The following is a 276559-nucleotide window of genomic DNA, read 5'->3' as shown; positions in this document are numbered from 1 at the left end:
AGTTTCATTTCAAATACAAAACAAGGTTGCATATATCTGTAAATCCATGAGAGAAGAGAAAACATAATATTTACGCACAGACAAACGAAAAAATCCCAACAAAAGAACATTGTTTGAAATACATCAACATCAACTGTACATGTTAATTTGTGAAAAAAATAAAATGGTTATTTACCGACTACTGCATCGCTTTTTATACACAGGTTTGACGTGCAAACGAAAAATACTGTTGAGCATCATGCATACACTGTCCCGTTTGTGATACGATTCAATTTATATGCCATTGTGTTGTACTAGAGATTCAAGAACAGAAAGCAATATATTGCCATATAAGAAAGGGCATCTCTCAAGCATGCATTGGTGAGCCGGAGGAGAATTTCATGAAACAAACAGTCGGTGATTTTCACTGGATATTGTTATAAGCTACTGCAAATCCTTGCATCTGATTGGCTCAGAGCAAATTCATCAGTTAAAATCACTGACTAAGTTTTTTTCACGACACACTCCCCGGAACAGCAGTATTAACCTGCTTGGGAACATTCTTTTTTTAATCTAGGATGAAACTGATCTTACAGTTCTTAAACTTTTGACACAAAAACTTCTTGGGAATCTTGTGTCATGTGCCAATAAAACAATCTGTTCCAGAATCCTTTATACACGTACACCATCGCTGAGCCAATACTCCCGCCTGACAATATCAGGAGTCATTTGCAGTGACTCTCTGCTCATAATACAGGCCCTGTTTCACAAATCCAGTTACTGGTTGGCAAGTTACTGTCATAAGCTACTGAAATCCTGTCATTTTCATTGGCTGAGATCAAATTTCTCACAAATTTCTAAACATTAACAAGATTTATGAAACTGGACCATGAAAATTTGAGTACAAATTCCTGATACTGTATGTTCTGTAATATTAACCAAAATAAAATCCAAATATTCCCTCTGAAATGTTATATATATACATTTTGTGGGTCTGTCATGTAGTATTAGAATAATTTCATTTTCAAACAAACAAAAACAAAATTCACATTGACGGTTTGAACTCCTTGGTTTGATACGAACTCAAAGCAGGATATCATTTTAAAGATAAAGAAACGAAGCAATTACAAATCAATTGCATAATTTCACAATTGGCGACATACACGGTGCATATAAATGGGATACGAATAATGTCATTACCAGAATTGTCTATTAACATGCAAAAAAAAACTTCAAATATAACATTCACTGATACATCATACATAGAAGTTGAAACATATATATTCTAGAATTCAGCCAGATCCATGCCAAATAATTGCATCTTTTACAGTATGATTAGATTCAAGATATACATATATTATTTTGTTATAGAATTACGATCAGTCATAATCATGCAAAATAGATTTAAAAATAAATTACGTCAATTTTTCATTAAGTTAATTGCCTGTAAGTAAATTCAAAGCAAATCAAGTATGTATAGATAAACTATGTTTCTTAATCATAGAATATAATCCTCATTTTTTATAACCGTAAATGTCCTCCCCTTTATCTCTTTTCTCTTAAGAGCCAGTAAGTGTGATTTTTTGCACATAAAAATTTCAGAATCTAGTCTCATATGAATGAAATTAGTAAAATAGAAACATACATAAATAAGTCCTAAAACAGGTTTCAGTTAGGCAATTTTCCATCTTCTCTTATAATATAATAACACTTTCATATTGGATTGCTTGGGGTTTTTTTTTCATGAACAGTAAAACAAAATTCCTTGAAATTTTATAATTTTTTTATAAGTAAAAATCACTTTTGCAGAAATCGGTGCAGAAGAGAAAGAAAATTGTACTGAAATACTTAACATACGGGCCCCTTTAAATTCAATCTGCCCTCTTTATTCTTAGTCTCTTTTCAAATTTCAATACAATTTAAAATCTGTACAACACAGCCCCAATAAATTTACCCTGTACAGGTGATTTATTGAGTTCAATTATTTCCAAACCAAATTGAGAATAGAGACTAAAATTTTGAAAGACAATTTTTCATTGCAAACACAATCACGAAGATGCTATTTTAAAGATGTGCAGAAAATAAAAATATTGCCCCAAAGAATATGAATATCAAAATCTCCACATCATTACATCATAAATACATGTACTCTAACAAATAAAAGAGGAAATTGCTTGGAAAGACTAAAAGCAACACAGAGAACCGAACAAGATTGCAATATTCAATTTTTCTCCCTACCGGTGCAAGGCATGCCAGTTTCATGCAATTTTGAAATTCAGCAGCACAGTTTTAAAGAGATTTCCCAAAGAAAGACCAATAATGTATGTCGCATATCAATGCAAAGCTGTCAGTATCACACATATCTCCTACAAGCAATATTGCGTGTAAACAGAACAAACAGATTAACAAATCAAGACATTATGCATATCAATAAATGAATGTCCATCATACATACAAAAATAACATACCTAAGGATTTAAGATATTTTTTCTCTAAAAAGTTTAATTGCACTTAGTTACAGTTTCTTTTATTTTTATCATTTACAAACAGAGAATTTGATCACCATTTTGAAGGAGTACATTTCTTCAACAGGTTATTGAATATTTCAAACTTCAAATATTTCTTGCTGGCTACCAAAACAAAATGTACATAAAATGTCACAGAAACGTTTTCAACTGTAGAAATTTGCACCACAATCTTTTTGTAGTGCATTCCTCAAAAATCTTATCCCTTTTTTTTCATTCAAATTTGATCAAAATTTAATAAATCCTATGAAGTATTTTTAAGACAAAACAAAAATTGATGACTCATACATACATTTACTAGAAGCATAGAACAGAACATATATTTTCAAAACCATTATCCAGTCCTGCTGGCATTTTATAACATCAAAGAGCACATTAATACAACTCTGCAAGGATAAATAAATTTTTTGAAGCAGGAGATATAAAATAATGTCATCATACCACTACTGTTATCAAGTAAATTAGGTGATTCTTTCTAGATCACCTGACCTTTGGTCATGTGACCAATCACATGACATCATTAAATTATAATTAGTATTACACGTGATCAAGTGAGCCAATAGGTCAGCATGATAAATACAAGTGATGACAAGTTTTGCTCCCTCACTTTTACAATACAATAACAATATTTCAAGATTTTTTTTTCAAGCTGAACAACTTTTATAGGGACAATTGATTTACCCTGCATCTGCCATTCTTCAGAAATAAACTAAAAATCATCAAAATAGAAATACCAATATAAAAACATGAAAATAAGTAATCAATTGTTTTTAAATTGTTTAAAGATTTATATTCAACATCTTTAAATAAAAATACATATAAATGTCTACAATTTTTTTTTGATAGTGGAATGTAAAAAATAAACAGGAAGATAGATATTAAAAAAGATCCCAGACTTTTTTGTTTGGAATGAAGATTGAATTGAATTTGGCTCAAAGAGGAGCCATGTATTTGGTCGGAGTAGTTCTTCATCAGCCCATGTTTATTAACTCTCAAGATTCTAAACCATTGGTTTAGCAGGGGTTTGAACCTCTCTATCTACATCAGCCACGAGTAAAGCGTCCTTGAGCTACGAGGCAAGTATGCTTGGAGATCTACGATTTCCAGCTGCATACGATGGTCTGGTATCACGATCTATCATCACAAACCTAACCCTGCGGGCTTCTTAATCTAAATATTGGACTACTACCAATCATATGATACAGCATGCTACATCATGAATAAAATGGAACTTGAGTTTATAGATTTGACACTTTGAGATGAATTGTACAAAGCAGCCGTTTAATTGCATCTTCTTTATGAATTTCTATGTGTTCGTTCGGATGTAAAAAAAAGTTAATTTGAGAATTGGTCATTGAAGACGGGCTCTCTGTTCCAAGGATCTAACATTTACAATCACCAAATGCAAAGTCGACAGTCGACATATATATTTCACAAGTCTTTTTTTTTTAATCCAAGAATAATGAACATTTGGAGAAATGGCAAAGTGTAGTCATTTTAGGAAGACATATTCATAGTATCAAAAGGATATTTTACAGGCTTTAAATTTCTCAAACTTGGAAAAAGCATTTTAAGTTTGGCGTAGAAGCAAGACTGACTACAAAGCAACATGAAGAATAAATGCTTTCATATGCCTCAGGGGCTGGAGTATGCCTGAAATTTTTAGCAAGCCTACATTGATTTATGTATGGCAAGGCGGTATATCAATTAGTCCCATTTCTTCTTGTTATTAAGAAATAATTAGATTTCAATAAATAATTAGATTTCATTCACAAATGGCAAGATCTCGATACCAGAATAACTTGCCATGTGTATGTCTGCCGAGGCTGGCTGAAACGTCTAGGTGCAACAGTCCCTTTACAGACCGATTTCTCTCTAATGATACAAGTCATTCACTAAAGTAGTATTTTGTGGATTTGGGAAGAAATTCCAGAAGTTGGAGATAACTATTAAGATCAAAAGTGTGTGTCGTAAATCAATTCTGCCTCATTCGTTTCGGTGACTTCTTGAGAACTATCATACTGTATCAGGTGAGGAGAATAAAGGGGAAATATGATGTGCGATAACAAGAAAAACATGTTGTACCTCTCATCTCTTAAAATATGGTAGGATAAACCCATTATATTGAGAATTTCCTAATTATTTCCTCCATTTACCTCCATCTCTTAATACTAAACAGAAAAATAAAAATCTTGATATTATTCACATATTCATACTTTGTTATTTCCAGGCAAAGTCGAACCAAAGTCTTCAATCCTCTGATTTTTGTCACTGTCCAAAATTAATTTAAATAATCAATAAATTCAAGCAGAGATTTCATCCTCGATGCAATGCCTCATTTTTTATCTTAAAACTGTTTCCTATATGACTTTTGGTCTCATTACATGTACAATTATGATGAAATATGCACTTCTAAACCTGTGTGTGTGTGTATGTATATTGTTCTTTTTGTGAAATTAGTTATCGTCGCTATCTAGTGTAATTGGAAGAGGTGCTTGGTTGATTTACTTCCACCAAATGTATGTAGTTCTCTATCCCTCCAAACTTCACCGAGACAGAGAAAAGCATGTAGAAAGAATTGTGATAGGAATGTAGCAAAAAACCGTGCACATGAATTACAATTTAAACCATTACCGAATGTGTTTGCAAGGATCGATCGACAGAGCAGCCAGCATTCATTTGGTCCGGAAGGATTGAATGTCGTTGATTCATTCATTTCAATAAATCCCAAATATAATTTTTTTTGTCGACATAATCATTCCATGTGCAATTTAAAGTCCAAGGTCATGAACTTTATGTTAATACGACCAAACTGGATTTTATTTTTCATTTTAGAAATAAATTTGAGTAAATACTGTATTGATAAATGACATTGAATTCAAGGGATCTGATTATATAATTTTTTTATATAAATAGATGCACCGTAATTGTAATTAAAAAAATCCAATTATTACTTTACATGGAACCCATTTAACAAATTACAGTCTGATTCTTACTATATACTGTACGTATCAAATGATTCTCAGAATTCATAGAATTTCATCCCTATTCAATGATAAGGTTTTGTCCATCAAATCCAGTAAAAACTTATTTCTTTAAAAAAAAAAGGTATTCCCCACAGATAAAATATCTAAAAATATAAATTCATATAAAAGCCACAAAGTTCTAACTGATGACGCAGCAGTTGCTATTATGGTCATCCGGGCCAATCACTTCTGTAACGCCTCCCGAAAACCTCTTCATTTCTCCCTCGGGGTGGGAAACGTTGGAGGGTTTAGAGCCGTCGTCGAGAGCGACTTCACCGTTCTGGCCCATGTTGCCAGGGCTGTTGAACTCGTAGGTAGTAGGGGGACGAAAGAAGCGGAGCTTGTGTAGTCCCTTGTTGGACTTGACATTGGGTTGGTCTTGAGTGGAAGTAGTGGAGGGTTTGCTTTCAGCTGAACAACAAAAACAGGAGAGATTGTGGAGAGAAAATAATTAATAATGGGTTCAATGAGTATCTAATTCTATGAATATACTAATTATTATTATCATCAGCATCATCATCAATATCATCATAAACCAGTCATTTCAGAAAATGCACTACAGAGATATAAATTTTCAGAATCAATTATTACAAGTAGATATCCAATATTGACTCTTATCTGCCTTTCATATCATCACCAAAAAAGTTTTCACAAACTTTCCAACATCTCCTTTTTTGGGGAGACCTTTCAATTTTGCTACTAAATTACCAATAATATATTTCTAACATCATTATTAATATTGAAAATAACATATCAGCATAAAGTAGATTAGATTTCCAAATATGAATTTAATCAAGTCTTTATGCTGAAAATACATGAACAATAACGAGTTAACGACATGGAAACTCAAATATGGATAACTACATGTACATGTATGATGATCTGCATAAAACAGCAACTCTATAATTGCATAAAAATTATATATGTGTGTGCATATACTGCATACTGCAGAAATGAAAGGAAACCAAATGCGGTGAATAGCTATATGCAAAATCATAAACAGAACGTTTCGAATCATGCTGTAATGTTATACTAAGATATAATGTTCAAAACTTATACTGAATACTGTATATTACATGCATACAGTCTATTGCTCAATACAGTAGCTGTGAAGCAGCTCGTACTGTTGTTCTTCTTCAATCAATTTTTTTAATTCATTTAATTCAACTTTCTGTTGAGGAGTATTATTTGTATTTTCCAAAAAAAAAATCATACATGGGCTTGGCTATCATGATACCATGCAATATAATTCTATATATATCCTATGATAATGATATACAATGATACATGTATGCATTGACATTCAGAATGGTACCCTGAATCTGTCTTTCAGTGAGATCTAATAAAATATACTTAAAATAAAACATTGAATAATTTAATGAAATACGAGACTGTGCAAATGGTGAGAGAGCCTCATGCATCACACTGGTATGCATTGGTCAGTGCAATAGCCACTAAACATAGAACATGAACCATAGAATCAACCCATGGGTAGAGAAGAGAAAGAGAGACTGAGAGAAAGAGAATAACATACGGTAATATTGGGCTAAGGGTGGCTTCTTACAATGTAAATAGGGGTAACACATCAATTAGTAAATAAAAAAGGGGGGAAATGAATTTGAAATATACATGTATGATGAATACAAGAGAATGAAAGTAAAAGGAGAACGGGTGTGGCCTGTATGCTTGCTGGAAAGTCTCAAGAGCCCATATCAGGTTGAGTGGACTAAACTCAACATTTTGTGAAAATAACTCACTTTGTCAATATAAAAAAAAAATAAGGGGCCCTTTAACGATAAATACTTGTATCTCTAAGCCTATGGAAAACTATGAAGAACAAACTACAACTGATTGTGAATGTGAAAGGCATAAGCAATCTGGGCAGTATACTATACCTTACCCCATATTCACACCAGAAAAGATTTCTGATATTTATCAACCCAGATATGAGCAACACACAATGTATTTTGTAGATGATTCTTTCACCCCTAGACATTCTCCCGTAAAGTTCACAATTCATTTTCACTCCATCCATGCAAGGTAATTTGAAGCAAGCATAGTAGTTCACATAGGGTACATTAACCGGATGGCTTGAAGTAAATTGAATGTAACACATGAAAATGGGATGTGCGAGTATATATGGAAAGACATGCATCACAACCAAACAACCTGACAGCTAAAAACAATTTGAAACCAGTCAACAAATCTTTAACTAAATAACAAATGTTATCACAATGTCAATATGAAATGATATACATATCATGTGACATGAAAATAAATGTGCGGGGATTATGCATAATAAGGTGCTTCAAGACAAAATAATGTTTCAAATTTATTATGGATGTGTCAGATATTAAAGTGAAATTAGTTTAGTGTGTGCCTGGTAATGACTAATAATACATAGTTGGCATATATATGGTAGATAATATTGGGTAAAGTAAACTGGTTTGATAAACTTGTAATATTGTTACTGGTGACCACTGGCAATTATTATTCCACAAGTGTTCTGTATCATCATCATCGCAAAAAAAAAAGATAACTGTGAAAAGCTTCTGAAATCATGGCATTTAATTGGACGATAGCAGATTCATATGAGAGTTGAAACCAGCACCCAGTACTGTTACTCTACAATCCCTCAGTTGTGGGAATCTTAAGAGTATAAGATTCCCAAGTGGTGCGCTAGTGCCCTTTGGTAAGGCATTTATCCTCATTACCAGGTCCCTCGGAGAGGACCTTAAGCCGTTGGTCCCCTGGTTGCTTGCTCACAGGCATTCGTGCTTTCTTAGCAGTCAAGTAAAAAACCTCGGTATAATTTCATTGATGGTTTGGTCTCTGATTTCTCTCGTAAATTTGGTTTCTGCAAATCAGATGCGAGGATTTCAGTAGCTTTCAATAACTTCTTAAACTCAAATATAGAAAACCCATGCACGATAGCGGCACATCCCCGTACCACCAATATATACGAATGCCCCCCCCCCCCCCCCCCCCCCCCCGGGTAAACATAGCATGCTACTGTACAAAGCATGCACACACTTTGACAAATTTTCATTTTCACAAAGTATAGTCTGTGAATACGTTTCCGCCCCCATACCATGTCTCAATCATCTTTCTGTTCCTTTTTTTGCTTTTGCGATGTTGGTTATTACATGTACATGTATATTAAAACATAAAATACTCCATCAGATATAAATATATCATGGTAAACAAAAGAAATAAATGAATACAGAAATAGATATTCAGAGAATGATTTCTTTTTAAATATGATTATATTACTTTTTAATGATTTTTTATTTTTTCATGATCTATATTCTGTATCATCGAGAAATAAATACTAGAAATTGTGAGTGAGGAAAATTATAACAATATTATTAGAGAAGGAAAATGTAAGTTTTGTGGATTGATAAGTAGTGGGAGTGTCCAGACAGGATTCAAAAATACACTTAATAAATTCAAATCTGCTCCATGTACAAACATTCAAGTATTTTTATTTGTTTATTTCTTTTCAAAATTAGAGTGTCGCTTTGCAGTGTGCATTATATCCTTTATATTACAAGGTATAAAATAATTGGATATTAATATCTGTATGCTAAGGTGTTTCTAAAAAATAAAATCAAGTCATTTATTAGTAGTATGTGGTGGGGGAAATAAATGAGTTACTGAGATTAGATGTCTGAAATAATGATGAAACAAAAAATATCAACCAAAAGTCCTAACCACCCAGATATATACAAACAGAAAAGACATTGAGGCTTTTCAAACTGAAGAAAATGAAAATACATACTCCAAGAAATGAGTACAAGCTTTGAAATCAGTCTTGTGGACAGATGAACAAGAATAAAGGTTCAAATTGCTTCAATTATGTTTAAGGTTGAACATTTTGTAAAATATGTGACAAATGTTGAGCGGAAAATGATTGATTCTGTTAGAGATGTCTGTACAAACCCAAGCCAGCTATACATACATGTATACATAGGATCAGGATGTGAAATAACAAGAAAAAATCATTGAAGTATTTACGTTGCGTGAGGAAATCACACATATCGCCGGTCAGCAGATTCGACAACGAACCCACTTTCTGTCTCTTACACTACGACTGCCACTGGGTGACTGAGCTGAATCAGAATCTGTTAAACAAAGCATTCAATTTAAAAGATAACATACAAGATCAGTAATACTGTTCCAGCATATCTCCAATTTACATACAGTTTCTAGATCAACACTGTTCAAAAAGTTATAATCCTGAATTCATTTTTCTATGAAATACTGAGCTAAGATTGGGAGAAAAGTCACACTATATAGAATGTACAAACAGTAAGAAAACCATAAATTAATGACAACCCCCTGTATGAAAAAAATAGATGGATTCTCAAATGCATGCAGAAGAAATTTACTCCCTTGCCATTGCCAAATCAAGAAAGTATTACACACAACAGGTACGTTTAAAATTGTCAAATAAATGGCCTCTGTGACCTTTGAACTCTGACATTGTGACCCCCAAAATCTATTCCGATAATTATTCCTCCAATATGTAAATGAATCAAGTTTAAAGAACACACAAATGGTTCTTCAGTTATTGTGAGAACAAGATCTTTCAATGTATAGGCCTGTAGAGTTCAGTTCAATTCAGTTAATGATCAATGTGACCTTTGAACTTTGATCTTGATATTCAAAAAAGTAATCACACACCAATGTACATGTAGGTCTTATATGCATATTTGGACCTAGTTTGATGTTGCCATATGTTGCTATATCAAAACGTTCTTTAGTTACTGTGGAACGAAAACAGGATGGACAGCCGGACAGATGTACTACCTGAAAACATAATATCTAGCCACCTACAGTGGGTGGAGGCATAAGAACAGATAAAGCACACAGTAAAAGTGCAGTTTAAGTGAACAAATAGCTATCTCAATTCCTAAAAATAAGCTTAATTGCACACTGACCTACGCTTCATCTTCATATAGGATATGATGTACATTTACATTAGAAAAAAAAGTAATAGATCTTGACTTCATACCATGCTGGTTGCTGAAATTCTCTTATTTATCAAGAATATGTACATGTACAGACACGTGCATAAAAAAAGAATGGAAGAGATTTCAATATTCAAACACAAGAATTTTGTAAAGTATTCGGGACATCCCCCCCCCCTACATTTATTTATGCCCGTTGATAAATCCTTTATTCATTCATGTAATTTATTAATTATATCTTGTTCCCAAAATAAAACCTTACGAAAAGTGACCCTCCAATTTCTTGGATCTTTCCTATAAATAACATAATATGCAACTGTTGCTGACAACACAGTAAAATTTCATTCAAGCAGTGCTTTATTCTGGATAGGGATGGATGGGAAGGTTTTTTTTTATTTGGTGGGCTATTTTTCAAGATAAATTGTTTGCAAAAACACATATGAGACATCTAAAAAGCCTGCAATTTGAAGCCGCCTCGAGATCATTATCCTCCTGATGCACATGGTTTGAGGCCTGCAATCGTGCATCTACGCATTAGCCGGCTTCACGTGGCCTATTCACGTGACATAAGTCACCTATAAACCTTTCATGTCAACATTTTAGATAGTTCAAGTGCACCACATGCATGGTTCATTAGCTATAACAATTGTTCGCTAGCTATAAATATTGTTCACTACTTCTAGTTCAGTGGTCAAGCCAGCCTGAGTCTACTTGAGTGTGATGACACCTGATTCAAGCTGCATCTAAAAAAGGTGGATTTAAAGGGTGTTGCAAGAAACTTGCGATCAAATGCAAGTCTACTTCAGTCCCTAGATCAACCATATATGTCTTGCATTTAATTGCAAATCCGTTTGATTGCTGATCTGCTCCTTGAAACATGGAGTGTAATCTCATTTGCTACAGTTAAAATTGATCTATCAATTGTAAAATTGCAACAGAATATTTTTATTTGATTGCAAATATTTTCTGGCAACACCTCCTTAGTCCCAGCCGGCGTCAGTCTAGCTTACAAAACAAAAGGGGGAGGGAGGATACACATAATTTGAGCCCCCTCTGACGCCGGCCTTGGTCCACTTTCAGCGTGTATACCACCACGCATAGACTGTTTTGATCAAGTTGGCCCCAAGCCTCTCCAGCCAGTGCAGATATCCTCAATGGCACTTCAATCAACTTTAACTCAAATTAAATCTGAATGATCATCCCCTATGCTGATGGAACATTGGAATAATTATTTTACAAGGTAACAATACACGTATCACCATATAAAGCCTGTAATGTACAGATATTGTGTAAAGGTACAAGGTAAAATTGGGTGGTGCATGTATGAAGATTCAAAATACACATTTTGACTGATGGTATTGAAAGGAAGGTAATAATATGGATATTGTTGTGTATGGATGTACATAATGTACAGTAAACAGTTTTATGTTGTGGGTCATATTATTTGGGGGACTATGAACACAATAATATAAATTGAAACACACAAATGTAAAACTGTGTCAAGTGAAATAATTGCAATGAAAATAATGTGGGACGTGGATGCATGTATAATTGGAGTAATACTGAATAAAAAAACATATTCATTATTATAATATATTCATGAATTATCCATTAAACAACCATATATGTGTAAACAGTAAGTGCCTAGATTCATCTGAGCAGCTGGATACAAATCCAATTTGAGTTTGGGTCTGTTTAATGGAGAAAGTAAGAAGAGGGTGCATATTGCAACACAAGCAAAAAAGACAACTATAAACTTAAGTTGATAGAGGGAGGGTACAAGGCGTATGCAAATACTAAAATTCAAAGACATGGGGAGGGGGGGGGGGGGTTTCACAAAGATTCAAGAGTAACTTAGGCCCAAATTCACAAAGGTGTTTTTTTTTTAAACCATCGGTTGAACACGGTTTATGCAGATTTCCTGTATAAATTACGCTAATTTACCGCATATATTAAAAAATGTCCAATGCTGATGCGCACATTTGTCACAGTGCGCCAAATTGACGCCTGATGCCGTGGTTATCCATGCTATTTTATTCATGAGTCCACTGTTTTGAATTCACGAGTCCACTCTTCAAGCCGTGGGTCTTCTCTACTGCCCATTAATCTGCTGAATTAGTGTGTGCTCTACTGGACATTAATCTAATAGATTGGACATGACATATCATGTTCATGCTGGCACTTAAGCATGACATTTAGTTCAACTTTCTCTTTGTTAAACGATTCCCCCCCCCCCCCATCTGTATTAGAAAAGACAAGATAAACCACCTCTTATTATTGTTCAGTGTTACCCAAGAATTATAGCTTCTCCAGTATAAAGGTAAGGTATAAAACTAATTAAAATGTGCAAAATTGCAACATTAGCATGCCAAGGGCCAGGACAATTTTGTGGTCCTTCTTTACAGATGGTCGCAAAGGCAAATATATGTATGCCTGTTGAGGTTTCATGAAACAGGCCCCTTGAGAGTGAGAACAATTACGCATAGAAGCTTTACATCCAACAAGCCGACAACCATGCAATACAAACATAGACCATGCTTTCATTTACAAGAATTTCTCAGAGCCCTACGGTATTGTGAACCCACTAATTGTGAAATAGGATTTCCTCAAAGCTTATCATTTTCTAGCTGATGTATTCATGCAGGGAGCAAAAGTAAAATATAGGACCTGCTTCTTGTCTTGATTTTTCATTGCTTTCTGGTCACCTCCCAAAAAAATTCCATGAGAATTTGTGTTGAATTTGTGTTCAGATGGATTTGACGCCTTAGAAATATCGTTCATTATTCTATGGAGTTTCCCACGGAATGTATGGTAGCAGAGGCTTCTTCAAGTCCCTATTAATGGCCAAATTGTAAAGCATTCACCTAAATATTATGTAGGGGAAGCAACTCTGCCTTTGCATTTAAGTTTGACTCATTACTATCACCATAAATGAATTTGTTTCAATTGAAATATGTGAGTTTCAAGGATGTCCCACACTGCAAGGATATTAACCATCACCTGTGAGATGTGCGTCATGTTGAACAAAACTTCACAGATTCTTCTGTTTAAAATATACTCATTCATTTAATGAAATGATTCTGAATGATGCTGGGCTTTGTGCAATGGAAACACCATGTCAGCTTCATGAATGCTGAATGCAACATGCAGTCATTGCCATATGTACAACACTGTGGATTGAATTGAGAAGGGAGTGAGTTACCTAGTTCTGCAATGTTGTCCCCGCCTGCTGCAGGTGAGCCATGTTGACTAGCCCTCTGCCTCTTCAGATCAGCCAACGTCTCTCCTTTGCCCGAGTACTGATCATCCATCTCCATACCGTCCCCTTGTGAGCCGGCAGGTCCCGCATCCTCCTTCTTCTTTTCTTCCTCCTTTTTCCTCATCTCCTCCTTCTTCCGTGCCTTCTCCTCCTTCAGCTTCTGTTTCTCCTGCTTCTCCTTCTCCCTCTGCTCCCGTTTGATCTTCTCCTTCTCCTCCCTTTGTTCCTTTTTGCTCTTCTGGCTCTTGATGCCCTCGCCCTCCGACCGCGGCTTCTTCAGGATCGACACTAACCGCTTTTTATGGGCTCCTTCCGTTTCATCAAAGTCCCCATTGTCGGTCCTCCCATTCTCCTGGGTTGCATCCCCACCCAAATCCCCATTATTCTTTTTGTTCCTGGGACTCTCGGGGTCTGGATGTTCCTCCGTTATCACAGGCAATGGTGTAACCCGACCCCCCTCACCGTTTTCATCGCTTTCAGTGTTCCCTTCCTCACTTTGTTCTATGTGTCCGTTTGTTTCCTCTGAGATTTTAACATCGTCAATATTTGTAACTGGGCTGCCATCGGAAGAGCTTTCTAATTCCTGTGGAGAGAAGAAAAGATTTCATCAATTAGCATTTGAGAGTTGGATTATGCAAACTCCAAAGAATTTTCGGATTTGTCTCCAATCTAAATTCAAGAAACAACACAATAGTAATTACATCACGACAGGCAAATTATTTCAACAAAGATTAAAACAACTTTTAGTAGCAATCCCACATATTGTTTTTTACAGCGGCTCTCTTGCAATCTCAAATTGTTTGCCCATGTTGGCATGTGATTGCTCACTGCATATTTATCCAAGCTATCATGAGAAAATATGATAAACAGATCATAAATGACCAATGCAGTGATGTGATAACGCAAGACACAAGCATACATTGATCTTTTACAGGTCTGCAAGATGGCATTAAGACACACGCCATATCGCTAACGGCCTTCTTGCAGACAGCTAATGACATCAATTTTTATTTCATTATCTTTCTCTATAAATTTGACAAGAACTCAAAAATTAAGGCCGATTAACTGGTTGCTATGAAGAATTAATGTCACATTAAGCCTCAGGTGATTTAGCAAAATCCTTCACAGACCAGCTAATAAGATTGTGTAACAGTTCCTTCCTTCATTTCATTACATAGCAGCTGGACACAGAGACTAAGATAAACAGAAATGATGGGCTGATTGCCTTGTCAGAATCAAGACTTTTGACATGATTGGAAGAGAGATTCTACATTAGATATCTTAATTGTGCTGTGCTATGTCTGGAGGGGTAGGATGACCTCATTACTTTTAAGATTAAAAAGATTGTCTCCTTTCTCTTGCTTCTTTCTCATATACAGGTGCTGTAGGGTACAAAGCTTGCTGCAGACATACTGCATCACAAAACTATGCATTCTATAGATGAAGTGACAAGATCAATATGCATAATGAATGTATAAGTATATGAATAAAATAAATGAATGAATGAACGAACGAACACACTAATTAATTAATTCATTAATCAATAAGTAAATAAATCAATCGGTAAATAAGAAATAAATAAATTAATCACTTAATCGATTAAATGAACATTTAATAGATATGTAAATAGAGAGATTATTAAGTAAATAGATAGACAAATAAATACAGGAATTAATGAATACATAGAAGAATAAAACAAAGAAGAAAAAAAGTAATGAACTCAATTATAACTAGTTAAAGTATGCAGGTTTTTTTTTAAATCAATCGCACATAAATGGGAAGATCAACACAATAAAAAATAGAAATGTAAAGAAATTATGATGGTGAATTTCATTATGATTTATCTAATTCATTCGGCATGTATGAGAGGAAGGGAACATCATTTACTGATTCACTCTATTTTAATACTCTCATCTTTCCATTCTGAGATAATATTCATTAGATATAATTGAAATGTTTGAGGTTGATAAAATATTTTTTGAAAGACAGACATTGGCCAGGTTGCATAAAAATTTTTATTATGGTAACTTTGCCTTTCAATGGTAACTACCATGCTAACATGACCCAACAGCCAATCAAAATCAAGGACTCCATGCAAGTTACCATTGGATAGCAAAGTTACCATAATAGAAACTGTTATGCAACAAGTCCCAGGAGCACTAATAACTGATAGTATCTAGTCTGTGAAATGAAAGAAAACCGGCTGGAATTTTAATTTAGATCACAAAAAAGCTTTGTTGCATGGTGAACTTCCCAGTAAAGCATATTTTTTACCCTAGCATAATAGTTTTGAAAGAAATTCAAGTAAAGCCAATGTTTTTTATCAGTTGCAAATGCAAATGTCTTTCAAACTGCTAATGTAAAATGCTAAAAAACGTGCATTAACAAAGGCAATTCTTAGAACAAGTTTGTTAGATATTGACTGAACAGAATGAACTACCAAAGTGTGACATCATCAATTTTCTTTTCGCGCATATCTGCATTTTGGGGATATTTGGTAGAGCATGATGGCCTAATGAATACCTCAACACTGTAGGGTCTCAATTAAATCAGTGTAAACTGGCCTCACAGAAACGTTGTTAGCGCTAACAAAACGTTAACAGAGGCCCTGTTACAACCGTTAATGTCGCGGTGATGCCTGATGTCACAACAACAGGATATTTACATCTTGGAACGACATTTGACATCACAATCCAATACTTGTGTCTGGGCCTACTGTAAGTTCTCTGTTAGCGCTAACAAAGTTTCTGTGTGGCTGTTACAGGTTCATAACAGGAATCGAGTCAATTTACAGATTTTATTGGGGCAATGTAGGTATTCAAAGCCACATCTTGGGCTCACATGGACCTATTTTCATCAAATTGGGGTTGTGGATGTTTTATAAATATATATATCATTTTACACCAAGTTTAAGTATAAAAAATGAATTGGGAAAAAGGGCAGTTTTGCAACAGCATCACTTTAATAATCTGTAATTCTCAATTTACAGGACTCTTTTCCAGAGCAAGGTCGCATTTATTAAAGAGCTACAACTATTGTATCTTTGCCATTATTGTAAATACCATGGTAACCTTGATTGTGATTGGCTGATGAGCCATGTCACCATGGTAGTTGCCATTATGGCAAAGATACAACAGTTGCAACTCTTTTATGAAACTGGCCCCAGGCATGCACAGCATACACTTGGCCTCTGCAGTACTTCTGGGATCAAACTCGCTGGCCTGTATTCTGAACTCGGGTTTGAATCAAACCCCGACTTAAAGTGCAGTGTGCAGTGGGTTGGCTTGAAAAGAGAATCAATGTTGATGGAAACTATCTCGAGGTGTTACTGGGATTTAGGTTTAAAAAAAACATTAATTGAACGCACCTCTGTTTTTGATTGCATGTAAGCTGCTTCTCCTTTAGCGTCTAGTTTCCTCATCTCGCCCTTCTCCCGTTTACTGCTTCTCCTTATTGATGACCTGCTCAAATAAAAGAGATATTTATCATTATTCTTTGCATACTTTTACACATATCATCATACTTTATCATTAGATACAAGAAAAAAATATTCACCTAGAATATAACAGTATGCAAAGACTTAAGTGCATTACTGATTTATATTTGTTTTATTAAGAGTCTTTAATTGTGTAATGTTAATTCAATGCCAAGCAGAGGCCGAATTTCAGTGTTTTTATATAAGGACAATAAATGTTTTTAACATTGAATCTTGAATGTGGGTAGGCTGAGTTGAAAGTACTGTTGATGCTTTAAAGCAAAAGCACAATAAAACTTTCAACTTAAAGAGTCAAGAGATACTGTCATTATAGTTTCACTTTCATCATAATTCAATATGGCTTGTACACATATTTATTCATGCAATTCTACTACTGTACATCTCTTTTCAAGAGATTTGGCCTGTGAGAAGAGGAAAAATTATACTAAAGGGATAAGGATAGGGTATTGGTGTGTTATGGCTCCATATGAACAACACATTCATCCAAGGAGTATTTGATTAAACCAATAGTGAATTTTACTGACTTATGTTATAAGCTACAGAAATCCTTGCACCCGATTGGCCAAGAGCAAATTTGTCGGTGAAAATCATTTACAACATGGTTCCATGAAACACCCCCAATGTCTGAACCCATCATTCTTCACTTAATTAAACAGGAAACAGACAAACGTATATCTCTCATCCTCCAATTAAATATACGTCACCTATCTCTCCGGCTCTCGTTTCAAAGTATTAATTATATGTGAAGGTCACACTCGACATCAAAAGGTTGCCAATTTGTAGGGAATCTATTGGACCTCTGATGTGTATAATAGGTTTCAGCAACGGTCGACTTCCGTTTGTAGCCTTGTAGCCAGAAATAGTCAAGCACCGCGTTTTTCATCGAAAGATTCCAGGCTTCTTTCACTTTCCTAATGTTAATTCACTATTTCAAAACCAGATTCACAAAGGCTGATTTTCAATCTGTGGTCTGAAAATATAATTTCTGCAGATTTTGTGCATCGTGCTTGATTTATAGCCCTGTTATGCCAGACCACCCACGCTATATCTTTACGATATGTATCTGGAAAATGGGTGTTATCAATCTAAACTCGCATCAATGACATGTTTTATGAATAGGGGTGTTGTGATTTTCCAAACATATTAAAGCTCCTGAATTCCATGGATCTGATTGGCTGAATGCAATATATTAGGGACGATCGATCAATGACAAGACTCTTCATGACACGTTTTGTGTCACGAGGAACCTATTCTGATTTTCATCGACAAATTGCTCTGAGCCAATCAGATGCAAAGATTTCAGTAGCTTATAACAAATAGGCAACAAAAATCAGTTGATTCATTAAAGGTTCCTCAGGTTCCTACTCTTATTTCAATTAGAGCTTCTCCTGTTCCAGCTTTCACAAATAGAATTGTGATATTCAAATATCTGTTACAAGCTACTGAAATCCACGGATCTGATTGACTGAAGGAGAATATAATGTACATTTCATGAAACTGGTTCTTACCCTCTCTTATTTCGACTAGAGCTTCTCCTGACAAGGCCTCCTGTGGGTTTAATGCGGTTGGATTGGATCTCCTGTTTCAGCTGCTGAATTAAACTCCTGATCTCGTCATCTTCACAAATACCTAAATAGAACAAAACAATAATAATTGACATATGACTTCAATTTATGATGGGGTTTATTCTGCGAGGATGTTTCACAAAGCATATAGCGTGACTTGTAGTCATGCATACACAAGTGCCAGCGCCTTTGTTTATTTATCATATAATTTCATAGATGAATTTGTGGTAGAGGGCATTCCACAAGCATGATCTGACCAATGAGGTGACGTGTTATGTACCACATGCATCTGGAAATTGAAGTGTGATCTTTAGCCAGATTTATCCTTTATAACCGTCCCCTCCCCCTCCCTCACCCTCAGCCTATTCTGGTCATTCAATGTCTTTGGACCTCAGTAGTATTGCCATATCTATCTAGCTAGCAACAAACTTACCAATATATTCATCCATCCATCTATCTATCTATATATCTATCTAATCTAATCTATCTATCATTCTATCTATCTATCTATCTATCTATCTATCTATCATTCTATCTATCTATCTATCTATCTATCTACCTACCTATCTATCTATCTTTCCATCCATTCTATCTATCTTTCCATCCATCCTTCTATCTAATTATCTGTCTATCTATCTATCTATCTATCATTCTATCTATCTATTTTTCAATCCATCCTTCTATCTATCTATCTAGCTTTCCATCCATCCCTCTTTCTAACTATCTATATATCCCTCAGTCTACTCCCTACATGTATCTATCTTCTAGATCATGAAATGGTCCGTCTACTTACTTAACGGTGTTTCGTCATTACCAGTCCTTGCATCTAAGTCGGCTCCTGATTCAACTAACATAGTGATGATGTCGGTCTGTAGAAATGACAAAAAGTACAAAATATTCAATCAGACATTTTTGTCTATAAAGGACTTGATTGAAAGGAATGGGAATACTGGAATAAAGAGGTGAATTGAAATAAGGGCCAAATGGGGCACGTGAGAGAGATTATATCATTCAGCTGCCATTCACTAATCATTGACCACATTCTGAAAGGACTTCAAGCACTGTCTTAATCCAATTAAAATCACATCCACATAATCAACTATTATTAACTCTTTAAACATTTCACATCTGCAGATATGTACTTTATAAATTAAAATGTTATCCAACCAACGCCAAACAGGGAAGACATGTACATCTCTGTGTAATGTAAATATGTGTTCTAAATTTACATTCTGTTTTGTCTGCTGGGAAAATTCTATTTTGAGATATCGCCACGATTTGGAAGCAGTAAGATGGACTGATCAATGATTAAAACACGACTCTATATCTAATAAGGAGGCACTTCCAGAGCTCAAAATCACTACGCAAATCTTAGGTAATCCTCTTCCTCACTGAATTATTTTACGGCCCCCGTCTCGTGTCGATGTTGCATTTATTCAGTGGTTCTTTGAAATGTGGGTGTCATGATGAGCTGCTAAGTTCAGCACTTGATTTTGAAAAAAAAGGACATTCAACCATGAGTGCGGAAGCCTATGAAATAAGATTGATAATAAAAATGCACCATATAATGATGATGATTTTTTGAAGTTGAAAGAGCTGTCTGGCATGGTCATACATGAGAATGATGCTACAATTAATTTTTTTTAAATCATATTTGTCTTGCAATAGTATTTACTTTTAACTGCTGGTATATAATAACAAGAAACAATACATTTTCATGTTCATAGCATCAACAGCTATTTATTCTATCTAAAACCTTCTGGATTTGAATTCAAAGCAACAAGATTTGAATTTGATTTCTTAGGACTTAAACGATCCAAAGTTTGGCTGGTCAGCATTCAAAGCCGCTTTGGAAAATATCAAATCTTTGAAATTTAGGGATAATGACATAAAAACAGTGTGCAATGAAGCACATAAAAATATGAATGATCGACCAATTTGATTTTTACTATTCAGCGTATCAGAATTCTCAAAACATTTCATCCTTCAAAATCAGTCATTCATGTAATAAAAAAAGAACATTACAAATGGCTTTTACTTCACAAGATGGCAGAACAAGCAATGTTTTGCATTTTATTCTCATGATATACCAAGCTGCCATGGACTTTACTTGTATGCATAGCATATAAAACTGAACGTTACAGTTACAGGTGAGCAATACATTTTGGCAGCCATGGTGCACTTTAAAAGACAACAATATTTTCATGGGCTATGTAAGTACACATGTATGCTATTAAAACAAAAAAGAACAGCTTTTAGAGAACAGAACAGTCAATTGAATACTAGATCATAAAAAATAGAGAAAATGAAATGGTTCATGAATAAATGTGCAACAAACCATAGGCCTCATCTTTATCTAAAGTCTGCTCTTCAAAAGCAGAACATCATCCTGATTTTAAAGGACAAGTCAACCCCAAGAAAAAGTTAATTTGAATAAAGGGAGAAAAATCCAACAAGTGTAACAATGTCAATTTCATCAAAATCAGGTGTAAAATAATCAAGTTATTGACATTTTAATGTTTCGCTTTATTTCCCAAAACAGTTATATGAACATCCTGGTTGGTATGCAAATGTGGGGACTGATGATGTCACCCACTCATTGTTTCTTTTGTATTCCATTATAATATTTTCATTTTCTCCCCACAGGTGAAGGGGGGGGGGAGGGGTTCAATGCCACTGAAGAGTGGACAACATCCACAAAAATCATCCTGAAAAAACACCCTAAATGAGGATTCAAGGGCAAGCCTCTAGGACACTCTCAACGCGGGTTTTGCGCAGATGTCCCAGATTTGCACAAGAATTCGAGGAGATATCACAAGAGAGGTACATCATACATGCTTGTCATTTCCACTGCACATAAATGCAAAAAAATAATACAATGCCGCTGACTGCATTCTTGATTTGCACAATTCAATCAAACTTTTATATCACTCTTTTGCATGCACAGACTACGAGGGCAGATGCGGCAGTTTGCTGAATGCGTACTTCCATAAGTGCGTGCAGTTGTTGTTTTGCTTTGCAATTAAACATGAACATTACAGTGTGAAACAAATTTAGATTCCTTCCTGAACATATGGAATTGCCACTTCTGTAAACTATTGTGATTCAATTTAAGAGGGCCCTTATTGTCAGATCTGCAAAAAATCAGAGAAAAACAACTGGAAATGGAGGAAATCCACCACTAAAGAGTCATGTTGCCATTGTAGCAAGATTGAGAAGTGTTTTCCCCCTTTTTATACCACTTTTCCACATCCCCCATCGTTTTTGTGATTAATGCGATGATGAGAAATCAAAGTAGACTGGTAAAGGTGCCTCAACAAAATCTGAAAAGATGATTATTACTAACCTCAAAAAAATCCTATCAGACATTCAATACAGATCAAATGCTTAAAAATAAAAAACATAAAATGTGCTCGCACAGAAACGATATCTGAAAAAAGTCTCGCACTACTCTAATGAGTGCATTGCTATTTTTTTTCTATAACGTGTCTAAATTAAACCTGCAAGATCTCTTTAGAAGCAATGTTCGAAGGCAATTATTTAAACAGCAAAATGATATATACTGTAACCTCAAAATAAAACGCAAGATTCTGGTGAGGAGTTTTTATAGATGACACAGTTTAATCCTCCACTCACTTTCTTCGTCTATGGGTGCATTTACACTTCCTTCATACAGGCACCATATAGCGTTTCTAAACGTTTTTAATATCATAAATGCACTTCCATGAAGTACTTTTATGCTTCATGTCTACTAGACTGACCCAGAAGGAAAGGTCAAGTTGGGGTGCATACTTTTTTTAAAAGGGTATTTCCTGATCATACTCACACCCAAAGGCCCGTATTCTGAAGTCGGGTTTAACTTAAACTCAGGTATAAAGTTGTGGTTTAAGTATGGATAGCCAATTGTTGCATAAATCACTAACAGTAGAGATATAATATTTCAGCTCATTTGGCTCTCAAATCATTCATAATTGTCTAGGAAGTATAAATAGATCAATGAATCAGGAAAGGGCACAGTAAAAACATAATACAAATTTGACAATTTTGGCTTCCCATAATTTCAGCACAGAGTTAGACCATGGTCAAAGTTTAACCTGACTTCAGAATATGGGCCAAAATGTTTAATGATGTCATTTAAACACATGTAGATGATATTGTGTTCATGCATTCCCAAAAAATCAATAAATAAATAATGATAAATAAATAAAAACCTGGATCATAAATGCAGCTTTTGTGAGATTATGATCTTGGCGTTTACAATCTTTGTGTAAATGAAAATTAGAAAGGACGCAACCTTCTTGTTACCTATTAACAATGTCCTGATTTTGGCCAGAAAAAGGAAAGCATAAACACACTGCATATATCTGTACAAGAACATGGACCGGTATCTATCACACGTACATTGTACTACAAAGCACTTTTATGTTGTTACCAACTTGCCTGAAGATCAATACAATATGGAGAGTAGTCCTGAAACAAATTGGGTGGGAAAAACTAGACATTTCATAATAGAATGCAAGATCGTATTCAATAAGAATGGTAATATAACAAATTGGACTAGTATTGAATTGCTAGTTTATTTTATTTTTTTTACAATATCACCTTCTCGTCTCACGGGCCAATTTATATTATTCAATAAAAACAAAATCATGTGTTTCTCCCACTGCATGACTTTCAGCATCAAATGAAGTACTTATAAATACATTCAATTTTTACCACAAGTCTACAGTACACATCTAAATAACTTAGACATAAAATACAATGAGAGTTATTTACAAAACTTGAATAAGATAAGCTTCAAGGCAGGATGGTACTTAGCATACAATTTCAAAATGTAAAGGAAAAACGGGGGGGGGGCAATAATAAAATTGAAAGCAAAGTTTAAAGCAGTTCAGTTCATTAAAAAATTCTCCAATTAAAAAAACCTTCATAAAAACTTTGAAGGGCCTTTATCAAGAAACAATAATTCTACAGAGAGAGATTGCTAATCGTGTCCAACATCAGATATATAACTTCAGAACGACAGTATCAATGGAAATGATATTATGTAACACAGACTTCGTAATATTGCATGTTGTAAATGTAATAATTAGACATTATTGAATTTTCGACCAGGCATCGAATCTATTCAGCTGGAGCAGTGTATTTTGTTTGTTTCCTTGTTTTCATTTGACTTGCATGCAATTGAATGAATCATGAACTTTCAAATTATCAAGTTTCATTGCGTGATAGCTGCAAGATGAGCTGGCTACTAAAAGTCTGTACGAAAATGAGTGAAAGTAATACCTCAGTCACTCTACGGCGGCCGTACGGCGAGTCGTAAACAGCTATTTTATTCATTTTTATTCAAACCACCTACATGTATATGCAGCGAATACAAAAAAAAAGCGGCTGTGTTTAACTCACGTAGGGCCGCCATAGAGCAATTGTGACTTGGGCATTAATGACATAAAATGAATGAAGGTATTTTTCTTTTCTTTTCTTAAAAGCTCACAAATATATGTAGTGTGGAACTCTGATGCTGGTAATCATCATGCAGAATGCCAATTTACCAAACAAAGAAGAAGAAAAGTATGAACATGTTTTATCTGAATCGTGTTTGTGTGCAAGGATGACACATTCACCGATTCGTAAGATCGTTTCAACAAAATGACTGTCACTGGAGGTGTGAGGTCAGAATGTACTTTCTTTTATAACAACGTGTAAAATCAAAATAGCTTATTCGAACATTCCATGGTACATGTACATTCCCTTTACACAGGAAATACACTTTTTACGTCAAAAAGTGTCACTTCATGTTTTTTTAAGGATTAAAGGAAGGAAATCTTGTGAGCAAAGCGGATTTGACCAGCCATCACATCCTGTATATATATTCATGTTTTTTTTTTGTGATATGAATTTAGAAATTCATTGTCAGATTTACCTGTTTTGGTTGTTGATACGATGACAGCAGAATGCATAAAAGTAATCACACACAAAGTCAAGAAACGAATAAGAACATATTGGCATATTAAAGCGGATTTGCCCAGCCATCACATCCTGTATATATTCAGGGTTTTTTTGTGATATGAATTTAGAAATTCATTGTGTCAGATTTACCTGTTTTGGTTGCTGATACGATGACAGCTGAATGCTACTTCTCTAATATAATCACACACAAAGTCAATACACTAATAAGAACATATTGGCATAATTAATGCCATTTATTAAAGTAAGCACATCTAGCCCTTTTTTTTAATCTGAAGGCTATTCTACAAAGCAGGATGCAATGACAATCACTCCCGAAATGATATTTTTTACATTCTATGCAATAACAATGATATTTTTAACATTCTATGCAATAACAATCTCTCCCAAAATGATATTTTTGACAGCCTTTCAATAGACTGACTTTGAGGTCTGGGTATGTCATTTGGGAAATAAAACTTTGTTCTTCTTCAAAACCAAATTCTTTTGTCACTTTAAAAAGTTCTTGCATTATTGATACTTGCATAACATTGAACAGGATGTGCTAAATTAGTACACCATTTGGGAGTCATTTGATGACTATTGAATTTTATTAGGTGGTTTCAGACCGCCTCGAAGTTCGTCAGTTCCAGGTATTCTCTGATCCAGGTATTTTGGTAATGTGAAAGCAAACTACGCGTAATTTCCCCGAAAGAAAATACCCGCTAAATAGTAGGTACTTGGCGAAATTACGAGAACTTTCGCGGGGATTTTTCCAAGGTCGCAGGTATTTTGGCAATGTGAAAGCAATTTACGGGAACTTTTAGCCCAGCGTGTCGTTGGGCGCGGGCGCCATGGGTGGCTGCTGGGCTAGTGATTTTGAATATCGTGTCTTGCCTGCGTATACAGACCATACTGCGCATGCTCGTAACTTCAGGAACTTATCCCGAAGGATATGTTTCGGGGCGGTGTGAATGCAGGAATAATGGGTATTTTTTTAGCCTAAAAAAGTTCTCGTAATTGAACGGGGATTCTTATGATCGAGGCGGTTTGAAACCACATATTGTCACCTTTACACAATGGGGGGGGGGGGGGGTAAATGTGCTTCAATACATAGGCCAACTTAATATTTTATTTTCAAAAGAATATGCTATGGCAGAGATCACTGCAATTATCGTGTATTTGGTGAGAATCTCCTCATTAAGAAATAATCTTTAACTGAAAAGAATTTAAGACTTTTTATAGGGTGGTATTGCACTTTTTAAAAAATAAATACATACATAATTAGGGATTTAATCTATCCCAAACAAAGACATATTACAAAGTCTAATGTGATTTTAAAGTTATTTTCAAATTTATTATTATTATTAATAATATAAAGTACAATTCTTTATATCAAAATCATAACAATGAATTGGAAACAACCGAGCAGACATTTCACTGTCAAATTAGAAAATAAAGCAAGAAATGAGAGCTCAGATAAACAATATTATAAAAATATAATATGATAACATGAAGAAGATGTCTCTTGTCGATGGACCAGCTGTTTTGCATCAATTTGCTTGGTCTATATACTAGCTAATTCTCAAATCTTCTATTCCTCACCTTCACTGCTGAACGCTCTTGATCTACTATCAATTACCGTTTAGTCAAACCATTCCTTGGTCAAAAATTCACTTTGCCTGATTGTGGCTAACTGTCAGACAGTCCAATGACGTCAACTGGGGGGTGTTTCACAAAGATTTAAGTATGACTTAGAGTCACACTTAAATGCCTCATTGCGTGCATTATAAAAGGCATAACCGCATTAGTCAGATCATGCCAAGAGAACGCAAACTACTGCGTATTGATCAATAAAATTACGTGTTGCACATCAAAAATACGTGTCGGCATTTAAGTTCGACTCTAAGTCATACTTCAATCTTTGTGAAACACCCCCCAGATAGTCAAATTTCCACTTTGTCTGTTCTCTTACTTTTTTCACTTTATTAAAGTATTGAGTTCAAACACAATTCTGCTAATCTTTTATAGTGTTTAACCAAGTGGATATTAGAAGAAATGGTTCTAACCAAATTGGAAATTAGACAAAATGGTAGACAGGCACAGTAAGAGTGACAATCGGGCCAAATGGATGTACATGCAGATGAACCAGTTGTAGATGAAGTAGGGATTAGACCATGTACGTGGGATGAGACCGAACGGAAAGTAGACAAAGTGGTTTACTTAACCATGGATTGAGACTGTACGTAAGAGGGAGGAGATCGAGGATTGTTGTTATGATATCAGTCAAGGGGTTGGATCTTGAAACAGCTCTCTACACAGGAAGCAAGGGGATGCGTCATTTCCAAGATCACTTAAAGTCTGTTACATGCATGGAAGGGAAACATCCCCCAAAACACAACTGACACGGCGAAGACAAACAAAAACCATATGCATGCTCTAATTTCACCACCCCGTTCCCATATCTACTATCTTGAACTTGTTTGTCTTAAACCAGTTCAGGGAATTGAGTTTAAAAGATCGCTCTGCGACCATTATCATCACAATCTCCGGAACCAGTTCACGTAGAGCGATCATGCTGGGATGGGAATGCTCTTCAGTGGGGTCGCAAGTTATGCGCAAAATTTGAAACCGCAGCATCATCCGTATTCTACACACCATGTGTACCGAGTAGCATGCCAGACATGCACACACTGCCATCCTTCCGGGCAAAGATCACTTCCCGAAAATGGTTGTGTCCTCATCTATGCTCAAACCAGGCACAGCGGTCTTGAGCACCACATCGCAAGGTGGTTTTCCAAACCGGTTTGAAAGACCACTTGAGATTGCTTTCAAGACCGCTTTCAAGACCGCTTCAACATGTTAAACGGGTTTCCACTAAGCTTGTTTAAGAAAGTAGATGAGAATGAGGTCTACTTCACATCAATCTTTTTTAATTTCTTTCGATCAACTTTCACTAACTGTTAGCAGGCTACAATCACAGAAGTTAAGAGACACATCAGGGTTTTTCTCACTTTCCAGTGAACATTACAAATTAGATGCATTTCCATCTTATTCACAATTCTAATAACGAACTTTTTCATTCTGCATTGTCATTGTACAGTAGATTGTTGTTAATCGTAATGTGTATAAAGGTACTGGATGTTTACAGGGATATTCAATGCACAAACAATGTGAGCTCATTTTAAAGGGCACATTTTCATTAGCAGAAATCATCTGCTCTATAATCAGCTCAAATTAGTTATTTCGCCAATCGATAACCAAATAATGAGGCTATTTCAGTTTATTGTTTAAATCTCTAGTTTCTCAGTCATTCAATGTTAATGTGGATACATAAAATCTTAATAATTTTCTCTCAATTTTCAGCTTTTATTGCAAGCAACTTGACATCAGAGTGGACTTCCCCCCCTTTCAACTCATTTTAATGTGTAAAGAATAGTTTCCCCCATTGGTTTTAGAGTGCCCTGGAGCATTGTAAAGGTTGGGACATTCCATCATGACACTCATGTCTTTTGGCAAGACATCCATTTATATTCGGCACTCTCCGACCAGGTGTTATTCAAATTCAGTAATGCTGAACTGTTCGATTCTTTAAAAAAAATTAATGGAGCGAGGCCAGGATAATATTAGCAACAAGGCGATAACATTAGCAAGACATCGGTCCCATGTCTGAGAGGGAGTACCGGTAATGCTATGCAGACTATGATGCACCAGTCACAGGCACGTGCCACTAGTGCCCCTCACGATGCCTCCTATTATAATTAGTCAAACTTTCCCCTTTCTCTGTTTTCGTTTCTTCTATTTTCGTAACAAAACGCTAGGTCTCTGGACTATGGTATGAGTCAGATAGCTCACATGGCAGTGTACCTAACAGGCAACAAATTTTTTTTTTTTCCTTTTCGGGGGCTACTTTTCACGTCCCACAACCTAAATCTGCTATAGCTTAACATGCAAATGAATGGGGATTTTTCTGGTGCTCTTCTTTTTTTTTTCAGGTTTCTTTTGAGCATTTCAGAGGCGAAATCACCCCAAGCCCCATGTATTTCCCCCCCCCCCCCCCGATACCTTATAATCATTAGTTATTAAACCTGCCATGTGTTTCACTATGAATAGACCTTACAAGGCCAGGGGGGGCTTTTCATGTAGCAAACAGTGATTGTTCGAGGACAACTGTTATAAGCTACTGAAATCAACTAATCTGATTGGCTGAGAGCAAATTTTTCAGTGAAAATCAGACTTTTCGCTTCATTACAAAACACTTCCCAGCCAACGATAGCACAATACCCATACAATATTAGCATACAGATATAATGTGCTAATGCTATCTAAATAATATAAGAACACATATTTATTGTAAGAACTACTCAATTGGTAAGATAATTCATATTGTAAACAATTTGCTTTAAGTTGAGACAAGTTGCAAAAATACTTAGCAGCATTCACTCTGTGTAGAGACTGCTTCCATGAGCAAATTATCATTGAGAACGATCAGGTTATTGGTTTCATATTGACAGCAAATTTAAATGTATGTTTGGAGACAGATTACAAAATTTAAATGGTGATGTGTGTTTAAAGGCTAATAATTGGTGAATATTAATTTGTACCTACATGTTAACTTAAAATACGGTGACAGGCCTACCATGCATTTTTTATTCAGCAATGAAGTAATTCTATAAATGTCAGTATGACACCACTTTTAACAATGAATTGTAGCTGTTAAAATGGAGAGGTTAATTGAAGAGAAAAGTTTGGACCTTGTACTCCACAATGGGTCCGATCATGCAAGCCTAACTTCATTTATATAGACATCATTTCACCTCTCTTTCTAATCTATTCCTAGCATGCATGAATAATATACAGGACATTTTCTAATATGCCTTGCAATCTAGACATCAATAAAGAACACCAGTAATAGCTAATTAATATGTCATTATACCAGGCACAGTGCTACACCCCCAATTACAGGTCTCGTGATCTCTTAAAGGAGAATGAAACCCTTGAAACCAGCTGAATCCATATCAAAGAGAAAAATAAAAGAAACATATTGTTGAAAGTTTGAGGAAGATTGAATGAATAATAAGAAAGTTATGAGCATTTTGATATTGAGATCACTAATGCCATGTAGATCCTCCCATTGGCAATGCGACCAAGATATGTGATGTCACACACGTACAACTCCCTCATTACTTTAGTACTTATTTCACTTATATTCTCACTTTTATAGAGTCTATCACAAGGTGAGGTGTTCTCTTTATGAGAGGACAAGTACAGAGGTTTCACAACATTATATCATTGATGAATCGTTTGTCATATGATTAGAATGAGCAAAAAGAGATGTTTGGGGGTATATTTTCAGTGTCCAAAAGGGGAGAGTTGTTCATCTGTGACATCATAGATCTTGGTCGCATTGCCAATGGGAGGATCTCCATAGCATTAGTGATCTCGACATTCAAATGCTCATAACTCTTCTATTGCTAGTCCTATTTTACTCAAACTTTTGTTGATCTTATTCTTTGATTTTTCTGCTTTCACAAAAGCTAACTTGCTCCAAGAGTTTCATTCTCCTTTAAGAGCTCACATGGTTTGTAGCTGAATGGTGTGAAATAGAATAAACAAATTATGAACAAAGGTATCATGCATCACACAACATCATTTCTTGATTTTCGCTGAGTACAATATTGAGTGTTAAGGCCTGTACAAAACTATGAATTTCTCTCAAAATACAAGACCGGCGCAGCAAACACTGCTAGAATACAAAAAATGAAGCGTCATGTCATGTACTTTTCACGTTCATTGCATGTGCAATAAAACAGGGGTGAGGTCTTGTTTGAAACATGATAAAATCTCAAGTTATCTGCCATGTCATTTAATATTTCATTCGTCTAGAACAAATTCATGAAAACGATAATTATTCTGGAAAGTTTCAGGACACAAAAGGCCACCAAAGCAATGCAAAAATAAAAATAAGATTTTGACTTTGATCGGGTACATGCTCGATCTCTCATAGAAGTTTGTTCAGAATGCAAAATACAAGGGTCGCTAATCAGATGGATATCGGGGTCTAGTGCTGCGCCTGTACATGATTCAATTTGCTGAACTGCCATGGAGCGTCCGAGGTGGAACTAATCAACAGCTGGTAATAATAATACATGAGATTTATATAGCGCCATTATCCACTTTGTTGAAATGCTCAAGGCGCTTGAAAAAGAGGAGCTAGAATTATAATTTAATGTAAGAAACAAGTGAACTAGAACAAGAAAAATACAAGTTTAAATAGATAAATGAATGCCTGTCTTCAGAATGCAGTGTTAAACAAGTAGGTTTTTAAGTTAGTTTTAAAAGATGAAGTAGTATTGGAATTCCTCAAGACCAAAGGAAGGGAATTCCATAGCGTGGGTGCTGCGTGAGCAAAAGCACGATCCCCCCAGGATTTCTTGGAAGAAGGTATTTGAAGAAGGACAGAGTTGGAAGAGCGTAATGGGACAAACTATTACTTCTGAGATGATCTAGAGAGCTATCTTTCCAATATTTAGTTCAGAAAATCGTACATTCATATTACACCAGCAATGATGATATAGCTCACCACCTAATAACAAAATGTGATAATTTGTTTTACGTTCATCATACATCTGACATGATTTATCCAATCTTATTTCTTTCCCTCATGATTAATTAACAGAATATTCTAAAAGAATGGCATTTAGACCCCAAAAAGTAGAAATATCAGTCACTGAAGGTGGTTTACCCTCATCCTATCGCACAAGCCGTACATGTATGCATGTGAGGAATATGGGCCTGCAGTATAAATGGAAATTACATTTTCCCTGATTTCTTGCCATATATACAATGTATGTCAATGCAATGATAACGCAGTACCACACATACATGTATCTATTAAAAAAAAAAAAAGAAAAAAGTTTCTTGCATGCCTTCATTTTAAGATCAATGCGTGTGCCAAGCAAGTCTTGTGAGGATTGGACGAAAACTAAGTAAGGAAGTGGTTCACTCTGCAAGATTTTCCCCTGATTTATTGCTATAAATAATGTTGCTATGGAAATGCAGTACCCATGTGAAAGAAAATGTTCCTTGTATATGTCTTCACTTTAAGACAAATTAGGCGAAAACTGAAGAAATGGTGCAATCCAGTGCCATGGATCAACTGACTTTGAACAAACTTAACACTGATTTCTACATACTTTCCACGTATAATCTACTCAAATATATAATTGTTTTTGCTCTTATGCTAAACATTAGTAATGAAAGCGATTAGTCTGACAGTCAAGTTTTCCAACCATTTTTTAGCATCAAAAGCTCTATCATGCTTTTGCCAATGTAGGTACATCACTGCCTCTAATTGTGCACCTGTATCATTCCCAAACCACATGGCAACAAGTGGTACCATCAATTTTCATGGCCTGAAAGGGGAATAGTTCTGGGCCCCTGGTTCATAAAACTTGTTATAATAACAAATTTGCAATAACAGTTAAAATCTATTGTATCCTGTATCATTTCAAACCACATGGCAACAAGTGGTACCATCAATTTTCGTGGCCTGAAAGGGGAATAGTTCTGGGGCCCGTTTCATAAAACTTGTTTTAATAAAAAAAATGTTTAATTCAACAGTTAAAAGCTATTGAAATCCTGCAATCTGATTGGCTGATAGTAATGTTGTCATGGAAACTGTTCATTTGTTATGATGAAAAGTCTTTACGATACAGGATCCTTGGGCCTGTTTTATACAGAATTAAAACTATGATAACTGTATCACTATTGTACAATCTACCTTGGAAACCTTTGATGGTGATTGAAAAGTTACTATAGTTGCAAGTCTTAATGAGATGGGTTCAAGAGTTGTAAGTAAAAGGAGGTAGTGTTCTTGTTCTCTGGTATAAGATCTGAAACTCATTTGTTATGAGGCAACAGTTTAAGGGAGTAGGGCATAAAGAAATGACAGATTTCTTCAAAATATTATGATACTACCTATTTTTGTCTTTATTCTGCTGAAATGTTATTTCTTTCCATAACTGTAAATCCTGAGGAGTTAAAACCGTAAGCCCTTGGACATCCAACACCCCATCTATGCCCAGATTTAAAAGAAAAATATATGCTCTTCTTTTTTTTTATATATCATTTTCAGACCATAAACAAGTTTAGATACCTCATCAGAAGTCATACCTGCATGTTTCCCACAGGGACCCATCATGTGGCTTTCATTACCAATTCTCATATTTCATCATAGACAAAATAAAGTTAAATGTAGGGAAACCACTACTAAATAATGCATAGCACCTCTATTGCAAGTTCTAGCTGAACGAAGCGGTGCATACATTTGACAAGGTACTTAAATCATCTTATCTGACGTTGATAACAATTATACCTCGGTCACATTTGCTATACGGCGGCCGTACGGTGAGTCAAAAACAGCAGTTTTAACATGTTTTATACTAGCTACATATAGGTGGTTTGAATAAAATCAATAAAACGGCTGTTTTCGATTCGCCGTACGGCCGCCATAGAGCAAATGTGACCGCGGATAAGGAATAACTACAGATAATGCCTTTCCTAATCCTACGAACAATTGTTTGGAAATTTTTCAGGATCTAGTGTTTATATCAATAACAATGTGACAAATATTTTCAGGAAGTATTATTTATTCAGAGAACCTCACCCTTTCCTTTCAATCTTGATTTTTTTATGGGCAGAGTCAAACCTACCATAATAAAACATTCTTCGTTTACACTTCTTTCAGGATGTCATCATTATAATACATAGCTATGATATCATTATTGTGGTTAAGCACATTTACTACACAATGGATTCCTATGCCAAACAGTGGGTGGAAAGAAGATCACAATTGCATTATATGGAGTTAGTAGGTGGTTTCAGACCGCCTCGAAGTTCGTCAGTTCCAGGTATTCTCTGATCGGGAAATTTACCCCGATCAGAAAATACCAGGTATTTTGGTAATGTGAAAGCAAACTACGCGTAATTTCCCCGAAAGAAAATACCCGCTAAATAGTAGGTTCTCGAAATTACGAGAACTTTCGCAGGGATTTTTCCAAGGTCGCAGGTATTTTGGCGATGTGAAAGCAAATTACGGGAACTTTTAGCCCAGCGTGTCGTTGGGTGCGGCGCCGTGGGTGGCTGCTGGGCTAGTAGTTTTGAATCTCGCGCCTTGCCTGCTTATTAGACCATACTGCGCATGCTCCTAACTTCAGGAATTTATCCCGAAGTGTATGTTTCGGGGCGGTCTGAATGCAGGAATAATTAATGGGTATTTTTTAGCCTAAAAATGTTCTCGTAATTTAACGGGGATTCTTGTGATCGAGGCGGTTTGAAACCACCTACTGAGGTCAACCTGCAATCTATGAACTCCATGTGCCCTAGCAACATATTTTCTATTAAACCCCATGGGCAAGGGAAGTCACTTTGTGGTTATTTCATCATTACAGTTATTAAATAAGTAGATCCTAAAGAATTATTTAAAGGACTCCAAACAATAGCTTTTAAGACCTGTAGACATTAGCAGGCATTATACAACATTTCCAATTCCATAAGGCAGTTTGAAAATCAATTCATAACAACAGCATGAATGATTGTCTTTAAAGCAGCTTTCACTTTTACAGTGCTCCCATTTGCCTATTTGCGATTTACATTTTCTAGTACTAGTATCCTGAATCATGTGGCAAATACATATATACACCTTGTGTTGTAGGCTTGATCTTGAGAAGACCAAATCAGACAACAGAGTGCCCGACATTTCTTCCCTTAGTGGCATAACATTCAAACTTTAGTCTAAAGATATTTGCACCGACGTTTAACCACCTCCAAACTACCTCCAACGCAAGAGCGATTGGAAAAAAGCTGACATCCGCAGGCATATAGAAACACCTTTAGTCAGAGAAGTGCACCAGAGATTTTGCATTTATGATCAAATAATTAGCTCGTTTCAAACTTAAAGGGGAATCCAGCCTTGGCCATAAAATGTTTTGTTGGGAAGGAGAAAAATAAATTAAATAGAATGGTGAAAGTTTGAAAGAAATCAGACAAGCAATAAGAAAGTTATAGCTGCTTTAAAATTGGGATCACTAATAGTATGTACATTTCAAATTGGCAACTGGGTAAGTAAATTATGACAAGGGGCAAGGACAACTTTCCCATAGGCCATGTACTTTATTATCAGGGATTTGTGGTTTTCTCTCAAGTACCCATTCCCCTGGGGCAGTAATCTAAATATAACTCAGGTAGTATATTGTTTAATGTCCTCATGAAAGAAAAATATAATTTGAAGTAAAACTTTTGGGAAAAATGACATTTTAGCCATAATATGTATTGGAGTACATGGAAGAGTAGTCCTTGCCTTACATCACTATGACATCCCATATGCGGCCAATTTGAAGTCTCCATGAGTATAGTGATTACTAATATTTACAACTTTTAAAAATTCATAACTTTCTGTTGTTTGTCCAATATTGTTCAAACTTTCACCTATCAACTTGTCTGATTTTTCTTTTTCTTATAAAAACAAGTTTATATTTGGGTTGGATTCCCCTTTAAGTTACAACCATTCTGCAGAACGAATGTTAACATAATTCTACATTCTCTTCTACTCTAACATTTGCGTTAATAATTTTCAACCCATAAAACACAAAAACTAATCATGGAAGCAAATTTCAAACGGCAGTGTATTAACCCATTTTAAAGTATTGCTGCTGTGGAGTGTTATGAAAGAATCCACACAGAGTACTATACCAGTGAAGCATTTCTTGTTCGATATAAACATTTCTCGGAAACCGGCAAGCTCTGATCAAATATCATTTCATTCAGTTGAATAGAATTGATGATTTATTATCCCTTTATGAAAAAATTGCCATTCATCGGTGCATAACATGTATACATTTTAAACCAACCCTGATATAATTGTTTTAAAAAGAAGAAAAGTCTATAAATGGAATAACAAATAAAGGCTGCCATGCATGTGTTGGTTCGCCATGGGAGCAGAAATAATTTAATTCAGCCAGTTTGCAGTCCCAGAGAATCCTATACTACATATATAATTTACTTTATAATTAATTCAATCCAATAATGTCTTTCTTTAATATCTCCTTAATTGCAATAAACTTACCAAATGCCTTTCTTATAAAAAAAAACCACTGTTATGACTTATTATGTAAGTAATATTATGTTTATTGCCATGTTCCATATGTAGATTTCATTGTTCATGTATTGTGTATGAATTGATATAATTTGTTGTCATTATTATGAATTTGCACGGCATGTAAACAAGAAGAATTTCCATTTATGGACAATAAATAAATACTTATACTTATTGGTAGGGTTAGCCCACTTTGCAAACTTGTTGTGATGGGCCCCATCTTACAAAGAGTTACGATTGATCCAATCAATCGTAACTCTATGGAAATCCACCAGTGTCATAATGTTTTCTACAGGAAATGTGCAAAATATCCTTTGTAAACAAAGGAGAACACACCAAACTGTCAAGAAATCAATGAATTAATGGATATGCATTCATATCTAGAAAAAAAATTGAGCAAACATCAATTTTATATGTCGACTTTGATGGCTTTCCATAGTTATAATTGATCCGATCAAACGCAAGTCTTTGTAAGGCGGGCCCCTGGACTACAGGTGGGGCTACCTTGTCATTTAGCCCCACTTTTAGTACAGGTTATGGAAAATCTGGCTTGTGAGAAAAGCATATAATAGATACATGCATGTTGCTCCCTCTGAAGGAAGAGATGCTTATTTCGTAGTTTTACTGTTAAATGAATTGCAGTATTTGAAGGATGAAAGAAAAGTATTTGGTGTTGAATCACAATATTTTAAACTTTTCTGCAAGACATGTGTGTAGTGTGATTTGGGGTGAGAAAAGAATTCTGCCGAATCAACAGTATAAAATACTGCAAATAGGGAAAGCAATTAGTGATAGCTGCTTTAGGGCAAGATGATTAGTAGTTCTGAGAGTGATGATATTTACCTGTGCCCAGCAAACTGCTGCATGTATTGGTTGCCAACCATCATTATCCCGAGCAGCGTAGTCTACGTTGTGGCTTAGTAAGTACTGCACCACCTTCTCATAACCATTGGCTACGGCGATGTGGAGCTGAATTCAGAAAGAAAACGCAACAAGAGTTAATAAATCTTAATGATGGACTGTTGCTTCTATATGCACCAAAATAACTGTTAATTACAAGAACTTTAAGGCCTCAAAATTAATAATTCATTTAGTTCATACATATGGACTTGATATAGTAACTGTTTGTATGAGCTGTTACAAGACTCTGGCATTACTTTACACAAGATATGCATTCTTCTAGCCTTGTATCACATAATTTGCTTTCATACTGTAAAATCCATGTGGCCATGGAGATAGAGCTACCAAAGTTCTGATTTTGAAAAGTACGAACATACTAATAGGGGTATTTTCTTTCTGGGATATTACATGTACTTTGCTTTTACATAGGCAAAATACCTGGTAGGTGTTTCATAAATCTTTTTGTTGTTAGGTTACGAGAGACTTTATGAACAACTGGTGATCCTATCTCGAGGTAAAGTATGCATACCAAATTTTCATTGGTCTGGATGTACCACCTAAGAAAGGATCACGAGTCATTCACAAAGTTGCTTGTAACTTACAAACAGCTTTATGAAACATCCACCAAGTATGTTCTGGACCCCGTAACACAAAGGTTAGCGATTAATCGCTAATTTGAAAGAGCAAATCCGATTGGTTCCTCGTCAGTCTACTGAGCAAAATGCGCATGCAAGGATGATCGTGATAGGCCTTTTCATTTAGCGATTAATCGCTAACCTTTGTTTTACGGGGGCCCTGATCTGGATAGAATTCTCATTCAAATAACACAAGGTATTTTTTGGTAATTAAGTGGGTAAAAAAGCACCTTACTCCTTAGTGGAAATCTTGATCCTTATCAAAAATCAAAATTGAAACTTTATTTACCACAATCTTCATAAAAAACATACAAATCAAGAAGTATAAATATTGAAAATCATAAAAAAACAAAACTATTTAGTCTTGAGAGTTATTGGTGTTTTTTTTTTATACCTGTACAGCAGAGAAAATAATAACAACATCTGTTCAAATTAATTTAAGTAAATTGAAAAGATTCAAAATGAACATTGTGACAAAAGCTAAGGATTGTATTTTCATAGAATCATAATCATTTTGGTGCACTACTTACTGGTGTTGCTCCTACATTGTCTCTTATCTCTAAATCACCTCCATTCTTATAGATCTCTTGCATTCCTTGTAGCATCTTATTGGGTACAATTTCTCTTAGTTCATCGATTTGATCTTGCGTAATACCTGCAATTACATCGCAAAATATCAAACAGTTATTCCGATGAATTGTAAGATATCAAAGTGAGGGATATAAAGGATGTTGGTGCACCATTTCAAATGGATAATTTTGTTTACCGAAAATTCATGTGTTAGGAATGAAATTACCAATTACAAAATTTTATAGTTTATTTAACGACATTACTTTTGAATATCTTTCGGAGAATATGAGACTGATTAACTTCTTTTTACTGTCAGTTTTTGCAACAGTAATGTCCCATTTAGTTCTTTGTTTATGAGTTTGCTTCTTTAAATTGAAATAAGCACTAGAATCTAATAATAGGCCAAGATAAATGTCTCAATGGGAAACATTCATAAGTAGTAGAAAGCTTGGCCAATACATATATAGTTGAGTTCAGAAAATTGAAACATACTCCAGCAACATAAAGTCTTTCTTGTAACCATAATCATAATTTAATCTAATCTGATCTCATATAACCTAATCTAATCTAATCTAATTATAACACACAGAAATGACAAGTTATCTCACATCTAAATAAGACTGGTCCATGGTCCATGTTTGAATTCAATACTTATCATCGGCAAATGTGAGAATGTGTGTGTTCCTATGTTTATATATGTAATTGTGTTTTCATATACAAGAATATGTTATCATCAGTATCAACGAATCAACCCAATCACCGAGTCAAAAGGGCATGACAAGGTCATGTTTATACTGTTTAACAGCTAGAAAATGGGTGCATGTCCTTGCTAAAGACCCACCTTTTGTGGGTTGGTCTATATGGAGGTGCACATCTTAGTTGACTTTCATTTGTTTCTTTAAATTTTGTTTTGAATTCATTAACACTATTTCTTATTTTCCCCGGTAATTTACGGGCAGAAAACTGAGTGCTTAGAAACATCTGTATTAAGCACCCTATAAATATTATAATTATTATTATCATTATGTCACAATACCCAATTGTACAGTTGGTTACCATTTTAACTCAAAGGGTAATTAGAAAGTAAAGCAATTTGTGTGTTCCAAACGGACGGACGAATGGATGGACTGACCGACTGATTGATTATCTGCAATTACCTATCATTTGCACTTAAAACATTCCATCTATCCTTCTGGCTACATAATGAAAATGATAGAGAGGTATGTCTTCCTTTCCTCAGAGACTGTGATAACCCTTAAAGGGATGGCTTAAAATATTTATATCTAAATAAATAGAGTAAAATTCACAGAGCAATATGCTGAAAATTTCATAAAATCGGATAACAAATAACGAAGTTATTGAATTTCAAAGTTTATCAATATTTTGTGAAAACAGTTATGTGCACATCACCATGAATATTCATTAGGTGGGCTGATGATGTCACATCCCCACTTTCCTTTTTCTTATGTTATTACATGAAATACATGTGTTAATGATGTGTCTCCATTATGATGAAATACATGTAAGTTGCGGCAATAAATAACTAATGCACTTAATCAGTTGTCAATCCAATTGTTTTAGTTCGTAGTAGAAAATTTTTGAATAAACCTAATTTCATATAATAAAATACAAAAGAACAAGTGGGGATATGACATCATCAGCCCAACTAATGAATATTCATAAAGACATGCCTAGAAATGTTTCACCGAAATAATGCAAATCTTTAAAATTCAATAACTTTGTTGTTTGTTGTCCGACTTTGATCAAATTTTCAGCATTTTGCTCTGTGAATTTTACTCTATTTATTGAGATATAAATATCTCCAGCCTGGACCATCCCTTTAACAGTAATAGATTATTTGATAGCTTACCTTGCGTTGCCATCTGTGACTCTATGTAGTCTAACGTTTCTTCATCTTCACATATGTCATAAGGCATGTTACCATCAGAGTTGATTGCTAAGAGATGTGCTCCTCTGAAGAAAAAAAAAATTGAGAGAAAGGAAATATTAGAATGACCAAGATTTAAGTAATCAGCAGATGGAATGATTGTAGGATGAGCAGCTCATAAAGGAAAAGACAAAATTTACAAGGAAAAACAAAGAATACATTTACTTAAGTCCTATAAAACAGTATTTAGGGGATATTTTGTCATTTTCAGTCCTTCAAACGTCAATAAGTATGCGTGTGTATTTGAGTTTTGTTAGACGTGTATCAATCAGATATGATTATTTACGTCTGGGACCGACCTTTAACGTCACCATCCGAAAGACATGACCAGGGCTCGAACCTCTGCATCAATTTGTAACTTCCCCACAGCTTGGATTACAGGCGCACGCCACAACGCCCAGTTCAAGTACCCATTTATAAACGGGTTTACATTAATAACCCAGCATTGTAAATTTTGAGAAAAAATAGTGTGGATTTGATTACCTGTTGAATACATTCATATTTTCATTTATGGAAAATGTAGATGTTAAACATATACATGAATGTAATACAAAATCATGATCTAGAGAAACATAAATAAAACCAAAAAAAAAAAATGAATGAAAACAATATAATAAAACAGGTAAATATTAATAAACTGCAACTTAATAATCATTCGTCCAACATTGTTTACTTGCAAAAGAAATGATGATTAACAGGCTTGATACAATGACATCCCAAAACTGTTTTTTTTTTTTTTTTTTACTATTGGATCATGACATGTCATTTCAATGCCGTCAGTGCAGGGGGAAAAAATTATACGAGGGCTCAGGGTGGTCTCCTCCCACGAAATACTTGGACACTGTTCTCACTACCTTCCTAAAACTATATTAGTGGAAACTAGTTTAACGTGTAATGAGAACAGTCGAAGCCATCTTAGAAACCATCTTCCAAATCGGTTCATAAAACCACCTCGCGATGTAGTTTTCAATATCGCTTTGCCTCGTTAAACTGGTTTAACGTGTTTAAAGTGAGGACGCACCGTTCTTCGGGAAGCGATCTTCGCACATTTTGAGCGCGCTACTCCAAACACTGTGTGTAAAATGCCTACGCTGCAGTTTTGAATTTCGCACGAACGTGTCACCCCACTGACAGTGTAGCAACAAGATCGCTCTACGTGAAGTGATTTTGACAACCACTTACGGGTGATCAAATGGGAACGCTAGCAAAGGATCTTCCAAACTAGTTTCCTGAACCGGTTTCCAGTAAACTAGTTTTAGAACGTGTAGTGAGAACGGGGTCTTAGAAGAGCCCTGGAAACCCAATAAAGGAGCTCTGGAAAATATCAATTCACTGCAATATTAAAGCTTATCCCATGATGCAGAATTAGGCAGTTAGTTGTGAAAAGTAGCCCCTACAAATAAAAAATAAATACTTTGTTTTGGTGAGGGGATTCCTTTCTGTTAGCTTCATACCTGTACTTGCGCTACACATATATTCTCATTCTGAGAAAACACAAATTAAATATTTTGAGTTAAATTACCAAGATCTCCAGATGACTAACTTTGTGGACTACAAAACTTGACATGATCTGCCGGTAATGCTGAAGTTGCAGCCCTAGGCCGGCCCTATTCCAACTTTAAACATGTACTTCTCTTTCTCTGTTTGTTCATCTCCTTCTTTCCCCCATCTTGTTTTTCCGTGCCTCTTACTCCTGTCTCCAACTCTAAATTTCTCTATTTTCCTTTTCCCTCTCTTTCCCTCTATCTCTCTTACTAGTTTAACCTTGCCCACGTGTCTCGAAGACCAACGTGAATGCAGTAGATTTGTTAATTTGCCCCATTAGACAATCACGCAAGGAGCGTTAAACGCCATCTCAAGAACGAAGATAAAAACAAGACCTGCATATCGACCTACTTATCAGCAGCAGCAATTAATTAATTCAAGTGGAATCTAATTTGCGACTCTTAAGACCTCTTTCTGAGCGCCACATTTTAGGCATCCAAATTTAATTTAACCGTCTGCACCTCTATAAGATGTGGAGGTGCATCAAACGACTTCTATGCTTGATTAGCTTATAAAAAAGCAATCCTCTGTGTTTGTACGTGTCAGACCGACAAGGGGCCAGTTTCATAAAACTTAATATAAATACAAATGTGCAATAACTGTTTAGAGCTACTGAAATCATTCAAATTGATTGGCTGATTGTTATGATGTTATTACAACAAGTCTTTGAAAAACAAGACAACGATAAGATACATGTACACAACTAATCATATTACACTTCATTGTTTCCAAGTGCTAAAATTTATTAGAGCATGGAGGTTCTTTCTACCTCCATGATTAGAGTAAAAAGATTCATCTTAAGATGTACATACAAATGTATGTGGACTAGTATCTGTAGAAGACAACACACGGTGTGGAATCAGACACTTATGAATACAAATTCTTTTGCCGACCCTGTTAATAAAACAAATAATGCACATTTTTTTTAATTTGTGAGGTTTGTGACGATGCAGGCATCTCAGGTATTCACAAAATCATGCTAAAGTGCCTTGTGCTTGTCGCATACTCTCGAGTGCGCTGCATCACCACAATTTACTCCCATAAATGTGCATTCTCATAATCATGTAAAATAATATAGTACTGTGCAAGGATACATTATTCCCAGCCTTCACACACTGGTTCCGACGGGGAGAAAAATCAAATAAAATTCACTGGCCATCAATGCACGGCAGTCATCCATAGCAACCAGATCAATGTCATCTGAATAACCCATAACGAAAGGAATCATTTCAACAAAGTGAATGTTGTACACTGTTCATACTTGAATAACCTGAACAATGCACCACTTAATGAAAAAAACTATTGACAAGTCATACTACTGTATGAAAAGCCCCAGTCATCAATGACAGACACCCTTCACACAAAAATCTGGGATATGAAAATAGGAAAGTACCATAATACCAACTTTTCCATAAGAAGTTATACATGTTTTTGTTTGATCGGGCAACAAATTAAATCAAATTTTGATGTAAAATCAGTAGATTGTATCCAATAACCCCCCCCCCCCCCCCCCCGGTTTAAACCCCCTCCTGGTTTTTTTAAACCATGGTCTAAACCCCCTGGCGGTTCAAACTTCTTTTGTGAATCGCAAAATGAAGAGCGTGGTCTAAATTTAAACCTTAGAGGGGGTTTAAACCTTGACCATGGTTTAAACTTTTTGTGAATTCGGGCCAGTTATTCTTTACATCATTATAACCACTGTGGGGCATGTGCAGTAATATAATTTAGTAATGAATTGGAATAGTTACATGCCTTTTGGGGGAATTGACCAGACTAAAGTAAAGGCAGGCTTTAACAAAGAGCTTGGTACCAAGGCTTGGAAATACATGTACAATGAAAGCCCTGCCAAGACAAACTATGGTTAGCCTGGGGGGGCAGTCAAATATATTGCTGTACACATGCGTGACCAAAAAAATGTGTTTATAGGGGTGTTTTTTCAGTTTTGGACGAGGGCTGGGGGGGCAGTCAAATATATTGCTGTACACATGCGTGACCAAAAAAACGCATTTAAAGGTTTTTTTTTCAGTTTTTGGACGAAAAGGGTGGTTTCGAATGACTGGTCAATGGTCAATCGCGGGTCAAACGTATTTAGGGTATTTTTTCCAAAGCTTTTTTTTAAGACTAGCCAAATGTGTTTAGGGTATGTTTTTCCCCCAAGCTTTTTCCCCGGGGTCATATTCTGGCGACAACTTGTTTAGGGGCCAAAATGTGCAAATAAAGCCCGCAAAAAACTTGTTAAATGGGTTATTTTGCACACACAGAAAAAACTTGTTTAGGGGGTGTTTGGAAATAATTTGGTCACGCATGTGTACAGCAATATATTTGACTGCCCCCCCCCCCCCCCGGGATGGTTAGCCACATATCCACAGAACTACACTCACTTTAAAAAATAAAGAGATCTTTCTCGCTCAAAACAATTTAAGTCTGACCCAATTTCCATTTGCAGATCAATACAGAGTTCCAGGCAACGTTCTCGCTACCACGCGTCACGGTTGGCGGGCGCCGACTACCCTGAAAATTTTCAGGGCAAATCCGCCAACCGTGAACTTCCCCGACAACTGTAAAACAGGCCTAGATCTACACAAAAAAATGAATGATATATTTTTTTTTTAAAGTTTGCTTTTCAGATCCTAAAATAAACTTGTCGATTATTTCGTCCATGATTTCTTCCCGGGATTTCTTTGACTCACAGAGCATGGACCTGTATGATACGACCTCGACTCGAGGCCCAATCTCTTTTGTAGGAAGCGCGAAGATGTTTACCTCGCATTTGCGTTTCGCATTGCTCACAATATTTACGTCTTTAAAATGGTATTAAATACGCTAAAAAAATAAGGTGAGGAGAGAGGGTACCGTGGTTTACTGGGGTGGGCAATGTTATTTAGATGTTACGAATTTCAGTTGATAGTGTCACTTATTTTGTCAAAAGTAAAGAGTGTCAAAAAAATATCAAAATTTGATCGAAATTTAATTTCATCTAGTCCCAGCTACATCTACATGAATTAATTGAATGTTCTTCTAATGACACTGCCGTAGAGCGAATTGAGAAAATTCTTAAAAGATCACGTTAATTATGACAAAGCGAAAGGTTGATTGATATAATGTCCAACTCATTTACTTACAGCAAAATGATTTATTCACATCTATATTCCGATTTTACTCCATAATTTCCAAAGTCTTGATCTCTACATCGATCTTTTGAAAGTGCTGATTAATTTCGCGACGGTGTGTCTACCAAGTTCTGTGTCACTGCACTCGCGCTCGCCACGGCCACATACAGAATACAAATCACACATGGCATCAAAATCCTTGATCCGGGGATCCGAGTCTTCCAAAATTAGATGGGATCCGAAAATAATTTAATTTGAATGTTTTTTTTATTTTCAGATATTCATTGAATCTGTTATAATTTTCATAAGTAATAATTTTTATTGATATTATTCACACTTTTTATCATATTATGACTCATTTTTTAATGTGAGTTATACGTACAGTGTATTTTCATTTGTATTGTTCTTTATTACTCTTTGCCTGCCAATGAAATAATGAACGCACCTGTCACGGTCCTGAGAAATGTTTTTAGTCATCACAGTGAATACTTTATGAATTTGCTGTACAATTGCTTAAGAACTACGATTTGAAAGAAAATATTATTTGAAATTAATCTGTGTAAAGGTTAAGAGAGAATAATGGGGGGGGGGTGGTCGTACGTGGGCAATGTAAATGAAAATGATGGGATGTTTGTGACTTTGCAGGGGAGGGGATTGGTGAAAAGAAGTCAATGTTCGGAGCGAATTAAATTAATATTCATTTATGGATGTGTCGTCTACTGTGATTGTGGCTGCATTATCTTTATGGCGATTGGAAAATCCACCTTGGATCGGGATCGAGGGGTACGTGATTCAGTAGATTTCGATAGAAGTACACATTCAACAAAGTGGAATTGACAATTCATTCACAGATATTCATTTCAAGTACAAATTATTGAAGTTGATATGTGTGAACGTTTTAGAGGATATATGTATTTCGTTTGTTCACGCCCACATGAGTTGCTAGTATAGTTTAATCTAGGCATGCGGTCCGTAGATGTAGCAATCTTTGGATTTAGTAAGGGCATGGCGCGGCGCAAGCTCAAAGGGCTACGCATGCGGTCCGTAGATGTAGTCGGTCATTGACATAAGAAGCAACACGCATTCACAAAATTAATCGCACTGTTAAAGGATGTAGCGATCTAGACATTGGAACTTTTTGAGTAAATTTATCGATGTCATCGATGTGAATAAATCTATAAACTGTAAGTATGAAATAAGATTGACTTTAAATCCTTTCCTAGTGCCCTTTTCGAAATTGAAGTTATCAGTAATTGCCTTTCTGCTTCAATCGCAACTCACGCAACCGTTAAGGCTGTGTGGTCGGAGAAGCATTAAATGGACATAAAATGCGGTGCATTTAGCAGCAATCCAAGCTCGTCGATAATGGTATTTTCGATAGAACCCTCCCCCGTGCGTGCTTCGCACGCACCGAGGCGAGGCGTTGGTTCCAGGGGGCCATTTCATAAAGTTGTTCGTAAGTTAAGAGCGACTTTAAGAACGACTGGTGATCCTTTCTTACACGGTAAACCATCGCCTATGGTCTATACCATTTACCATATAAAAGGATCACCAGTCGTTCTTAAAGTCGCTCTTAACTTACGAACAGCTTTATGTAACACCCACCAGGTATATTCCCCAAAAAACGTTGATGGGAATTCTTTGTCATAGAAACAAAATAATATTTCAGGTGCAGTATTCATTCAACAACATGATCAGAGATGTGTAAACCGAGGATTGACAACATTGTTCTTGCCAAGGCATTTTAATTTATAAATAGTGAAGAAGAAGATGATGGATGAGATAGCTCTACGAGATGGCTGATGAATAACAAATGCATTCCCAAGACATTCCCAGCTGAAGGTCACATTATAAACTTTGATGTTTGCTCACACTTCTACTACAGTCCTCGTTCAAATATTGATGTAAGTTACAATTAGCAGTGGTGATATTAATAAGGGCTTTCATACTGAACATCAACCATCAAGTTCAGAATTTCCGGTCTGTGTCTTCTTGTAGTGACAGTGTCTTGTGACCAGCAATGCTAGCAATGATGTAGCGATATACATTAGTAGCAACAGAAGATCTTTTTTAACCAATTCATGCCTCAGAAATTGTTTAAGAACAAAAAAACAATTTATTTGGATTTGGGGCAGAATCCAGAATAAAAAATGATTTTTCAATGGAAAATTGCATAACACACACACAGAAATGTGTACCATCCACACAATATTAGTTCTAGAACATACATGTACTATTAATAGCAACAAGGTGGAAAAGTGACCAACATGGCGTGGGGGGGGGGGGGCACGGTAACTTAATAGAAATGAGATGAAAAGCTGGAAAGAGTATGATTGAAGCATGGAAAGGACCCATCTGAAAGAATGTCATCACCATCCTTATCAGCAATGACTTGATTTCATCTAGATTACTTTAAACATCCAATTTTGTCAAGCTACTCAAAATGAATTCCAAGATCTCTACATGTATATTGGCACTGCAAATCAAATGAACTATTATTAAATCAACCATGTAAAAGTAAAGGTACACCAGGGCCCCGTCTTACAAAGAGTTACTATTGACCCAATCAATCGTAACTCTATGGAAATCCATCAGTGTCCATAATTTTTTCTACAGGAGATTTGCATAAAGTCCTTTGTAAACAAAGAGAAGCACAGTGGATTTTCAAGGAAACAATGAATGCATGAATATACATCATAGTTGGAAAATATTTTGAACAAACATGAATGGTATATGTTGACGTTGCTGGCCGTCCATAGTTGTGATCGATCGGATCAACCGCAACTCTTTGTAAGACGGGCCGAGAGAGACAATCCCGTATCATCAATGCTTTGATATTGCTGAAAAGGATAAAAAACAAGTCTGTGCTTCAATCAAGATGAAATCCATTGAAGTGTGTACTATCCCGTATCAAGGCAACGCACCTGGTTTTGGATTCTAATCAACCATGACCCGCCTACAACAGACGGGATGGAAATCGGGTCAACAAAGACCAAAGGCCTCGGTTGAGATGTCTTAAGTCAGCGAAGCATAAGGAAAAGGATTTCCTAAGTATATCCGTTCTTACAAGTGAGATGTCCTGTGTGGCAGAACTGAGCTAAATTAACGCATCTGCTCATTTTTCAGACTTTTTATACACCTTTGTCAACTTGGTGAGATATTCATCTTGCCATGTTGATATACTTTTCATAAGTTGAGTTGGCGAGATAACAAATCTTGCCAAATTGACAAACAACAACTCACAAGTCGACTTTGTGAGATAATGTATCTCGCCATGATGACATACACGTATAACTTTCCATTCAACTTGGCGAGATATCGTATCTCACCGTTTTGACATACGTGTTAAATGTGGACTTGGGAAGATAACATATTGTAACAAAATGAAAGGTTTATTTAATGTTCAGCATGGTTTTGGAATGGTGAAGAGCGTAGAATATTTTTTAATCCACGTATATAATTGCATAGAGAAATTCAGTGATCGTTTGTAATCGATTCCATATGGATTTTCTTTAAAACATAAATAAGCACTACTTGCTGAGAAATAACGATGTTTACAACTTTTTTTTATTTTGATTTTAACTGGTTTTAATATAAGCTCAAAGTTTACGCCTGACAAGCGGCATCCTGAACCGATAAGCTTAATAGATGTAATCTTGCAATAGGCTTGACAGTGAGAAGTTTCTGCAAGATTTTTGTTGGAACCTTCTGCGACAAGGTAAGCATGTAAAATTATAGAAATACATGTATAATATTTTGCATTCATGCCTGTCAGTATTTTGCTGTTTTAACGAAGCAACAGGATGCATGGTAAAAAAAACAGAAGTGCATTAGTGTTGGAAGTACTGGAATGAGTGATAATAGTACTGAAAATACTTAAATTACTGAGAATACTGAAATTATTGAGAATGCTGAAAATACTGAAATGACTGAGATACTGAATATACTGGAATGACTGAGATACTGAAAATACTGGAATGCCTGCATTACTGGAAATACTGGAAAGAGGTATAATTACTGGATAGACTAGCTTAATAAGTGTGAAGTACATGTACTGTGTATGATCTTCCTAGCATAACAAGAAAATCACACACGGTATGCAGTCTTCAACATGGTTGTGCGGTTCTAGGAGATATCTAAGTTACCGAGAAGGAGCAAAGAGTCAGAAGCAAAAAAAGAAAGATTTTACACCAACTGGTCGTATATTGCAACCAAAACAAACCAGTTCGTCAGGAGAAAAAAACAGTTCAGCTACAATATCTTGCCATCTCCAAAAGTCGATGGCACTTAAGAAAGCTTCTGTAAAGTATAAAATCGAGAATGATCAGTTTCATAAAATCCCCTTGTGCATGCACAAATATGTGCAGAGATAAAATTCAATGGACATTTGTTCTGGCATATAGCAAATTCAACATCTATTCACATATTAAAACCTACACATACTGCGTGGCCCTACATGTGAGATAATACCCGAGAATTTCTGAAGCATGAAGTGATGAACATTAAAACCAGAGTTTAAAGAGAATGCACAAGAGTAACCCAAAACATCTGCTCCTATATTTTGTAACATCTAAATCACCTAATTTAAAATCTCTGACACTTTCATCTCGTGCAGAAAACAACTGATTTGAATGAAGACTATTATGGAAAATTAGTTTTGCATAGCTAATTTCATGTAGATCAAGAAAACTTTTTGGAAACCTAAATCAGCAGTCACATTCATTTCCATCACTTCAAAGCAATGATAAACATGTATGATGACACTTGAACAAGTCACAGAAAGAATTTAGAGTTGAATTTTGAAAACAAATATAATTGTTCTGCATGTGTGTATAGAAATCTACAAAGACTCAAGATTCCCAACTAGTAAAGTATTAAATTAACAGATTATGCCACTCGCATTATACTGAGGCACCATTTCGACTGTGAGTCATACTAATAAATTGAATTAAAATGCTCTTAAAATGTGCCCCTAACAAACCTTTATGCAAACAGATGAAGGTGTTTTAGTCATTATGCATGCTAAGTACATGTATATTAAAGACAAACTGATCTCAACTTGGCTATAGATACAATGCACTTTACATGGAGAAACATGTTACATGTAGCTCTCTGGAGAGTTTGTGCAAGATATGCCGTACTTCAAGAAACCCACTAAAACTTCAAAGCAGCCATTTTAAAAACTGAAGAAATTTCTGTCATAAATCTAGCTTTAAGTGATTTAGTTTTTCTCTCAACCTTGATTCATTATTACTGCAGTGCATGAACTACTTTTTCTTTCCATCAATATGATAAAATTGGTCCCTGTATCCGAAGATCCTTCTAATTAACTATTCGACACAGTAGCGTACACAGGGGGTTACAGGGGTTCAAACCCCCCTAAAAGAACATTTTTGGAACCCTTTTTGTATGCAGGGAGGTGGTAACAGGGGTTCAAAACCCTCCTAAATTTTTTTCGAAACCTCCCTTTTTTTTTTTGCTTGTCAACTTTTGATTCAGCTTGAACCCCCCCCCCCCACCTTTCAAAAATCCTGTGTACCTTACTGATTCGACACAAAGTAATCTTTCAAGCTTTCTGGGAAAAAATTTGTGAAACTCTGCCAATATCCAAATGAAAGAAGAGACAATGCAATTTGCACTTCAACTTTTCTTGAGTATTTCTGGAATGTCAAATAATAACAAGACAATAAATTCTTGATGCAGGGAAAAGACAAAGATACAACATTGAAGAAGAGACTTACTGCATTCCCATCAAGTACTTTTCAAGCAATTCCTTTCTCAGATGGACTTTCTCAAGTATTGGAAAAATAAGGTAAAGTTTAGAAGTGATTTTCTGGAAATAAGTTTTTAAACTATTGAATCATCGATACATACATGTATCACTCATACATAACACTGACACGCCAGTTCAGATGGGTGGCTGCAAATTGTTTGCAAATGTCAAGAATGTTCAATGAATCAAATGGTCTGTCATTTTCACTGACTTATTTGCACTGAGCCAATCGGAAGCAAGGATCTTAGGGTGTGTTCAACGTCGGTTTCAATATTTAAACGGCAACATGAAACGTGATTGAAAACGTGGTTACAAAAACACAGATATAATGAGAAACAAAGGGAGTTTTCAATGTCTACTCTTCCCGGTCGTAAAAGAAAACGTCTTTCAAATCATGATTTGGAAGAAAATTTAAACGTCGAAAAAGATGCGTTTGCAAACGCGATCAGCTCGAATTTACGACCTTGAGCATCGCGAATGCGACATTGAATACAATCGCGTTTTGAAACGTCTTTAAATTCGTTCTCGCAGTGTAAGCCTACACAAACAGGTGCCAGAACTGGCCTTTCTTGCGATGGGTCAAACTGAGCACTAGAGCTGCGCTAACGAAAGCGGGAAATTTAAAGACGATCAAAATATAAACGGCTTTATATTTTCGACACTGAACTTTGCACCGCTGTTCGTGTTTGTGTTCGGTGTTTTGGAATTGAGTTTCTAATCATGATTCATCTTGCTGCTTAAATTAAAAAATCGACACTGAACACACCCTTAGTAGCTTGTGACAACAATCAGTAAAAATCACCATTTGTTTCATGAAAAGCTCCCGAGGACAGGCTGTAATCTAGAGGGACTTACTTTTGGATAAGAAAATATGCAAGATGTTTATGTCCACACGTTGATGCTGCATGAAGGGGTGTCCATAATTCCCTATCTGTAACATTGACATCTGCTCCCTTCTCTACTAGTATCTTCATCATGGCTTCATTGTTATCTATGCATGACTGCAAGGCAAAAGAGAAATCATTATATAAGATGATGGGGTGAATCCCAATGCAATGATCCTGCTATCACTTTATTAATGAATACAATAAATTCAACCATTTCAGAATATTAGCCAAACTGACAACATATCAATCAATTGATAAAGAAAAAATATTCAGCTACTCATTTTCTATCTAGATCTAAATATTTTCTGCCCGGAGTACCCCTTTCATTCATCAATACTACTTTCAATGATTAATCCATTGATCAATAAGTCAAGTCAAAATTGTTGACAAATCGATAAATTGATATAAAAAAACATGCATTCAGCTATTCATTTTCTTGATAATCATTTCCAATCATTATTCATTTTTTATTCTTAAATCATTCATTTTTGGTTCCTAATTTCTACAATCATTTCTTTAATCATATCAAATTTATCATTCCTAACACTCTCAGATGCAATTTTTTTTTCATTCGGGTGGGGGGCTACTTTTCACAACCTACTGGACAGGGGCGGAACCAGAATTTTCCAACAGGTGGGGGACACATTTTCCCCGAGGAAAAATTTGAAAGCAAAAAAAAAAAAAAGGAGCTTTATTTTCAAAAGGGGGGGGGGCACACTTCTGTTTTTAACAGCATATTTACATTACAAATTTTAATAGTGCCTCTCAAAAGGGGGGGGGTACGGGCTGGCTGTGCCCCCCCCCCCTGGATCCGCCAGTGCTACTGGATAACTCTGCAACATTGCAGTGAGTGGGGATTTTCCAGGGCTCTTTTCAGCATTTTGTGGGTAAAATCGTCCCGAGCCCCAGTGTAAGTTATCCCTGTTACCATTTCTCTAATCATTTCTTTAATCATATCAAATCCAACATTAATCATATTCTTGTGATAATCATGATTTGGCGAAGGGGGTCAAAATGCTTTCCAACATGGCTGCTCCATGTTCCCACTTCAATTTAATTTGACAGAGATTCTTGGTATTGATCACACTGTATCAGTATCAGTGGTTTAATATCTACCCTAGATTTCAGTTTCGTGGATGATATAACTCACTGCTGAGTCCAGTTTCATCAAGACTTTTCATTGTAATAAATGTACAATTTTGCTAACAAGTTCACTATCAGCCAATCAAATTGAATGATGTCAGTAGCTTTTAACTGTTATTGCAAATTTATTGTTATCACATCAAGTATTTATGAAATGTGCCCAGTTCAGGTAACATTCAGATGTAGACATTGTACAGCCTGTATACTGAATTTATCTTTTGTTTGTGATTGTTTCTTGACTACGGTCATTTCCATAAAAAATCTATGGTAATGATTTTTAAGTATTTAATAAGTAAGCTTTAGAATTGTACCCCCCCCCATCATACTTCATGGTAGTAATGTGCTTTAAATCTATAAATCGTTTCCAAACTGAATTTTAACTGTCTGAACAGTTCAAGTTCAATAAATCATCTTTTTCTTTCTTATTTCATTTATTTCCCCTTTCATATCAAATATTGATTTGTAATTGCTCCTATAAAAAAAGAAATGTTAGTGAAAGTGATATGTTAAACTTCTCTATTAAAACCAACTGATGTTTTGTTGAGTCCCACAAAGGCATTGATTCTCCTTCAAATAACATGAATTAGAATATCCTTCCGTTTCTAAAATACTGGAAAATGAAACAGCTGGCATGATACACTTTTACTGATGATAAAAAGGAAAGAATGTATGGCTACTTAGCAATAAAATCAATAATCATCAACATATACACATCATTCAAAATAATGTGTATTAATAGATCATAAGAACCTGTATCAAGACTAAGAAGTTAAAATACATTATATCATTGTATACATAAAGAAAACAAAAAGTTACCATAACAACTTTTGCCCCATGTGATTCATAAGGGAAGAAAAAATATATTACATTTTTTTACAGATTTCTTTATTCATTTTTTATATGTTTTATTAAATCAATGAAATTAAGAAATATATAAACAAATATTTAAAAAAATGATTTAACAATTATAAACAAAATCAATACAAAGTAGCATAGAAAAACACTAAATATACAGAAGCATCTACGTGTACATACACCCACATAAAAAAAGTAAATACTTGTAATGCATGCAGCCTGTTTTAATACTCAGACCTAAAATGGAAATCATTTTTTAGTTCCATAATCCACAGATGATTTCTTTAACTTTAGAGTAAAATGTGAGTTTCTTACCTGATGTAAAGCTGTTAGTCCATCTTCATTTCCCATATTAGGATCCACACCATTCTCCAGTAGCAGTCGAACTGTGCATTAGAAGATATAAACACAAAGTAGTTTTTGTTAAAAACAAACACAAAATACACTTTTTATTGAAAACCAAAAAAAATACAGTTTTTCTTTAAAATACAAACACGAAATACACTTTAAATTAAAAAAAAGAAATACAGATTTATGAAAAGTATGAACACAAAATACAATTTTCATTAAAAATTTGCCTATTCGCTACCGTCTTGCATTAATAGTTGTTTTCTTTTTATCGACCAGGATTCGGTGAGGGTTTTGTATGATAAACTGCCATCAGACATTCATTGATAAAAAATATAAGTGTAGGCAGTGGTTGCAAAAGTCTTCCCATCAGCCATATTGCTGACATTACTTTGCAAAACAACATCAGACTCACAAATGCAACGAAAAAAGCTAGTTTATTCTAGATTATTGGCTAGAGTCGTCATAAAGCACAAGTCTTTATATTATGCCAGTCATGTTATAACATTCTATGGCCGTGTTTATGCTTCCACTTTTCAGGCTGAAAAGTTAAGCATAAACAGCACTCCCAGAACCACGTTTACGATCGGCGATTTGAAACGAGGTTTGAAAACGCTGATTCTGTCCTCGCAATGGAAGCATAAACACACCCTATGACTGACAAACCTTGAAAACATACGCAAAGGTGATTCATCGAGGAGTTGACTAGTTCTATAGTAGGATGGTGCTGTGGCCATTTAATAATAAATCAGTGGTAAGCCTTTTAATAATATCAAATATACATAGCTATACTCGTTCTGGAGTAGCTTTAAAATTTACATATTTTGTTTATGCCTCAGTACAGGGACAATCTTATCTAAAAAATCAAGTTTCTTTTTCATACAATCTGAAGTTGACATCCAATGAATCTAAATTCCCTCTTTCTCCTTTTATTCCAAACACAATGAATCTCTAAAACCTTTCATATCTCTTCTTTATATCTTTCTCTTTGATTTTTCTTTCTCTTTCTCTAAGTTATCTTTTTCCTTCTCTCTCTTTCTCTCTCTCTCCTATCTCTACCACATCTCTATCTCTGTCATACTAACTATACACATATATACTCCCACTCCAATGCCACACCGAATCAATTCTACTAATCTTATTCTTCAACCAGTCAATGATATCCTGGTAGCGAAAGAGCTGGAATATGCCTTTTTCACCATTACGGCATACTATACGTACATGTATGTACTGTTCATGCATACTCATACTGTATGCACATCTCCTCTCCAACGTATATGCAAAGACTGATCATGGGTGATCAAGGAATTCACATGCATTCATGATCAGTCCGATAATACTCTACCTGTTGGAGAACCTCAGGAGAGAGCTGTTCTCCTAACACGCCAAAATTGCCTGACCTTTCAACAAACATGGATTTCCAGTAGTATTCAAACAGTTTTTTCATCATCCTAATGATGATTTAGACCTAATGATTTATTTTAAGTCCCTGAGGAAATATAGCTTACATTGGAATTCTGAATACATTATATTGCATAAAATCATGTGCTATACACGTATGTGAACTCATCAACGGGAATGTACATTACTTTTGCCGATTGCCTTTTCAAAGCTTAGCCTTTGGTATTAGAATATTTTGATGGAAAATGCTAATTCAGATCTCATACTTCTTTACATATATACTGTATAATCTTCAATTTGAATATCATAAAGGTGAGACTTACAATCACATGTATACAGCAAAATTCAAAAGCAAATAATTCTCCAATCTAAATGCGGAGTGCCTAGCAAGAAGGCAGAAGGTCTGTTTTTTATAAGTCTTCATTGACTCGGCCGAGGATCGAACCCACGACCTCCTGTTCATGAGGCAGACGCTCTACCACTGAGCCACCATGCCCGGTAAAAACGTTGCTTGAATTACATGATTTCATGTTAATTTTACTCTTTTTTATTTTTCAATGGTGAGACAAATATCCTATTTATCCTTTCAAAACAGTTTAAAATGACTTGATTGTGAAAGTAGCTCATCCACTGAAGCTCTGAAGTTAAAGATTTATGTCATAACTGGCTACAGTTAAACCACAACTTCATACTAGAATTAAAATAAAACCTGACTTCAGAATACAAGCCACATTATGGTGAATACATATCAAGGGAGAAATCACAGAAATTTCTCCCATATGGCACAATTGATTATAGGCCCTATATGTTTTAACCACTATAATGCCAGCATGTCAGGCCCTACAATATGGTATGAAAAAATACTGGGGTGTACGTGACAGTTAATCAGATTCCTTTTGTCAAGAATCATATAGATAAGGATAACAAATCCACCCATACACACAAGACATGGTTATTTCATGACAACAGTGCACTGTTTTTCAATCTTTTCAGTTTTCAAGCCCACCCACAACATATTGCAGATCAATAAGACACTGTTCTTACTACCATCCTAAAACAAGTTTATGGAAACTAGTTTAACGTGTAATGAGAATGGACAAAGCGGTCTTGGAAGTGATCTTCCAAATCCATTCAGAAAACCACCTCGCGATGTAGTTTTGAAGATCGCTTTGCCTCGTTAACGCTGGTTTTAACGTAAGTGAGGACACAACCGTTCTCCGGGAAGCGATCTTCGCACATTTCGAGCACGCTACTCCACACACTGTATGTCGGATGCCTACGCTGTGGTTTCAAATTTCGCGCCAAACAAGTCACCCCACTGAGAGTGTTCCCATGGCAACAAGACCGCTTTACGTGAATTGGTTTTAAAACCCACTATCGGGTGGTCAAATGAGAGCGATATCAACACGATCTTCAAAACTGGTTTCCTGGACCAGTTTCCAGTAAACCAGTATTAGAAAGTATAATGAGAATGGGGTCTATGTTTGACCCAAGGAAGGAAAGTTCGACCTTGGTATGTATGCAATATGTATCTGAACCAGAAGGAAACAGGTAGTGGAATCATGACTGTGATCTCTGATATGTTCAAATGACTTTTATCATCGGTGCTTCTTTTTTATGTTTACATATTATTTCTACCGCCAATAAAAATGCTGATTGAACCTATAACTTTGAAGTAAACATCTTTGAAAAACGTCTCTCTCTATGGTAAAAATGGAACCTTGCCATAGATGGGATAGAGCGATAAATCACCCGACGATAAAAGCTGCTTTTCATTGTGGTCCATTCTTACATTTGACTGCTGTATAAGTGGACTAGAAAGCCTGTTGCTCCAGGCAACAATTTGCATAAATCTTTCTTTCCATGATCAGAGGCATGCATGGCCTCTGATCAGGGAACCACAAAATGAAAAGGGTTTTTTTCTGTTCATGTAGAGCAGGAAAAAATCTGGATGACATTAGTAAAAGCTCTCTAGATCAATGTATACTGCAAAGAAAAGGGTCCTCTCTATAAACCGAAAGGCTTCCTAAAGTCACAGCACTGACTGATTTTATCATCAGTGTCAATATATTTTTAACAAAATCTCTACAGTATGTCTTTTTTAATTGTCTGCACTCAATACACAATGGGAACAAAGTAGGTGTAGGCTTTGCTATTTAAAAAAATACTAGGAAGTTACTGTATTTTTTATCCTTGCTGACTTATTTTAGGCAATGTGGGGGGGAAATGCCAACATGGCAAATTTAAATTTATAGTTTCACATATTTACAGGTCAGCTGATAATGAGAAATGCACAGGAAGGGTTAGGGCAGTGTATGTGTATCTACTGTACTTCCATAGTTGGTGATGGCAATCGCTCAACTAATGGTCAAACTTCCTTGTACATGTATTTCCAAGATGTGAGCAAAACGTGTACCGTGTACATGTACCAGTAGTTAACTTCTTGTTTAAAAACCATTATATGTGAATAATGCATTATTATTAGATGCAAAACATTAGGATTGCTCTCCACAAATTTACTTTTGTCTTGTTTTTCCTTACAGCTTACTATACTTCAGATGCTGTAATTTTCCATTGGGCTCTCTGAACGATATCGAAAAGAACTTGACCTGCATGCATGTTACGAAGGCTATATGGAATAATGTCAAGATTATCACTCTAGAAATTCAGCAAACTGTCAACCGAAAATTATTCCCATGGATACCATTTGGCCAATATGGATCATGTTTAGAGTTCACATGAGGTGGTTTCAAACCGCCTCGATCACAAGAATCCCCGTTAAATTACGAGAACATTTTTAGGCTAAAAAATACCCATTAATTATTCCTGCATTCAGACCGCCCCAAAACATACACTTCGGGATAAATTCCTGAAGTTAGGAGCATACGCAGTATGGTCTAATAAGCAGGCAAGGCGCGAGATTCAAAACTACTAGCCCAGCAGCCACCCACGGCGCCGCACCCAACGACACGCTGGGCTAAAAGTTCCCGTAATTTGCTTTCACATCGCCAAAATACCTGCGACCTTGGAAAAATCCCCGCGAAAGTTCTCGTAATTTCGCCAAGTACCTACTATTTAGCGGGTATTTTCTTTCGGGGAAATTACGTGTAGTTTGCTTTCACATTACCAAAATACCTGGTATTTTCTGATCGGGGTAAATTTCCCGATCAGAGAATACCTGGAACTGACGAACTTTGAGGCGGTCTGAAACCACCTATGGCCAAACCATTGTCTCTCTTGTGTAGATAGTACTCGTAATACTCACTATGATAGTATTATCATCTATGGTGCTTGCTTGTGAAAGCTTAATCCTTTCCTCATCATTTACATGATCCATCCTAGGTCGATATCAGTGGACATAAACCAATAATAATTTAGCTTTCTTTTTGTAGCCATTTCGGAGAGCTAAAAGTATGCGATTGCATTAAATTTTTAATTCAATATCTAAGGAGTCAACTGAAACCTTTAGATCTATAAATTATGTGATATCACAAACATACAGGCAGTCTAGTTTAATACCTACATTAAGCATTTACATAGCCTTTCCCATTGAACAAGCCCAAAGCGATTTACGATATAACATAGCAGTAAATTCTACTCTCGAGTTCAGTAAATCGAAAACAGCTTTTTGATGTTACAGAGATTTTGCCTTTGGGACACATTCGCGAAAATGGAGACAATTTATCATACTTCTGCCAATAGTATTGGAACTTTAAAGCGGCACAAGACCTGAAGTGTTTTGATCTAAAAATATGCGCCCGTAAGCTTTAATGCGGGAAATGGGAGAGGAGGTGGCATAAATTCATCATTCACCATTATACCTTATTGTGTAATGCAGTAGAATGCGGGGAGAAAATAGAATGAGATGCATGATTTGCGTACTCAACACAAGTGCTAGCATGAACCGTTGCACTCTGTACTAGCAGCGTGAACTTGAGAGAGAGCTCTCTAATTTGGGCGTGTGACGATGTGGTCGAGACGTGATGAAACCGAGCTATGTTCTGGTTAGATACCCTTCCGACCTAACTGGGTGCCCCCGATCAATAACCCTGATATTGTACAGCTCAGCTGCCTGGTTCTACTATTACCAGAAGCTTCTTCAGCCAGTTCATCTCACCCCTCCCTCCCACCCCCCTTCCAACCAATCTATCACGTCTTTTGGATTTATTTGTAAATCTAAAGATTTCGCTTTGTTTCACTTTCTAATTTTCATTAGTCATGCTGATAACAAACAGTAACCGATACTCCCGAACAATATTTCGCACCTTTTCCAATGTTCCTCCTTCTCTGTCTTTCTCTCTATCTCTCTCCCTCATTCATTTCCCCCTTTTTCTTCCCTCTGTAACCTTTGTCTTTCTCTATTAAAAAGAAACCCACGCTTTTATACCTCATGCTCATCCATCCATGACTTCACTATCTTCCATCCTATACAGCTACATGTACGCTATCTGTAACTCTGCTTTTTATTTCAAGCATATCTGAGCTTTTTCTCATGGATGTCCTATCTTCATTCCACAGAGAGTTGCAGGATATATCAAGGTTACTTCCTTTGGGCATGCTTTTCAGGTTTGTCGCTGCGCTAGGCCAAAACCAAAAATATACGAAAAATTGACGTTGTAGGCAGCAGTCACATTAATGCACATACATGTAGCATACAGAATGATGGGAAATTAAGGTGTATTCGCTGTGTAACAAGAGGCAATTGCAATGGTTCTTGGTACTACGACTGGATGTACAAGGAACAGCGTGACTGCATCATTTGAGGAACAATGAGCTCAAGGGAGGCAAATCATGCACAAAAATGCACCTAAAATACATTGTGAGAAAAGGCCATTTCATGTTTTGCTTGCTTGCGATAATTTAGAGAGGTTCAAAACCAGAGAGTGGTTAGAGCAGGCCACTGCTCTTGGGGTAGTGGAACATTATGTTTCATTGGGTTTGCCTATGTATGTCTTCGTATGAGAAATATATTTGGGGTGACTGCATGTAAGCCTACAGCATTAAAAATCAAGTTTTTTTAAACAAACATACAAGCAGAATTCGATAAAATGATTTAAATTTAAACATTAGAGAATGATATCAAAGAACATTATCAAAACTCTATATACTTTGAAGATTGAAGTCAAATGGTTTGACATGATTGTATTACTGCATCTACCTATCCGTGAAAATTGTGTTTCCTTTTTTTTTTCTGGAACACTCTATAGTGACTGATTTTTTTCCCTATCATCATGATCAAGTAGACGTCTATCAATAATCCCAATGCGACTTTACCAAAATATGATTAAATAGGGGTATACAAAAACTTGCACACTGTTGGTACCTGCCATTATCGTCAGTTATTTGTTTAATCCCTCAAAGTTTTTTTTAAGCAAAAAAGAAACCTACCATAAATTGGTCAGTGATTTGAGGTCAACTCGAAAGTATATTGATGGGACAATAACTCAACATGATAGCATCTGCTTGGATGCACACCTACAATCTCGGCATTAGATCGCTTGTGGGGCACAATGGTTCTATAAAAGCACCTTTGTGCTACCTTGTGAAAAAGCAGAAAGCTTTCAGTTTGGCAACCAGAGTTCGAAAGTCTGCTCTCAGTGATGGATAATAGGGGGTTTTGGCAATCGCAACGGGGACGGATTCTACAATATAGAATATCTACTGTCAAAAGCCCTTCGTGACGAAGCAGTCTTCGTCAAAAATCGGTGAATCACACCAGCAGTTTCGTCCTGGACTCTGGACAAACGACATATTTGCAATTTTTCGTCAGCTCAGAATCTTAACGATGATCAGCTGTCCTGGTTCACCAATTTCGACAAAGCCCTCTCAGCCGTTCATTGTGAGTTGACGGGCATTTTCAATAGATTTTCTATGTAGTAGAATCCATCCCCATTGCGATTGCAAAAACTTGTTCGTGTTGCTTTTGATACCCCTTTCATTAACCCAATAAAACATATCCTCCAATTAGCCGCCTAAGAGTAATGCGGATAATTCAATAAAAATTGCGTTCACAAACTCGGAAAATTATCCGCATTATTTTTACGAGCGCCCGTCCTGAAAAAGGCGGATAATCGTCATGACAACTGGACACGCCCCCTCCGATGCGGTTGTGTTGGAAAAGGGTGACCTTGTGACCGCACCATGGCAATTATCCGCATTATTTGGAAATACGTTCATAAACTCAAAATCTTGTCCCGATGCCGCTATTATGCGGATAATAGCAGCATCAGAATAATGCGGATAACTCTTGTCCTCCTCTGATTTTACGACCAAATTATGCTGCTATTAGCCGCATAATTGGGTTTTATTGGGTTTATGAAAGGGGTATTACACTACAATCATTTTCCCATGGATGATAAACTGTACAATCAAATTTAGAAGGAAAATAACAAAATATTGGGAAGAATTATGTGTGGAAAATCACCAAAGTTTCATTGCGAATGTCAAACGACTGGACTGGCTGATAAATGAAATGAACCCCCTCGTACCTCCCTTCCTTTTTTTTCCAGTCATATTTTATGTTGTGCTTGTTTTGTTTAAATTAAATAAGAAAATATACATACACCAGCTCCTAAATGTACATGTAGGAGAACAGGTTGTTTGACAGGATAAACATACAGACAGGCTCATCAATGGAATTATATTAAAGGAGAATGAAACCCTTGAAACCAGCTGAATCCATATCAAAGAAACATATCGTCGAAAGTTTGAGGAAGATTGAATGAATAATAAGAAAGTTATGAGCATTTGAATATTGAGATCACTAATGCCATGTAGATCTTCCCATTGGCAATGCGACCAAGATCTGTGATTTCACACACGTACAACTCCCTCATTACTTTAATACTTATTTCACTTAAATATTCTCACTTTTATAGAGTCTATCACAAGGTGAGGTGTTCTCTTTATATGAGAGGACAAGTACAGAGGTTTCACAACATTATATCATTGATGAATCGTTTGTCATATGATTAGAATGAGCAAAAAGAGATGTTTTGGGGTATATTTTCAGTGTCCAAATGGGGAGAGTTGTTCATCTGTGACATCATAGATCTTGGTCGCATTGCCAATGGGAAGATCTCCATAGCATTAGTGATCTCGACATTCAAATGCTCATAACTCTTATATTGCTAGTCCTATTTTACTCAAACTTTTGTTGATCTTATTCTTTGATTTTTCTGCTTTCACAAAAGCTAACTTGCTCCAAGAGTTTCATTCTCCTTTAATGATTATATATACAGCTCCAAGTATGAGGGAAATGATTCATATAATACCTCCATATACTTTTTTAGTTCACTTTCTTTTCTTTGAAGTGATGGTTTACAAAACGAAGGGAAACTATATTACAATGTCATATTGCATAGGAGTATTCACAGAAGCAATATAGCCATCAAAACGAACCAATCTTGACATCGCTGCTATCCGTTATGATTATGAGAAGTACTGAAAGCCTCCTAACCCAATAAGATACCCCCATGGATGATGATTGGTAACGACAGTAATCACTTCCAATTTTCCTGCCAATCAATTCCTGATTCTCAGTCATTGATGATGCAAGCATCCTTTTTTCCAGCTAATGAAATAATGTAACTCCCTCTCTGTGGACAGAATTCTTGTTTTATGTCTTAAATGTAAGATTATCTATCAATCAAATGTACTTTCTGAGAATTCATAATTCAGAGTCATGATACATTACTTGACAGTTATAAACTTTGTGTACATGTTGTACAAAGTTTATTACCAGGAAAATGTAGGCTACATTTTCCTGCTTTAAAATGCAAACTCATTACATTTCATCTACTATAAAACAAAAATCCTTATATTTTCTGCATAATATCAATATCTAGCAATAGATAATCTATAAATTTACAAAATCTTGTTTTTTCGATTAGAATGACATGTTATATCAACTCAGGCGAAAAAGAATGCACAATCTAACCATGACAACAAGCAGTTTGAAAAATGTGCATGCATGATCTTTTCCCCTAGAGCGCTATTAAGCATAAACGTATCCCGTGATTTATGTCACTGTACAGTGTACAACAGGGATTATTCAAAAGTTGAATATAATTTTGTACACTGTAAAAACGCTGTTTAAAATTTTAGCATGTTGTTTAAGCCTGTCACTCTAACTACTGTTTAAACTTTTTAAACAACTGTTGAAACTTTTTAAACAAGTTGTTCAAAAAGTTTAAACTTGTTGTTAGAGTGACTGGCTTAAACTAGTTGCTATTTTTTTTTACTGTATACAACTCTGTTTCATGACAAATTTCATAGTTCAAACAGACCTCAGATTCATAGGACTGCTGCTTTATACTTTTCAAAGTCATATTTCATGACTTAATTGCATCAAGTAAAATAGATTAGTTATATTTTTTCGATTCTACATGTATTACATTCCAAAGCAATATGTATTGCATGGACATAATAGAAAGTGAACATATATGTATCTGCATTCTTTAAGCTCCAAAATTTATGAACATAATATTGATGGGTACTTTATTTCTGATTTGAGCATGAATGCTAAATCCCCTTTTACTGGATGGGGGTAGCATACACTTTGCTGACATGAGTTTTACATTGATTTTATTTCTCTCTTTCACAACAGGGGAACATTGCATGAAGAATATTGTCGACGATCTTCATAGAATAATTTGCTCTCAGCCATTCAGCTGCAAGAATTCACAGCAACTTTAAATTATCTGTCAATGGAAATCACTGACCAAGCTTTTCATGAAACACTCCCTAAGTTTCTGTCTCCATCTACCAAACTTGCTCAATCTCAGATACCCTTTTTACACAGGATTTTCTTAGCCCCGGACTATCGCTAACCCCGTACTATCCTTAACCCCGTACTATTTTTTTTCCTTTTTACACATGCCAAATTGTTATTGCTAACCCCGGATAAGGAATACTTGCTTTTCACACACGAAACTCGCTAACCCCGGACTAGTGGTTTTTGTCGATCATTCGTAGTACAAGTACTTCACTCGTACCTTTTTACACACGCTACAATTTCCTTAACCCCGTACTATAGGTGGGGCCAAATTGCCATTTAGCCCCACCTATAGTACGGGGTTAAGCTTAGCCCACTTTCGTTTTACACTAGCGATCTTAACCCCGTACTATCGCTCTTAGCACCGCAATTGCTGGGATAACCCTGCTTTTTTGCAGGGCCAAATAATCCCGTACTAAAGGTGGGGTTAGCCCACTTTGCAAAAATGCTGTGTAAAAAGAAAGTGGGCTAAGCTTAACCCCGTACTATAGGTGGGGCTAAATGGCAATTTAGCCCCACCTATAGTACGGGGTTAAGGAAATTTTAGCGTGTGTAAAAAGGGTAAGAGATTCTAGTTCAATCAACCCTCTTTGGGATTAATCTCAAGATTAAACACAGTCCACCAAAATAAGTTCTAGTGTGAGAATTCTCGCTTGAGCATGGAATGTGACCTTGGACAAGCGCACTTTGCGTGCTTCTTACGGAACCATGAAAACATTATCTCATGCCAAAATCATCCCAAAGTGCATTTTCACTTGCATGGATTGTAGAATTCACCAAATTTATCCACACTGTGCTGCACTCAACACAGGTGAGGTAAATGGGTACCGGCAGGAAATAATTCCTCAAAAAGCTGTGTGCACCTGAATCGGTAGCATAGTATAGCCGGATAATGATAACAGCAGGGCCCACTGGGAGAACAGTTTTCGGAACTGAAGTGGCTACCCTGGGTAAATATGCCATTATATTATTAATTTCATCCCGAAAAACTATGAAGTTGACCCAGGACTGTAGCGTCAAGACGGCACCCCGTGACATTGCCTAATGGTTGCATCTTCCAAGTTCAAACTAATCTCAAAGTTATTGATCCACTTGGGAAAAAGTGCAAGAGCAGAAAAAAAGCAGGAGATAATTTGAAAAATCCGGTAGGTGGTGATGGGCCGATATAGCAAGGCAGAATCCTGATCAAATCGATGATTGGTATACCCAAGGAGGTAAGTCAGGTAACTCCATGCAGGATTGCTCATATCCCTGCTCCACACACTGATTTGAATTGATCACCAGCCATTTTCATGACATCTCCAATAGATTGATGAAAAGGAAGAGGTCTACACATGAGCAGCCATTGGGGCCGTCTGCACCAGCCCGAGTTTTCAAATTAGCGCGCTATTTCTGATACGGCAAATTATCCCCATCTGAACAATTTCAAGATTATTTGTAAATGGAGACGCAATTATCGCGCTAGTTCGCTGGATTAATCTCGAGATTGCAATCCCGAGTCAACTTGGGCTATTTTACGAATTATCCCGCTAATTCGCAGGTGCAGACGCACTCGGGATTATTTTATTCACGGCGTCAGACCACAATGCATCGATGCCTCGCTCGAGCAGGAATCGCTCTTCTTGCGATGGTGGAGACGGGGTTTCTTGAATCTCGAGATTAATCGCAAAGAGGGCTAAAATCTCGAGACTGAGCAAACTCGGGCTGGTGCAGCACCGCCTATATTGAGATTCTGTGATTCTCTTTTCTCCGAAATAACTTTTTTACTTATTCTTTCTACACAAGGTCGGGAAAAGGACTTCAATCATATTTAAGGTAGAAATTATAAAACACTGGTATGACCACTTTTTTTTTTCATTTCTTACACGAAAATACCTTTCTACACATTTTGTCACTTCAAAGTTCATTATATCAAAGATATTTTTATTTTCAATTTTGATAAATAATACCTTCCATATACATAAACTGTCACTTATTGCCTGAAATAGTGTATTCATCCTCCATGCATACCCTGGCTGTACTGATTCATAATTCACAATGATGTTTTACAATGGTGCACATTATTTTGATATATATTCTTTTATTTGATCGCTAGGAGGAATGATACTGCAAGACAAAAATGAATCCATCATGCCTGTGTATTATCCAGTTTCTGCTCAATTCAAGCAATTTTCTATGTCAAAGTTCAATTAAGTTCAATTTTTTATGTAATGACTACATTATCATTTTTTTATTGCTCATAAAGAACATCCTGTATTGAATAATGGACTTGCCTACCTTGATAAACCTTTATGATTATAAAACCTTTAGTGACGTACACCGTACACCATGTAAGTACATAATGGTAACCCATGCGATGCCTAGTCTGCAGGCACAGACCCTGATTGAAACTTTGATCAACAAGTGGGTCTCCACAGAAAGACCAGCACATACAAAACTTTCAATTCAGGAGCAAAAGGGCCTTCAGTACACCACAAGGCATTATAGACTGCACATTCAGACCCTTAACTCAAATGAAGGGTTTGCTCAGCAGACTATGCAATGCCTGGACCAATATCATTGTTTCTGAGTTAATTTTCAAGCTTCTATAAACTATGACCTTCACTTATTTTTCGGAAATCAAACATTACATTACATCGAATATCCAAAGCTATTCCCATTCATTCGTTGACATGGTATTAGTACAGTATATGCGTCAACTAATTCCTGTGTGAACTTGCCAAGTACATCAAGTGGCATATATAAAGAAAGAAAAGGCAACTCCATGGAAAACCTGCTCTTCCTCTAGTGGCGCCCAGAGCACACCCCCCCCCCCCCCCCCCCCATTCTCATTATCAGGCCATCTGAAAGGAGCAGTGGATATGAGTAGTGGGACACTACATTGTAGAAAGGGAAGTTGATTTCTCTCAGTTTGCAAAGATTCTATGTTATTGATCAATTACATCATTCTGTTTGTATGAGAGGAGAATTAAGGGAAGTAAAATTGTTAAGTATCAAATTTTCTGCCTCTTTTCAGAGTATGTGGGTATCAAAGTGGGCCAGAAAATGTGGCTTGTTAATTCATGTACCTGTACACATCGAGTGTCACGACAATCAAAGGCCAAATAAACAAGGGTGAACTGTAGCTGTATAGAATACAGATTCATAGAGGCCATGCTGGGATATTGCTATCGCTGTTCACTGTGTGTTATTTCCCCAAAGAGTAAGAAAGAGATAATGAACCTGGCCCATATCCTTCCGACCTGTAGATTTATACTAGGCCTCATGACAACAGCTTTCCCCTGAATGCGTTGACTGATCATACATTATGCTCTCTACAGGAAGTACAATCTTCATTGTTTAAAAAAACTTTGAGGTCTTCTGATAAATCATGACTATAAGACCTATGAGGCCCACTTTTAAGCCATAAACCCATGGAATAAGCCTAGTCACATAGCCTTTTATACTACATGTGACTTGCAATCCTTAGGCTTATATCATGTTTGCATTTAGAAAATGATGTATCCAGTGTTGCCACATGCGACAATAACTAAAACAAAAAAGTGCAATGTACTTTACAATATTTCAACATTTCAAAATATTGGTTTCGGGTTGCTATTTTTTTTTGCAATGTGAATGCATTATTCCTAACTTTCATTCTGATTTCTGTCTATCATGAATGAAATTCAAGATGATAATAAAAGTTAAATTGTAATTATATCTTTTCCTTCAATTTTCAATAAGAATCATATATTTTTTTTTACATATCAGTGATAAAAATCAGTCACTGGATAATATGGAATTATTTAAATGTGTGTGTTCAAAGTACATGTATATCTTACTTCATAAGTTTGGATTGCAGATAACCTTATTTTCATAAAGATAAGAAATTGGATTACAATCTCTTCTGAATTTTCTCTTTATTTCCCATTTTGGTAAAGAAAATGAAGGGAATTCCCCTGTTATTTTCAAGAGCAATGCCTCTAACACTTTACAACTTGCACGGGATTCTGCTTTTTTGGGTAAAGACTAAAGACTGGTCTATCAGCCATCATTGAAGAAGTTGATGTCATTCTCGCCAGCAAGGACTATAAACATCATGTTAGCGTGAAAAAATAAATATTTACTACTAAAACGTAAGATCGATTGGTGTCCAAATTTTAAACACAAAACCATCACATTACGCACAGGGTCTAACATTGTGTGAAGGCAGGTATCTACTGTATATCTTAACTTATAATAATATCAAAATCCCATTTCCAAGTACGCCCTATAATATTATCATCAAACTCATCAAAAATTAAATACCAATAAATGGCAAGAGGGGAAATTCTGACTTACATGTAATAGACTTCAAACTGAATCCCCGTGTTATCTTATCAGGAATAAACAAAAATAAGGAAGTTCATTGTGAAAATCTTTTTCTGCACCCCATTGCAAAAAAGTTTCTATTACAGAAACTTTGCTATCTACTGGTATCTTTCATTAAATCCTTACTTTTGATTGGCTGTTGGGTCATGTTACCATGGTAGTTACCATTGGAAGGCAAAGTTACCATAACAGGAACTTTTATGCAACGAGGGTCCTGCTGATTTATTTTACTTGCGTAAACAGATTCTGTGTGGTGTAACTTTTCACAATCCAGGGGTGAAATAAATGTAACAAAACACAGCTTTACTACAGAGTATCAGGAGAGCCAACCATATGTATCTTCCAAATTAATATTCAATTAATGATTTAACATTTTAAATACAATGTTGGTGTAGCGTTATAATGTTCATGACAAAAGGAGCAGCCAAGAACTTATGACGGCTTTTAAAATGGACTCATCATGATGATGAATCATTGTTCCTGCGTGTACAGGGGGAACTGAAGATTGTTCATAAACCACTGACGGCACTATCAAATGCCTGTAGATGAAAGGACATAATAATTATTTCCCCCATCAAATCACAACCTTGCCTACCTGGAACTGGGAAGTTCCAATACATAATATCAGCTTTTTTAGACTGTGTTAAGAAGGTATGTGTAATGTATGAAACAATGAAGAGCAGAAGAGTATGAACTGACATTGATCTCTGAGCTACATGTAGCTTGACCTTTGTATGATACATGTATGCATCAATTTGGTCTTCTAAAGCAAATTAACCATTACAAATACACCACCAAGCAAAGGTATTCATTCCGAAAATCACCACGTACATCATGACAGATAGAGGAAGCATCTCAATTTGTAATGATGAACTTTCCTTTCTGTGTGCCTAAATCATTACCTTTAAAAGATCCATCACTTTGGATTGTCATGGACACGTACACTTCCACTGTCAAATCGGAAAGTTCTACAATCAGATGCAAACTGTACATGTTCCTCTGCAGTTTAATGCCAAAAGTAGAGTTTTGGGAATGCATACTTGCAGATTTTGATGTAAATATATCTATTTTAGCCCCTAATGATCTTTAATATGCATGTTTCTCTTAATATGCTTGTACTAAAGTCTTTTTCATTATCCTACCAATCTCAAATCTCTCACTCCCACCCACTTCTATCTCTCCCCTCTCTTTCTCTCTCTCTTTCAAATCTTTCTTTCAACTTTCCCTCCTCTCCATCTCTTTCTACATAGCGGCACAAGGAAATCTTTGCCTGGAAACACAATGTGAAGCACCCCACGCTAGAACATTGTGAATTCCCTGTGATCTGCATCTCCGAAACTAATTCAAAAATTTTACTTGAATGACTCTCCTCCATTTGCAATTCTCAGGTCAACAATCCCTTGCATTCAGTCATGAAGATAGCGTAAAGCAATGGTTAATGTGGAAATGACATGAATTCGAAAAACAAACTAGTGCCAGCTGACGGATTACTGTAGACCATGTAGAAGAAATACCTGTTCATCCAACTTTCAAAGTTAAAATGGGGAATCTGTTTTCATAATACACTAATTGATAGTTTAAAGCTTTATATTGATTTCATATTTTCAAAAGACAGATAAAAAGATGATTGAATCATGTTTTTACGATAAACATGATAAATGTATGCCTAATTAGGAAATAAAAAATAATGACCAAACTTGCTGTGGCCTATTTAGTTTACCACATCCCCTGTACATATCTCGAGGGTCTAACATCATATTGGTGAATTTTTTTCATTTCAATGTAAACCATTTTGATTGAAATATTTCTGCATCACCTCAGACTGAAGGGGTGGCAACGAAAAGTGCAGAGATCCAAAGCGAACTCCATCAGTGCCATGAGCAATTTTTTTAGCCTTCGGTGAGAAGACGTGCATATGACCTTTGCGAGAGTTCTTGCTTACTCCATCTTGTCAAGCAAACACCTTGCGTGATCAAACAGGAGAAGAAATGGATTGCCAAACATCAAACAACAACCCTGGAAACACAGGATTCTACATGTAATCTAAATTGTATAAACAGAAACACTTTTCAATACAATTTTAGTGATTAATTTTCGTCTTGCGTTAGTATCGGCATTAGGAGATTGAGTATACGTTTTATATTCATCAAATTTTTTAGGCTACCATACATGTATATTGTATAAATCACGATCAATCATCATAAAATCAAAATTAAAACTGTTCCCCCCTTTTAAAGACCACCTACCACATCAGTGAAATCAACCATGGACCTTTAGTTTTACTTGTTTGTTGCTTGCATTCTTTAATATTCATAACATTTTCTACAAAAATAGAGCTTTTGAAAAACAAGGTTGGTAATTTCCTGGGAAATTTAGATATTTCCTGCCCAGGTAGAAAGTACTGGGGAAAATACTGGGAATACTGGAAGAGTACAGGAAAATACAGGAAATGCTAGAACATGCATGGGGGCAATATTTGGAAATATTCAAGAAGTGGGTTTTGAAGTATTTCCCTGCATTTCAAACTAATAAAATGTACAAGTATTTTCTATTTTCCTAAACAATATTTGAGGTGGTATTTACTGATAATTACTACATGTAGTTCCAACTCTGACTTGGGTCCCTGTAGAAAAATGATGGTGTTTATTTATCGTGCACCTCCCTCTCCTATATACATGTAAATCCTGGATTCCTCTGCATCCATTCTCATCACATTCATCTACCAAAAATGAGGAGACGGGTGAGGCATATAGCCTATTTCTTTTTTTTTTCAAGTTTGTCTCACTTTCGTGGAAATATGTGAACAGGTACAGGCTCAACTCGCTAAACCATATCCACCATCGTGCTAGAATGCATCAAAGCTCGAGAATTCTCACGAGACGTTGGACAGCAGCCGTCAACTTTGCCAGCGGGAACCACCCCAGATTCCGCCGTGACATTTACATGATGCCGTATGGGGAAAACTGACAATTATATCTCCAAGTCTTGAATTCCTTCAGCGTTTTGTCGAAAGTAAATAACCATCCGGTATCTCCCTTTCATCATCAGGCTGCCTAAATATGCATTTTACACATCTGAAAGAGACCCATCAATGAGATACGTTACATTGTACTATCATACACTGTAAAAAATGAAGTGCTAATTTAGCACTTACAGTGCTTGTATAGTGACTGCACTACGAGTGCTGATTTTCTAGTTTAATTAAATTTGAACTAGAAAATCAGCACTGGTAGTACAGTCACTATACAAGCACTGGAAGTGCTAAATTAGCACTTCATTTTTTACAGCACTTGTATATGCATGTTGGATATGACAATTTCATTTTACTTTCTGGTGAGGGTCATTACCGGTAGTCTTTTATTTTCTGGTAGATTTACTGCCCACCCCCCCCCCCCCGTACCCGTAGATACAAGTACTACTATTTTTACTATTATTATCATTATTTTATTAAGCATTTGAAAATACATAGAAAGTACAGAGGAGCATTGTGAGAATGGTCTTGCGGTCATAAACTGCACAGAACATAACAAAGAAAGACTTGAAAGAAAAAGACTACATCATGAACGTACTGTCGGGGAAAGACAGAGTCAAAACCAAGTTTTGGCACGCAGTCTGCAAGAGCATGTACATGGCCTCAAATGTCTTGTATTGTACGCCCACCAACACAAACCAGCTAATCTGCATGACAATGCGAGGCCCTATACAGCCTACTTCTCAAGGGCACCATGCTATTGTTATCGCAGCAAAGGAGATAGTTTAGATCAGGCCAGGCTTTTATCACGGCCTATAATGGAAGTTATTAAGCCCCGATTGACGAGGAGAAATTGAGCCCCTATTAGATTAATTCCCCATGATATTGATTGGTGAGGTACATTATCAAGACTGAAAATATCACAAGGAGAATACAGCTCCTACACATCTGATATCGTTACTATCGTAATTCAGGCCATGTTTGAATAGTAAACTAAATCTAGTTGGGTTTTTTTTAATAAAAATATTGCTGACATATATGCACATCTTACATCAACCCAACCATGGAGCTATTAATAGCTTTTGTTCAATAAGCCAAGATTTTTAAAGGTAAAGTCCACCCCAGATAATTGTTGATATGAATAAATAGAGAAAAATCAAAGTACCATAACGCTGAAAATTTCATCAAAATCGGATGTAAAATAATAAAGAAAGTAATGACATTTTAAGGTTTCGCTTATTTTTCAAAAAACAGTGATATGCACAACTCAGTGACATGCAAATGAGACAGCCGATGATGTCCATCACTTACTATTTCTTTTTTTTTATTGTTTGAATTTTACTATATTTCAGTTTTTACAGATTTGACAATAAGGACCAACTTGTCTGAAAATGTTCAGAGAGGAATTGATCGTTGTTTCAGTTGACAATGAGGAGAAAATTAGAATATTTCATATTTCATATAATAGAATACAAATGAAATAGTGATTGGATGACGTCAACAGTCTCCTCATTTGCATATCGACCAGGATGTTCATATAACTGTTCTGTGAAATTAAGCGAAACTTTAAAATGCCATAACTTTCTTATTTGACATCCGATTTTGATGAAATTATGTTATGTTTGTCGGATTTTTCTCTTTTTCTTCAAATCAATTTTTTGTTGGGGTGGACTTGTCCTTTAAGGACAGTGAGCACTCTCATACCCATGGGGTTTGGGTGCGAGAGGGGCAGAAAGCTGACCAAAATAAGGGAATACTCATTTCAATGGTAATTATTAGTTGTAAACAAATCAAGAAAATCAAGGGTCAGTATCAAAATGTAGGTCTATTTAAAGGCAATTGCTTCCACATTTTTATGCATAAATTGTGTCTATTTTATGTTTATGTTACAGATACTGTGTAGGGCCAGGAGATGCACAGCAATACTGATCACAATGAGCAGGGTTTACAAACTTCTTCAAGAAAACAAGAGGTTGATGGAAGATCTATACTCCACCTTCCCAGTAAAATCACCATTATCTTTCCCCAATGATAATCCCATCCTTGGCGCGGGTATCCTTGCAAGAACCCACATGTTTATCCCATCACCATACCTCTCGTACCCAAAGTGTTTACGCCACCAGCTCAATGCATGCAAGCATCAACTCTTCGTTTTACCTCATTACCAGACTTCTCCTCTCAAGGGCTTTAGCGACGACAGCGCATGATGTGAAAGCCAATCGCAGAACGGTGCCTTTCACATTATCCTGAACACCCCCCCCCCTCATCACTGCGGGGTTCAGAGTAATTATGTCATCTCATTATTGTGTTTGCCATCATTATGCAATCGCTACTCAAGGCAGTTTAGCCTCAGAGTGACAATTGTACAATTCAATTGAACAGTTGTAATATTTAGTTTCATCCTCAATGATTTAACCAGATAACTTTCTTTTGTAAAGGCAAGTTTGCACTGTAATGGCAACAGATCTCAGAAAGGAAAAAATCCATGTTTATGTCAACGGCTTAAATTAATCCAAGGCATGGCCATGAATGCCCTTTTACATGTAATTGGCCTCAAAGTCCCTTTCCATAGCATTGGAGATTTGCTGTTCCTATTTAATTTTCCCCCATTTTTTGTCAAATTATAGAAACATGTCCTTTTTGAACAGTGGCCTTAAACTTGAATATCAATATCTATAAAAGCATCCATAATAATATGTTCCATTTGTATAGCGCAGCTACTATAATTTCATATACCATACTGCGCTTGATACTTGGTATCATATTATTACCCTGGCTATAGCTGAGCCGCCATATATATGCGCTAAGCATTCAAGGGATAAATCCTACTGGGTACCCATTCACCTCACCTGGGTCGAGTGCAGCACAATGTGGGTACATTTCTTGCCGAAGGAAAACACGCCATGGCTGGGATTTAACCACGTCCCTCTGATTGAAAGACGAGAGTCATAACCATTAGACCATGAAGGCCCCTCATATTACATGTATGTACACTATTGTTTTAAAACATGTGTAATTGTTTTCTCTTCAATCCAATTTGGTACACAATACACTTACAAAGAGTTACAATGGTGAAAACACAACTTCAAAAGATGTTGTAAGGGATATAATCAAAAATATTATTTGAACAACACTGTGAAAGCGTTGTTTCCATGGAAAATCAGACCTCCTGGAAATGAAAAAAAATACCCTGCCCTGGGAATCTGGGGTACTGAATAATAACAGATTATATTTCCTCTTCATTATCTAACTGCACGCAACAAAATACATATTTATTAGAAAAAAATACATGTAGGTCCAACTCCACAAAGTGATTGAAAAAAGAGGAACTTGATCACGTTTCTCTCAAAGTGAATACACATCTTTCACTTCATAAAATGAAACTGCATTAAGTGAAAGTAGATTTACAGCTAAAAGCTGATATTTTTATTAATAACACGATACATGTAGTCTATACAATCAAGCTCTTCGTGATCATATCATGTAATTTTAAACATTGTATTTCCTTTGATGATAATGGTAAAGTCTATAAAATCTTAATCCAATTTGTATTTCTCTTGAAAACATACGTCTGTCTGTGAATAATCCCATTACAACCTTCATGTACATTTATAGTAAATCTAAATCCTATTAATAGAGGAGTCAATTTTATGGGCTTCAAAATCCATTTAAATTTGACACATTTTCTGGTTTTAATCCTATCTTATAATCCAATTACCGTAGAACAGCTGCATGTATACATGTATTTAACCATTTCACATGCATGTTAACTGCCAGTTATCACATCAAGCAGGGGTATTGCAACTTGAAACAGATCAAATAGCAAAATTATACAAGTACAGTAGATGATATACATGTAATCTAACTTCCTATTCAATGCACATTTCCTCAAGTCAAATAAACCTTTTTGAGGAAGTATGGTTGTGAGCATTTGGATGCAATAAAATCCAGCAAAAACAACTTACCATGCAATTAAAAAGTTGATCAATAACATGACTTGACAAATTCTATTTTAAAATGGCTTGTCTGGAGCCGGTAAATTTCCCAGCATAAGAATGGGGCGTTTGGAATCGATTCCCTAAATTGTTTTTATCAAACTTCCTTCTTTGAACTCCACAAATCATCCACAATCTTAGTGTTGGTAAGTTCCATTACGAATAAATATTGAAAGTTCAAAGTTGCAATTCAAAGACACAAATCTTTTTTTTATACATATATATATTTTTGCTCTGCCTTTCTTTCTCATGACATGTATTATAATGCACAGACATGCAACTGAAGTAATGCTGCGTGAAATTGATTTAACTTCAATGATGTCAAACCATGAAATTAGATGAAGTCCATTAGCTCTGGAGAATAAAGAGGGAACCACAGTAAGTTGGGTAACATGAACCACAGTTAATGCCAGGAGAAAGCGGCCAGACACCGGCTGTAACAACTATTTTGTCGAGGTTGCATTTGGTCATTAGCTCAGGCTGTGTTATTCATACACCACTGAAGGAAATTACGAACAAATAATTTTTGGCATCCTGAGGCCTAGGCTATATGGGGACGTGGATGATAAAAGAAGGGGAAAGAGCAAAGTTTACCCCCTGATATATTAACAATCAACACATTAATAATTGAACTACTGGTGGGCTACACTTTGTAGTTCTTGATGACAAGCATCTACATTATATATGAATGAAATAATCATATCCTATTTGGTATCAAAATAGATTTTAAACAAGCTGAATTTATGATGAAGTAAAAATGAAAGATCCTAAATCATTTTGCTGTGTTGAAAATGTACATAGATGGGAATTCTGGTTCCCCTTTTGTGGTATGCACTGTATAGTATAACTTGCTTAATAATCAACTGATACACAAACAAATACAATTAACAGCATATTCCAATTTCTAAAAATACTGTTTCAATCTTTCATTCAGAGGATATGTACATGTAGTGTGCATCCTAAAACAGAGTAAAAACCTGAAAGAAACTGTTCAGTTTCATGTATAGTATGACCCATAGTAGACAGAAATTTATCATACAGGCCTTTTTGGACTCGAGGCACGTTTTTACAGCATGTCAAGTGGGCAATTTGTTTTCATTAACCCATATCACTAACCTGAATTAGGCAGGCATTGGAGTAAGAATGTGCAAATAGAATTGATCAACAACATGATATGCACAGAAGCCAGGCCATGGATTTTTTTATTCCTGACTACGGTATGTTGCAGCCAATATGTACATGTAAATAGAGAATTAAGGTCCGAGTCACTTTCTACAAGTTGCATACTAATGTGTTCTAAATCTACACGGTGGTGTGGACGGAAATGAAAACAAGTGAAATAATATTTCCATTTTACATGAAAAAAATTTAGTCAAGATCCTGACAGATGTAAAAACAAATGTATATTTTTATTACTTCTTGATACAAAACAGTCTGTCAAGTTTTGGATGGGCATACATACTGTAATATTTGTTTCTGATACACAATCACTATAGGCCTTTTTTTCAAAGTTTCTTCATGGGTCTCTATGAAGCAAGACACACAGTGATTGGGCTTATAAAGATGAAATTGGCATCAACAACAAAAAATATACAACACTATCCAATAACGGAGTGTTTGCTTTTTCTATTTGTGATTCTTGCTTTAAGAAAATTAATTGAACGCACCCAAGATTCTGTGATATTTTCACTTATCTTATGATGCACAAGTACGCATGTTTTCAATTATAAATTGCAGTCAATGACGTTAATTAACGAAAATTGGATGAGCCTTCAGAATGGAAGGTAATCACAAGATTTCTTGCTGTAGAATGTTTAACTAATCACACGGATGCATCTGATTTCAAGAAACATGTGATGCCTCGCCAGGATGCATTCAATTAAGATCACCTCTGCCTAACATTCAGTATGAACCAAGATGATCGGAATTAATCATGTACTAAAAACCATGCAGCACTATAAATATGGACTTTTTTCTTCGTTACTTGCCCTATTACCTAAAATGATCCATAACCATCTGATCTCCTAAAAAGATAAAGAACGCTCCCAACCATGTATCGACTTGAAGTTGAAATTAGGACTTTGATCATGTAATTTATTTATAAAGTCAACAAGAAAGTCCATTACGTACAATCTGAATATTGCAACCAGCAGGGCTGACAGGAGGGTCTTTTTAATATGAAAGAATATGTAGTGAACAGGGGAGCGTTTCATCAACATTTTCGTCCGACAAATTGTCAGGTCTGACAACTTTCCTTGATAATGATTGGCTGAGAGGCACTGTTACCATAGTAACTGTTGGATAGAACAGTACTTGTCGGATAAAACGTCTGACAAGTCCTTTCATGAAACGCTCCCCGGGTACATGTATGTACATGTACATGCACTAGTCGCTCATTATCAATTTATCCTTGCAGGAATGACCATATAATAAAGATGTTACTGAAAAAGTGTGTCCTCGGTCTTTAAAAAAATTGTACAATTCTATATTATTAAAAAAAGAGAGCAAAACAAATGAATGGAAAATTAGGCATCATTTGAAGCCTTCGCAAGCAGCCAATTATTGCCATCCAGTCCACAGTATCTAGAAGGAAGAAATCAATTAGACTTTCGGCGGACCTCCGAGTCCAAAATAGTGTGGGGACGCTAAAAATAAACATGCAGACATGATACACCTCTCAAACTCGCGCTTATCAAATTCCCATTGATCAGAGGTTCTATGAAGTGCTGAAAATATTGATTATTTTAGGAGGCCCCCATGAGGCCTACACTATGTTTTGTATTTTGGCATTGTAGGCCTATCCACATCAGGCATCATCAGCCCATTTTTTAAAATAAATATCCCACATTTAAAGAACATTTTTGTACATGGAAAAGCTGGCATACAAGTTTGTTACGTGCAGAACGAAAAATACAAGCATTTATATACAATAATCTCTCTTGCAAATTTCTCCCCCAATTCTTGTTTTGAGGGATTTTCTTTTTAGAAAATTAAGAAAAAATCTAAATTGGTCATTTTTTTAGTTTTGACATGTTCTTCAATAAAAGAAATAACTTTCTCTGACTTGTCTGATGGTCTTTCACACACCGTAAAGGCATGAATGTCGGCCAGAATTTCAAGGCAATCTTTCCCTATCAGGCCGATTCTCCTTGAGTCACGCTGATTAATGTGATTGATGAGTGTGACGAACTTATCATATCATTATCTAGGATCTATTGGTTTCACTTTCTGTAAAACTTTGAAGAACAATAAGACTGATAATTCCCTGTGTTTCTCCACTAATAAACTACCCGGCCCTCCTCCTATATGAATACTTTTTAAAGAGGATTTCATAAAAGTTTTTTTTCTTATTGAATCACATAAATGTGTTTCTACAATTTAACTTGACTGAATTTATAATCTTACATGTAGACCTACACCATGAAGACTATCTGGCACTTTATAATTTCAATGGTAACGTAGTAGAATCAGACACACTTTAATAGCCGCAACATTCTCAATCACTGGGAAGATCCACTGGCTGCAGTGAATACAAACACATGATCCGATGACAACGTCTCAAGATCTGTTTCAATCTCCTTCCCCAATCGCAGCTCGTATTCCTCCCTCAAATTATCAGAAAGATGGAGGTGACAACAACTCATCCCTCTCTAGCTCCAGGGGGCCTTGGCAAAAAACACCCTAAAATAGGAGGATGGAGGGGGGGGGGTTATGATCAGAACAGATCAGAGCATATCTGGTGTCTGTGAATCTTTGATGGTGATGGTTTCCTCTTCCTTTTATAGGTTACGTGATGAATTGGAGTCTAACACCTTGCCCGGAGGTGACGTTCTTGATTTCTAAAACCGGTGCTGAAGCACATAAGCATGTCGATACATACTACGGAAAAAGTACACGCTCTCTATATATCTACTGTAGGCCATATACCCTTCTGTTAGTGTTGAAAATGAAGAGAATTATCACTATATGTCTGAAAATGGAGAATGAATTTTCTTTTTTATCATTTTTGAAGTTCTATTCAAGGAACAGTGGCATTGGGGGTTGTTTTTATTACAGAGGATACACAATACAATGACCCGCATGTACATGTATACAATTTTGAAATGGATTTGCAGCATGGATGAACTTTTTGTAGGAATACAAAAAACAATTTTTAAATTACCTTGACCTATTAAAAAGGACAATTTTGACTTTGGTCCAGCATAAACTGTTAACAATATTTCACAGCACGGGGAGATTTGGTATACTTTTCTTTAACATACATACACAAACACGTACAGGAGCATCTATAGAAAGATGTTGTCAGCTTTCAAATTTGTTTCTATTTTACCAATGCTTCTGTGCAACAAGGAACAAAAAGGAAAGTACATGTTCTGTACATACATGTATGTATAAATGTAGGCCTTCAGACTACAATGTAGGCCTTCATATCCCCAATGCTTGCCTGATGAATTTCCAACTTGATGCTTTGCACCCAACGATTCAAAATGGGGATAGGGAAACATCCACAAAACAGAACTAAGGAGCCTTAATTTATATGAATAACCAACATCTGGTATTTACAATAAACGTATCTAAAGGCATCACGAATTCAAAAGGACTGTGTTTGTATCCATTTCATTCATATATAGAATGAAAATGTTCACATCAATGTTCAATCAGTTTGCAAACCCAGATCCCTATATGCACAAGTGAATATCATGAGCCGATGCACACAGTACATACCACATGTATGCATTCACCAATTTTGCAAGTGCCGACGCAAGGAAATTTTTATTTGCCACCTCTGTGTATACACAGAAGCGATACAGTACTACGTTTATATATTGATCTTAATATCGCATGCTGGAGAATATAATTGCCATTCAGACTACCAACGTACAATCCTGAAGCTTTTTCTCTCTTTCCTCTACTTTTTCTCTCCCACTTTTCTTTATTGTTCTGCGACCGACCGCAATTTATCAAAAATACTTTAATGTTTAACAAAATGGGAGCTCCCATTCATTGTACAGGTAGCACAATTTATATTTCCAATTTACACAAATGTATCTTTGCCCTTTACATATTGTCCCTTTTATCATATAACATGCCAAACAACATTTTCTATGACACCCCCACCCCCCTTACATTATCCCCTCTGAGGACAACTTGCAAAGCACTGAAGAAAAAAAAATAAACGTTCAAGTTATGCAGCTTAACGTCAATTACCTGTACGCTGTATGAAGGGCCTTCATATATAAACAGAAGCTCGAGAAACTATTGAATTAACTCCCAATGTCAGCTTGATACGCCCCCCCCCCCCCTTCTAACAAACCATTGTATTAATTCTATGACTGTACTGTTTATCTATACTTGGATCTGGAAAGAAGGCCATCTATAAATAATAACGATTGTCAAAATATGCTACATGTACATGTATGTATGCTTATCAGCAACACGAACTGGTAGAGCTTCATCTATCGTAGGCAGAAAGCATCACACTTCCCACATCACACAATGTATACAATCTATACATGACTTCCAAATAATGGCAAAACTGGAAAATGTATCACTCATCAGCATATTGTGATCTAAAAATGCACTGTTGTCTAAATTTTCCGAATGAAATTGTAAACATAAACAAGCAAATTTGGTCTATTCAGTTTCATTGTCAATGATTCATAAAAGCCTGTAATTAATGTCCTGTCTCCTCCAGATCTATTCAGAGCTCACCTACAATGCATTATATACCAGTACTTTGTGCATAAATGTGACAAAGTTTTTTTTTACCATTATCTTTGAAAATGTGACTGAAAAACTTATAACATGTACATGAAGGCCTCAGCCTTAAATGAAAGCCATTAACTGATCATTTTAACTATTAAGCCATGTGATTGAAGTCTTCAAAAATGTCTCATTATTTCTGCTTTTTCTTGAGGTAAGAGCAGATTTGAATGAAAACTGGTTTTGACTGAAGGTCAGATGGTTAAAAATGTTGAAAATTATTTGTTAGAATGCAGCATTATCCCGGAATGTTAAACTCCATTTAAGGCCTACAGTCTAGACAGATCTCAATCCCGTGGTACACTAAACACCACAAGCCTTGGATCCTCAGAGCATCCCATCCTTCATTCATTGAAACATTATTAACTTTGGTCTGCAAGACAGCAAATATAATCAAGTCCACTTCATTAACCCATCAAACCATTCAGTCATACCCAAGAGAGATCTATCTCATCCTCTCTCCCTTTCTTTCCATTCTTATTTCAATACTGATGACCCTGTACAAACAAATTCATCTTCAAGGATTGGAAAACAGAAGGGGTTATTCTGTTTAAAATGCCATTCTCTGTGGGTTTAATAAACTTAATACAAGTAATTCAACATTTCAACCAAACCAATGCATGATCACTATCAATGCCATCATCATCATCATAATCATCACATCATTATTACAATAATTATTTTAAAACATCATCATCACAATCACAACCCCAATTATCACCATTATAATTGATTTTATAATCATTATCATCATCATATTCATCACAATCCTAATTATCACCATTATCATTAGTGTAATCATTATCATTTTCATCATCACCACCATGCCTTCCATCTAGATTTGTTGTCTCTTTTATTCCCTACCCCGTCTTCCTTACCCCATTCCTCCTTTAATATTATATTTTTAAGTTTTATAATCATCATCACCATCACAATTTTCACAATCCTAATTATCACTGTTATCATTAGTTACAATCACTATCATCGTTGTCATCATCATCATCATCATCAAAACCACCAGGCATCAAAACCACCAGGTCTTCCCTCTATATACATGTATGTTTTTTCTCTATTATTCCCTACCCCATCTTACTTTACCCCATTCCTCCTTTAACATTTTTTCAATATTCTTTTATAATCATCATCACCATCACAATCATCACAATTATTACAATCCTAATTATCACCATTATCATTTGTTTAATCATTATCATCATCGTCATCACCATGTCTTCACTCTATATTTATTCTCTATTATTCCCTACCCATCTTCCTTACCCCATTCCTTCTTTAATATATATTTTTACAAGCCCCCCCCCCCTTTCTCTCTTAATGCATATTGTATCCTTCCTATTTCTCTCTTTTTTTATTCCCCCTCTGTGATCTGGATCAATCCAACTCTTGTTTCCCACCTTTCAGCATCCCTTCATTGGTCTCTCAAGCACTCTTGAGCCTGTCTCTTGCATGATGTCCAAGATTAGCAGGAGTAGATGATCCCTGCAACAGGACTCACCAGTACTTACCACACAATTCATTCATACCCCTTTCATAAACCTATCCTCCAATTAGCCGCCTAAGATTAATGCGAATAATTCAATAAAAATTGCGTTCACAAACTCCGAAAATTATCCGCATTATTTTTACGAGCACCTGTCCTGAAAAAGGCGGATAATCGTCATGACAACTGGACACGCCCCTCCGATGCGGTTGTGTTGGAAAAGGGTGACCTTGTGACCGCACCATGGCAATTATCCGCATTATTTGGAAATACGTTCATAAACTCAAAATCTTGTCCCGATGCTGCTATTATGCGGATAATTGCAGCATCAAAATAATGCGGATAACTCTGGTCCTCCTCCGATTTTACGACCAAATTATGCTGCTATTAGCCGCATAATTGGGTTTATGAAAGGGGTAGGTATCATTCTACAGAAACTAGACCTCAGAAGGGCTGTCTGCACCAGCCCGAATTTTCAAATTAGCGCGCTATTTCTGATCTGGCAAATTATCCTGATCTGAACAATCTTGAGATTATTTATGGAGACGCAATTATTGCACTAGTTCGCAAGATTAATCTCGAGATTGCAATCCCAAGTCAACTTGGGATTATTTGCAAAATAGCGCGCTATTTTACAAATTATCCAGCTAATTCTCAGGTGCAGACGCACTCGGGATTATTTCACAGCGTCAGGCCATAATGCATCAATGCCTCACTCGAGCAGGAATCGCTCTTCTTGGGATGGTGGAGACAGGGTTTCTTGAATCTCAAGATTAAACGCGAAGAGGGCTTATCGGGCTAAAAACTCGGGATTTAGCAAACTCGGGCTGGTGCAGCATCACCTTGAGAGAATCTACATGTGCCTGGACACCTTTCAGTTTATTGGCAAACACGTGAAAAGTCACGGGGGATACAGGCATTTAATTGCTTGGATTAGATTCGGTACAGAATCACCTATGCTAATTAATGTGACATGAATTATTGCCTTTAGTTTCAAGTATGACACTGTGAAACAACCAAAATGATATAAAAGAAATCTCAAGTAGTACATGTACATATACATGTAGGCCTTACTCCCAGAAAAAATCCTGCAGCGGCGTTACGCAAATTATGGCACACATCTCAGGCCAGAGACAAAGTGGAAACTGCAAATTATGGTGGCATTACAGTATGGGACGATATTCCCAACACTTGAGGCTGATAAAATTAAACAAGAAAATCAAGAAATCCTGCACTCCAATCATATTTTCAAAGTCTGTTTAGTTAATTTCAGGTTTGAAAGTATCTCAAAAAATAAATTGTGAAATTTGTTAGATCTAAATTAGTTAAAAATTTTCAATGATTTTTATTCAGCACACCGGTTTGTGGCAAAATTAAACAGGGTCAGAACAGAAATGGTCAGGATCTGGTGAGTAAATATGTACAGACTCTGCACAACTGTACATGTAGTTAATACATTTAGGTAGTGCTGCACCAGCCCGAGTTTGCTCAATCTTGAGATTTTAGCCTGATTGGCCCTCTTCGCGATTAATCTCGAGATTCAAGAAACCCTGTCTCCAGCACAACCGCGTAGCCAGGATTTCATTTTGGAGGGGGCGGTAAATGCACGCGAAGCGTGCAAACACTTACAGAGCACGCGAAGCGCGCTCCCTAGGGGGTGGGTGCAGGGAGGGGGAGTTTCCCCCTCCCTTGCGAAGCGCAAAGCTTTTGGTGTTTCATAAATTAAAATGAAAAGGAGCCGTCTCTCTTGTCTCTAGTACCTATATCAGCTCCAATTCAGTTGACTATATTGTGATTTTGAACCTTGTTTTCATGAACCTTGTTTTCAAAAGTGATTGTGAACGCACAAAAAAGGAATACAATGGAGCCTAATAGAGTTGAAGCGTTTTATCAATTTTTTTTTTGCCATGAAAAGGGTCCCGAGAAAAGGGTATTCTCAATGATATATTCAATACTTCCCTTGGAATGATCAGATTTGATTACAAACAATTTAGCGACAGTGCATATCTTTAACTCGCAAAACAGAGGAGAAGAAGTGTATATGCCGGGAGGAAGATATTCCTCCCCGCGCAGAGCAATGAAACTCTGGAATTTCAAAGAGCGGACGTTTCATCAAATGCAAATATCTCTAATACCCCATCGGCTCTAATTCAATTGATTTTCTAAGATTATTGAATTTCATTACAAGGAAAATAGTGCGCAAAAAGTTGAAACTTCTGTGATTTATTGAAATTATATAAAAATGGATGCCTAATTTCTTTGACTTATCTTGAAGCGCTTCATTTTGAATTATAAAGAAACTTAAGTGTCATTCAAAATGAGGGCGCAAAACAGGACAGGAGATGAATGTGCAGGGAAATGACATGAAGTTTAATAGAATTTGATAAAAAATATTGTACTTTTTCATTTAATACGATACGAATTTTATACCTTCCTCTTTTAAAATTAGGTACCTGTTTGCCCCCAAATTATGGTTGTTTAGTAATGAGCTGAAAAGCGGGAGAAGTTGACTTTATGGAGGTGACGGCAAAAATTGATATAAAGATTTTACCCGCCCGGAGCCGACCCGACCAGAAGTTGCGCGATCAATTGAAAAAAAAAAGATAACTTCATATACTTCGGCCTATCCTTACTCTAATTCCATGCCCTAATGTATACATTTGAACTTTAACTCACAAGAAACACATATTATATCCTTTTTACACACGCTAAAATTTCCTTAACCCCGTACTATAGGTGGGGCTACATTGCCATTTAGCCCCACCTATAGTACGGGGTTAAGCTTAGCCCACTTTCTTTTTACACAGCATTTTTGCAAAGTGGGCTAACCCCACCTTTAGTACGGGATTATTTGGCCCTGCAAAAAAGCAGGGTTATCCCAGCAATTGCGGTGCTAAGAGCGATAGTACGGGGTTAAGATCGCTAGTGTAAAACGAAAGTGGGCTAAGCTTAACCCCGTACTATAGGTGGGGCTAAATGGCAATTTAGCCCCACCTATAGTACGGGGTTAAGGACATTTTAGCGTGTGTAAAAAGGTACGAGTGAAGTACTTGTACTACGAATGATCGACAAAAAACACTAGTCCGGGGTTAGCGAGTTTCGTGTGTGAAAAGCAAGCATTCCTTATTCGGGGTTAGCGATAACAATTTGGCATGTGTGAAAAGGAAAAAAAATAGTACGGGGTTAAGGATAGTACGGGGTTAGCGATAGTCCGGGGTTAAGAAAATCCTGTGTAAAAAGGGTATTATATAGCTGAGGTGGAAAAACAGGGTTGGGAAACAATGGAGAACTTCAGTATTGTCATTTGACCGCGCGCAGCGCGGAAGAAAAATTCATATATAAATTTAGAGCAAGAGTGAAGGAGTTTCTCTTTTGAGAAAAAAATAAAGAATAAAAAAACACAAAGCTACCTTTCTTCCCTTTCCTCCCTTCCCTTTTCCTTTTCTCTTCTCTTTTTTCCCTTCTTTTTTTTTCTTTTTGGGGACGTTTTTTGGGGGGGCGACCGCCCCCACCGGCCCCCCTGGCTACGCGCCTGCTCCAGCATCGCAAGAAGAGTGATTCCTGCTCGAGCGAGGCATCGATGCATTATGGTCTGACGCCGTGAATAAATAATCCCGAGTGCGTCTCCACCTGCGAATTAGCGGGATAATTTGTAAAATAGCACGCTATTTTGCAAATTATCCCAAGTTGACTTGGGATTGCAATCTCGAGATTAATCCAGCGAACTAGCGCGATAATTGCGTCTCCATAACAAATAATCTCGAGATTTTTCAGATCTGGATATTTTGCCGTATCCGAAATAGCGCACTAATTTGAAAACTCGGGCTAGTGCAGACGGCCCTGTAGTTACTTTTGAAATCTTCTACCAAGGAGTTACACTACTCCTACATGTATCCTCCTGTACATGTGTTCTCATGAATCTGTCATTGAGCATTCTCTCTAAAAAGAGAAATCTCTCATCACGCAATCATACCATTGTATACAAACACAAGGATCATCTAAAATTACTCTCTGGAAATTGGAGCTAAGCTGAATCAACAAATGGAAGGTTACAACAAAACTCTCCAACATGTCAGGCCATCTAATGGGAAAATGTGAAAATCAAGCTTGCAATGTGTGTACATGTAAACAATACATGTACAATGTATAGGGAAAGAGTGAAAAAATATAAATATTTACATCATCATCATTATTTTCATTATTTTGTACTTTAATATATAATGCCAACTCAATAAAATATTGCATAACTCTTTTTCTTAAATATTGACTTTCAACAAAAAAAGGTTTTTGTACAAGTAGGCCTACCTTTACAAAAAAAATCCAGAAAAAAGTCAATGACAACTCCAGGAATTGATATCCCCAAATACTGTTCTTTATCATGAAAATTGAGTTTGAAATTAGACTAAGAAATTCAGCACATGTTTTATAATTAAAGTGGTACAACTGTAGGCCTACATTGCACATTTATCTATACATGTACATACAAATACACCAGAGATGCCAAGTTCAAAAAAATGTTATGCGTGAGATTTTCATGACTCGGCGTCTCTGCACGCGCGCAGCCATTACTTACACTTCTACGTTTCGAATAGGCGCGCGCGAGAGATATGGGCTTCATCATGATATCAATCCATACTACAAAACCATGTGATGCACGCACGCGATTCATCGTATCACGTACTACTGTAGCTGTGCGCTGACTGCACTCTCGATTCGTCTCACGTGCTGGGGTAGACGCGACGGCGTGCGAAGGCGGTCGGCCAGTGCGTATAATCTAGCAAATAATGCTACTTTTTCTCTATTTTTTTCTGTCCGGTCCCGATGCGTGAGAAAAATGGGTGCCATGCGTGAGATCGTGAGACAGACCCTGGATGCGTGAGTCTCACGCACAATGCGTGAGACTTGGTAGCTCTGATACACATAGGGCCTACATACATACAGGGCTCCGGAACAGAAATAATTTTTTTTTTAATGATTGACTGCATTGAACACGTAAAATCAATTAAGTACATAAATGTACATGTAGATACAAATTCAACATTATCATGAGTGAATCATTTGGGTTCACTGAGGTCATATACATGTACATGTACATGTATTTTGGAAGCCCCCTCAAAGCTCATGTACTGTAGAATGCTATATTTGGGTTGCTAATCCTGTCTAGACCCTGTGGTGTTTGGTTTCAACCACTCTGGTCTATATCGCCACCCCCATCCAATTAGTGAGATGGTCAATAGATTAACCCCCTGTCTGTTCATAGTTCACTCATATTACAATGGCTTCACAAACAAAACACTGACAGGAAGACAAAAGGAAGGATGCTGAAATTAAACTGTGATAATATGCACTGTACTAGTATTTCCATGGAGCTATTCATGCCCCTATCTAATTTATGGTAACATCTTGAGTATGATGTGTTGAAATCTATGTAAAACTTTGGTTTTGAAACAGTAAATAATGTGAATTATATACTCAAACAACATTCCAGTCTTCTAAAAGTGTGGTGCCCATCTACATGTACATATGGATGAACCTAAAACAGCATTAAATGCCATTGATCTGATCAATCTCAACTATGGAAAGCCAGCAACGCCCACATGTAAAATGCATGTTTGTTCAAACTGTTTTCTAGATATGATGTATATTACATAAATTCTTTGTTTTCTTTACAATTTGGTGTGTTTGCCTTTGTTTACAAAGGACATTTTGCAAATTTCATGTAAAAAAATTATGACACTGATGGATTTCAACAATTGATTGGATCAATCGTGACTCTTTGTAAGACGGGCCCTGATCTATTTTTACTCTCTTTTAGCTAGCAAACATGATCTTGGAGGGGGAAGGGGCGATGGTGAAGACTGAAGCGCTCAACACACATCTCCTATGTCATCATTTTTAGCAATCAAGGCTAATTACCTCCTCATGTGCATACCATTCTCTCGCTCCTGATCAAAACAAATTAATTACCCAACCCTTCGCTCTCCCAATTATCATACACATCTGCCTTGTCTTGAGGGACCCTCTAATCCTTTAATGAGATTAAAATGAACAAGAAATAGGCCTCTGAAACAAACAGCAATGAACATGCACTGCTATGCATAAACACAGCTGTTGCAAAATTTACGCTGAAGCCGTGAAGGCCTGATTATTGATTTTTACCTGCAAAGGGCAATACCAGAAAAATCGTTTATATTTTGGGTTTATTTTGGGAAGGAAACAAATTAATTCAGTTGCATGAACAATATATAGGCCTATGATAACTTATACTCTCTTACTCTGATCTGCATTAGGGGCAACTCTGTTTGATACAATTACGGTATGTTAGAAAATAATAGAAAAATACAATATGTGCCGTGTTTGTACTTTATTTTGACATGAACATTTAGGCCTACTGTACTGTACATAGCTAGCCTTTGGGATCCTAATACATGAAGGCAATATGTGCACTTACATGTACATGTATAGGCCTTCAAGCACTAAAGATAAATGCCAGTTGTTGTAATGATCTCAAAATGTATTCACACAAGGCGGTGCTGCACCATCCCGAGTTTGCTCAATCTCGAGATTTTAGCCCGATCGGCCCTCTTCGCGATTAATCTCAAGAAACCCCCGTCTCCACCATCGCAAGAAGAGCGATTCCTGCTCGAGCAAGGCACTGATGCATTATTCTGACGCCGTGAATAAATAATCCCGAGTGCGTCTGCACCTACGAATTGGCGCGATAATTCGTAAAATAGCGTGCTATTTTGAAAATAATCCCAAGTTGACTTGGGATTGCAATCTCGAGATTCATCCTACGAACTAGCGCGATAATTGCGTCTCCATTGCAAATAATCTCGAGATTGTTCAGATCGGGATAATTTGCCGGATCAGAAATAACGCGCTAATTTGAAAACTCAGGATGGTGCAGACGGCCCTACAGAATCAAATAAAATGACCACCCAAGTGTATGTATGAATAAAAAATATGTGCCAAATGGCTCTGGGAAAAAATGAGTATTAAAGAGCTGAGAAAATTAGCAAAAAAAGCATGGAATTCCATAAAATGTCGGGTATTTTTCCAAGCAATATTAATACACTGTCCCAAGATGCCTTTTTGTGTTAGTTATCATCAGCATTATCGGTTTTCAGCTAAAATTTCATGATTTCATAAAGATAAGTTTATTTCAATGTACATGTATAACAATATCGTGGCAATTCACCTTGATTTTAAAGACTTTCTCATGAAATAATTGTTTGCTGCACCTACTTTCTTTTACCTTTTAAGGTGTCACCTTACCCCTCCAAACTAACAGGAGTTCACATTTTTTTTCTCAAATTGTACAGCACATCATTTCAAACTTCATCATTTCAAACTTCACAAACTTCAAAATTGTTTGCTGCAAGTTTTGACCAGTAGACCAATATTGTACATGTACACTGTGCAAAAATTATTTTTTACAGTTAACAGCATACACTATTCACAGAGACGCTGAGCACTAGCCTGTTTTATATGCATTTACTATCACTGTGGTTGAAAACAAAACAATAAGGCGCAATTCTAGTTTAGTAGTTTTGCTGACCTCAAAATTGATTTGTTTCAGTTTCTTCTTTTACATGTAGCTGGTCACTCAGTAGGCCTGTCTCCACCAACCCTAGTTTTCATATTATCTTCAGGACTATGTTCATGTATTTCTACATATATTCAAACCTCCAAATCCTGATCTCAAGATTAATTGTTAATGGAATTGGGAAGGCACTTTAAAGCAGCATACATGTACAGTGTACGGTATATATTTGTTCACTTTTCTCATGACTGCAATCCAAATTCAAAACTTTGCATTATTTGTAAAATAATGAGCAATTTCTCACATTTGTGACAAATAATACAACTACATGTAATTCACAGATGAAGATGTAATACATGTACGTTCTGGCTATTAAAGAATAATTCATTCAAATTCAAGGTACCGTAACACCACACTATTCAATTAAACATGGAGACCAAAGTACACCCCAAAGTCACATTCTACATGTACAGGTACAGGTATTTGCAAGTGAGGATCCCCACTTGGGCTAATGAAGTTAGTTTTCTTGGTCTGATGAAGAACCAGCTAATACTAAAAAAAAATACATTGTAAAACCAATGCTACAAAGCTGAATAGTTCTTTGTTGATCAAGTTTACATGAGGAAAATACATTTGCAGTTCTAGAACTCTTCATTCTCTTGGCTGTAAAATCCAGGTACAAACCCTGTTTTTAAATAAAATGTATTTTGACAGTCCCCTATAATAATCCAAAGAAATAGTGTAACGCACTGGGAGACATGTACATGTATGTAAAGTGTACATCAAATGTTTTTGGTCAACTGCCAGAGCACATTTTGTAATGAAAATAATTTAAAGTGACATTATAATGACATTATGAGTTTATATGCACACTTGCATTTAATGCATTCACTGGAATGTCTGCTGTTCTTGCAGACATGTGTCCTGCGTTCGAATCAAGACCATTGGTTTGACACAAAGAGTTTATAGTTTCAAATTGATACATTGCTTTGACTTTGTTTTAATTATGTAACAGCCTACCTGTACAATACATGTATGTACTATTTTCAACTGCCACAAGAGCACATCAGCTGCATAGATATGTACATGTACATGTATGACTGTATGACTGCATAATAATTGATTACATCCAAATTAAAACAATTTCCTGTTTTCAAATGTTTGCAGGATGAGGTATGTGGTATGGGAAGTCAGCAGAAAAAAAAGGGAGATGACTTGACAGAAGAAAAACTTATCAAATACTAGCATTCCACAAGGCACATGTAATGTTAATTGGCATTTTCAAGTTTCCAGTAAAACAATGACTTCTAAATACATAAAGGCCTACACAGGTAGGCCCTATATCAAATAATGTTGAATCATGATGGGTGTACTTTATGCCTACTCGGATGCAAAAACTTATTGGGCACCATACAGTGTATCATAGAGAGGCTAAACAGAAAGTTAACTTGTGAAACTTGGGGAATGGGGAGGAACCCTGTCAATTTTTGAAATAACAGAGTAGTACATGAATACAGCATTCCAGGATATTACAGATCACTGAAAGCACCGAAGCATACAATATCCTTGTCCATCCTATTGTCAGTAATTATGCTTTAATAAACCAATTGTGTCTCTTTCTGATGGAAAAGGCAATGTTACATTGTATTAGACCTGCATGTATGTACACTGTATATGTATATCATGCCATTGCCCATGTAAAATGATGTATTGAACTTCCAGGCTGACAATGTTTGCTCATAAATAATGTACATTTAAGCAGGGAAGTGGGAGTTAGACTTACGCTTCCCTGATTTAAAGTATACGGTGCTTAGGGAATGAAAGTCTCCAGTTTCTGCCTAAATTATGGATCATGAAGATGGTTCTCAAGGAAACTGGAGGAGTGGAAGATTGCATTGAAATCCAGGGAGGCCCAACCTGCAGTACCTTTGTACACTGTAATGGTTTCCTCACAATGGTTAACACCCACTCAGTCAGCATACTGCACCTTGAGGCAAGCATAACACTATGAATCACAATGTACCGTACCCCTTTCATATCAAGATCATTTAGGCCGGGTTAAATCTAAATTAATGTGAAAGCACTTTAATAAAGTGTCTGAAATATCAGGCAGGGTAAAAGACGTGTTTCACAGTCAGTCGAAAGAGAGCCTTGTTTAAATAATAAGTGGCAGAGTCAGTCTAGCGACTCTGGCTAGTCTGCTGTGCCCACCCTTCACTCGAGTATCAAGGGTCTGAATTGCAGCATACTCAAGCCCAAACAGCAAGTTTTGTATGTGCTAGTCTTTGCATGGAGACACACTTGTTGATCAAAGTTTCAATAAGGGTCTGTGCCTGCAGACTAGACTCTGGCCTTGTAGGCCTACTGTTCATGTACATGTAGGTCTACATATTGCAGTACATTATTGCACTTGAATGAGATTGGGTGGAAAGGTGGGACCGAAGTCTTTATTCGAAAGCAAAATTTTGTAGACAATGGGCAAGCTTTAAAAGTTTGACAGAGGTGAGTAAATTCTGACTCTAGCTTTAATAGGAAAATTGCTTGACCCATGGATCCTACAAGTAGGATCCATACTTGAACTACATGTACCCTATACAATGCACACATTTATGACCTCAATTAGTGGCAATACCCCATTCACACCCATCATATAACACTCATTAAAGTACTCAATCACGCGTACATGTACTTTAGAAGCTGTACTTGGTGTCAAATGTCAGATCAAAGATCAACTGTCAGATCCAAGACCAACACTAGAGACCAACCGGCAGACTACATGTACCTGTATATGAATGGACTTTGGATGACACCCACTCTGTTTGTTTGCTGCTTGACATTCCCTGTTTACACTGTCTTCATGAGTCTGTTTATACAATAACTATTCTGTTATCTAAATGATCCTATCATATCAGTAGGAATGAACCCATCACGGCTTCATGCTGCACTATCCTGAAAAGATAGCGCTTTATCGTTGCTGATTTTCATTTATTTCACAACATTAAGAATCATAGTTCATGAGCTTTGGACTTTAGATGGCTCAACATGTACGAAAAATTTAAAGAGCCTGATCTTTAAAGAAAAAAGATACAGTTTCAATCCAACATGTAAAGTGCACATTAAGTATTCAAACCACATTAAAATCACAATTATCGAACATAAAGTTGAGGAATAAGAAGAAGAAGAAGAAGGTATAACATTCCTGTCCAGGCTGAAATACAACATATTTTGTTACTTCAAACCAATAAAACTTGGCCTGTTGTACATAAATGCAGAAACACCCTCACACAATGCCCCAATGCGTAGGTGGTGTTACAAGTATTTCTGCATGCCATGGGTGTGTGCAAAAAGGGTGTTGGTGCATTTGCGTAGAAGTAATGATTTTAAGCCCAAGTATATTGTACATGTAGGCCTACAGTGGTACCTGACTCATCATATCATTTCTTTTTACAAAACATTATCTTCATTCTGGTTTTTACAGCATACAGATAATATCTACATGTACATGTACAGTCAGTAAACATGTAAAAAGTAAAACCCAAGTTATAGAAAAAAATCTGGGACTGTTTCCTTGATTCTATGAATCAATACTAACCACAAGCTGACTATCAAAATATCTCTTTCGGAGCCATTATTTGAAGACACGGTTCTTGTATTCTGAAATAGAATGATGTTGACATTTCCCTCAGCTAAGCCGCATTTATCAAACATAAGTATAAAGAGGAGTGCAATATTCAAAGCAGTATGTTAGTGGTTTGATGAATAAGAATCCAGATACCAGAGCATGTACATGTATGACTGTCTTTAGCTGTCTGTCTCTCTCTCTCTCTTCCTTTCTTTCTCTCTCTCCCCCTTTTTTTTTCCCACTCTCTTGTTTCCTTCCTCCTTCTTTTTTCAGTTCATCATAAAGATACATACATGTATGATATCTTACCTTCTGCAATGTCCCCCCTTGCTGCTGCTTCTAGCAACTCTACGTTCTTGGCAAAAGTAACATGCCTTCTAGTCTGAGTTTCCTTCATTTGGTTGGTGAACTTGCGCTGCCTCTTGGTAAATTCCTTATCCGACTGATGGTAACGCTTGAGTTGCTGGGCACGACGTTTTCGAGCATGCTTCAGCCTCTCCTGGACACTCATCTTCTCCAGGGTGGGCATCTCAATGACCAATTCCTCATGCGAGGTCATGTTGGCAGAATTGTAAACCATCGGCTGGTCGAACAACTACTTCAAAACAAGCCTCCTTGGCAGAGAGCTCACGGGTTAGCAGGTCCCTGACCAGAAGTACCGACAAGTTAGTACCTCTTGGCTGCACTTCGGTTCTGTAGATTTGTATATTACGAGACAAGAAACCAATGAGACATCTGCATATATTAGTCCATAATTTCCAATCTCGGTCCTTTTCCTGACAGACTGCGAATGAAGCACAGATCTAGGAATTCTAATGAACGTTTGTCTTCAGCCAGGATATCGGTCTATTACACACAAGCCGGAGTTGCCTAATCACTTGTGAACTCTGTAAAGTATGAAGGCCGTGCTACCTTCCCTGCGCTACTTTAAAACTCCACCATGGAGTTTCCTCTCTCAATATCCTCAGGAAGTGCCACTCAGAGCAGTGTCCTTTGACCTCAACATGGTAGAATCCATCCGCAGGGGTGCATATCCTGTCTCAAAAAGGCGGGCGAGTTTGTAGGAACTTATGAGACACAGACTTCATCCGATGCACAAAGCAGCAATGAAATGCTACATTCATAGGTATACACATGTGCTTTCCCGGTGGGGTGGTGCTCCTGCTGCAGGGTAGACATGAGCCGCAATCGATCCTGTGAGATCACCGATGGGAGGCGCTTCTCAAAGGGTGTGCTCAGTCAGCTACCACTCACTATGAGTTCACTCTCACAAATGGGACCTGTAAAGGAAACAAAAGCAATATATAAACATGAATTGAGCTGGCTGACAAAACTTTGACAAAAAACCCTCCATGCCTCGCTTCAGCTTCTTTTCATTCAAGCACCTTGGACTTTGTTCCAAGGGAAACACACAGAAAGGGTGTTAACAATTTGCCTAATGCATGGCTGATATTATGGCACATCTGATTCAGGTGGAAAAAATAAAATCTTCTTCCCCTTTTTCTTTTACCTCCAGGGGGTGGGGGGCTTCATTAATGTCTTGGCACAGTTCCTCTTTTATAAGAAATACGAAGGACTCAATAACATAATTATCATTACATTTGTGCACAGAGTTTCAAGGGTTGAATGAAAACACATGTTAAACTTTCAATTTGAGATACATTTTAAATGGGCCTAAATGCAACAAAAATCTAATTTCTGAAACTAGAAATTAAAAGGGGTGCATTTAATTTACATTTCAACATTTATCATTGTTATATTTTACATGTATGTACTTGTCTACAATGGCTAGAACTATAACCCTAGTCATACATGTACATGGCATTCAATCAATTAATTTCATTAGTTAATTCCTCTTTATACATGTAGCAACATGTTGTTAGTTTTAAGTCATGCACTTGATTAAAAAACAATCAAAAGTGCATCAAATGTGTGAGGGTCTGTGTGTCTGCGAGTGTGTTTGAGAAGCAAGAGGAAGCATTAATATTACTAGCTCTAAATATGGATGATCGACAAATGGTTTTACAAATCATCAACAGCAGCAATCCACAGCATGTACACATACCGAGGGTGAGTCAGCTCCCCCAATCTACATCGTCACCTAACAACCATACACACCAATCTTTACAAAAACAGGATGACCAGATTCAAAAGTACTAACTTGAGGAAATTCGTTTACATGCAGTGATAACATAAGGGCCAGAGGAGAGAGGAAGTCTGCACTGACAAACAAGCATCAGATTTTCATAAAACAACCTACATATTGGCTTTTAAAGGCAAATTAGTAACTTTTTCAAGGCATACAGGTAGTCTAAAAAACAACAACAAAGAATTAGGTCCATGATTTATAATAGTACTCTACTCCGGAAGAAAAAGAAATGGGTCTTTATCTTTTTGGACTGTTTTGATATTCTTGTGACTCTATTGGTTAATTGGAGAAGACACTTTTGCATTGCGTGAAAGATAAGGGGTCGCTCAGAAGAAAATTGCTGCTTCAAAGAAGGTTTATGAGATTTTAGGGGGCTATTTGGGCTATGCAAAGGTTGAAAATTCAAGTCACCCTGAGTTATTTCTAATGCAGGCATATCAGTGAAGATTAGCAGGAAACTAAAAAACTGCTAGTCTATCTAATTACTAGACCACTATACAGACTTAACAGAGAATGACTGAAATCAAGATATGAAGAGCCCAGTTTGTATAAAAGTATAAAAAATAAAAAATAAATAAAAAAAACATTTCCAATGTAATATGAGCATATTTATATCTCAATCCGGTATCCATCCATCCTTCTTTATGAAAACAGGAAATGTCTCTGAGGCTGAGCAAATGTAATGTATTTTTATATGAGTTATCAACTGACTGATTAAATGCACATGTGCATGCATTTATCATACATGTGTGTATATATGTATGTACATGTATTTATCAAGTGCATATGACCATGGACCATACATTACGAGAGATCACACTGTACAGTAGGAGCTATACCAGAGTCAGATAAAATCAATTTATAGAATAAGGGCACCACAAAGAATCTGTACCCAGCAGAGCACCAATAAAATGAAAAAAATTCTTTGTTAAAAACCCAACAAAGACTGTATCACTATCAGCCCTATCACAGAAACTACACTACATGTACATCAACGAACTGGGAAAGTAACAAGAATCTGCAAGGTTTTCTTTTTAAAAGTACTAAATGTGTATTTGAAAAAGTAGGAAATTCAGAGAAATGAACTGGAAAATCCTAACATCTCGAATCATGTAAATTTCCAAGTAAATTATGAATCAAGAATTGCAAAATCCAATCCAACCCAGGAATTTGTAGAGCACCAACTTCCAGTTGCCTGATCAAAGGCCATGGTAAGGAAGGGAAAAAAATGTCGGTTCATGATTCTGACTGAAAAAGAAAAATGAAGTACTCATATATGCATGAGTTTGTGGTTCAATAAAAGGGTTGCTACTTGCTACTGTGGTTTACTTGATCAGTTATAATCATGCAGGTAATAATTATTAAACGAAGAGTAAACGGACACACAAGAAAGACCCATGTTGTAACTTGTTGGAGTTCAAGATCAATATGTTACACAGTAGAATGTAAATTGGAGCATTTGTTTAACTCTATTAGAACAATGATCATTCTCTCAACTGACAAATTCTTATCAAAAAGTCAAAACCTTTGGGTAAATGAATCATACTGACTATATATCCTGTTCAGTCATGCAGAACTAAACATACATAAATGTCTACAGCGTACATATTCTATGTATGAATAACAGCTAAGTATTATTAGGAATAACAATCATTCATACATGTAGGCAATCTAATCGTGTGTTAGTAACCCAGTTACTCTATGATTCATACATGTATGAATTACACAAAAAAGTCATACATTAATCCATCCAATATCCATACATGTACCTATGTAGATCTACATGTATATCTTATACCCCTTTCATAAACCCAATTATGCGGCTAATAGCAGCATAATTTGGTCGTAAAATCGGAGGAGGACCAGAGTTATCCGCATTATTTTGATGCTGCAATTATCCGCATAATAGCGGCATCGGGACCAGATTTTGACTTTATGAACGCATTTCCAAATAATGCGGATAATTGCCATGGTGCGGTCACAAGGTCACCCTTATCCAACACAACCGCATCGGAGGGGGCGTGTGCAGTTATCATGACAATTATCCACCTTTTTCAGGACGGGCGCTCATAAAAATAGTGCGGATTATTTTCGGAGTTTGTGAACGCAATTATTATTGAATTATCCGCATTACTCTTAGGCGGCTAATTGGAGGATGGGTTTATGAAAGGGATATCATATCAGACCTGCAACCTTAATTGTGAAAAATATCCTATTCTTTATTTCTTTTTCAAGTCTAAAATCCTATTTTTCTTTAAAATTTTGAAATACATACCAAAAATCATCATTCTCACGAGTTTCAAAAATCATATTTCTGGGGGGGAATCCTATTTTAGTGTCACTTTCCCTTTAATAGTCCTACTAAATAGAATGAAATCCTACTAACAGAGGTAGCTCTGTATATATGTAACCAAGAACTTCATCCCCTGAATGCAGGCCAAAATGCTGCTTGTATTACCACAATTATTCAACATGGAACATGTACAACACCTCCTGCCTCATTCCGCTATGTAAATCTTCAGCCAATTCTGGTGGGTGTTTCATAAAGCTGTTCGTAAGTTAAGAGCGACTTTAAGAACGACTGGTGATCCTTTCTTGTGGTGAATGGTATATACATTGGCGATGGTTTAGCGCGTAAGAAAGGTTCACCAGTCGTTCTTAAAGTCGCTCTTAACTTACGAACAGCTTTATGAAACGACTCCCAGAACAGTTTTATTTTCTTGCTTCATTTTATTCATCCATATTCATCTTTTAACAGACCACATCTGGCTAGATTTTTCTCTTTCAGACTTTCCAGGACTCAATGAACACAGCCTCATTCTACTATTTGGTTATATTTTATAATCCTCTTTTTTCGACAGAAAGATATTTTCTACTCCAAAGTTTCCATTTTTTAAAATGGTACACCACATTCTGGTTCAATTCTCATACAGATAAACATCAGTCTTGACTGTCTATATGTCAAATTGCACATGTTCACATACATGTAGGGCCTAGCAGAAGATGTATCCTAAATGGTGGTATGACTGTCACCGTTCTCATTACGCTTTCTAAAACTAGTTTACTGGAAACCGGTTCAGGAAACCTGTTTGGGAGATCGCTTTGCTAGCGGTCCCATTTGATCACACGAAAGATTTTCAAAATCACTTCACATAAAGCGATCTTGTTGCTATGGAAACGCTCTCAGTGGGGCAACACATTTCACGCAAAATTTGAAACCACAGCGTAGGCATTCTCCACCTGTCGTGTGGAGTAGCGCGCTCAAAATGTGTGAAGATCGCTTCCCAAAGAACAGTTGTGTCCTCACTTACGTTAAAACCAGTTTAACGAGGCAAAGCGATCTTGAAAACGAAATCGCGAGGTGGTTTTATGAACCGGTTTGGAAGATCGCTTCGACCATTCTGACTAGACGTTAAATTAGTTTCCACTAAACTAGTTTTAGGAAGGTAGTGAGAACGGTGTCTAAGGTACGGTTTGGGGTAACACCAAGTTAGTCTTAAAAAGGACTGTTGGTTAATATTTCTTTGATAATAGCTTTTTAAAGAAGAAGCGTTATTCTTTAATGTTTTGAGCACATAAGCTTTGCTCTTCCTCATGAGATCCCAAATGTACTGCTTTCATGAAATCACCCCCAAATAGTCTGGATCAGGATAGTGCTGACCCAGCAATAATAGCATGGATTATCACCATGGTAACAATACAATGAAAGTGATATGGGCAAATTTTTATGTTTGATCAAATTGTTTGTACATAGAGCAATGCTGCAGCAAAAGGGTAATAGATCATTGAGTCTGCACTACTCGAGAATCCTGGGCCCCGTCTTACAAAGAGTTGCGATTGATCCGATCAACCTCAACTATGGGCGGCCAGCAATGTCAACATCTAAAATGCAAATTTGTTCAAAAAATTTCTAGACAATGATGTACATATATATACATACATTCATCGTTCTCTTCAACATTCAGTGTGATTCCCTTTGTTTACTAAGGAGATTGTGCGAATTTCCAGTAGAAAAAATTATGGTGTGGATGGATTTCCATACAGTTGAGATCGATTGTATCGATCATAACTCCTTGTAAGACGGGGCCCAGGTCATGAATTCAAAGATCCTGAAGATGATCAAAATGTATGCGTCTACACACCGAGTCCTCCAGTAGCAGAAATAATCAGAACTATTCTGGTCCAGTGATCCTCAAAATTTCATGAATTATATAAAAATATACACCCAGAATTCATGAAACACTGCATTACCGGTACTCCCATGTATGTAGATATGTGAACATCTTGGCAATCAAAGTACCAAACAAAAGTCGATAGTATATGAAACTAAATCAACAATATATTTGTAACAGTACTGAAGTAAATATTAATCTGCTTGTCATTATGATCATTTTTATATTTCAGTACAAAGTTTTATAGACGTGATATTAAGATGGATTGGTTGTTTGGTACCCAAGAACATCAATTTATAACATGAAATGAGGAAGTAAAGCAAGTTATTTGCTTTGTGCACTATCAGAGCATCAGCAGCAAGATTATTCTGTAATTTCCAAATGCCAAATGATTGCAGTAATACATGTATATTGTAGGTTCTAAGAACAAGACTGGTTCTGTGTTCATTGATTGCACACTAGTATTTTAGTGCATGATTGATATAATCAGAAACAGACCGGTTTGCAAATGACTTGCTAATCAACCCAACGTGGAATCAAGAAATTACAGGATTACAAATCAAGTTGTATTCTTTTTAATTTGTGTGACAAGAAAAAATAAGGATCCAATTACAAAGAAAGTTTTTATGATTATGACATTGATGACTAAACTGCCCAAGATTTGACACATATAAAATATTTTTGTTCTACACTTTTTTTTTCTCAAAACAGTATTACCAGTACAACCAAAATTTCTGTGAAAAAATTTGTCTAATATTGATTTCAGCATTATGTCTGGAGACACAAAATAGCGAACGGGTACCGATGGGCCATGCGCAAAGTCTAAGGCTTCAGTCACAACTCAGAGCGGTGGACGACCGATTAGTAGCCTGCTCGGAAGGCGGTGGAATTTAGGCATCGACCAACACTTTTTTTATAAGTCGAGCGGGCTGTAAAAAGACTTATCAGTGGCCGAGTAGTGCCCGATCGATTACCCATTACTCAAGGCCAAATCGGGGAACTTTTCTGCTTGGCGTCAAGCAGTGACCGGCCGACAACCCACCGATTCCCGGTTGGTCTCCCAGTCCCACTGGCCTATGTTTAAGTAAGCGCCCGCCGCTCTTGAATTCACCACGAGATCATCGACCGATCTCTGAGTGGCCGGCAACATCAACAGAGTTGAAGTGGGTGCATGATTTCCACTTTTTTTATATTTTAGGGGATGTTTAGAGGTATATTTGTGGTACATCTGCGTCAAGAAAATCCATTAGTATGCTGAACTCTCGGCAACCGGGTATTCTCTGGGTTAGTAAAAACCATGCTCCCAGTGCTTACAGTATCCTCAAACCTACAGGAGACTTCGACCCTCTGATAACATTGAAGGGCAGCCCCTTAGAAGACATCAACTGATGGGGCAGAAACTGCTGTAGCTAGTACTAGATGGTTACAGATCTATGCGATGGTACGGGGATATATGAGAATTTTTATGCATTAATCGTTGCTTCCGGTACAGAATTTAAATATATGACCTCTCCTACTGATTATGGAGCTAGTGTTATAAATCATATTTGGAATTAGAAAGCTGATACAGCATCTGTTTTGAGCCATTTTCAAAACATTTTTTTTCTGTCAATTTTTGGCATGTTGATTTATCTTATGTTATGAAGTGAAGCAAGACAAACTAAAGACTAAGTAGTCACAAAGGCCTATTGTTCGGCCCCTAAGTTAGACCTAAATTTCGTTGAGCGGAACCAACGAAACAGAGAATGACTGAACTTCTAAAGAGTTTTGGGCATGTCCAGAGAAAAAATTATATTATTATTTTGCTGAGACTTAGATTCTACTATACTAAAAATACTGAATTTGCTTTGTGGAAATGAAGAGAAATAATCTTCAAAATAACATTAACAGAAACGTGACATTTTATGAAAAATTCTAATTAGACCCAACGGCTGCAAAAAATAATGAAATCAGACAGATTTTCAGCACTTTCTTGCCATACATCAGATGCAGACATGATGACACCTTTAATTAAGTTAACTTACACTTGGAATTGGATCGTGTATAAAAAAAATATCAAGGAGCTATTTATTCATAAAGCCATGACCGACATTGTTGTTGTTGTTGTTGTTGTTCGTTTTGGGCCTGTTTCACGCCCTAGTACCGGTAGTCTCCTCGGTAGACACTTAGTGTTGAGAACTCAAAGGTAGAATGACCGACATGACCGAGGCTGAACTACCGGTAATTAATAAAAAGCTAACCCCCTGCCTTATTTTACAAACAGTTAAGCATGTTCGAGCGAACAGCGGAGTGAAGAGTCCAGGCACGGGGACCGGACCCATCGGCGATGGCCCCTGGCCCTAGCCTGTCAAGGCCGTGGGAATGCTGATCCATCGCAGGGCCAGCGAACGCGGGCGTGAATCTCTGAGCTTCAATCTTAAACCAAAGCAAAAACTATATTCAACAGTGAAATAAAGCTAATTTCCGGTAGCATAAAATAATGATTTAAATGATGACAGTCTTCATTTCCTATGACATAATTTATTAAAGCATGAATATAACAATATTACCTGGAAAACCAGCAGCAGAGTCGCCGGACAGTCCGAATGATCACGCCTCAGATTCGAAGTGAAACGCGTACGCGCGAGATCGACGGACTCGACGATCGACAGCGCTCGCGCGACCGGCGAGGCGCCGATCACACATGCACAAAGCTGCTCAGTTCACACAAAAAAAAGTTATGGAAAAAGCTGTCAAAATTACATTGTTTGTTAATAATGCATACGATTTGCTATCAAAATATCATTGTTTATTAATGCATGGGATTTTTCTCACATCAGAGATACGGTACAGTAAATTATCCTCATCAAAAAACACCTTTTCGTCATGCTTGCAAACAAAAATATACAGGGACTAATTATAAAATACAAAAAAAGCAGACATGTTTGATTTATGGTATGCTTCAATTCCTTAAAAAACTACTGAATTAAAGTTTGTGCAATCTTGAGGATCATAAATTTATATATTTTGAAAATTCAGGATGCAATAGAATAACATGTTCAATTCATGATATATACAGTGTGTATCAATAAAAGCCCTGGGAATTAAAAAATGCATATATATGTCAACTTATTTTCTGTTATGCATGGTGAAATGAAAAATAAATGTTAATATATATATATATATATATATATATATATATACACACACAAAGTGCGTATCAAAAAAAGTTTGCAATTAGAAAAAATCCTGTAAATTTATACATTTAGAATATCCTGAAGATTTTTCTACATTTAAACATTGGTACAGATCCATTTAAGGAAATGAAGATAAAACTGTCGGGAAATATTTCCGCTTGAGTGAGCACCACTTACTTTTGAAAAGTTAGTGAAAAATGATTTGCGCAGAACTTTGAATTAGTTATGCGAATAAAAGTAGACCTTAATCATGAAGAATACGTGGAATTTAGCTAGTAAAATTGATTTGAAGATATCTTTTACCTTTTTTTTTTGTTCCCTTACCAAAAACACTTCGAAGAGTGCATTGCGCCCAACCCCACTCCCAGGCGCGTAGCCAGGGGGGCGGTGGGGGCGGTCGCCCCCCCCCCCAAAAAAAAAAAAGAAAAAAGAAGGGAAAAAAGAGAGGAGAAAAGGAAAAGCGAAGAGAGGAAAGGGAAGAAAGGTAGCTTTGTGGGTTTTTCTTTTTATTCTTTATTTCTTTTCTCAAAAAAGAAACTCCGTAACTCTTGCTCTAAATTTATAAATATGGATTTTGCTTCCGCGCTGCGCGCGGTTAAATGACAATATTGCAGTTCTCCTTTGTTTCCCTCACCCTTTCTCTAACCCTGTTTTTCCACCTCAGCTATATGTGTTTCTTGCCCGTTAAAGTTCAAACGTATACATTAGGGCATGGAATTAGAGTAAGGTTAGGCCGAAGTATATGAATTTATCTCTTTTTTTTATTGATCGCGCAACTTCTGGTCGGGTCGGCTCCTGGCGGGTAAAATCTTTATCTCAATTTCTGCCGTCACCTCCATATAGGCAACTTCTCCCGCTTTTCAGCTCATTACTAAACAACCATAATTTTGGGGCAAACATGTTTCTTATTTAAAAAGAGGAAGGTATAAAATTTGTGTCGTATTAAATAAAAAAAAGTGCAATATATTTTTATCAAATTATATTCAACTGCACGTCATTTCCCTGCACATTCATCTCCTGTCCTGTTTTGCGCCCTCAGTTTGAAATTTTGAATGACACTTAAGTTTCTTTATCGTTCAAAGTGAAGCGCATCAGGATAAGTGAAAGAAATTATACATCATCGTGTTTTATATAATTTCAATAATCACAAAAGTTTCAACTTTTTGCGCACTATTTTCCTTGTAATGAAGTTCAATAATCTTAGAATATTAACTGAATATAGAGATATCTGCATTTGATGAAACGTCCGCCCGTTTGAAATTTCAGAGTTTCATTGCTCTGAGTGGGGAGCACTAGCGCACCTACGGGGGGGGGGGGCAGAGGGGCAGTCTGCCCCCCCCCCTGACGAGCCACCACCCATGCATGTATCCCTGCCCCCTGACGAGCTTGAAAGACCTTTTTGCCCCCCCTGACGAAAATCCTAGGTACGCCAGTGGTGGGGAGGAATATCTTCCTCCCGGCATATATCCTTCTTCTCCTCTGTTTTGCGAGTTAAGATATGCACTGTCGCTAAATTGTTTGTAATCATATCTAATCTTTCCAAGGGAAGTACTAGCAATATAACTTAGGAAATAACATTTTCTCTGGACCATTTTCTTTGCAAAAAAAAATAAAAAACGCTTTAGCTTCCGCGCTTCGCGCGGGGTTAATATTATTTCAATTTCCTCCATTTTATCCCTTTTTTGTTCGTTTTAAAATCACTTTTGAAAACAAGGTTCAAAATCACAATATAGTCAAATGAATTGGAGCTGATATAAGTATACTAGAGACAAGGGAGGCGGCTCCTTTTTATTTCAATTTATGAAACACCCTCCCTGCACCCGCCCCCTAGGGAGCGCGCTTCGCGCGCTCTGTAAGTGAAGCGAGCGGGTAAAAATATTGACCTTTTTATGTACAATTTCAATTTTGTGATAGTTTTTTTTTTTTACATATATTATTCAGAAAATAACACCATTATTTATCTGATTATTTTTTTTTTTTTGGGGGGGTCCATGGCTCCCAAACCCATGTGATACCACTTAAACCAAAGGTGTTATCTAATACAACGCTGTATATAAGTCAAGGCCCAATTTAGACTGATCCCTTCCATATTTTATAGGTCAAGGTTATATCTAAAAACTGGATTTTTATAGGTTATTTTTATTACAATAATTTTTTTATTTTGGAGTATCAAGATTATTGATATCTTCAACTCAGTCACACAGCATAAATCTAGCTCTCAGAAATAATACAATATAAAATTTCCTAACTCCATTAATCCCCATCCGTTTTTAATATCATTTTACAACTTTGCATATATATCACATTTGATACTCTTAGCATATCTTGGAGTTCCCTCAAGTGCTCTGCTTCTTTGAACATAACTTTTACACAATGATCACTCCTAATGGTATAGCCCCAGGTCAGATCTAGTACATGTAGTATATAGGTATGTCCATTGTCAGATGCAGCTCGAGGGTCAAAATATATATTGGAGAAAGGTATTTAGACGGGCCTTCTCGACCGCATAATTGGCCTATCCAAAATTTGCATACCCCAAAGCAATTTAAAGGGATGCCCCGGGTTGAGAATATTTATATTTAAATAAATAGAGTAAAATTCACAGAGCAAAATGCTGAAAATTTCATCAAAATCGGATAACTAATTTATAACGAAGTTATTGAATTCTAAACTTTAGCAGTATTTTGTGAAAACAATTATATGCACCTCTCATGAATATTCATTAGGTGGGCTGATGATGTCACATCCCACATTCCTTTTTCTTATGTTATTACATGAAATCTTTTTTTTTTTCATACATGTGTAAATGACGCGTCTCCATTATATGCTCCCATTCGCAATATTTAGCTCACTCTGATCCCATTTTTCGGAAACTCAAAACGTTGAAAATAAACGATATCCATATACTTTACAATTTTTATGTACAAATCCTCAACCAATGCTATACCTATACATCCTTTCAAAACATTTTTACTTACAATAGGGACATTCATTCATATCCTACACGTCACTCATCATACTTTCATTTGACAAACCCGAAAATAATTTTAGCACATAAAACAATTAGACACCACGGCCCAGATATATGGAATGACATACCCAATCATATTAAACTCACTGCATCGGTCTTTTCTTTTAAAGCTTTATTTAAAAAAATACCTTTTATCCAGATTTTCATAAATCTCTCACCTGCACTTGCACCCACTAGCACACACTTCAAGTTTCAAATTCATTTTTCAATTTCCTCCATTTTATCCCTTTTTTGTTCGTTTTAAAATCACTTTTGAAAACAAGGTTCAAAATCACAATATAGTCAAATGAATTGGAGCTGATATAAGTATACTAGAGACAAGGGAGGCGGCTCCTTTTTATTTCAATTTATGAAACACCCTCCCTGCACCCGCCCCCTAGGGAGCGCGCTTCGCGCGCTCTGTAAGTGAAGCGAGCGGGTAAAAATATTGACCTTTTTATGTACAATTTCAATTTTGTGATAGTTTTTTTTTTTTACATATATTATTCAGAAAATAACACCATTATTTATCTGATTATTTTTTTTTTTTTGGGGGGGTCCATGGCTCCCAAACCCATGTGATACCACTTAAACCAAAGGTGTTATCTAATACAACGCTGTATATAAGTCAAGGCCCAATTTAGACTGATCCCTTCCATATTTTATAGGTCAAGGTTATATCTAAAAACTGGATTTTTATAGGTTATTTTTATTACAATAATTTTTTTATTTTGGAGTATCAAGATTATTGATATCTTCAACTCAGTCACACAGCATAAATCTAGCTCTCAGAAATAATACAATATAAAATTTCCTAACTCCATTAATCCCCATCCGTTTTTAATATCATTTTACAACTTTGCATATATATCACATTTGATACTCTTAGCATATCTTGGAGTTCCCTCAAGTGCTCTGCTTCTTTGAACATAACTTTTACACAATGATCACTCCTAATGGTATAGCCCCAGGTCAGATCTAGTACATGTAGTATATAGGTATGTCCATTGTCAGATGCAGCTCGAGGGTCAAAATATATATTGGAGAAAGGTATTTAGACGGGCCTTCTCGACCGCATAATTGGCCTATCCAAAATTTGCATACCCCAAAGCAATTTAAAGGGATGCCCCGGGTTGAGAATATTTATATTTAAATAAATAGAGTAAAATTCACAGAGCAAAATGCTGAAAATTTCATCAAAATCGGATAACTAATTTATAACGAAGTTATTGAATTCTAAACTTTAGCAGTATTTTGTGAAAACAATTATATGCACCTCTCATGAATATTCATTAGGTGGGCTGATGATGTCACATCCCACATTCCTTTTTCTTATGTTATTACATGAAATCTTTTTTTTTTTCATACATGTGTAAATGACGCGTCTCCATTATATGCTCCCATTCGCAATATTTAGCTCACTCTGATCCCATTTTTCGGAAACTCAAAACGTTGAAAATAAACGATATCCATATACTTTACAATTTTTATGTACAAATCCTCAACCAATGCTATACCTATACATCCTTTCAAAACATTTTTACTTACAATAGGGACATTCATTCATATCCTACACGTCACTCATCATACTTTCATTTGACAAACCCGAAAATAATTTTAGCACATAAAACAATTAGACACCACGGCCCAGATATATGGAATGACATACCCAATCATATTAAACTCACTGCATCGGTCTTTTCTTTTAAAGCTTTATTTAAAAAAATACCTTTTATCCAGATTTTCATAAATCTCTCACCTGCACTTGCACCCACTAGCACACACTTCAAGTTTCAAATTCATTTTTCAATTTCCTCCATTTTATCCCTTTTTTGTTCGTTTTAAAATCACTTTTGAAAACAAGGTTCAAAATCACAATATAGTCAAATGAATTGGAGCTGATATAAGTATACTAGAGACAAGGGAGGCGGCTCCTTTTTATTTCAATTTATGAAACACCCTCCCTGCACCCGCCCCCTAGGGAGCGCGCTTCGCGCGCTCTGTAAGTGAAGCGAGCGGGTAAAAATATTGACCTTTTTATGTACAATTTCAATTTTGTGATAGTTTTTTTTTTTTACATATATTATTCAGAAAATAACACCATTATTTATCTGATTATTTTTTTTTTGGGGGGGGGTCCATGGCTCCCAAACCCATGTGATACCACTTAAACCAAAGGTGTTATCTAATACAACGCTGTATATAAGTCAAGGCCCAATTTAGACTGATCCCTTCCATATTTTATAGGTCAAGGTTATATCTAAAAACTGGATTTTTATAGGTTATTTTTATTACAATAATTTTTTTATTTTGGAGTATCAAGATTATTGATATCTTCAACTCAGTCACACAGCATAAATCTAGCTCTCAGAAATAATACAATATAAAATTTCCTAACTCCATTAATCCCCATCCGTTTTTAATATCATTTTACAACTTTGCATATATATCACATTTGATACTCTTAGCATATCTTGGAGTTCCCTCAAGTGCTCTGCTTCTTTGAACATAACTTTTACACAATGATCACTCCTAATGGTATAGCCCCAGGTCAGATCTAGTACATGTAGTATATAGGTATGTCCATTGTCAGATGCAGCTCGAGGGTCAAAATATATATTGGAGAAAGGTATTTAGACGGGCCTTCTCGACCGCATAATTGGCCTATCCAAAATTTGCATACCCCAAAGCAATTTAAAGGGATGCCCCGGGTTGAGAATATTTATATTTAAATAAATAGAGTAAAATTCACAGAGCAAAATGCTGAAAATTTCATCAAAATCGGATAACTAATTTATAACGAAGTTATTGAATTCTAAACTTTAGCAGTATTTTGTGAAAACAATTATATGCACCTCTCATGAATATTCATTAGGTGGGCTGATGATGTCACATCCCACATTCCTTTTTCTTATGTTATTACATGAAATCTTTTTTTTTTTCATACATGTGTAAATGACGCGTCTCCATTATATGCTCCCATTCGCAATATTTAGCTCACTCTGATCCCATTTTTCGGAAACTCAAAACGTTGAAAATAAACGATATCCATATACTTTACAATTTTTATGTACAAATCCTCAACCAATGCTATACCTATACATCCTTTCAAAACATTTTTACTTACAATAGGGACATTCATTCATATCCTACACGTCACTCATCATACTTTCATTTGACAAACCCGAAAATAATTTTAGCACATAAAACAATTAGACACCACGGCCCAGATATATGGAATGACATACCCAATCATATTAAACTCACTGCATCGGTCTTTTCTTTTAAAGCTTTATTTAAAAAAATACCTTTTATCCAGATTTTCATAAATCTCTCACCTGCACTTGCACCCACTAGCACACACTTCAAGTTTCAAATTCATTTTTCAATTTCTGCCTTTTTTCCGTTCTTTGATGATTCGTGACATCAAATTTTTTTCTTACAGACACAATTAATTTCTTAGGTTTCCATGTAGCCCTTCCCTTTTTTGGCTGCTATGCTTCAAGCATATATTTGCTTATATAGTTTGCCTCTGTATTTTACTCATTATATATTTTTTTCTATATTGTATTAATGTCTTTCTCCAGTCACTATATATAAGATTGTCACTTGGTTATGTACTTTATGCTATATTATGATTATGTCTCACGCATTGTAAATTTATTTTGTATATTATTCCATTAAATGCAGAAAATCCTGGAAACAAAATGATGAAATAAGTTGCAGCAATCTAATTGTTTTGGTTCTAGGTAGAATTTTTTTGATAAACCTAATTTCTTTGTAAGAAAATACAAAAGAACAAGTGGGGATATCAGCCCACCTAATTAATTTTCATGAAGACATGCCTAGAACCGTTTCACCAGAATAATGCAAATCTTTGAAATTCAATAACTTCGTTATCTGTTATCCGACTTTGATCAAATTTTAAGCATTTCGTTTTGTGAGTTTTACTCTATTTCTTGAAATATAAATATCTTCAGCCTGGACCATCCCTTTAATTAAAAAATAAGGATGTGTTGCTTATTTTACATTGAGTTTTGGTAAAATATTTGCAATTAAGATTAGGTTAAGAAAATAAATTGGAGAAAGCACCCCCCCCCCCCCTTATTAAAATTGAATGTATACTAAACCACTTGTTTATAGGCTTTCTGTTCAAAATCGGAGTTTCCCTCTTGAAGATAGCAATTTTTTATCGCTCGTTCGCTTGGCTCTGGCGCATAAATGATATTTGTCCTGCATTGGCTTGGCACAAAATAGATACTAGTGGTAGATATAGAGGTGAATTTCCGAAGTCACTTTGGCTGTAGATTCAATCGAGGAGGTTTGGACTGTTTATTATTATAAGTCACAATTTTCAAAGGACGCGTTATAATCATGCAGACCAGAAATTCAATGCACACAAAATAATCCACCCAGAGCTTCAATCTCTGGTTGTTCTGCTGAACTATTTTGGGTACACTCACCAATACCAGTCTGGTGATGATAGTAAAATGTCAGAAATCCCCAGAAAGGATGGTTATTCCTGTCTAATCCACCCCTCGCCCCTCTTTCTCCCTCCACCGCCCACCTTTATGTTTATGCCTATCCACCGTATCTTTCTCTTATATCAGAAAAATGTAGTATTTTGGGGCGGCCCCTGACATTTCAGATATTCTCAGGCGCGATTTTAGGAGGGGGGGGGGGGGCTTTGGGGACTGAAGCCCCCCCTCCAAAAAAAAATCGCTCAAGCCCCCCCAAAATTGACACCACAAAAAATAGATGTGGCCCTATATGCGTATCTTCAAGTGCTCTTAGATCAAAGTTTTTATTATTCAAATTCGAAAACGTTATCCCTCGTTCGCTAAACTCTCCCTCGCAAAATTACATCCAAACGCAGAATACATTAATGCTCTCTTAAGAGTATAGGAAGTCAATGATCTCCTTCAATATAGTAGACTGCCTTGCAACTTTTTTTCGAATCAACCTCCCTATATGCTTCACCCATCACGAATATAACAATACTAATTCCATAAAATTGAAGTTTTAAATCTAAACCTGTCCGAAATCCGAAATTTTGTCATTCTTTAGGATATTTTTCTTTAAAAATGGCTCTGTCGCTATATACTCGCTGATTGAGGCTAAACTTATTAAAAACACATGTATAGTTTAGAGCAGGGATTCTCAAATGGTGGCGCGCGCGCCATTTGTGGCGCACCGAGCCTTCCGGAGTGGCGCGTGGGAGCCGGTATAGAAAAAGAAAAAGCATTAGAAATTAAAAGGTTGATCTACTATTAATCTGGAATTGAGGTTTGATCATTTAATTACAAAGGGAAAATAAAAACTCAGCTCTTTTTGAAATCTAAATGCTATTTGATTTCCTCTGATTTTGTGTAATCTAGCATTCGATAACCCCTATTATGGAGGATCTAAATGTATTCATTTACGATTGGTACAAAGACTATGTACATAATATGTGAACATTGCTTTTAATAATAACAATAATAATCATAATTACGCTTTATTTACTCAGGGTTGTCATTTGGTTAGGGAACTGCAGCGGGCCCTGCATTTCCATATATGTTATTACTACCCTTCTCCAATCTAAATGCTGAGCGCCAAGCAACAAGGCAGAAGGTTCCATTCCTATATATATTTTTTTTGTATAACTCTGTTGGGGATCGAACCCACGGCCTCCCGTTCATGAGGCTGACGCTCTACCACGTACTAATCAACATACCCGGTTTGCTTTTCAAACACGACCCTCATCAAGAACAAAATTTAATACAGAAACATAATAATTAACACTAATTTGAGCACGTCACATCAATTTATCTAAATAAATTTTGTAATTGGTATTTTTATATCTTCTGTTGATTGAGAACCCGTCTCGGCCATTTAAAAGGCTTTTTACTTAAAGGACACGTCCACCCCAACAAAAATTTGATGTGAATAAAAAGACAAAAATCCAACAAGCATAACACTGAAAATTTCATCAAAATCGGATGTAAAACAAGAAAGTTATGACATTTTAAAGTTTTGCTTAATTATTTCAGAAAACAATATGCACATCCTGGTGGGTGTGCGAATGAGGAGATTGATGACGTCATCCACTCACTATTTCTTTTGTATTTTATTATATGAAATATTTTATAAGGAATATTCTAATTTTCTCCTCATTGTCAAGCGAGACAACGATTAATTCCTCCCTGAACATGTGGAATGAGCATTATTTCATACTTTATGATTCAGTCAAGTCGGTCCTTATTGTCAAATCTCTAAAAAATGAAATATTGTATAATTCAAACAATAAAAAACAAAAGAAATAGTGAGTGAGGGACATCATCGAATGTCTTATTTGAGTTGTGCATATCACTGTTTTGTGAAAAATAAGCAAAACTTTAAAATGTTATAACTTTCTTATTTTACATCCGATTTTTATGAAATTTTCAGCGTTTTGCTAGTTTGATTTTTCTCTATTTATTCAAATCAACATTTTTCTGCAATACTGCACCCTCCCCCCCATACCACAATATTTCGCTCTTCGCGTGTTGGATAGTGGAGCAGTCCAGATTCTCAACAAGAAATTAGGCGCTTCAACAAATTTAATCAGATCGGCGAGTGAAACCACTGAACTAGTATTATAGTTCAGTGAGTGAAACCGAAATTAGAACTATCTCCGTTTCAGCGTTGAGGGTGTGTTATAAGCAGTAATTCTGCTGTTGCGTAACGTCGATCTTTTGCATGTCGTCGTCTTCTCTGAGGACAGTTTTGGTTACCAAGACGTGACATTTCCAAGAATATCATCACACATCCACTTGAGTATATATGATTCTTACTGCCTAAACTGTGGATTTATGGTCAAATTATTTTGTTGAAAACTAAACCGCAAAGTAGGTTCAGGTATGCATGAAGGTTTTTACAAAAAATTATTGAAATTATGATGTCCCAGGTATTGCCATTCGTGTCTTGTTTTCTGAGATGCATTTGACTCTCGGAAGGGTCATTGCATTAGTATACTAATACTAACCTCGCAATACGTGTGAGTGATTGCATCATTCATTGCATGATTGATAGGGTCTAAGTCGAAGTCATTTATGTCACATGTATGTAAATTAACAGGTATTCAATGAGAATGTGGTAGAATTGCGGCTTCAGATGAGTCATTTTTTTGCATGTTTATTTTAATGATTTGATTGAACAAGTACGTATGTGGCAATTAGGGCTCTCGCAAAGTACGGAATTACGCGTGGCGCGTTTTTCAAAATTGATAATATTTTCCAACTGGCAATCTCCGCGCACTTAATAATTGCCGGATTACAGGTTTCATTCATTTGTTTTTTATTAACTTTTTTTTAAATCATATATCATTCTTTTAATATGGTAATTTGGTATACATTACATTGTTTTTTTTTTTCTTGTAGGCCCTAGGCTATATTAACATTTATTTTCTTTGACAAATATTATCATTCGATTTTTTTGTAGATTTATTTCATTAACTTATTATTTATTTTTGAAAAAATATAAAGAGACTTCTTTTGAGAATGTTTATTTCATAATTTTGATTTATTTCTCATGAAATGAAGGTATTTCCTAGTGTATTGTAAGCATCTTTTCTTTGATTTTTTTTGGTTTGTTTTCAGAAAAATATCACTCCTGTATTGCGCAAAATTCATGTCCTGGGGAAAGTTACATGCATTTCCTATGTACTTGCGTCATATTTTCCTCTTTGTTTGTCAAAATTATATATTTTTTTCCATGTTATTGAATTGTAAGTAGAGTATTTTTAATGTTAAAGTTTTAATGAGCATATGTTTAGCTTTCCCATGATACATAATTCATTGAAATTTGATAAACAAATAAGAAAACTACAAAACAGCCGATGCCCCATTATTACATGATTTCAGTCACAAACTATTAGCCCTTAATCCATTGTTTTTAATGCTATTCAAGAGAGCGACAAATATGCTAAATCAAAGGTACAAAAAACTACTATAACTTTTCTGTTTGTAGCCCTATGGAGATGATCTTGGTATCATTGGAAAGAACTTTTCAAGAGCTTTCCAGCAGTAACAATTTTATTGTTATCCACTGATTTTGAAATTTTTTGCCACATACGTACAAGTAGAAAGTAGTAAAATGAGCCAACAAGTTTTTGAGGCCATAAAAAATGTATGACGTTAGGGCACACAAAAAATTCAAAGTTCGCTCTTGAGCGAGCAAAAGATTTGACCTTTTTAGTAGAAAAATTGAATATTTGTAATAGATTGTGGCATAATATTGGTCTTTCAAAGTTTGTCATGTTTGTCCCATCACACTTCACATATTTTCCTTTTCTCCTATTTTCCTTGGCTGTGAAACTTTTTATTTGGGAGGGGGGGGGGTGGAGCATGGCTCCCCCAAGTCCTCCATCTGTATCCCAGTAGATTTGAAGATGAAATCATGTTGTCTATATAAAAAAATCAGTCTCTTTTTTAGGTTTCTTTGTGCATTGAAAAAAAATGTATCTCTTCCCTAATACACTTCATTGAATGATTTTAATTCTTATGAATTTGCATTTTCTCTTGGAATACAGTTGTGAGTACAAACGAAATTTTAGCTGAGACTTCTTATCTTGCACTGTGGAAGTAACAAGACTCCGCCATCATATGACTAAGAACCTTTCGAATTTGACGTAATACAGCAGAAGTATGAGGAGATCGGTGTATGCATTAAGAACAAGCATTAACCATGCTTCAGTGAATAGAATGTTATCAAAAGATGCGGTCGAGGCAGTGAAACCCAAACGAAGGATATTCAGGAAGATGATTGTGGGCGTGACAGGGTTGTCTGCTGTAGCTGCGGGCGTCACTTATGCTACCATGGATAGCGCTGCTCGGAGAAGAGCGTACGTCACTGCTGAAGGATTTCTGAGATTTTTCAGGTAAATTTAGCTACCGGTACTTCTAGTTGTCTTTCGTTTCATCTACTACTATTACTACTACTACTGCTACTGCTACTACTACTACTACTACTACTACTACTACTACTACTGCTACTACTGCTGCTACTACTACTACTACTACTACTACTACTTTTACTTCTACTGCTACTACTACTACTACTACTACTACTTCTACTTCTGCTGCTACTGCTATACTGCTGCTGCTACTGCTACTACTACTTTTACTTAGCTACTACTACTTTTACTTAGCTACTACTACTACTACTACTACTACTACTACTACTACTTCTACTTCTGCTGCTACTGCTATACTGCTGCTGCTACTGCTACTACTACTTTTACTTAGCTACTACTACTTTTACTTAGCTACTACTACTACTACTACTCCTACTCCTACTCCTACTCCTACTCCTACTCCTACTCCTACTCCTACTCCTACTCCTACTCCTACTCCTACTCCTACTCCTACTCCTACTCCTACTCCTACTCCTACTCCTACTCCTACTCCTACTCCTACTCCTACTCCTACTACTTCTTCTTCTACTACTTCTTCTACTTCTACTTCTACTTCTACTTCTACTTCTACTTCTACTTCTACTTCTACTTCTACTTCGCTACTGCTACTACTACTTTTACTTAGCTACTACTACTTTTACTTAGCTACTACTACTTTTACTTAGCTACTACTACTACTACTACTACTACTAATACTACTACTACTACTACTTCTACTACTACTACTTCTACTACTACTACCACTACTACTACTTATACAACTTCCTATTTTTAGATAATGATTAATTACATGTATGATAAAGATGATAATTTAGAAATGATAATGTACATCACTATCAATATGACAACTTTCTACCTATCATAGAGCTCCTCTCTCTTTGATAGCAAAATTATACTTAAATTGATCATATGAGTTTTGGCAAATCATGCAGCTTTGTTATTATTTTATTTCATCATTTTGCAATTTTCTCAATTTCTTCAAAAATGTTATACTTCTAATATATTTTATTGCTTTTCTTTAAATCTTCTCATCCACATGCATTCACATACCATCTCATATTGCTCTCCTGTCTACAGAACATTTTACATTGGAACAAGAATCTCATTGGATTATAAATGGAGTTTGTGGAGACTGGAAGATGGCAGCCAAGAATATAAAGAAGCCTTTAGAGCTTGTAACAGAAGAACGGGAGATCTATTATTGAAGGTGATTATCATTCTCTTACGCCGTCTTGCTGTCGAAATGTAATCCGCAACTCGTAGAGCAAAAGTATCCACTTCGCAGAGTGCTCAAGTTGCTGTTGTCATTGTGGTAAATTGCCAGTTCGTCTACTGCAAACTCGTCCACTCACCACACGGTCTACCTTCATTTAGTCTAATGCCATGCCATGTGGTTTGGATTATTTGTGTAAACTCAGAATAGGGTTTGGAGCTAGGAAACGCAATCCAACTTGTGTTAATTCCAACACCAAAATGAACACCAGACTTTAAATCACCCAATTTTTGCAAGCACACTATCTCCAAAGCCTTCAGCATTTTGCAGAATTGGTTTGATATTTTGTAATTCAAATTTTTCTCAAAACTATATTGTGAGAGCTCTTGCTGATTGACTTTATCTTTATCCCAAGGGTTGTTTGAAGAACGGTGGTCTCTACATCAAGCTGGGGCAGTACATGGTGACTGCTAACTACATCCTACCTAAGGAAATACTTCAGAAGCTTGCAACACTTCAGGATAAAGCTCTCACAAGGGAATATAAGGAGGTAGGACATTTAACCTTAATGTATCTAACATTTATATTGAATTAAAGGACAAGTCCACCCCCCAAAAAAGCTGATTTGAATAGAAAGAGAAAAATCAAACAAGCATAACACTGAAAATTTCATCAAAATCGGATGTAAAATAAGAAAGTTATAACATTTTCAAGTTTCGCTTCATTTCCCAAAACAGTTCTATGCACATCCTGTTCGGTATGCAAATGAGGGAACCGATGACATCATAATCATTAAAGATTATTTAGCAGAGTTGTTATCGAATTGCATTGAGATAGGGTGACCGATAACTTGTTTGCCAGGAAGTAGAATGACGTTGTAACAAAAGAGTGAAGTCAGGCTTTTGGAACTAGAATTTCTTATTTTGTGCATTTTATCTGTACCTTTCGAAGAGGAGTCTCAGAATAACTCCAAATCACTAATAAAGATATTGAAATTATCTCCATTCCTGTCATGTGCATCCATTGTTAAATTCATGGTTTTCTCAGATTCAGATTGATGTTGAGAACCTTTGATAGGAGGTATATTCTGAATTTCTGAAATTGGCTGCCTATGAGGACCACACCCACCACCAGCCATCATTCAAACACCTCTCCTCTGCTGAATTCTAACCGTTAACCCTATGTGTATTTAGTATTTCATAGAAATTGTTGGTTAGAGATTCTGACTTGCCAAATTAAAGTTCATCTGCACCACACGGCACACAAATCCCACAAATGTGCAAAATCAACATCTGAAGTGTAAGAGTTGATCTTCCAGTTCCAGGTAACACCGGTAGTTTTTTTTTTTTTTTTTCAACTCACAATGTAATGTGTATGTACATGTATGTGTATTCATTACACTATTAAGCAACCTATCAAAATGAACTTGGGCTTTTTGTTTTCAAATCTTTATAAGACATAGTTCATCACATTGACCTATTATGGATTATGGAGGGGTTAAGGGGTGTAGCCTCCTCTGATTATCAGAGCTGTAAGCCTTTAATACCCTCCTAGCAAAAGAGGTTTCCTTTCAAAAGAAGGGGAAACATTGCTCTCTATACTATCAGTCTGTGTTAATACTTTATCAAACTTGAAGCATAAATATCTTGTTTTACAGCTTGATAGACTGTTCAAGGAAGAGTTTGGGAAGACCCCTGATGAGCTGTATGCGGAGTTTGATCCTGAGCCCATAGCAGCTGCCAGCCTAGCCCAGGTACATAGAGCTAAGACCCATGAAGGAGATGATGTAGCTGTCAAGGTAATAATATCTCTTATAATAATAATAATAATAACTCTTCTAATAATAATGATCACTCTTATTTATCCTGGGTAGCTACTTCAGCTGTAAGCTGTTCAGAGCACTCAGTATAACATAACATTATTATCCTTCTCCATTCTCATACGTCGAGTGCCTGACAAGAAGGCAGAAGCTAGGTTCCATTTTTAAAGTCTTTGGTATGACTCGGCCAGGGATCAAACCCACAGCTTCCCGTTCACGGGGCTGGTGCTCTCCCACTGAGACACCAAACCTGGTGATGATGTTACAATTTCTTGCATTTCACCGTTTTTATGCCCCAACAGACGAAGTCCGGAGGGGGCATTAAGCGTTGCCCCTGTCCGTCCGTCCCCCCACTTGGTTTCCGCGCAATAACCCGAAAAATATTTAATGGATTTTAAAGATTTTTGGTGTGTAGGTAGATGACACCAAAATACAGGCTAAATTCAAATTCGGAGTCCGCAGGTCAAAGGTCACAGCTCATTAAATATGCAAGTTGGTTTTCAATCAATAACTCTAAAAATATTTAATGGATTTAAATTTTTTTGGTGTGTAGGTAGATAACACCAAAATACTGGCTAAGTTCGAATTCGGAGTCCGCAGGTCAAAGGTAACAGCTCATTAAATATGCAAGTTGGTTTTCAATCAATAACTCGAAAAATATTTAATGGATTGAAAATAATTTGGGTGTGTAGATAGATAACACCAAAATAGAGGCTAAGTTCAAATTCGGAGTCCACAGGTCAAGGGTCACAGCTCATTGAGTTGGTTTCCGCACAATAACTCGAAACATATTAAATGGATTTTAAATATTTAACAGATTTAAACAAATTTGGGTGTGTAGGTAGATGACACCAAAATACAGGCTATAAGTTCGAATTCGGAGTCCGCAGGTCAAAGGTCACAGCTCATTAAATATGCGAGTTGGTTTTCAAGCAATAACTCAAAAAATGTATAATGGATTTAAATTTTTTTTGGTGTGTAGGTAGATAACACCAAAATACTGGCTAAGTTCGAATTCGGAGTCCGCAGGTCAAAGGTCACAGCTCATTAAATATGCAAGTTGGTTTTCAATCAATAACTCGAAAAATATTTAATGGATTTAAAAAAAATTTGGGTGTGTAGATAGATAACACCAAAATACAGGCTAAGTTCAAATTCGGAGTCCGCAGGTCAAAGGTCACAGCTCATTAAATATGCGAGTTGGTTTCCGCGCAATAACTCAAAACATAATCAATGGATTTTAAAAAATTTGGGTGTGTAGGTAGATGACACCAAAATACAGGCTAAGTTCGAATTCGGAGTCCACAGGTCAAGGGTCACAGCTCATTGAGTTGGTTTCCGCACAATAACATGAAACATATTCAATGGATTTTAAACATTTAAATATTTAACAGATTTAAAGGAGAATGAAACCCTTGAAACCAGCTGAATCCATATCAAAGAGAAAAATCAAAGAAACATATTGTTGAAAGTTTGAGGAAGATTGAATGAATAATAAGAAAGTTATGAGCATTTGAATATTGAGATCACTAATGCCATGTAGATCCTCCCATTGGCAATGCGACCAAGATCTGTGACGTACAACTCCTTCATTACTTTAGTACTTATTTCACTTATATTCTCACTTTTATAGAGTCTATCACAAGGTGAGGTGTTCTCTTTATGAGAGGACAAGTACAGAGGTTTCACAACATTATATCATTGATGAATCGTTTGTCATATGATTAGAATGAGCAAAAAGAGATGTTTTGGGGTATATTTTCAGTGTCCAAAAGGGGAGAGTTGTTCATCTGTGACATCATAGATCTTGGTCGCATTGCCAATGGGAGGATCTCCATAGCATTAGTGATCTCGACATTCAAATGCTCATAACTCTTCTATTGCTAGTCCTATTTTACTCAAACTTTTGTTGATCTTATTCTTTGATTTTTCTGCTTTCACAAAAGCTAACTTGCTCCAAGAGTTTCATTCTCCTTTAAACGAATTTAGGTATGTAGGTAGATGACACCAAAATACAGACTAAGTTCGAATTCGGAGTCCACAGGTCAATGGTCACAGCTCATTGAGTTGGTTTCCGCACAATAACTCGAAACATATTCAATGGATTTTAAACATTTAAATATTTAACAGATTTAAACAAATTTGGGTGTGAAGGTAGATGACACCAAAAATACAGGCTATAAGTTCGAATTCGAAGTCCGCAGGTCAAAGGTCACAGCTCATTAAATATGCAAGTTGGTTTCTGCATGATAACTTATGAAATATTCAACAGATTAAAAAAAAATTGTGTGTGTAGGTAGATAACACCAAAATACAGGCTAAGTTCAAATTCGGAGTCCGCAGGTCAAAGGTCACAGCTCATTATATATGCGAGTTGGTTGAAAAGGTCTAAATTTGTTCATTATATATATGCATATCGGTTTCTGCACGATAAAGTTCAATCATATTGAATGAATTTCTGATCACGTTAAGCGGGGGCATCTGTGTCCTTAGGACACGTCAAATTTCTAGTTTATTTCATATCTTGAAGGAAAATGAAGAAAAACCTCTACTTCCCAAATGTATCTATCACTAATGTATAAGTACATTTGAAACAAATCAGTAAAAAAGATAAAAAAAGGTGCTCGAAGATGAGCATTTCAAAGATATTTCGATATTATCAAACAACCAAACAATTAATTGATTGATATTGATTTGAATGCAGGTACAGTACATTAACCTGAGGGATCAGTATCCCGGTGACCTTCGAACCCTAGAGATTATTCTGGATATAATCCATTGGATGCACCCAAAGTCTTTGAATTTCAAGGATATATTAATGGTAAGTAGCATAAAGGACATTGCAAAAATTCCTCGTAAAAAAATACCCTGCCAGTTTAACACGCATTTCTATGGATTTCGACCCGCATGATTTGAGGGACTGATTTTGCCCCATGTGAGCTGGTGGTCTTATGTAATAGAGCAAACAAACTCTTATCAGGGCACTGCCCGAAAAGCAATGGGAAATATGTATTTCATTTGTTCTGGCATTTTAAAATGTCTAGAAAGTACTCGTTATGTAGATGGAGACCCCAAATAAACTTAAAACACGCAAATCATGTTTTGAACAAATTTGGATCCGACTAGCAATTACAAAATTTCACATAACTTCAGAACCTTCCATGTAGCTGGGCATCACAAATTTGACTTGGAAAAAAATAAAAAACAATATCAGGAAATATTGAGGCAAAATTATTTTGCTGTGTAAATATCTTACCAAGTGACGAGGAGTGGTAAGGCGAACCCCTGGCCTGGTTTAAAAGGAGTGAAAATAATATAGCATCCCACCAGCTATCTTTCTAACATACACTTACATCCATTATTGTAGGATCTAGAAGAGCCTTTGGCTAAGGAGCTGGACTTTGAAAATGAAGGCAGGAATTCGGAACTCTGTTCTAAGCAGCTGAAACACCTTGACTATGTCTATGTACCAAAGGTCTACTGGAATCTAACTAATAAGGTATGTATGTATGGGTGGGTGTATGTATGTAAGGTTGTATATATGTACAGTTGAGGCCAAAAGTTTACATACACCATGGAATTCAGTGAAATTTGTTCGCTTTCCAAACATTGTAAAATTTTCTATATCTTCAGAAATATAAATACTACCATGACGAATTTGGTATCAAATGAAAGAGCGTATTAAGCCCTTTCACATGATTGGGATGTCGTTTGGATCAAAGTATATTTCAGGTGGAATTTTCTTTGAAGAATTTTTTTTTTTTGTGCCAGATGTATTCTATTGTTAGTTATTATATTTTCAAACATTGTTTCATAGAAATATATGAATGTCAAATCTATGATTTATATTACATTTTCTATCATATGTCATCACTGAACAAAGAAGTGTAATCTGAAATGTTTGTGTTAAGAAGTAACTAGCACAAATATGAAATGTTTTTGTCAAGTTTTTATTTCTGATTTGTCTAAAATATGAAGATTTTTTTGGGAAAAAATGACACCTTAATATTTTTCAGCTCCTCGTGACAAAGCAATGTGATGAAGGGGCATGACATACTCATTTGTTTGATATCATATTCGTCATGATAGCACAAATATTTTATAAGATACAGAAAATTTTATGATGTTTGGCAAGTGTCAGCTTTTCTTTGAATTTCTTGGGTGTATGTTAACTTCTGGCCTCAACTGTATATATGTACAATTACATGAGCAATGATAACTACAGTTGAGGTGGCGTAGCTCAGTCGGTTAGAGCGCCTATTTATTATAGCTTTTTTTTATGTCAATATGCATGGATTCAATTCCCACTCATGCTGAAACATGATTAAAGAAAAACTGATGCTAGTGTCGTGTGTTGTCAACATCAAATCTAACTAAGGTTAAGTTTTTGAAATGCCATCATAACTTTGAGTGTATAAGGACATATTAAATGAAACTTGAACATAAGGATAAACAGCTTTATTTAGTTTTACGTCACAGAATAAAAACATCTCATTCTTTGATGGATTTTCATCAAACCTGCATTAATTCATTTTCTGTTTTTATCTAAAATAAACGTTAGGGTGAACTTCCCTTGTAATTTATATTATACATGTATAAGTATAGAAGTTTTGTTACATAGTCATTCATCCTAGATGTATCCACACTATCTGGAGTTTTTTTTTTCTTTTTCTCTTTGTTCAGAGGATCTTAACGATGGAATTTGTGAATGGACATAAAGTCTCAGAAAAAGAGAAATTGCAAGAAGATGGTTTTAGTCTTGCAGAGGTAAGATTTTCTTTATTACTCCTGGGCTGCTTTCAGACGTCATGTCATTCACACATTATCACTGCTTGTGATGATTATTTATTGCAACAGGCGATTAGTATTGTGACAAATAATGCATCACAATGGGCATTGTCTATGTTGACATATTATTGGTCATAATGAAAATAATAGTGCACTGTGCATTGTTAGGGATTATATGATTGGGGGACCTAAAACTACGCACTTTGTTTACAAACGATAAAAACTATGCCAATTTTATTATTTGAACAAATTATCTTTCACAAATTTGTGGCAAACATTCTAAAGATCATTAACCAAGAAACGAATATCACAAAACTCACTAATACGAAAATCCCGCTGGGTTTTCCAAACACCTCTTGATTTCGCCGCCTGATGTAGAAGGGGTCATAAAGCTACGCAGTCGATTTATCATGCAAAAAATAGTATTTCCTTTGCCTCATTTTCTAAAATATGTTCATATTATTATAGGTTAATATGAAATGAAAGCAAATTTAACTCCGAAATTCCAAACAGTTTTCCCTGCTTTAGAGATTTACTGCAGAAAAAATTACTGTAGAAAAAATTGAATAGGAATCGTTCGTCACTCTGCAGTCACAGTTCCACACACAGAGTGCGCATTTGCCATTAAAAACTCTGATGAGTGGTGCGTAGCTTGAGGACCCGCAAAGCTTTAGGATCCCGTACCATACATGTTCTGTGTTCCGTCCAGCTGTAACCAGTGGATATCAGTAACATCATTCAGACATCACATCATCATGGGTTGTGATTGATCATGATAAGCGATCAGTTACTGCTAGTGATAAAGGAGCTTCTCTGGTTGGTTGGTTGGTTGGTTCAATGGATCATATAATGAATGAATGAACTAAATAATTTAATCATTAATAAATAAATGAATGAGTGAGTGAATAAATTCTTCCTGTGTTTCCTTTTATTTCATATGCAGGTGGATGAAAAGCTAATCAAGGTATTTGGAGAGCAGATTTTTCATACTGGCTTCGTCCATGCAGATCCCCATCCTGGAAATGGTAGAGTCACACAGCCATTTTAAACAATACTCAGAATCTTAGAGATAAAAGATAATTCCTGTCAATTTCCAAGATATTGTTGCATAAAACTTGAGATTTTTCCATTAGGTTATAAAGCTGTGATATTTCTGGGTTATATGTACATAATATAGTCTTCAGATTTGGAGTTGGTCATATGCAAATCATTAAGTTGATGGCGTTTTCTCTTCAAATACTTACAAACTTTTACAAGAATCATAATTTGAACCAAAAATTAAATTTTTTTATGAAACATCATGGATTTTAATAGTGAAAATTGAAGTATATGTCAATAAATTTCATTAATAAAATATAATCATTCTTTCTTTTTTCTTTACTAAAGTTCATACTCTGGAATAGGTCTTAGTTATTATTAAAAAGAACTGTTTTTGTGATTTTTTTTTTTGGAGCTAAAATTGTGTTTGATGTACATGATTTTTTTCTGTTTTAATATTTCCCATAGTACTTGTCCGCAAGAATAAGAAAGGAAAGGCTGAACTGGTAGTCCTGGACCATGGCTTATATGAAGAAGTTACACCCAAGTAAGTCATTGGCTCATATTATGGATTCAAATTAAATTTGAACTCAGGGTCCCGTCTTACAAAGAGTTAAGTCATTGGCTCATATTATGGATTCAAGATTAATTTGAACAAAGCATGATTGGTCCGATCAACCTCAACTATTTGGCAATCCATCATTGTCATAATTTTTTCTAGAGGAAATTTGCACTATGTCCTTTGTAAACAAAGAGAAGCACACAGAACTTTCAAGAAAACAATGAATACATGGATACACATCAAACCAGGGCCTATTAAAGTTAAGACTTCAGAATATGGGCCATGATCTCATCAAACATGTTGTCTTTGTTCATTTAAATCCTAATCTCAAAGACATATCGTTTTCATATATATAAAGGTGTGGTTTTTGCTAATAATTTCTGGACTTTTTTTGGCACTGATTCAAGAAATCTTTTGAAACCTCATAACCTAATGCAGTTGACCCAACATGAGTTTGCCCAACTTACAAAGGACTATTATACTTCAATACTGGTCTGGGGGAGGGGCACTCGAATTATAATATGATACCTATGTTCCTCACCAAAAACGAAAATAGGGGGCTCTGGAACTAAACTTTGGTCTTCAAATGGGGTTCTCTGGAACTGCTCTAGGATCAACGATTGCTAAAAATGCAGTGCTCTGGAGCGACATGAATTGCATGAAATTGGTCATGATGTTTCTGCATGATGAACCAATCAGTGGTCTCCGAATCGCTGTGCAGAGCTTCTGCTTTCCATTGAATGCAGTCAATTTGCAATTTGCCACTGTGCTGCACCGATTATGAGCGGGCACTTGAGTGAGACCCCCCCCCCCTGAAATAGAGGGTCTTTGAAATGGACAAAAATAGGAATTTCTTTGTCTTTCTAAATTGGTGATGCTCTGGAATAGAAATTTAGATTGAAAATGGGGGGTCTCGACCATGGCACATACTTATCATACATTTCCAATACCGGTATGGCATGAAGGTAGAAATTGTCATTCTCTTTCTTTTGATTTAATCTAGGATCCGTATTGCCTTCGGCCAGTATTGGAGAGCCATTATTTTGAAGAATGAACAAGCCATGATTCAACATGCCAATGAGTTAGGCATTGAAGGTAGGAAATATCGGAGTCTAGTAAGCAATGCAAATATTTGAGATGGATTGCAAATATGAAAGAAGAGTTCTAATTGGTTCCTGGGCAGTATTTGAACAAAAATGCGCATGCAACAATGTTCTTGATTGGCCATTATTACATGAGACCTGCATCAAGGAGATTATTCTCCATTCTTTAAGTTCTTTGATATAATAATTTGATCTAGAGTTGGCAGTGACCACAAATTTCCATGTCTCACTTCCATCCTACACAACCTAATCCCATTGGAATTACAAACAATTAAATGTCATTTGTAGTATTAATATATTAATCTAAAGAGGAGTTTGAGCAGAATCCAATAAAATGACTTGTCATGTGTTAATGTGTGTGCCAAATTATTCTGATAGAATTATGTAACTTCTGAGAAAAGAACAAACTTAGCACTAGTATGATGCCTAGAGCATCATACTATGATTCGTTGCGATACAAATTTCAAAGCCGAAATTGTAACAACATTTGAGATTAACATTCCAGCAAATAAAATCTTAGCGATCAGAATTCAGAATAATGGTAAGAACAACTGAAATCGAAATTCAGTCTTGTTCGAGCCTCCCAGTAGGAATAAAAGCAAATTTGATTTCAAATCGTAATGACGTCATCATTAGCTGCGACTTGAAGCTGACTTGTACTCTACTCCGACCATAGGGCTCACCGCAAAGTAAAATTACGATTTTATTATCCATAACATAATGCCAAACTTCAAATAAAAAAATTTTACTTCTTGGAACCTTCACATTTAATGCAAAATGCGATTTATCAAAAAATCGTGTTGCATCGGATCGCGTAGTGTGCGCTGGGCTTATTAAACACACTTTAATTCTGCACTGAGCTGGATGTATCGTATCATGTCATGTTAATATGCTGAATGTATATTTTCTCATAGAATACCTGTTATTCGCCATGATGCTGATTCAACGACCCCTCAACATGAAAGCCAAGCGAGGTAGTCACCTGACCTTCAATCTGTCCAATGAGGAGCTCCGTAAGCTTCAGCGCGAGATCAGGAATGAGATGCACAATCTCGAAGATAAGATGGAGGAATTTCAGGCGAGAATGAATGAATTCATGGAAAGCTTCCCTAATTGTCTCTATCTCATCTTTAGGTATTACTCCATTATTGCTTCTACATCTTACTAAAATGATAACCGAGGTTAAGTTTTTGAAGTTCCGTCATAACTTCGAGAGTATATGGACCTAGTTCATGAAACTTGGTCATAAAGGTAATCAAGTATTACTGAACATCCTGCCTCAAGTTTCAAGTCACACGATCAAGGTCAAAGGTCATTTAGGGTCAATGAACTTTGACCAAGTTGGGGGTATTTGTTGAATTACCATCATAACTTTGAATGTTTATGGATCTGATTCATATAACTTGGATTTAAGAGTAATCAAGTATCACTGAACATCCTGTGCGAGTTTCAGGTCACATGACCAAGATCAATGAACTTTGGCATGTTGTGGATATTGTTGAATTGCTATAATAACTTTGAAAGTTAATGTACCTAGTTCATGAAACAAGGGCGAAAGGTACATGTAATCAAGTATCACGTCACAAGCATCATGTCACATGATCAAGGTCTAAGGTCATTTATGGTATATGAATATAGTGTTTTATTATCATTATGAATGGTGTTTTTTGTGAATAGTTATTCAATATTTGTTTTCAAAGTCAGCGCTGCTGCCATATCAAATCGCGTAATACAGGCGAGACTGCCAGAGGCATTCCACTTGTTATGGATAATGATTGTGAGAATTGAGGGTGAGGGGTAGGAGGAAGGAGAATAAGAAGAAAGAGAACTTGGGGCAAAAATAAAGTCTAAGAGAAAGGAGGGGAAGAGAAGAAGACAAAGAGAAAAAGAAATTGAAGAAAAAGAATGAGGAAGGCGTAAAAGCTAATCTACCATGCTTATTCTGATAAAGTGGTATACATCCAATATTTACTATAAGATGTTAATGCTTTGAATATACTCTTTCTACATTTCTTGTAGGAATATGAACACAGTGCGATACATTGACAGAGCCTTGGGCACTCCTGTGGACTATCTACTGACTATGGGAAGATGGTAGGTTTAGGGTAGGAATATTGGGATTCTGTCTCAAAACTTTTTGTCGTTGGGTCATGGCAATTTTATTATGCATACACAGTCGCTTTGATGACAGTGTATTTGCTTTGATACATTGAGATTTCATTTATTAGAAAATGGTGTCTTTCCTCCATACTTTATTCCATTGTTATTTCTTTTATACCTCTTATCTTCCTACCAGTGCTGCAGGCGGCTCTGTATTCCTACCTCAAGATAGATCTTTAAAGGGTCGTCTACATGCTTTCTGGCAGCGTTTTGTATATGACTTCACTCTCAGGTATGTGAACCATGAACTTGTGTCTAAATGAGCTTACAAGATACATTAACTTCCCTTCTGCTCCTCTTTATTCCTTCTTTGTCATTTTCGTCCCTGTCTCCTCTTGTTCTTCCTTTTGTGTCTTCTCCTCCTCCTCCTTTTTCCCTTTCCTCATTTTCCCTCTCCTCCTCCTGCTCCCACTTCTCCTTCTTCTGCTCCTCCTCTAACTCTTTGCTCATTACTACATAATTTGCCTCACCTTTTCCCTAGTTTGTCATTTTTGTCTCGCCTGCATAGCAGAGCGAGACTATAGGCGCCGCTTTTCCGGCGACGGCGGCGTCGTCAACATTGAAATCTTAAACAAGGCTAAGTTTTGGAAATGTCATCATATCTTAGAAAGAATATGGTTAGAATTTTATTATCATATGAATGTTTTCTTTTGTGATTAATTATTCAATGGCTGTTTTCAAAGTCACTGCTGCTATATCGAATCGCGTAGTGCAGGCGAGACTGCCAGAGGCACTCCACTTGTTGTTCTTGTTATCAGACAAACTATTAATAATAGCCCAGGTTGACTTCCTCTAATTTACCTATCCTGTAGTGACTATTCCATCAGTGTTCATCTGAACTGTTACATCCATCAATTGGGTCACAATATCAATTTTGAGTTTTGCAGAAAATAAACATACAAGTCCTGTTCTAAATGTAGCGAAAATATGATATTATAAATGTACAAGTAGTCATTGTCATCACCATCACTAATTCTGCATTCCTTTGCTTTTACAGGTCGGATCAACTAATCCATAGGATAAGCATGGCTTTCTTCTCCGTCATGGTCAGATTAGGATGGGTGTCTTTCAAACCCCCTGGTAAAAGTACGAATGCTGGTGATATATTTGGCAGTCTGATGCCACCTCGGGCCAAACCATCGACCTCATAATATATCGACCCCAATCTGACCGACTGTTCAACTCAACTGGCATTTGCTCAAGGATGTTGGTGACCTTCCTGTGAATGTATTGGATTAAGGTCGAACAGATAAAAAGTGACGTCTTCCAAAGTTGACATTCCATTAAGCCTTGCTTGCACCTTTGCATTTTGGGCTTGCATTCAGCTTCGCATTGCCTGAACGCAAACAAATGCAATCAAACGCAATACAACGCAGTAAAACAAGCTAATACGAGGTAAATATGCATTCTTACGCAGAGGCCTTGCATTCTAGTTTGTTAGTTCGAAATTTTTTCGAAGAGCCACTACCGAACGCAACCAAACACAACCAAAACTCATATGAGCAAATTTGAGTGGCAACGAGCAAATGCAAGCAAGAATGATCAACAGAAAGCGGCTTATGCAGACATTAACTCAATGTTAGTGCTAGATTTACCTGAAATATCCTTGCTTTACTACGAGCAACTTTGCATGAGATCCGATAAGCTCGTAAGCAAAAGTGTGATTGCGAACGAATATTTTGCTGCGAATATGCTGCGTTAGGTTGCATATTGCTTTTCCAGGCTAACGCAGCGATATGCAGCTTAAAACACAAAGGTGTGAGTCAGACTTCAATCGAATGATCAGCCATTAAAGGTTTTTTTTCAGACAGATTTCTCCATTCCCAACAGGTTGGGATTCACCGGGGGCTTGTTGCGGAAAAGTTATTATAAACCTCCCTTGAAGATGCCAAAGAATCCTTTTCTCCGATTGGTCAAAAGTGGGGTCATGTGTTTGACCATGCCTGCAAAACAAACTAAGGTGGTCACCAAGGGCAATGAGGATGATTAACAAGAATTCTGCCCATTATCCCCAATCGCCCCCATAGCAACAGGCATAATTAAATCTAAATCTTGACCTTGCCTTACAGATTTCTGCCATTTGAGCTTTTCAGCTGGAGACACTTTACACCATAATGGTATAATGGTTACTGTCACCCAGGCTTATATCAAACTGAAATATTGATATTAGGATATGATTTTTTAGGATCTTTCCTCATATCTATCTGTTATTTTATAACAACTCTATTTTCATCTGTCTTTATTACGATGTAAAGATGACTAACAGTGTAAATTCACGGTATTTTCACAGTATGTATTTTCATGATCTACCATGAAAACTATGTTTTTGTGGTTTTACTACCATGTTACCACAAAAAATTATACTATTTTGCAAGGGGGTGTTCTTTGTTCTTTTATTTTTCTTTTATCTTTACCAAACTTTGGGCCTCAGATGGAATTTGCATTACATGTATTTCTTTATTATATTTATGTACAGCATATAGATCAAGAAGCTTTTGAAAACATGATGCAAGATGAAGTGAGACAGCCATGTCCTATGTTCTTTCATTGTGTCTTCACATGATCTCTATTATCAAAGTGTGTGATTTTTTTTAATCTTAAATTATTGTATTTCATAAAATGCTAATACCAATCGTTTTGTATATCTTCCAATCAGTGATCATTAGCTATGAATATGTTGAGAGAGAAATGTATTAAATGTTAATAATAATGTTAAATAATCATTGGAATTACAGTAATCATTTGTCAATATATATCTACGTGAAGTCATATTTCATGTATTTATTTTGTATTTTCTGAGTGGCATTAATGAGTCTTCAGGTTTTTAGAAAGCTGCATACAGTATGTACTGTGTTATTTCATTATTATATGTGTTAGAAGCTACTGAAATCATGCCCTTGATTGGCTTATAAGAAATATGCATTGGTTAATTATCACAAATGTTATGAAAAGATTTTAGAATCCTGCTCTAATTTACATTCAGCAAGTTGATATAGACTCAAATCATTTTTTAATGATTCTTTGAATAACAAGCTGAACTCATCAATGGAAGAGCCGTGGTGTAGTGGTTCTGACTCTCGCCTTGTAAACAGAGGGTCGTGTGTTCGAATCCCACCACGGTCTAGCGTCCTTTGGCAAGGCGTTAATCCACACTCTGCCACCCTCGACCCATGTTCTAAATGGGTACCTGGTAGGATGCGAAAGATATTGTATGTTTTAATTTGCCAGCGCAATAATGAGGCTGCGATGAATGCAAAGAATGCTCTCCAGGGAGTGGAAATTGTGCACTTTTCGTGCGGGATGGAAATGAATCCAATGACCGGGGTAATAATACGATGTAAAGCGTTTTGAGCCGTTCTGGGAAAAGCGCTATATAAAAATTGGCTATTATTATTATCATGAGGAGTTAATGACAGGGTCCTTTACGTAGCTACTTCAGAGTCACAGACTTTTGATCCAATTATTGAATAACGGTGTGTTCAATGTCGGTTTCCAAATTCAAATGGCAACATGGTGATTACAAAATGCAGATATGAGAAAAAAAGGGGGTGTTCAATGTCCACTCTTCCCGGTTGTAAAAGTAATGTCTTTCAAATCACAATTCGGAGGAAAATTTTAACGTTGGAAAAGATGGGTTTATAAACGCGATCAGCTCAAATTTACGACCTTGAGCATCGCCAATGCGACATTGAAAACAATTTAGTTTTGAAACGTCTTTACATTTGCTCTCGCGGTGGAAGCCTATACACAAACAGGTGCCAGAACTGACCTTTCTTGTGATGGGTCAAATTGCACACTAAAGCTGCGCTAATGAAAGCGGGAAATATAAAGACGATCAGCATAGACAACTTAATATTTTCGACACTGAACGGTGCACCGCTGATCGTACTTGTGTTGGGTGTTTTGGAACTGAGTTTTCAATCACGATTCATGTTGCTGTTCAAATTTGAAAATCGACATTGAACACACCCTAATACACCTACATGTAGTCAAGTTAGCCACATTTCAATTATTTGACCATTCAATCAACTTGCGTGATTGAGACTGTAATCTAAAGAGAGCAAGTGTGTGTGGAGCTGCAGGTTATTATTTTTGCCATTATGATTATCGTAAGAAATATTCTGATGCAAAAGACTACTCACAGTGGCTGGCAGAGCAGCCACCGCCAATACGCTCTGGTCTTGCGTTAGTTCTTGTTGTATTTTGACAATGTCCGCTGGCAGGTTTTTTTGGTAATGAAAAACATGCAGCGATAAAAAAAAAAGAATGCAAGACTGGTATGTATAGGCAAAGCAGCCACTGTACGTAGTCTTCCACATCAGAATGTTTCTTACATTTCGAGTATCAGCATCAGACTCGTAAGGGCAAAGACAAGCGCTGCAGCCTCCGCCTAGATAATAGGCTACTGTTGAGCCTGAAAATACCTTTGAGTACAGTTTGCCAAAGAGAAAAAACTTGATCACTTTGTAGAGAGGATTTGTTACAGTAACTCCTAAAAGGATTTGCACCCTTCCTATTTCATCCACCGTAAATCGGGTGATGTACAATGTCAATTTGAAATGCATTAATAGCAGAGCTGCCAAGTTGTATTTTGCATTTTCAGTATTCTTATCCCCCAAAATCAGTATTTTGACAAAAAATCAGTATTTTTACCATGTGAGATAAATATTTTGTATTTTCCCCCAAAAAAGTGTATTTCATAATAAAATGCTTGGCGCACTCGCCCATCACGGCGCTCAAGCTGCATGGAAGCTAAAATGTGCACTGCTCTTGCAGATGAAAAAAAAAAAACATTGAAACTTGTGTATATCTCACCCTGGTTTTTACAAAATGATTGAAAAAAAAAGAAGTTACCTGAAATTACATTGATCTAATAACCATATTTGTGTACGTTTTATGAAATAGAGACATATAGAGATGATTTTTCTCAATAAATTTCGATTTGTTTTTTTTTTTAAATACAAAAAACGTATTTTTAAAAGAAAAAACGTACTGCCGTATTTTGGTTGCAAAAACGTACTAAATACGGAAAAATCGTACTACTTGGCAGCTCTGTAATAGGCATATCTTGGACCTGTATGTGGTTCTACCTTGTGTACGGCATATGAATTCGTGAAGAAAATTGGTGGGTTGCCAGATTTGTAAAAATGTTTCTTAAAAGTATGTGTATTAATCATGCCAAGAGGAGATTTGTTTTAAATGTTCAATTCGTCGAATCAATGCTCAGTGGCTTTTAATCTAAGCTATGCATTACATGTATGTAAATTGAGATTTATATAAAATCAAAATATGTGATTCATGCACACAAATTAAAACAATATATTTGCAATATGTGGAATAAATAGAAAAAATTAGATTTTATGATATAATACCTGTCTAGTCTGTGCTTCTTTTAGTGCTCTTTTCTTTCTTCATTATACATTTTGGTTTGGTATCATTTACCATATAAAAATCAAAACAATGTACAGTGTAGAAAATGAAGAATGTGAATATTGATGTAATAAAAAGACTTAAAAAGATTTGGATGGATCACTCTAATCGGAGCCATTGATATAAGGCTCTGTTCTTCTAAGAGGTCCAAATGAAAGTCCCTAGATATGGAAAGCTGAAATCGTGGAATTCAAGATCAATGAATTCATGGAAAATGCAATTTTTCAGACAAAACTGTGCAAATGGAAAATCAAATCAAACCTATTTAGTGTTGCATTTGTCGGTTAGTGGCCAAGATTTATCTGCATGGAAACTTATCTTTTTCAATTTTTTTTTCACTATTTGCAATTTTGTATATGTTTCGTATTATATAAGTCATACAAAAATTTGTAATGTAATGTCTAGAAAACTGAAGAATGAGCAGAGTGAGACTATAGGCGCCGCTTTTCCGACGGCGGCGGCGTCAACACCAAATCTTAACCTAAGGTTAAGTTTTTGAAATGTCATCATAACTTAGAAAGTATATGGACCTAGTTCATGAAAAGGTCAATGAACTTTGGCCGAATGGGGGTATCTGTTGAATTACCATCATAACTTTGAAAGTTTATGGATCTGATTCATGAAACTTGGACATAAGGTTAATCAAGTATTACTGAACATCCTGCTTGAGTTTCACGTCACATGACCAAGGTCAAAGGTCATTTAGGGTCAATGAACTTTGGCCAAAGGGGGGTATCTGTTGAATTACCATCATAACTTTGAATGTTTATGGATCTGATTCATGAAACTTGAACATAATAGTAATCAAGTATCACTGAACATCCTGTGCAAGTTTCAGGTCACATGATTAAGGTCAAAGGTCATTTAGGGTCAATGAACTTTGGTCAAATTGGGGGTATTTGTTGAATTACCATCATAACTTTGAAAGTTTATTGGTCTAGTTCATAAAACTTGGACATAAGAGTAATCGAGTATCACTGAACATCCTGTGCGAATTTTAGGTCACATGACCAACGTAAAAGGTCAACGAACTTTGGCCAAAATGGGGTATCTGTTGAATTACCATCATAACTTTAAAAGTTTATGGATCTGATTCATGAAACTTGGCCATAAGAGTAATCAAGTATCTTTGAACATCCCGTCCGAGTTTCAGGTCACATGACCAAGGTCAAAGGTCATTTAAAGTCACTTAACTTTGGCCATGTTGGGGGTATTTGTTGAATTACCATAATATCTCTGTAAGTGTATTGGTCTAGCTCATAAAACGTGGACATAAGAGTAACCAAGTATTACTGAACATCTTGTGCGAGTTTCAGGTCACATGACCAAGGTCAAAGGTCTATGGACTTTAGCCATGTTGGGGGAGTAGGTGAGACAGCCAGAGGCATTCCACTTGTTAGAAAACTGGGTTCCCTAATGCCGTTAATAGCGAATTTTGCGATTGCAACAGGGACGGGTTCTACCACATGACAAATCTATGAAAATGGCTGTAAAATCACAATCAACAGATATGAGCTCTTTGTCGAATATTGGTGAACCAGTACAGCTGGTTAGTGCTAACAGAGGACCTGTTACAACTGGTAATGTGACACCAATGCCTATTGTTACAATGCATTACTTACACATTGAACTAACTGCTGTGACTCCACAATCTGACAGATGTGACTGGGCTTACAGTTAGCGCTCTGTTAGGCTAACAACGTTTCTGTGCGGCTGGCACAGGACTACACTGCTGTTTCGATTGACCCATTTTCAACAAAGGCTGCTTTGTCATTAGATGCTTTTGACAATATATTCTTAATGATTCAAGAAGTGTCTCGAATAGTGGCTGCAATAACTCCCTATTATCTATCATTCATCACCACCACCATCATCATCATCGCCACCATCGTAATCATCATCATCATCATCACTATTATCACCAAAATAACCATGATCATCACCTTCACCACCATCATCAGTATCACCATCATTATTACTGGAACATATTCTTCCCCTTCTCACCATCGCTATCAAATTATCACTTCATCTTGAATAATTATAACACAATAAGAGCACATAAAAAACACATTACTGTTGACAACTGACATTTTTATTGTACCAAATTTTGAAATTTTAAGGGCAGAAAATATCAAAGATATTTCAATTATCATAATCAACTACCATGATGAACGTGTGCTACTGAAAGATTTAGCACACACACTGCAACAGTGGGATTAAATAGTAAGTACAAAGGGCTTTAACATATGGAAAAAAGACAAGATGAAAAATCAGAAACATGGCACCTACTACTACTCTGTTCGCTGACTCAAGCCAGTCTTCTCTCACCTTACTCAAGTCTGTTTACTATTCAGCTTTTCATGCTTGGTTTACAGTCCTTTTAGGACTACACCCATTTCGAAAAGAATACTCTACCTTCAAACTTCCACTTTCTAGCCTTTCCAAATCACCTCCATTTCAATCCACTTTTCTTATCTCAGTCCTTGCAGGACTTTACACATTGTGAACCGTAAACCTCTTCTGCGATTGTTCATACCACCATGCAAACCTTCAAGCATCATTAAAAGGTGTGTGCTGATTGTCCAAAATATGTGATTTAATATAATCATCTTTTAGGCCCAGGGATAGAAACTTCCTCGTCTTTCAAAGAAATTTGCCAGAAAATCCCTTTCCATTACTCATTTAAAGTTTATCCATGAAACAAGTGCATTGTCTGATTTATGCTTCAAGTTCTTAATTCCACGTTTCATGACATGTACCTGTATTCTGTTCAGAAAATATCTGACTTACAGCACTTTAGAGTGTTCTCCTCATGTCTATGGTGGTCACAATGTAGGGGATATCATCTACATGTAAGCATTACTTTCTTGATAGTAGCATGAAGCCTTGCCCTACCAGGGCCCTGGGAATTATTCTTAAATAGAGGGTGCTAGGGGTTTTGTTCCCCCCCCCAAAAAAAAAAAATGACAAGCAAAAAAAAAAAAAAAAAATTTCCCTCCCAAGATAATCCAAGGGATTTTGGAAAGGTATATGCCTATGGTACATATAACAAATGCAGTACCCCCTGAAAAACCTTGGATGCTTCAGCACCCCTGCTTCCCAGGGCCATGTACCACATTCTTCGGCCTCTAGACTACAAAGAATACTCAACAACGCTGCCCGAGTTCTTAAAGGAGTGGGCAAATACGAACATATTACTCCAACCCTAAAAGAATTCCACTGGCTTCCTGTGTCGAGGAGAATTGAATACAAGATCCCGACATTACTGTTCAAAGCTCTTCATGACGCAGCACCTACTTACATCAAGGATCTTCTTGTCGTGAAGCAGGGCCACTATTCTTTACAATCTTCCACATCTACCACACTTGTGATTCCGCATAGCCGGACCAAGCATTATGGAGGTCAGGCTTTTAGCTATGTGGCCCCATTTATGTGGAATAGACTGCCAAGTACTACAAAAAATATGAACACTCTCAAGACATTCAAATCAAGTGTCAAATATTATCTTTTTTCACAATCATATTAGAGAAATCCATGTTTTTATCTCATATGAATGTTATGTTTGATGATTTCTGTGAATATTTCCAATGTTTTTGTTTATTTAATATGTAGCGCCTTGAGTAAAGATTCATTAGAAAGTGCGCATTAGAAATAATAATTATTATTATTAATTATTCCCAAATTGCTAGAGAACATCATCACCAGAGCATTGTCTCAATTTTTCCTGGCACATAATTTAACTGTTACCCTTTCTCTACTGTATACTGGCACTATCACATCCCTGATTCATCTCAAGTTTCTGTGGGGCATGCTGAGGTCCAAAATTGCTGAAAACTTTCCTCGATAATCGTCACCCAAGCTCATCATCACTCGCATGAAGCCATAACCTCGGCCCTAATTCTTCTCAGGTTTACTACGGAACACCCCCGAGGTCCAAGAATGAAGGAACTTGCAGAAACACCTGATAATCTTTACCTCCTGTCCAGGGTATATCATCGAATAGCTGCCTGAAGTTTATAATCGCAGGAAGCCATAACCTTGGCTCTTATTCTTCTCACTCTTACTACCATAACATCCCGAAGTCCAAGAACGAAGGAACTTGAGATTATCTTAACAGAATCACTTGACAATCTTCATGTTCTGTCAAGGGTATATCGTCTAATGGTTACCTGGATTTCATCATCGCACGAAGCCGTAACCTCGGCTCTTATTCTTCTCACTCTTACTACGGAACAACCCCGAGGTCCAAGAATGAAGGAACTTGAGATGATCTTCACAGAATCACTTGATAATCTTCACCTCCTGTCAAGGGTATATCGTCTTACGGCTGCCTGGAGTTCATCATCGCATGAAGTCATTACCTCGGCCCTGATTCTTCTCAGGTTTGCCACGGGACATACTGAGACACAAGACTGCAGAAATCTAGAGCATGCTAGCATCAGATCGGTGGACAAAACCTCATCCTGTATGCAAACAATCAATGAAATAGACAATCTTGGAGTTACACAGTAATCTATTCATTAAATAACATTTTGGAGAAAAAATGTTCGAATTAGAATTTCCTCTAAGGATCTTAAAATTGTGGTAACTTTTCCAACATGGTAACTACCATGGTGCAGGTCTCGACAGCTATCACATTAGTGACTATCAACAAACCTACTTGCCTATGGCAAATATCAATAAAAAAATTGCCCAATTAAATTAGAAAAGTGTTCACTTTTCAAATAAAAATATTAAAATGACATTACCCTTAAATGTAAAAGTTTAAAAACATGTTAATTTATCAAGAATCAAGTTTTATTCATCTGACATACCTTGTCTGGTTTGAAGCTTCTTCTGAGACCCCTGGTTGGTTGAAGGGGCTCCCCTCCAGATCGGCAGTACAGCTCACCCAGTGCATTGTGGGTCTCTAGCAAGACTTCTATTAACCTAGGATGCTGGGATAGCAATGATTGCATCTCACTTCGGATTGGAAGAAAACTCCTGTGTCGAGAGAACAAAGCAGGATTCAGCGTGAAGATATTAACCCCAACTTCTCACTCTTACAACTTCTGGCCCCATGTTTCTTCCACCAAAGCCACTGTGCTCAGGCGCTCTATATCCCTGTTAGTCTTGGGATTGGGAGCGTTAATCAGAATAAATCTGAGATAAAATTTTGTGTTGATTCCAAAAAATATCAATCTTTCACCCTTACAACTTTTCAGGAATTCTGGCAAATTTTTGACCAAAAAATTAGAATTATGACCACATTTTTGAAAAAAAAAACATGTTCATCATTCAGTTAAGGATATGCTGTGACACACAAATAAATTGGTGCAAAAGTGTTCATTGATACTTTACTCCGTGAAATTGACAACACTCAACTCATCGTCTCTCAAAACTCACTTATTTCAGCAGATGTGTAGTTATTAGCCTTAATTGGATGAGTCTGTGCCTATGAATTTGACAAATTTGGCCATTTTGTCCAGCCTGACCATTTTATCCAACTATTTCTCAACTTTGCTTCTGATAATAATTTCAATGTTTTTTCTCACCGCATTACGATGAGAGGATAGAGTTGGACTACAGAACTTGAGACTACACTGTGTTGCAAAACTGACGGACCTGTGATTTAAAAAAATTAAAAACAAACACTTTAGAGATAATAGTTTTGCTTTCATATATAGTATGATTAATCCTGAGGCAGGAATTTTGTACACAAATTACAGAGAAACTGTATTTGAATGTAACCATTACAAGTCAGATATCATGAGAACCTTTTATTTTTCTTTCAAAAAACAAAGATTAAACTACAACTTCAACAGATGCTTGCAAATAGACAGTTCATGTTCCTGATTTTTTTAATAATAAATATGATTAGCCTATTATAGACTGACTGGCTTATTAACTATAATATGCATTTCCCATGACCCCAGACAAAACACAATTTATATGCAGGTTCAGTATTCACCTGGTTTACCAAACCTTAGGAAGTTAGGAATATATGAAAATTCCGAGTAATTTTTTTTGGTATATAATTTACATTGTCACTGTACATTGAATCAAAGAACAGCATGACATACAATAAAATTTAACATAAATAATTGACATTATAATATGAGAAGAAAGAATATTACATGTATATATATTATTCAATAGTAATCAAACATAAGACCTAATTTATCTTTTCAATCTTCTTTTGCAATTTTCCCAAAAAATACTCTTTCTTTTTAATATTTGCTATCTATTTTATTTCTTCTTAGAGTATTTAAGAGTAATCTTACTTACTGTGTACAAGTTGGATCAAAAGAGGTACATGTTGGGTAATGAGCACAGAGCACCCTTTTTGTTGACTTTTCCTCCCAATCAATACGTTCCAGGCCTCCTCAGCAATCGCACATTCTAACAAACCCACACAAACCTACCAAGAAAACATATTTAACACATAGTACATTTCTACTTTTCCCAAGAATGTGATTAATGTCAATATTCCATAATAATGATCAAGAATTACTTATATATATCATGCAAATGGGCTACTTTACAGTTGATACATTTGTCAGAATGAGTATGGATTATAGGTGACACAAATGTCATACAAATAGGCTAATTCTAATAGAACCAATAATTTTGTTAATGAAGAGAAAGAAGATACCTAGTCAAAATGTAATAAGTTTTCTTGTATAATGCAGAAAAAAAAAATAAGGGTTGTAAACAGAATAATTCTGCTTTTCAAATTTGATTAGCATTTTGGTGATAAGAGAAAAGCATTTTTGGTGATAAGAGAAAAGCTCTCAACTCTGTTCTGTACAGTCCTACATGTATGTAAAAAAATTCTGCTACACAATTGATTTTTTTGTGGAGCAAATTGCGATGCGATACCAGAAAAATTATTCCGTCATTCCTACATTATGGAATTACCTACATGTAAAAATCATATTGATCACCAACATCATTATCTTATCCGTTTGCCTTTCAGATTGATCGTCCACGCATTTTTGCCGTAACAAATAGCTAGCTTAAGAAGCAATGCAGAATTTGAATGCAGCCCCATCTACATGGCTTAAAGCAAGAGTGAATTGGAACCAACATGAAGATGGTTCATTCGATAAAACAATCAACCATTTCATACTTCTGAACCACCTTTCTTCCATTCTTTATTTTCTTCATGAACTCAGTGCTAAAGTAATAATTTGACAGCATTACAATCTTTCATGTGATCTCGAAAAACAGAGACGAATCACTTCAGGAAGTCCCACATAGGGGGTTGGACGTAAAATAATACGAGTTACATTTATATAGCGCTTCATACATTGGTTTCTAAGTGCTTTACATTGTAATTATTATTACCCTCGGTCATAGGATCCATCACTGTTCCACACATAATGTGCACCATCTCCACTCCCTGGGGAGTATCCTGGCCAGGCAACCATTTATCAGTGCCCACATGCCAATCTAATCACATTGACTTTCACATCCTACCGGATACCCATTTAACACCTGGGGGGAGAGTGACAAACGTGGATAAGTGCCTTTCCACAGGACATTAGCGCCAGGTGGGATTCGAACCCTTGACCCTTTGTTTAAGAGTCAAGTGACTCAACCCTTACACCATGACACCTCCACCATACCCCGTACACACAGTACTTCATGAAATTGCCCAAATGTAAAACACCACATCATCTCACTTGTTGCTCATGTTGATTATCCGTATTCATCGTCTGCATCACAGCGGTCAAGGCTCTACTCCTATCATCTACTCTGCATCTTCTTCTTACTGCTTCATATAGAACTAGAGCACACAACCATGGACGGGTTTCCGTGGAAACACTGCATCCTGAACTAGCTACATTGCCCACAGACGACAACGACCTCCATGACGACGTTGATGCTGTCTTTGATGATGCTGACATCGCTGCCGATGAGGGAGAGCCTGAGGCATGGCTTGTGAGGTTGTCTGCTGCTGTGTATAGATCCTGGATGTTCTGAAAGATGGTGGGGATAGGTCCCTGTCTGTAGGCTTGCAAAATGAAGGGCCTGATTCTTCTCCAATGAACCTAAATACAGGGAATGTTCATTTGGTGCAATTGTTTTATTAAAAATCAGAATTTTATACTTTCATGATTTGTAGTCATTTATTTAGCATTGTTTCTAATGAAGTATTGCTGTATTTATGTCTTTCTTTTTTATCTGTAAAAGATTCATACAAATACAAACATGATGAATAATGATCCTGTAATACAATACAACTATTATTATCATTATTATTATTATCAAACAAGCAGTCTTGCTTGCATTAGGGATTCAATATAACAGCAGTATTGACTTTGAAAACTAAAATTACTACTTAATCACAAAAGCACCATTCATTTGATAAAAAATACCAAGTTCATTGACCATTAACGACCTTTGACCACAATCATGGGATCGCTCATGAGATGATTTTCGATCTCTATTGCATTATGTGGCATCTTACCAAAAATCAGAGGCTCTGAAGCCTATCTCGAAGATGAAACTAAACTTGGATGCATGTTAAGAAGAGCGAAGGGTATTTTCAAAGTGGTTTCGCAGGAGATTTTAGAAACTGTTAAGAGAAACTGCATTTACTATCTGATTAGAAAGTTTACTCCATTCGGGGATAGATCGTTGGGCAAAGCCAAACTTGTCAATATTAATTACCTCTTGGTCTGAAAGCACTAGTTGTGTTTTTTCTTTTTTTTAGTGACAGAGGTGCTTAAGGTAAAGAATTTGCCCTGGGTATTATGGAAAATATAGCATAGCATAAAGGTAAGGTGCATAAAACATGGGTACATGGTTGTTTTCTGTCACTTACCGCAGTAGATCCCAAGAGGAGAGGTGTGGATAGGAGAAAGGGGTGCAGGAAGGAATCTCCGCTACTCTGGCAACACATCACTACTCCCTGAAACCAATGATAATATAAGAATTACAAGGTGAAAATGTCCATCATAGGTATGGGATTAGAAATCTAACCATTACGGACTACATAAATAATTTTGTGGTAGTGATATTTTTATGTGATTTCGGGATTTTAAGCCAGTATGACTCAGCCAATATGAACAGCATCAGTTCAAGACATTTACTACTCACACACAGCCTGGATTATTATTATTATTATCATTATTATTTGTTTGGCATCACCTGTGCCTGGGAGGAGAAAAGTGAACTGAATCACTATGACCCACAGGTCTCTCCTCCTGATTTAACCGATGGGGGGGGGGGGGGGGAGAAATGCAGGTGGACCACTACACTGGGGTTTCCCCCTACTCTTCTACAAATAGTGCAGTTGGTTCTCAATATGAAAATGTGGTGACTCAATATAGTTATATATCGAGTATGATTATATATTTACCTGTTAGACTGATTAATAATTCTCCTGCCGTGTTCACAACATTCATATATTGCAAAATTTGCAAAGACACAAAATACTTATATACTGATTTCAAGCACCCTGGCTTGTTTTTCAATTAAGATTGACTGGCAATCATGATTTATCCAACCAGTTTTCACAACATACTTTCAATTCTTTTAAGAAGAGGTATATGCATTGAGACTATAAATGATATGCATGGGTCTTTAGCAGAAAGTTCACAGTGCCCGAAAGTGCCTTGTTCAGTTACATTTTCATAGATTTGTGAAAAAATCCTCTTGCGAATTTCACATTGGGAAGTAAAGTCTCACCAACAAAAAAATATATATTGTACAACAGAATATGGTGTATGCAGTACATGTACCTTTTTTTCTTCAGAAAACTGAATTCACAATCTACACCTAAATGATTAAATAGCTTAAAATTATACATGGTTTGCAATAGAATTCAAGACACAATTGTACGATTTGGTTTTCAGCATGTTACCTTGACAAGATGAGCTGTTAGAAGATAGGATAAGCTGCCCCATGTTTCCATACAATTATTTCTCTGCAAAGATAGATAAATAAAGACAATCACGTTATCCAACGTAAGACATGTGCAGTTATAGAAGAGAAACAAAGTGAAGAGAAGATGAATATTGAAGTAAGAAGCTATCCTCGTAAACTACACAGAGAAACGCCAATCAAGCAGGAATGATCCAAGGCCAAATAAAACATACTACTAGAAATAATCACAAGAATATTTACAATTTCTATTTTGTATTTATACTGATAACAATATCCTGGAGATTAATTTTTTCATCGTGTATGATAAACATACATGTATTTTATATATGTAGAGTTCATCTGACATTGACATACAGTTGAGGCCAAAAATTTACATACATCCATGGAATTCAGTGAAATTTGTTCACTTGCCAAACATCGTAAAATTTACTATATCTTCAGAGATATAAATATTACCAAGACAAATTTGGTATCAAATGAAAGGGCATATTAAGCTCTTTCATATTGGAATTTGGATTGGAATGCCGTTGGGATTAAAGTATATTTCAGGTGGAATTTTCATTGAAGAAAAATGTAGTCTATTGTTTATTATATTTTCAAACATTATTTCATAGAAATATATAACTGTCATATCTATGATTCACATTACATTTTTCTATCATATGTCAATGCTGAACAAAAAAGTGTAATCTGAAATGTTTGTGTTAAGAAGTAACTAGCACAAATATGAAATGTTTTTGCTAAGATTTTATTTTTAATTTGTCTAAAATATGAAGATTTTGGGAAAAAAATGACACCTAAATATTTTTCCGCTCCTGATGACAAAGCAATGGGATGAAGGGGCATGACATACTCATTTTTTTTATATCAAATTCGCCATGATAACACAAATATTTTATAAGATACAGTAAATTTTAATGATGTTTGGCAAGTGTCAACTTTTCTTTGAATTTCCTGGGTGTATGTAAACTTCTGGCCTCAACTGTATATAACTGTATAAAAATAGGAGTCTTTTGAGTGAAAATAATTTGATGTGGCCAATACAATAAAATTTCATTGAATTATGACAATATGTATTCCATGCCGTTCAGAAACATCATTGGAGAAATAGAGACCCCTTTACACTTACCAGTTTTGTTCCAATAAAATTAGAGAGCGCCTCAAGGTCCTTCTGCCTGGGACTTGACTCAGGGTGTGAGGTAAAGAGAAGGTAAGGTGGCAAGCAGCAAGTAATCCTGAAGGAAAGAAACAATTTAAAAAGCAAAGAATACGACAGACAAATTCAAAAGTTAAAACTGTCTCTTGATCTAATCTTGCTTGCCAGTACATGACTTGTTTGGGAGTATCAGTAAAGAAGACACGGTGTGTGTTTCATAAAGCTGTTTGTAATTTACGATGTGAATTTATGAAGGACTGATGATTTTATTTTTCTTATGGTAAATGATACAAACCAGATTTTTTCAGTAAAAGATTGTACAATTCAGGTTAATATGCAGCTAAAATTCTTGAATAAAAAAAAAAAAATCATTATTCTGAAGAGAAGGTCACCAGGGGAGTGTTTCATCAACATTTTCATCCGACAAGTTGTCAGATCTGACATCTTTCTCTGATGTTGATTGGCTGAGAGGTACTGTTACTATGGTAACTGTCGGATAAAATGGGACTTGTCGGATAAAACGTCCGACAAGTCCTTTCATGAAACGCCCTCCAGGTGTCATTAAGTCGCTTATAAGTTATGAACAGCTCATGCGAAACACCCACCCGTGTCCCGTAACACAAAATTTGGCAATTAATTGTACGCTTGATTTTCACAATTAATTGTACATTGTAGCCAATGCAATCAATCGTAATTAAAAAAAAATGTTCTACGATCATTGCTAAGATTTGTGTTATGGGTCCCTGATACAGTCTGACTTGTCCTGGCCTCCCCTTATCCGGATCTCTCTATTATCCAGACGCACACTTGCCAAGATTTTTTTTTTTTTAAATCTAATGTTAGTAGGTGGGGAAGTGAGATTTCAATCTAAACTCAATCCTACGCAAACTCACTTTGATTACTTATATTTTCCAATATAGTCTACCTACAACCACATTATTTTTATGAAAATATCTCCACCCAAATCACAGAAAGAACTTAGACAGCTTAGACAGGATAATTTTCCAGTAAATCAGGGCGCAGCACAACCATTTCATAACATTCTTTTTTTTCCATGGAAACAACAACAACATATATCTCGCGAGCTAGCGCTAGGCCTCAACATGGACAGTGCCATCCATCATGTTTGAGCCTACAGTCAGTATAACAATGGCTGACTTTGCAGAGCTGCGTTGCCCGCCGCGATGATCCAATTGTATAACTTAGTTTCATCAAGATATTTTTCTTTCTTTCGAGGTATGCTCGATGTATACCTCAATCATTTCAGCAGGTAAATTATCCAAGAGTATTGGCCCCCAATCAATTTCAATTCCGTAAGAATACCGCCTATAATTTGCACTGACACTGCCTGTACGCCCACTACAATAGATTATGTGTTACTACCGCGGTTGGGGAGGCAGCTGTGCGTATTTAATATTGGGTCTCCCAGATCCGGATAAATCCCTTATCCTAATTGGTGCTAGTCCCGTGTCCGGATAAGAGAGGTCGGACTGTAATAATAATGATAATTGGCATTTATATAGCATAATATCAATCTACAACTACTCAAAGTGCTTCACAATTATCACCCAGTCACTGGATTCATAGCTCTTTTGGAGCCTGTTAGTTCCACACTTGCTAACCCAACCACATGACACTTGTTTCCTACCGGTACCCGATTAGCACCTGGGTGAGAGTGGCAAAGTGTGGATTGACGCCTTGCCAAAGGATGCTAGGCCATGGTGGGACTCGAACACACGACCCTCTGATTACAAGGCGAGAGTCAGAACCACTACACCACGGCACTTCCACAATAAAAACATTCTAATATAATGCAAGATTATTTGAATGATAGTGTGACTAATTAGGTCAGGGTGATATACATCACATAAAAACATATATGTATATATTTCATGTGCCACATTAATGTTGCTTTAATACTATTAGTAACATTACAACAGCAACTGACATCTATTTGTTTAACCATCGTTTAATTTCCAGTAAGGAAAACTTATTTTTATCTAATACCCATTTCATCAATTTTACATCGCTTTATACTTTACGAACTGGTAACAGCCTAAATGCTATTATCCAAATCAATATTAACCTCATAAACGCTTGAATTTCAATTGCTTCTTTTGAGAAACAGGAATGAGAAGGTGCTTCATCAGGATTCGTCTTCATCTTGGCTTCACGTTGATGAAACATTCTTAGCAACCACGGATCATGTGACTTCTCGATATCACCTGACATCTGACTGTCCACCTGACTGACATCAACCAATGAAATAAGCTCCTGGAAGGTGGAAATAAATGAGAGCATCATTACCATATTGGTTCATGTCCATACTTAACTCCCTGGCTTTCTAACTTCTTAAAAGAAAATATGATACTTCTCCCCTTACCCCCTAAAGGTATAAGTTCTATGTGCAACCCTAGGTGCCGCCAAATGTTTGTGACATGAGCCCCCATTTATAGCACTTTACGCAAATAGGTGAGTCCCTGGGAAGTTTGCCCACCCCCCAGCCTCATATCAAGAAGTGACTCTGGGGAGTGTTTCATCAACAACTTTGTCTGACAAGTTGTCAGATCTGACAGCCTTCTTTGGTTTTGACTGGCCGAGAAGCACCGTTACCATGGTAACTGACAGATAAAACGGGACTTGTTTGATAAAAAGTCCAACAAGTCATTTCTTGAAACACTCGCCAGATGCACCTGACATTACAATAAATTTCCAGACACCTAACCTGTAATGATTGTAGCAGTTCTCTCCAAGTCGAATGTCCACCGTGATATCTATGATGATGACTATCTATTTCCTTGCTATCGTCCACTCCATCATCCCCATTGGTCACTCTCTGGTGGTCACTATGGGCCTCATAGTCCATCAGACCATTGATGAGGGTTTGTACGGCAGGATAGTGACCCCCTTCACATCCCCCCTGGGCCTTGGGGAGGGGTAAGTAGTAACAGAGGATGGCCCACTGGTGGTAGTCATGTCTGTATAAAACAAATCACAATACAGGCAAATCTGCCTATTAAAGTCAAGTCTCTTGGGCGAACCAAAATATTTTTCTTTTAAATCAAATGTATGATGGTTGTCCCCTAGTCTGCGCACCTAACAATTTGAGTTAAGATTTAACATGAATTTCTTTTTATTTCACAAAATCTTTCAACTGATAATGTTCCATATATTATTATGAGTAAGTGTGCCAAATATCTCAAAAAAATTTGGAAAAAACTATATGATTTTCTTGGAAAAAAACCTCCGGCAGTCATTTTCAGATTGAACACAAAAGAAAAGTGCACCATGTCTGCGCATCAATTCACTTTGCACGTGGTTCAGGGTATTACTGTAAAATACCCAAAATTCATTATTTTTCCACCATTTTGAATCAGATTTTTTCATGAATATCTGCCTATGTATTACATGTGTAAAGTCTGTGTCCGTTGCATATCTTCTTTTACTAGAATCGCGCAGATGCGCGTGTGTGCAGAGAAGGGGGACTGCGCAGACTTGGGGGAACTTGTTAGTCTCTTTCTTTCTGTCTTCTTTCATCTCCCTCTCTCTCTTCCATGTGTCTTCAAATACTTAATTCTCTCTTCCCCTCTCTAATTGAATACATAATAAATAAATTTGATAAGTGTTAATTCAGCAGATACATATATAGTACAGGGAGGTACATTCTATTAAAATTAAATTTAATGTTGGATGAATAGGGATGTTTAGGGAGGGAAACGTTCACCTCTCTAGATCCATCAACGTATCTTCATGTGGGCTAATCTCCAGCTCGTAAGAAATCCACTGAGAAAAAGAAAGCTGTGTTTGAAAAAAGGTTGAAATATGTTTACAAATTCATGGTATCAATTTATATCTTTTAAGTGAATAAAAAAAAACATGTCATGCACATGAACAAAAGGAATATTATATTCTCAATAACTTATTCATCTGTGAAGAGCAGTTATCTTTTTATTGTGTACCTCACAGGACTAAAAAATGAATATTTCAGATTAAATATATAGAAAGGTTAAAGTGAAAATGTAGATAATTCCCTTACAACTTGTTCTTTGCATGCATTCAATAATCATGGAAAGGTTTTCTAGAGTACCTACTTCAATTCAACATTCAAGGGGGAAAAAATTGGTTTGTATATCATATATATAAAGGTTATCATATAAAACTAGCTTAGGTTTAGTTATAAAAGTTTTCTTAACAATGCCAAGTATACAATGTAATCATAGGGAGAGAGATGCCTAATTTAAAATCAATTCCTGATGAATTTGTACATAGGTCCTTTTTCCATGTTCATTTACATTCAATTATGATTCATACAGAAAAAATAAGAAAGCCATAACAGACATCCAAATGTAATTACATAATGCAGCATTTGAACATCATAACACAAATTAATGCACAAATAAGACAAGGAAACAAACTAATGCCAAATGTATTGTTTAGAATTTATGAGTAAATAAGAATTATTTGATGCTTGTAACAGATTTCAAGTACTCATGAGAATTCAGCAATTGTGATGTTCGTTTTTTTCTGTTCAATACCAGATATATGAAATAGCCGGGCTCCTCACCACAAACACACATTTTTTTTTTCTCAATGGATTTTATTGATTTTTTTGTTCAGACCAAATAATCTGAGGTAATTTATCAAAGTAAGCAACATTTATAACATCATAACACATACTACTTAATACCTCGAGCGTACCTTGGATTCTGGAAGCATCTTCCTGAACGCAGGGGATGACATGATTGTTCTTCCAATGGCAAGTAACGTATCATCCTGCAATGCATCATGGGAGTTATCTTGCATGTTACAATCCTCTGTTCTTATGTCTGGACACAGTCTTGGGATGAGGAAACAAAACTGAAAGAAAAAAGACAATATACATTGAGTCAAATTTTAACTTTCAATCTGTTTTCAAGACCTAACACATGTAGCTATTTTAAAAAATAATGAAAGTATTTTGCAGTTGAAACATAATTTCTGTAATTTGAACATTTTGGACAATTCCATGAAAATATTAATTTCACTTCATGAACAGCTCAAGCTATGATGATTTGATTAGCATTACAACTTTACATTACAACTACTGGTAGATTCTAATTCGTCAGGTGGTCTGTCATCAATTTCTCAAGCAATATAGAGTTACGTACTCATGTAATATGAATCAAATATTATCATCGTTACACTATTTCACTTTTCTGTACATTATCAATCATGATATATACTTTCAGAATATTGAAATACTCAAACTACTCTTACAATCCCTTAAATAAAATCAAATTGATGAGCATACCTTTTCTATAACAAGGAGAGGCAGGATGGTTTCAACCTTCGTGTCATTGGCAGAGATGCAGAGAGAGAGGTGGAGTAGTGATGATGTCAATCTGGAAGGGATGAAATTAAACATGGTCCATGTTGTTCTAGGGAGTAGGTGAAAAATAACGAATTCGCCACCGAAAAGCCCTGAAAAATAATGGCCCGAATTCCCAAAGGTTTTTTTTTCAAAAACCATCGGTTGAACCCATGGTTTATGCAGATTTCCTGTATAAATTATGCGTATTTACCACGTTTATTAAAAATTGTCCAATGTTGATGTGCGCTTTTGTCACAGTGCACGATATTGACGCCTGTTGCCGTGGTTATCCATGCTATTTTATTCATGAGTCCACTCTTTAAACAGTGGAATCATGAAAAAAATAGCGTACTTAACCATGGCAACAGGGGTCAATTTCGCGCACTGTGACAAAAGCGCGCATCAGCAATGGACATTCATGAGTCCACTCTTCAACTAGTGGAATCATGAATAAAATAGCGTACTTAACCATGGCAACAGACGTAAATTTTGCGCACTGTGATAAAAGCGCGCATCATCATCAGACATTTCATTAATATACGCAGTAAATAAGCGTAACTCATACAGGAAATCTGCATAAACCATGGGTTCAACCGATGGTTTTAAAAACCACCTTTGTGAATTTGGGCCAAAGAGTCCCTGAAATTCCCATAGGGTTTAATGTAAACTGTATTCCCGAAAAGTTTCCAGTGACTTTCACCAACTAATTAAACCCTCAACCAATCAGACGCAAGGTTCTCCAGTAGCTTGTTACCGGTGTCTGTGAAAGTCACTGACAAAAATCGTCACTATGGACAGCCAGCAACGTCAACATCTATTATGCATGTTTGTTCAAAGTATTTTCTAGCTATGATGTTTATACATGCATTCATTGTTTTCTTAAAAATTCACTGTGCTTCTCTTTGCATACAAAGGACATTGTGCAAATTTTTCGTAGAAAAATTATGACATTGAGAGATTTCCATAGAGTTACGATCGATCGGATCAATCGTAACTCTTTGTAAGACGGGGCCCTGGTTTAACCTGACAAGAGAGATATTCCCTTGTCATTCCCAAGGGACGAATATCTCCCTTCTCGTTATAATGTTACAGTCATCAAAATCTATCTGTTCTACTTGAATTCTATCTCAAGATCGAAGAAATTTAACAATAGTGTTCAGACATGCTTGAAAATATACATTCAAAAGTAGGTCCAAGTATCAAAATCTAACAAAAGATTGTTCAGAGTACATGCATAAAAATATACATTCAAAAGTATGTCCAAGTATCAAAATACAATAATTGAAATTCCTTTGCAATCAGAGAAAAAATCACATGTACATTACAAAATATTACATCAATAGAGAACTTTTAAATAATTATATAATGTGCAATATATATTTCATATGCGAATACAATAATATATATCAAATGCTGATATAATAAATTTTTTTTTACTCCTTTACAGCGTTTTATGCATATAGATATATCCTTGCATTAACTGACCTTGCAGCCGATAACATTTGTTGTGATGTACTGAGAGATAATTCAGAGCTGAGGGCTTCTAAAAGACTACAAGGCATCTGCAAACAAGTATAACATAAAAACCAGGAAAAAGCTTGAGTTTAAAAATATTAGAACTATTGAGTCAATTTTCAACTTTAATTCTGTTCTAAAGACCTACTACAAGTACTTACTTTCAAAATAATGATAATATTCTGCAGTTGAACATAATTGCTAAAATTTGTAGGCCTGGGAGTAAAACTTGAACAATCGATGCATTTGATCAGTTTACTGACAATCAGCAACTGAATACTACCTTTTACACTAATTGAACGATCACCAGGGCCCCGTCTTACAAATAGTTGGGATTGATCCAATCAATCACAGCTATGGAAAGCCAGCAATGTCAACATCTAAAATGCATGTTTGTTCAAAATATTTCTTCTAGATATGCTGTTTATTCATACGTTTTATTGAAAATTCAGTGTGTTTCTCTTCGCTTACAAAGGACATCATGCAAATATCCTGTAAAAAAAAATTATGACATTGATGGATTTCCATACAATTGAGGTTGATTGGATCAATCGTAAATCTTTGTAAGACAGGGCCCAGATGTTATCACTGATTTCAGACATTCGATTAACAAAAACACACGGTTATAATCTTTGTTATTTGACAAAAAATGTGCAAGATAACAAATGAAATTTATGCTAAAACTTAATGAATTCCAAGTATTGTAACTCTTTCAAGACATGAGAATGATGGCCACCCTGGCGTCCATGCATCATTCAGCTGTGTTGATGTCCATGTCATGAGCACTGTACTAGGACACCCAACTAGGTCAGCTCGCTCATTGTGTGCGACCACTGGTAGGTCACATAAATAGGTCAATTTTTTTTGGTGATTTCTGATAATCCAGGAATCTTGATTTGTCAAACTATTTAATTTTTTTCCCTGGTGAACAATCGTATGGCAAAAAAGGGCATTCGTACCAGTCCTAACTTCTAATTTGTATACCGGGTATATGTTTAATAATAATACACATCAAACAAATAGCAAGTCTACCTTGCTTCTTATGAGCTATACAAATTAGGCACCTCATAAGTCAGAGTCACATCTTTCCCGCATTAAACCGCCGACCAGCTTTCAAATTCTACATTTCATAGACAAATCAATGGGGAATAAGGGAAAACCACTATGATTAAAGACACAACACCTCCTTGCGGGATTTCTATTTATAGAAATGACACAGACTTTGGAGCGCATGGGTGTTTCGTAATGGTAATGATTTATTCAAAATTCATTCGCAGCCAAAGGCTGAAATTGCAGAATATTTTACAAAACAAGTACAAAAATATATGATAATTGATTGCATAGTGACACAATGCTTAAGAAATTAAAAAATTAGAATTAAAATAAAAAAATAATAATAAAAAATTGCACTGACAGACAGGAACTTATGAGTGACTTTTCAAACGACTGGTGATCCTTTCTTTATCAACATCAATGAAAAATTGGTGTGCATCATTTACCACAAGGATCACCAGTCGTTCGTAAAGTCGCTTGCAACTTACAAACAGCTTTATGAAACAACCACCTGGGGGCCGTTTCATAAAGCTGTTCGTAAGTTAAGAGCCGCTTTAAGAACGACTTGTGATCTTTTCTTACTCGCTAAGCCATCACCGATGAATATACCATTTACCACAAGAAAGGATCACCAGTCTTTCGTAAAGTCGCTCATAACTTACAAACAGCTTTATGTAACACCCACCAGGTGCCTTACAATTATCATTACTGTAATAGAAGGAAATGTCAAGTTCATATGAAAGTACCTACTTTGGTATCAGATGAAGTGATTGCCCTCACAGTTGGGAACTTAGATCTCATTGTATGTGTGTATAACAGGAAACAAGCAGCACCAACTATGACATCCTCAGGCTTGGACTGCATCTAACACAGATCAAGAATCAATGGTAATTTTACTTCATATTTCATAATTTCTGGTTCGTTAAAACGTAGAATTCAAAACATTACATGAAAGAGCACATCATGTGCTAACATCCATCATTATTGTAAGTCAATACTACTACATCATAAATCCATTTATGATGCAGCATATGACATTACTGACATGATATATGAATAAATCATACTACCATTAGTTCCCATTTAGAAGGAAAAGGGTCAATATAAAAAATATATATATATATATTTTTAAAAAATATCATATGTGAAAGAAGTGGTAAAAAAATGACTTATTGAGGATAACTGCTTTTTAACATAAACATAAAATTAATGCAGTGCGCAATAATTTAAAGAAAAATTCTTTAAAATCACTTCTTATTGTTAATATATTATAATACACAAATTTATTAGGTTCCGAGAAAATGTAAAGCAAACCCTGTATAAAACTATGGAATCTACACTGAAATCAAGGCACAATAAATCACTGACACAGATAAGCACATATGGGCACAAGTCTTATCCCCCCGAGAAAGTCCTTTTTATCTGGCATAATGCCATGCATATATTTGTTTTTATCATGTGGCAATTACACATTTTCTACCAGAATAACTTGGAATATATTTTAAATTCATAAATACAAATACTTGGGAGGTCAAAATGTTGGTTTATGTTTGAATTTAATTGATGATCATACCACAGCTGAAATTTATAATTAAATGTATGAGCGCTACTCTCATAATTCATCGTGTAAAATAACATTGGGGTATTAAAATGTATTAAATACAGGTACAAGTACTCACTTGCTGACAGAACATCATCCAGATCCGTTGATAGAGGGCAGCACACAATTCTGTGAATCTACTTAGCATGGCGATCAACTGATGAGCCCATATTATCTGAACGGTTCCCATAGCAACCCCTTCATGTTTAAGCCTTATCAAACCAGCTTCTTTGCAGATGTTGCTTAAAGCATCAAATACTATTCCTGCAACCTATAAAGACACAAGAAAAAGCTATTTGAGCAATTCCTCAATATATTCACTTAAAGATGTGTAATCAATGCATGAAATCTGCATAAACAAGAGATTCAAAACGAAATCAGTTCAGGCCTAAGATGTCTTCAGGGCCCAACTTACAAAGAGTTGCGATTGATCTGATCATCCTCAACTATGGAAAACCAGCAACGCTAACATCTAAAATACATGTTTGTTCAAAATGTTTTCTAGATGTATATTCATAAATTAATTGTATTCTTGACAATTTGTTTGCCTTTGTTACAAAGGACATTTTGCAAATTTCCTGTATGAAAAAATTATGGTATGGATTGATTTCCATAGAGTTGGGATTGATTGGAACAATCGTAACTCTTTGTAAGACGGGGCCTAGAAAAGTGTGTTCAGGAACAATGCACTGATGGCCTTTCAAAGTAGAGAGACTAATTGAAATAAATCACAACTCTTTATTGCAAGCTTTGAAGGGTGTGTGATACCTTACCTCTTTGTGCAAAGTGGTTGGTTTGACGTCGTTGATATTGACGGTTGATACCTCACTGAGTTCATGTGAGGGTGGACCATCTAGACCCAGAGATGTAGCTATCTTGTCTGACAGGAGACTCACTTCAGCAGTCATCTCACCTGCACACAACAATAGAATCACAGAGAAAGAAGCAACCTCACTAGGCCTGTTTTGAAAAGTCTCCCATAGGTTAACATACATATGAATGGTGTGGAAGCGCCATGGTGTAGCCGTTCTGACTCTCGCCTCGTAATCAGAGGGTCGTGTGTTCGAATCCCACCATGGCCTAGCGTCCTTTGGCAAGGCGTCAATCCACAATTTGCCACTCTCCACCCAGGTGTTAAATGGGTACCCGGTAGGATGCGAAAGCCTATGTAGTATGCCTAGCAATTGAGTCTTGGAACTCTTGTTGGAATGCTCCCCAGGGAGTGGAGAAGGTGCATACATTGTATGTGGGCATGCAAAGATTCGATGACCGGGGTAGTAATATATCTGTAAAGCGCTTAGAGACGTCGTTCCGATGTGTTAAGCACTATATAAATGCGGAATATTATTATTATTATTAGGAAGAGCCAAAATCGCAGCCAAAAAACAGTCCCCAATGAACTGTACTTTTCAATGGAAATACATGCATGTTCACAGTAAATAAAACAATGAACAATGCTACATATTTCACATTACACTTATGCAATGGTTGAAACTCCATTTGGCTTGCCATGGACTTGTGGAGCGTTGTGGCCCAGTGGATTAGTCTCTGGACTTTGAAACAGAGGGTCGTGGGTTCAAATCCCAGCCATGGCGTAGTTTCTTTCAGCAAGAAATTTATCCACATTGTGCTGCACTCAACCCAGGTGAGGTGAATGGGTACCTGGCAGGAATTTATTCCTCGAAATGCCGAGCGCTGGAAAGGTTGCTAGAGCTACAGCCGGGGTATTAATATCCAAGTCCTTTGGAAGCGCATAGAGACGTTATTCATAATGTGTTATGCGCTATAGAAGAACTGACTATTATTATTATCATTATTATGGACTAATGTATTTTGAAGCAATCGCAAGTTTTTTGGGTTTTTTTATTTACAAATAATCGAGAAAACATACAAATACAGGACCAGTAAGATAAAGCTTAGCGATAAATGGTGGGACTGAATTCTATGATCGATTGCATTATTATATGTATGATCGATGGTGAAATCAGTCGCCAAAACGATCACTATGCTTTATGTTACTGGGTACAAGGTCAAGTACAGATTTTTCTTTTTCAGAGACTGTCTAGATATTGTGGATCCTGGGGAGAGTTTCATCAACATTTCTGTCCAACAAGTGTCAGATATGACAGCTTTTCTTGATTTTGATTGGCTGAGTATCCTTGTTACTATGGTAACTGTCGGATAAAACGAGACTAGTCGGATAAAACGTCTGACATGTCCTTTCATGCAACGCTGCCCTGGTTCACCAGCAATTTACAAAGTGGTGCGAGTTCTGACTTACCCTGCAGAGTTGCATCATTCCTCTGAGATGTTTGAAGTTTGACTACGATTCCTTTGAGTTTATCAAGACCAGCTTTAAGGGCTTCTAGAGGTTCAAGACAATCCTCCATCACGTCTTCAGAGAAAGCACCTAAGGAAAGAAGAAAATGGAGTGCAATCGACAGTGAAACCAGGGGACTGTTTCATGAAAGCGAAAATTCACTTTCTGAAGAATAAAATTGAAACCAGTTAGAGTGAAATTTAGGAGCATTCTTCGACTCTTCTACGATCAGTTCATTTATTATTTTCTTTCCTTGACGGAGAACATATTTCATTATTTTGTGTGTGTATTTGTGTTGTTTGGAAAGTTTTTTTGTTCCTTTTTCAAAAATTCATCAAGTTTAAATAGAAAAAGCCAATTTTGTACTCACCATCAAGTAATTCATTGAGTTCCTTGGCACAGGCCTCTTCATACTGCTGGTACAGGGCAATGGGAAGCTTGTTGGCACTAGGCAAACCATAGATTAAAATGAGATCAATTACTGGATGGTACACATCCCAACACCAGCAGTACATTATACTGTCTCATCCATGCTTTTCTTCTATACTCAAAGCTCTTCCTCTTTAAGATGATGATGATGATAATAATAATAATAACAATATAATCACCATCATCAACATCATCATCGTCATCATATTCTAATCTTATACGGCACTTATTACATCAGAATCAGGTCTCTACAAAGCACCATACAGATATATTATTACTCCAAGCATTGGATTTTGCATTGTCTGCATATGACATATTCAAAATATCCATTCCCTGGGGAGTATTCCAGCGATGAGCAGTCAATGCAATCTATTGCTTAGTCAATGACGTTGATGTTGATCTTACCAGGCATCCATTTAACACCTGGGTGGAGAGAGGCCATTCGTAGATTAGTGTCGTGTAAAAGGTTGCCTTGGTGGAATTCAGACACACAACACTTTGATTACATGGTGAACAGGACCAAGACACAAAAAGAAACTTCAGACAATCCAAAACCATTCATGATACACTGAAAACATGTCAGAAAACATTTAAAAACCTCAATATTGCAGTATCATCAAAACAATACATCCATAATTTTTTCATTAAAAAAAATAACACTTTGATACCAGCCCCAAAACTTGTAAAACAAAAGACTCGCAAAGTTTTAGTTATCATAAAATCATTAAAAAAATTATACTCACTTATCAGTATCACATCTAACTACTTTTTCAAACTATCTTACAGTCAACATTTGTCATAATCTATTTTTTACTTACTTTTTAAGAGATTCTATCAATTTCATCTTTGCATCTGCAATGTCGGGCAACTACGTATAGAAACAATGAGATGGATATAAACATTATCATCAGGTAGTTTAGATTCAAAGTCTTGTGAAACTTACAATCTGGGGTACTCTAGCATAAATACTTGAAACAATTGAATTACATAAGGTATCTTTAACAAAAGTCTTAGTATCACCATTTTTTTTTAACCATTGCTTTATCCTGCTATGAGCAATCTCATCCTCTCTATGTTATTATCAACTTATCTATCTCTGTTTTATAGTTCATATGAAAATTTGTAAAGCTCTCAAATTCTTGACGGGTTGGGTGATTCATGAAGTGGGGTAGAAATTCATGAAATGGGGTCAGACTTTACAAAAAGGTCGATTATTTTTATGGAATTGAATTGTCTGTAGGCATGTTTTCTCTCCCAATTCTCATGTATCCCATCAACAAACAATGGGGTTTGGAGGAAAGCCTTCAAGGAATCCTACATATGGGAAATGCCAATAGATACGATTCTTGTTACTAAAGGTACCAAAAGCTGCACCTGACTTGAACTCATAATCAAAAAGGTACTCCAAGCTGAAAATATTCATATCTAAATATAGTAAAATTCAGAGCAAAATTTCATCAAAATCTGATAACAAATAGCGAAGTTATTGAATTTTAAAGTTTAGCTACATATTGTCAAAACAGCTATGTGCACGTCGTCATGAATATCCATTAGATGGGCTGATGATGTCACATCCCCACTTTCCTTTTTCATATGTTATTACATGAAATCATAATTGTTTCATTTTTTATACATGTGTAAATGATATGTCCCCCTTGTAATGAAATAAGTTGCAGCAATCAATATCTAACGCACTAAATCAGTTGTCATTCCAATTTTTGGGGTTCTTGAAGGAAAAAATATGAATAAACCTAATTTCATATAATAAAATAAAAAAGTTCGAGTGGGGATAGAACTCATCAGTTTGCTCATCGTATATTCATAAAGACATGCCTAGAACTGTTTCACCGGAATAATGCAAATCTTTGAAATGCCATAACTTTGTTATTCCTTGTGTAATTATGATCAGATTTTCAGTGGTTTGTCTGATTTTTCTTTATCTGGTTCAATCACGTTATTTCCAGCCTAGAAGACTCCTTTAAGCACCAATGCGCAGATGTTATCTAACTCATAATCTAATGATCATTGTGTGGTAGTACGCATCCCCTGAGCATGATCAGACCAAGACAGAGATCACACATAACAGGGATTTAAATGTGATTTTTTTTTTTTTTTTGGGGGGGTCTAACTTAAATCTTTTTGAAACACCACTCTGGATTCCCTGTAAGTTCAATACTCACCATCCTTGGGGTAAGCAGAGCCGGAAGGAAATGAGTCACATAATAAGGTCTGCGGAAAATACTGTTAAGAAGAAAAAACACAGACACTTTGTACTTGGACCTACACACACCCACATACACATATAGCAACAACAAAACTCTTTACATTCTTCATACATTAATAGCCACAAAGATTGGATAAGAATACTACATACTTAAATGCTTTGAATTTACAAACTATGTATAAATGCTAGAACATTCAAGTCAATCATAAATTACTGTTCTTCCATTTTTTACATCACAATTTTGCTTGTAAAATAAATACTTATGTATAAATCAGAAGCATACAAGTTTAAATTACAGACACATATTAAAGACACAACAAATAAAGCCAGTGGTATTTGCTTGTGCCTCCATCAATACATTATTTGTAATATTTCAAATTTCATCTTTCTATCAAAATTCTGACAAAATTATCTACAACTGATATAAATCAATGACAAAGAACAACATGGAATTACAAACAATACACATTTTGTTCCTGAAGTATTAAGTGAAGTAACTTTTACCTTGCTTCTAAGACATTTGTAGGGATTCTGTTGTTCTTTTCATAGGATTCGACAGCTATCTCTACATCACACTTGGCTTGGTCTTGAGGCTGGCATTAAAAAATGAATAATGAATAAAGATAATAATAATAAAAGTAGTAATAATAATGATACTATTACTACTATCAATAATAATAACAACAATAATATTAACAAATTAATAATAATAATAACAATTATAATAACAATTATATATCAGGGGTCAGATAGTGCACAATCCACACTGTAGAATACTCAAGGCACTATTCAAAAATTATGAAGAAAAATTAAGAATAGAAAAGAAATGTTTGCAGGGTTTTTTTTCTTTTAAAGTTTCAGAAGTTCAATATTTTTAATGACTTCAGGAAGACTGTTCCATAACTTAGACGATGAGTGGACAAAATAAATTTCCCCCTAGGTTTTGGAAACTTTGGGGGTAAGAAGAGAACTGGAATTTGAGAAACGTAAAGGATCTAGAAGGAGTGTAGCTTTAATGAAATGAGGTACTCCAGAGAAGAACCATGCACACAAAGTAAACTTAACAACGAAAACAAAACAAGACACAGGGTGTACAAAACAAAAAAAAATTGTGACTTTCGTACAAGAAATATATTCAATGAGCGATGATAAAATCACCTATTAGCATTTTAATGTCACCTTGGAGTCGTTTTATAAAGCTGTTCTTAAGTTACACATGACTTTACACACAGCTGGTCACCCTTTTTAGTGCTACATGATTATATTCCTAGGTAACTGATTAAGCACCAAAGTCAGGCGTAACTTAACAATCAGCTTCATGATAGACGGTGCTTGATTGTGATACATATTTGTCAAGCTATAATAACATGTCTTAATGAATTTTTAATCTTAGATATTACTTAATGCCTCTGCCACCACTTGCGGAGGGCAGAAGCATAATAAAAAAAAATCAAATTTGATCTTAATACCGTCCCTATAATCAAAACCATTTCTATTTTGTTTTCAGAGAATGACCTACCCTTGCGCTTCTCGAAGCTGTCGGTTGTTTGTTTGCTCCTGGGAATACACTATCCTGCCAAGATTCCTGAACAAAAATTCATAAAAACCATCTTTCACAAACATGTCCAGACAGTTTGTAGATATACAGTATATTCATTCAAACAGTACACTGCACTGAAAAGAAAAAATTGATTTCTTTCATCTGAAATCCAATGATCATGAAAACAATATAGCAGCACAGTACCTTGAGACATTGCTCATGTATGGCATTATCAATAATGGAATATCATTACAATTATTTTCTTTCCCAAATTAATAATTTTCTAACAATATTAAGGAATTCTCACATACCATTTTCCCTAAGACTAATAAAAAAACTAATGCAGAGATGAAAAGAGGAACTATGGGTTGAAGAAGACACTTTTATGACTCTTTCCTGGAGAAATTATGGCTCAGGGATAAAGTCTGGATTAATTGCATTTCAAGGCAGTTTCCTTGTCTGAAATAACTGTACATAAAAAAGACCTCTATTGTTTACAATATCACGATGAGCGATATATCATGAACCCAGTATAGCTTATTCACTGAAGTTCAAATGTAACAATATTCCCACATTAGTGAGGTATGGGCTAGGAAATACATGAGGGCGATGGGCAATTTGCCCTCATGACAGCCCAAATAGCCCCTTTGGGGCGACGATTCTTTCTAGCGTCGCCCCAAGATCTGTCACAAACAATACGCAAGATTATTTAGAAAATCAATATTACAGCTAAGGCAGAATAATGATATTTGCTTTTACTGCATAATTGCTTGTTGCCCCTAAAAAGTAGCCCTTAAGATGAAAGAAATAGTCCTCAACACTCTGCAATTGCCCCAAACAAGATAGCCAATAAAAAATGAAATTATTTCCTACCCTTGTGCAGTTTGATGATACAGTAAATTGCCAATTCTTCTATTGCCAACTCGTCACATGGTCTACCTTCATTTAGTCTAATGCCATTCCGTCCATCAACATTTCATCTAGCAACCATTTGGCCCAATCACCAGTTCGCCTATTACCATTCTGTCTTATAACCAGTTGGTCTAATATCCATTTTATTTTCATTCATTTCGCCCAATTAACAGTTAGTCCAATTAGACCAAATGGGACATGGACTAAATGGCTACAGGACCAGCTGGTTATTAGACGACATGATGAACAGACGAAATAGCATTTAAACCATGTGGATAGTGGACGAACTGATGTTAGACCAAATGATAGTAGACGAGTTGGTAATCGGACGAATTGGCGTTCGACCAATTGATCACAAACCGATGACACAGTCACACCGGCGAAACAGACTTCAGACCGATCAAAGCTATTACATTATTACCAATGGCATATCATAGGTCGGTTTGGAGTCTGTCTGGCTGGTGTGACTGATGTTTTATACTCACATTGAGATCAGAGAGCCTCGTCTTTGCCAGGAGCATGTAATCCCTGAGAACCTCTTGGCATTTGGAAGGAGCGGCAGGTGGGTTCTGCACATGAGCCTAGAAGGACACGACATGAAAAAATGGTTTCTTTTTTCAATTCATGCATTCCATAATAATACTTGCGCCCTTGTGGTGACAAGACATATAATCTGGCGACAATTGCTGGAGATGGAGGGTTAGGCTAGGGTTGCAATAGGGTTTTATGTCTGGTTTAGGGTTAGTATAGGGTATGCTAGATAGAGGGTTGAAGATAGTCATTCAGTTAGTGTGTGGAATTCATAGCAGAGGAATTATCGCCAGAGCAAATGTCATGGAACCGCCCCAGTTGCACCCCAATCATGACGTCACTCCTTCGCTTTATTCTTGAGAGATTGGTTGTATTTTGTAAGTGATTACAAATCTAATTCAAAACCCTGCAGTTTTCTCCTGGAATATCTCTTGTGGCTCTAGTGATCAATCCTTGTCCTTCCCTGTGCTTGGGGGGTCATCGTTCCATTACATGTTACTTCCATTCTCGCTCACTAAGCATGCTATCTAGGAAACATCTCATGATAATGAAAATTGGTTGTGCATGTATTTTCCAGCACATTGAATAATGAGAGAAATGATGGGTGAGGTGCGAGACAATGCCCAAGGGGACTGTACGAGTTATGACCATTGGCGCTTCATGCTCGATACACCAAAACTTTGTCCCACAATGAGTCACAATCAATATTGCTTACCAAAACAGTTTATATGCAGGTTTTGCATACACAATTATAAAATAATAAGTTGAGATCAGTTGGGCATTAGGCCCTTCCCCCATAAAATCTCTGATGCAGGTTGAGCAATTGCAACAAAACTTTTCATGATGGAAGAAAATGATACGCTACAGGGTTGTAAACAGTGGTGTTAAATTTCACTTGATCTACCTACTTTTATTATGAATGATATAGGATTTGTATAGCGCACGTATCCACCTTGCTAGGTGCTCAAGGCGCTCCTATATTGCCCCGGCTAAGCTAGTCTACCGATTCTGGTGCGCACAGCTTTTTGAGGAATTACTTCCTGCCGGTACCCATTTACTTTACCTGGGTCGAGTGCAGCACAGTGTGGATAAATTTCTTGCTGAAGAAAAACACGCCATGGCTAGGATTCGAACTCACGACCCTCTGCTTGAAAGGCGATGGTCATAACCACTAGACCACGACGTGCCCACACTATATGAATCAATTTTACAAATTTATGCTTGAAGTAACAGTTGGTTGTAAATCATCAAATAAAGCCCCTAAAATATAACCTTTTGATTAGAGACTTTATGTGGGATCCTAAATAAAAGTTAAACTTTCAGTCCTCTGTTTGCTTAATATTAACAAGCAATCATCTGTTTTTAGTTGCAAACTAACATAACATAGAAACAAGCCAACTTTAAGAGAACCGAGTTACATCTTACCCTAAGACATACAGCAGATTCATAAGGCACAAGCTTGGTAAGAAACTCTGTGATAAACAAAAAAGACTTCTTGTGAACCAAGGTAGAGGAAGAGGAAAATGTCTCCTGGAGGAAAAAGAATAAAAACATGACGATTACGATTTCAGAGTATCCTAAAGATTCCAGTTACATTTGCTCCGATGGAAAATCTGCACGTTAAACCAAACATTAAACCTAACCTCCAAAACTAAATAAACCCTACTCCTGATATTATTCTGAACCAAAAACTATCAAAATCCTAACTCTAACCCTGTGTCCTCTGAAATATCAAGACCAGATCAAATATCTCAGGGGCATATGTCATGCTACCATAATAATGGGCCCCAAAACAACTATTGCTTTGGTTTTCTTTTTCTCCACCCTCTTATTGTAATGCGTCATAATATTCAAAATTTCATGCTAATATGAAGCATAATTTCACATATCCCGGCTGTTGTCCCTCTTTTCTGATTTTAGCATTTTAAAATAAACTTTTTACTGTATGTATGCATACTGCCTTAAAAATTAAAAACAACATTTTTTACATGCTTTTGTGTAGAAGCATGGTAAACATCATGTAAGGGCAGTCAACCTCATTATCATTACCATCATTGTAGTTATCATGATCACTATCATCATCATTACCATCATTGTCAACATCATCATCATCATCATAACCATCATTATCATCATCACCATCATCATCATAAAAAATCATCATCATCATCATCATCACCATCACAAACATCATTATCATTATCATCATCATCAGTATCATCATCATCATATTCATCACCACCATAGCGATGTGTTGCTAAATAGAGTATTAGCAGTTGATTACCTTGAACCATGAGGCATATGAAGGGAAGACGTGAGGGCCCTCATTGGCTGCCTGTCTGACCAATAGGAAGGCACATATAAGGAGATCTTCCTCATAGCTCTCGAAAGCTTGCTCAATAAAATCAGATATGCACTCTGTATAGAAATATTAAGAAAAATCATCAAGCTTCATTGATTGTAAAGATAAAGCAAAGAGAGACAATAGGGAATTTTGCTATCACTACGCCGACACTTTCTATAACACAGATAATCTTTTGTCCAAAGCCCTTCAATGACAAAACAGCCTTTGTCGAAAACCAGTGCATCAAAACAGCAGTGTTGTCTTGGAGAGCGTTTCATCAAAATTTTTGTCTGACATGTTGTCAGATGATCTGACATCTTTCATAGAATTTGACTGACCGAGAGGCACTGTTACTATGGTAACTGTCAGATAACATAGGATTTGTCAGATTAAACATCCGACAAGTCCTTTCATGAAACGCTCCCCTGGACTCTGAACAAACGACATATTTGCAAGTTTTTGTTCGGTCCAAATCTTTGGCTGAACTGCCGTCTCTGTCCACCAACTTTCTAAATGGACTGATAAACCAAATTAATTTGACAGAGTACAAACATAAGAAGTAGATGAAGTGAAAAATAAAACCATACGGGCATTAGACTACGAGTCATTGCATGTTGGACCAAAAGATTATTAGACTAAGAGATGGTTGGACCAAACAATAATGAGACTAAATCAATAGTAGACAAACTGGCTTTAGCCATGAATGTGGGAGAAGATCTAAGAATAAGACATCTGCCAGTAGACCGAGGGAATACCTGGTGGGTATGTCATGAAGTTGAACGAACGACTGGTGACCCTTTTTTTAGGAACTCTATGAACACCAATGAAAATCTGGTGTGTATCATTTACCAGAAGAAAGGATCACCAGTCATTTGTAAATTCGCTCGTAACTTACGAACAGCTTTCTGACACACCCACCAGCTGCTTTAGACTCTCTTATGTCTCTGGCCCGTATTCTGAAGTCAGGTTTACTTAGACCACGGTCTAACTCTGTACTAAACTTATGGGGAGCCAAAAATTAAAAAATTATGTTTATATTTTATATTTCTTATGTTAACTATTATGTTTCCCTTGCTTTCACAGTGAAGAAAAATACTTCAGTCACCATTCCCAGACAATTATGGACAATTTGAGTGTCAAATATTGGATGTGCACTGTTAGGGATTTGTGCCCCAATTGGCTCTCCATATTTAAACCACAACTTTAAACCAGGGTTCAATTTACACCCGAGTTCAGAATACGGGCCACTGTATCTCAAAGAAGAGAGTGAAGAGCTACATGTACCTACCTTTGACTAACTGCTGAGCCAATGGATAATATATTACAATCATTGAAGTGTAGACTAGAGTTGACTGCCAATTTACCTATTAAAGAAAGTGTGATCATATAAATATATAAGATTAAACATCTCTTGAACAAATAAAATTTGGTGCATGAACTCATCACAGGTCTGGATCTAGGAAAGATTATTCAACCCACTTTAAGATTTGAGCAACGATGTAATATGGATAAAGGTTACACATCAGGAATGATTTTTCTTTACATACAAATGGCTTTTGAGTTCTGACCTGGGGCCGTGTTGCCTAAAAGTTACCATTGTGGTAACTTTGCCATCCTATGGTAACTTGCATGTAATCCTTGAATTTGATTGGCTGTTGATCAGCATTACCACAGTAGTTACCATTGGATGGCAAAGTCACCATAATAGTAACTTTTTTCGCAACGGGGCTCTGATCCATCATATTCTGACCAGGGTCCCATATTACAAAAAAAAAGTGTGATTGGTTCAATCAATTATAACTATGGAAAACCAGAGATCACTGCATTTTGAATGCATGACATCATTGTGTTGACATACTAAACTGATCCCCTTTGTTTCCAAAGGGACATTTCCTACATCAATAAATCATGACATTGATGGAATGCTAAATTTTAGTTTGATTTGCGTTAAATCAAACCTTAGTAAAATCATAGACCTCTACGGGTTATGAAAATTGAAATAAGAACTTTATGATAAAATGACATCACCATCAGACTTTCCAATCACAATTTCTTATACTGTACATACTTCCTCTTGGTCCAAGACTCTTCTCAGTAGTCCCACAGCATCAGTTTCTTGTAGTGCTATTAATAACTGTCTGAACAAACCAAGAATACAAGGGGATGCCTTGGCAAAACTCCACTCATGCTGCTTACTAATGGCATCTGTAACTGTTAGCAAAAACAAAATCAAGCGGAATAATTTATAATCAAAGCTTTGAACTTGGATGTGTGGAAATGAATCAGATAAATGTCGAAAACAGCCGTTATACCAGGGGGGTGTTTCACAAAGATTTAAGTATGACTTAAGTCGCACTTAAATGCCGACGCATACTTATCTTATTGATAGATTCGCAGTAGTGCGCGTCCTCATGGCACGATCTGACCAATGCGGTCAAGCCTTTCATACCGTACGCAACTCGGTATTTAAGTGCGACTCTAAGTCATACTTAAATCTTTGTGAAACGCCCCCCCAGATTCCTGTTGCGGTTCATATAGAAATCTGTAAAACGGCAGTTTCAACTTACCGTGAGAACACTGTAGGGAAAATGTGATTGCAGCATAAGTAATATATTCACATACTGAACAAGGAACAGGGCCCCGTCTTACAGAATTATGATTGTTCGATCAACCTCAACTATGTGGAAATCCATGAATGTCATAATTTTCTTTTACTTGAAATTTGAATAATGTCCTTTGCAAAAAAATAGAAGCACACTGAATTTTCAAGAAAATGATGAATGTATTAATATCCATTATATCTAGAAAATATTTGAACAAACATGCACTTTAGATATTGACATTGCTGGCTTTCCATACTTGTGCATGATCAGATCAATTGCAAATCTCTGTAAGACAGAACCTAGATCTTAGTGTTTACATCTTAATGCTGGCCTGTATTCTGAAGTCGGGTTTAACTTAGACTACGGACTAAATCTGCTAAAATTATTGGAGACCAAATCTAAAAAATTATCTTTATATTGTATCTTCTTATGTTTATTATTTTGATTCCTTTTGCTTTCATAATGAAGAAAAATACTTCAAAATACTTCAGTTATCAATTCCAGACAGTTATAAACAATTTAAGTGTCAAATGAGTTGAATAAATTGGATGTGTACTGTTAGGGATTTGAGCCCCAATTGGCTATCCATACTCAAACCACAACTTTAAACCAGGGTTTAATTTAAACCTGAGTTCAGAGTACTGGCCATCGACTTTTCTTTTTAGTTTATTTTGTGTGGATTTTCACATATTCACCATTTTCCTATTCTCAAGTTCAAGATTCATTAAAATGATTAATAGTTCAATGTAACAATAAGCATACTGATATCAATATTTTTTTCTCAAAAAGTATGAATATTCTTATCTATTTTCAACATGGAGTGGATCTCGATGTACTGATACTGAAAGTGCTGTGTGATAATGATGGAATATGCTATCACTATTGGGCGATTCCATGCTAGAAAAATCAATCATTTTCACAACATTTTTCAACCTGCTGTCCAAACGAACGAAGAACTTTAATTTAATGCTTTGTGGTAATATTAAAGAACTACTGGGTAGACATGCAAAAAACTGACAACTAACAAAAATATGTTGTCCATAGGTGAATTAGAGCTTGAAATGTTGCGTGTCGTACGGAACATTTCTGCGTCCCGTACGACACACAACATTTTCACCTATAATTTAGTCCATAATCAATATTTTTGTGTTGGTTACTAGTTTTTCACATGACAACCCACTATAACTTTATCATCGACAAAAAAGAATATTATATTGCTCAAGCATTCGGCTAGGAAACTAGAAACTATTGTCAAAATGTCCCGTACGACACGTATGGAATCGCCCTATTAAAAGTAGCATATGCCAGGGACCAAGTTTACTTATCAACAAAAATTTCCTTCTTGACAGAACAATACATAACCCAAATCAAGCTTACCATATTTACAAGATTCCCTCACTTTCATTTAACATCTACAACATTTTCTGTTAATGCATCTACATCTACATGGATAACTAAGCAATCTAGGTATATATATATATATAGTATCCTAATCTACTGTCAATTGATACATTTCGACACATACTACCTTCAAATTAACAGAGAACAACACGTACAGAGTTAGGATTTGAGACAAAATCACCTGAAAAGGCTGGATTGTGGCACAAAAGTTGGGTGATATGATGGAGAGAAAACTGTTGGCAGGATTCTTTCGAGATACGCCCCTGTATCCTTTTCATCGGTAGCAAGCAATCATGACTGTCGATCCCTGCATCCCTTTCATGGCCTGTTTCAATCAATTCTGAAGTGAAAATAAAAAAATACAAGTTAACACAATCACTGGTAGAGATATCATGCTCAAAGTAGAAATGGCACTAATTATAGCCTTTTTAAGCATAGAGCTGCTTCAAATAAATAATGCAATGATTTAAAATGCCAAAACTTTGTTATTCCTTGTCTGATTTGATGAAAATTTCAGTGTTTTGTTTGTCTGATTTTTCTTTATCTGTTCAACTCATATCATTTTCAGCCTGGAGTAACCCTATAAACTCATATAGATATATGTCCAGAGCTGCCAATGTGAATATGAATATTTCAATATTATAAAAGCTGAAATCCGTATTTTGGTGAGGAAATCACTATTTTCTAAGAAATACCATGGGGCAAAACATAAAACCGGAACTTTAGAATTCAGAATTTTGCGTGAAACCATCAGTATTCTTCTCATTTTTCATTGCTAAATATGGAAAATGTGTACTACATGTCAGCTCTGCATGTCCTATATTCATTAGAGTATGATTTAAAATAAATGAAATGTATGGAAGAAGTATTGATAAGAATTGCAAGTACAAGTACTCGCAACATGTTCATGCACCTTCATATTTAATAGGGGTTTATGTGCTGTAGTAGCAGGTCCAATGCAATGTATTTCCAGATTCAGGGCTCTGTATTGCAATCAATTGCTAACAGCCAATCAAATTCACTGTTGTATGTGTCTTTGGTTGACAGCACTGCCCAGGCACCAATCAGCAGAGTTCTACCATATTTGAGATCCATTGTATGTAAGCCTTTGTGTTATGGGGCCCACACCACAGCCGACCCCGTTGTGGGAGACAATCTTAACATACTTACTTGCAAGTACCGTGTCCAACATTCCTTTCACAGACTATACAAAACAAGAAAAACAAAATATACTATATCATAGGATCATGATCAAAATGACGATCAGGGTATGTGTCACAAAGAGTAAAAGGGAACGATCACCTTGAAGAAAAGTTTTTGTTGTAAAAATAACAGAAAAAATAATAAAAAATATTGGTAAAGGTTTGAGGAAAATCCATTAAAGATTAAGAAAGTTATTAGAAATTTAAGTTTAGGATTTGTGAGATCATAAACGAGCAGCTGCCCCATATGTTATGTACTATAAAATGCATAAATTTCATTTTTTTTTAATAGTTTGTGATGACTTATTTTTATTTTCTTTTTAGCAACTGATGTGAAATGATTTGTCTGTTGATATACTGAAGATACAGTAAAAACCATTTTCAATTTTCGGTGAAATTGACATTTCATTGATTTTTTACCATACGATATGTAACAATGCTGCTCGCATATGACCTCACAAATCAAATGATTAAAATTCTAATAACTTTTTTATATTCTTTATGGGATTTTCCTCCAACCTTTGCCAATGTTTTATTTTTCCTGGTACTTTACAATAAACTATGTGATCTCAGTAACACATATCTCCTAATCATGACTTGAACAACACAATGCAAATGAGAACTTGAAAGTGATTTCCTAGTCATATCAATTATTTGTGAAACAACTCCCCGGAATATTTTCAATGTACCAAAATGAATGACCACTCTAATACAAATGGTAGGCTAGCATTATTTTGTTTAACAATGAATAACAGAACTCATAGTGCATTTAAAAAGATTTTAAAAAATATATCTTTGCACTTGGAGAAGGTGAAAAGTTGAAATATATAGGAAAGCGTATGAAGTGCATATATCATAATAATATAAACGATTATCATTTTCCAAGGAGTTCCTTCTAAAAAATAAATGAGTATAAGATAAAACATGAATTATGGTCAGGAGAATGAAATTACCCCTTAGTCAAAGTGATTTGTAAATTGATTGTAAATAAATATTAACGAGGTATGAAATAGCTATACTAAGTCGATCATTTGACACCATAACAAACTATTGCAAAGGATATATGATGAAAACTCGGTCAGAGAATGAATATCAACACTAATACAAGAAAATGAATTAAAAGGTAAAAGATAGGCTTTGACTATGAATGAGACCAAAAAAAAAGTGAAATTCCAGCCCACTTTATAAAGATCTAACTTCATTCATAAAACTAAAATATATCTGTGTATATGGTGAATAACACATGTTCTTGACTAGACAGCATTTTCTAACAGGTTTTACTTCGCTGTTGGCGAATCCAGCAAAACATTTTTGTGAGTACCGGTATTTAAATTTGCATCTCACCGCAACTTGCGAAATTAGCGAAAATAGCCTACAGTTGTATTTATTACCTGAGTAGTAGAGTCCCCTGCCAATGAAGCATCTTTGCCTGGATATGCAATGAGGATCAAGTGTATGAGAGTGTCTATAAGAGATCACAAAGAGAAGAAAAAAAACTATGGGTTTAAAACTGCATACATGAACCAGGTGGATGTTTCATACAGCTGTTTGTAAGTTACGATCGACTTTATGAATGACGGGTGACCCTTTCTTGGGAACTAAATCAATGCCTAAGGTGGGAATCTGGTGTGTATCACTCACCAAAAAAAAAGATCGCTGGTCGTCCGTTAAGTCGCTCGTAACTTGAAATTGATTTGTAACATGGTTCTTCTTCAAGCCTCCGGCTTTGACCTTTGACCCCCAAGTCTAATTAGATCATCATCACTCCTATACACATAGTTGATTTTGGACCAAGTTTGAAACTGATTGGTCACACAGGTATCAAATTATTGCCAGAACGTTTACAGGCAGGACGAATGGACGAACCCACAGATTTGTCGAAACCATAGTGCCTCCAGGTGGGAGTTTCATGAAAGTTGTCAGCAATGACTAAATTGTCAGTGCTGACTATTTCAGTGAAATCTTTGGTTTTGATTGGCTAAGAAGCTTTGGCCTCTGACTGCTACTATGGTAACCGTCGGAGAAAGACATCTTGTCAGTGCTGACAACTTTCATGAAACGGTCCCCAGGAAACATCTACGCTCAGCGAGGCATTTAAAGAAGGAACCAAAATATATGATGTTTCATTATCAAACACTAGCAGAATGGCCTTGGTTTTCTAGCCTGCATATAAACCCAATTCAATACAGCCGCAATATTTACCATGTGACATTCAAATATCAAACATTCTCCCACAATATAGTGAAATTGCTATTTTATGACCAGGAAATTCTTGACTCTATTTTTCTTACTTTACTTTATTTATTTTGAAAAAATTGCCTATCACTGATCATCAATTACTTTCAACATTTTACATGTATTTTACTTAATTATTATTCAAATTTATTTACAATTTTCTACAAATATTATAACCATAACTATTATCCTTACCAATGAAGACTTGTCGTGACACCTCACGGGTGTTCCCTTCTCTTTGCCAAGTTCCTGTCATCAAATTGGCAAGGTCTACTGCCACATGATGCAGGATTGTTGGATGGTCAAGGTTAGCGGTCACAAAAAGGTCAAAGGTCATGATAGATTCCCTATCGAGATGCCACAATAGCCACGGTGGAAACCTGGTATTAGTGCTCTGAATCTGGAAAGTTGATATATGAAAGTAGTCAACATCCCTACCGAATAAAAAATCAGTGTGGTTAAATATAATAATAAAGTATTTTTTCAAACAGACAATGGATCAAGGTAAAATGCCATGTACCGCTAAACAACACCAATTACAAACGAAATATTTTCGAAAATATTTTCAATGAATTACAAACAGTTTCAATATTCATCAATTTACGATACTGTTATGTAGCATGTATATAACTTCCTGTTATTCTTTCAGTCATTCACCTTTTTCATGTTCACCAACCCCCCCCCCATGACATCTAGGAATATCAGACACCCTTATACCATGGACTATGAGAGACCAACCCCTCAGTGTGTCAGCTAACTTCATGGAACGAGGTTTCAAAGTACTATGACTATACTACCAACCCCAGTCATGAATTTAAAGTTTTTGCATAATTTTCTTTTTTTTGCAAAATCAAAATAAAATATCTGTATGTTTTTAGTGTTCTATACAAATGGCTCCTTCTCAAACATGGAATGGGCTAAAATTTTAATGATGTAACCTGTCTGTCTGTGGCTTGTTAATAATTATGATTCATAAAAGAAAGTCCTTACAGGGCTTGAGTAAAAAAAACATTACCGAGGGGCGCAAGATGCCAAATTCAAGTTCTAACAGCTGAAAATCTGCTAAATTTGAATTCTGATGTCTGAAGAGAGCATCCAATTATCATTTCACTGATGTAATATTGGAATGTTGGATGATGTTGGAGTATACTTGACATTCTAAGTTTCTGACCCTTTTCTGATACATTTTATATCGCATGTAAATGGAAATTGGAATGCAACTTTAGTCACACTTCAATCTTATTGGAACATTTACTCCGGTCTTAATATCTCAGAGGACATAGGGTTAGATTTTAGGATTGTAATAGAGTTTTGGTTCAGAATAATGTAAAGATAAGAATAAGGGGTAATTCAAATATGGAGGTTACGTTTTAAGTCTGGCTTAATGTCCAAATTTTCCATCGGAGCAAATGTCTTTGAACCTTTTGGAACACTCATCCCCCTCATGTTATTTGTGAATATTATTTCTCACCTGTGCGCTTAGTGCTTCAATGAACTGCCCTCTGTGAAAGTTATGTGCAGTATCCAATATTTTCATCAGACTTACTACAAGGTCAATCTTTCTCTGAAATGCATAGAAAAGATATTTCATTCATGCAAAACAAATCAAATAATATGGATTGAAATGGCAAAATAAACTTTAAAACATTATTCAACTGCTCCAAAAGACACAAACAACATCTATTCAAATATTAATAAAACAATATGACAGGGATTAAAATTCATACTTATGCATTTAACACTTTATGATAAAACATGACTGCAAGAAGACCTGACCAATTAGAATTAAGAAAATCCATTACAAACGTGGTTTTGTTTGTTAGTTTTTTTTATAGGATTCCTATTATTACAAGCTTATATTTTTCAAGACTCCAGACAAGTCATGCTATTATTCTTGTAAAATGATCGTCGATCTGTATTTTTTTCTAATTGATCGACTGGAAATTTGAAACTTTGTATCGGTTTCAAGGAATTTTAATATCACATATTTAAAAGCAACCATGTTATAACTTAAAACTAACCTTATAATCTGAGTTGAGATATGGCAAGACTGGTTCCTGATCTTGTAACTGTGTCTGGTTTATGATCGTGTTCTCAGTGAGTAGTGTGGCACATTTCTTGGAAGCTAGTCGAGAGATGGGAACACCAGTCAAGCTAGCTTGATGCTCCAGGCATGATGTAATTGAATCGACTGTATTACAAGAAGAGTCAATAGTAGTACCATATGATGTTAGATAATATTGACTGGCTTTGAGGGAGATATATCCCAAGGTAGTCTCATACTGCCTGCGTCTTGATGAGGCTATGCATTTTCTTCTTTGGAAAATGCATTAAGTTTATTTTTCAAGTAGCACATCTGTTTTCAGTTCCATCCCCCTAAAAACCTGAAAGGTCACAACCAGTGAATGTGATTAATACCTCTACCCTATCTCTAATATGCCTCTAATACATTAAAATTGTATTTTTCCCTGATTGTCTTTCGTCGTTTCAATGGCAGCACAGTACCTGACACAATGAAAATGGGTCTCGCACATATTTACTCCAAGAACAAAGTGTGTACTAGGTCTTGTGAGCACAGGGCAAAAAGTGAGAAAGTATAGTTTGGTCTCGAATATTTTTTCACCTGATTTTAATTGCCATAGTATGCCTTTCAACTATGGCAACACAGTACACAGCACATTTTTACAAATGTGTCTTGCACGTCTTCACTCCTAAAGCAAATGTTTACCAAGTCTTGTGAGCACTGGGCAAAAACTGAGGAAGTACTTACATGTAAATAATCTGCACATATGGAACCAACAAACTGACCTACTAAACGCTGATTCCTGTATATCACCTTAAGATTAATTTGTTGTCATTTTGTATCGAACAACTGCTGAAAATTGAGTAGCACATTCATATGAGAAGAAATCGAGCCTACTAATGAGACAAATTACTCGGCATATTCCGAGTATCATTACCTTCTAAAGTGAAATTCTTGATATCTGTGCACTCCACATTGTTGATCTGGTTCATAGAACTGATAGAGGAAGCTGATGAGATGGTGTCTAGGTGCTGGTTGTTACCACTGGAAACCCCATCTGATCTCTAGATAGGAAGTACATGAATACCAGGGTTACATCGGAACCAAATCTGCTGCGAATCCATCCGAATACAAGTATTCTGGAGGAATCAGTATTCCGTTCTCCCTCCCCAAATGCGAGAAAATTCGTAAGGGATTCGGGTTGTCTTGAAATGTTCAAAACCAGTCGAATACCCTCCAAAATACTCTCGAATGTGACCATGACAAATTTCATTCGGGCCACATTCAGGCCGTATTCGGATGGAAATCGGTTGCATTCTGGGAGGCATTTTGGTATTCTTAGAAGTCAATTCTTGGCAATTCTGCTCTGATTCGAGACCTATTCCGGACAGATTTGCCTCTGATTCAGGGAGCTCCCTGAATCAGAGACGAATAGGTTCCGAATCCCAAGAATCCATCCGAATCAGGCCATATTCGGGCAGAATTTATTCGAGAGAATTCGGTTTCGGTGTAACCATGGCTTTAGGCATGCATACGTGTCCTCCCATGGAAATAATCATTTTGAAGATTTAAAAGTTATGATCAGCAGTGATACAAAACATATCAAATATAGTCTAATATTCCATGAAGTAGTAACCATGCTGGACATCTCTAGTTACGTTATCTTATGACTTTTTTATCAAAACTTATGCAAATGATCACAAATCAACTGTCAAGAGTTAATGCAATGCTCCAATCATTTCTAGAGCCCCCGTCCAAAGAATCTGCACACTGACCGCACAGACAGTCACATATTAGTGGTTCTAAACACAATTGGCTCTTTGGATGATACCCATGCAAATTAATGATTACAGACATTTTGCATATTGTAGCCATTTCTGAACCGATTTCGCTCAAATCAATGTTTCTTGTGTTTGAAATGAATGATCTAAAATGCATGGTCTTGCTAGTATGATCCTGTTGTTGATTGCGGGCAAACAAGTTTTTGATTTCTAACTTGACAAACTCATCACTTGGTTTTTTTTTAATTTCCCCTTTCCCTATATGTGTACATATTGTATGTGAAAGGTTTGTTTTATACTTTTGTGGTTTACATTGTTTTCATGAATTGAATTGTCATTTTGATTTATGAATGGAAATAAATAAATTGAACTGAACCGAGCTAAATTTCATCACCAAAAACAAGCAGTTAAATAACCAAAAATCATAAACTTTCCCACTACAGTGCCAACTCAGCGACTACTAAACATTTATTTGAAATACAAATTCTAAGTTGATTTTGAGTAAAAAAAAAAAGAGCATTATAATTTGGTATACATGGACAAGTATGTTCCTTATCATTTGATTGAGTATGTCCCTCTGAAAAATTATCCTACTTGTACTAGACAGTCCATTCCGTACCGATTCACAAAGTATTCTAATTACATAATTTCAATACGGTACTTGACACTTTATCACTCCACATTTCTAATTAAACACATCGAGTGATAAAAAAATGTCAAGTGTTAAAGTTATGTAATCAAATTATAAGAACCAAGATAATTATGAAATTATGTTATATCATGTACTAGGGCAGTCATCGGATGTTTGGGGTTTTTTGACCGGTATGAAATATAGAAGCATATAGATCAATTTAAGGTAAGATAGGTATGAAGTAGTTGATATTCAGTCTGTGGTGAGTATATTTCTTTATTTGAGTAGTCCACCGGTCTGGAGGCAATTGCATCGGTGACCAGCAGCAATGGTTGGTCACCGGTGGACCACCCTCTTCGACTTGGCCCTAGTATTAGAGCAAAACAAGAAACATTATATAGACGAAAAACCGTATGCTCAGTACTGAAATACCTTTGTCTGGAGGCCCTGGACCTCTTGAAGAAGTTCCCCGAAATTGTGATGATCGTCAAGCAGATTTCGAATGGACTCTTTTAATTCTTTCCTTCCCGACTTCCTGCTTTCTCTTGGTTTATCTTGCCATGCCTCTGCAATTCAAAACAAAACAATTGAACAATAAAGTAGATCTTAGTATTTTTGTCATACTTTCCTTCAAATCAAAGCACTGAAATGCATCTATTAGACGGGTCAATATATGGTTTGACCCGGAACAAATTGCAACAACAGGTTTTTCAACTGTTTCTGGCAGTATTTGACCTCAGGAATAACATACTAAAAATCTACCAAAATCCGCATCCGGGAAAGTGGTTATTTTCAAGATGGCGTCCAAGATGGCCGCCATTCACTGAAAATGGATACAACTCACTCATTATCCACCCTAGAATCCTATTTTGGTTCATATTCCATGGTCCAGTGGGTAAAATAATCTGTTGATACAAGTTAGAGTGAATATAAGCACTCCGGTGTACCAGGAAAATCCAAGATGGGGCCCAAAATGGCTGCCGTAGGCTAAAAATCCACAATTCATCAATTACTTACTTAAGTGACTTTAATTTGTTTTTTATTCAATGGTCTTAATTATGAAGTAGTACATTGGGACAAGGATAGTCAGTGGTCTGGTGTGTCCAAAAAATCCAAGATGGCTTCCAAAAATTGAGTTTAAAATCCTGAAGAAAAAAAATCTGGTTTTACAAATATCTGAAACTCGCACAGGATGTTTAAGGATACATGGTTGCTCTTATGTCCACATTTCATGAACTAGATCCATAAAATTTCAGTTATGATGACAGTTCCTCAAATACCCCCAACATGGCCAAAGTTTGTTGACCCTAAGTGACCTTTGACCTTGGTCATGTGACCTGAAACTCGCACATGATACTGAGGGATACATGGTTGCTCTTATGTCCAAGTTTCATGAACTAGATCCATAAACTTTTAAAGTTAAGATGACAATTCCTCACATAACCCCAACATGGCCAAAGTTCATTGACCTTTGACCTTGATCATGTGACCTAAAACTCAGGCATGATCTTTAGTGATACACTATACCCTTATGTACAAGTTTTATGAAGTAGGTCTATATAGTCGTCATGAATATTCATTAGGTGGGCTGATGTCACATCCTCACTTGTTCTTTTGTATTTTATTATATGAAATTAGGTTTATTCAATTTTTTCCTCCAAGAACTAGAAAAATTGGATTAAAAACTGATTTAGTGCATTAGATATTTATTGCTGCAACTTATTTCATTATAAGGGAGACATAGTATTCACACAATTATGAAATAATGAAAAATTATGATTTTATGTACTAACATAAGAAAACGGAAAGTGGAGATGTGACATCATCATCCCACCTAATGAATATTCATGACGACTGTTTTCACAAAATATTGCTTCAGTTTAAACTTCAATAACTTTATTATTTGTTATCCGATTTTGATGAAATTTTCAGCATTTTGCTCAACCAACATAACACAGACCAAAGCTTTTGGTCTAGCCAGCGGCTAGACAGGAATAACCCAGGGGTGTGAGTGGTCACAAATAAAAAGATCTGAAAAAAGCTGAAGAGTGTTGAAAAAGTCTGAAATAGAAAGAGCTCCTATACTTTTTGTACAGAGGAAGGCCAAAAATAAGCTGAAATTAAGCTGAAAAAAAAAATCTGAAATCAGATAAAAATCTGAACTCTCACACCCCTGGAATAACCGTCATTTCTGGGGATTTCCTTAACAATTTCTGACATTTCACTATAATCCCCATTCACCGACGGTAGTTCGTTAGTGTGAGCTCGCATGAGTTATCACGTCTACCAATTCGGCCGACTAGTAATGTCCAGACTTCAATATTTTTTTAAAAATCAAATTTACAGTCTAAGGATTTAGAAACTACCTAAATAATGTCTTGAATATATAAGAAATAAGGAAACATGAAAAAAAGAGATCAAAAGGTGTGAAAATAGTACTTTACCAATGTTTACTTGTCTTGGTCTCGAGAATCACCCCCAAAATGGCAGCCAAAATATGGGATATTTACCAACGAACGGAGAGGGCATCAATAAGTTACAAATGTGATATCGATATTGCTTTCGATATTATACAATCTGCTCCATATGCAGTAGAGGCGCACGGCCAATATTGGAGACTGTCTCCAATGTGGGAGATTATCTCCAATATCAGACACTTTTGTAAAGAATTTGGGTATCCAATTTCAGAGACAGTCTCCAGTTTTGGAGTCCAATTTCCTTTGTTTACATTTGCTGCAAAAGGATTACCTTGGCGGCAAATAAAAATGTGATAAGCAGATTCCTCATGAAAAATTACCCCTTTTCACCGTCTACTTTTGTTTTGATAAGGATTTTTGTTGTCAATCACACACAAAACAAATGGGCTTCTGACCTCAGTGAGACAAAATTTTGGGTGGAAAAATCATGCTTTTGTTGGTGTTGTTTCTTTTGTCCTTTTGCAAAGCAAGTCTCCAATGTGGGAGATTGTCTCCCCTATTGGAGAGAGTCTCCCATATTGGCCGTGCGCCTCTACTGATATGCGAGCTAAACCGCTACGATCACAGGTAGCAGACGACATTCGATATATCGAGACATTGAAAAGTATAAGGATAACGTCATTCAAGATGGGAACTTGCAAGAAAAACTGTCAGCTTAGCCTTAGGTGAAAATGTGTTAGATGAAAGATTTCTCGATCATCCAGAGGACTGTTATTTATATTTCCCTGGCAATGCCATGGCAATGGAAACCATAATTTCACTTAAATAAGTTAAAAAACAGTTTTATCGTGACCTATAAAATGTTAGTTCAGACAGTATCGTATGGGTACTAGTATTCACAGAGCTGCCAACATTGGTATGATAGAATCCAGAAGATTTCGCGGAGGTATGATTTTGTGAGGGAGCGCGCGGCGAAATGTCCCACGGACGGGAGTTTTGGGTAGCAAAACTCATTAAGAAACAACATTTGATAGTATCCGACAGCTGTCTAAACGACCAAAACTTTTGGCACATAGATTAAATGCACATTAGAGAGATTTCATGAAATGATGAATTGTCTGTCATTGACTAAAAAAATAAGTTCAAGCCTGATTTCAGGCAAGTCAGTAGAACATAAAATGATTCACAAAAGAATGCATTTAACAAGAAAATACCTTTATTGTCCAGAGGGGGAAAGGGCTGCAGTAGTGGAAGATGAGCTTGCCTGGCCCTGTAAAGACTTATATGTGGCCTGTTTAAAGTCTGAGGGCCGAGGGATTCCTGTGAAAATTGCCTTTTTGTAGCAAGCACGCACAGCCAGCCAGCGCCAAGCTAGCTCACTCACGAAAGAGAAAATGTTCGAATCCGATCAACCCAAGTAAAAGTAAGCAAAAAAAATCTCCACTTTGCTTCTGTTCTTCAGGATTGTCAATAAAATTATTCCTAAAAGTCAGGGTGTAATTATAATAGTAACCCATCGTTGATCCACAGTTTCAGCTCGAATAAAGCGCACACAAGCTTCCGAAAAATACATCGGACTTCCCTTCTCGCATAGCCTCCTGCCGCGGCGCAGTCTGCCGGAGACCAGGCAGTGCTGCGCCGGGGCGCGTCGGGGGCCCGGGGCATAGGCATGGAGTGCCGCTAAAGTGTTTCCATCACGCACATGCACATTGCAGAACCAGAAGAAAAAAAATTGCTTGTTAGACTAATTCACCAGTCGTTCGGTAAAATTATCTTCATTTACATTGGAAATCAATGTACGATTATACAAAAACTGGTAAAAGTAACTGGGTAAAATGAAAATGTGATAAGGAGTTTCCACGTGGGTGTAAAGGGAGTTGAACATGCTAGACTCGTAAAACAGTCGTTTGTATGAATTTTACAATTTAACAGCTAAAAATCACAATTATCCGGGAGATTTTGGCATGGGGTCGGGAGAACGGGAGATTGGATCGAAATCCAGTATTCTCCCGCAGGATCCGGGAGACTTGGAAGCTCTGTATTCAACCCGGCATAATTCAAAGATTTTGACATATTCCCCAAAATATTTAGAAATAGGGAATTTATCTTAATTTCATACCTTTGTTATTTCCAGGGTAATCTGTTGTCGGTATTTTCTTTGTCAATCTGTCGACTGTATGCGCGGAGGATCGAATTATGCGGCGATGGCCTTTTGCACTGAATGGCACTAGTATTCAACCTAGTGAGGATTGATAGCAAATCTCAAAAGGGTTTAGATTGCTAAATTAGATCTAGATCTATGTTACCTCGAGCGAAGTTCGTGCAGGCTCCACTCCACTTCACTACCGCTACACTACGCTTCACCTACCCGAACTTCGAGACCATGAACTCGATCGGATATTCCGAGTGACAAAAGGTGGGATTTTATGGGGAGAAAATACAAAATTCATGCAACATCACGATCTTTAAAAACAAGTACAACTAATATTCTTACTTTACACAAAGTTTCACTTTTTTTTCCATGCTTCTATCAGTCTCAAAATTGATGATTTAGAGCCAACATGAAGTTCCTCACACGTAATAATTCGCTGCCGATTTCAGAACATCGCATGCGCGCGAGGGTCCGAGATCGGACCAGACCCGGTACCTCCCGCATGCGATGTTTTGAAGTCGGCAGCGCATTAATATTTATACGTGTGAGGAACTTCATGTTGGCTCTAAATCATCAATTTTGAGACTGATAGAAGCATGGAAAAAAGGTGAAACTTTGTGTAAAGTAAGAATATTAGTTGTACTTGTTTTTAAAGATCGTGATGTTCCATGGATTTTGTATTTTCTCCCCATAAAATCCCACCTTTTGTCACTCGGAATATCCGATCGAGTCCATGGTCTCGAAGTTCGGGTAGGTGGAGCGTAGTGTAGCGGTAGTGAAGTGGAGTGGAGCCTGCACGAACTTCGCTCGAGGTAGATCTATGTAGTGTAAGTCTCTGGCTTTGATTAATTCCCTGTTTGGTCTCATCTCAAATGGTCTAGTCCAAAGTCGGATGGGACAAGGGCAGATTGAGAGACAGGGCCATCTTTCATCGCTAGGTTGAATACTAGTGCCGACGGGTTGAATACTAGTACCAAAATCCATCGCCGTATAATTCGATCACCCGCGCACACAGTAAACTGGTTGAAGAAAAAAATAACGGAAAAAGAATAACCAGCATTTGCTCTTGGAAATAAGACGGGTCTGAAATTCAGGTAAATTATATATTTCTATATACGGTATTTGACTTTTTGAGGAAACTCTCCAAAGTCAAACTCAAACTAGACCAAACGGGTTGAATACTATTACTAGACTAGTGCCCTTACGGTATACACTGTCTATACCTACGGCTACAGGCCAACAACTCTTCAGTCTATGTATTGGTGAGTGGAGCCAACATAGTTCAGCGGAACAACCAAAATACAGAGACTGAACTTGTTGAAGCTTTTTTTGGTCTAGCCAGCGGCCAGCGCGGCGCAGCCGATCCGAGCGGCCGCGCTAAGCCAACCGGCTAGGGTCGGGGCTCCGGCTCGACTCTGCACCGAAGGCGAAGCCCATGAATGGCTGATCCTGGGATGGAAAGAGATTTTTAAATTGTTAAAGAAAAGAAAAAGTCTTACTTAATATCTCATGAAGGGTGTTTGATGACTTGGGCTTAAAATGCACTCGATGCATGTAGTCCGGGTTATAACTGAGCAAGGTGCCACTTGGAGAAGGAGAAATTTTCATATAGTGCCTCTAGACCAGTTTTTTACGCTGAATATGAATATATGAGGTAAACAGGCTGTATCCTGAAAATTAACCTGTGAGGGCGCTTTTTTCAAAATGGCCGCCATATTTTCCGAGAATTTGAATTTTCGTACATAGATTTTGACATAAGCATTCAATTGCCATAAAATTAGTGTCATATGAAAGCCAAATAAATTTCCTACAATTTGGTACTATTTATAGGGGATAAGTAGGTCATTTGGCTGAGATTTTAAGTAGAAAACTGCATTTTTTGTAATTTTTTCCCAAAAATTGAAAAATTTACAAATACATGATTTTACATAATTCTATGAAAAATTAATCAATTACCTTGAAATGTTCCTGAAAACTTTATTGATATACTATTATCATGTGGATGAAATTCCAACTCTGTATCATTATTTTTAGCAAATTTATAAGGTATCAAACTTGAATACTTCAATTCCAGAAATGTCGCTTTTTGTATGCATTTCCATAGATTAATACGTATAACATGTATAATACATACTATGTATAATACATGTATGTATAATGTATAGTTAAAACTTAAATGCTATTATCTCCGCTAGTTAATCACTTGCAGAGTTAAGAGTAGGCTTTTCTCTATCAGCTACATAAAACAAAATGTTGGCACATCGAAGCCTAGCATTTTCAGGGGGTGGGGGTGTCGAAGTACTCCCCCCCCCGTTCCTATATCATGTTGTTGTATATTGCCTATTTGTTAGAAAAATAACTGTTTTTTGGAGCACCCATTGAGGTAAAAGGCATTTCTGTTGTACACTACATCCACTTTAATTACTTTAAAACCACTTGGAGAGGAAAAGAGTAGGCTTTTTTCTACCAGCTACATCAAAAGAAGTAGCAAATCGAAGCCCACCCCTCTGGGGGGGGGGGGGATGTGGAAGTCGATCACCCCTCCCCTTTTGCTACTTGCTAATTTATTTGGAAATTTACCATTTTTGACCCAACATTGAGGCAAAAAGGCGTTTGTGCTTTATTATTTATTTTATTGATTTGAAAGAGTAGAGTTCGTTCTACTAGCTACATAAATAAGCGCAGCACATCGAACGCTAGCCCTCTCAGGTGCTGTCTAAGTCACCCCACCCCCTCCTCTATATCATGTATATTGCCTATTTATTGGCAATTTCACCATTTTGGATCACTCATTGACATGATTGAGGCATAAGGGCATTTCTACTATAATTATATCACACAGCCAATTTTATTTTCTTGCTATTACTTGGAGAGGAAAGCATGGGCTTTGGTATATCAGCTACACATTATTAAGAAGCGCTTGCACATCGACACCTAGCCCTCTCAAGGGCTGTCTTAGTCAACCTCTCCCCCTCTATATTATGTTTATTGCCTGTGTATTGGAAATTACACCATTTTAAATCACCCATTGAGGCAAAAGGGCATTTCTACTATATAGTACAGCCAATTTTATTTTCTTGCAATGACTTGGATAGGAAAGAGTAGGCTTTGCTCTATCAGCTATATATAAACAAGTGCTGGCAAATAAAAGCCTACCCCTCCGGGATGCAGTTGAAATCACCCCATGCCTTTTGCATTATTGCATATTTATTGAAAAATTCACGATTTTGAAGCCCCAATTTAGGCAAAAAGGCGTTTCTGATTTATAGTTCTTCCACTTTTACTGCCTTGAAACCACTTAGGGAGGAAAGAATAGGTTTTGCTTTATCAGCCAAATATAAAGAAGTGCTGGCAAATAAAAGCCTACCCCCTCCGGGTGGCTGTTGAAATCACCCAATCCCTTTTTCATTATCGCCTATTTATTGGAAAATTCACCATTTCGGAGCCCCCGTTTATGCAAAAAAGCGTTCTGATATATAGTTCTACCACTTTTACTGCCTTGAAACCACTTAGGGAGGAAAGAATAGGTTTTGCCTTATCAGGCACACATAAAGAAGTGCCGGCAAATAAAAGCCTGCCCCTTCAGGGGACTGTCGAAAAAACTCCCCCCCCCCCTCTTGAAATTCACAATTTTGGAGCCCCCATTGAGGCAAAAAGGCATTTCTGATATATAGTTCTGCCTTTTTTCACCCTTGAAACCACTTGGAGAGAAAAGAATAAAGGCTTTGCTTTAAACAGCTACATATAAAGACATGCTGGAAAATAAAAGCATATCCCCATGAGAGGGCTGTTGAAATCACCCCGCCCCTTTTTCATTATTGTTTACTTATATGAAAATTCACAATTTTTGAGCCCCCATTGAGGCAAAAAGGCGGTTCTGATATATAGTTCTGCCACTATTACCGCCTTGAAACTACTTGGACAGGAAAGAGTAGGCTTTCCTCTATCAGCTATATATAAAGAAGTGGCTCTACTATATACCAGAAACACCTTTTTTGCCTCAATGGGGGCTCCAAAATGGCAAGTTTTCCAATGAATTGGCAAAAAATCGTACAAAAGATGGGGTAACATCTATAGTCCCCTGAAGTGGGTCAGGCTTCGATGTGGCAGCAATTCGACATATATAGCTGAAAGAGGGGAATCTACTCTCCAAACTCTTCCTCTCCAAATGGTTTCAAGAAAATGAAATCGGGTGTTTATACAGCAGAAGTGCATATTGCCTCAATGGGGGCTCACAAATTGTGAATTTTCAAATAATTAGGCAATAATGCAAAAGGGGTGGGATGGTTTGACAGCCGCCCAGATGGGTAAGCTTCAATGTGCCAGCACTTCTTTATAGGTAGCTGATAGAGCAAAGCATATTCTGTCCTCCTTAATTGGTTTCAAGGCAGTAAAAGTGGCAGAACTATATATGAGAGATGCTTTTTTTTACCTCAATGGGGGCTCAAAAATTGTGAATTTTCCAATAAATAGGTAATAATGCAAAGGGGGGAGGGGGTGATTTCAACAGACCCCAGAAGGGGGTAGGCTTTTATTTGCCAGCACATCTTTATAGCTGATAAAGCAAAGCCCATTCTTTCCTCTCTAAGCGGTTTCAAGGCAATAAAAGTGGCAGAACTATATATCAGAGACGCCTTTTTGCTTCAATGGGGGCTCCAAAATGGTGAATTTTCAACAAGTAGCCAAATACCGAAAATTAGTGGGGTAACTTTTACAGCCGCCTGAATGAGATAGGCTTCAATTTGCCAACACTTCTTTATATGGAGCTAATAGAGCAAAGCCTACTCTTTCCTCTCCAAGTCATTGCAAGAAAATAGAATTTGCTGTACGATATAGTAGAAACGCCCTTTTGCCTTAATGAGTGATCCAAAATTGTGAATGTCCAATAGATAGTCAAATACCGAAAATTGGTGAGGTAAATTCTACAGCCCCCGAACATTCTGAAGGGGATATGCTTCGATTTGCCAACACTTCTTTACAGCTGATAGAGCAAAGCCTACTCTTTCTTCTCCAAGTCATTGCAAGAAAATAAAATTGGCTGTACTATATAGTAGAAACGCGCTTTTGCCTCAATGGGTGATCCAAAATGGTGAAATATCCAATAAAATAGGCAATATACATGATATAGAGGAGGGGGGGTTGACTTAGACATCCCCTGAGAGGGCTAGGGTTCGACGTGCCAGCGCTTATTTATATGTAGCTGGTAAACTCTACTCTACCCTAATCTTTCCTCTCTAAGTGGTCTCAAATCAATAAAATGGGGTGTACAACAAAGCACAAACGCTTTTTGGCCTCAATGTTGTGAATTTTGAAATAAATTGGCAACATTAAGCAAAAGCTCCCCCTCCCCGAGAGGGGTAGGCTTCGATGTGCCACTTCTTTTGATGTAGCTGGTAGAACAAAGCCTACTCTTTTCCTCTCCAAGTGGTTTTAAAGTAATTAAAGTGGATGTACTATATAACAGAAATGCCTTTTGCCTCAATGGGTGCTCTAAAAAACAGTTATTTTTCTAACAAATAGGCAATATACAACAACATGATATAGGAACGGGGGGGGGGGGGGGACTTCGACACCCCCACCCCCTGAAAATGTTAGGCTTCGATGTGCCAACATTTTGTTTTATGTAGCTGATAGAGAAAAGCCTACTCTTAACTCTGCAAGTGATTAACTAGCGGAGATAATATCATTTAAGTTTTAACTATACATTATACATACATGTATTATACATAGTATGTATTATACATGTTATACGTATTAATCTATGGAAATGCATACAAAAAAGCGACATTTCTGGAATTGAAGTATTCAAGTTTGATACCTTATAAATTTGCTAAAAATAATGATACAGAGTTGGAATTTCATCCACATGATAATAGTATATCAATAAAGTTTTCAGGAACATTTCAAGGTAATTGATTAATTTTTCATAGAATTATGTAAAATCATGTATTTGTAAATTTTTCAATTTTTGGGAAAAAATTACAAAAAATGCAGTTTTCTACTTAAAATCTCAGCCAAATGACCTACTTATCCCCTATAAATAGTACCAAATTGTAGGAAATTTATTTGGCTTTCATATGACACTAATTTTATGGCAATTGAATGCTTATGTCAAAATCTATGTACGAAAATTCAAATTCTCGGAAAATATGGCGGCCATTTTGAAAAAAGCGCCCTCACAGGTTAATTTTCAGGATACAGCCTGTTTACCTCATATATTCATATTCAGCGTAAAGAACTGGTCTAGAGGCACTATGTGAAAATTTCTCCTTCTCCAAGTGGCACCTTGCTCAGTTATAACCCGGACTAATGGTTGCCAACAATTTGCAGTATTGTTCCGTAAACTTTCTTGCCCTTTCTTGAAATTAATCTTGTCAAAGACAAAGTCAAACATCGCGCTGAAAACCTGAGTATGGTAGCTTTTAATACAAAATAAAAGAGCAAAAAGTAAAAGAAAAATTATGAAGAAGAATAGAAAAGAGGCCATGGGGAAGAAGAAGGAGAAGAAGAAAAAGAAGAATATAAATATCCAATGATTTTCCTGTTTTTCTCCTTGATCCTGTTCTTCTTTATTCTTTCTCTTTTCTTTTTTTTCGCCGCCAATACAATGGGGCCGCGGCCCCTTCGCCCCCCCCCCCACTGGGGGGATCCGCCTATGAGGAGGAGGAGGAAAGAGGAGAAAACGAAGATCTTAGGAGGAGGGGAAGAAGAAAAGAAATGTATCATTGTGAATAGGCCTAAGAGTAAACTTTTTCCCCTTTTTTCTCCTTCTCCCTCCTTTTCTTCCAAGTTTTCTTAAGTTTTTTTTTAATGATTATTTTTGGCGCCGCCAATATGGGGCCGCGGCACCCTTCGCAGCCCCCGCCCCCCCCCCCCCCCAGGATTCACCCATATTTTCTGGAAGAAGAGAAGGGGGAAGAAAAGTAGAAGGGGAAGGAGGAGGAGGGGAAGCAAATCATAACGTATTTGGTATTTTCATGCGTTTATGTGTGTATTACATTTTTCTCTTAAAACCAAACAAGTTGCAGCAAGTGAATATCTTATGCATTAAATCAGTTGTCTATTCATTTTATTTTTCATTCTTGTTAGACAAAGCTTGAATACATGGCCGTACGCAACATCAGGCAGCAGGGCAGCAGGGGGGCAGTCCCCCTCCCCAGAAATTTTAAAACTTACATTTGTTTTACTGACAATTTTTACAAAATTCACCAATAGGATGCAACAAGAAATCCTTCAATTCTGCTTTTAAAATAGGCAAAAGCACCCCAAGAACAAGCGCGGTGGTTTTGCTCCCTTGCTTATTTTATTTTTTTCAAAAAAGTTTATGCGTGCTGTTCCCCCTCCCCCACCCCTGGTGAAAAATGTCTGCGTACAGCTATTCTTAAATTAAATACTGATTGTGGATATGACATCATTAGCTTGCTACTTATTACATATCCAACTGCTTTACTGAAATAATGGAAAGCTTTTAATAGGCCTATCCTAAATATCCCAACTTTGTTATTCCTTGTCCGGTTCTGATGAAATTTCCAATGTTGTGATTCTGGTCCATGAATATGAAACTACTTTCTGCTGCATGCTTTTTGAATGAAATTTGCATAAATTATAAATTTTCAGATGCCATCACCGAATTCATATCACCCTCTCTCTAATATGTTCAAACTATTTTTGTATCAAACTACACCCCTCCAAAAAAAAAAGCAGTTTTTATAATGGGGTGTAGCGGTATATATTTTTGAGATCGAGAGCACCCAGGTCTTAGAGCACCCCTTATATAGGCAGGAGCGGATTGAGCTTTTGCCATTGAGTGATTTTTTTTAAAATCTTTGTTATTTTTATTTTTTGTGGAGAGGGTAGTCCTATAAACTTGCTGAACACTTTTGATAAGTTCCGACTTGAGAACTAGACATGAAATTTGACACCATGAACAGGATGAGAATGTAAACAATAATAAAAAAAATAATAATGATGCGAGTGCGAAGCGCGAGCTGAAATCTTTTAAATTTTCCTTACCGAAATGGCATTTTAAGTACTTTGTGTATTCACGAACAGGATGGGTATCTAATTAAAAATATGCAAGCACGAAGCGCGAGCTGCAATATTTTATTACCGACCTGAAAACTACACATTCAAAGCACTTTTTCGTATATTACATGTACACTCATGAACAGGATAGGTATCTAACTAAATATATTTCCTACCTGAAAACTTGCACTTTTGTAATCATTGACATAGGCTAACATGTATAATGATTGATGTTAGCTCAAAATTTTTGATATTCTGACCTGATCAAACTAGACCATGTAATATGTTTTTCTTAAAGAACAGTATATGTATCTTAATAAACAGTAGCAAGAAGCGCGAGTTCAACATTTTTGATGTTCCGACCTGAAACTAGGGGGAGCGTTTCATGAAAGGAATTGTCGGACGTTTTATCCGACAAGTCCTGATTTATCTGACAGTTACCTTAGTAACAGTGGTTCTCGATCAGCCAATAAAATTCACGAAAAGCTAGACGTCAGATCTGACAACTTGTCTGACAAAAATATTGATGAAACGGTCTCCAGGTTCATATTCACTTCTTGTAATCACAAAGAATGGATGGCTCCGAAAAGAGTTAAGATTGATGAAATCAACCACATCCAGTTTTGTTCAAAATATTTTCTAAATATGATGTGTACTATACATTTATATTTTTTCTTTAAATTTCAGTGTGCTTCTTTTATTTGACAAAGGACATTGTGCAAATTTCCTGAAGAAAAAATAATTACATTAATTAATGGGTTTGGTTTCCCGGGGGATTTCCATACTTGACTTGATTGGATTGGCGTAATTCTTTGTAAGACGGGGCCCAGTAGGCCTACTGGTATCTTCCTAAATGACTCTATGCGAGCTAAAAGCCCGATCTGATTTTTTTTATTATTCTGACTTGAAACTTTGGACATTCTATTTACCTCTTTTAGCCATATAGGCTTATCTTCCTAAACAAATTATTGATGTGTAAATGAGAGCTGAAATCGTTGATATACTGACCCGCAGAAGAACATTTTAAGCACTGTTATGGGAAAAATGGAAGATATATATCTCACAAAAAAATAATGTGAGTGCGAAACGCGAGCTAAAATTTTTACAATCTAAACTTTAAAAAGGGCATACTTTGAAATCATGAATGATTTGCATAATAAATGCAAAGCGAGAGCTTGAAATGTTATACATGCTGATCACTAGCGTACCTACGGGGGGGGGGCAGAGGGGGCAGATTGCCCCCCTGACGAGTGGCAACCCATGCAAGGGATACATCCCTGCCCCCCCCCCCTTTTTTTTTTTTTTTTTTTTTTTTTTTGCTTGTCAAATTTTTTTTGGGTACGAAATCCTTTATTTGTGATTGAAGACCTTTTTTTAAATTTATTATTATTTTTTTTTGCTTGTCAATTTTTTTGGTGGACGAATTTGCCCCCCCCCCCCCTGTGGAAAATCCTAGGTACGCCACTGATGCTGATTGCTGACATAAGAAAAGTATTTCAAGGATCATGAAGAGGATAATCTCACTAATGAAACAAGGCGAGTATTTAGCGCGAGTTAAAAATTTGGTTTTATTATTGTAATCATGGACAGGATGTAGTGCTAAAATAAAGAAATTCGAATCACGAACGGACAATTAGCACATTGACAATTAAGCTGAAAATTTTCAGCCAAATGTTATGAGTTATTATGAGCACTGCGATCGTGAAACGCGTGCAAATTTTTTTATTTATGTAGATATCTAGGCCTATATGATCGACCTTAAATTTTTCTTATTTTCTAATTATTAACCCCCTCCCCTTGTTTTATTTTACTTTTCTTCCGAACTTATCAGATTTTATCTTATCTTATTATCTAAGCTTAATTATCTTATCTTATCTCATCTTATCTTATCTCTCATCTTATCTTATTTCTTTTCTTCTTTTCTCCCCCCCCCCCCCATCGCTTCGCCCCCGCTGGACCAATCCGCCTATTTATTTATTATTTATTTATTTATTTTGTTTTATTTATTTTATACTGCAGGGTAGGCCTGTTCAGTTCTTAAAACTGCTTTACAAAGGCACCCTGCAGTTTAAAATACATGTCAAGATAACTATGAACAACAACAACAAACAACATCAAAAATACAAAATACAAAATATCTAACATCAGAAACAATTAACAGCAAAATATAGAGTGGGAAGTGACAATTTAAACATACATAGCATTGTAAATCAATGGAATATCATTTCGCACTTTATCAATTCGTATGAAAGGCTTTGCATATTTTTTTAAAAACTAACAAGGAGGTACAAACTTGTAAATTTGAAGGAAGTGCATTAAATAATTTGGGTCCGACATATGCGAAAGATTTTCTTTTATGTTCAATTCTAGCTTTGGGAAGCTGAAGGGGGCATCGTAAAGAATACCGTGCCCTGTATTTCACGGGCCGTTTACATACTAAAGGTTTTAAATAATTTGGAACTAAATCATTCATTATTTTATATACAAGAACACAATACTGATATTTTATACGCTGATCTACTGATTGCCACTTCAGTGACTGCAACAAAGAAATTTGTGATGTATTATAATCTTTTTTCAAAAGCATTCTGGCATATTTATTTTGAAGTTTTTGTATCTTATCTAAATGTATTTTTGCACTGCTTCCCCAAGATGTAATACAGTAATCAATCTATTCTACTTCTGTCCAGCGTATAGTCGTACTTGACTAGAAGTGACATCAAAAAAAATGTTTAAGAACCGTTTTCGTGTCTTGATTACTATATTTATCGTCATTTTAAAATCTTTTGTGTTATTTTTGACAACCATTTGATTGTTTGTAGCTGTTAGTTGGCGGCTTTTGGCGAATTTGGCGATACGGTACCGGTATAGTTCTGTTGCTGCAGTTTTGGGTGAAGGGGAAGCGGTAAATTCGAAGATGACGCTCACGATAACCGAGGCTTGGATTCGAGATAGAGTTCAATTAACTCATGATAATTTAGGTAAGATTGCCATTATTAATTCATTTATATGATGTCGTATTATGTATTATCAGTCAAACTCATTTAATTTGCCTGGGAGTTATTTGCTCCGTGTAACGGCTAAGTTTTGGAATCGTTCGTGAATCAGGAGGCCGTCCATATGGCTTCGTGTGCAATTTCATATGCACACAATAGAACGATCATCATCATGATTCCGTGATTCAGATGCTCAAATGGTACGTGAGCAAAATCACCGGACATCCGATCAAAGTGTACGGCAAGTTCCCCTAAGTCTGCGCAGTCCCCTTGTCTGCGCTTATGCAAGGCTCAACATTAGCGGTGGCCCGGGGCCACCAGAAATTCACCTCGGGCAACCATTATTGATAAAATGTTCAGTTTTGGTGGCCCGAATCGGGCAACCAATATTTCAAAGTAGCACCATTTTTCTCCCGATTTTGCACGCGTTTATCAACTTTCTAAAGTTCAAATTGCAACCCAGTGCGTCATGCGCCCTTTTTGTTGATCTACACACAAATACACACACGTAAAGTTTGCATATTAGGCCTACAGCTATAGCATACAGTAGCTATTATCCAGCCAGCCGCGCCGGCCGGCTGGCGTGAGCTTTACATGAAGCCACTGCATACAGCTGTGCTCTAGATCTAGCTCAGCCTATTCAGACTCCGGGAGCTGCGATAAAAAATGTTGCTGCTAAGAAATCTTCCACAGAACTTTGAAAATCTGAGTCAAAGTCACATTTTACACCAATGAAATGACATTCTACAGTCTATATTACGAAAATTTGGTGTACCCTGATTATTTGCAAGCATTAAGAAGAGGCATTAAGAAGAGGAATTATGACCTCTCTTTTGACTACAAAAGACCAATTTCCAAATGAATTAATACACATAAAAACACATAGGCAAGTACATCACAGTCCCACGTGTGCATTTGTATGTATGTTGATACTTGGTTTCTTTCGAAGCTGTGTCTTTTCTAGCCAAAAATAAACAGACAGTTTCTTTCTTTCTTGTTTATAAATGACTTCTTAAACCACTCTTGAGAAAGTAAATACTTTGGGAAGGCATTTCATTGATATGAAATGTGAATTTTGCCAACATTTTGGCAAATATAGGGAACGACTTTTCTCACACTTTTTTTCCAGATATAACTTTTGCCGTTTTCTTATTTTTTTTCTTTTATTTTTTTTTTTACAGTGGTTTAACCATTTATACCCCTTCCCATTGAATATGCCTGATTAAAAAATATGTTTCTACTGAAAATAAAATAATACAAACTAAAGGATATAGAAATAGAAATGTGCCATTCCCAGAAGGTAAGTGAAAATTATTTGCTTGGCTTTTAAATATATTCCAGTCAGAATAGACTGTTGCCACAGCTGTTAAAAATATTCGTAATGGCTTCTTAATTTTCCCCTTTTCCCCATGTTTATATTAATTTTGTTTTATTCATTTTTCTTTCACTTTCTTTTCTTTTTTTCTCTCAAAATTTTTTCTTTTCTTTTTTTCCCTGTTCTTTGTTTTTTCTTTCTTCATTTTCTTTCTTTTGTTTTATTTCACTTATTTCTTTTATCATTTTTGTTTTCTTTTTGTAATATACTTTTTAAAATTATTTTCACTTGTTTCCCCCTTTTATGCATTGTTCTAATTTTGCAGCATATTTTTCTGTGATTTTCTCCAGCTATAATATGCTGCAAAAGAGAAAACAGAAATAAACTGGATTTGGGGCCTGCATAATCTAGGTTTTAGGATTCAAAGAGGAAGAAATGAAAAACCATTGTTTTGTACATCTGAGTTTGCTATGCACTAATTATTTACTTTACCATTATGAGTGTGTGTCAATACGGAGATTTAAAAAAAAGTCCACACAACCTGCGAACAATAAAATTCATTTATTCTCTTTCTATCGTTTCATTTTTACGATAGAAACAATTCATATTTTACCACAAGCCAATTAGCAAAGTAAAATAACAGCAAACAAGGTTTACATACAAGATGATAAAGTGAAAGTAACTTAGTGGTAGTGGCTGCAGAATTAATATTTCAGAAGTTTGTTTTATTAATTTTTAATGTGTTTCTTTATATTTTTTGGGCCACCAAACTTTAATATCGGGCCACCAAAAAAAATTATTTGATGGTTTTGGTGGCCCAAACGGGCCACCACCAAAAAAAGTTAATGTGGAGCCTTGGCTTATGCATATCTGCGCGATTCTAGTAAAAGAAGATACGCAACGAACACAAACTTTACACATCTAAATGCATAGACAGATATTAATTACAAAATCCGACTCACAATGACAATGTCAATGGTGGAGAAATAATGAAATTTGGGAATTTCTTGTGACAGCCTCAAAAAAATGCAGCCTTTCTCATCAAAATCCCCGAATCGCGTGCAAAGTGAATGGGTGCGCAGACATGGGGCACCAATTTTTTTTTTCAATCTGAAAATGACCCCGAGGTTTTTTTCCAAGAAAATCATATATTTCTTTCAAGTGTCATATTTTTATCAGATATTTGCCATTTGGCACACTAACTCAATTATAAGGAACATTATCAACTGAAAGATTTTGTGAAATAAAAAGAAGTTCACGTTAAATCTTAACTCAAATCGTTAGGTGCGCAGACTTGGGAACCACCATCATACAAGAATATGGTACTTGGTAGGTCTATCACATTTTACTCAGTAACCCGGCTGTCGGGCTGTGACTTGAAATTTTGCAATGCTACTACCGGTACTTAGTTACTAGGACTTAGTTAGCAATGGTTAGGCGGGCTTTTGCAATGGTAGGCCTTAGTAAACTTAGGCCCTAGTCAGTGGATCATATTTACCGAACACTTCATATTCATACATAAAAAATTCATCAAACTTACAACTTATTTCAATGAAATGTTATACAAAAGATGTAAAATTTTGCCGAATCAATTTATGATGTGCACGTTCGGTAATTACAATTACTCACTAGAGTATAAATTAAAATGTTTGGAAATTTTTGTTTGCTTATAAATTTTTTGTGTGAATAATATTTTGCTTCATGCGATTAATAGGTCCTCAAATAATCCTCAGTAGTCAGCTCTACTGTGCTCGCATGTGCAAACTTTATTCGCCATCGGCAATAAGGTTTAGATCGATCGCTAATCAGAACCGCAATGCATTATGGGATCGAAAAAAGGGCCGTTAGCTAGCTCTGCACACGCGCACTGCGGACTGTACATGCACAGAGCTAGCTAACGGCCCCCTTTTTGATCCCATTGCGGTTCTGATTAGCGATATACCTTGTAATCAGCAATCTTCAACCTTCAATTTTGAAAAAAAAAAATTCTTAGAAGAGGGTCTAACAACAGTTACTGAGTAACATGCCTGGAGAAAAAAATTGCTTATTTTAAAAAAAATAACATTTTCTTTATGGAGTGCATTTGAAGAGAAATGGGCTTCTGACTGACAGAAATGTGACATTTAATGGCTGCAATAAAGAATAATAATAATAATAATAATAGCGGCATATTTACACAGGGTAGCCACTTCAGTTCCGAAAACTGTTCTCCCAGCGGGCCCTGCTATTATTACCCCGGCTTTAGCACAGCTACCTTTATTGGGCGCTCGAGCATTCGAGGAATTTCTTCCTACCGGGTACCCATTCACCTCACCTGGGTCGAATGCAGCACAATGTGGATTAATTTCTTGCTGAAGGAAAGAAGAATGAAATTTGGTCAATTTTCAGCATTTTCCTGCCATAGTGTTGTTAAGAAATGGGACACACACGTATCCAAATTTTTAGATTCTGAGAGCTGTGACTGAGCCTGTGACAAATTAATTCTTGATGCCAATAACTTGTCACATCTCTCCGAGCAATCAATTTTTTTTGTAATAAAAGTCAATGAAAGTGGGAATAATTATCATCTATTCATATTCTCTCGTTCATAACTTACATCATTCTTTGAGGCGCATAATGATCCATTTAACAGAAGCCGTCTGGTCACTTGTATATCTCCGAAAGTATTGCCATCTTGAAAATATCGCCTTCTCACAAGATCTGGGTTTTATGTTCACATCATGGTTAATCGTTGCAATTTTTATTTTGGTAAAAGCATTCTTGTGAGTTCAAGATTCACCAATGGTGTGGAAAGTGCGACAAAAGATGAGTCAATTTGCATTTGAGTGACGTTCTTATCCACGTCATGTGTTATACACTGGATTTCTTCATAACTAGTCTCTTCAGTTTCTCAGGTACTGCTTGACTCCCATTGATAGTCGTGTCATTGTGCTCCAGTGTTGTGACAAAATTAAAGAAGTTTTTTGTTAGAATAAAGAAACTGCATGTTATTTTGGTAAAAATATTATTAAAATGTTTAAAGTCATTTCAAAATTCTGTTTAAAACAAAATGCTTTAATTTACATTTTCAATCTTGCAGAGGATGTGCGATCACTGTTGTTACCCGGTACGTATCAAGAGAAGATAGGCGGCCTTGGAAATGCGCTCTCCAGCTTTATTCGACTCAAGCACATCGATCTATCTCGTAATGCACTGCAGAGTCTACAAGGCTTACACCACCTTAAAGCTCTTGAGAAGCTAAATCTGTATCCTTTCCTCATGGAGATGACTTTGTAGTTTATCTGGCACTGAACAGATAATTGGAAATAATAAAGAGTGCTCGGTATATCAAATCACTCCCTTCAATGGGGATGCATATTTATGTTACCATTTTATGAAAAATGAATTGAACAGATATTTTTCAGTTTCCTAATATTAATGTTCTGTTGCTTGATTGAAACTGACTGGCCCATCCATTGGTGAACATTGTTTTTTTTTAGCAAGAGTGGTATGCCAATGTAAGATATGCCTGGTTTTAAGGTGACAGGTGCCCTATTACCGTGCGGAAACGACTACGGGTATATAATCAAGCATAGGATTCTTACTAAGTACCTGTACCCCAACAAACTATATATTTTTGGAAAGCTTATGAGCTGATCTACACAAAAATTTGCACTGTGGCATATTAGCTTTATGCATAAGCAAAATATGGTCATTCAAAGTCATGACTTTAAAAATCATGATTTTTCTCTATATGAACTTTCTATGGTTATAACTTCACAACAAAGAGTGTAATTTAAGTTTTGATGGATTAATTTAATTCTCTGACTTCTTTGTGATGAATTTATGATGGCTTTAAGAAATATTCAGAGTAGAATTGTAAAAATTATGGATTAAACTAGCAGTCAGATAATGAGAAATTCAGAAAGGACTTTTATACACAACTCCACCTGTGGGGGTACCATGCACAAAAACTATCATTATTTTGTTGTACTCTTCAAGATACACAATTCTACAAAATTTTATGCAAATCCAATGATTAGAACTCGAGTTATTACATTTTTCATTAAAAAACCCTCAATTTTGTATAATATCACGATAAAGAAAGGGCTATAATACTAATAATAACGGACATTTGTAACGCGCCATGTCTGTCACATAGTGTATGTAACTTGTAGTCGCTGCCATATTGTGCAATACAGTAGCTCTCCCTATTTGGCCAACAGAGGGTGGTAGTCCACTTTGCTACATGGAATATCTGGGGCTTCAGCCAAAAAAAATCTGGGGATTTTCTGATTTTTTTTAAGGCAGTATCAAAGGTTTTGGGGACAGATTTAATCACTTCCGGTGTGTAAAATACTACTTCCGGTTTGAGAATTTTATGAAAATATGTTTTAACCCCCCTCTTATTAAAAAAAGAGGTAGAATATTGAGATAAAACAAGTTGCATGATGAAGTACACACATGAAACTAGCAAAGGAGACCAAAAAAATAAAATCATTAAAATAAAAAAAAAGTAGGGCACCTGTCACCTTAAGGCAATAAAAATTATATCTAGAAAGATACTTCACACTCTGTCACGTGGGAAGTGACTTTAAAAAAAAATTATTTACCTACTGCTGCTTGACACCAAATAAGGAATACGTAAATGATTAAATAATTAAAAAAAAAGTCACTTCCCTTGTGACACACTCTCATCTTTCTTGTTCTCTCCTTTTAAAGGACAAGTCCACCCCAACAAAAAGTTGATTTGAAAAAAAGAGAAAAATCCAACAAACATAACGCTGAAAATTTCATCAAAATCGGATTTAAAATAAGAAAGTTATGACTTTTTAAAGTTTCGCTTAATTTCACAAAACAGTTATACGCACATCCTGGTCAGTATGCAAATGAGGGAACTGATGTCATCACTCACTCACTATTTCTTTTGTATTTTATCATATGAAATATGAAATATTTTAATTTTCTCCCCATCGTCCTGTAAAACAAAGTTTTATTTCTCCCTGAACATTTGGAATTACCATTGTTTAACATTTTATGGTTCAGTCAACTTTGTCCTAAATGTCAAATCTGTAAAAAATGAAATATTGTATAATTCAAACAATAAAAAACAAAAGAAATAGTGAGGGACATAATTGATTCTCTCATTTGCATGTGACTAAATTGTGCATATAACTATTTTGTGAAAAATAAGCGAAACTTTAAAATGTCATAACTTTCTTATTTTACATCCGATTTTGATAAAGTTTTCACCATTATGCTTGTCTGATTTTTCACTATTGATTCAAATCTACATTTTTTTGAGGTGGACTTGATCTTTAATTTCCTAATCTCTACCATTCCACCATCCAACAGTCCTTTTGAGGATTAACCACTTGGTTAACTGTAAACCTCCTGTATGAAATATACATGTAATTGTAAAGTGTGTTTCCAGCAAGTGTGCCGTGTGGGACCATTTTCACTTCTACTGATTTTTATAAATTGATTTTATGCTGTTAATGATTATAATAAACGATGCTGACATATTTCATGGGGAAAAAAGGAAATACATGGAAAAGTGAGGAATTGGCTGAAAAACTCAGTTAAATGCATTTTTGTCTCACCTGCATAGCAGAGTGAGACTATAGGCGCCGCTTTTCCGACGGCGACGGCGGCGGCGGCGGCGGCGACGGCGGCGTCAACACCAAATCTTAACCTGAGGTTAAGTTTTTGAAATGACAGCATAACTTAGAAAGTATATAGACCTAGTTCATGAAACTTGGCCATAAGGTTAATCAAGTATTACTGAACATCCTGCCTGAGTTTCATGTCACATGACCAAGGTCAAAGGTCATTTAGGGTCAATGAACTTAGACCATGTTGGGGGAATCAACATCAAAATCTTAACCTAAGGTTAAGTTTTTGAAATGTCATCATAACTTAGAAAATATATGGACCTAGTTCATGAAACTTATACATAAGGTTAATCAAGTATCACTGAACATCCTGCATGAGTTTCACATCACATGACCAAGGTCAAAGGTCATTTAGGGTCAATGAACTTTGGCCGAATTGGGGGTATCTGTTGAATTACCATCATAACTTTGAAAGTTTATGGATCTGATTCATGAAAGTTGGACATAATAGTAATCAAGTATTACTGTACATCCTGTGCAAGTTTCAGGTCACATGATCAAGGTCAAAGGTCATTTAGGGTCAATAAACTTTGGCCAAATTGGGGTATTTGTTGAATTACAGCCATAAATTTGAAAGTGTGTTGGTCTAGTTCATAAAACTTGGACATAATAGTAATCAAGTATCACTGAACATCCTGTGCGAGTTTCAGGTCACATGATCAAGGTCAAAGGTCATGTAAGGTCAAAGAACTTTGGCCACGTTGGGGGTATTTGTTGAATTGCCATCATATCTCTATAAGTGTATTGGTCTAGTTCATAAAACGTGGAAATAAGAGTAACCAAGTATCACTGAACATCTTGTGCGAGTTATAGTAGTTTTCAAAATCAGCACTGCTGCTATATTGAATCGCGTGATGCAGGTGAGACGGCCAGAGGCATTCCACTTGTTGATAATGATACCCCTTTTTTCAAACTGAATTTGAACAGGATTTTACAAAGAATGCCTCCTTGGAAAACTACCTAATCGAGGGCAACTGTTTAATGGAAATTGACTACCTTTATGCAGAGTGCAATCCCACTTAGATGATTCACTCATTTGGGGACAGTCCCCATTATCTACATTTTTTTCTTCCGTGACTGAATGTTTTGAGATGTTCACTCTGTTGGGGGCAACAAACCCCATTATTGTTTTTTCCTTCCTCGACTATTTTATTAAGATATTAATTCATTTTGGGGTAGTCCTTCTTACTATTTTCTTCCTTGACTTAGTTTATTAAAGCTATTACAATAACATCAGCAGTATTCAAGAGCTGAAGAGACTGAGACACAACACTAGTCTCCAGGAAATAGACCTTCGGTTGAACCCTGTAACAAAGAATGAACCCGATTACAGACTCTATCTGGTTCATATGCTACCCAATCTCAGGAAATTAGGTAGGTGTATGCCAATTTGTATTATTAACAGTATACAAATAATACTTAATAAGACTTATAAAAGGAGTACATGATGTATCTATGGAACAATTTTAACACTATGCCTTCATTGTTCAAACTGGGTGCACGTAATATTGGCAGCGAAAAATGACACGGGGGGGGGGGGGGGGCTCGTGGCTCAACTTTATGTTTTTGAATGATTTTATAAAAAGTATGGAATAATCTCTAATGAATTTGTCAAGAGTTGTACAATTACTAGGCTACATGAACTATACAATATTTATTATCATTTGACTCTAGATGATAGATCAGTGCGAGAATCTGAAAGGAAGACGGCGCTTCTTCACTTTGATACAGATCAGGTGATTAAATGATGATCAAAATAATAAAAATCAGATAAAAAATGTGATGGTGATGACAACTATGATAATGATGATGATGATGATAATGATGATGGTGATAATAATGATGATGATGATGACGACAATGATAATGAGAATGTTGAAGATGATGAGGAGGAGGGGATGATATAATGATTATATTTTGCTGTCGTTTTACATACGTCTCCAACGTATCGATAATTCCTAACTCTTTACTCTTTACCCCCCCCCCCCCCTCTTCTCAAGTCCAAAATTCATTTATTCTGATGTGTAATTTTACTTGAAATTTTGACTGACTGAATGGTACAATTGAATATTAATTTGTGGATCACCTTTGGGTAAATGCACTTCTCTTCCTTTGTTTATGATTTGACACCAGGCAATGAGTATGACAGAGCATACCGCACCACAAGGGTTAGAGCCTCTGAGGGGAGAGCTACCCAGAACAAAGCATGTCAGAGGACTGGGAGGAAGGACAGGTTAGAAAATGGTCTTTAAATCATTCTTTTATCACTTTGTTATTTTATTCATTTGTTTGTTTCATTTATGTATTTATTTATTCATCTGTTTATTTATTCACTTCATCTCATCATCATCATCATCATCATCTGCTGTAATCTTCAAAGGGCTCTGCAGCCTATCACGAAGATGAACTGAAACTTGGACGCACGTTATGAGGAGGAGTGAGGAATATTTTCAAGGTGATTTTGCAGAAGCTTTTGAAAGCTGTCAAGCGAGACTGCATTAACTATTTGGAAAGGGAGTTTATTCCATTCAGGTACAGATCGTTGGGCAAAGGCAAATTTGTCAATATTGCCTCTTGGACGATATGTCTGAAAACACTTGTTGTGATTTTTCCTAGTGACAGTGGTGCTTAAGGAGAAGAATTTGTCTTGGGGTATTGCAGCAAGGTCATTTACAATCCTATACACCATGCTGAGTCTGCTTACAGTGCGTCGAGAAGACAGACTAGGCCACTTCAGCTTGGTGAGCATGCTGGTTACGCTGCTGGTTCACTTAGTTACTTACTTGATTGAGTTCAATCTAGTTTTGGTCTCTGTTTCTTTCTATTAGCCATAGAAGAAGATGACAGTGACCTACTTGACCTTTTGTCCAGAACCAATGGTGACCTTTCGCGACCTCGTCCTGTCACAGGCTCCAATGTGACCAACCCTTCTGTGGATGTGCAGCTTACACAAGGTTAGATCAAATTATACTCTTACCAATTTAAAAGCCAAGTTCACCCCAAAGGGGAAAAGTCATACAAGTATAACTTCTGGAATTTCATCAAAATGGTTGTGACTGGTGATCTAAGAAAGCTATGACATTAAAAACATGTTTAGTTTCCCAAAACTCAATAAACACAAAAGGGGTTTTGAAATTTCAATTATAGACAATTCAAACGAAGAGTATATCAACTTATGCATGCTACCCTCATCTATTCTTCAGTGCATGGACCTACTACTCTGTCAATGATTGAAGTAAGCAGTTGTATAGTGCAGATTTGCAAAATTTGCCAATAATTTTCAGGCTCTAATTTTAGAATAAAAAAGTTGAGTGTTGGCTTCCTTGACTGCATATTAAATTTATATTGAATTTAGATCCCTTCCTTGACCTTTCCTTACTGGGCTGGAACTACTATCCTTAATACCTTTCCACACTCGAAGTCTGTTCTGTACATTAGTTTAAATTGTCATTTCTTTACTTTGTATTGTCATTCCATCTTGCCAATATTTGATTTCTCCATAACTTGTTTGTAAGTCATTTGTATTGAGTGAAATAAAAATAGGTGAGCCTTCCAATATGTTCTTTCTACATGAAGATGCAGCCTCATATAATGCCAAGAATATGACTAAGCATATGTGTTATATGAAATTTGGTGACTTGTTTAGATTACCAGAGAGGGTACAGTCAGATAACACCTCCCCGAAGGAAAGCAGAATCCAGTCCATCTAATCGTGGAGTTGAGAGGGATAGAAGCTTGTATCAGACTGGTGAGTTATCATCTTTCCACATAGAGATGCAATGGATTCAATTTAATCTCAAATTGAGATTGATCTAAATCTGTGTAGTTAAGAGATTGGAATTTGCGATCAATCAAAATATTACAATTCTTTGTTAGACAGGTGCCTGGATCAAGATCTTGCCCCTATCTTTCAAAGAGTTGTGACTGATCACAACTATGGAAAGCCAGCAGCTTCATCATCTAAAAAGCATGTTTGTTCAACATATTTTCTAGATATGATGTCCATTCATAAAGACATAGTTTTCTTGAAAATCCAGTGTACTTATCTTTGTTTGCAAAGGACATTGTGCAAATTTCCTGTGAAAAATTTATGACATTGATGGAAATCCATATACTTGAGGTTGATTGGATCAATCGTAACTCTTTGTAAGACGGGGCCCAGATACCATGATGAACATAAGTTGTCATCTCATTTGTCTTCTCCTTTTTGTTCTTTCTACATTTCCAACAGAAATCGGCGGCAAAATGCCTCATAAATCGAAAGGCCTTTTTTTGCAGGGCTTGTATGAGTGTCAGGCCGTTGGCAATTATCAATGCATGTTCACTGTGTATTACCTTGACTAGTGTAGATTACTGGTTTATAATATTATAAGTATGTATATGTTGAAAATTTCCCTGCATCCTTTAAAGAATAACTGTAAAAAATGCAGATGAGAGAAATGAAACAGTAATATTTTCTTAAGCTTTTGTTCTCTAGTTACAAAATTCAAAAGAAGTTTTAATTTTTTTTTTTACATTTTATTTTCATAGTTTTTTAAATTCATTTACAGTTATTTTTCATTAGTATTATGAATTGCATGAAGGAGAGTGTGGGTTTGTTGCTGTTGGCATGGTTTTATTGTGTCATCTTGTGAGTTTGGTCTTTTAGTTTGATAATAATGACAATCTAACCCCTGACCTTTGACCTTCCCTATCTACAATTTCATGATCAGTTTATATTACCATTATATCCCTTTTGGAAACAAATATATATAGAAATATCACACCACCCAGCATTTTCACTGCATTATCCTTTTCTTTTGTCCACTTCTAACAACTAAATCCCGTTTTTCAAATCAACCTTGTGCATTGATCCTGCAAACCCCGCTAATTGTTTTTTTTACTAACATGGTATACATGTACCACTATATTTTCTTCCTCTGTGGGTCTTCTTTGCCTAATGCTTGGAACATTCTTTTGTGTATGTTTACAACAATGATCATATCTTCTACTATTCATAAAATTAACACTACTACTTTGATTTCCTACATGATATTCTGAATATTGTAACTGTTAAAAAAAATAATTACATGATGCTTGATCCTTCATGACTGTACAATGTTTTGGGGACCAACTTGATCTGCTGTACGATTATTTGTTTGTTTATGCACAGACACTGAAACAGTTTTACCGGAATTAACCATAGACTCCTTGCTACCATTGAACACTTCCGCTGCAAGTGATTCCACCGGTAGTCTCTTAGGTGCAGACCCCCTTGATCAGCTTAATGATTTTAATCTCAGTACGGGACTATCTCCTCTTAGACTACCCGATGCACCTCTTTTGCACGAAGACCCACTAACCTTGCATGATGACCTGTCATCCCAAACTGATACTAATTCCGTTGTAGATGATCTTACAAAATATTCTGACCTCTGGCAGCCATCAAATTCACTTCTAGAAGAGAGGAAAGCATTTGAACAGGAACACATGGACCTATTGTCACCAACAGACACCAATAGCTTAATAAATGGAGATGTCGCTAATTTGGGAAAAGGCAGACTCTCTTTCTCACCAGTGGAAGAAAGAAGAAAGTTGGATTTTGACACCTTTTCAGAAGGTAGTTCCTTCATAGGACCTGACAAGGAAATGACAAGTTCCTCAAGTTCATTGAGTCGGTCCACAGTATCTCGGAGTCACAAGCAACATGTTAGTCAAAACTCACTCTCACCAGTTACAGCAACTCCCAAGGGAAGTAGCTTGATCAAAGCAGGAGACATTTATACTTCTATCATGTCCCAGACTCGGATTAGCAGGGCTAGGACTAGGGGTAGGTCAAGGTCTGCATCACCTGACAAAAGTCCACTGACTGTTGCGGCAAGCACAGGATCTCGACTAACATCACCGTCTCGAAGTCAAGGTACTCATTCAAAGTCTTTTCAAAGAAGTCCAAGTCCAAAAACAATCTTATCTGGTGTAAGCCCAGGTCCCAGGCAAACATCACCCATTAGGAATCAACAGATAAGTCCTAATAGATCACAATCTCCTCACATAGGTCCACAAGAAATATCCTTTCATAATAGACCAAGTAGTCCATCAAGAACTCTATCCCCTCCTAGGAGTCCTGTAACACACTTTGTAAATGCTAAACCTAGAGATCTGTACAGAGCAACGTCTCCCTCTACCATTGCATCAAGGTTGACTCGTGATCCTAGACCTAGAACTCTTGATACACTGTTATCCCCTCCCAGAAGCCCAAATAGTATATCATCCTTTAAAAGGCCTGGCAGTCCAACAAGACCGGTCTCACCTTCTAAGAGTCCTGTAACAACGCCAATGAATGATAGACGTCCACATTCACCCAGAGCCCTATCTTCTTCTAATGTTCCAAAAGAGATGGTTCTGTCCATAACTAGAATTACATCAAGAACTCTATCTCCTCCTTTAGATGTAGGGCTTACACTTGACCAATCCTTGAATGCAAGGCCTGTTTCACCAGATAGAGGTACAAGATCTCATTTAATGCCAGCCCTAAAAAGTCCTGGTTCTAGTATAGGATCTTCTCAATTGTCAAAGGAGTCTAAGAAATCTGTTACTTTCATGTTAGGGAGTATTGATGGTCACAAAATTGATGAAGAAAACAATAAAGAGGAATTGAAAAGAGATCTCTTCATAAGTCCAAGTAGGAGGCCTGAAAGTAATTTTTCGGGATCTGTCCATTTTGCCAACCAGGGTAAAGATCTATCAGCCACAAAGTTGTGGAATGCTTCATTGAATAGAAATAATTCTAATGCAAATGAGGACAGTTACATTCATACGTCTGACCTGGTGCTCACTCCCCAAGAAAATAGGTACTCTAATTTGGTTGTTGGGAGGGAAAGGGATAATTCATTGTCTCATTCTGAAAGCTATAATAAAGATAGATCAAAGACAAAAATGATGCTGTTCAAAGATGGAGACTGCAAATCAGAAAATTCAAAGTCTGAATCGAAGACGAGACATTCCCAAAGCTCGAATGACAGAATCCAAGGAATTTCGTACAGTTTCTCATTGCATGATGATGGGTATGTAGGTCCGAATAAAGTATCTCAAAGTACACACTCCCTGCACAGTTCTTTCCTCTCTTCTTCAATTTCATCCGATGAAACACCACCACCTAACATGGTTAATCTAACCCATGCTAATCCTTGTCAGAATGCATCCCTTCCAGTTTCCCTTCCAGACTCACCTAACCCTACCCCGAGCACCACCTCTCCTCCTGCTACTAACACACCCCAGGGGTCTGTCCTGGATCCTCCCCGGTCATCGGACTCCAATATTTCCATGGAGTCCCAACCAAATCAACGTCAGAGTGGAGTATTGCCTGACATTTCACCTCATCACGTTCACCACCTATTAACCCCCGCCCCAGAACCATCCCAACATTTATCAGATCGGGAAAGGTCACAGCAGCAGAGGTCAAGGGTCGAGGTCAGTCAACCAGAGCAAGAGGTCAGAGGTCGTGTGGACTCTAATCTCAAGTTTACCGATGAAAGCGATGCATACTCAGCTTATTCTTCCAAAGTCAACTTCACACCAAACCCTAAAGCTGGTGAGTAAAACGCTTTATATTCTCTTGGTCTTCTGCAGTTGGTCAGTTTCTCAGATGGTTTAATACAACATGGGCTAAACCCATATGGTTGTAATTTTAGTGTAATTTTCCTTTTGTTTAAAGTGCATTTGGTCTAATTTTCACCCGGTCTTCTTCATATTTCTTACCTTGTTAAATGAAGATTTGGTTCATGAAAAGTTCATCTAACCGTATAGACCAAGTGGTGTTAGACCAAGTGGATATTAGGCGAAATGGGTAAATCCTAATTGGAAGTTAGACAAAGTGGTAAAAGGGTGAATTGTGATTAGACCTGGGTCACGTAACACACAGATAAGGGAGTAATCGCTAATAAAATTGAATAGCCTATCAAGATCAGCGTTGCATGCGCATCTTGCTCAGCAGACTGACTAGGAACCAATAAGAATTGCTCTTACAAACTAGCGATGAATCGCAAAACTTTGTGTTACAGGGCCCAGATGGTTATACAAACTGGTTGTAGACAAAGTAGGATTAGACGATGTGGGAGGAGACCGAATGGAAAATAGACAAAGAGGGTGTACACTAATCAGTAATTCAGCAGTAAAACTATACCAATGAGCTTTACTGTATGAAATGTAGATATCATATCAATGAAAGTGACGTATTGTTTCATAACCATTAATGACATGTGTAGTTTTTGTCATCTTAAAATTGTTTGCATTATTTCTTATCCATGTAAGTTTAATCTGTGTCCTGATACAGTTGGAGCTGAGTAGGTGATTAGAAGAAATAAACTCATTTAATATTCTTATGGTCGAATGAAGGGAATATTAATTCCAACATGCTTCAACGCAATGTGAATATATATTTTCACTGAATAAACAAGTCAAAGGTTATGGCTTCTAATGACATTTTCTGTGTATTTATTTCCATTCCATGTATTTTCATTAGCAATTTTTTAACTGACTTTAAATTGAGTTGATGATTTTAAATCAATGTTTTAGGTACTAGAACAGACTCTTCATCTTCGTATGATCTACACCCAGTGTCGGGCGTCGGGGAGACGTTTGATGACCCTCCTCCAGTCCAAAGAAATGTAAAACAGGTAACAATAATTTCAACTCTTGCTCCCAACAAACTAGAAATTTACCTCACTTTGGGAGGCTATGAACTACAACCTTTGTTTGACTTTACTTACGTCTTGAGTGTGTATAGTCAATCTGCTAGTTCTGTAGATAGTAAACCCAGGGGGGTTCACAAAGAACCAAAGTATCACTTAAACTCATGCTAAAGCTCCAGTGGGTGATTTCAAGTTCAGTGTTGACCTATTGATGTTGGTGTTGGATCAATTTTTACATGAGTATAACACCAAACATAAAATGAAGATGGCCCTGAAAAGTCACTCATTAGTTTTTGAGATGTCAATAATGTGATCTGGATCAAACTCAGAATAAACTTTGAAGCTAGGTGAAGCAATTCAAATTCCAGCACCAATGCCAACACCGAACTTGAGATCAACCAATCAACCAATGATATTTAATACAGTCAAACATGTCTTTTAAGGCCAGTTGGCCACCCTAAGGAAAACAGAAAAGTGGCCTTTATAGATAGGTTGTATAACACATACCACTTTCAAATGGGAGGCAATTAGGGTGGCCACTAAAGACAAGTATTCACTATAGACATGTGGCCACTATCACAGGTTTGACTGTACTTCATTTCATTGGTGAATATGTGACAGTGCGCTCCCCTGAGCATGGCCTAACCAATACTGTAATGCGTAATGTGGGTGTGTCGTGGTCTAGTGGTTCTGGCTCTCACCTTTCAGAGGGTCGTTGGTTTGAATCCTAGCCATGGCGTGTTTTCCTTCAGCAAGAAATTTATCCACACTGTGCTGCACTTGACCCAGGTGAGGTAAATGTGTACCCAGCAGGATTAATTCCTTGAATGCTGACAGGCAGCTTGAGCTAAGGCCGGGGTAATAATAATAATAACAATGCACCTCGGAATAGATTGTTTCTAGATTGATGGCGCTATACAAATGCCTAATATTATTATTATTATTAATATGTCATATACAGATACCAAAGTAATTTAAGAATGATTTTAGATTACATTCGAATCTTTGTGAAACATCTCCCTTGTCTTCATGTATGAGTGATCTCAACCTCTAAGATACCCTCTTTCTCTTATTCTTGATATCAATTTCAACTCTCGCATTTTCAGCTTTTGCAGCTCCAAAACAGTTTAAAATCAGCAGCATTTTCCCCAATGACTTGTATACATGAAAAGTTGCTTGGATTTGTGATGCTATGAATCTGAATGAGATTAATACCATTTACTTGTATGGCTTCTCACATTACAGAATGGAACAACCTCGGCTCCAGCAATGAGTCCGAGTACCTTCTTAGACAGTCTCCTCAACCTTGTCGACAGATATTGGAATGGCACGAAGTCTCTTCATGCACATTCCAAATTCCAAGGTAAGGAGGTTGTTGGACATTTGGAGATATTTTCATTTATCTACTCATAGATTTTCTTGTGTATTTTAGATATGAGCATATTCATGTGGAGCACTGTGACCCAGTGGATTAATCTCTGATCTTTAAAACAGAGGGTCATGGGTTTGAACCCCAGCCATGTTGTAATTTCCCAGGGGGGGGGGGGCAGTCAAATGTATTGCTGTACACACGCGTGGCCAAATTATTTCCAAACACCCCCTAAACAAGATTTTCTCTGTGTGCAAAATAACCCCCTAAACAAGTTTTTCGCGGGCTTTATTTACACATTTTAGCCCCTAAACAAGTTGTCGCCAGAATATGACCTCGGGGAAAAGCTTGGGGGAAATAAAATACCCTAAATACGTTTGACCCTGCGATTGACCATCGACCAGTCTTTCAAAACTACCCCTTTTGATACCCTTAACGAGTGCACGAGCGGCCCGCGTCCAAAACTGAAAGAACACCCCTTTAAACATGTTTTTTGGGTCACGCGTGTGTACAGCAATATATTTGACTGGCCCCACCCCCGGGGTAATTTCCTTTGCCAAGATATTGATCCACATTGTGCTGCATTCAACCCAGGTGAGGTACATGAATACCCGACAGGGATTTAATCCTTGAAACGCAGTGCGCATCATAGCTGCTCTGCGAAAGCCAGGGTAATTATGCTGCATTTAAGATTCAAGATAATTTATTGCCATGTATAAAAAATACACAAAATTTGTTATCGGGCATATAAAAGTGAGTACAATATTATACATTGACATTCATATGATACGTTTAACAAACAATCCTAAACTGTACTGTACAGTGTATAGAGACTCCTGATAAAGTAAGTATTAAGTGCTATATAAGCAATTATGATTATCAGTTACTATTATTCAGATATTTAATCAATTGAAATAAGAAAAAAATGAAATGTATGGTGAAAAATATTGGATAAGTAAATGAAAAGGGCAAAACTTTATGCATAGAAAATTCAAGTGTCTGTTCTTCCTTGAATAAATTAGTTTAGCTCAAAAATTGTTCTTAGATTTTTGTCATTTTTTGTTGTTCATTACTCTTTGCATTGAGTAATCCAACCACATAGGCTTTTGTAAACTTAATAGAGAATACAGTTTCATTTTTATCTTTTTTTTTTGGAAATAATGTGTACTTTCACTTGAACTTGTTACTTTGACATTGATATTTGTTTAGGTCAAGCCCTGCCACTCGTAGAGAAGCTTCTAGCAGACCATTCCGCGACTAGCCAGGAACACATGGATAGACTTCAGCTTGATGTAGCACGCTATGCACAGGAGAATGTATCGCTACGCAGCAAACTAGGCTCTACTGTAGGGGCAAAGACCCAACAGGATACACCAATGGCAGGATCAGAACTGCAGAGGGCGCTAGATAAATCACAAAGAGATGTGGTGAGTTATTATCAGTATAATTCTAATCCCGTTCATGGCGCAGTCACGCTTCGCCTACGATGGCCATATGGCGAGTCAAAAACGGTTGTTCATATAACTCTTGGACCAGCCTCTTGTATGTGGTTTGTGTAGAAACCCGTAAAATGGCTGTTTTCGACTCACCTTGCAGACCCTGCAGGAAGAAATTCCTTGAATGCCAGAGCGCCTGTAGGCAGCACGGCTATAGCCGGGGTAATAATACTAATGTCTTTATTGTAATGCACAGTTGAGCATATACATATAGAAATTGCGCAGTATTAATGTACAATTATTGTATATTATTATTATCATAAATTTCTTGTTTTTTGTATATTTTGTTTGGTTATCAGGATCGTCTGTGCCTTGAGCTACGGGAGGTTTCTGACGAGAACAGAGAGCTCCAGGTTCAGCTCCAGGATGCGAGAAGACAGACTGATGATGGTCCATCTTACAGAGACGTCAAAGGTAAACCATCAAACCTCCATCATGTCTTCATCATCCAGTCAGAAAACCTGGCTTTAAAGATCCCAAACGAAGTGAACAATTGATATGACCATTGACCTATTACAAATGGCCATTCAACAAGAGCATTTTATGGCCACCACCTGTTTCCAGCTGTCCAAATTGCTGTTACACAGTTAACTTTTTCTTTGTGCTTTTTTACGACGAGCGCCCGGGGCGATTGTTTACTCAATCCCTTCTCGGACCATGACAGTCACCGCTCGATCTCTTTGCCCTCTTTCGACCAGATGCGGTCATGTAAGCTCGATTGCTGCGATCGGGAAAGTCCCTGCATTACCTATAATGCAATGCGCAATATATTTCCGGTTTTCAATACATTATTTCACACTGTCAATATTGTGCAATTGTCGTCTGATCATCAGAAAAAAAATTCTATTAAATTTCAACAATCCTCTGGAATTTTACGCCCAAATGAAAAGCAATTTCTGACCGAAGGTAAGCGCGACTATCGACATCAATACTTTCCAAAAAAGATGCATTTTTAACTTATTTCCGCACATTTCTCCGTCGAATTTTAACTGATTTTTTGCTGTAGATATACTGATCTGCACGGTGATGTCAGTGCATTTAGTGAGCGGTTGTTAGAGATGTACGTAAAAAATACGTTTATGCACGCCTGTCTTCTTGTTTCTGCGATCATTTTCATAGCGCTAACGTTCGCTGCTGTGTGTCGTTTTCGATAAAGTGAACGAACAACATCGCAATGTGTAGGAGCAGCGCACAATTGATTTCCGCTGTCTATCAGTGACAGCGTGTTTTACGACCGGCTTGATGGGCAACAGCTGCCAGCGCTCTGTTTATAAAAGGATTAGCGGTGACGGTCTTAGGCCCAAAGGAGGGTATTCGTTGAATGTCCAGTTGTAATAGGTCCATGATATGACAAATCATGTACCAATTAGAAGCTTGTAAGCTACAAAGCACAACAATTCAAGTTATTCCATTATTTATTTCTAGCCAGCCGAGTATGGAGTACCGAAGTGATGAAGTCACAAACACCTTCTTTTTGCATTTCAGCGCTTTTTATACCATATTGTGGTTGAGCATGATGAAAAATACTTACTACCAAAATTTGGTGGGAATCGGTCCATGGGGGCCTTAGATATGACCTCATGAATATATAATTAGCCCCATTGAACTCAATGCATTTAATTGGCTTGGTTCTAAATATTAGGAACCAGGCCAATAATACATTGACTTCAATGGGGCTAATTATGTATTCGTGAGGTCATATCTTGGGGGGCCCCATGAGACGATTCCCACCAAATTTAGGTTGTGGGGGTTTTTCATCATGCTCTACCAAAATATGGTATAAAAAACACTGACATGCAAAAATAGAAAATTGATGACATCACGCATCGGTACTCTATTTAGTTGGGAAAAATGAAAATTAGCAGGTTCTGGAAATTGTTCTTTTAGGGCTTCTTTTCGGTCTGAATTCTTTGACGTCACAGTGTCAGGAGGGTTGTGATAACATAGATTTGTATGTAAAAAATGTCAATTACTTTCTTGAATTCCAGATGAAGAATTCATTTTTTTTTACAATTTGCAGATATTTGATGCTTAAATGGATCAAGATTTACAGCTCTGGAATATTTTTTGCCAAGATTTCTTTCCAGTCATTTGTTATGTTCTGTCTTTAGTGACTGGGTGTAAAACCCTTTTCTTGACATAGCAATCTTGGCCAAATAAGAGCCCCAAAAATTATTTAAAAAAAATTATGGTCAAGATAAAGACCTGAAAAGAACTGAAAAATATACATTTATTGAATTTTATTCTTTTTTGGGGCTACACTATCAGCATATTACTTATATTATAAGAAATCTTATGTTTTACTTACTCCTTTGGAATGTTAGTGCCTTAATTGATAAACAACAGACCACTTGGAAAAGCGTAGAGTGTTCACTCATATTGCAGGCAGTCTTAAACCTTTTTCAAATGATGGTAGTTATTCTAGTAACATTATTACCAATGGATATGTGTTTGTGTTTTACAGGACAGGAAAAGCTTGAGCAAGAGAATGAAAAGTTAAAGGTCCAGCTAAAACATGTCTCCCAACTCCAAGAGCTGGCTACCATGCTACAGGAAAGCCACAAGTAAGCACATTACACTTGCCTACGTCCAAGAAAGGCTGGAGGTGACCCCCCCGCCCCTCCCCCACCCCATAATTTTTCATGTTGTTGGAAAAAAAGGAGAATAGAATAAGAAAAGGATGAATAGGGAAGAAAGATGAAAGAAAATTTTAAAAATTCTGGGTCATGTTACACCATATTACCCTGTTATTCAATTACAACAAAATAATGTCACATTGTTCATCTTGCCCCCCCCCCCTCCCCAAAAGTATATCTTGGTGCTGCCCCTGACTGATTGTTTTTCAGCCAACTGAAGTTTTAAAATTTGTATTTTAAAGATCACTGTACAGTGGTTAGTTTTGCAATTGCATTCTCTGTGAGTTGAATCGCCTATTGGTCTAAGGTGAAGAATTCCAAAAGATGTTGTTCCTTTATTCTGTCGTGAAATGGATTGCCATGGTTACAGCTAGGTGGACTCTTTTTTTTTTATACTATACTTAATGGCAATTTTGTTGTCTTCGCCAGATCCTTAGTGACGACCAACGACCACCTCCTGAAAGAGTTGGAGGAGACCAAACAGCGGCACATGGAAGAAGTGAAGCAGCTTCACTGGTCTTACAACCAGCTCAAGCAGACCATGGACATTACACTGCCATCATCCCACGCCCCACCCCAGTCAACCACCACTACCACCCAGGGCGGGGCTGTCAACGGGTACGACAAGAAGGAGGAAGGGAGCCTGTCGATGCAACCTGGGTATGGTAGCTACTCTCCGGGCAAGAAGGTGAAGGGGTTTAGCTACAGCAATGGAAGTATGTATGATTAGCTGAGGAGCTGTGGAAGTAATGTTGCTGAATTTGTGATCTACTGTTGATAAGATACAGACATAAACACATTGGCCCGAATTCACAAAGGTGGTTTTGAAAACCCACGGTTGAGTCCATGGTTTATGCAGATTTCCAGTATAAATTACGCTTATCTTACCGCGTATGTTGAAAAATGTCCAATGCTGATGCATGCTTTGGTCACAGGGTGCCAAATTGACGCCTGTTGCCGTGGTTATCCATGCTATTTTATTCATGAGTCCACTGTTTTGAATAATGAGTCCACTCTTCAAATAGTGGACTAATGAATAAAATAGCGTATCTAACCATGGTAACAGGCGTCAATTTGGCGCACTGACAAAATCGCGCATCAGCATTGGATATTTTTTATACACGCGCCCGATTTATACAGGAAATCTGCATAAACCATGGACTTAGCCGTGGGTTTTAAAAACCACCTTTGTGAATTCGGGCCATAAAGTCCTCTTGTCATTATAAAAATAGTTGCAAGAGTTGATGATGTTAGGCATTGCTCAGTATGGAAGTTCAACATTTACTCATATAAATCCTGATATTTGAGAATGATTGAACTGAAAATAAATCGCAGCAAAAATTTGATGGAAACATAGTGACAAAATATAACCAGTCAAAGAGAAGTTATATCTCTTATATCATTGTGAAATCATATTTAAACAAGACACAATTGAAGCAATCTGATTTCCTGGAAAAACAAAACCAAACATTGATGACGTAATTGAGGAGGCATTGTTATGTAGTGGTTCTGACTCATCTTTCATTCAGAGGGGCTTGGTTTTGAATCCTACCCCAGGCAATAACTTCCTTCGGCAAGAAATTCATCTGTACTGTGCCGCACTCAACCCAGATGTGGTAATAAATGAGGACTTGGCAGGAATGTATGTCTTGAAATGCAGGGTGCTTAACAGCTGCTCTGCTAAAGCCAGTGTTATGTTGCATTATTGTATAATTCTTAGAGACTTCTGATTCTTGAATCTTAGTTTCATTGTCATTCAAAGACATAACAGAAGCAAATTTCGAAAAAGGGAAAAAATCTACCAAACCTGATGAACTTATATGGTAGCCAAATTGTGTATACACTGACTATGATAAGAGTCCGGAACCAGATAGAATAGAAAGATTTGTGTAGTTGTAAATTTCATATTCTCTCAAATAACCATTTCATAAAAAGTAAACATTGCTATTCCTTTTTCTCCATGATGATGTTAAACTTGTTAGGTGCATAATACTTAATCCATGATATTTGATGTAGAGTTGGGTTTGTTTTAGTTGCATAATGTAACTACACATATACCTTACAGGTTCGTGGTGTTATGTACAAAAATATATATTGTAGATGCAAAGATATACCCTATCAATTAAGGCTGATAATAAATTATGTAGTGCACGAAAATCATGTCAAGTTTGGAAATTGAAAATATCACATTTTGTATAGAACCACGATTTAGTCTATGAGACACTGTTGTGATGTGATATTAATTACTTTTGCTGTGAACTTAGCACTAAGGCTGAATGTATAACATAGTAAAAGATTTGTAAAGTCATTTAGTTCCAAGATATATCATACGCAAGTTTTAATTTGTTGAAAATTGCACCATTTTGAAAAAAATTGTAATTTTGTCCATCTGCAAAGCATTATTGAAAGGCTAATAATGCCATTGGGTTGTGTATGTATTTAGATTTATTCAATGCAGATGTCATCCTTTATTGCAAAACACTGCCATATCTGTTTTTTGTATATTTTGATTTTGGAGAAAGCAGGAAAAATCTGTGATTACCTTTATAAGTGGGTATCATGTGGAATCAGTGATTGTAACCAGTATTAATATATATATTATAAAATGGGTAAAAATTTCCTGCAATGTGATTGGTCAGTCTCAGTGCATTTTATTTTGCTTGGCAGATGATCAATATCAAATAATTTTTGCAATAGCCTCTGTAAGCATCTATTGTGCTAGTAGGTCATTGTGACATTATACATGGAAACTGATGAGCAGGAGTATGGCATTCTCGGTTGAAAATCAAATTACTCAGAATCCATCCTTCAAGACCCTCTAAAGTCGCCTGCTTTTTTTTCATATATTATGAGAATGCCTTTGAATATGATGGTAAAGCTATTTTAAGTGCCAGTGACGCTTAGGAGGCATCTAGTGCACAGACCTGGCTTGCAGCCAAAGTAGGGCCATTAGCCAACATTGGCAGTAGCATCGCACAGGCTTTCGGAGCCAGGAGGCTGGCAGTCATAGGTAAGCTCTAGCCTAAGCCCCTAGGCCAAGCAAGGATGTATCCTGTATTAAAGGTAATAGGCTAACATATTAATATGTGTAATATATAGATAGTGATATAGGCCATGGTCACAATTTCGTACAAGTTTTTTAAGCTAGCCATGTATTTTTCAGCAAAAAAAAAATCCACCTTTCTATGAAACTAATGGTGCACAGGTTTGTTTGTGTGTTGGTAGAACTAGTGAGCAATTGGGTAACTATGGAAACTAGTCAAAACCCATGAGGCACATAACAATACCAGGGTCCCGTTTCATAAAGACTTGTTATGATTACAAATTCTCCATTTCTATAACAAGTTTCCTATCAGTCAATCAAAACGAAGGATTTCAGTAGCTTTAAACTGTTATTGCAGATTTGTTATTATAACAAGTTTTAAGAAACGGGGGCCCCAGTTTCGCAGAGGTGGTTTACATTACACCATGTGTAAGGTCCTGGAAGGACCAAGATAAAAGTGGATGGAGATACATGTAGAAGTGAAATGGAAAGCCCGCAGGGCTCCACACTAACCCTTTTTTTCTACTGGTCCAACCAGTTCATGTCGGATCAGTAGATACCCAGTTTTTCCATTTTTTACTGGTCCGAACCTAAACTATACTGGTACATCAAAATAAAGAAAACATAAAAAAGACTTGAGTTTATTTTGCTCTCTTTATTTTATTGCCCCGCCCCCCTCCCCCCCCCAAAAAAAAAAAAACATACCACAATCAGTACAGTCACACAATATATTTCGCAAGCGCCATTTCTCAATTTTGGAGAGCCATTCTTTAAGATAACAGCCATTTTTAATTCACAAAAGAGGAGAAAATATCATTTGTATCAGTTTGATATATTTTTTACTGGTCATGTTGGACCAGTAAATATGGCTATTTCTGAAAAGCTACTGGCCCGACAGCAATTTTTACTGGTCTGGGACCGTCGGACCAGTGCCAGTGTCATGCACTGGGAAAGGCCAGGAAGTGGAGGTTGGGAAGTAGAGTATTCTTTTTGGAATCAGTGTAGTCTTTAAAAGTACTGTAATTCCATTTTTTCCTTACGCTTACAAAAAAACACCTACCAATGTTGTCAAGCCTGTGTATCATTTGTAAATAGTTTCTATATAAAATAGCACTAAAAGAATAGATATATGAATGAAGATTATCAGTACTGTCGCAAGGCTTTTTGTGATGTGGGTACTTGCATGCAATGATTGTGAGATGCGTAAATTGTAGTTTACTGTCATGCTGTAAGCATGCAGGATTTTAATTTTAGATTTGGTTTAATTTGAGAGGCTTTAATAGAATAAATGTATTTATTCAATTCATCATTATCTGAATATCTGCAACCATCCAAGCAAAAAATATGCCCATTAGTATAGTATTTTTTTTCATAGTTTGTTGGGTCTTTTAAATGTAAAGAACATAAAATTATCTTGCCTTGTTTCTATTCATGGAATGACAGCTAATTTTTTATCATTGCAGATGATTGATTTTTTTTTTTGGGGGGGGGGGAGGTTAAAAGCCTCTGATCTGATTTTTCACTGTTAGTAAATCCTTCTAGTTTCATAGAATTAATTGATTGTATGTATACCTTTGAAAAGTAATGTGACTATTGAATAGTAATTACTAATGTTTCTATATACATATGTTTGTGTGTACACTGATAATTTATTTTAAGATACACCTGTATATGAAACCTTGTGTGGTATATATTGCACTTAGCTCTAATTTCATAGTAAAGAAGCATGAGGAATAATTGCCAGTCTCACATATAAGCTTTTATAACATTAACAGCCTTAGATAATTAAAGATCACTCGCCATGTCCTTTGTTATTCCATGAATATATCTTTTGCACGTGATCAAATTATGCAATATTGTTTTGACTAATTTCAAGAATGTTTTTTTGTGAATCAAAATTCCTTTTTACAGTATTTTTTTTTCTGATGTGCCGTCCATTTATTTAATTCAGGTTAACATTAATGACATTCCTAACTGGTCAGTATGATTTTTTGCTACTATATTACCATGGAAATTAAGTTTGTGCTGAGAGTGTAAAATAAACATGATGTATCACATGTATACCTGCCATGGATCAAGACCTTTTGTCATTTGGATGCTTTGTTGTTGTATTATGCCACAAGATATGACATGAATGATAGATGGATAGATGAAAGAGAAATAGAGAGAGGGTATGAAGAGAAAGCTGATGGATGGACAGAGAGATAGATGAATAGGTATCAGATAGAACAGATACATGATTGTACATGTAGATGATAGAGAAGATATAGGAATAAGATACCAATAAAGTGATGAAAGTTGAAAGAAATCAGATAATGAATAAGGAAATCCTGACTGAATGTCAATGGTTGTCAAGTTGAAGGACTTGGAAATTAGCCAAAAAAAATCATCCCCAAACCTATACATTTATTCAGTTTGCCTGAGTAATGTGCATGTCTTCCTAGTTATATTTAATGACTTTGAGGCACCAAGACATAAACATTGCAAATTTTAAACATTGATTCTGATTGGTTGTAGTGGAAATGTTAATCAAATTACATATGCAATGGCAAATTTGATTGGTCATTGCAAGTTTGCGATTTATTGCTCCGTTCAGGCTAGGGAACCGATGCCTCTTTTATAATCTGGAATAGAGGGTTGTGGGTTCAAATCCTAACCATGGCGTAATATCCTTCAGCAAGAAATTGATTCACATTGTGCTGCACTCAACCCAGGGGAAGTAAATGGGTACGTGGCAGAAATGTATTCCTTGAGATTCTTGTGTGCTGCAAAAGGCTTGCTGGGCTAAAGCCAGGGTAATGATGTCCAAGTCCCTTTCTTTGGAATGGTATGTGATATGCGCTTCATGATATAAGACGTAAACATTATTATTAGTAATATCTTATCACTGTGTAGACCATGCCACAATAACAGACCAAAGACAGACTTACAGTTCAACGTAGAAAGGTTACATGCATTTATTTCATATATATATATATATACATGGCAAGGTCTATTATAATACTCTCCTTACAAAACTACCTACTTAGCAACTCAAACAAAATTGTCAAGTATACCTCTTCTGACAAATTACTGGTATCTATTAATATATATAATATGATATAGGGCCTACAATTGCAGACAAAGTTGCATTATTATGAGATTCTAAAGGTATGATAGACATGTTATGAGGCCTATATTCTTCTATAAACAAACATGCACATTTTCTTGTTCATTGCAGGCTCAGGGGTTGGTTCACCCTGCAAGCAACAGGTTATTTTGAATCAGGGGCGGAGCCAAAGAGGGCGGGGGGCGCCCCTGTGATTTTTCAAAGTAGTGGAAAGTAGATAAAAGAAATAAGAGAAATAGGAGGAATAACAGAAGAAGCGGAAAAAGAAAAAGAGGATTAGATGTTTTGGGGGCTTTTTTTAAAACTATAATTATAATACCTCCTATTGAGAAAAACAGGTCAGCTTTAGGTCATTTGCCACTCCCCCATCGAAAAACCCTGGTGCTGCCCTTGTTTAAAAAAAACAAACAGAAATACTATACACTACTGTATACTGAAATCTTATCAGACATGAGAAAACTTTAGTTTTGGATCTTTTGAGATATGATATGCATTGAAACAAAATTATGGAGCTGACGATGTCACGCACTCGCCATTCGTTTTGTATTTTTTGCGTATGAAATTTCATAAATTACAATTTGACTTCAATAATGTGAAATATGGTTCGGGCTCCCTCTTGAAAATGTAACATTCATATTATTATAATTTAATGTCATTCAGAGAAGAGCTTCTATATTGAGTATTGACAGATTAATAAATTATGTTCATATTATCATTATTACTATTATTTTAATTCATACAATGAAATACGAATTGAATTTGGAGTGTGTGATATGGTGGCTTCCAAATATTTTGTGTAACTAAGCAAAAAATAAAAATGCAATCACTTTCTCATTTTACATGATTACATGTACATGATTAAATTCACCCCGTTCTTATACAAACTTGTTGTTGGAATAATAGTATTTATATCTTCATCAAAGAAAATCAAAATTCAAACAACAATACAAATCGCAGTTCCTTGGTTGCAGATCGTCAAATTTGATGCTTTTTCTGTAGAATAGGAGTTCTAATATAAAAATATATATTCAGTAGAAATAATTGATATGTATATGTTATATAAAAGTTATATGAAAATACCCATTTGTAGTTTCCTTTTTTACTGAATATGAGGTAACCTAAGACACGATTTTTGTGATCATTAAGATGTATAAAAACAAAGAAAAAAAATCATTTATTTCAGAGTTCTAGTCAAATATGACGGTATATTTTGTTAGGAATATGTTTCAAACAAAAAATTACGTTTAAGAACAAAAGGGGAAATTAATTTGCATAACATTAATATGTGGAGAACATAAACCTCGGGGCACTATGATAAAATTTACCTGTCATCATGATTTTTTTTCTCATATACATTTAATTAATTTTGGTTATTTCAACAATCATCGAGCAATCATCTAAAACTTACTGCAGTGTCAAGAGAAATGCATCACATTTGAAAGACAGATTTGATGTATTTGTGTCGATGAAATAGCACCCAATAATACTGTACACTTTCTAGAACCTTATGTCATTACATTTATAAAACAGTTCAATCTCTTCGGATGTAGATCTAAAATATATAAGCCTCAGATAAAAATATATATTATTCCCTATATGTTATCATGAATCTAGAAGATGAACATATGCATAGTCTATACAATCTCGTACATCAAATTGCAATCTTTCTTTTAGTTTTCACACTGATGTAATGAAACAAAGTAGGGGTGTGTTTCTATATCCATGAATTGCCTGGGATGGAATTAAAACGATTTTGGAGAGAGGCTTAGAGAGCGATGCCATTTTCAGAATTGCAAGGTTCAAACTCGATCAAGCTAGCCTGTCGAAAATATTTCGGGCAAGATCGGTCTAGCTCTGACCCTGATCTATGTCAATCTATCTTTGATCGACGCAAAGCTCGGCTCCCTATTCAAGTGCATTGGACACGTTCTAAATCTTCGGGTGAACGAGCGATGTTGATCAAGGTCGACTGATACCGATCATGGTCGATTGTTCCCGATCACCTTGTCGGTAGGAGACTAGGTGGCCTTGTCGAGCAAAACCGATCAGGCCGAAGATAATCTTGATCGTGAATGATCAGGGTTGATCGGGATTGATCGAATTGATCATCGCGGCAGCGGGAATCACATCACATGGCCCTCGACCTTATAGATCATGCAACCTGTTGTTTCAAACTTTCCAAATCTCAGTCGAACCGCGTCTATGATCAAATTAAACAGATTAACTCTTTTAAAGCTGCCCGTCGGTTCGAAAGCAGAAAACAAGGTGAATTCTTACAAATATACTATGTATGTTAGGGGAGCGGGACTTGGAAAACATTACTCTTTCTCGTCAAACGTGTTTTTCCCTTTGTAGCCTGTGACGTAACCCGAGTTGTCGACCAAATATTCCCGACCTGCTTTCCCTTTCCCGGTACCGTCTTTCTCAAAGCGTTCCCGATGAAGTCCGGTGTACTTTGAGACGTCAGTGAAATGTTCAACTTTCCCGGTTGTTGATGTACTCTGTGAACGAAGTAAATTACAAAAATTGTAAATGAAGGTAAAAGGATAAAATAGACGGTTATTATTTCATGAAACGAGAGGGGGGTCGGAATCTGTTAATTCCTTCAGCGCGCGTCGAAATCAAATGTACATTCCGGTCCATAAACAAAATGTTAAAAAAGAAGGGAGAAAAGAATTAGAGAACTTTGATAGTTCATTTCCATCACATTCATCTTTTGGACCGGTGGGCAAATTTAAAATCTCCAGAAATCGTTTAGAAAATTAAGAAAAGAATAATGATAAAGCTTTGAAATCAAGGGAGGGGTGCGATCTGGCCGTCCCCAGAAAAAAAAATCGAGGGTGTCACGTACGTCCCCCATCCCCCCCCCCGGATCACCGCTTATGTGTTCTTCATAAAATGAATGCTGATATATATACCGTTGTTCCGGCTGTACTTGGTCCTGATGACAATCTGATTTGGTTTTTGATCTTTTCAAAGTGTTCTTCATCGTCCGATCCGTACTTGGACTTGGCGATCATTTTCAGACTCGTCAGAAACTTGTCGTATGTCAGCACTTTCAATCCAGGACTGGCCTTAGCTCTAAAAGAAAACACAATATGCAAATAACATTAAATGAATATTAATAGTTGGACAAACCTCACAACCCCCCCAAAAAAAAAAATTATAAAATAAGCATAATGCTGAAAATTTCATCAAGATTCTGAAGTAAAATAATAAAGTTATGTCATTTTAAGAATTTTGCTTATTTTAAGACAAAAAGTAATATGCAAAAAAGAAAAACAGCAGACGCGAGATACAAATGAGAGAGCCGATGAAACAGAGGGCCGTGGGTTCGAATCCCAGCCATGGCGTAATTTCCTTCAGCAAGAAACTCATCCACATTGTGCTGCACTCAACCCAGGTGAGGTAAATGGGTACCCGGTAGGAAGAAATTCCTTGAATGCTTGAGCGCCTAGGCAGCTCAGCTAAAGCTGGGGTAATAATAATAGCAGGGCCCGCTGGTAGAACAGTTTTCGAAACTGGAGTGGCTACCCTGGGTAAATATACCTATATTATTATTATTATTATACTTCTACTACTACTACTATATTATTATTATTATTATACTTCTACTGCTATACTTCTACTGCTACTACTACCACTACTACCATCAATATCAGAAGCATCAACAAACATTTTGACCAACTCCAAAACATGTTCGAAAACACTCAACTAAACTTATCTGTGATAGGATTGAGCGAAACTTGGTTGCGGAATGAACCCCATCCAATTCATAACCTGGGGGGCTTTCAACTCTTAAATAACAATAGAAAAGACAAAACTGGTGGAGGCGTAGCTATGTATATTAAAAGAAACTTAAATGCCACGATATTATATGACCTGAATATAATGCATCCATCATTTGAAAGTCTTTTTGTAGAAATAACCACATCTGAAAATAAAAATATTATTATCGGTACTGTTTATCGCCCTCCGGGATGTCCTCATTTTGACTTTATTACATCTTTACAAACCATATTGTCCTCTAACATTCTAAGAAATAAACACTGTCTTATTATGGGGGATTTTAACATAAACCTGCTCAATGCAGAAGAAAGCTCGCTCTGCCAGGATTTTTTAGACTGCATGTACTCACACTCCTACATCCCACTAATCAATAAACCAACCAGAATAACCAACACATCTGCAACACTCATAGATAATATTTTCAGTAATCTAGATGGACAATGTACGTCAGGAATATTATTGTCAGACATAAGCGATCACTTCCCGGTTTTCTCACATATCTCTTTTCACAAAAATGGTACCTCACAATACACAGCAGGATCTCGCAAAGTAACCCAAGAAAATATGAATAAATTAAAAAATAGCTTACGACTTTTGGACTGGTCTAATGTCTTGGAATGTCTAGATCCTCAAGAAGCTTTTGAGTTGTTCATGGATTCTTTTATGGCCTTGTATAACAGAGATATACCTATCACACGCACTACTCACACTAAACAATATAAAAAGGCACCTCGTCAGCCTTGGATAACTAAATCTCTATTACGCTGTATTAACAAGAAAAACAGACTTTTTTATAAATACAAAGCAAATCCATCTATACACAATGAACACAAATACAAACGGTATAAAAACAGTCTTACATGTACTCTACGACATGCTAAGAAAACATATTTCTCTAACCAATTTGAAAAAAATAAATTTGATATCAAAAGTACATGGAAAATAATCAATCGTGTGCTCAACAAAAACACTGATAAACACATGAACTGCTTTATCTTTTCCACGATACTTGCCTCTCGACCCTATTTCTCTTTCTCCTCCCCTTTCCTTTTCTGCTGGGCACATAATCGTTTCTTTTTGTTCTGTTTTTTCCCCCAGTCATTTAATATTCCCTTATCCCTCTAACCTATGTAGTTACTGCCCCCCCCCCTTTCTTTCCTTGTTATTCAAACCTATTTTGCCGTTCTTCATATATGGTCTAGATTGTCTTACTTTACTTTTAATTACATACGATTAAGATTACTACAAATTTATCCTAAGGGGCTTACAATTACAAGCTTCGCTTTTTAATAAGTCCCTCATTTTCATTTTCACATGCTTACTGTAATCTATAATTTGTCTAATCATCAAAATGTATCTTGAACAAAAATTGTATACATTTCATCTATTTCCTACGAATTTGTTAATTGATTATTGAAGTATACTTATAACACTTATTTTGTTCTGTACATTTATACATATGTATATATATGTTTGTTATGTTTATTATCAGAAAATGGAAATGAAATAAACTAAACTGAACTGAACTGAACTACTACTACTACTACTACTACTACTACTACTTCTACTACTGTTACTACTACTGCTACTTCTACTACTACTACTACTACTACTACTACTACTACTACTACTACTACTACTACTACTACCACTACCACTACCACTACCACTACCACTACCACCACTACTACTACTACTACTACTACTACTACTACTACTACTACTACTACTACTACTACTACTACTACTACTACTACTTCTACTACTACTACTACTACTACTTCTACTACTGCTAATGCTACTACTACTACTACTACTACTACTACTACTACTACTACTACTACTACTACTACTACTACTACTACTACTACTGTTACTACTACTACTACTACTACTACAACAACAACAACAACTACTACTACTACTACTACTACTTCTACTATTACTACTACTACTGTTACTACTTCTACTACTACTACTACAACAACAACAACAACAACTACTACTACTACTACTACTACTACTGTTACTACTACTACTACTACTACTACTACTACTACTACTACTACTACTACTACTACTACTACTACTACTACTACTGTTACTACTACTACTACTACTACTACTACTACTACTGCTACTACTGCTACTACTACTAATACTACTACTACTACTACTACTACTACTACTACTGTTACTACTACTTCTACTTCTACTACTACTACTACTACTACTACTACTACTACTACTACTACTACTACTACTACTACTACTACTACTACTACCACCAATACTACTACTACTACTACTCAGCAAAAACTGTGGTGTTAACCGGTGTACATAGAGGACCACACCAGTTAGTTTACACCGGTGTTAAAGTGACATGCAGTGTTAGTTAAACACCTAAAGGTGTTATTACAACACCTTTGGTTGTTACATTTACACTCTTTGGTGTTATATTCAATCTCTAGGGTGTAATTTTAACACCTCAGGATGTGGTCCTCTATTAACACCAACTTTTGTCAGTTTTAACACCAAAGTTTTTACAGGGTACTACTACTACCACCACTATTACTACTACTACTGCTACTACTACTACTACTACTACTACTACTACTACTGCTGCTGCTACTGCTACTACTACTACTACTACTACTACTACTACTACTACTACTACTACTACTACTACTACTACCACTACCACTACTACTACTACTACTACTACTACTACTACTACTACTACTATACTACAACTTCAATGACTACGATTACTAATGATTCTACTTCTATACTTCCACTACTGCTACTGCTTATGTGTTACTGTTACAATTCGATAATGTAACATAATTCAGATATTGATATTTCATTTCAAAATTTTCATTTCGTTTATTTTCATTTCCAACGAGTACAGTATGATATTTTGTTTCGTACATCTTGATATATGATCAATAAAACATTTTAAAAATCTACGTAGAATGTGATAATCAAGATTATCATACAAACAGGTTGGGAACGGAGGAGGGTGCTAAAAAAGGAGCTTGTAGGGGTATTGCTATTTTGGACTTTATTTTATATAATTATCAATTGCCTGAAAGAATAATTGAAAATGATATCAAACCTTGTAAATATGATATCGATCTCTGTCTGGTTAACCTTCTTATCCATGATGTCACATTCTTTCATCATCTTGGAGAAGTTCTTACTGGTGATATCTTTACTCTGTCCAGGACGCCCAAAGGCAGCATACTTCTGGAAGACCCCTTTCAAGGTCATCTTCTCCTTTCCGCTCACCTCAGCAGACATGAAAATGGTAGACTGACCAAAAAAAACAAGAGAGTACTATATTGAGTATAACTGATTTTGATAAATTTTCAAATGCTCGAATATACATACACAAGTGTCAATATAATATAACAAACGAGAATGTTGTAGAAAATAAAGTTGCAAAATTACCTTGGTAAATGAATAGCTTCGTCAGTGGTTTAATATGTTTCCTGTATATTTTCATATTTAAAGTTTTATATGTTTTCATATGTATGATGTATCGTGATATAATGTAAAAAAAAACTTTAAAAGTCAAGTACCACGCGACAGTTATTTTCAGCGGTCTTATCTTATTCACACGACTTAGTTTTTAAAGGAGAATGAAACCCTTGAAACCAGCTGAATCCATATCAAAGAGAAAAATCAAAGAAACATATTGTTGAAAGTTTGAGGAAGATTGAATGAATAATAAGAAAGTTATGAGCATTTGAATATTGAGATCACTAATGCCATGTAGATCTTCCCATTAGCAATGCGACCAAGATCTGTGATGTCACACACGTACAACTCCCTCATTACTTTAGTACTTATTTCACTTATATTCTCACTTTTATAGAGTCTATCACAAGGTGAAGTGTTCTCTTTATATGAGAGGACAAGTACAGAGGTTTCACAACATTATATCATTGATGAATCGTTTGTCATATGATTAGAATGAGCAAAAAGAGATGTTTTGGGGTATATTTTCAGTGTCCAAAAGGGGAGAGTTGTTCATCTGTGACATCATAGATCTTGGTCGCATTGCCAATGGGAGGATCTCCATAGCATTAGTGATCTCGACATTCAAATGCTCATAACTCTTCTATTGCTAGTCCTATTTTACTCAAACTTTTGTTGATCTTATTCTTTGATTTTTCTGCTTTCACAAAAGCTTACTTGCTCCAAGAGTTTCATTCTCCTTTAATTTTGAAGAAAATGGGATTTAAATTTAAATGTTCTTCTTCCACAAATTTACAACATATGCGTTGAATTTTGCGTTAAATCGTGAATTTTATTTGAACAGTATAGGCCTAAAAGCTTCTAAAACGAGCTCATAGTCATTGATTGCCATAAAATAGTCAACATTTGTATATTGTGGGTTGGCTTACAAAAAGCTTACCGGTAATCAAAATAAGATCTATATTTCCTGCTTCTCAGTTTGGAAACATTTTTACAAAATACATTTATCCAAGATTTTTTTTTTTTGGGGGGGGGACGTAGGTCTACATGACGTGGAAATCTAACGCTGTGAACATGGTGAAGGAAATGAAAAAGGGAAATTGGTGAAATGTGATATTTCCAGAGCAAGATCAAGTTATGATTATGACATATCCATGCTGTGAGAATTTAATTCCCTGTGCCGGAGAGCATGTAGAGCAATCCATGCCAACATAAGGATCACTAATCATTTCTTAAATATACGATCCATGTCAATACTCCTACGTTTAGTCATCATGGCAATGTATATTAAATATTTGCAAGGGAGCGAAACGATCGAGCTGACCTCTACGGCGTTTCAGCATATTGAAAAGCAAGCTAGGGCTCGGTGGATTTTTGTGAATATTAACGATAAAGTGTATGTTTTTACTTTTTATTTGGAGGGGTTTGGAGGCAATATATATAATCCTTCTGCCCTTCCCGCTGCAAACGGCAACATTTGTGATGTCATTCATGTGGCTATATTATCATGCAGTAGTAATGCGCATACCGCCACATGCATAACACGTGTAGATAACATATACGATATGGGTATTCTTAAAGGCCGTGCAGAAGTGCACTGATGAGGAAGTTTACATTTTATTCGATACGGATAAGTCTATTCAGAAATATATTTAAGAGACATAAAGGATCAGTTCACAAATATACGACCACCACACAAAACGTGAATTTCTCAAGTTTTCTCTCTTTTTTTTTTTTTTTGGGGGGGGGGGGAGGGGGCGGATGAATGTTCGGCCAATGTACAAGTATACTCATGAGCAACAGTGGAACAAAGATGTTCTTGTCAGTTTTTTTTTTCTTTTATTCAAATCATGGTCAGTCATTGGAACATTTCGCAGCCAATTTCTATATTTTCTTATTTCTGCAAAGAGTTTACTGTAATATTAGCCATGTATCTTTTTGGCACTGATGAAAAGGATTTCTAATAACGAAAATTGCAAAGGATTTGTTTTATTATCATCCGGCATATACGAAGATACATTTTACTCCGATCAATGTAATCATTGCCATTGTTATCATTATCATTACCATCATCGATTTTGTTTGTTTGTTTGTATTTTTAACCACGCATAACAAGAAATATATTGACAGAATATAATACACAGTATATAGGAACTAAGCATAAACAAATAAATGTTTGAAGTGCAGAGTCCTTAAATAACATCGTATGTAAGTAACTCTTTTCACTAAAACATGGCTCGAAATACGCATTCATAAAACCCAGAAAAAATAATAATTTTGGCTAATACTATTAAGTAAAATCCTGTTATCACAAATTTTGTCTGGATTTATAAGCCACGAGAACTACATCTCAATAAATAATATGAAGATCAACATTGAAATGGTGGATTTTTTTCCATTCAAAATTTAGTTTAACTGCTGTCAGCATGGTAAGCTTGAAACAAGGTAATGAATTCAGATCCAGGTTGACTATGATGAAAGTACATACCCCTAATAAATTTCCTCATAGCAATCAGGTTTGTGCTATATATATATACCCAGGTTCAAGTTGGCCCACATCCCCTAATCAAACTTGTCAATTAATATGCTGCATATGAAATTGCAGACATCAGCTTGAAAATGTATTACTCAGGCCCAATTTGGATCTTAATAAAACTCCTGCGTGCAAGTCTGGTTATTTCATAACCATCATGGCAGGTCTGATGTCATATTTAATATAGAAATGCCAACCTCGTACTTCATCGACATCAACTTAGTTTATCATTAACATATTGAATATAATAGTACACTTCCATACATTGTGTGTATGTGTGTTTAAAACGGAATCAAAATTATATCTCTTCATTCGATCAGCACAAGCAGTGGCGTAATTGGCAAAAGGCTTTTAGGGGCAACGCATGGCGTATATGGGACAACATTTCTTTTTAGCAAGCGAGCGAAAGTGCTAATCTTTTACAATGAAAATGTAAAATGTTTGATAGATTTTGACATGATTTTTTCAAAATAATATATTTCATTTTCTATTCCCCTTGCTTTTTTTTTTTACTCATTCTCTTCCCTTTTCCTTGGTCATGGGACTTTAGGGGGGCGGCAAGTGCCACCATGCCCCCATATACGACAGTGAGCATAACGAAAGCTGATATGCCGACACGGATGTGAAACAAGGATAATTATCATTATTCATGTAGACCGGCTAATTTTGCTGATTATTTTTTTAATCGACGAACTAAAATACGACATATAAACATTCTTTATGTACATAATTCAAACAAAATCAAAGTATTAATTTACGCTTTCAAATAGCTGTAATTATACCATTTATAATTTGGCTTTACTTTAAAGAAACTGATAATAATTGTAAATCATTATACACTGCAAAAACTCCGGTGTTGATTTAACACCAGCCCGGAATCTATATCTGTCCACACCAGAGAAGTGTTAAACAACACCAGTTAGGTTTTGGTCTAACACCAGATATGTGCTTATACAACACCAATTAGTATCAAAACAGCATCGGTTTGATTCCAAACTGGTGTTATTTCAATACTTCTCTGGTGTGGACAGATATAAATTCCGGGCTGGTGTTAAATCAACACCGGAGTTTTTGCAGTGTACAGGTCCGATTTGAAGTATAAATGATACCCACTGAAAATGATATGCCGACACGGATGTGAAACCATGATAATTATTATTATCATGCTCATATTCGATCAGAACTTTATCAAACATGAATTAAAACATTGCAGTCAATCTCATTTTCATTCTTACCCGGAGATATACCCTGATTGAAAAACGAAAGTTAGTGGTGTGTAGAAGAACTCTGATACGTACCTTTAATATCCGGCTGAGAATGCAAGCTATGCTATCACTTTCAAGCTCTCGATGTCTTGTTTGTTTATCCCTATGTCTTCCTATTCAATGGTGCGTTATACGATGAAAGCACAACTTCCTAATTAAGTCGTTCAGATATTAAGAATTAAGCTTAATTTGTCGATGAAGAGATTTTAGTATATGGACATCGATATAGTATTTTCCAAGTGTGTGTAAAAAAGGCATATAGGCTGGATCTCACTTGTCTTGATTATGATTGGTCGACGATAATAACAGTTCTGTGTCGAGAAACTAATTGAACCAGATTGAAAAACACGACGATCGAATGCAACGAAAGAAAGGCACCTTTGACGACATTGACTTAAAAACAATATCCAATCTCTTCTTTTATCGTTGTGTTGCTATTAAGCCATCGAATCGTATTTCCGCGTGTATTTTCCCCCAAGGTATGTCAATACCATAGAAATATATATCTATGTCTGTGATACAGACGCACGTTTCCTTGTATTACGCGCCAAGATGAAGTTCAGAATTGGAATAGGATGCCGCGTGTATCATCGGCTGTTGCTGCGCTGCCTGTATAGCAAAGTCACTGCGGATTTGTTTATGAGTTCAATGTGCTCCCGTGGAATGGGTGCGTCCTGTTTTGGAATATTGGCGGGGAAATTGGAGTATTAGTGTGTTTTTCATGTAACCTACTGGGTAAGCTAGCTGTCATCGTATAGCATATCGCTCGTGCGTTTGTTGATGGCATGACAAGGACTCCTAGGTATGACGTCACATTCAGAGGGAGCAAGAAAATGATGAAAGCAAAGTGCATGGTACTTTAACATGTTTAATATAAAGAGGTTTGTAGCATAAAACAGTGCAGCTGAATCTCATAATTGCAACTCTTATTTATAATACAAACACCAGAAAGCACACCCCTTGTTTGTTTGATTTATTTAGTTCTACATGCAGGCCTATAGAAATTAAAATGAAAAAAATTACACTTAGGAAATAACGAAAGAAAACAACATTTTAGAAAAAAGGCAGATATCATTGCCCGGCCCATTTATTGCGATAAATTTATCAAAATACAATCTCAAGCAGTCCAAAGACTGAAATGTGCGACTTGCATTTATAGAATCATTAAAAAAATATAAAGTAAACATCATAAGTGAATAAATATTCAAATACAATACACATGCAAATTCATACATCCGGAAAAATGTATCATAAATGCATAAAAATGAAGGAATGGAAATTATAAGTTTGCATCGTAATATGAAATTAAAAAAACGCTTGCTCATAGCCTTAAACGTTTTCACTGTCATATTAGATTTGATTGTAATTGGAAATGCGCATATTTCATAGGGAATTTTAGTTTTAATTTTAATTTTAAGTCTTTGACGAAAATTCCCTCTGTCATGCCTTGGGTCGAGCAGAATCGTAATAAATTTGTGCTGACGGATTTCAACCTTCCTAGTTCCTAGTTGTGATGAACTTTTTTTTCGCGCCAGAGAGAAAAGACAGATAATTGACCTAATATAACAGAGTACTATTTGCAAGAGGAGGAAAAGAATGATTCGTTAGCGGGGGGGGGGGGGGGATGAACGTACCCTTTGTAATATTTACAATAATGTCCATTTGTTGAAAAATGACCGTCGTCATATTCCCTCCTTGATAGGAGGGTGGCCCTCATAACAACAAATTAATAACAATGAATAAAGAAAAATGAAAGATTTATATATTCTTGAATAATGAAAATGTTGGCATATAAAAGACGGTATTCTAAAATTCAGTAAGACCCCCCCCCAAAAAAAAAAATCAAATAGATCTCTATCATCAAAAATTACTTTAGCAGCTTTCTTCTACGATGGCTGGGCACTCGTAGCGAGAGAATGAGAGAATGAAGAAAATGACATTTTTTCGATTTTGACCGAGAAGTATGACTTCATCCCTTGCCATTTTTTGCGAAAGAATAATGATTTTTTGTATAAAATGCTAGAAACGCCATCCTGACGACAGATAACATTCTTCATCATCCTTCCTGAATAGAAAGGCACCCATAACGTGAAAATAAAGATAAATTAAAAGGCCTTTTAAACGAAAACTATGACTGTTTCGCAAATAATTGATAATTTTTTTCTAAATTCAATTAAAGAAAATCCACAGAACGCATATTTACATATTATAAAATGGTAGAGTAAAATAAAGCTTTTTAAAACAATCCCGATGATGGTTCAAATCGTGGAGCTATGTTTTCTCTTTTATTGTTCTCAATATTGGGGACATCATCAAATCACGATGGTCAGTTACATCTCTGCATACAGTGCATGTATTCCAGTGAGCGTTACGACTTTTCTAAAGACTAAACCAATGAAAACAAAGTGAAACAAAAATATATATGAGAACTTAATGCAAGTTCAACATAATTTCGATATCACTGCGACATAATTTGGTTTCATTCTCAAACGAACCGGTATACAGTATCAATTTTGCGGAAGATAAAATAAGAAATCCATGTACCCGCTCCACTGAGTGAATGATCACTCTCGGCACACGTCGTTAGCAATGAACATGTTGTGCTAATGAGCGAACATGACTCGGGTGATTATTTTTAGACCGTGACCTGAGCAGAGTTTTATCCGAAATATTCTAACAGGCATCTCTGGGAGAATTATGAGGATGTGAAACACATGGGTACGTCATCGAGCTAGCTAGGATCTCGACGAGTTCGAGTCATCTGGTACTATCGTCGGAAGAGAGTATTAAGAATACATGTAGATACATGGTGTATCACTATTAAAGACCCTTTTTTGCCATAAAATGGAGGGATATAGTCGAAGGGAGGGTGTGTTATGGAGGAAGTTTTTTATGATAGTGATGATAACAACTATAAAAACAATAATGGTAATAATGATAATATAAGAAGAAAGAAGAAAAACAAACATTTTTTAAGAGACGGAGGAGGAGGAGGAGATGATTGGTCACAATTATAGTATCAATTTTTGTATGATTCATGATTGCTAATACATTTTATCAAGAATACCTGTACATGTATTACATGACGTGCCATCACAGAAGATATAAAGCGCGTGTAATAGATAAGCAAATGTGCAGAACTTTATACAGTCATGTACACGCCGTATTTACAAACGCAGCAAACAAATTACAGAATCGTAAAATATAGAATAATAATTGTACTTTGGACATAAACCAATGGAATCGTATAACCAGTACGTTTAAAACAATCATAAATAGACATCTACGCAGCGATATTGATACCAATCCACGGAGTCATTAATGATTGACGGAAAGTAACCACTGGTCTACATGGAATCACAGTCATATATGGAATTTACCTCGTCAACATTTAGCGAAAAAAAGAATATAAAATATGGCGTCACTTGGAGTTTCAACATTATTTCGCTGTATTTTCGCGGTATTTTTCATAACTGTGGTTAGATCAGGTAGAGTATCATATCTCAATCATATATTAATAATTCTGTTCAATATTAATTCATCTTAAGCACAGACCTGGCGATATAGCAACAAAATAAGAGAATTGCATTGGGTGACAAAAATCCCACAATATCATTATGTATGAATGATCTCAACATTTCTTATATAATCTTTGCAGCTTTATAATTATTTAGATTTATGCACTCACTAAATTTGTAGGACGAGAATTCACATGGGTGGATAACAAAATAAGCTAAGACTGTATCATCATTGGTCAATTCTTTTTATCAAGACAGTGCTCTGGTCAAAAACATTGACCCACTGGTGGATCCAGGGGGGGGGGGGGGCAAAGCCGGCCCGTGCGCCCCCCCCCCCCCCCCTTAAGAGGCAAAATCAAAATTTGTATTGTGAAAATGCCGTTAAAACAAAGTCAAGACCATTTTTTTTGCTTGTCATATTTTTCCTTGGGAAAATGTGCCCCCCTATTGGAAAATCCTGGATCCGCCCCTTTGTAGTCCAAATTGGACATCTTGTTGCAATTTTCAGAAACCTTTCAAAGAATATTATAGAAGAATGCGAAGGGCATAACTCTGACACGTAAAAAAAACATACGTATAAGTTCAATCATTATGACGCACAATCATACTGTATGAAATGTATCTTTCTCGTTTCCGACTTTATTTTCATCTAGAAGCAGTTCATTTTCCTTGTTTTACTGAGAGTGACAGAAATAGTGAATTTAAAATAAAATAAGTAAATGATTTTAAAGGGGATATTAGAAAGGAACATTGATTAAAAATGGTTAAAACAAAATAAACAGCAATGTTTAATATTGTTATTGAATGTCGTTGTTTATTTAAAAAAAAAACATTTGGTTGTAATCTCTGTAAACTCTCAAAGAACAATAATAAGTTCATAATACAAGCAATGTGTGTGTTTCATGAATGCCGCTCGTAAATTTATCATGACCGACTTTACGAACGTCATATTGATCTTCCTTAGGAAGTAAATCAACGCCAGTGGACATTGGGGCTCCGTCTTACAAAGAGTTGCGATCGATCAGATCAAAAGGCCAGTAACGCCAGCATCTAAAATGTCTGTTTCTTCAAAACGTTTTCTACCTATGTTTCTTACTCATACATACATTCATTGTTGTTTTGAACATTGGGTGTGCCCCTCGTTTTTTTACACAGGACATTGTGCAAATATCCTGTGGCAAAAATTATGACAGTGATGGATTTCCATATATAGTTGAGGTTGATTGGATCTATCGTAACTCTTTGTAAGACGGGACCCGCCCAGGTGTGTATCGTTAATCACAAGACAATTAAGGGTTGCCAGTCGTTCGTAAATCGCTCGTAACAGCTTTATGAAACACCCACCAGGTGGTATAAAGATTATACATGATTGTTTATAGTTTTCTTTTTTTTTTACTGTGTATTGATATTTTAGACGAAGAAGGTGCGATACGTTTGATGGATGGAGCATCCAGCGGCCGATTGGAGATCTTTCATTTCGACGAGCCCGGCGCACACGGCGTATGGGGATCGATTTGCAAAGACGGTTGGGGGTACGACGAGGCTCGGGTAGCTTGCCGCCAGTTGGGCTTCCCCTTCGTCACCACATCCTTCAAGATCCCTCTCTACGGACCAGGCAATGGTCCTATTCATCTCAGCAAGGTTAAATGCTCCGGTGTCGAACAAACCTTACTGTCATGTCCACAGCTTCGCTGGGATGAAAACGGATGTAATCATACTGATGTTGTTGGTGTCGAGTGCTCTTATATTCAGTCCAATGACACGACCACTAATACTTGGTACACCCCGCAGCCTGATACACAACGTAAGAAAGCTTCAACAGGTCCTCAACTAGTTAGGGGGTGCACTCAACAACGTCCCTAGGAAAAGTGTATTCCCCCGAATAAAGAAATAAATAAGCAAACAAACAAATAGAGAAATAAATATGAATAGATATAATAAATGAATCAATTAATAAATTTATTACAATGAATAAATAAATAAAATAAGAAATAAATGAATGATTGAAAGAATAAATATATAAATTCATGAAATAACAAATAGCAGAATTTTGAACATTTTGTGGATTTGATAAGCACGTTTCTTATTTACTTGTCAAATTCTCGGGGAGGCAAATATCAGCCCATTCGTACTCCACGTCTAACGTAAGGCCTTAACTCCGCCAACGAAGGCGGTGTACGTAGCACACGATCATGACCCAATGAACATGATGAAAAGTCGTGGGATAACAAACCCAGAGTTTTCATTTGATAACTTTACATAAAGCGAAAGTCTGCACTTAATCGATGCTTTACTCCATATAGTTATTTCCAAAAAAAAGAAAGAAGAAGATTTGATTTATAAGGGGTTGGGTTCGTGGGGATGGTGGACTAATTCCACCTGTTTTATTTTTATCTTGCTTTTCTCTCATGTCATTTCAGATTCTTATGAATTCCAATCTGTATTAGAAGCAAGTTGCATGTTCTTCATTATCAATTATACTTTCTTTTCTCGATAATCGTTTGTACAAATGTATAATTCAGTGACAATACTTGTTTCAGTTATTGTATAATTTGCATGTGAGACTTACATTGTTTTTGTATATTTGATATGAAAGAAGACAATAAAAACGTTATAAAACAAAACAAAAATCATCTTAAAGTATGGTTCATCAGTTCGTGATTCCATTTTCTTTTTCAGTAAAAAGGCAAGTAAAATCCACATCCAGCCTGTCTACTGCAATTAAGTTGCAGATGTCGACTATTTTTCAGGCCTCGTTTTGGCGGGAATAAAAATGCCTCAAATCGAATTTAATCGTTTTATTTCATTTCATTTCCATATGCAGAAGGTGTAGCCCTTGTTGGTTGGGCCATTGCAGTCGTCGTGATGGGCGGTTTCTTAGTCCTGGGTATAATAGGCGTCTTTGTGGGTCTTTGCTGTTATACCAATCAACGACCTCCTCAAAACACCTTCTCATCACCTCCGGTATATCTCACCGCAGGAGCCACTTCGATAGGGCAACAATCGGTTGAGCCCCCGCCATCTTATGACACGGTGTTATCTGACTTTCCCGCAGAAAAGGATTAATATTAATTAAAATACAATGCCTCGTACACGGGAACACCGTATATCGAAGAATTGGTTGTTAATAATGCGGAATGAATTTGGGGTCTGAACCTTTACAAACTCGTATCGTCCGAAAATGAAACATATATACATCACATTTTGGGTATATGGCATGTCATTAATATAACTTAAAAACAAAAAAAGGTCCAAGAATGGACCCTTGCGGAATTCCGCAATTGGATATTTTGAAATTTGGATTCAATCTCATCAGGTCTATGTTCGCTAAACTAACTTCTTCTTTTTTCGATGATTTAGATAACTTGATAAAAACTTAAAACTTAAAGGAGCATCTCTAATTCCATAATGATATATTTTAGGGAATGAAACTTTATGGTCTATATGTCATCAAAAGCCTTGGTAAGGTCTATTAATACATTGCGTGTGTATTTCATTTTGCTATATTTGTATCATTTGTAAAACTAAGTTTGACAGCAGCTGTGATATGTCCGGGTTGAATCCAAATTGAATATTCATGAGATTTATGTTTTTCGAAAAATCCGATTCTTTTGCAATTGCATTTTTCTGATTTGTTTAAAGGAAATAGGGTAATAATCAAAACATAATTGCTCCGATCCTTTTTTTAAATCGGTGCTACTCGAGCTATTTTCATATCTGAAGGAGAATCCAATTTGTAATTCACGTGTTGAATATGATTAAGTGTTCAATAACAAGATGAGTAACATACTTTTACAGTTATATTATCAAAAGCCCGTGTTTGCATTATTTTTTACTTTGTAAAAAATGATTATTATTAATTGATTTTTAAAAGAGTACGGTGTTCGAATGTTTGAGATAATCGTTAAGCATTATCAGAAGTGCATTTTTTAAGCTTGTAAATTATTGAAAATATTATCAGACATCAAAAGATTTGGGGTTTCTTTCTTAATATTTATACAAGCATTATCAACTTCTAGCGAATCAATTTGTTTTCCTTCTAATTATATTTTATACAGTTTAGGAGATCATTAATAAGTCACACGTTTACTTGATAGTGCATTTTACTTTGAAAAAATGTGAAATTTCTTGAAGGTTTGTTCTTTAGAAATGTTATCTTGGATTTTTCAAATTATATGTTTCTAAAAAAAGTTGTTTCATGACAGAGCAATTTGTTTTTACGATGAGATTTTATAGGAAATGGATCTTCATATTTGTCTGTAAATATGTGTGGTGGGATGGAAATTTTAAATTTGTTAATGTTTTCGTAAAAAGAAAAAAAATCGTTTGCCTTTTTGCACAATTCACATTAAATAAAATGTTTATTTCAGTTGTCATTTTTTGTAGATCAAGCTGATTCCGAGTGTGAATGGGCGAAAATGTGAACCTCTGTTCATTTTAGGAGTTTTGTTTGTAGTCGAGTTCTGTTAAAGGGCTACTCCAGGCTGAAAATATTTATATCTCAATGGAGTAAAACTCACAGAGCAAAATGCTGAAAATTTCATCAAAATCTGGTAACAAATAACGAAGTTATTGAATTTTAGATATTTGGTGCAAATAGTTATATGCATGTCATCATGAATATTCATTAGGCGGGCTGATGATGTCACATCCTCACTTTCTTTTTTCTTATGCTATTACATGAAATCATAATTGTTTTATTTTTTCATACATGTGTGAATATTGTGTCTCCTCTACAGTGTGTATCAAAAAAAGTTTACACTTTGAAAAAGCCCTGGGAATTAAAAAATGTACAACATGTGGGTAATTTTTGCACATATAATCTTGGGTTTGGGTCTCATCTATCCAATGAAAGTAAAAGTTTTGACAGAATGTTACACTTCAGTGAGCACTGTCCATTTTTGTAAAGCTCGCAGAAATCTGTTTGCTTAGAAATGCTCGTTTTCACGCGAAATCAAACTACCCTGCGAAACACATCTCATACTTTTCCCATTGCACTTTTTGTCAATTAATAATGAATGGATACATTTAAGCATTTTGTAACAATTCTGCCACCCAAATTGAAATTTCAACACTTAGTGAGCACAATCTTTACCCTTTTTGTGCCAGCTGGATCTGAGGACATAACTAAATCTGAACAAAAGTTTATATCAGACATCTCCAGCATTTTTTCACTAAGTTTTTATCATTTAAAGTGGGTTTACATTTCATTTTTCATTTAATACTTGTTTCTCCACACTTTTTCCAAGCATGACAATGATTAAAAAATGAAAATCAAGCCTAAGCCATTTCATGTAAATCACAGCTCAGTGTAAAGCAAATATCGTCACGATGGCCTCGGTGTGTGGGGGAGTGGGGTGGGGCGCAATGCACTCTTTGAAGTGTTTTGGGCAAGGAAACAAGTTAAAAAGGTAAAAGATATCTTCAAATCAATTTTACTAGCTAAATTCAACGTGTTCTACATGATTAAGGTCTACTTTTATTCGATAACTATTTCAATGTTCTGCGCAAATCATTTTTCACTAACTTTTCAAAAATATTTTTCGACAGTTACATCGTCATTTGCTTAAATTGATCTGTACCAATGTTAAAATGTGGAAAAATCTTCAGGATATTACAAATGTATAATTTTACAGGATTTTTTTCTTAGTGTAAACTTTTTTTGATACGCACTGTATAATGAAATAAGTTGCAGCAATGAATCTAATGCACTAAATCAGTTGTCCATCCAATTCTTTTCAGTTCTTGGAAGAAAAAAATTGAATAAACCTAATTTCATATAATACAATACAAAATAACAAGTGGGATATGACATCATCAAGTTGCTCATTGAATATTCATGAAGACAAGCCTAGAACTGTTTCACCAGGACAATGCAAATCCTTAAAATGCCATAATTTTGTTATTCCAAGTCCGATTTTGATAAAATTTTCAGTGTTTTGTTCGTTTGATTTTTCATTATCTGTTCAAATCATATTATTCTCAGCCCGGAGCATCCCTTTAAGTTCGAGCCCGTGCGGACTTAAGATAACTTTAAATTCTTATAGTTCTTAAGGTTTGCTGACCTCATCAATGCTACAAATTGTGGAAGGCTGTGACGAGATGGTCGTTGACCTACCTCCACCTTGCCTGCCCACATTACAAGAAACGACAACCAACGCGAATATCAAGATTTCTGACGAAAAGTAGGCCTTTATTATGTAGCAAATAAGGTTTATTTTCAAAGTCAGATTTATAAATCATGACGGCAGTGACTCAAACGTCCAAACGTACACTCTAAAAATAAATCAGTCAAAAATGACTAGTTAAGGACGTTCCACAGTTAAAGTGAAATCCATGTCATTTTCACCAAACTTTGCACATAGATACTTTAGAACCTTAATATTCTAAATATGTAAAAATTAACATAGGTCCATGTGCTTGATTTTTTGCTATAGAGCTTTAAAATTCACCCAAATTGATGTTCTTAAGAATTGCGCATTCAAAAGAATTTGGCATTTTTAGACCGCCCAATATTACTACAATGAGTTTAAACCTCTATTACTCAGTCAAAATACATGAAAAAGTCATCAAATTTCGCAAGAGAGTTAATAATTGTATCGTTAGAATGGAGAATCTATTTATAGTGCTATTTGTTTGCAATTTTAAGTTTAACAGCACTGTCAGTTCTTAAAAATGGCGTAAAAGATAACAAAATCCCAATCTAAAAAATGTAAAATTTCAGTAACAAACTACAAACGTACAATAAATGCTGCACTTTATTCAAAATCCATGTCATTTTCACCAAAATTTGCAGAGTTGTAGAGGAAGGTATACCTAAGAGGTACAAACATTAAAAAATAGGGGTTCATGTGCTTGTTTTTAAAGTATCAGCATTTTTATTAGAGCAAATGTGCTTTTTAAAACACCAAAAATGCGCCGAATGCTTAGTATCTATGTGAAGAAAAAATCAAAACCACTCTACCATTTATTCAAACTCGGGGTAATATTCGTGATTCTTAGCAGCACTGCAGAGTAAAGTATTTTGAAATTGTAGAGAATATCTTTTGAATGGTCCATGGAATAATTCCATTTTTTAGCTTCATGAAATAACGCATCGGATCTGCAGTTAAAGTGCAGAAGATGAGAAAAATCAGCTCATACCCGCAGCTAATTAATCACTTGTTCATCCATTGTGACGTCAGCGCGCAGAGTGTAAAATATGCGCAGATCATAATGCGCACAAACATAACTGTGGAAAGCACAAACATAACTGTGGAACGTCCTTAAGGACGTTCCACAGTTATGTTTGTGCGCATTATGATCTGCGCATATTTTACACTCTGCGCGCTGACGTCACAATGGATGAACAGGTGATTAATTAGCTGTGGGTATGAGCTGATTTTTCTCATCATCTGCACTCTAACTGCAGATCCGATGCGTTATTTTATGAAGCTAAAAATTTTGAATTATTCCACGGACCATTTCAAAAATATCACTACAAGTTCAAAATACTTTACTCTACAGTGCTGCCAAAAATCACGTATATGACCCCGAGTTTGAATAAATGGTAGAGTGGTTTTGATTTTGTCTTCACATAGATACAAAGCATTTGGCGCATTTTTGGTGTTTTAAAAGCACATTTGCTCAAATAAAAATGCTGATAGTTTGAAAACAAGCACATGAACCCCTATTTTTTTAATGTTTGTACCTCTTAGGTATACATTCCTCTACAACTTTGCAAATTTTGGTGAAAATGACATGGATTTTGAATAAAGTGCAGCATTTATTGTACTTTTGTAGTTTGTTATTAAAATTTCACATTTTTGAGATTGGGTTTTTGTTATCTTTTACGTCATTTTTAAGAACTGACAGTGTTGTTAGACTTAAAATTGCAAACAAATAGCACTATAAATAAATTCTTTATTCTAACGATACAATTATTAGTCTTGCGAAATTTGATGACTTTTTCATGTATTTTGACTGAGTAATAGAGGTTTAAACTCATTGTAGTGATTTTGCGAGGTCTAAAAATGCCAAATTCTTTTGAATGCGCAATTCTTAAGAACATCAATTTGGGTGAACTTTGAAGCTCTATAGCAAAAAATCAAGCACATGGACCTATGTTAATTTTCGAATATTATTTCGAATATTAAGGTTCTAAAGTATCTATGTGCAAAGTTTGGTGAAAATGACATGGATTTCACTTTAACTGTGGAACGTCCTTAATAGGGTCAGCTGGGTGTAACTGTTATTCTAGTCATATTTTACTATTTTCTAGTCATATTTTACTAGAACAGAGTTATTTCTGACTAGAATATGTGTCAGAAATGTGACTATCAGTGATTGCCATATCAGTTGCACCCAGCTGACTACTGGTCTAGTCAATTTGACTGATTTGTTTTAAGAGTGTATACACGACTAGGTAACCACTGGTCTACATGGGACCGTCCTTGGGCCTCAAAAAGGGTCAAGGTTACATGACGATAACGATATACTTCTCAGCTTAAACGTAACCAAAGAATGCCCGAACGTAACTCCTAACTTAACTTACTTCCTCGCCAGTAATCGCTTTTGTTCTATATCCCAAAGACGTCACGTGGATAAAAAAAAAACACACATCACCGCGACGCAATGGGTCTAATCAATCCTCATCAATAACATGTATTAAAATGGGGCTTGAATTTGATTTCCCAAACTTGAGTTCTCTATGGCTCGCCATTGTTCTTCGCATTTCAGTGAAACTCTCATCCACTCTCTCTTCCTATGAACTTATGCGACTCTTTAACAGCCAATCACCTCGCTACATTATCCGCTTGTGTCTCGCATCTAACGAACCTTGATTATACGCCTTCCTTGCATGGAGAAAATAACGAAAACGAACAAACGAGAAGACAGAAACAACCTGATTGATTCTTTTCGTATATTGATTAATTTATCTATATTTATTTTTATGACTTCATTATGTTTAATATCTTGTTTATTTTTGTATAAAAATAAATGATAGATAACCACACGTACATTTAATTGCAATATGAATGACAATTACTGGCGTATAGATGGGGGGATGGGGCAACTCTTCCCCCCCCCCCAAAAAAAAGGTACCACAACCAAGTTAAAACAAAAAGAAAGAAAAGGAGAAAAAGAAAGAGAAGGGGAAATATGGTACGATTTTCTAAATAGTATAATCCTTTGAAAATATTCTCTTAAGATCCAAAATGAAATGTTTTCAAAGGAATATTGCGTGTGTGTAGAATTGTCTGAATATATAATAATAATAATAATAATATTAATGATAATGATAATAAGCATTTTTATAGCGCCATCTATCTAAAAACAATCTATTCCGAGGCGCATTATTAGTATTATCATTATCCTGGCTTTAGCTCGAGCTGCCTTTCAGCGCTCGTACATGCAAGGAATTAATCCTGCCGGGTACCCATTCACCTCACCTGGGTCGACTGCAGCACAGTGAGGATAAATTTCTTGCTGAAGGAAAGCACGCCATGCTGTCTAGGATTCGAACCAACGACCCTATGTTTGAAAGGCGAGAGTCAGAACAACTAGACCACTACGCGCCCACATACATAATCTTTGTTAATAATAATTTCCCAACCGCACCATTCATCCATTCATCGGGTACACAGTGCACCAGAGATTTCCACCACACACTTAATTAGGCCCTATTAATGAAATGTATGTATAAAATGTAATATAAAACTTTTTTTTTTTTTTTTTGCTGTGATATCTGTTTCATTTTAGTCCTTTCATTCAAAGAAGTCGAATTTCACGGTGGAATATCTATTAAGAAAGAAAACGATAGAATGCCTCCTGTATAACTACATTTTGCTCTTCGGTATGGGCGTGTTTCGATGACGATAATACGATTCATGAACAACTATATCAGATGGAATGTTCTCCGGACTCGTACAACCTGTATTGGGGAAAACATCAGAGAGCATATGGGCATATAAACATACAGACCATTTTATGTTCGATATTACTCTACAAAGCATAACAGATACAAAAATAACAAAACCTATATTATCTGCGTTGATTGTTTCTGTAGATGGGAGTAATTAGATTTTAGATGATGTAATCAATGACGATGATCACGTACCTATAGAGTTTGAATAATATCGAATGGAAAACGAGTAGACCAAAGTAACATTTTATTTCGTTTCATTTCATTTATTTCCATTTTCAACAATTACAGTTGGTTTTGTATATTTTGGCATACAAATAACAAAACATATTTCAAGTATTCCTGTCCAAAAATTGTATTCAAGATTATTACATAACAGGTTGGAAATGGAGGAGGCTTCTAAATTACGAGTAGACCAAAGTATAATTAATCAGAATCTGAAAAAACCCAGATAACTGTGCATTTTTATTTTAAATATATATATTACGGAGTATTCTTTGACGTTTAAGTTGAACCATGGAATTACGATAGCCATAAGCTATCGATAGTTCGACAAGAGGAGATGCCGTGGCAGAGGGGTATCCAGCTATTGACTAGAAACATGAAAGTCAGAGGTTCGATTCCCAGCCACGACAACCATGCCCCTGGGCAAGGCATTTATTCAATCAACAGTGCTTATCAAAACAAATGGAAACGCTATAGGCATTGTCAGTCACTTGAATAATGCCAATGTGCGCTCATATTCTGAATTGGGAACTCAATTAAGAATTGAAGCTTTATGTGATGAATACGAGTCGTTTGTATAATAATCATTCTCCTCATAGGGAGTTTTCACTGGGCAACGTACGGAGAATTCAAGAACATAGAGAATCTATCGTCAAATTCCCGTCATGACAAAGAACAACCTAGAAGTCTTTATCGGACGAAACTGGTGTTCCGACCATTTTGATTCGACAAACACTTCCCAGCTGTTCTTTGTTATTTGACGGGCATTTCAATGCATTTATGCCCAGCGCACGCCAAACTATCCGACTACGACGCGATTTTTGATCAAATTGCACTTTGTAATGAATTTGAAAGTTCCAAGAAGTAAAAATCATTTTCTTTGAAATTCAGCATACTGCCAGGAATAGTAAAATCAGAATCCTGCTTTGCAGCAAGCCTTTTTTGGTCGGACTAAAATCCAAATCGGCTTCAAGTCGCAGCCGACGACGACGCCGTTACGGTTTGGAGTTGAATTTGTTTTTATTCCTACGGGGGGGGGGGGGTGGGCGTCCTCAAAATTGACTGGAATTTCGATCGTTCAGGTTTAATAGGTTGAAATGGATACCAAATGCTATAAGAATTTCTTTGAAAAATCAGATCGCATCGGATCGTTAAGTGTGCGCTGGGCTTTTATTGGTCTGTTCTTACCGCTAAGTGCTAAGGCGTGGTCAAATTCGCTTCTGAGAATTTCCAAAACATGCGACACACCTTTTGATCCCTGCAAAGAAACGTTTATGATCTGATGTTAAGAAGGCTTGAGATATAAATCGTTTTGAGGGATCTTTTTAATAGTTCCACAGACTTACTTTCAAAATCTGAATGAGGTCAACCATAGATATTCACTAGATATGTATGTAATCACCAAGGCATTGTGTCTTATAAATTCTGTTTGATTTAATTTGAAAATTATGTCATCTGTTTGGGAATGAAACTCGTCTATAATTTATTGACAATTTAGTTGGTCACTTGCATTATGTAATGACATCATGATAAAATGATGTTATTCGGGATGAAAAGGTCTTATTTTATATATTCTGGAATTATATAATAGCAAATCACCATGAACAATGAAGAAATGAATTTGGAAATGAACAATTTTCTTGTATTAATTAATTCTTTTATTATTATCTTAACGAACTTGATAGCACTGTTACGTTGGTACATTTTTTTTACATTTCCAGTGCACTTTTGAAAGCTTTCAGTCTTTGCTAGACATTATTTTCTAGTGTAATGTTCCACACAGTAGGTATATAGAACAGCTACTGTACTGTGGCTATATCGAAACGAGTGATATCACCTTCTCAAACGGTATATCAGTACCTTGAAGTCAAAAGTAATAAATGAATAAATAACAATGATAATAACAATAATAATTATAATAATAATAATAAAAATGATAATCATAATCATAATAGTAATAACAATAATAATAATCATAAATATAGTAATAATAATAATCATAATAATAATAATAGCATTATAATGATAATAATAATAACAATAAGGATAATAATAATAATAATAATAGAATAATAATAATAAGCATACATGATAACGCGAAATTCATTAACAATGTCGTTACTTTAAAGAATGTACTTTTCAATCAATGAGATATATGCCCACCTGACAAGCTAGCCCCCAAAGAATAGGCCTCCCTACAAAGACGGCCCTTGCACCTCTTCCAAGAGCTTTTAAGACATCCGACCCTGTCCTCACCCCTCCGTCCATGTATACCTCTATACCCCGATCATGGACTGCCTCTACCACCTCGCTGAGGGCATCGATCTGATCAAAACGAAATAAGACGTGTGAGTTAATAGGATAGTGCCATAGGCCCCTTTATATTCTTGTACCCTTTCTAAGAGTTTCGAAGAGAGCCTGTACACCCCTCTCCAGAGCTTTACCCCTCCGACCATATAAAACTCTATACCTCGATCACGTACTGCTTCTAATAATAATAATAATTAGACTTATATCGCGCCAAAGAGTGCTCAAGGCGCTTTTTAGGAAATTATAAAAGAAATAAAGAAGAATTGAAGAGAAATGTTTTGAGGTTAACGAGGGCAGCGATCTGATAAAAATACGTACGTTAACTAAATACGAAACATGTAGTATCTTTTTATTCTTTTCATGACGAGACAGCACTGGAGAGAAATTTATTTAAGCAAATATGACGGAGAATAAGGAGAAGGAGTGGGAGAAGAAGAGAAGAAGAAAATTAAGAAGAAGAAGAAGAAAAAGACGAAAAAGAGGAGGAGGAGAAGGAAGAAGAAGAAGAAGAGGAGGAGGAGGAAGAAGAAGAAGAAAAAAAAATTGCATTCAAACCATGTGGATAGGTGAAGACTTGATGGTAGACCAAATGATAGGAGACGAGTTGGCAATTGGACCGATACTCCTACTTGTAGGATCCAACGTCTGATCAAGGCTAATTTCGTAATTTACTGTCTAAAATTTCAATAATATTAATTTTCTGTTCCAAGAATCTAAAAAGGATGTTAATGCGACCTTTGGTGCGTACGATTTTCATTCCTAATACTTTTCTTCCGAATGTACCAGTTGTTTTAAACTCACATTACTGCAAAGTTCCCCCAAGGGGCGAATTTTGTAACCCTTAAGAATATTTTTTTTCAGATTTCAAATAAGTCATAAAAGATAGATGCATTTAAATAACAGTGCATTAATTTGAAGATATTTGGAACAGATTGATATTGTGAAATATGAAATTGAAATCTATATAGTGAGTTATTTTTCTTTTTCTTTACAAATATCGTCATTTTATTGTTAGTAATTTATTAATTGATAAACTCACTGGAGCGGGGGCTCCATCTGATTGCCTTCCACCGTGAGCTGATACCAGTATCCCATCAGCCCCTGCGTCGGCTGCTTCTCTGGCACATTCAGCTAAAGGGTAAGGTGGAATTGATGACATAAAAAAAAATTATTAAGACAGTAAAGTACTTGCATACTTTTAAAATTTTATATCTTTTTACTATATGAACGAGAGTAAGCACCATTCCTTTTCTCTTCATTCTCTTCCTCATCTTCTTCTTCATTCTTACTACTACTACTGCTGCTGCTGCTGCTGCTGCTGCTGCTGCTACTGCTACTGCTACTGCTACTACTACTACTACTCTACTAATACTACTACTACTACTACTACTGCTACTACTACTACTACTACTACTACTACAACTACTAACTTCTACTACTAGCACCATCCCCACCCCGCCACCACCACCATTAAATAATTCTTACACATCGATTAAGCCAATTTCCGAGTGATAATTATAATAATTTAGTATAATATAATTATATAGTAGCATATAATGAGTTCCACTGAAATTAAATTGTAAAGACTTACCTGACAGAACCCCTTTGCAGACGACAGGAAGTTTGGTTATTGATTTTATCCACCTGACGTCATCCCACGTGGCAGACTCATTAAATTGTTGGCTATGTAAGTAGGCCACAAGTCTTGTGTCTCCATTAGCTTTGAATTCTCTTGAAGAAGGGATATCAGCATCTAAATTTTTAAAGCTGCCGAGAAGAAAATCGAAAACACAATAGTCTTAAGGTAAAGATATAAATATTTTGGCCATAAAAACCTGAAGCCTAATTGCCAAGTAGCTCGTGTGTCATCATGAGCTAAAAAGGCTTGGTTTAGTGGTGATGGATTGTAGGAGTGAAAATATGACCTGAGGTTGAATATTAATATTCATAATTCACAGCTTTTCAAGGTGTATTGATATTATCCATAATTCATTACTATTAAAAGTGAATTACATTTGTTCCTCCCCTTTCCCAAGATATGCTTGAATATATAGTAGGCCCACAAAATCGTCTTTCTTAAATTTGCAATTGTATTTAGATTTTTTTTTTCAATCCATAATTGAAATATATCCCTTCTGAACTTTGATCGTGTTATTATGAAATAACAAATTATATTTTTCTAAAAAATCTATTTTTGTAATAAAAATATGTTGTTAAAAATAATCTGAACAATTTATTTTAAAAAAAGGATACCTGTTTACAAATATCAAAATGCGCATTGTGGGATGTAGCATTTCTTACCAAGATGATAAATCATGCTTTTCCAAACCGGACCTGACCTTTGAATTAACTCCTGCCACTGGCGAGTCAATAGTGACGACGATGGCTTTGAAGCCCGCCCTCTCACTTTCTCGAACGACATGCTGCGTCAGTAAACGGTCTTTGAAGAGGTATGTCTGCATCCACCGTAGGCCGCCTGGGGCTGCTACCTGAATATCAGCAATGGCTGTAGTAGCGTTGACAGACAACACCATGAGAGCACCTGCCGCAACAGCACCTGAAGAAGGGATGTAGGTTTATTAATATAGAAATATTTATCCTTTTGAAATCCTTTTAGTATACTATTACGGACAACTAAGCCTGGTAACTGTACAAAAATAGGCAATTCACTTAATTTTCTGTCTTGTACGTTACGTTTGTCTAATTTGTTTTCTTTCGCATGTGTTTGGTTTGAGTTGATGAGAGCATTGAGGGCAAACATATATTCATATAATGTGTAATGTTTTAAGAAGTCAGAATTTTGATCAAGTACATTTCTTTACTTTTTCGTAACCAATTTTTCGCAACTTTTTAGCTTAGAGGAGACAACTTTCTATTAAAAGAATGTTTTTGTCAAAGCCTTTATTCAAAGACATCGAGAAATATGATACATCGACAGGTCTTTATACAGTTGAGCAGAATATACGAGATATCTTAAATTCCTCATTATCTCGGATTGGCCGGAATAAAGTGATTCCATCGAGCACTTTAGTTTGATCACGAGTATAGAAAGAATGCGACGAGTTATAATTCTAACTAAAGGAAAATAAAATAGCGAGATGTTGTCATTGGCTCTGGAGAGGCTTTTGGAAAAGCTCTTTAGTTTTGCAATATCAGAAAATGGGAATCAACAAAGTACCTGTCTTCTTGTCACCCTTACGAATAAGAAGTGACGAGATTTCGCTATCAAAGTCAAACGAAAGAAGCCTGTATAAACACTTTTTGAGAGGGTTCACTTTGTAACAAAAAAATAATAAAAAATTGATTCGCGTTAACAAAAAGGAACGGTAGACCATAAAGGAATAATTTGTCGACATTTCCTTCTCAAGAAATTTACAAATAATAAGAGAAGGTGTTTTCAAGTAAAAAATGGTCGACACTTTTATATTTTGGGGTATTTTGAATGCCACAAGATTATTAAGAAAAAAGATAGACTAGAAATCTCTATCATCTTCGTACTCCTCAAAAGTGGGTGACGAGATCGTCACACTCAAGAAAATGGCTTGGTGAGATCACCTTTGGTATCGTTACATTACAAAAGGAGTTGAAGAGATCTTTGTACTATCGTCTCAATAAAAGGGGTTGACAAAATCTCTATATTATTGCATCAGTCAAGAAAAGGGGTTGACGAGATCTCTCTATTATAATTACACTAAAGAAGAGAGGTTGACAAGATATCTCTATTATCTTCATAATTAAAAAGGGGTGACTACCGTCACACTCAAGAAAAGGGGTTGACGAGATCTCTCTCTTGTAATTGCACTAAAGAAGAGAGGTTGACAAGAAATCTCTATCTTCACAATAAAAAAGGGGTGACTACCGTCACACTTAAGGAAAGTAGTTGACGAGATTTTTGTATTGAGCCGACACTGAAGAAATTGAACTGAGTGACGAGATCATCAATACACTACAATTGGGGGTAGGCGAGATCTCTCTACTATCATCACAGTCAAGAAAAGAAGTTGATGAGATCTCTCTATTTTCACCACACCCACGAAAAGGGGTTGACAAGATGATCTCCCTATTATCGCTACACTCAAGAAAAAGGGTTGACCAGATCTCTCCACTATCGCCCCATTCTAGAAAAGAGGTTGACGAGATCTCTATATTATCGTCTAACTCAAGAAAAGAGGTTGACGAGATCTCTATATTATCGTCTCACTCAAATAAGAGGCTGTCGAGATCTCTAAATTATCGTCTCACTCAAGAAAAGAGGCTGACGAGATCTCTATATTATCGTCTCACTCAAGAAAAGGGGTTGGCGAGATCTCTCTACTGTCGTCACAGTCAAGAAAAGAGGCTGACGAGATCTCTATATTATCGTCTAACTCAAGAAAAGAGGTTGACGAGATCTCTATATTATCGTCTCACTCAAATAAGAGGCTGACGAGATATCTAAATTATCGTCTCACTCAAGAAAAGAGGCTGACGAGATCTCTATATTATCGTCTCACTCAAGAAAAGGGGTTGGCGAGATCTCTCTACTGTCGTCACAGTCAAGAAAAGAGGCTGACGAGATCTCTATATTATCGTCTCACTCAAGAAAAGAGGCTGACGAGATCTCTATATTATCGTCTCACTCAAGAAAAGGGGTTGGCGAGATCTCTATATTATCGTCTCACTCAAGAAAAGACGCTGACGAGATCTCTATATTATCGTCTCACTCAAGAAAAGGGGTTGGCGAGATCTCTCTACTGTCGTCACAGTCAAGAAAAGAGGCTGACGAGATCTCTATATTATCGCAACACTCAAGAGAAGAGGTTGACGAGATCTGTGTATTATCGTCAAACTCAAGAAAAGGGGTTGACGAAATCTGTGTGACCATATCGCTATGCTACTGTCTCACTCAAGAAAAGGGGATGTTGAGATCTCTCTATTATCATTACAGTCAAGAAAAGGGGTTGACGAGATTTCTTTATTATTGTCTTACTCAAGAAAATGGGTTGACCGAAGGGTTGACGAGATCTCTATATTATCGTCTAACTCATGAAAAGAGGTTGACGAGATCTCTATATTATCGTCTCACGCAAGAAAAGGGGTTGACGAGATCTCCCCAATATCGCCCCATTCAAGAAAAGAGGTTGACGAGATCTCTATATTATCACCACACCCAAGAAAAGAGGTTGACGAGATCTCTATACTGTCGTCACAGTCAAGAAAAAGAGGCTGACGAGATCTCTATATTATCGCAATACTCAAGAGAAGAGGTTGACGAGATCTCTCTATTATCGTCAAACTCAAGAAAAGGGGTTGACGAAATCTGTGTGACCATATCTCTATGCTATTGTCTCATCCAAGAAAAGGGGTTGTTGAGATCTCTCTATTATCATCACAGTCAAGAAAAGAGGTTGACGAGATCTCTATATTATCGTATAACTCAGGAGAAGAGGTTGACGAGATCTCTATATTATCGCAATACTCAAGAAAAGGGGATGTTGAGATCTCTCTATTATCATCACAGTCAAGAAAAGGGGTTGACGAGATATCTGTATTATCGCCACACTCAAGAAAATGAGTTGACGAGATCTTTATACTATCGTCTCACTCAAGAAAAGGGGTTGACGGGATCTTTATATTATTATCACAGTCAAGAAAAGGGGTTGACGAGATCTCTATATTATCATCACAGTCAAGAAAAGCTGTTGACGAGATTTCTCCAGTGTCTTTACTGTCAATAAAAGGGGTTGATGAGATCCCTTTATTAATTATCGTCGCACTCCAGAAAGGGGTTGACGAGATTTCTCACTATTATAACATGGAAGTAAATTATCATGGAAAGTATGTCCTGCTTAAATTAATGAAACCTACAGCTATGGACAGTATTTTGGTCATATTTTACTTGCTGCTTGTTTTGGTGCAACTTTCTATTTGTATCATGACATAGTAATTTTAACCAAATAAGGGTCATAATTAAGAAAGAATAAAGGAGTTACAGTAACATGGCCAAGAACTGATAGTAATGTTTTTGTGAGTTTTTTCTAAAGAAAAATACCGGGGAAATACTCGAATGGCAAGTGGTGCAAATGCATACAACGTCCATTGCTGTGCTTCATCATGCTCGTAGCTTAGAAGCTTTCGATTTGTCAATATCACTTTTCACTCCAGATTAGTTCTTTAATCGAGGCTATGCGAATATCAACTGAATTTGAATATTAATTTGTGTTTGAATTTAGATTTGAAATTGAAATTTGATTTGAATTTAGCTTTGAATTTGAATTTAGATTCAAATTTGAATTTGAATTTAGATTTAGATTTGAATTTGTATTTAAATTTGAATTAAAATTGAATTTAGATTTGAATTTGAACTAACATTTGAAATTAAACTTAAATTTGACTAGAGATTTAGTTTGAATTTGAATTTGAATGTCTTGAAGCCCTTCAACAAATCTTACCTCTTGCGGTTTCGGCCTCCGCATCAGGATGGGCAAAGAGATGAACAGCTGTAGGTGCAATGCAGATAGGATACGGGATCGGTTCTCCTAGAACGGTCGTTGAGAGGTTCCGATGGGATACGTCTTGGAGAACACGGTTTCTGAGTATATACCTAAAGTAAGATTCAAATGATTACATTCCATAGGGTCTTAAATCTAGCAGAGGGTTGTACAATCTTCACAATTTTAAATCCACAATCCGTCTTCAAATCGACCGATTTTAGGTCATTAGATTCGTCACGTGTTCAAATAAACATTTATATAGTTAACATACAAATTGATAATTTCCAGGAATATAAAGTCTTGGCGAAGATAGGTGATAATTATGTGTATCTAAAATACAAAGGAAAAGGTGGGAATAAAAATTATGTCGTCATTACACCATTCATTTGCATAATATTTGCATATGCTAAAAAATATCATCTTTTTATCATAATGTAAGTGATTTAAATAAAATCCATTATTGTTATTTTTCGTCCGACTTTAAAAAACCTTTTTTCACCTTTTTTAATGTTCAATTATCAATTTTTAATACCTTGAAAATGCTTCCGTGCTGCGTTTGAGACACCACTCCCTCTCTCGTCCGTAGCTATAGTATTGCAAGAACGCGGGAGGCAGTAGTTCACTTGCCCGTTTTTCGTAGTCTTCGATGGTGAATAATTCATCCTCCTCATCAGTCATCTTGCCCCTGTGGTGACAAATTTTCTAAGATTTTAAGTCCAATCTCGGAGATAAGAAATATCAGTGGCATATCTAGGGATACCATCGCCAATTTCTAAAATCGCGCCCGTTCCTCTGTAAACCTACTCCAGCTAGGGGAACAGGCCTTGAAAGGACCTGTTGAATTATTTTATCCGACAGTTTTCATTGAAATTGTGATCAGCCAATTGAAAGAAAGGAAAGTAATCAAATCTGAAAAAAAATGTCTCTGAAGTGAAACACTCTCCGGCGCTCAGCTTTGAAATCGCATCCTTTCAAACTTGGGAGACAGTACTATAATATTCTTCGGTTGAGATATCAAACTTTCGAGGATTTTTTTATTAATTATTCTTGCCGTTGCTTGTCACTTTCTATCGTCTGCGTAGTTTGTGTACCTTTTTGTTTTTTCTTCCCTTCTCTTTCTGTCTTTGCGTCCCTAAATAAGTGGCACCATAAATATGCTCCCTGCCCTTTGAACAGTTACCGATCAATAAATGTAATTCCGATGTACAAGATCGGAAGAAGAACGGAAGTACACTAGTTTCCTGCTAACGCACAACTAAAGACTAAAGATCAAAATCCAAGGGACTTATCTTTAAATGTCACACTTTCTCTCCCTTATACCAGGGCCGGTGACAGGGTATTTTGATTGGGGATAGACGCCTAAAGATGACGTCATATTTTCAACCGAAGCCAGAGTTACACGATCCAGAACTCTGTCTTTATTTTTACGTACATCTCCTTTCTTCTTCGTTCTTTTTCTGTTCCTCTTTCCCCATCTTTTCTCCCTTTTGTAAAAACTGCATTTGAATTTTTGAGGATGGGGAAGTGGCGGGATGAGTGCCCCCCCCCCCCCCCCGGTGGAGCCGGCCCTAATGTCAAATTATGAAATCGAAAATATTACAAAAATACGATACTACCATTATTTCATGAAAACATTTTTTCTTCGGACTGTTGGGAGTTTTAAAAGATTTAGTACAGTATATATACACCTCTGTATTGGGTGAATTTAAATGAATTTTCGACCCCGTTTCCCCCTTATTCTGTGACTCTGAAAATTCAATTTCAGTGAATCAAGCTTGGCTTATTATTGTTCAGTTGCAAAACGTGACATCAAAGCTTTGTATCTACTTGCACATACTACATACACGTAGGCTATATATTCAATCTATTATTTTGGGGTGACTAATTGTTGGATTAGAACCGGGCTGTAGCATTGTAGCACGTACATATCAAACATAAAATGCACGGACAAACAACATAAAGATAGCCATTTGTATTTAGGTTCTCGAAAGCACTGAACAATTAACGTCCATGTTTATCATAAAACCGTAAACTGGTTTACCCCGAGCTATAATATGAAGTTTCTAACTGTTTTAGTTAACAGAGATATAATGAGTTATGAAGCTGCAGTCATATGTAGCTGGTACAAATACATGTTAAAACGGCTGTTATCGACTCGCCGTACGGTGACCGTAGGGGAAAATGTGACTGAGCCTTTATGCATGTTTACTAACATACTTAATTCATGCAGATTTTATTCAACCGAGGCTTTGCCAGAGACTTGTCAGACATAGCATCGTCCGGGAGCATCGTATGCATTGTCAAGGCAGAATATGGAGACATGTGAGTGGAGTCTCTGACATACGTTCTCGTCTATGCTAAATAAGAGGGGCATGGTGGCCAAGTGATAGAGCACCCGTCACACGAGGAACGGGAGGTTGACAAAATGTGGGTTCGATCACTGTCCCAGTTATATAAAAAAAACTTTTGAAAATGGAACATCATCTAGGCAAGCAGGCGCTTGCAACTGGATACTAGAGAGTTTTCGCATTTACTACGGAGACACACTCTACAGCAACGCATCGAGTCCTTTTAAAATGTAATTAAAATCACAATGGAGAGCTGAGAGGCTTTTGTCGAAAGTTGGTGGACTGGGGCAGGAGATCATCTGAAGATTTGCACCGGACCAACATTTGCAAATATGTCGATGTCCAGAGTCAAGAGATTCCGATGCTGTCCAGGTCCACCAGCGTTCGACAAAAGCCGCTAAGCTCTCGATTGTGATTTGACTTGCATTTTCAAAGGAATTAGTGCGTTGTAGAGCCGTGGTTGTAGAGAGTGTCTCCGTAGTAAATGCGAAAAGTCCGGAATTTCATGTTTCTTGTAAACATGAAATTCAATGTCTCTTAGCCGTAGGCGTATGCCCTTTTTATTAATCGGGAAAATGATATCTAAGTAGAAAGTTTCCCCAATGAAAGTCCATTTGATCGGTGGTGTGTATATTAGGTTTATTGTATTATACAAGGATATTAGTCAATCGACCGAAGGTATAACAATCAATTTACACAATACAATTATATGTATTCATGATTCGGAACGGGAGAGGGGGGAATTATTCACCTAGCACCTTTTACCAAGTGCTGTACAAGTGTGTTTTATGATAAAATCACATTATCATACCGTCTGCACAGATTGTTCTAGGCTTATATTCAAATTCCAGACACAATTAACACACAAGTTAGTTATTTTCGTGGTGTAAATGTAGAAACATGGACCATTGGATAAATGGAATTATAATTAAACAAAACGGTGCCGAAACAAATTATAATCTCATGTTAAAAAAAAGAGAGAGGAATATCATTACCTCAACTGCGCTCCGCCAGTAGGATCCATGACCGCATGCAGCTTTTTTTTTCCGTATCTCTTGATGTGATTGAGTATTATACCTGTACACCTGCATATAAATGTTCCGGAATTCGCGATCTGTGCAATTAGAAACCTTGCATGAGGTCATTCAAGTGAGAATTGTTACGTAATATGCACAGTCCCAAGGTGAAAGAAAACAAAGATTCGAGACTGAATTCAGACGGGTGCGACCGAAAATAAAAGTTAGGACCTATGTGACTAAAATTTTAAATCGTGCGGCCATTAAACAACAATAAACACGCAATAATCGTTATGCTCAGTGTGAGAAGCATCAATAATAAGCCGTGAGGTTAGCTCATGATCAACTTTTCTCAAATGACCTTTGTGATTTTTCATTAGGATAAGCACTATCATTTTCAAATGTTGATGTTGCGTAAGCTTTACCGGTAGAGTATTCAAATTCTAAGAACAAAAGGCATTGTATCGACCAGGTGACTAGAATAGTACATCAGGGATAAAGTTTGGAAATCTGTTTTATTGTCTGCCTTTGGCACATTTGACTATTGTTTAGGCTACTGTCAAATACCAGTGATTATGAAGGCTCTATTTATTACTCTTCAGCTTGGATGTTATAAAATGTATATATATTTTGAAAGGAATACATGATTAATAATCAATTCACAAATGCCTATGTCAGTGAATTTGAAAGCCATCTTCATGGTTGTCTCCAATGACCTTTTTCTGCTCGTGCGCAGCTTACAACCGTCAACAGACTTATTCTGAAGGGAAAGGAAAGTGAAGAAAGAGGCAATAGATAAATAAATTTCACGCTCAATCATTTTGGCCCAAAGCTGCCTGCTGAAGTAAGCAATAATTTTACAATTTAAAACTGAGTTAAAAGACCAGTCAAAATTAATATCATTTCAAAGCGATTGATAAAGCAAAGGTCCAATAGCCATTTAGTCCATATATACCATTTGGTCTAATTAAACTTAAGTGTTAATTGTGCAAAATAAATGAAAAGAAAATGGGTATTAGACATAATGGTAATAGACGAACTGGTGATTAGACGAAGTGATGATTAGACCAAATTGGTATTGGACCAAATGGACGAAATGTTGATGGAAGAATTGGCGCATTAGACTATGAAGGTAGACCATGTGGTGAGTGGACGAGTTGACAGGGGTCGAATTGGCAATTTACCTTTGTTCAGCACATAAAGCTGGGTGTGCCAGGATGGGTGATGGATTTCATGTCGAGGACCCATTTCCATGGGCGGTTCCAGCTTTCGCCAAATAGGGGGAGGGGGTAAAAAATGTTCATCCAAATTTTTCCTGATTGGCAGAACCCCCCCCCCCCCGATTTTTGTTGTTTTTTAGGGGTAAAGTATATTAAGAACGCCTTCACTTTATACAGAAGATATGATATCTCATAAGGCCTAAATAAATAATCTGAGCGCGAAGCGCGAGCTCATGTTTTGTATATTTAATTTATTCAGACCTGGATATCGCACATTCTGAACATTTTTTTAAATCATAAACAATATGCTTAAATATAAATATATTAACTAAACGATTAATGCGAGCGCGCAGCGCAATATATTGTTGACCTGAAAAGGGACTTGGTAAGTATTGCTTTCAGTGAGTCATGAAGAGGATTAATATCTCACTAACTAAATAATGCACGAAGCCCGAGCTAAAAATTTTTCACTTTCTGACCTGAAAGCTGTTCATTTTAAACACGCTTTTAAACAGAGAGCAAAGGCTGCATCTCTTGATAAATAATTAATACGAGCGCGAAGCGCAAGCCGCATTATCTTTGCAACTTAGAAATAAAAACGGGACTTTCTAACCACTTTTTATATTGGACAGGTTGTGCATCTAGTTAAGCAATTAACGCGAATGCCCAGCCAAAGCTAAAATTATTTGACATATTGACTTGAAAAGGGGGCTTTTAAAGGACTCTTTACGAAGAGTATTATGTATCTCACTAATCTACGGCTGCTTTGCACCCCTGGGGCCTGGAACCGCATTTATAATTTTAAAAATTACTTGTACTGTCTTCTCCCGCCTTTGCTCTTTCACAATCAGACGACAGGTTCCGCGGCCACGAACTTGAAAACTTTTGATAAATAATATCTAATGGGTGAGAAAAAGCCACCATTCGGACGACGAGTTTTAATATTTGCGACCAAAACCTGAAATTGCAAGTATGCCGATTGTCTTACCCGGATATTCGGGGTCAAAACCGATTCGAAGGGCTCGTATTCTTTTATAAGCCTTAGGCATTGATTACAGTTACCAGGTCCCTCGGAAAGGACTCCGAATCGTCTCGAAAGCTTTTTAGTACATAATTATGTATCATAAACCACATTGTGCTGCACTAAACACAGGGGAGGTAGGAACTGATTTCTTGGGATACTAATGCGCTGTAAATGCTGACCCAAGGTTAGGGATAATGATAATATCCAAGTCCTTTGGAAGGGCATACAGACTTTTAATAATAATGTGATGCGCGCTGTAGAATAACTGTGTATCATTATTACATAACTAGTATTTGTCCGATTGGCGATCAATGGCCGCCGAAAATAGAATACAGATATACATTAAGATATTAGGTTGGTTAACATGATTATGAAAAAAAAGTTCGATCTGCACGTTAAGCCAAACATACCACTTAACATAAAACAAATAAATAAACCAAAATTATTATCTTTACATTGTTCTGAACCCAAAACTCTTTTACAATCTCGACCCTAACCCTACACCCTCTGAGATATTCAGGCCGGAGCAAATGTTGCATGAGCAAATGTCGTGTCGCTGATCGGGCGTACTTCAGAGCCGACAATACAAAATCGTCATGATACCAACAAGGCAACGCAAGAGGGGGTGGGGGGGGGGGGGGAAGGGAGTGCAAGGGGGCGAACATCGCCTTGTAAATTTAAGAAAAAGGAAGAGAGAGAGAGAAAAAAATAAATAGGAAGTAAGAGAGGTATGCAAAAGATAGGTCTTGTGTTGGTCTATACCTACCCCTAATATTTAAATGAGGCGAATAATGACGTCACATTTCGGTTGTGTTACCCCATTAATTATAAAAAATACCCTGGCGTCGACCATCTCCACTAGTAGCCCCATCTTTAAAAAGGGGGAAAGAAGAGGGAAAGAGTGAGTTAGAAAAGAATATTATTTCTTTGATCTGCGATTGTTTTTTTTAAATGGTTTATCTTACTGAACGCTTCTTCGTTATTACCATGACTTTCCAAACTTGTCCTCGAAACCACAACCCCATAGATACCAGCAAATATTAAAGCGTCGCTAACAACTCCCTGGATATACATACATTCATTTTGGCCCTATGTAATAAATATTTCATCTTACAAAAATGTATATCCCTCTCCACCTCACCTCCCTTCCCTCTTACCGTTCCCACTGATTGTGCGATCCCTTTAGGGCCTTTCGCAACTGATCGCGAGAACTTTGAACCGTTCCCCCCCAAAAAAAAAAATCATCCGATCAATACGATTGTCACGACTGATCTAGTATGATCTGATACGATATGATAGGATTTGATACGATCGTTACGATTCCTTTACGACTAAGACCACTGTTTCAATCGTGACTCAAATAGGGTGACAGTGCATGTGAACTCGTCAGGGGCGGCAATAAAGGTCTTCAAGCTCGTCAGGTGGGCAAAAAAGGTCTTTCAAGCTCGTCAGGGGGGGGGGGCAGGGATACGTCCTTTGCATGGGTTGTGGTTCGTCAGGGGGGGCAGACTGCCCCCCCCCCCCGTAGGTACGCTAGTGACTACCACCCTGTAAACGGTTCGGTGCTGGAAGACAGTCCACGGTATTTCAATGATTAATCCAACCAACCCAGTCCAAAGGTCCGCTAGTTCAAACAAAAACATAACGTCATCCCTCGATTATCTAACTTATTAATGATTAAGATAGAGTCCACACTACTTACGGTTTGTATGCATTTACATTAATTAAGAAATCATCTTACCAAGACCTAACCAGGATTTAGTGTATAGTTGGTGAAAACTACGATTTTTGTAACTCGTTTTTCATGAAAACCAAGAGTCGCTGCTGATAAGCGATAGAAAGATGCCATTAGGATTCAAGACATCTGCACCATCAGGAGAAAGTACAATTATTAAGGAAACGAGTCTTTGTTTGTGGATACAACTCATATTGACATATTCTGACACTGCGTGACTTGTACTAGCTTAAACTGGTACTGATTAAGGAAAGACACAAAGAGGAATATCCGTAAGAAATATTCAGACACCCCCGATACAACAGTCGAAACACCATGGCGAGGATTGGCATGTTGTGGAGTTTCTTGGTGATCTTTGCACCAGCTATCGCCCAAGTTGGTGAGTATAGAAGGCAATGTTGTTACAATAATATCACGACGTTCCCTGAAATTTATATCATATATCTCTTTCTCTTAACTTATAAAGTATTGAATAAAATGACCTTAGAATAATTAAAAGACAGATTCGGTTTTAAATCTCTTCCATATTCGCTCCGAAATTTTACCTAAACCAAATCCAAATTATTGTAAAAGAACATTCGTGTAAAAGGCTTCCTCAGATTATTCCTCTGTTAGAAATAAAATCTAAATCTGAAATATAATAAATTACCACTTATCTGCGACAACTTCCCACTCTAACTAACTTTAGAAATCACCTTCACGACCTTTACACAATCAGCAGCAACAATTATAGTTGCAGCTTAATATAGGCTACTAGCCGTAACTATATCTTGTTTGTATATACTGTACATTCTATTTGAATATCATATATTTTTTTTAATCTTACGGAAATAAAAACCACAACATCTTAAAATGCTACAGTCACACACCAAGGAAACATACTCCAAACCATCCAATGATCAGCCAATCAAAAAAAGTCGCATCATAATGACAAAATACCACAGTAATTATGATCTATGCTGACGTCATCATTTTTGCTGCCTTTAGTGGAGATGGATGCGAGTTATTAATAACCTTATGAGTGGTGAATATGAAATTAAAGAGAAAATACAAATAAAGAGAAGATTTAGTCCTCAGTGCTTTTTCCAATTCTCGCTGCCTTTATTGGAATCGGATGCGACATAATAATAACCTTATGAGTGGTGAATATGAATTAAAGAGAAAATAGAAGTAAAGAGAAGATCTAGTCCTCAGTGGATATATATATTTATATTAGTACATTTTTTATTTTTTAAATTATGTTTGTGGATATGCCAATGAATTATTAGACTCGTCATCGTATTACCCCTTCAAATAGCAATTGGAGTCCAACTCAAAACAGGATTCTGTCACACCAAACCTTACGATCAATCACTACATAGAAATTTCCAATCAAGATCGCCGTTGCATGTGCCTATTTTTCAAAAAACGTCATAATAATGAACCAATCAAAATTGCGCTTTAATGTAAGCAATCCATGGCAAAAAAGCAACTTTTGTGTTATTGGGGCCCTGTTGCCAACTCCCCAGAATGCCAGAATGCAAACAGTTGAAGGTGATTCAGTATCGTCACATGTTGCCATGGAAACTCTTGGTTTTGAACCGATATACCTTGTATATATTTTTCAGTTGACCCCTTCCCCGTTAATTCCCCGCATCATGATTCTATTCTTCTTCCTCTTCCACTTCCCTTAACATAACTACATGTGTATAATTAAAGGCCTGATATCTTTCCTGGAACTAAAAGGATGAGGAAATTACAGTTTCCATTAAAAAAATCTTCATTTATTTCTCCAATTCGTTTTTCCCATTTATTATGAAGAAAATTTTGATCTCCAGAATATAATGTTATCATTTTGGAGTATGGATAAGTCTTTGATAATGTTTTATTGTGTCGATGTTTCCACGACTCTCTAAATAAACAAACCAGCAAAAGAAAAACACTTAGATTATAAGTCAGAATTCTGAACTACTGTCAGTTTATTTTATTTTTTTCTTATTTGCAAATGAAAAAGGATTATTACAGAGTAAACACCAGTAAATGGGTGTCACTTTAACGAAATGAAAAAAAAAAACGAGCCAACAAAATGACTTCTGCGAAAGAGTTAGATAAGAAATAAAATTTGAATATTTTGGTATAATGATAATGAAAATAATGATAATTATTATAATATTTATCATTATTATCCCGGCTTTAGCTGGGCTGCCTAGCTAGGCATTCGAGGAGTTTCTTCCTAACGGGTAATTATTCACCTCACCTGGGTTAAGCGGAACAGTGGCGTAACTATACGGGGGCACGTGCCTCCCCCCCCCCCCCATCGGCTGGCCAAAAAACGGGGGAAAGGAGAAAAAGAGGGAGAAAGAAAAAGAAACGTAATGGGGGAAAAGAAGAAATTATTGCATATCAAATTATTTTATGTTATATTATATTATATAATAGGGCCTATGTGTTCATCGCGTCTGGTGCTCACATTTTCTGTTTAATGAGAACAATAACCCTGTTCAAGGGGATCAAATGGTACAAACACATCCCAAAGCTTTTATTATATTATGTAGTGCCATATGCTTCTTTTCATGACTACTTAAAGTGATTAGCCCCCTTTTATAAGGTCTGAATAAAAAACATTTTTAGTCCGTGCTTACGTTCGCATAAGCGGGTTGGTGAGATAATGTCTTCATGAATTCCTAAAAACCATCCTTAAAATGTCCCTTTTTCTGGTCTGAATATCAAAAATTTTCAGCTCGCGCTTCGCGCTCGCATTATTAGGTAAGTGAAATACGTATGTCTTAAATCAATTTCTACAAACAAGCCTTAGATTGCCCCTCTTTAATATTTGATTAGTGAGATACGTACCATGTTCTTGATCACAATGACTACAGTGCAATCATGTGTTTAATTGTAATTCTAAAAAAAATCAGCAGGCGCTTGGCGCTCACATTAGATGACTGTGTATGTATGCTCTTCATGAATTTCTAAAAAATAGTCTTAAAATGTCTCTATTTGGGGTCACTAAGTGACTAGAAAATTGTTGATGCCCCCAAATGCCGTGACCCACGGTACGCCAATGCAGTAAATTGCGGGTAAGTTTCTTGCTGATATCACAGATTATATTTGGATGGATGGCGACATCCGTCTCGTTGGCGGTTCCGACGACATCAATCTCTACGAAGGTCGACTCGAGATCTACCATAACTACCAATGGGGCACGGTGTGCGCTCAGAAGCCATGGACGATGTCAGAGGTAACAGTAGCGTGTCAACAGCTTGGTAGGATTCCTCTGGAAGCTACCAGACGTTTTGGACCAGGTCGCGATGCTCAAGGAATCTTTCTGGATGATGTAGACTGCACCGGTCTGGAGTCTACCCTGATCGATTGCCAGTCTCGTGGATGGGGGGTACACGATTGCACCCATTGGGGCGATGTCGGTCTCGTGTGCGGTTCTGGTGAGCGCGTGTTTATGAAACAAATATTTAGAAAAAAATCGCTTGCTGCAAAGCTTCCGGCTGCTGATGGACAGGTGTGGATCCAGGTGCCCCCTTCCCCCTTAAAAAAATAAAGGTTGCCATTGTCCTGTCCAGAGAAGTGACTTGACCATCACCACAAAAGTGCCAATACAACTACCACCATTTCCCCACCACTGAAATTATTAATCACAAGCACTACCTTATTTCATTTCATTTTCATTTCATTTATTTTTCCATTTCCATCAATCATTTACAATAAGTTTTGTTACATACATCTTGATATAATCAATAAAACAAAGAAACTTATCATATGTAATAATTAAGATAACAGGTCGGAAACGGAGGAGGCTGCTAAAAAAGCGAAGCTTGTAGAATGCAGCCTCCTATTACATATTTGTATGAACAATGTAAACAAAACACAAATACAACATGTAGAAGTTGGGCTTAAATCTATTTAAATGAATAGTTTAAAAGGAAAAAAGAAAAAAAGAAAGAAATAGAAAATGAGAGAAAAAACGAGATCAATGGTCTCCAGATTCTTGCCCCGGCACTCACAGCGAATATTACGGATCAACAGGAAAACGAAAAATATCATATTTCACACTTAGTAGTGCTAAGTATATATGAAAAATATAATGTATGAGTGATGAAGAGTTAAACAAACTAACGAGTATCTTGGAGAAACTTTTTGAACTTAAATTTAAAAGAATTTAGACTTGTTTACATTCACTACCAACGTGCACCACCAACGCGATACCATCACCACCACTACTATATATTACCAAAAATGTTACCATCATCGCCACCATGTACCATCACCCCTCTTACTGTTGCTATATTGCTGCTTCTGCCGCTTTTGTTGCTTTATTCTATCGTTTATCATTCTATATATTCATATTACACACCAATTAATCATAATCAAGTGTTTAACTATAACTTAAAATATCATCGTATAGAATTGTTAACTGCTATATCGATAAATTGACTGGGAACTTTTAATTTTCCTTGCGATAGATGATGTCATTTCAAAGCAAACACCTTGCAATGCATGTCATTTGCACCTTACAAATCATTAACTGAAATATTTTTTTTCATTGAGTAGATTTAATTAATAATAAGATAATGTTATCACCAGACAACCACAAATCTTGGTTCAAATGAGAAAACTTCCTTGTATGAAGATCTCTCGAGTCAACGAAGCTGGCGTATACATGTATATGCAATGCTATCGGGGGACATCATTACTTTTGAATAAAAGTACATAAACTACGATTTGATTTCAGACGATATATTTACGTCTGTCACTTATTTGAGCGGATGGGCCTATATTTATCATAATTTATCTTGAATTAGCACATGTAGTAATGGAGAGATTCTTTATCATCAAAGTTATATAATACATGTAATTCAAATATTGTTAATTTCACATAAAGAATATATAAAAGAAAGTTAGTGGCTTGCATCATCAACCTATCATTTACACCCAGCTCAGGCTGAGTATATACATGTTTACTGTTGTGTGCAATATAAGGGAAATTTCGAAATGCCATAAATTTCCTACTTACACCACATCTTAATGAAATTATCAATATTATGTTTGTTGGAATTTCCTCCTCTTTTCATTCAAATCAACTCGTTCTTGGGAAAGACTTGGTCTTTACTCTTTCAATGAATAACTATCCTAATAATTATAAGTAATTCATCTATATCGAATCATATAGCCCTCAACATATCAATCATCAATGATCTGGAAATGCCGGGGATCATTCTTGAAGAGGTAGGCTTGCTCGGCAAACAGTGTCAAGAAGAGTTAAATAATAATTTACTGGTCTATGACTTCGAGAAGAATAAAGTTGGATAAATTTGAAAGAAAGTCAATAAATTATTTACAGCGACTTTTGAAGCGTAAAGCAGTGCGGCTATTCACCTCCATACCCCCCCCCCCGTTTCCCTTCCACTCTCTCATTCGATCCCATTATAAATCACCCCATCCACCACCCATCTCGGTGTCTCAAACATATTGGTTTGAGGTTCCAGGTTATTTTTTATATATCTTCATTCACCAACTCCTTTAACATGTATAATCTGTTACAGAAGCACAATTGGAAGGAGCCCTCAGACTGGCAGGTGGCTCCTCTTCGCTCGAAGGTCGTCTTGAGATCTATCACAACTACGAGTGGGGGACGATATGCGACGACTACTTCGACCTCGCCGACGCCGACGTCGCTTGCCGGCAACTCGGCTACACCAGCGCTCAGGCGGTCAAGGAAAGGGCGTATTACGGTGCGGCGTCGTCCAGCGTGGAGATTTGGCTGGACAACGTTGACTGTACTGGAAACGAGGCCGAACTGAGATACTGCAGTAGCCGCGGTTGGGGCGTCGAGAACTGCGGTCATAACGAGGATGTGGGAATCGTATGCACATATGCCACAGGTAGGTCCTCCAACTGAGAAGAAATCAGAAGATGAATACTAAAACTGGATATTATTGTCCCCTCTGCTTCCATCCCCAAAAGGAGCTAAGAGAAAACGTCGACGACGACAACAACGACGAAGAAGAAAGAGAATAATAACAACAACAGCAACAATAATAATAATATAATAATAATAATAATAATAATAATAATATTAATAATAATAATAATAATAATAATGATAATGATAATAATGATAATAATAATGATAATAATAATAATAACAAGAAGAAGAAAAAGAAAAAGAAGCAGGAGGAGGAGGAAGAAGAATTCGATCTTTAGATATACATTTTCAAATAAGGATTGGCATTCCTTCATGGCCTGCACCACAATTACTGTATGCTATCCCCCCCCCTCAAAAATAGAAGCTTTGATATAATCTTTGTCATTATTATTTTCAACTCACAATGACCACAGCGAGCGAAGGGGATCTCCGTCTCGTTGACGGTGAGGATCTGGACGAAGGTCGTGTTGAGATTTATTACAACGGAGTATGGGGGACGATCTGCAACGATTACTGGGCCTACGACGAAGCCCGTGTCGCGTGTCGTCAACTCGGCTACTACGGTGTTTCATACTCAAAAACAAGGTGATTTCATAAAGGCGACTGCACACCTTATGATTGGTCTGCGACCCGATTTCAGAATAAAATGTAGTAGAATTTGATGCTAATATTGAGACTTGGAATATCTTACTATGTAATGTTCTAAATCATCGTACGAATACCTATGTTCAAATCTGTGACTATTCTGTCATCCTTCTTAGAATAAAAGCGAATCTAATATCTAGTCGTAATGACGTCGTAGCAGTCGTACGATTGGCTACGATTTGAAACTAATTTGGCCTTTACTCCAAAATAAAAGCTTGTAATCTTTCAAAATGGTTATATTAGTATTCTTTCAATTCATTTTAACTTCAAATAAAATGACATGTTCTATTCACATTTTCAGAAAATGAGCAAAAGTCTATTTGTTCCAAAATCGGTTCTCGAACAGTCGTAAGGTGTGCGGCGGCCTTTAGATTGTAGGGTTATACTGCAGTATTGAACGATATACTGCAGTGTTTTGCGCTCCTGAAAGGCGAAATTTGCCTAACCAAATTACCAGCTAGCCCCCAATGGCGTGACGAACGAAATGACTACCCTCTCACGATTACCACCGAACGGTGATGAATAGGGAGTTTTTCGCTCAGCTGTGTACGAAAGATTCAAGAACAGAGTTAATAAATGCCTGTCAAACGACAAAGAAAGATGGGAGGCCTTTGTCGAAAATTGGTGAACCGCATCAGCAGTTTTGTCTTCATTAGTTTGATTTTAAGATTTCAAGAACTGACGAAAAATTACAATGATGACGTTGACGGAGACGAAACTGCTTTCATGATTCACCAATTTTCGATGGAGACGTCTTTTTTTATTTATTTATTATTATTATTATTATTATTTATTTTTTTTTTTGGGGGGGGGGGGGGTGGGGGTATTTTCTCTTTTCTTGAATCTTCCGTACTTTGCTGAGCGAAAACTCCCTAAATCAACGACGTGGAAGACACTGGTGTCTGATACGCGACCCCTTTTCGACGCTTTTTTTTTCTCGACTCTATGCGTAGCAGGGAAAGAGCATCAAGGATCAATTTTTATTTGATATTTGCTCACTTTTGTGAGACCGAATTTTTTTTTCATTCAAACTTACGTCATTTTGATTGAAGAATAACTAGCTTCTCATGATGCGATTACATGTTTCACCTCTACGTCTCTCTACCTCTCTCTCTCGCTCTCCCTCTCTGCCTCCGAAGTTTGCCTTTAATTTTGCCAATAGTTCGTTCAAATCTTGTTTTATTGAATTCGGCCAAATGCATTCTAATTATATTCATTTATCATGATGGTGATGGACGTGATTGCTAATCTGCGTCTTCATTATGACTAAAATGATCCTTGATAATCATGATAATGGTGATCAGAAATAATATTATACGAACATCTATTTTATTGGTGATTTTTTTTGAAGGATACTTTAAATGTAAAGGGATCTGCAATTTGGCAGCCTGCCACGGCGCCCTAATCGCTAATAAATTATTCTTGATAACTAATTGAGTAAGCGAAATTATTGATATTTCCCGACAGCATATACGGTCCTGGTACCGGTCCAATTCACCTTGACAATGTGAAGTGTTATGGGTACGAGGACAGACTCCTTCAATGCTACAATTTGGATTGGGATACGACCGACTGTGGACATAATGAGGATGTTGGAATCAACTGTGCCTTCGACAACTGTACGTATATCAACCCCCACCCCAAGTATACATGTATAAATAAAAGAATAAATAAATGAATAAATAAATAAATAATTATAAATTAATATATATAAAAAATAAGGAGGTATCACATGGGAAGATGGCAAACCGCGTCAGATGTCGCAACAAATGTATGATGTCTAAATTTTATTCCCCCTGCTCCCCTTAAGTCATTAAAAAATAATATAAAATGACATGGGAACTATTTTTTAAGGGAAAATAAATTTACAATAAAGCTAATGCCTTCATTAACCAACCCAATCATTTATTTTAATCACTGGCCATGAATATGTAAAATAAGGCTCTGTAATTCATTTATCGTTTTTACTTCTTTTGCATTTTTCAAAAATAGCAAACACAGCCTTGTCGTGGTGGGCCATCAGCCTCATTGTTCTAGGGTCCCTATTCGTCTTCGTGCTCTTCGCGGTTGTAATCGGTAAAGTATGCTCGAAGCCGCGGTCAAAACGCAACGCGTCGGCCGCGGTGACTTCAACCGAAACGGCTCCCGTGCAAACGTACCCGGCCCAGGTTGGCTCGATGTACCCACCACCAATGGCGTACCCGGCAACAACCGTAACGTACCCACCGGCAGCCGGTCCAACCGCGGCGTACCCACCGAATACCGTGGCCTTCCAAGCCTACCCACCAACGGTTGCCGATTCGGGTGCTGCAGCTCCGCCTGCATACACCCAGGTTGCGCCCGGTAATCCACCGCCACCACAGAAGTAGCCTAGTGGCACAGAGGCAGACAGTCTACAAAGAACGTTCTGATTGTTCCGAAGGGAGATTTACAAATATTAAGAGAGAAATCGAGATAAGGGCGGTAATGGATATTAGAATGTTGGTTTATCTGTTTAAAATGTGTTCACTTGGATACTATTAACTATTGTATTTGAGCAAAAATTACTACTCGACCACAACCAAACCATAACTAATACATGATGTAATGATCTACCTCCATTCAATGTCATTCCTACACATAAAGGACGGCTGGATCACAACAAAACCAAATAACCACAACTTTTTCCATATCATACCACACAAAGACCACAGATTATGTGTACCAAATGAAAACTTTTCAATCAATTAAACCACTGTGGATAAAGATTGCTTATGATTTTGTATGTTGTGGAAAATGGGGTCAATTTAGAGCATGTTCAAATACATGAAATGTATGAAGATAATATAAACGTGAAACCATGAAAATAATCAAGGTGAACATAATTAACAATTCATAAATAATTAATAATTCAAAAATAATTAATCTGCAAAAACAATTAAGACTTTGTTTTCTTTTCATGTTAACTGGGTGAAAAAAACCGTATGGAAAGTGGTTACTTCTGCTTGGCTCCAATTCTACTTAGAGTAATAACAGCTTCTGAAATGAGTACCAGAACGATGTTGAAGAACGTTTTTTTTTCAATAAGTTGGCCTTCTGTTATAATGAATGATATATGGAAGATAATTGATGTTTGAGAACATGATTTCATTATTTTGCAGGATTGAACTATTTGATGAATGTTTTTTCATTAAATGCACTATGTGCGAGTTCATAACAAAAACTGTGGTATTTACCGGTCTAGTACTAAATCAGACGAGCGTTCCCCCCCCCCATTTACAATAAGGGCTTATTAACATAAACATAATAAATGGTACCCAATCACATACGATAAGGGGTAATTATGATAAATGATACCCAGTATAGTAGCGTTTATTTAGCCAGACTGCGCGCCTCATGAACATTCATGGAACAAAATTTAGCGTAATTCCCAACGCATCGATCAGCTCGATTTTTCAAACTTCCCTTTATTTAAATTAAAAATTGAAGCAAGACCCCCAGCAAGACAAAGAAATAAAATACAAATCCAAGTATTGTATTCTGATTCAGAGCGTCCAAAACAGAGTTGGCCCTTGTAGTCGATTTAACAGTCCCATAGGCTCAATACACCAACCTAGAAATGTTCTTTCCGATTAAGTTTTTTTTCTTGATTCGTGTTCCTTTGGGGTCCTTTTTCCGCTTGGTTGCCCAAAGTTGCCGTTTGGGCAATTTTGCTAATTTGCATAAATCCAAAATGGCCGCCAGATGCCACCTTGAAAACCTAACTTTTGAACCCTTTTCCCCAAAATGATCGAGTAATGACTCGTTTTAGGGGTTTAGAAGTGTGTAGAACTGATTTCTGTTATCCTTTTTGCAATATAAGGTCATCTTCAGGTCAAATCCAAGATGGCCGCCAGATGCCATCTCGAAAATGTTGACTTTTGATCCCCTTGCCCCAGATTGACGAACTATACCTCTGTTTAGGGGTTTTGGGGTATGTAGAATCTCTTTCTGCTTTCTATTTTCCAATGTGATGTCATCTTCAGGTTAAATCCAAGATGGCCGCCAGATGATGCCATTTTGAAAAAATAACTTCTCAACCCTTTAATTGTCCCCAGAATCATGAATAATAATTTGCAATATAAGGTCATAAGATGACGTTATATTGCAAAAATGATAAAAGAAATCAGTTTTACACACCTGTAAACCCCTAAAACGAGTCATTACTCATCATTTTGGGGAAAAGGGTTCAAAAGTTAGGTTTTCAAGGTGGCACCTGGCAACTTTGGGCAACCAAGCTGAATTTGTTCTAGGACCCCATAGGAACACGAATCAAGAAAAAAAACTTCATCGGAAAAAACATTTCTAGGTTCGGAAAATGTCAAATCGACTATTATCAATAAGTTGGGCGGGGAGGGGGGGGGGGGAATACGCACCCAGCAATATTTACTCCGTTGTGAAAATTAATCTGTGGTATTCAACACCTACATGGGTGTTATTTTATTACCTATGGTTGTACACTCTTTGGTGTTATTTTCAATATCTATGGTGTAATTTGACACATCAGAGTATGGTCCTCTAGGATCACCAACTGGTGCACCACCTGGTGTCAGTTTAACACCTCACTTTTGGCAGTGTACCGTAATTTTACTTGAGGATTTGTAACTGTTATTCTTTGATACTACTTTTACTTTTATCGTATTATGTTCAGCCTTCTTTTTGTCGTATAATGATTTCTCCCATTGTATCATAATAATGCCTTTCATGAAAGTATAGTTATGATTGTATATGTGTTAGTATACTTCACATTCATTCTTATTTGTTTGCTTTAATTAAAAAACGTTTTCTATCCCGACAAGGGCAACCTAACCATGCAGGAGCCGGTTACACAAAATGTTGAGATCAAACGAAATTTGAATATCAATGAATGAAGTGCGCGTATTTGGCACTTGAGCTTGATTCGCAACTCTTCTGCAAAGGGCCCCAGTAGTGGAATATCAATTCATATAATGTGCTAAGCATGCACTTTGATTAGTATGCAATACTATACCATGACTAATAATTATGCAATATTTCTTTCAAGAGTACTTTGCTATTAAATGCTTGAATAGTAAATGCAAATCTGATCGTAAATACGCTGAAATTAGATCCGTGTTTTAGTAACGAATACAGATACCTGTACATCAGTGAATATGATTGTAATATGATTCTCGTATTTTTATGTGTATTCTGTTCACGTTATGTCCAGTATAATGAATTTGTTCTACAAGTTTTCCTAATACATGTAGCATAGTAAAACAAGAGGGCATGCGCAGTTAAGTTTATTGGTGACACGACATGCTCCTGTCAGTGGCATTTTGCTCCTGTCTTAATAAGCCAGAGGTCATAGGGTCGGACTTAGGAGTTTTGGGCTCAGAGAAATCTAAAGATAAAAGGATTGGGTTTATTTAATTTTGGAGGTTAAGTTTTATGCTTGACTTAACGTGCAGATTTTTCATCGGAGCAATTGCCGTCAGAGCAAATGTCACTGATGGAACCAGTTTATTACATTGAATGGAAAACCCTTAAACGAATTTGATATAAATTCACCCACTCACCCTATGTTTTTTCTTGTATATTTTAATTCTTACCGCTGAAGTAAATCGTACAAGTTTACATTTTTTTGTTGCAAATTTCTGATATAAAACAAGTCAATTTGGATGATGCAGAAAAATATTAGCAATACAATAGAATAAAATCAATTTCAATCTCATTCTTAATGTGTGCATTTTTTTTCTTTTATGAAATTGCAGATTTTGAGAAAATGCTATATGAATAATGTGAACGAGCGGCAAATGAAGCAAACATTCGACAGGGCCGAATTTTTGAAATTGTGCACTTTGAAAGTAAACTGTGAGCAAACGAAGCGAATGAGCCCAGAAATGTGCAATAAATCTGGCATGGAAAAAGTCAAAGCAATAAGATCAACATGATAAAGTACAACTTTCATTTCGGGAGCAGTAGTTCCCATGACCCACTGGTAACCGAGCTAACGAAGGAAGAGAAAATCCGTTTTTGGTACACTGATCTGAGAAAAAATATAAATAATATGTTTTTAAAGTAAACCTCATCAGCATTCGAATGATATATTTGTTTCTAAGAACACGCATCAATGAACACCCTTTTCTGAAAAAAATATTCAGAAGTCACAAGCACATTGGACACAATGAATGATGAAAATTGGAATGAATAAGATATCTTGGCATTCTGTTCTTGTTTGAGATACTGTTCTTGATCAATCGGTTAGTCAATTATTAATCCATCACCTTATGATGTAAATGAACCAACTACCCAACAATTCTTAGAGTCAATGAACCAACCAACCAACCAACCAATAAATCAATAAATTCCCAAGTCAATCAATTAATCAATCTATCAAACAACCAATCAATCAACCAACAAATCAATCAATCAATCAATCAATCAATTAATCAAAAACTCAATCAACCACCAAACAAATCAATCAATCAGTTAATACATCAATCAGCCAACGAAACAATTAACCAAGTAATAAACCAACCACCCAATCAACCAACCAATCAATCTAATAACCAATTAATCTATCAATTAACTAACCAAAAATCAATCAGTCAGTCAATCAATCAAACAAATCAATCAACCAAATGCTAAACTATCAAATCAACCAACCAATTTTATTAATCAATCAATCAATCCATCATTCAATGAATCAATCAATCAATCAATCAAACAACCAGCCAACAAAGTACAAAACCAACCAACTAGCTAATCACCGATCAATCAATCGATCGATCAATCAATCAACTAACCAATCAATCAATTACTAAAGCAATTATCCAATCAACCAATTAATTAATCAATCAGTCAATCAATAAATCAATCAATCAATAAATCAGTCAATCAATCAAGCAATCAATCAAGTAATCAATCAATAAATCAATCAATCAGTCAGTCACTCACTCACTTACTCAATCAATCAGTTGAACAATCAATCAGTCCTTCAATCAATCAATCAATCAGTCAGTCAGTCAATTAATCAATCAATCAGTCAATTGAACAATCAAACAAACAATCAATCAATCAATCAATCAAACAAACAATCAATCAATCGATGGACTAGCCAAAAACCATTCAATCAGACACAAAGTATTTACAATATGTAGTTTCACATTTATTTTTTGCAGAAATACAATATTGTCTTTATAATTATTTGCACTTACATACAAAGTGCAATGTGAATACAATCCAACGTCCTTAATTGTAACATGATCCCCACATACAAAGATAAATCCTATTACCTATCATCAGCACCTACAAAATGAAAGCATATATCCAAGACAGAACTAATGAAATCAATTAACATAATGCAAGTATAATAAGACATATAAAACAAAGTCAAACTTAAAGATATAGCAAACTTCCTTGCAATGCTTCATATACAGAAACAGTTGAATAATATTATTGACCATTTCTGCATAAGAATAAGTGTCATAGACATCTAAACTAAAAGATGTACTTCTCTACATTAAAAAAAATGAAATAGAGACTAGAAATGAAATTACTTTGGTTTGATAGAGGAGAAGGTCAGTGATTAAGTATCTGGGACCATATTCTAAGATCCATTTTATTTCATCTTTTTAGAGGTCAATATCACATCATTTCATGCATCATTCAAAGACAATATGAGTCAACACGACTTTTAAAATACTCCATTACTGGAATAATGTTCGATTATTACTGTCAATTATTGTATCATTTTAATTTTCATTTCAAAATTTGGAGCAAATTTACCTAGAAATAATGCTGATATTGAAAATGCAGAGATGAAAAAGCCCCCACCCTATTTTTACAGTTTATTATTTTCTTTTTTTTTCAAAGTAACATGGGTGAAAGCAGATCATGGTTAGATATGTCTATGTAGGCAGTGCTCTGTCTTTATCACAGATAAAATTCCATATTTTATGCGAGAGATAAAATGTGATCTCAGAATACCAATTTCATTTTTTTAAAGATAGAATAAAACATTTTAAAGATAAAATGGTCTCAAAATACTGACCCTGTACTATGAAATTTGAATGGATGGTTAATAAAAAAGACAATTTCAGTCAGTGTTCTGAGAGCACCAGAACTTAGGGTGTTAAAAATACACCTTTGAACACAATATCAAATGGTGTTAATGTGACAAACCTAATGTATTATGATGACACCAATGGGTGCTGAACCAACAGTTTATGAGTCAACACCATAAAATTTGACAATGGTGTAAAATGCTTAGTGTAGAAGGGTGGATAAAATAAAAAATAGAACACAAGAGAGGAAAAGAAAATGTGAATTCATAAGCTATAAAAATCAGCAAGTGCATATAACTTTAATTATGAAATATTTCTCTCAATAATGTCATTCCTACAAAATCATGGAAATATCTATAAAAATGACAAATTTTTACCTACACCGATCCCTATCAAGATGATTCATTTCCAATACACTTATCATCAAATCAATAATGTATTCTTGGTTTAAATGGGTAATACATGTATATAAAAAGTGTACAATAGTAAACCATGATGAAGTATACATAATGATTGTGATATATTTCCATCTATGGTAATATAAAGAGTGTTAAATATATATTTCTACAGTATCAATTGCACTATTTCTTTTCTACAAGTCAGATTAGTATTCCTTATCTACTCAGTATCGGTTGATGATAGAGCATGGACCTACTAGAGAGCAAGCTTCAAAGTAGTAGATCGTTTACTCGTAAAGTGATATCTTTAATGTCTGCAAAATCATTGCGCCTAACGAAGGACTACGGAAGCACATTTGAAAAAGAATTCAGCACAATGCAATATGAGAAAAGTATTCTGATTATGAATTTTAGTAAATGCATGATATTCACAGGCAAAAAAGATGTAGTAATAAAAATAATGGTAAAAACAAACAAAAATGCATAGCTGCATTTATACACTGGCAAGCATATTACTACAAGGTGTGCTGATCAAAAATATATACAATGAAGCAAAGGAAATCATTCACAAATAATAGTTTATGGAAAATTGCTGTATGCTGTTTGTTCAGACTAGAGTAAGACAACAATAAAGAAAATCATGTCCCATTAAGTCTTATAGCAAATGTGCATATTCTCCTCTCAAATCTTAAGCTTATGTTGGTCTCTTTTAATGATAATAATAAATATATAATTATTTGGTGCTTTAGACATACATTGTACTATCTAAGTGTTTAAAGGAGAATGAAACCCTTGAAACCAGCTGAATCCATATCAAAGAGAAAAATCAAAGAAACAAATTGTTGAAAGTTTGAGGAAGATTGAATGAATAATAAGAAAGTTATGAGCATTTGAATGTCGAGATCACTAATGCCATGAAGATCTTCCCATTGGCAATGCGACCAAGATCTGTGATGTCACAAACGTACAACTCCCTCATTACTTTAGTACTTATTTCACTTATATTCTCACTTTTATAGAGTCTATCACAAGGTGAGGTGTTCTCTTTATGAGAGGACAAGTACAGAGGTTTCACAACATTATATCATTGATGAATCGTTTTTCATATGATTAGAATGAGCAAAAAGAGATGTTTTGGGGTATATTTTCAGTGTCCAAAAGGGGAGAGTTGTTCATCTGTGACATCATAGATCTTGGTCGCATTGCCAATGGGAGGATCTCCATAGCATTAGTGATCTCGACATTCAAATGCTCATAACTCTTTTATTGCTAGTCCTATACTCAAACTTTTGTTGATCTTATTCTTTGATTTTTCTGCTTTCACAAAAGCTAACTTGCTCCAAGTGCTTCATTCTCCTTTAAGGGTTTATCACTGTTGTTAAAATGTTAAAAGATCAGTAATATGCAAATCACTTTTTTGGCTTTGAATAAGAAAACAGGAAAAGCGATAATAGGGAATGAGTTACGCAAGAAAGGATCATTTATTTTTAATCCACCATTGAGTCTAAAATGTCATAACACTTGAAGTCCGATGACCAAAATTTGTCATAAAACTCTATGAGGAGACATCACAGATTTTAATAATCAATAAAAAGTGGTTTTGAGAAATGATCAAAAAACCATTCATTGGACAATTATTGAAATCATAATCTTTAAAACCCCCAGCAATAAGCAATATCTCCCTGCCCCCACCCTCCACATAAATTCATCCCGTCACACACACTCCCAATATTTTGTACAAGATAAGCATTCAACTTGAAAATAACAGATACTGCATGAAATACAAACCATTACAAGTGAACGTGCAAGATGGAATGACAGAAATTTGCATCATAAGTTACAATCAAATATGGCATCTCACGAACATTCAATTATTACATCATCAGTGTCATCAATATTCATGTTTCCTCTACTGAAGACATCAAGGCTCGACTAAAACTACCGGTACTATGATTGTCATCTATTTCAGATCTATGTGCTTCGATA

General features: G+C 36.2%; 9 protein-coding genes and 1 long non-coding RNA gene across 24 annotated transcripts; 4 read left to right on the top strand and 6 right to left on the bottom strand.

Annotated features, from left to right (window-relative positions):
• Positions 1-2409: 2409 nt before the first annotated feature.
• LOC129254150 (chromatin assembly factor 1 subunit A-like) lies at positions 2410-22299 on the bottom strand. 2 transcript variants are annotated; one of them, XM_064094958.1, is made up of 6 exons: positions 19617-22299; positions 18767-18887; positions 17130-17223; positions 13706-14345; positions 9548-9654; positions 2410-5941 (listed from the first exon to the last, which is right to left on the bottom strand). In XM_064094958.1, exons 1-5 carry the CDS (start codon positions 19675-19677, stop codon positions 9578-9580), a joined length of 993 nt encoding a protein of 330 aa, XP_063951028.1. In that variant the 5' UTR covers positions 19678-22299; the 3' UTR covers positions 2410-5941; positions 9548-9577. The 2 variants fall into 2 exon arrangements, with proteins under 2 accessions (XP_063951028.1, XP_063951027.1); XM_064094957.1 differs by lacking the exon at positions 9548-9654 and having other exon boundaries at positions 3822-5941.
• Positions 22300-35287: 12988 nt separating this feature from the next.
• On the bottom strand, positions 35288-39997 carry LOC129271325 (protein phosphatase 1 regulatory subunit 16A-like). The gene is made up of 3 exons (XM_054908704.2): positions 39900-39997; positions 37990-38114; positions 35288-36893 (listed from the first exon to the last, which is right to left on the bottom strand). The coding sequence occupies exons 1-3, from the start codon at positions 39964-39966 to the stop codon at positions 36675-36677; spliced, it is 411 nt and encodes a 136-aa protein (XP_054764679.2). The 5' UTR covers positions 39967-39997; the 3' UTR covers positions 35288-36674.
• An 8215-nt stretch (positions 39998-48212) lies between these two features.
• LOC129271336 (uncharacterized) lies at positions 48213-53678 on the bottom strand. Its single transcript, XR_008585607.2, has 3 exons — positions 53606-53678; positions 50172-51406; positions 48213-49962 (listed from the first exon to the last, which is right to left on the bottom strand). It is a non-coding gene; the product is annotated as an uncharacterized LOC129271336 (long non-coding RNA).
• A 59068-nt stretch (positions 53679-112746) lies between these two features.
• On the top strand, positions 112747-132636 carry LOC129254151 (uncharacterized aarF domain-containing protein kinase 5-like). 2 transcript variants are annotated; one of them, XM_064094955.1, is made up of 15 exons: positions 112747-112946; positions 114619-114966; positions 116080-116209; positions 116631-116765; positions 117873-118013; positions 120739-120855; positions 121402-121533; positions 122718-122801; positions 123766-123847; positions 124329-124407; positions 125426-125517; positions 126440-126659; positions 127545-127619; positions 127822-127917; positions 128683-132636. In XM_064094955.1, exons 2-15 carry the CDS (start codon positions 114734-114736, stop codon positions 128834-128836), a joined length of 1770 nt encoding a protein of 589 aa, XP_063951025.1. In that variant the 5' UTR covers positions 112747-112946; positions 114619-114733; the 3' UTR covers positions 128837-132636. The 2 variants fall into 2 exon arrangements, with proteins under 2 accessions (XP_063951025.1, XP_063951026.1); XM_064094956.1 differs by having other exon boundaries at positions 112762-112936.
• Positions 132637-135185: 2549 nt separating this feature from the next.
• On the bottom strand, positions 135186-186827 carry LOC129254165 (Fanconi anemia group A protein homolog). Of its 2 annotated transcripts, XM_064094954.1 has the most exons (38): positions 186732-186827; positions 181910-181995; positions 176274-176407; positions 174367-174493; positions 173428-173597; positions 172878-172970; positions 171602-171806; positions 170563-170636; positions 169140-169173; positions 168151-168309; positions 166034-166176; positions 165254-165329; positions 163906-164039; positions 163047-163151; positions 161576-161671; positions 160158-160223; positions 159143-159231; positions 158595-158655; positions 157233-157282; positions 156356-156432; positions 155947-156075; positions 154439-154578; positions 153745-153936; positions 152816-152929; positions 150983-151059; positions 149438-149528; positions 148846-149004; positions 147872-147945; positions 146873-147125; positions 146234-146421; positions 144121-144226; positions 142969-143031; positions 141928-142014; positions 140783-141151; positions 139383-139515; positions 138650-138719; positions 137930-138098; positions 135186-137578 (listed from the first exon to the last, which is right to left on the bottom strand). In XM_064094954.1, exons 2-38 carry the CDS (start codon positions 181962-181964, stop codon positions 137411-137413), a joined length of 4530 nt encoding a protein of 1509 aa, XP_063951024.1. In that variant the 5' UTR covers positions 181965-181995; positions 186732-186827; the 3' UTR covers positions 135186-137410. The 2 variants fall into 2 exon arrangements, with proteins under 2 accessions (XP_063951024.1, XP_063951023.1); XM_064094953.1 differs by lacking the exon at positions 186732-186827 and having other exon boundaries at positions 181910-182028.
• Positions 186828-191265: 4438 nt separating this feature from the next.
• LOC129254152 (centrosomal protein of 72 kDa-like) lies at positions 191266-217674 on the top strand. 4 transcript variants are annotated; one of them, XM_064094949.1, is made up of 15 exons: positions 191273-191416; positions 195826-195991; positions 199620-199774; positions 200075-200136; positions 200534-200633; positions 201229-201354; positions 202047-202148; positions 203553-204299; positions 205791-205970; positions 206954-207054; positions 208315-208432; positions 209648-209865; positions 210234-210348; positions 212399-212498; positions 213000-217674. In XM_064094949.1, exons 1-15 carry the CDS (start codon positions 191353-191355, stop codon positions 213298-213300), a joined length of 2655 nt encoding a protein of 884 aa, XP_063951019.1. In that variant the 5' UTR covers positions 191273-191352; the 3' UTR covers positions 213301-217674. The 4 variants fall into 4 exon arrangements, 3 of the variants coding, with proteins under 3 accessions (XP_063951018.1, XP_063951019.1, XP_063951021.1); XR_010292627.1 differs by lacking the exon at positions 203553-204299 and having other exon boundaries at positions 191280-191416; positions 213000-213372; positions 213780-213931; XM_064094948.1 differs by having other exon boundaries at positions 191266-191416; positions 203553-205970.
• An 865-nt stretch (positions 217675-218539) lies between these two features.
• Positions 218540-230397, bottom strand: LOC129271342 (tubulin polymerization-promoting protein family member 2-like). Of its 4 annotated transcripts, none has more exons than XR_010292628.1 (5): positions 229826-230397; positions 225630-225826; positions 221641-221803; positions 220867-221223; positions 218540-220332 (listed from the first exon to the last, which is right to left on the bottom strand). XR_010292628.1 is itself a non-coding variant. In XM_064094952.1 (4 exons), the coding sequence occupies exons 2-4, from the start codon at positions 225812-225814 to the stop codon at positions 221041-221043; spliced, it is 531 nt and encodes a 176-aa protein (XP_063951022.1). In that variant the 5' UTR covers positions 225815-225826; positions 229826-230396; the 3' UTR covers positions 218540-221040. The 4 variants fall into 4 exon arrangements, 1 of the variants encoding a protein (XP_063951022.1); XR_010292629.1 differs by having other exon boundaries at positions 230067-230385; XR_010292630.1 differs by having other exon boundaries at positions 229641-229846.
• Positions 230398-232912: 2515 nt separating this feature from the next.
• On the top strand, positions 232913-238076 carry LOC129278785 (scavenger receptor cysteine-rich domain-containing protein SCART1-like). Its single transcript, XM_064095855.1, has 3 exons — positions 232913-233280; positions 234725-235114; positions 236135-238076. The coding sequence occupies exons 1-3, from the start codon at positions 233208-233210 to the stop codon at positions 236374-236376; spliced, it is 705 nt and encodes a 234-aa protein (XP_063951925.1). The 5' UTR covers positions 232913-233207; the 3' UTR covers positions 236377-238076.
• A 4126-nt stretch (positions 238077-242202) lies between these two features.
• Positions 242203-258002, bottom strand: LOC129254153 (2-Hydroxyacid oxidase 1-like). 2 transcript variants are annotated; one of them, XM_064094947.1, is made up of 10 exons: positions 257795-258002; positions 255566-255684; positions 252755-252907; positions 252181-252332; positions 248051-248306; positions 247341-247516; positions 246789-246880; positions 245603-245764; positions 244628-244697; positions 242203-243223 (listed from the first exon to the last, which is right to left on the bottom strand). In XM_064094947.1, the coding sequence occupies exons 2-10, from the start codon at positions 255592-255594 to the stop codon at positions 243129-243131; spliced, it is 1185 nt and encodes a 394-aa protein (XP_063951017.1). In that variant the 5' UTR covers positions 255595-255684; positions 257795-258002; the 3' UTR covers positions 242203-243128. The 2 variants fall into 2 exon arrangements, with proteins under 2 accessions (XP_063951017.1, XP_054748587.2); XM_054892612.2 differs by lacking the exon at positions 257795-258002 and having other exon boundaries at positions 255566-255940.
• A 1492-nt stretch (positions 258003-259494) lies between these two features.
• Positions 259495-271840, top strand: LOC129278796 (neurotrypsin-like). 5 transcript variants are annotated; one of them, XR_010292626.1, is made up of 6 exons: positions 259495-259944; positions 265103-265441; positions 265899-266070; positions 267598-267749; positions 268123-269707; positions 270412-271840. XR_010292626.1 is itself a non-coding variant. In XM_064094946.1 (5 exons), the coding sequence occupies exons 1-5, from the start codon at positions 259881-259883 to the stop codon at positions 268497-268499; spliced, it is 1104 nt and encodes a 367-aa protein (XP_063951016.1). In that variant the 5' UTR covers positions 259495-259880; the 3' UTR covers positions 268500-271840. The 5 variants fall into 5 exon arrangements, 1 of the variants encoding a protein (XP_063951016.1); XR_010292624.1 differs by having other exon boundaries at positions 268123-269775; positions 270358-271840; XR_010292625.1 differs by having other exon boundaries at positions 268123-269775; positions 270349-271840.
• The last annotated feature ends 4719 nt before the right edge of the window (positions 271841-276559 follow it).

This window comes from Lytechinus pictus, chromosome 2, assembly GCF_037042905.1.
Source record: "Lytechinus pictus isolate F3 Inbred chromosome 2, Lp3.0, whole genome shotgun sequence".
Lineage (NCBI taxonomy): Eukaryota > Metazoa > Echinodermata > Echinoidea > Temnopleuroida > Toxopneustidae > Lytechinus > Lytechinus pictus.
The sequence above is the reverse complement of the archived record's forward strand: the minus strand, read 5'-3'. Positions and strand labels throughout refer to the sequence as shown.

Excerpts from the sequence above, each read along its gene's own strand:
- LOC129254152 (XM_064094948.1), top strand. The coding sequence starts at position 191,353 with ATGACGCTCACGATAACCGAGGCTTGGATTCGAGATAGAGTTCAATTA. Across the intron at positions 200,137-200,533 it reads TTCACTTTGATACAGATCAG|GCAATGAGTATGACAGAGCA; the intron begins GTGATTAAATGA and ends ATTTGACACCAG. Across the intron at positions 208,433-209,647 it reads TGCACATTCCAAATTCCAAG|GTCAAGCCCTGCCACTCGTA; the intron begins GTAAGGAGGTTG and ends ATATTTGTTTAG.
- LOC129278785 (XM_064095855.1), top strand. The coding sequence starts at position 233,208 with ATGGCGTCACTTGGAGTTTCAACATTATTTCGCTGTATTTTCGCGGTA. Across the intron at positions 233,281-234,724 it reads CATAACTGTGGTTAGATCAG|ACGAAGAAGGTGCGATACGT; the intron begins GTAGAGTATCAT and ends TTGATATTTTAG. Across the intron at positions 235,115-236,134 it reads CCCGCAGCCTGATACACAAC|AAGGTGTAGCCCTTGTTGGT; the intron begins GTAAGAAAGCTT and ends TTCCATATGCAG.
- LOC129254165 (XM_064094953.1), bottom strand. The coding sequence starts at position 182,018 with ATGAAAATTTCTCCTTCTCCAAGTGGCACCTTGCTCAGTTATAACCCG. Across the intron at positions 168,310-169,139 it reads GTTGGACACGGTACTTGCAA|AATTGATTGAAACAGGCCAT; the intron begins GTAAGTATGTTA and ends TTTTCACTTCAG. Across the intron at positions 160,224-161,575 it reads CGAGGCTCTCTGATCTCAAT|GAATCTTGGCAGGATAGTGT; the intron begins GTGAGTATAAAA and ends ATTTTTGTTCAG.
- LOC129278796 (XM_064094946.1), top strand. The coding sequence starts at position 259,881 with ATGGCGAGGATTGGCATGTTGTGGAGTTTCTTGGTGATCTTTGCACCA. Across the intron at positions 265,442-265,898 it reads CGTATGCACATATGCCACAG|CGAGCGAAGGGGATCTCCGT; the intron begins GTAGGTCCTCCA and ends CAATGACCACAG. Across the intron at positions 267,750-268,122 it reads CAACTGTGCCTTCGACAACT|CAAACACAGCCTTGTCGTGG; the intron begins GTACGTATATCA and ends TTTCAAAAATAG.
- LOC129271325 (XM_054908704.2), bottom strand. The coding sequence starts at position 39,966 with ATGCCTTATGACATATGTGAAGATGAAGAAACGTTAGACTACATAGAG. Across the intron at positions 38,115-39,899 it reads GTCACAGATGGCAACGCAAG|GTATTACGCAAGATCAAATC; the intron begins GTAAGCTATCAA and ends ATGTAATTGCAG. Across the intron at positions 36,894-37,989 it reads ACAATGTAGGAGCAACACCA|CTCCACATCGCCGTAGCCAA; the intron begins GTAAGTAGTGCA and ends TTCTGAATTCAG.
- LOC129254151 (XM_064094955.1), top strand. The coding sequence starts at position 114,734 with ATGAGGAGATCGGTGTATGCATTAAGAACAAGCATTAACCATGCTTCA. Across the intron at positions 126,660-127,544 it reads TGTCTCTATCTCATCTTTAG|GAATATGAACACAGTGCGAT; the intron begins GTATTACTCCAT and ends CATTTCTTGTAG. Across the intron at positions 127,620-127,821 it reads CTACTGACTATGGGAAGATG|TGCTGCAGGCGGCTCTGTAT; the intron begins GTAGGTTTAGGG and ends TCTTCCTACCAG.
- LOC129254153 (XM_064094947.1), bottom strand. The coding sequence starts at position 255,594 with ATGGATCCTACTGGCGGAGCGCAGTTGAG. Across the intron at positions 248,307-252,180 it reads GGAGGCCGAAACCGCAAGAG|GTGCTGTTGCGGCAGGTGCT; the intron begins GTAAGATTTGTT and ends TCCCTTCTTCAG. Across the intron at positions 246,881-247,340 it reads CTGCAAAGGGGTTCTGTCAG|CTGAATGTGCCAGAGAAGCA; the intron begins GTAAGTCTTTAC and ends CTTACCCTTTAG.
- LOC129254150 (XM_064094957.1), bottom strand. The coding sequence starts at position 19,677 with ATGTTAGTTGAATCAGGAGCCGACTTAGATGCAAGGACTGGTAATGAC. Across the intron at positions 18,888-19,616 it reads TAATGACGAAACACCGTTAA|GTATTTGTGAAGATGACGAG; the intron begins GTAAGTAGACGG and ends TGTTCTATTTAG. Across the intron at positions 17,224-18,766 it reads TCTAGTCGAAATAAGAGAGG|GTCATCAATAAGGAGAAGCA; the intron begins GTAAGAACCAGT and ends TTATTTGAGCAG.
- LOC129271342 (XM_064094952.1), bottom strand. The coding sequence starts at position 225,814 with ATGTCTGCTGAGGTGAGCGGAAAGGAGAAGATGACCTTGAAAGGGGTC. Across the intron at positions 221,804-225,629 it reads ATCGATATCATATTTACAAG|AGCTAAGGCCAGTCCTGGAT; the intron begins GTTTGATATCAT and ends GTTTTCTTTTAG. Across the intron at positions 221,224-221,640 it reads CAAGTACAGCCGGAACAACG|AGTACATCAACAACCGGGAA; the intron begins GTATATATATCA and ends CTTCGTTCACAG.